The sequence below is a fragment of the Pelobates fuscus genome, chromosome 3 (genome assembly GCF_036172605.1).
Source record: "Pelobates fuscus isolate aPelFus1 chromosome 3, aPelFus1.pri, whole genome shotgun sequence".
Lineage (NCBI taxonomy): Eukaryota > Metazoa > Chordata > Amphibia > Anura > Pelobatidae > Pelobates > Pelobates fuscus.
In genome coordinates this window covers 389437477-389725834 of record NC_086319.1, presented here as the reverse complement: position 1 = coordinate 389725834, position 288358 = coordinate 389437477, and the positions used below count along the sequence as shown (strand labels likewise).

Here is a 288358-nt window from a genome sequence, read left to right as displayed (position 1 = left end):
CCTTATACACACAGTGTAATATAACTACAGCTCCTTATACACACACAGTGCAATATAACTTCAGCTCCTTATACACACACAGCGCAATATAACTACAGCTCCTTATACACACACAGCGCAATATAACTACAGCTCCTTATACACACACAGCGCAATATAACTACAGCTCCTTATACACACACAGAGCAATATAACTACAGCTCCTTATACACACACAGCGCAATATAACTACAGCTCCTTATACACACACAGTGCAATATAACTACAGCTCCTTATACACACACAGAGCAATATAACTACAGCTCCTTATACACACAGTGCAATATAACTACAGCTCCTTATACACACACAGCGCAATATAACTACAGCTCCTTATACACACACAGTGCGATATAACTACAGCTCCTTATACACACACAGTGCAATATAACTACAGCCCCTTATACACACACAGTGCAATATAACTACAGCTCCTTATACACACACAGCGCAATATAACTACAGCCCCTTATACACACAGCACAATATAACTACAGCCCCTTATACACACAGTGCAATATAACTAAAAATCTTTATACACACACAGCGCAATATAACTACAGCTCCGTATACACACACAGTGCAATATAACTACAGCTCCTTATACACACACAGAGTAATATAACTACAGCCCCTTATACACACACACAGTGCAATATAACTACAGCCCCTTATACACACACAGCCAGGGCCGGCGCTACCATTAAGGCGGATTAGGCAGCCGCCTAGGGCGCCCCTAATGCTGCAGCCGCCCGAGCGCTCTGTAGAGAGCCTCAGGCGGCTGCAGCTTCGCCCGGGCTGGTGCGTCCATGAGGGCGCACCGCTCGGGCGCAGCATGAGGAGAGGGGCTGACAGGAGGGAAGCGCTCAGCGCTCCCTCCTGTCACTCCCTCACTGTAGCGTGGCCGAGCCCTGTATGATCCGCCGGTACAGGGAGCATTTGTCTCCTGTACCCGGACGGACTAACAGGAAGTGCACACTGAGTGTTCACTTCCTTTTAGTCCGGCCGGGTACAGGAAACAAAAGCTCCCTGTACCCGCGGACAGTACAGAGCTCGGCCACGCTACAACATAGGTAGGGGAGGGTGGGGGGAATAAAGGGAGGGGGGGGGGAAAGAAATAAATGGAGAGGGAGGGAGGGGGGCAGGAGAAATAAATGGAGAGGGAGGGAGGGGGGCAGGAGAAATAAATGGAGAGGGAGGGAGGGGGGGAAATAAATGGAAAGGGAGGGGGGGAGGAGAAATAAATGGAGAGGGGGGGAGGAGAAATAAATGGAGTGGGAGGGGGTGGAGAAATAAATGGAGAGGGAGGGGGTGGAGAAATAAATGGAGAGGGAGGGGGGTGTAAATGGACAGGGAGGGGGGAGAAATAAATGGACAGGGAGGGGGGGGAATAAATGGACAGGGAGAATAAATGGACAGGGAGGGTGGGGAATAAATGGACAGGGAGGAATAAATGGACAGGGAGGGGGGATAAATGGACAGGGGGGGAATAAATGGACACGGGGGAATAAATGGACAGGGGGGGAATAAATGGACATGGGGGGGAATAAGTGGACAGGGAGGGGGGGTTAAATGGACCGGGAGGGTGGGGGAATAAATGGACAGGCAGGGTGGGGGGAATAAATTGAAAGGGGGGGTGAAATAAATTGACAAGGTGGGGGGAAGTAATTGACAGGGAGTGGAATTGACAGGGTTAGGAGGGGGTTGAGAGTGGGGAGGGGAGAAGAGAGTGACAAGGGAGGGGGAGAAGAGAGGGACACGCAGGGGAGAAGAGAGTGACAAGGGAGGGGGAGAAGAGAGGGACAAGAGGGGGGAGAAGAGAGGGACAAGGGGGAGAAGAGAGGGACATGGGGGGAGAAGAGAGGGACAAGGGGGGAGAAGAGAGGGACAAGGGGGGGAGAGAAGAGAGTGACGAGGGAGGGAGAGGGGGAGAAGAGAGTGACAAGGGAGGAGGGAGATATTGACATCCATCACACACACACAATGCACCCCTTGCACACAGAAAACCACACAATGCATTACACACACAGACACACACACACACAAGCAATTCAACCCTTACATACAATGCATTCCTTACACACACTCAATGCACCCCTTACACACACTCAATGCACCCCTTACAGACGCACACACTGCATCCCGTACATACACAGAAACACACATTGCAGCCCTTACACATACAAACACAGATTCACACAATGCATTCCTTACACACATATCAGGACATCCCCTACTCCTGTGAACAAACTATTTGGTGGAACATGAAGGTGGACCCTGGGGCCCAGACCATGAGCTGTGTAGAGGGCCTTTAAAAAAATGGAGCTGCTTTCCGTTCTCCCAGAACACAAACAGCCTCCAGAGAGCCTGTTCTACACCAGACGAGTGTAGCCAGACTTCAGCTAGAGCCCATCACCATCCTCATCTGATTGTAAGTAGGCAATCTAGTATATTATTCGTGGCACTAATCTCTAATTTACCTCACATTAAAGGGACACTTTAGTCCCCAGAACCACTGCAGCTTAATGTAGTGGTTCTGGTGTCTATAGCCTGTCCCTGCAGGCCTTTTAATGTAAACACGGCGGCACTGCAGCACTTGTGTTAGTTCACATGGGGCATTGTGATGTCATATGGGGGGGGGACGGCAAACTTTACTTTTGCCTAGGGCGGCAAAAATCCTTGCACCGGCCCTGCACACAGCACAATATTGTTATAGATTATTTTAAATTAAAAATAAATATGTTTAAATGTCTATCTGTTCCTGTCCAAATCTGAGATGATTAAATTGCGTATACACAGAAGTAAATTCACACTGACACACGGAGTTCAGGTTAAAAGCACTTCGAGAAAATTTAATGGCATCTGGTTAAAAAGCGGGCTCGCAGACCCTTATAAGAGCGAAATTGCATCATCATTGAATATCAAGATAACAACAAATAAACATTATTAATTGGGTTAAGTGTTAAGTGGTTATGTCAATGTCCACCCATCAATATTATTAATTGGCTCTAGTACTAAGTGGCTGGCTAGGTGTCCTCCCACCAGGAGGTGGCGTCATTCTGGACACGGGTGTGGACAGATGGTTCAAGCGCCATCTTACCCAGCACAAGGTTTACTCGGTGGGAAGGGGGGCTTGGGCGTCATTCTGGGTAGTTAGTGATGTCAGACTCATGGTCAGGTTCAGGGTCTTTTTATGAAAGAACATTTCATTAGAGCAGCTTTCTCATGGCCTAGCTATAGTATACTTTGTTTCATGTTACAGGAACTTGATAATTCCGGTGTTAGTCATGTCCTTCTAGAAAATACATTCTCTATTCATTATTCTAAATGCTGTTAGGAAAATCTGTCATGTAATGTAGTTAAAATGGAGTTAGTACAAAAATTCAATACAGGATCAATAAAGGTTTTTAATAATTCTACATCAATATAACTACAGCTCCTTATACACACACAGTGCAATATAACTACAGCTCCTTATACACACAGTGCAATATAACTACAGCTCCTTATACACACACAGTGCAATATAACTACAGCTCCTAATACACACACAGTGCAATATAACTACAGCTCCTTATACACACACAGTGCAATATAACTACAGCTCCTTATACACACAAAGTGCAATATAACTACAGCTCCTTATACACACAGTGCAATATAACTACAGCTCCTTATACACACACAGCGCAATATAACTACAGCTCCTTATACACACAGCACAATATAACTACAGCTCCTTATACACACACAGCGCAATATAACTACAGCTCCTTATACACACACAGCGCAATATAACTACAGCTCCTTATACACACAGCGCAATATAACTACAGCTCCTTATACACACACAGTGCAATATAACTACAGCTCCTTATACACACACAGTGCAATATAACTACAGCTCCTTATACACACAGTGCAATATAACTACAGCTCCTTATACACACACAGTGCAATATAACTACAGCTCCTTATACACACACAGTGCAATATAACTACAGTTCCTTATACACACACAGCGCAATATAACTACAGCTCCTTATACACACACAGCGCAATATAACTACAGCTCCTTATACACACAGAGCAATATAACTACAGCTCCTTATACACACAGAGTGCAATATAACTACAGTTCCTTTTACACACACAGAGTAATATAACTACAGCTCCTTATACACACAAAGTGCAATATAACTACAGCTCCTTATACACACACAGTGCAATATAACTACAGCTCCTTATACACACACAGCGCAATATAACTACAGCTCCTTATACACACACAGTGCAATATAACTACAGCTCCTTATACACACACAGTGCAATATAACTACAGCTCCTTATACACACACAGTGCAATATAACTACAGCTCCTTATACACACACAGTGCAATATAACTACAGCTCCTTATACACACAGTGCAATATAACTACAGCTCCTTATACACACACAGTGCAATATAACTACAGCTCCTTATACACACACAGTGCAATATAACTACAGCTCCTTATACACACAAAGTGCAATATAACTACAGCTCCTTATACACACAGTGCAATATAACTACAGCTCCTTATACACACAGTGCAATATAACTACAGCTCCTTATACACACACAGCGCAATATAACTACAGCTCCTTATACACACAGCACAATATAACTACAGCTCCTTATACACACACAGCGCAATATAACTACAGCTCCTTATACACACACAGCGCAATATAACTACAGCTCCTTATACACACAGCGCAATATAACTACAGCTCCTTATACACACACAGCGCAATATAACTACAGCTCCTTATACACACAGTGCAATATAACTACAGCTCCTTATACACACACAGCGCAATATAACTACAGCCCCTTATACACACAGTGCAATATAACTACAGCTCCTTATACACACACAGCGCAATATAACTACAGCTCCTTATACACACACAGCGCAATATAACTACAGCTCCTTATACACACACAGTGCAATATAACTACAGCCCCTTATACACACAGTGCAATATAACTACAGCTCCTTATACACACACAGCGCAATATAACTACAGCTCCTTATACACACAGTGCAATATAACTACAGCTCCTTATACACACAGTGCAATATAACTACAGCTCCTTATACACACACAGTGCAATATAACTACAGCTCCTTATACACACACAGCGCAATATAACTACAGCTCCTTATACACACACAATGCAATATAACTACAGCTCCTTATACACACACAGTGTAATATAACTACAGCCCCTTATACACACAGTGCAATATAACTACAGCTCCTTATACACACAGTGCAATATAACTACAGCTCCTTATACACACACAGTGCAATATAACTACAGCTCCTTATACACACACAGCACAATATGACTACAGCCCCTTATACACACAGTGCAATATAACTACAGCTCCTTATACACACACAGCGCAATATAACTACAGCTCCTTATACACACACAGTGCAATATAACTACAGCTCCTTATACACACACAGTGCAATATAACTACCGCTGCTTATACATACACAGCGCAATATAACTACAGCTCCTTATACACACACAGTGCAATATAACTACAGCTCCTTATACACACACAGCGCAATATAACTACAGCCCCTTATACACACACAGCGCAATATAACTACAGCTCCTTATACACACACAGTGCAATATAACTACAGCTCCTAATACACACAGCGCAATATAACTACAGCTCCTTATACACACACAGTGCAATATAACTACAGCTCCTTATACACACACAGTGCGATATAACTACAGCTCCTTATACACACACAGTGCAATATAACTACAGCTCCTTATACACACACAGCGCAATTTAACTACAGCTCCTTATACACACACAGTGCAATATAACTACAGCTCCTTATACACACACAGCGCAATATAACTACAGCCCCTTATACACACAGTGCAATATAACTACAGCTCCTTATACACACACAGTGCAATATAACTACAGCTCCTTATACACACACAGCGCAATATAACTACAGCTCCTTATACACACACAGCGCAATATAACTACAGCCCCTTATACACACAGTGCAATATAACTACAGCTCCTTATACACACACAGTGCAATATAACTACAGCTCCTTATACACACACAGCGCAATATAACTACAGCTCCTTATACACACACAGTGCAATATAACTACAGCTCCTTATACACACACAGTTCAATATAACTACAGCTCCTTATACACACACAGTGCGATATAACTACAGCTCCTTATACACACACAGTGCAATATAACTACAGCTCCTTATACACACACAGTGCAATATAACTACAGCTCCTTATACATACACAGCGCAATATAACTACAGCTCCTTATACACACACAGTGCAATATAACTACAGCTCCTTATACACACACAGCGCAATATAACTACAGCCCCTTATACACACACAGCGCCATATAACTACAGCTCCTTATACACACACAGTGCAATATAACTACAGCTCCTAATACACACAGCGCAATATAACTACAGCTCCTTATACACACACAGTGCAATATAACTACAGCTCCTTATACACACACAGTGCGATATAACTACAGCTCCTTATACACACACAGTGCAATATAACTACAGCTCCTTATACACACACAGCGCAATTTAACTACAGCTCCTTATACACACACAGTGCAATATAACTACAGCTCCTTATACACACACAGCGCAATATAACTACAGCCCCTTATACACACAGTGCAATATAACTACAGCTCCTTATACACACACAGTGCAATATAACTACAGCTCCTTATACACACACAGCGCAATATAACTACAGCTCCTTATACACACACAGCGCAATATAACTACAGCCCCTTATACACACAGTGCAATATAACTACAGCTCCTTATACACACACAGTGCAATATAACTACAGCTCCTTATACACACACAGCGCAATATAACTACAGCTCCTTATACACACACAGTGCAATATAACTACAGCTCCTTATACACACACAGTGCAATATAACTACAGCTCCTTATACACACACAGTGCGATATAACTACAGCTCCTTATACACACACAGTGCAATATAACTACAGCTCCTTATACACACACAGTGTAATATAACTACAGCCCCTTATACACACAGTGCAATATAACTACAGCTCCGTATACACACACAGTGCAATATAACTACAGCTCCTTATACACACAGTGCAATATAACTACAGCTCCTTATACACACACAGTGCAATATAACTACAGCTCCGTAAACACACACAGTGCAATATAACTACAGCTCCTTATACACACACAGTGTAATATAACTACAGCCCCTTATACACACAGTGCAATATAACTACAGCTCCTTATACACACACAGTGCAATATAACTACAGCTCCTTATACACACACAGTGCAATATAACTACAGCTCCTTATACACACACAGCGCAATATAACTACAGCTCCTTATACACACACAGTGCAATATAACTACAGCTCCTTATACACATAGTGCAATATAACTACAGCTCCTTATACACACACAGTGCAATATAACTACAGCTCCTTATACACACACAGTGCGATATAACTACAGCTCCTTATACACACACAGCGCAATATAACTACAGCTCCTTATACACACACAGCGCAATATAACTACAGCTCCTTATACACACAGTGCAATATAACTACAGCTCCTTATACACACAGTGCAATATAACTACAGCTCCTTATACACACACAGTGCAATATAACTACAGCTCCTTATACACACAGTGCAATATAACTACAGCTCCTTATACACACAGTGCAATATAACTACAGCTCCTAATACACACACGGTGCAATATAACTACAGCTCCTTATACACACACAGTGCAATATAACTACAGCTCCTTATACACACACAGCGCAATATAACTACAGCTCCTTATACACACACAGAGCAATATAACTACAGCTCCTTATACACACAGAGCGCAATATAACTACAGCTCCTTATACACACACAGTGCAATATAACTACAGCTCCTTATACACACACAGTGCGATATAACTACAGCTCCTTATACACACACAGTGCAATATAACTACAGCTCCTTATACACACACAGTGTAATATAACTACAGCCCCTTATACACACAGTGCAATATAACTACAGCTCCGTATACACACACAGTGCAATATAACTACAGCTCCTTATACACACAGTGCAATATAACTACAGCTCCTTATACACACACAGTGCAATATAACTACAGCTCCGTAAACACACACAGTGCAATATAACTACAGCTCCTTATACACACACAGTGTAATATAACTACAGCCCCTTATACACACAGTGCAATATAACTACAGCTCCTTATACACACACAGTGCAATATAACTACAGCTCCTTATACACACACAGTGCAATATAACTACAGCTCCTTATACACACACAGCGCAATATAACTACAGCTCCTTATACACACACAGTGCAATATAACTACAGCTCCTTATACACATAGTGCAATATAACTACAGCTCCTTATACACACACAGTGCAATATAACTACAGCTCCTTATACACACACAGTGCGATATAACTACAGCTCCTTATACACACACAGCGCAATATAACTACAGCTCCTTATACACACACAGCGCAATATAACTACAGCTCCTTATACACACAGTGCAATATAACTACAGCTCCTTATACACACAGTGCAATATAACTACAGCTCCTTATACACACACAGTGCAATATAACTACAGCTCCTTATACACACAGTGCAATATAACTACAGCTCCTTATACACACAGTGCAATATAACTACAGCTCCTAATACACACACGGTGCAATATAACTACAGCTCCTTATACACACACAGTGCAATATAACTACAGCTCCTTATACACACACAGCGCAATATAACTACAGCTCCTTATACACACACAGAGTAATATAACTACAGCTCCTTATACACACACAGCGCAATATAACTACAGCTCCTTATACACACAGTGCAATATAACTACAGCTCCTAATACACACACGGTGCAATATAACTACAGCTCCTTATACACACACAGCGCAATATAACTACAGCTCCTTATACACACACAGCGCAATATAACTACAGCTCCTTATACACACACAGAGCAATATAACTACAGCTCCTTATACACACACAGTGCGATATAACTACAGTTCCTTATACACACACAGCGCAATATAACTACAGCCCCTTATACACACACAGCGCAATATAACTACAGCTCCTAATACACACACGGTGCAATATAACTACAGCTCCTTATACACACAGTGCAAGCTAGCTGACATTAGACTTGTTCATGGCAGAAAAATAAATTTTCATTTAAAAAAAAACATTTTTCAGGGAGCTCTAATTTTGGGGAATATAGTGGGTCCACTTGTTATAATTTCATCCATTGGAAAAGATTCCTAAAAACTAATCAGAACCAAAAGTGTTGTGGAAATGGGCCAATCAGTCTATTGCAAAATATAAATATTATGTATATATTTAGCAGTACACTGAATGGTGACATTTTCCCACCATTTGGCTAATAGATCAAGTGAGAAAAAGTAGCCAACAGACGGTAAAAGGAAGAGGAACCGTAAAAAAAATAACAAAACGACAACAACTTCATACTTACATATATTCATAGATATATTTTTACTGATATTTTTTATCACTCTATTTGTCTCTTCTTACTTGACCAGTAAATAGAATCAGCATTTAGTGGTTGTCCCCTAGGCAGCAATCATCATTTTTCTCTTCAACCATCTTTTATTGGTGTCCCAGGCTCAAACTGAGCATGCATTTCCATTTGTTTCATGATTAGTCTCTATAAAAACAAATTAATAACAGGGGATGCAAGAGTGATCAACAGCACACAGTGATAATACTTATTCGTATGAGTGTAGAACCTCTTGATCGTTCTGTAAAAACAGTATAAAGACAATCATAGCATAATACTGTATAGCAGCAAATAATGATCAGTTAGAGAGGTAATGGGTCACTCACACTTTCCAGAGCCACAACAAGCAGGCTCTGGCTATGTAGGCAGTTCAATAATAAGCTTATTCTGGCTGTCCAACAGGGTAGAAGTGAATAAACTTTACTTTATAAAAACAAATAAAATAATAGCAGCTACATAAACTATAAACAAAATGAGGCAGAAGTCCACAAACACTAACGCGTTTCAACCTGAATTGGTCTTTTTCAAAGTGTATGTTGGTCTTTTCTCTGTACTGGCTTTTATTACATCCTTCCAGAAATTAAATTTGGCGCCGTTTTCGTAATACATAATCATTTCAGCATTCCTCCGATTCCGTTCGGTGCATTGAGGGCAATTGGCGTAATTACATCATGACGGCATAGCAGAATTGCCGTCCCCATCCTCACGACATATAAAAAGCTTGAAAAAAATCCCCAAAGTTATATTAAAAAAAGAATATGGGCAATATCTTGATAGAGGACTGTTAAAGGGAATTCTTCCTCAGCCGGAATATACATTCCTGAATATCAATTCCCCCAAAATATAGGTAATTTATATATTACCAAAACTACATAAAAATATACAGAACCACCCGGGAAAACTCATAGTCTCCGGAGTGGGATCACTTCTATCTAATCTATCAATATATGTTAGTACACAACAACACCCGATTGTAAAACCTAGCACATCATACCCCAAAGATTCAATGCGCCTATTGCAAATACTTTAAGATTTTTAATGGGAAATTGATTTTTTATTCGTTACTATTTACGTCACAAACCTCTACACATGTATAGATCATCTTTTGGGATGTGAGGCTACACGTTTTTTTTCTGGAAACCTCCACACTCTATCCTATAGACCAAATAGATTTTATTATGGAGGGAATTCTTTTTATCTTACAAAATTATTTTTTGGGGGTTTGAGGGTGACTATTTTTTACCGTGCACAGGTACGGCTATGGGGACCAGTTTGCACCCATTTATGCTAATATTTTTATGGCTTATTGGGAAAATAATTTTGTCTATTCCAATCATTACTGGAGTGCGAACCTGGTCCTCTATAAAAGATATATAGATGATATATTTTTTATCTGGAAAAGAGAAGAATATCAAGTTTTACATTTATTTAATTTTTAAAATAACAACCAATGGAATATTCATTTAACTCAAGAAATAAGTAAAGAGAAATCTGATTTATAAATCTATATAGAGGATAATAAAGTTAAAAAAAAAGTAGACGTAAATAGTTACATCCATAAAGAGAGTTGTCATTTCCGACCTTGGTTGGAAAATATTCCTAGAGGCCAGTTTCTTAGGTTGAGATTAAACTGTACTGACCTAACATCATTTAACAATGAAGCAGATATTCTCAAAAATCATTTTTTAGATCATGGATATCAAATAGACCATCTAAATTATGAACTCCAAAAAATTTGAGAAGTAGATAGAGGAACTTTACTTACTTATAAACAAAAATCTATAAAAGGAGATAAAGAGAAAATACCACTGATATTTAACTATAGTAAAGATCATAAACAACTAAAGAGCATTTTAAACAAAAATTGGAACATTCTGCAACAGGATCAGGAATTTAAACCGTATTTAGAAGATAAACCAAAAGTAATCTTTAGAGGAGAAACAGACCTTGTGGGTCCGGTAGGAGTTGGACGCCCCCTGGTGGGTATGTATATATTGGTTAATTAAAACTTAGCTTTTAATAGCATAGAACATAAAATAGAAAACTATTGATAAAAACCTTCAAAACAAAAATATATATATATATAATAAAAAAGGAGTAAGGTGAGATAGAGTATATGCTCATAAATGGGACATGTACGTATCTAGAAGATGTCGTAAAATAAACACAGAAATCTTCAAATAAAGATAAGTCCCATATAGGTGCTATAATCGTTATAAGTGGGCTAATGGTAGCTGCTAGATACAGTTTTACCCTATATGTACTTGAAACACCCTGCCTAGAAATCTCTGAATGCAGACTTGTAAGGTCTAGTGGAGTAGCAAGGTGTTACAATATGTCACATAGAAAGTAAAGCTTGCTAGAGTTAGATTGAGTTATGTGGATAAGGAGGATTAGATACACTGTTGCTGCAGCTTGTAACTATCAGCCTGTATAAAGTAAGCAGCTAAAAAGCTCCAGATAACTGCAGCTTGAATTTGTATAGGAGGATAAAGAGAGAAACACCAACTTTGAGTCTTCCCTAGAGTATTCCCTTACATCAAACACTCCATCCCCAGTCAAATCCCCAGTTAAATTATTAAAACTCTTGTTGAATTCTAACTGTCTAACTTGTAGCAATAACGATTGCACTTGGGCTTCTATCCGTCCTGACTGCCTGCTGCCTTTGCCTAAAACGTGTTTCGGCGCTAAGGAACGCGCCTTCTAGTACATATAGGGTAAAACTGTATCTAGCAGCTACCATTAGCCCACTTATAACGATTATAGCACCTATATGGGACTTATCTTTATTTGAAGATTTCTGTGTTTATTTTACGACATCTTCTAGATATGTACATGTCCCATTTATGAGCATATACTCTCTCGCCTTACTCCTTTTTATTATATATATATATATTTTTTGTTTTGAAGGTTTTTCTCAATAGTTTTTCTATTTTATGTTCTATGCTATTAAAAGCTAAGTTTTAATTAACCAATATATACATACCCACCAGGGGGCGTCCAACTCCTACCATACCCACAAGGTCTGTTTCTCTATATTTCACTAATGTGAGGGTTATCCCTTATCCCGGCCGCCCCAGACACACACTAAGCTGATTCCCTTCGGGGCATCTAGCTTATCTTCTCTTTTTCTACTAATTTCTAAGGTTTTAATACCTAAGTGTGTCACTAGATATATTTCTTGGGTGATCCTAAATATGGCTAACAATTTTTTGAACCAATTAAATGATCCAAACCAATGGTGTCTAGATGCCGAATTGGTGTTTACCGATAAAGAAAGTACCTTTCTCTCTCATGATACTAGTATGGACTCTAAATTTAGACACATTTCCAATGTCTGCAAACAACAAATTAGACTGGGATGGGAAGTGTCATCCATACAGAACTACCTTAACAAATCCATGATCCCTAGGGGTCTGAGGATACAAACTATGCCCAACATACAAATGGAAGACACAGCCCTCTTAAAAGAGTGGGAGGAAGCAGCCAACCTATGTTCACGAACATTTATGGACACCATCTGCCGTTTTGAGAATCAGAGATTAACCCTGATCAATACCAATGTCAAAGAAGCAGTAGAGGCCGTCCAAAACCACAAAAAAGATCCAAACTTTATCTCTCAGGAACTTAAACTTCAACAGAATCTTAATAAATACAAAGATTCCATAAAAAAACGCAAACACAAGAAGTTCTTGAGAGATAGCCATGACTATAAGAATGGCAAAGTATATAGAAGGTTCAGAAAAAGCACAAGGGTAGATTCAGACCAATATACTACATCGGAATATGATACATCCGATACTGACAATGAGAGTTCGAGCATGTCCTCAGTATCCTCCGATACCACCCAAACACGGGGCATCCTAAAGAAAAAAGGGGTGGCTTTTTTAGGCCAGAGCCCCCGAGAGGGGGAACCACAACTACCACCCAGACAAACAAGATACAGGGGGAGGACACGACAATGCTACTGAACCCAAGTACTAAAATCATTAATCTCTCCTGCATCACACTTACTACACCTCAAAATCAAGTGCTGATGAAAGGATTATCATTTGTCCCCGTACCCCCCTTTAACAAATTTGAATGGATAAAAGATATTCATCTCTTTGGGAGGAAATTAGCCCTGTTCAAATTCTTCCTCATAGAGAAGGAGAAAAAAGCAAAAGAACTTGGCTTTAGCATAAGGCAATACCAATGTCTCAAGGACCTTGTATCCCTCCTTGAGGAGAACGATGATACAAATGAACTACCATACACTGATCTTCGACCGAAAAGTAGGTTCACACCCAATATCAGAGATTTCAAAAACATTGACATGTTTGTTGATTCAACGTGTAAAATGATAAGAAAAATTAAGGTTGACTCATTACAACCTCTACCACATGACAACCTCTCAGGCAACGAGTGGAGAGCCCTACGTGAATTACAAGACAATGAGGAACTCATCATTAAACCTGCAGACAAGGGGGGTAACATTGTTGTACTTAACAGATCACAACATACTTAGTGATGACAATACGTACAAAATTCTACCCACAGACCCCTCCACTAAATACCTGTCAGAACTAAAGAATTTACTTGATTCAGCCTTTGACGATGGTATATTGGGGAAAGATGAGTACACATACATTTATGCCAAAAATCCAACGATATCGACTTTCTATTGCCTACCCAAGGTACACAAACAAGCCAAAAATATGATGAACAAAGCGAGTATATATATTGACAAAATTCTCCGACCATTCGTAAAGAAGCTACCCTCATATCTCAGGGACACTAAAGATACATTAAAATGTCTAGCCTCTATTCATCTACCAGAAAATGCTCTATTGTGTAGCCTGGATGTGGAGGCGTTGTATTCATCCATCCCACATGCTCTTGGTCTAATACACACTAAGCACTACCTAGAGACACGGGGCCCTAGACACAAACGTCACACGTCTTTTGTGATTGATCTATTACAATTCGTGTTGACCCACAACTTCTTCCTATTCAATGGCCAATACTATCACCAGGTGCAGGGTACAGCTATGGGTACGTCTTGTGCCCCATCATATGCCAACCTGCACCTGGGTTGGTGGGAGGAGTTCTTCTCAGATACCAACCTGGAATACACGAGCTTCATCTATTTATGGAAGAGATATATAGATGATATCATTGTGCTCTGGACTGGTACAAGTGAATCATTCAAGACTTTTGTGGAAAAATTAAACTCCAACCAATTAAATCTCAAATTCACGATGGAAATTGGGGGCTCTTCCATCAACTTTCTTGATTGCACTTTCAATACCACTCCTCAGTCTAAGATAGAGACCACTCTCTTCAGGAAACCTACCTCGACAAACACTATGTTGAGGTGGGAGAGTCATCATCCTACCACCCTAAAGAGAGGAATCCCAGTGGGACAGTACGTTCGTCTTAGGCGGAATTGCTCCACCGTGGAAGAATTTAATATCCAGGCCAAATTGCTAAAAAATAGATTCAAGGAGAGGGGTTACCCCAACCGTTGCTTGAAACAGGCCTATCAGAGAGCACTACAAAGTGACAGAATTGATCTCCTGAAAGACAAACCAATACCTAATGAACAAGTGCCCATTCGCTGCATTGCAAATTTTGATTCCGGCTGGGATCAAGCTAAAAAGATTATTGGGAGATTCTGGCACTTATCTCCCAAGATCCCCAACTCAAAGGAGCTATCACTCCCTTTGTTTCACTTACGGCAAGGAGAGGTAGGAACCTCAAGGAAGCCCTGGTACCGAGCCATTTTTCCAACCAAAAAGTTGGTCATAATTGGCTCTCTGTACAGGGAACATATAAATGCGGTAGATATGTGGCCTGTAGGTACATGAAAAAAGACTCTAAGTGTCTCACAGACTCAAGTGAAAAGATTATATGCACTACCAAACAATTCTTCAACTGCAACACCAAAGGTATAATCTATCTTCTAATTTGCACATGTGGTCTCAGATATGTCAGGAAAACCATCCGCCCCTTTAAAAGGAGAATAATGGAGCATATACACTCCGTCACAAACCTCAGAGATACTCCAATTTCAAGACACATTAGGAGTTATCATCATGGCGATCCCAGCGGCATTAGATTTGCAGGCATTGAAAAAGTGACCCTTGGACGACGAGGAGGTGACCTTGATCTCACGCTTCTCACAGGGCCGTCTTTACCGCGGGGCAAACGGGGCAGCTGCCCCGGGCCCAGTTACTCCTGGGGGCCCGAAGCAGCTGCACCGGGGGCCCCACTTGCCTCAAACATTTCTCCCACCGGCCAGGGCAGCCACACACTAAGGAGGCCCACCGGGTGGCCCATGCACTAAGGGCCACCCGGTGGGCTTCTGTCAGCAGGAGCCCGGTCTTGCGCTCTGGCGCTTTAAGAGCGCGACCGGGCCCTCTTGCTTTTCAGCAGCCGGCTGGGAGGAAGTGACGGCTGCGCGTCACTTCCTCCCATAAAGAGAGGAGCCGCGCGGGAGGAGGAAGAGGCAGAGCAGAGGGGGTCTGGGCCGAGCTAGCCAGACCCCAACTCCCAGCAGCTTCAGCCACCCTCTAAGGTAGAAAACTGGGGGGTGGGTTTTATAATGTAAATTTTGAGTGTGTGTGTATGTGTGCGTTTCAGTGTGCCTGTCAGTATGTGTGTCAGTATGTCTGTCAGTATGTGTGTCAGTGTGCCTGTCAGTATGTGTGTCAGTATGTCTGTCAGTATGTCTGTCAGTGTGTGTGTGTCAGTGTGTGTGTCAGTGTGCCTGTCAGTGTGCCTGTCAGTATGTCTGTCAGTAAGTCTGTGTCAGTGTGTGTGTCAGTGTGTGTGTCAGTGTGTGTGTCAGTGTATGTGTCAGTATGTCTGTCAGTGTATGTCAGTATGTGTGTCAGTATGCCTGTCAGTGTGTCTGTCAGTATGTCTGTCAGTGTGTGTCAGTATGCCTGTCAGTATGTCTGTCAGTGTGTGTCCGTATGCCTGTCAGTGTATGTGTCAGTATGTCTGTCAGTGTGTGTCCGCATGCCTGTCAGTGTGTGTGTCGTATGTCTGTCAGTGTGTGTCCGTATGCCTGTCAGTGTGTGTGTCGTATGTCTGTCAGTGTATGTGTCAGTGTGTGTCAGTATTCCTGTCAGTGTATGTGTCAGTGTGTCAGTATTCCTGTCAGTGTATGTGTCAGTATGTCTGTCAGTGTATGTGTCAGTGTCAGTATTTGTGTCAGTATGCCTGTCAGAATGTGTCAGTATGTCTGTCAGTGTGTGTGTCAGTATGTGGGTCTGTATGCCTGTCAGTGTGTGTGTCAGTATGTCTGTCAGTTTATGTGTCTGTGTAAGTATGTCTGTCTCTATGTGTCTGTATATCTGTGTGTGTATCTATATGTTGTCATTGTGTGTGTATCTGTATGAAGTCTGTGTGTGTATCTGTGTATCTGCCAGTGTGTCAGGTGTGTATATGTGTGTCTGTGTAACTGCATGTGTGTCAGTGTTTGAATCTTTGTGTATGTCAGGATGTGTATCGGTGTGTCTGTATGTGTGTCAGTGTGTATCTGTATGTTGTCTTTGTGTATTTCGCTGGTATGTGTGTCTGTGTATCGGAATTTGTGTCAGGTTGTGTATCTATGTGTCAGTGTGTCTATATCTACTTGTGTGTTTGTGTGTGTATATGTGCATACATCTCAACATTCACACGCTAACACTACACACAAATACACCCCTGCATTCAAGCTTCAGCACTACATACAAATACACGTCTGTGTTAAACACCAACATTATATGTATACACACCCCTGCATTCAAAAACCAACACTAGATATAAATACATGCTTACATTTAAACGCCAACACCACATACAAAAACCTGTTTACATTGAAACATACAAAAACTGCTTAGTGTTAAATACAAACCTGCAAACATGGGTAAATGGTAGAGCCCCAGCTGTCAAGGCATTGCTGGAGTTGTACGACAGATGGGGATCTACCTTTTAAACATCCTTGCAATAGGGAGGCCCAAAAAAATATTCTTGCACCTCTCTACTTTAGGTTGCCACTGTATTAAGGGTGATAACATGAGTGCACGACAGGGGAGGGTGTACAGGGTCCAGGGGGCCCAAGCAAATGCTTTGCCCAGGGTCCAATCAATATTAAAGACGGCCCTGGCTTCTCAGGAGAGAATGTTATTGGATATATAGGTTCAATACACTAAATCCAAATGGATTAAATGAGGGCTTTACATTTACCCCCTACATTGTCTAATTGGATCACCAAGATTTTAAACTAAACTTATACATATATATGTATATATTTATGTTTGTATATATCTTTCCTTCATGTAATTACCCCCTCTACTTATTTTACCAGAGGTCTCCTTTACTCCAATATACCAGACCTTAACTCTCTACACCCTACCAACACTATGTCACACAATAGATAAGCTGCAAATATGGAGTATAATACTTATCTATAACATCTAATAATATATATGGTTTCTAAAGATCTTTACTTTAGATCAGAACTATGTCACTGTATAGATATCTTTATTTCACAATATCTTTACTCATTGGCTTATCTTGGATATTATTGCCACCTCTTTATACCCTTTAAGTGCCTATATTGAAAATGCCAACCATATTGTAGCTTGGTCTGGCACCTCTAGGGTTAATTATACCGGCAAGAATCATGACATCACACTGCAGAGAGAGAAGGGGGCGTGGTTCATCTGGAGCTCGATCGCTGGGCGCGAACGGCCGAACACACGCCCCCTCATTCATTGGTCCGGTAGGGGTATAAGAGACCACTGATGTCAGATGACAGCCACATAGCCTCGGAAGAAGGCGCGTTCCTTAGCGCCGAAACACGTGTTAGGCAAAGGCAGCAGGCAGTCAGGACGGATAGAAGCCCAAGTGCAATCGTTATTGCTACAAGCTAGACAGTTAGAATTCAACAAGAGTTTTAATAATTTAACTGGGGATTTGACTGGGGATGGAGTGTTTGATGTAAGGGAATACTCTAGGGAAGACTCAAAGTTGGTGTTTCTCTCTTTATCCCTATAATAACCTCCTATACATCTCCTATACAAATTCAAGCTGCAGTTATCTGGTGCTTTTTAGCTGCTTACTTTATACAGGCTGATAGTTACAAGCTGCAGCAACAGTGTATCTAATCCTCCTTATCCACATAACTCAATCTAACTCTAGCAAGCTTTACTTTCTATGTGACATATTGTAACACCTTGCTACTCCACTAGACCTTACAAGTCTGCATTCAGAGATTTCTAGGCAGGGTGTTTTAAGTACATATAGGGTAAAACTGTATCTAGCAGCTACCATTAGTAAAGATCATAAACAACTAAAGAGCATTTTAAACAAAAATTGGAACATTCTGCAACAGGATCAGGAATTTAAACCGTATTTAGAAGATAAACCAAAAGTAATCTTTAGAGGAGAAACAGACCTTGTGGGTCCGGTAGGAGTTGGACGCCCCCTGGTGGGTATGTATATATTGGTTAATTAAAACTTAGCTTTTAATAGCATAGAACATAAAATAGAAAACTATTGATAAAAACCTTCAAAACAAAAAAATATATATATATATAATAAAAAAGGAGTAAGGTGAGATAGAGTATATGCTCATAAATGGGACATGTACGTATCTAGAAGATGTCGTAAAATAAACACAGAAATCTTCATATAAAGATAAGTCCCATATAGGTGCTATAATCGTTATAAGTGGGCTAATGGTAGCTGCTAGATACAGTTTTACCCTATATGTACTTGAAACACCCTGCCTAGAAATCTCTGAATGCAGACTTGTAAGGTCTAGTGGAGTAGCAAGGTGTTACAATATGTCACATAGAAAGTAAAGCTTGCTAGAGTTAGATTGAGTTATGTGGATAAGGAGGATTAGATACACTGTTGCTGCAGCTTGTAACTATTAGCCTGTATAAAGTAAGCAGCTAAAAAGCACCAGATAACTGCAGCTTGAATTTGTATAGGAGGATAAAGAGAGAAACACCAACTTTGAGTCTTCCCTAGAGTATTCCCTTACATCAAACACTCCATCCCCAGTCAAATCCCCAGTTAAATTATTAAAACTCTTGTTGAATTCTAACTGTCTAACTTGTAGCAATAACGATTGCACTTGGGCTTCTATCCGTCCTGACTGCCTGCTGCCTTTGCCTAACACGTGTTTCGGCGCTAAGGAACGCGCCTTCTAGTACATATAGGGTAAAACTGTATCTAGCAGCTACCATTAGCCCACTTATAACGATTATAGCACCTATATGGGACTTATCTTTATTTGAAGATTTCTGTGTTTATTTTACGACATCTTCTAGATACGTACATGTCCCATTTATGAGCATATACTCTCTCGCCTTACTCCTTTTTTATTATATATATATATTTTAGTTTTGAAGGTTTTTCTCAATAGTTTTTCTATTTTATGTTCTATGCTATTAAAAGCTAAGTTTTAATTAACCAATATATACATACCCACCAGGGGGCGTCCAACTCCTACCAGACCCACAAGGTCTGTTTCTCTATATTTCACTAATGTGAGGGTTATCCCCTATCCCGACCGCCCCAGACACACACTAAGCTGATTCCCTTCGGGGCATCTAGCTTATCTTTTCTTAATCTTTAGAGGAGCAAAAAATGTAAGACAAATACTTACCTCGAGATATATAGATGTACCCAATACCAATTTTTAAAATACACATAGAAACACAAATAAAGGGTTCCACCATTGAGTAGAATGCATGCGATGCAAAAATTGGAAAGACAAAATAAAAAAGTAGATACCTTTAAACCTCGGATGGGATCAAAAATGTATACTATTGATTCACTTATCACGTCATTCCAAAAAATTTGTTTATTTGCTCACATGTCCTTGTGGATTACAATATGTTGGGAAAGCATCTAGATGCCTGAAAACAAGGATACGAGAGTATATTTATAATATTACTTCATTTTTTAAATTGCCACGGTGGACATCCCACTGGACTCCAATTTTGTGTCATCCGGTGGATTCAAAACCACTGGGGAGGCAGCAGTCTGGAATCGGCGTTGAGCTGTTGTGAGATGAAGTGGATATTTAATTTAGATACTTTGTTTCCCAGCGGACTCAACATCGATCTTGAGATGTCTGCACTCATTTAACCATCCCGTTTGATTTCATCTCCTGTTACTGTTATTTTTAATACAGATTTTTTATATGGAATTTTTATATGATCTTTTATATCGATTTTTAAAATGGATTTATTATATGGATTTTTATACCTTATCTTTTTTTATATAGTTTTCTATTTTTACACACACACACACACACACACACACATATATATATATATATATATATATATATATATATATATTTAATTTATCTATATCCTCTATGTCATATATATATTCTTCCCCTGATTTTTCATTCAGATTTTGTCATTCACGAATCTGAATTATGAATCTGCAAACTGTATGGTAATTGATGCTATTACCAAGATTTATTTAAATTGAAAAGGTTATAATTGTGCTTTTATATTTCTCTATATATGTTATATATGCAATGCTCTTAACAGATGAAAGTCCTATTTCACAAAGATTCTGATATACTTAACGTTATGGACTGCCTTGCCCTATTCCAACATGGCTCTATCTATACTTCCGGGATGTCTTGTCCATAAGAGGATGTGGACGACAATTTCGCTATGCCGTCATGATGTAATTAAGCCAATTGCCATCAAGGCGCCGAACGAAATCGGAGGAATGTGGAAATGATTATGGAATACGAAAGCGGCGCCACATTTAATTTCCGGAAGGACATAATAAAAGCCAGCACGGAGAAAAGTCCAACATACACTTTGAAAAAGGCCGATCCAGGTTGAAACGCGTTAGAATTTGTGGACTTCTACCTAATTTTGTTTATAGCTTATGTAGCTGCTGTTATTTTTTCATTTTTATTAAGTAAAGTTTCTTCACTTCTACCCTATTGGATATCCTCGTATTTATGTGGTACCAGAAAGGAGAATCCTAAGGAGTGGAGCAGCCAGCCAAAATAAGCTTATTATTCAACTGCCTACATAGCCAGAGCCTGCTTGTTGTGGCTCTGGAAAGTGTGAGTGACCCCTTACCTCTCTAACTGATCATTATTTGCTGCTATACAGTATTATGCTATGATTGTCTTTATATTGTTTTTACAGAACAATCAAGAGGTTCTACACTCATACGAATAAGTATTTATCACTATGTGCTGTTGACCACTCTTGCACCCCTTATAATTCATTTGTTTTTATATATGTATTTAGTGTAATTTGAGTGATTTTAGAGTAGACACTGGGGGTTGTTGCATTTATATTTGCCAATCCACCTCTATTTTATAGTTTCTTGGATTTTGTATATGATTAGTCTCTATGCCAATAAGAAAATCAGAAATTTCGATGATCACCCAATCTGCAGTTCATAACAAAATCAGCCTACAAGTCTCGCTGACATATTTCATAGTAGCAGCATCTATATTTGTTATAGTAGGAGCACTGCTGAAGATCAGATCGGAAAAGGAAGATCAGATCGGACATGCGAGGCTATTCACAAAAAAAAAAAAATTATAAGTGATTTTCAAATTTAAGGTCACGTTAATTTAGAAAAAGTCATCTATGTTTTCAGTTTAGCTAGTCTGGAGTTAAATTAAAAATTCACTTTAAATTCTTACTTCTACCAAGTTTTAGTTCCAGTCACTAGAAAGCCGCGAACCTGAGGGGAACATTGGTGTAGGACAGCCTTTCATAGTAATCCCAACTCTCCCCCTCAACTTGCATTAAGACATGTAGTTCATGATATATTATCACTAAGGTGTCTATTAGTAGAATCGCATAATCAATTCTTTTAGCTTTAGCTTGTTTTGTTTTCTTATCTTTTTTTGGCAGAGAGCATATGATCTAGACCAAATTTTTTTTTTCCCTCCACCCTCCCGGTTCCTACAACCAAAGGGGGGTAATATCTCATGGGGATCATATACGGGACTGTAAATTAAATATTGAGGGGTAAACCTCAATGCCCACCTCTTTAACTCCACCTGTGGCCAATGGGTGTGGACTATTAAATAAAAAAAATTGGGGAGGGTAGAGCTAGGTACAATACAAATATACCTATAAAATGCATAGAGCTAGGTACAATACAAATATACCTATAAAATACACAGAACAGGGCACACACGGTTTATTGCAGCTACGTTTTTGACAATGGAAAAGTTGTGCTGATGTGAGCGTGGGGTCCAGGTCAACCCCAGGTATGAAATCAAACTATTCAAAAGTTATTTTGTTACTTACAATGGGGGGGGGGAGGGGAGGAGGGGTATCAGGGCAAGGCACTAATGGCATCAGAACCACTAAAGCAAACTGTAGTGGTTATGGTGCTCGGAGTTTCTCAGCAGCACGAGAGTTAATTATGTGGCGGTTGGTCAGCGCTTGCTAGCCAGCTGCAAATAAAAAAAGTAAATCAACAAACAAATAGATAAATAAAAATCCTCTAGGGATCAAAAAGACCCACCTACTATCCGATGGCGCACATTGCATTGCAGACGAAGAAACAGGTTAGTTTAATTAGATACCCGCACAACATGTGCTGATGATTTCCCCATATACCTAGCCCCTCGATCTTGCTTCTTTCCTCCTAAATAAAATCACAAATTACCTCTCTTCTGCCCCTATCTGTTAGAATGCCTGTATCATGAAACTCAAGCCTTTCTAAAACGGGTTCTTCTTGTTCAACCTTCAACTTCCAACAGGGCTCTATAAGCGTTAGTAATACTAATTCTCATGGCCATGAGAACTGACAAAACTTGAATGGAAAGTTTCCCATTTTGTCACGTTTTGTCCTTTTGACCCTTTGCTACGAGACAAAGCAGTCCCTTTTTTTGTTTTATGATATTTTTTTGACTTCGTTACAATTCCAGTGAAATTCCAATGTATTTAATATGACCATGTCATGCAGAACATATCTTTATGAAATCCTCACAAATACTTTTTTGTTTGTTTTTGTCACTTTAATTCCGACACTGTCATTTTAACTCTACTCTAGTTAAGAATGTTTTTAGCTTGTTTACTGTTAGAACTTGAGTGTATATGTCCTACCACATTCTTATCTAGCCCAGATCACACCTCTACTGTTATTTATCTACCTAGACCAGGACAACGGTGTTCTGTGTAAACGTATATCTGTTTAATCACACCTCCTACAGTTTATTCCCATGTGCTCTTGGACTAAGTTCTTGATACCGATAAATACGAAAAGTGCAGAACATTGCACACGATGTTTGCTAAGTGACTCCTGTACAATACCTTACGTTTCGCAATTGTGTTTTATTTGCCTGTATACCACTCATAGCACGTAAAAAATAAAGAATATAAATAATTCTGAGACTTTTTTCCTATTGCTGTCAGCTATGTTCTTTTCATTTTTATTTTTACTGTAGATATTTTTATGCAGTACAGACCTTTTTTTTTTTTCTTTTAGTATAGTAGAATAAAAAAGTAGTATTTATATATTTTTATTACCATATTCTGATAGGAGCCTAAGGAACACTGAGAGATAAGTGGTGTTAGGACTATTGAAATAACTCAATAGTAAATGAGTTAAAGTTATGTTCTTTTTTTTTTTTTCAATTTCAGGTGTCCAAAGACCATGTCCCCAATAGCTTAACTTGCAACCACGAACAATAAATAAATGACCATTAATAAATATAGTTATACTTGAAACCCCAAATCCATGGAAGTGTCCCTGTCCCACATAGGTCAGCAATGTAAATCATTGCAGTTTTTGAGAAACTGGAATAATTACATTGCAGGACTAAGACTGCCTCTAGCGGCTATCAATCAAACAGCAACTAGAGGCGCTTCCTGGTTGCTAACGGACTTTTGGTCCCATAAATAATGCTGGATGTCCTCACGCTCTGCTTTCTTATTGGGAGGGCCTAAAGCTCTTGTGGAGTTCGCTACACATGCGCATTAGCACCCCCATCAGATTACTTCAGAGAAGGCTGGAACCAAGTGCTGAAATCAGACAAGTTATTATTATTATTATTATTATTATTATTATGATATTTATAGAGCGCCGTCAAATTCCGCAGCGCTTTACAATGGGTGGACGAACAGACATGTAGTTGTAACCAGACAAGTTGGACACACAGGAACAGAGGGGTTGAGGGCCCTGCTCAATGAGCTTACATGCTAGAGGGAGTGGGGTAAAATGACACAAAAAGGTAAGGATAGTATTAGACTAGTGACAGTTGCAGAAGAGGATTCAGTCGGGCGCTATTAACAGTCTAATTGATACGCTTTTATGAAGAAGTGGGTTTTTAACGATTTTTTGAAGGAGTGGAGACTGGGTGAGCATCTAACGGAGGAGGGAAGCGAGTTCCACAGGAACGGTGCAGCCCTCGAGAAATCTTGAAGGCGAGCATCAGAGGTGGGAGTACGGGCAGAAGATAGACGTAAGTCTTCAGCAGATCATAAGGGCCTAGACGGGACATACGTGTGTATAAGGGAGGATAGATAGGTGGGAGCAGCATTATGTAGAGATTTGAAAGCAAGAACCAGAATTTTAAATTGAGCTCTATATTTTATAGGAAGCCAATGTAGGGACTGACAGAAGGGTGAGGCAGGGGAGGTGCGGGCGGACAGGAAGATGAGCCTCGCCGCCGCATTCATTATGGACTGTAACGGCGCAAGTTGGGAGCACGTAAGACCACTGAGAAGCGGATTACAGTAGTCAAGGCGAGAAAGGACAGTGGAATGGACCAACACCTTAGTCGCATCTGGCATTAAGTAGGGGCGGATGCGCGCAATGTTTTTGAGATGGAAATGACAGGATTTGGCGATAGATTGAACATGAGGCTTAAAGGAGAGGACGGAGTCAAAGAGAACACCTAGGCAGCGAGCCTGCGTGGTGGAGCTGATGGTAGCACCGTTGACTTGGAGGGAGGGAGACACAGGAGTAACAACACTTGAGGGAGGAAAGACCAGAATTTCAGTTTTGGTCAAGTTTAGTTTAAGGAAGTGGGCAGCCATCCAGTGACTAAAGCATTTCTTAAGCCTTTAGCAGCTGGGGAGAGGGGGTTAAACCATGTTTCATTTTGTTGTCATCTTAGCAACATACAGTTGCAAGAAAAAGTATGTGAACCCTTTGGAATGATATGATTTCTGCACAAATTGGTCATAAAATGTGATCTGATCATCATCTAAGTCACAACAATAGACAATCACAGTCTGGTTAAACTAATAACACACAAAGAATGAGATGTTCCTATGTTTTTATTGAACACACCATGTAAACATTCACAGTGCAGGTGGAAAAAGTATGTGAACCCCTAGACTAATGACATCTCCAAGAGCTAATTGGAGTGAGATGTCAGCCAACTGGAGTCCAATCAATTAGATGAGATTGGAGGAGTTGGTTACAGCTGCCCTGCCCTATAAAAAAACACACAACGGTTCTGGGTTTGCTTTTCACAGGAAGCATTGCCTGATGTGAATGATGCCTCGCACAAGAGCTCTCAGAAGACCTACGATTAAGAATTGTTGACTTGCATAAAGCTGGACAGGGTTATAAAAGTATCTCCAAAAGCCTTGCTGTTCATCAGTCCACGGTAAAACAAATTGTCTATAAATGGAGAAAGTTCAGCACTGCTGCTACTCTCCCTAGGAGTGGCCGTCCTGTAAAGATGACTGCAAAAGCCCTGCGCTGACTGCTCAATGAGGTGAAGAAGGTGAAGAATCCTAGAGTGTCAGCTAAAGACTTACAGAAGTCACTGGCAAATGCTAACATCCCTGTTAGTGAATCTACACTACGTAAAACACTAAACAATAATGGATTTCATGGGAGGATACCACAGAGGAAGCCACTGCTGTCCAAACAAAACATTGCTGCACGTTTACAGTTCGCAGAAGAGCACCTGGATGTTCCACAGCAGTACTGGCAAAATATTCTGTAGACAGATGAACCCAAAGTTGAGTTGTTTGGAAGAAACACACAACACTATGTGTGGCAAAAAAGAGGCACAGCACACCAACATCAAAACCTCATCCAAACTGTGAAGTATGGTGGTGGAGGCATCATGGTTTGGGGCTGCTTTGCTGCGTCAGGGCCTGGATGGATTGCTATCATCAAAGGAAAAATGAATTCCCAAGTTTATCAAGACATTTTTCAGGAGAACTTAAGGCCATCTGTCTACCAGCTGAAGCTCAACAGAAGATGGGTGTTGCAACAGGACAATGACCCAAAGCAGAAAAGTAAATCAACAACAGAATGGCTTAAACAGAAAAAAATACGCCTTCTGAAGTGGCCCAGTCAGAGTCCTGACCTCAACCCGATTGAGATGCTGTGGCATGACCTCAAGAAAGCGATTCACACCAGACATCCCAAGAATATTGCTGAACTGAAACAGTTCTGTAAAGAGTAATGGTCAAGAATTACTCCTGACCGTTGTGCAAGTCTGATCTGCAACTACAGGAAATGTTTGGTTAAAGTTATTGCTGCCAAAGGAGGTTCAACCAGTTATTAAATCCAAGGGTTCACATACTTTTTCCACCTGCACGGTGAATGTTTACATGGTGTGTTCAATAAAAACATGGCAACATTTCATTCTTTGTGTGTTATTAGTTTAAGCAGACTGTGATTGTCTATTGTTGTGACTTAGATGAGGAGCAGATCACATTTTATGACCAATTTGTGCAGAAATCCATATCATTCCAAAGGGTTCACATACTTTTTCTTGCAACTGTATATTATTTTAAGTGTTTCAATGTTGCAGTATTGTTCTACATTTTCCTAGATATATGTATGCGTGTATAAAACTTGTGGTGAAATATTTTGGTTCGACCAAATTGATTTGCCTGTGCTTGTGCACTAGTTTCCTGTGCTTCTATGGGATTCGCTGAAATTTTCAATCTTGATGATCTCAGCCAGGGAGGTGGAGCTGCAGCAAAAAGACCAGGTAAGATAGGTTAAACTGCTTTTTTAGTGCAGTGGGGGGCACCTACATAGGTAGGGGGAACATGTTTGTATTCATAACACTGTAGTGTTTCTTAAATCATGTGTATAATATATTTATACCCTTGGAATAAATTATTAGATCATTCACACGATTTAAGCAATTAAAAATAAAATTAACTTATTGCCTCTAGGACTCCATATGTACGCAAGGACAATGTCAGTAGATTTTTTGTCTATACTATTTAAAGAATATATAACTATGTTTATTTGTGGTATCTTGGCGACGAGTACCACCACATGCTGATATAAGGGTTCCCTTTAGGGGAGAGGGTATCTTGTTCTTATCTTTAATAAATTACAGTCTTACGTTATGATATCCTTTCTTGTATCTCTTTAAGGCACAACAAATACTGTGTTATACAGTGTATCAACAGACGCTGGATCATAGCTGCTAGACAAGGTTAGCCCTAAAGAGACTATTACCCGAAGACTTTTGGACCCTCTAGCAGTTTTAACGATCATTTGAAATTACACACACTGTGGCTTATATGGTTTTATTTATTAAGGAATAAGAATGCATATATAAGTGTTTGTATTTCATATTAATATTGATCACCTATTCTAAGGTTTTCAAAATATAGCGCTTACAATTAATTTTAAAAGTACCACTTGAATCTCGGCACCCCAATGCTGTAAAGGCAGTTTATTGGTACAGAGTAAACACTGCTATGTTTCAATAAACTACTTCTTCCAATAAACTTCCTTTACAGCATTGCAGTGTGCGGATCATAAGTCTTCAACTGGTGTCTAATTTGCTGGGCTGGTGCTGGCCCTGGGTACGGCAAAGCACCAAGCTCGTGTGATTTGAGTGCAGTTCCTTTTCTGTTTTTGTAGTAAAGTTATTCTACTGACATTCTATTGTTTCTTTGTACCTTATATGATTGCTATATCATTTATTCATGCTATTTGTTGTCAGTGTGTCTTTTGTTTATATATAAATTTGCAATAAACTGCGCTATCTTGTTTCTATAATAGGGTGGGTTAATATGTTACTAATGTATGAATTTAAAGGCTTTAGATGATTCTATTGAGTGTTGAAAGGTTTGATGGGTTTATGGTTTTATGGCTTGAAAGCCACCTCGGTACATCGTAAAAGTGTTCAGGAATGCCTTCAAATATAAATGATTTATCATTGTTTTTTTGTCTCTTTATTGATTTCACCCTATCCATAAGTCAGATGTCCATTATTCCAGTGGCGTTGCTAGGGTGGGGGGGGCCAGAGGGGGTCATGGCCCCCCCTACATCATGCTGTGCCCCCCCCCAGCCCCCTCCAAATGCCAGCAACTTGCTGGCCATGTGTTTAAATTCTATTCCCTCGGGCTGTCATGCAGGACAGAGCAGCTGGAACAGTGCTGGGTGTTTTCAGCACCCAGCAGCTTCCCCGGCACAGGCCCCGCCCCCAAACGAAGCCCCACCTCCCGCACATAAGCCCCACCCCTTCCGTTAAGCAGCCGCCCATGCTGCTACTGGAAAGGATGGAAGATGGCTGCCTGACCACCAGCAACAGGCTCCAGTGACAGGTAGGCTTAATGTGCTTGTGTGTGTCTGCAAGTGAGGAAGCTTGTGTGTGTGTGTATTGACTCAGCAGTGTGTATGGATTCAGCAGTGTGTGTGTATGGACTCAGCAGTCTGTATGTGTGTGTATGGACTCAGCAGTCTGTATATGTATGTATGGACTCAGCAGTCTGTGTCTGTGTATGGACTCAGCAGTGTGTGTATGGACTCAGCAGTCTATATGTGTGGGTGTATGGACTCAGCAGTCTGTATGTTTGTATGTATGGACTCAGCAGTCTATATGTATGTGTGCATGGACTCAGCAGTCTGTGTCTGTGTATGGACTCAGCAGTCTGTATGTTTGTATGTATGGACTCAGCAGTCTGTGTCTGTGTATGGACTCAGCAGTGTGTGTGTATGGACTCATCAGTCTGTATGTGTGTATGGACTCAGCAGTCTGTGTGTGTGTGTGTGTGTATGGACTCAGCAGTCTGTATGTGTGTATGGACTCAGCAGTGTGTGTGTATGGACTCGGTAGTCTGTATGTGTGTATGGACTCAGCAGTCTGTGTGTGTATGGACTCAGCAGTGTGTATGTGTGTGTGTATGGACTCCGCAGTCTGTGTGTGTGTGTGTGTGTGTGTATGGACTCAGCAGTCTGTATGTGTGTATGGACTCAGCAGTCTGTATGTGTGTATGGACTCAGCAGTCTGTGTGTGTATGGACTCAGCAGTCTGTGTGTGTGTGTGTATGGACTCAGCAGTCTGTGTGTATGGACTCAGCAGTCTGTGTGTCTTTGTGTGTGTGTGTGTGTAAGGACTCAGCAGTCTGTGTGTGTGTGTATGGACTGTATCAAGGGAAATGTGTGTTTTTTAAATAATCCTTGGTGGAAAATAATGAATTCTCCACCAGGGATTATTCAAAAAACTAAAAAACAACACATTGTGTCGGGGGCGGGGCTGAACATGTGGCAGGGGCGGGGTCAAACTGCGGTGAGGGCTGGGTTAAATGTGCCCCCCTACTTTTGTCCCTGGCCCACCATGTCCCCCCCCCCTAAAAATGAATCCTAGAGACGCCACTGGGGGAGCCTACTGTATAATCTATTAATATTAGCAGTCATAATATGCAGAAAATACTGCTATACTGTTATCCTGATGTAGGTGGAGTTGATTAGCAGGTTTTTCTATCCCTACCTGTGCCCTTTATTACACAATTTACAGCTCTTGTGAATTCAGTTACAATGGGTTGGACTCAGATGATGTATGGAACCCTGTTCTGCATTTTGATAAGCATAGCAGGGGTAAGTAATTTGATACAAGGGGCATGTGTATATTTGTGTATTAGGGCAGTTCACTTTGGTTTTTAATTAATTTCACAAATGTTTAGCAACATGTATTTAATTTTTCATTACAAGAGCTGTATTTATAAAAGTATTAAATAGTATCTATCTCCATGTTTTAAGTTTAGCTGAATATTCAAATATTTGTTTTTCCTAACATATTAATGCTTTCTTATTGTAGCATAAATTATTGACATGATAACGTTAGTAAGAATTTTTTTTCTCAAACTGAAGCCAGTATCCACAACAATAATTTCATTCAAAATGACAAAAAAAAACTAATCTTAAGAACCTTAAACCGCAAATGACATTATAATAATAAATCATGCTTGCCTGGACTTCTGATTGTTACTTACTCCAAATACGTTTATTCTTTAACTAACCACAACAGCAGCAGCACTAAAAAACTGAAACCTTGTTAAACTAATGAAATTCCCATTATATGTATCAATAATTGAAGGGAGACTGCTATCAACAAGATATGCATTTTATTTTGTAATATTTGTAATATAAGTTGTCGTAAAAATATTCCTTTATTTGTTTTTACCCTTGATTTAAGAAAAAAGAAAAGTTGCATAATTTACAAACTGTACATATTATACAGAAGAGATTGTATACCATATTTTAAACCTGCCTCTAGTTTTATTTAATGACCTTAAGATGGAAAGAGTAACTTTAGGCTTTGAAGAAATACATTTGGTTCTTTAAAAGAATAAATATAGTACGGCTATCCAGCAATCAATAACCTTCCTTGGTGGATCAGTCTAATATCCTCAGTAACGAGACACAGACATTAAGTATTGCTTACACTGTACATGTTAAACAAAACAAATAAGCATTCGTATAAACAGCATATTTCAGATAAATGTTCAAAGGTTAAATATATCATAAAAAGCGTACAAAAAAAAATAAAATTTCATTGATTGTCAGAATGGTCCGAAGCATTTTCCATTCTCTACCTTTCAGAAATACAGTTTCAAATATGTACAATTTACCTAAAAAAACAACAACTGCATTTAGTTTTTAAAGATCTTTTGATACTATATAAAAATGTTAAATGATAAATTATAAATTATTTAAAAATTGTTAAAAAAAACAAGCAATAAGAGGAAAAGAAAATACATATTTGCATAAACATATTGAGCATAATAATAATAATTACTATTATTATTATGATATTTATAGAGCGCCGTCAAATTCCGCAGCGCTTTACAATGGGTGGACGAACAGACATGTAGTTGTAACCAGACAAGTTGGACACACAGGAACAGAGGGGTTGAGGGCCCTGCTCAATGAGCTTACATGCTAGAGGGAGTGGGGTAAAATGACACAAAAAGGTAAGGATAGTATTAGACTAGTGACAGTTGCAGAAGAGGATTCAGTCGGACGCTATTAACAGTCTAATTGATACGCTTTTATGAAGAAGTGGGTTTTTAAAGATTTTTTGAAGGAGTGGAGACTGGGTGAGCATGATGTAGCTAACACACCTCAAAATAGATAATGTATTTGTTACAGTTTTGTAAATATTCCATGCATAGTGTAATCCTTTAAGCTTTCAAACTCTGATAGGCTAGAGATAAAAGTGCAATAGCAGTCACGTCACTGGGCTCATAAATGCTAAATACGCCTATATGTTTTTAACTTCCCTTAAAGAATGAGGCAATTGTACTCACATTCTAATACACGACCTGGAATTTGTGTTATGTGTTTGTTCAAACATAATTTACCTCTTTCGTATTAAACGCACCCAGACTTATATCCTTTGTTCAAGATAAACAGGACTTTATTTTAACCCCTTAAGGACCAAACTTCTGGAATAAAAGGGAATCATGACATGTCACACATGTCATGTGTCCTTAAGGGGTTAAAGCGGCACTGTCATGGCCGAATCCCGTTTTTTTAACCCCCCCTCCCGACTCCACTACATCTAATTGACCCCTTAGTCACCCCCAAATGTCCCTAAGCCCCCCATATTACCAATTTTTAATCTTCATTTTCTGCCCCGATCTATATTCAGGGCGCCACCATCTTTGTGTGGGTAGAGGAAGTCCCTGTAGGACACGAATATAGAAAAAATCCAGGTACTCCAACGAATTCCAAAAAAGGCAGTTTTATTGGACCCAAGAACTAGCAAGCAATGTTTCGACCCCTTAGGGCCTTTGTCAAGCTACTAAAGCACATACATCACCAACAATATATAGGTGTATGAAACAATTTAACAAGTGATTATATAGGTGAAATAACTCTAATTAATTGATAACATAATCAATCAATAGATAAAAACATAATCATCTCTCCAATCATCATCTCACATATTGGGGATGTCAACAAACACAGGTTAGCCCAGCCAATAGGACATGAATTAAATTATTATTCAATTCAATTATTTAATTATAACCAAGGTATTTCAAATTATTTTAATTAAAAAATCACAAATTAATATAATTGGAAGCACTAGAGCAAAGCATAGTACTTACATTTCCGGGTAAAATCACATGGATTCAATCATGTGACCACATCTGACGTACCAGACGTGTTCAATTACGCCAGTCACATGACCGAGTTCGATCACATGACCGGGTTCAATCAAGTCACCATAGCGCTTGAGGGAGCATGTGTGACATAGTACAGATACAACACGCATGCGCGGTACCACGCATGCGCAATACGGCATGCCCCCAAATATAGATGAACTAAGGCACATAGATAATGCGCACGCGTAGCACAACGCAAGCGCAAAAATATATCTCGGCCAAAGAAGAAAAAATCTTGAATTAACATTTGACAAAAGTCTCACAAAGAGACATTAAAGTATTCTTAAATATGTAATTATAATTCTATGTTTCAAAGAGATTATGAGGCTGATCTGAATCCTGTTATAATATGACAAACCCAATAGTGGATCACATGTAACAAAATAGAATTTATTACAAATAATGACATATCATCTAACTTAACAATAATTTAATAGACGAGTAAATCACATATCCCTTATCAAATCATGAATGACATAATTAAGATATCTCAATATTCTCCATAATTTTCATTATCTTGTTTACCATAATAAACATACTTATGTGAAATTGATACTAATTCACAGTGATGGATAGCACACAATGCAATATATAAAAGAAAGTGATGACATAAAATGAACTAATAATAATATAATATTTTTATATTGAAATTGTTATACTTTAAAGTATTTAATAGTGTAAAGCACCAAGTGTAAGATAGGAGGAGGAGGAGGAGCAACAGGGTGAAGAAGAGAGTTAAAATTCTGAAATCGTCGTTTGGGTTTGCGGGAGAGTGTGGTCATGAGGGTATTGAAGTAATTTACTTTTGCAGAGGAAAGAGCCAAGCTGTATGAGCTCAGCATACATTTATACTTTAGAAAGGTAGATGCAGAGTGAGACTTTTCTCCAGCAGCGTTCAGCAGTTCTGGATTCAAAGATACTTCAGGATATTCAGTTCAGCGTACTCAAGAAACTTTAAATATTCAGTCCAGCACATATGCCCTCTCTCGTTATTCTAATTTAGTCATTTTCTTTTTTCTTGTCGTCTAATTTGTTCCTTTGTCTGACCTCTGGCTGCCCATAAACATCATATCACTCCAGGGATACAGACTTGTCCTTTTTGAATCTTCTGTGCTCACAACTCCATACATCCAGACAAGTGAGGAAGAGTTTTGAAAATATTAAAACGACAAATGTGTGTTCATAAAAAACACAGTATTGCAATGCCCATCATTAACTAATGATGCTGAATAATACGTCATGATACATCTTTGTGATGGTGTGCATTCTCTCCCTGTAGGCCTACAAAGATGCTTTTGAATCAAAAAATAAAGGAAACATATTACTAGGCTGTGTCCCTGGTACAGATACTCTTTTCAAATAGTTTTTATTGAAAGAGTTAAAATTTTACAATAAAATGAACAATCAATATGAGATAAGTAAAATATTGGCACAACAAACAGATGCTCTAAGCATAAATTAAATGATGTATGTTCTGCAAAACAATATTGAGCTGTATACTAATCTGAAATGTCAACCTGCTCGTAATGTATCTGCATTCCACTTTCCTTTAGTGTTCCACAACTATTGAATTTTATTTTTCAGTTAGCCTACAGGATGCTGAGAATGGAGTCTGAACAATATCTGCCACCACTTCCCAAAACATATAAAAAAACATCTAATCTCTCTCATGATGTGGAGTCTCACCATCAAGAGACAGACAATGAATTTAATGAACTTTTAAAACTATTACACTGGCCAACACCTCCAGTCAGTAACCTCAACTTCACTCTTTCCACCAGTCCCAAAGAGAGTAGATATCAACTTGTGAATAAACGAGACACCTACAGAGTTGGAGAGATGTTAGATGTTCTCATCACAGCCAAGGATCATCTTGCTCACCCAAAGTCCTATGGAGGAGACCTCTTCCTGGCTAAGCTACACTCTCCAAAGCAAAAAGCTGGAGTAACTGGACTTGTGAAGGACTATGGAAATGGGAGCTACCTAGCAACGTTTCTCCTGCCATGGCCTGGGCAAGCCCAAGTCAGCATCCGGCTTATTCACTCCAGTGAGGTCATCTCAATACTGAAAGACAAAAGAGATAGATATCCAGAAAAGGTGATTGCCACTGATTGATCATAGGTGGTATCTTGACTGCCATTGATTTATGAAAGGTGTTTAATCTGAGCTCAAACTATTAGATCGATTGTAAACTCATTTTTCATTTTTTTTAATCTAATATGGGTAATCATGAATACAGCACATTACAGAAAAACACTTTATCACAACAGTAAAAATTTTATTTATGGAGAAATTTATTTTGAGCTTGCAAACTGCATAAATATGAGACGAAAACCATAATTTCGTTTTGTGTTATGTACCATACCTTGGTATGATAAACCATTAATAAGTTAGAATTGATTTAATTTCCACCGTTAAAGGCTTAATAAAAGTCAATAAATATCATTGCAAATAACAAAATATTATTAATTTGTATGTAGGGGATTAATTAGTACAGAGTGCTATCATGGGTGGCACCTATAATGTGATCTCACAGTCTAAATTTTTTATGTGATTGTTAGGTTGTACAGCTGTATCCCTTTTTATATATATATATATATATATATATATATATATATATATATATATATATATATACACACACACACAATGATTTATATGGTACCCATCTAGGAAGGTTACCCAGGGAAGCTGTCACGTTATCGAGTTAAGTTGTATTTATTTCTTTTTCACATGTTGGTTTGCTGCACATAGCACTTTTGTGTAGTGTTGAGTGTTTTTTGGTTTAGAATCTTGCTTGTTCAATCCCAATGCAAATTAACCAAATTAACGAATGGTACCAAACGAAAATTCTTTCTGCAACCCATTTGTTTTTTCGGTAATTCAGTATTTTCTATTCCTTTTTGGATGAAATTAACAAAAAATTGACAAGTTAATTTTCATTTTATTTTTCTCTGATAATTATTTTTTTCTGAAACACTTAATCTGGAGCTATTTAGGTGAGGAGTTCATAGTTTTGCTTAGGAGCTAGTGTTATTTATTGAGTTCATCTGAAGTGTGGTCATATTTCTGTTTCTGTTTTGTCTGTGTAGGTAAGGAAAGGATATAAGTTTAGGCACGTCGTTACCAGAGATATGAGAAATAGCTCTAAAAGGGAAATTACATTCACTGAAACATAACACCAATACACTGCAAACTGATTTCAGTAAAGCTACACATGATATTTAATTTAGAATCTCTTTCCTGTGAATAGTTCATAAGTGTTTGTATTTAAAGTTCTGGTTCCGTTCCAGGTCTTTTTTCGTGGGTTTTTCCAATTTAATGGATCCAGTGAAGTAACGGAGTGTAATGTGGTTGTGTCAGGAAAAAATGTCTGTAAGTACATGGATCCAGTGAGTGGTGACACATGGCAGTGCGTGAAGCCAAACACTCTGTCATGCGACTCTTGGATCTATCACTCCATGGGTGGATATCGACAAGTGACAAATTCTACTGAGAATGTTCTGATGGGTCGGTGAGTAAGAATGCATTCTAATAATCAAATACAAGGATGACCACACTGTGATGCAGGTATCTCATAAAAGATCACACACGCAAATTAATAGGAACACATCAACTCAGGTCCTGCCTGATAGACTAGTGCATGGCAGAATAATTCATTTTGGCCAGGTGACGGAGAGTAAAAAGAAATTTCGGGACAGCAGAATTTTGTGCATTTGGCAACTTGACTTCGAAACTGAGTCATACAAACCAAAAGGATGCAAAAATCATTGTACTGCAAAATAAATACGCAATGTGAAGTCTATTTATTTTAGTAAACTGATTAGCACATTTTCCGGTCAGTTTTTTCACAGCTGAAGTGAGAAAAAGAATAGCAGTAAAAATGGGTTAGATATATTTATTAAATATATGATATATAAATATAACTTTTTACAGCTCCTTTTTGTTGTCCCTCAAATATTCACTGTCAATAAGAACATTTAGTGATTGTCCCTTAGCAATCAATCTTCTGTTCTCCATACTATCAGCTCTTCTTTTATTTTTGTGGCAACATAAGCAGAACTCCAAATCATGAATCACATGACCATGCAAGATTATCTTCACCATTGATTCCATATCAATGACCTCATTATAAGGGAGTAAAGCACTCGCGTCTCTTTTGATTAAACCTATAATTGTCTGCTCTAGTAAATCACTATGTATTGAAGAGGATTCGGTTCGACTGCTGTCCTGTGACCACACTTAATCGACCCTTTCTGCAATCTATGAAATAACCCACCTATCCTATTTCTTTTTCTTACTAATCGGAACATACCTGGATCAGTGTCTCCAATCATTGTTAAGCCAATCAACAGTACTATGGGTAAGATGCTAATATAATTGTTAATATTTTAATATATGTTTAAAATGGAATGAGGCAAAAATTTGATTCTTTGTTAAACTAACTTGAATATGCCCACCCAGAATCCTTTGCAGTAGTAACATCGCTGAAGATTTGTAATTCCTGTAGGAAAAGCAAGTCTTGACTGGTGTGCATATCTTTGTTTTAACATTGTATTCACTATCCATAGACTTCAGGTGGAAGGGGTTTTCAATCACAAATATTTCCCCTTTCGTAACCTTTTAGATTTTTTCTATATCTCTCTTCTGTGAAAATCTGAACGATAACATTTCAAACCCTAGAAACGTTTGGAAACTCAAACAACGTACAAACTCCCCCAATCCACTCCCAACCCTCCAATGTCAAAGTGGACAACCAAACCCCCATGCCCTTAACAGTTATTTTGTCAGTTGCTCCACCACCCTGATTGCCAAGCTAATAAATGACACTCATCCTAAAACTACAAATGTGGATCAGGCCCCACTAAATTTGCAAAGACCCAATATAGACAAGTTCAATTTTATACCTGCACCTATTAGTGTCCATTAAGAAAATCCTTAATAATCTAAAAATGAAAAACCAGTCTGGACCTGATCAAATCCCCAAAATGCTGTTCAAACTCAGTGCGCCGGCAATTGCTAAACCTGTCACAAACCTAATTAATGAATCCTTAGTGTCTGGATTTATACCAAAACTTCGGAAGACTGCGAGAGTAGTGCCTATCCATAAAAGTGGTGACACTACTTTGGTTTCTAACTATCGCCCAATATCATTGCCCCCAGTATTATCAAAAATCTTAGAAAATTGTGTCCATACACAACTATGTCCATACACAACAATCAAACTGAGTATTACCAACAATCAAACTATCTGACCCCTGATCAATCGGGCTTTCGCCAGAATCACTCCACTACAACTGCCCTCTTAAAAGTTTGCAATGACATCCAAACTGGCATGGAACAAGGAGACCTAACTGGAGCTATTTTCCTTGATTTTGCTAAGGACTTGACACACTAGATCACGACATTCTACTGCACAAACTAAAAAACTCAGGTATTGGTGATTGTTCGCTAACCTGATTTCGATCATATGTATCAGATCGATCGCAATATGTGTCCATTTCTGACATCGACTCCCTACCTCTCCCAGTCACGTGCGGTGATCCCCAGGGTTCCATTCTCGGCCCCCTACTATTCACATTATTTACAAATGATCTGCCTAATGTCTGCAAATCCTCAAGTGTACACATGTACGCAGAGGACACAGTAATTGTCATATTCTTGTGCAGGTCCTGACGTCTCTTTTCCAGTTCAAGTTTAGTTAGTGGTTCTATTTTCTTGCTTTTCCTGGAAGGTGAGTTTGACTGTCTTTTTGTCTGGGTTTTTCCTTTTAGGAGGATTGCTGGAACTTGAATGAACCACACTTATTATGGCTTTACATAATTCCAATAAACACTCGGCTAAGATCTTCAAAACATCAGTTAACCCTGAATTCTCCTGTTTAAGGCCTTTAAATTCTGTCATGTGCAGGTCAGATAGGAGACTTATGCCTGGGTTGACTTCAGGTACTTTATTAGTGATTTTAGACATATTATGAAACTTGAGGTAAAAAAAAGAATTTAGGTAATATGCCACAAAACAGGATACTTGCCACAGAACAGGTTACTTGCAAATAATAAAGAATGTCTGTAATTTCCAGGTAGGGTTGTAACAAAGGCAGGTAGGGTTGTAACAAAGGCAGGTAGGGTTGTAACAAAGGCAGGTAGGGTTGTAAGAAAGTGACAGGCTGATTACAGAGGCATGCTCGTAACAGTGGAAGGCTGGTTACAGAGGAAGGCTGGTTACAGAGGAAGGCTGGTTTGAAGTATAGGTAAGGGTGGAGCAGGCTAGTGTTAGGAGCAGGTTTGAAGGTAAATCTGGAGCAGGTTCGCAGGAGCCATTATATGAAGCGATTCAGGTAAATCACCAACTTCAATGTAAAGGCCAGTGGTATTCTCGGGTGTGGCCTTATGTAGGTTCTGTAATTAGTCCTAGGCAGGTGAGGACTGAGGTGACTAGTGACTAGGGAGGCCACTAGTGGTGGAGAGCTGTAACTTCTTTTAAAGGAACATAAATAAATGAAGCTAAAACATAGTTGTCAGGATACGATCCTAACAGTAATTCATGCAAGCAAATCCGTTCTACCGCAGCTTGAGTCTGTGCTCCAAGACCAGTTCGTAGAGGTAGAAAAGTGCATTTGCAAAAAACAAACTCTTCATAAACACTGACAAAACACAATGATCTTTGGAACAGTACCTAAATTACACAAATTACACAATTCCCACCTATCCATTAAAACTAATTCAAATAGCACACTGACCGCACTCCTCTTTCAAATACCTGGGTATGTTGTTCGACCTCAATCTATCTTTTGTCCTCCACATAGAAAAACTTGCATCTAAACTTTATCCAAAACTAGGTGCCCTGTACAAAAACAAATCCTGCCTAAGCCCTACAGTAAAGGAAAAGATTGTACAGCAAATGCTGATGCCAGTCATTGATTATGGGGATGTAGTATATGCACCTGCACCGCAAACCCACCTTTATAAACTTAATACATTATATAACTCGTTCTGACGCTTTGTGCTACAATGTAATTACAGGACCCACCATTGTGACATGCTAAAAGAACTAAACTGGATGTCGCTGGAATCCAGACGCACCCTTCATCTTTCCAGCCTTGTGTTTAATAGCTTTTCTGGGAAGCTCCCACCCTACCTGAGCAGAACGCTCTCCCCGGCTGTTCCCACCTCCTATAACCTCCGATATAGTACCAACACTTTATTTAGTCTACCTCAATACAAAAACAAAGCAGCTCGATCCTCCTTTTCCTACAGAGCAATTATGGAACACTTTCAAATCTTCCCCAGGCCTAAAATCCTTTAAAAATCCCTTGAGAGATTCCTCTCTACATACCTCAAAACAGAGTGCACGTGTTATGGTTGATGATATATTTCTTACCTGTTCTATGTTAAATTTTGTATATATTGTGTATTAATATTGTTTTTGTATTTTATTGTATCAATGCAATGTTTTGTGGACTCAGGACATACTTGAAAACGAGAGAAATCTCAATGTATCCTTCCTGGTAAAATATTTTATAAATAATATAATAATAATTATATATATATATATATATATATATATATATATACACACATGCACGCACGTGAAGTGAATGACATGGGAAGTGGAATATGGTGAAGGAGATTATGGTTAAATGAACAAGTTAGAGATGAAAGCTCCAGTAAGAAAGATAAAAGGACAAATTCTTCTTCCCGGTGTCTATTTGACTTATTTTTTCTCTTCACTTTCTTTCTCTTTCAAACATCAGGCTATGTAAATACATGTATTTCATTTATGTTCTATTTCTCTCTCTGTGTGACTAATTCCTACTCTCTCTAACTGTCCCTCAGGCTTGACCTCAAACCTCACCATCTGTAAGACTGGACAAGAACCACCACAACCCTCTGGATATTATTATAAAGACATCTGGACTTCGCTGGTCTGTTTGGGGAAACATTTTCCTCGTCCATCCGATGCCAGAGACTGCTTACGGGGGAAAGTTATACACATGTTTGGTGATTCCACCCTACGACAGTGGTTTGAATATTTGGAGAAGTTTATCCCAAGTGAGAGACATGGAATTACATTAACTGGGCATCTATGGGATTAGTGAGAGGTTGAGAAGGTTGAGTAAACCGTGAGAATATGAGTTCGCAGAGTAGTTAGAAACCAAGATATTTCCTTAAGGGTCAAAATTTAATCCACAATTATTAAAAACTTTTCAGATGTATGATCCACCAATGAGTCATTTGGTGTTTCTTAATCAATAAGTTTTATGTTAGGATAATGTCCCTGTTCATTGTTTCTATCTTTCTTAGTAATTTCTGGCCTATTTAGGAAAACATATTTCTAACAATCATAAACAAATGCAGATATGTTGTTACACCTGTTTTAATGGTTGTTTTTTTTATTCTTTGTTTTGTCGTGCTGTGAGTTAGAAAATATAGGGTTAACATACACATCAATGTACATTACAGTGTTATACAGTAGTCTTTAAACAGTTTGTGTGTTACAGCTTAGCACTTTTCAAAAAAAATATTATTTAAACTTAACATGCATGAGTGGTTAGGCGGTATTAGGAGACAGTAGTGAGTTTACTTACGTCTGTTGGATAGTAAATAGCCTTATCTAGGTTGTGTAGTGGCAGTGGTGGTGTAATCCGGAGTGGGTGCTTTATGTCAGGTATTCAGATGTATACTTTTTGTCGTATGGGGAGCGATTTAACAACCCAGGAGTTGTGGGGGGGGGGAGGGGATTGCGCAGTGGCGTACATACCAGGGTCGCAGGGGTCGCGGCTGCGACCGGGCCCGGCCCACCAGGGGGCCCGGCCGCCCCTGCGACCCGGTATGTAGCCACCTGGCCAGCCTCTTCTCCTGGGGGGCCCTAGAGCCGGCCACCTCCGGGCCCCCCTAGGCTGGCCCTGCTGTCACCCCACGGCCGGTCCTGCGGGCGCGCGAGGGAGCACTCTCCCCTAAGTGCTTCCTTTTCAGCTCCCTCGCGCACCGCACTGATACCGGAGCCGGAAGATGACGTCATCTTCCGGCGCCGGTATCAGTACGCGGCGCGCGAGGGAGCTGAAGAGGAAGCACTTAGGGGAGAGTGCTCCCTCGCGCGCCCCCCAGCCTGACTGTCCGCCGGGTGACCGCCCCCCGCAGGAGCCCAGCAGCACCACTGGACCCCAGGGAATCCCCTCAGCACTCCAAAAGGTAAGGAGGCTGGGGGGATTAAATAAAAAAAACAAAAACGTGTGTGTTAGTGTGAGTGTGTGTGAGTGTGAGTGTGTGTGTTAGTGTTAGTGTGTGTGTCTGCTAGTGTCAGTGAGTGAGTGTGTCTGTTGAGTGTGTGTCTGCTAGTGAGTGTCAGTGAGTGTGTTACTGTGTGTGTCTGTTACTGAGTGTGTTTGTGTTAGTGAGTCTGTTTGATGTCTGTTAGTGAGTGTGTGTTTGTCAGTGAGAGTGTATATTTTGTAAGTAAGTGTGTATGTATGTCTGTCGCTGAGTGTGTCTCTGTCAGTAAATGTGTGTGTCTGTTAGCTAGTGTGTATGCGTCTGTTCGTGAGTGTGTGTGTGTGTCTTCAGCACTTACCTTTCTCCAGCGCCGGACTCCCTTGGCGCAGGGGATCCCTCCGCCTCTCAGCTCCGAATGCGCATGCGCGGCAAGACCCGCGCACGCATTCAAACCGCCCATAGGAAAGCATTACTCAATGCTTTTCTATGGACGATCAGTGTCTTAGAATCGCGGAAGCGCCTCTAGCGGCTGTCAGTGAGACAGCCAATAGAGGCTGGATTAACCCTCAGTGAAACATGTTTCTACACCCAGACCACTTCATTGAGCTGATGTGATCTGGGTGTCTGTAGTGGTCCTTTAAGTGTGTGTGCATCTGCATGCACTGGCGTACATACCGCGGTCGCAGGGTTCGCAGCCCTGCAACCCCTGCGACCAGGTGCCCGCCGCAATGTGTTGCGGCCCCGGCCCGCCAGAGTAAGCGCGGGGGGGTTGGGGGGGCCCACGGATCAATTTTCGCACCGGGGCCCCATGGGTCATGTGTACGCCACTGGGTTTGCGCACTGTGTTACATTACACCTCATGTTGTTACGCTAGTGGACCTGGTCCATAACAGTGTATCAACAGTAGAGTCAAACTGTCAATATGGTAGTCGGCAGCAATGAAGTAGAAAAGTAAAGAGAAAGTACCAAAAAAAATAGAACTGATAATTTTCTATAGCCTTTGATCAAGCTGGGATAGGAGACTTCTCCTTCTAAACCCGTCAAGTGGCCAGAGGGTCTTCTCGTCTGGTTCTTGGTGTGAACAGCTCAATTGCCGCCGGATTCAAGATCAGGGAGGCGTTCTGGCCAGGTGTGGTTGTCGTCATATTCGAGAGACCTAGAGTTGATGGTAGCGCAGGGGCTTCAGTTCCTGAAGGTGATTTTGTGTGTGGCAACTTTATAAGTGACGATGAGGTTTGTCACCCCCTGCTGTACGTAGGTGGCCACTGAGGTGCTGAGTGTCTTCCTCCACTGTAGCGTAGCTTTAATAAGGTCTTGGTAAAAAGTCAGTTGGGACTCTTCAAAATTGAGAGGGGTCTTACCCTTTATCACAGCCATAATGTGACCCTTGTCTTCGGGTAGGGTGCATAGGATGATGACATCTCCAGCAGGGGCTGTAGGAGGTTTGGTTGATGTGGGTAGGTGGTATATCCTCGCAAAGGTGAGTTTCATTGTCACCACTGGAGGTAGTATAGATTGCATGAGCAATAGTTGAGCAATAGTTCCTCTTTGGCAACGGAGGCCAGTATGCCTTGGATTTTGATGTGGTTACATCGGTTCTTGTCTTCTTGTGCTGACAGTTGTGTTGAGAGGACTTGTTGGATGTGCTGTAGTTGAAGGATAGTCTCTTTTAGTGTGGAAGGTTCACCCCAGATCACCTTTACATCCCCCTCTATGTTCACCACTTTCTCAGTGATTTGTTGCATGCTCGTTTTAAGGGCAGGTAAGTCTGCAGCCAGGAGACTTTGTTTATTCTGCAGCATATATTGTAGTTGCTGCAGGTCCTGCATGGTTGCAGGGTCCCCTGCAGTGTTGTGGTCTGTGGCTGTGAGGCAACTTGTGGTGTTTGCTCCTGAGGATTAGCCCAGGGGTGTATTGGGGTGTCTGGAACTTCCGTGGCCGCCATCTTGCTGGAGCATGGTACCTATTTCAGGCTGTACAGCTGCCGTTGGGGCTTCTGTGATCTATGCCCCATCTCTGTGACTGTGTGGTTGGTGCTGCACTGTATATGGTCTCCGGTGACTTCTAGGCAGTTCCGGCTGAGAATATGTTCCAGGCTGTAGAATGCTGGTGTGAGGAAGGCCCCAGCTCTGCACTTTGGCATAGCCTGGTACGGGGTGTACAGGAAGGCCGTCGGGTGGTGCAGTACTTATTCCCCCATTCAGGTCTGGTACATTTGTCCCTGAATGGCTTTGTCAAGTTTAGATTTTAGGTTGATTGAGACGGGAGCAGTCAGAGACGGCGTCTGGTCCGTCTCCCTGCTAGGCTCCGCCCACATACCTTTAATTTTTAATGTCCACTTTTATGTTGATAGAAGAATTGCCACACTTTTTCTCATCTGCCATCCAAGTTCTGCCATCCAAGTTAGGTTTCTATGAGTCTGGAAGTTAAGTTAAAAATTATGTATAGCTATCATAAAAAATATTTATATAATATACAAGAAGAATTAAATTATGCATCAGCCCTAATTTGTTTCTGTTTTGTCCCTCTAGCCCTCAAAATGATCGATCTGCATGTTAATTACAAATCAGGACCCTTACTAGCAGTAGATCAAGACTCGGGCTTGGTAATGTACTGGAGGGCACATGGACTACCCCTGAGGACAAGCAAGACAATGGTATCAGACCTGCACTATGAAGCCGCACATATAAATGGGATTGGTGGTGGACCTAACACTATCATAGTTATGACCCTCTGGGCCCACTTCACCACCTACCCAGTTAATGTCTATTGGGAAAGGTTGTGTCGGGTCCGTAAAGCTGTTGCCTCTCTACTTCTCCGTAGCCCTCAGACCACAGTACTCATCAAGTCTGCAAACACAGGTTACAAGTCAATATATGGTAGTGACTGATTGTCTCTCCAGCTGGATATTTTAATGAGAGCCGCCTTCAAAGAGATGGCTGTCACTGTGTTGGATGCCTGGGACATGACTTCTTGTCATTACCTACCTGATGGCATTCATCCCGGGCCACCCATCATCAAGAACGAAGTTGATCTCATGTTATCTTATATTTGTCCCCAGTGAAACAGAAATGAATAACATTGCCTTGCTAAAAAGAAACCAACTATTTGGATTGACTTCTTCTTTGTATGCACTTTAGGAAAATGGTATGAATATGAAACATACACATCGATCATGGCTTTAAAAATACAAATGTCCCTAGACATAGTGTCTTGTAGGAGAGCTAATACTTGGAATCTAAAAGGTGTTGGATGAATCCCTTTCATTTAGAGAGTGAACATATTTGAAGTAGTTAATCTTCTCACTAGAGATAACCAGAATACCAGTGTAGGAATGCAATTATGTAATATTTTAGGGGGGTTTATTGAAGAGTATTTTAGGGGGGTTCATTACCATCACTTCTTTCTTCATATTTGCACAAGCGGACAAGTCTCCAATTGCCATAAGGACCTTGTTGCTATATAAGGGGTGGAAATATACCTCACAGATTTTTTTAATATATCATTGACTTTGTTGCAGCTAATGGACACTTGTTTTAATCAACATTTGTTTTGTTATTATGGTTTATAGAGTTTTTAAAGTTAGCAATATGTTTTTATGCACAATAAATGTTTAATACTTTATATTGCTGTACTATTCTATATATTTCCATAACTCACCTTAGGTGATACCCCCCTAGGAACGGAATATAACTAACTCTGCACAATATTAATATTCCATTTAAAATAGAACCCAGCAATACTTATCCTGGGAATAATCTATGAAGCGCTGACATTTATTTTTGACTTGTTTGTTTTTAAGATTTTGGGAATAATCTTCATTGTGTTCAGCAGCTACCATATATATTTCATTCGTACCACCATTTCTTATATTTAATACCATTTGCGCTCTTCTGATTTTATTTCATACAACTTTATGTTTTATTGGGTTGTATAATTAATCTTGTAATTCTTCGATGTCTGCTGATGTGTATAGCATAGAAGAAAAAGAACAGGACGATAAAGCCATGCTAAAACGTACATATCACGCTAGGAAAAAATATTTTTGAATAATTTTGAAATCTCACAAAACAAGAACCCAGCAGAAAGGGTAAGGGGGTGCAGGAGAGAGAGAAAAAAAAACACAAAACAGGAGAATGAAGACATGGAGAAAATTAAGCTTTCTTCAAATATTTAATTCCTGATGACATAATTTGCACAATATCAAAATCTTTGGTTTATTTTTGTTTCCTAAGTAATATTTGACTGATAAATTTAAAACATGCATAACTTACAGGGTTTTCCATTAACAATGGGACTCATTAGGGAAGTGTAAATTTTAGATTTAAATAGCCAAATGGCAGATACTACTTACTCATTAATGCACAGTTAAAGAAAAATAATTATTGCTTTATCTTCTGTGACAAGTCTAGAACTACGTAAGTAGTATGTGGACCTGGTAGACCATCTGAAAGATTTCAAAATGACGCTATGTAAGTAGTTTTTACCTTTGGAGGTCACAGGGTATTTTCACATATATAAATAGTTAATGATCAATGCTAATTTCTCACTTTTAAAGTGCAATATCATTTTATGGCACTATTTCTCAACTTTGCAGAAGTGTAAAAAAAAACAAAAAAACAGAAATGGTCTAAAATAGCTCTTTGTTGACAATTATATTATCAATCAAGGAATGAGGTTCTTCACGTTCAACCTTTTGACATATTCGAGTTTCTTCTCTCAATGCAAAAGATAGCCTAAAACAAGCTTGTAGCAACTGAGGACCGGATTACACCCGAATGAAGAATAGATGCAAAGGTGCTCCTATCATTTGTAGCACACAGCTGTTCTAGATTAAAATTCACTTTTATAATTTTTGAAAAACAAAGTATATTTCAATTGCCACACATAGGGCTTTAGGAGCCCTTACACAACTTATGTTGAATTGAATGCTTACATACACTTAAACCATCTAATCTTTGACCCAGATAAACTGAGGGTCCAGTTCGGTCTATCATTAGGACATTTCCTAGGGTTTTTCTGCCCTTGTTTAAGCATGCAACCTGAATCTCCCACTTAGTGTTCAGTGAGGCAAGACTTCAAGACTTTTGATCAAAATCACTTTTGCTTTTTAAGCTTGACGTTGCATCAGCAGGCAGTGCTTGTCCTTGTACTGTTGTGAGCCACAGAGAATGTTCTTTTCCACACTCTTCATTGCAGAATGCTAAAGATGTAGGTGTGTCCATAGTAAGCAAAAGACATTCTCATGAAGGCATACTGGAGCCAAAAGGGAGATCTAGCCAAGTAGTGATCAATTTCTACATGGCATTAACAAATTTGGCAAAATCTATTTGTTTCGAAATCCTAAAATGACAGAAAACATCTTTCACTAGGGTTTTTACAGTGGTTCCATTAGGGGTAGCAAAAGTTTCAATTCAGCTGCTAAAAGAGCCAATGATCACCATATATAATAATTTTAATGGGATGTCAATTGCAATTTTCCTATCTAGTCTACCTGCAGCCCATCCCTGTTCAGAATCTTGCAGAAATTTCCTTTTGTTCAGATAACACTTCAGTATATCCTTAAATTGAGGACAACATGTTAGCGGGTTTCAAGGAACAACGTAGGTTTTAGAATTTTCAATTGGCAATTCTGGGTACAGTGTGTATCTGTGGGAGAAGCAGAGGGGATAGATGTTGCATGTGAAGGAAGCTCAGTTTTTAAATCATTATTATCCAACCACAAATGGTCTCCCCTGTTAATTAGTGTAGAAGGAAGATCAACAGTTAAAGTGGCACTGTAATGCCAAACTTACCTTTCTCCTATTGTTTCCTCTTCTCGCTCTCTCAGATTCAGTTCTTTTTTCATATCTGATCTTGTTTTCTTTAAAACATAAAATTTAGTAGATACTACTTTGTTTTAAGTAGTTTTTTCCTACGCTTGACCCAAAGAGGAGCTGAAGTCAGTTCCATTTCCTGTGTCAAAGAAAGTGCTCACCCTCATCCTTGACACAGGAAATTGAGCTGATTTAAACTCCTCATTTGGTCGAGAAAGTCAGGTGTAGGAAATATACATAAAGAAAAGTAGTAACACTTGTTATCCAAGTGTGAAATACGTGTAATAATAAAATCCCCCCGTCCCCCACCCCCACAAATAGAATATATCTGTAAGACAAACTGTATCAACCAAGATATCTTCATAATCTATAATTGTTAATAATACAAATATGTAGTAGACACATTGACAGCTGGTTCTTTATGCTTTGAGCAAAAAAGACCTTCCAATTGTAAGAATGATTATAATTGGTCACAACTCCCAACCTCCACTACTTCCTCCACAAACTCTCTCTCTCAGCCAATAAGCACTGCACCCAGGGGCAACTGCCCACCATGCGCCCAAATTCTTAGCCATATTAGCTGGTGCTGACATTAGGAATATACCATCAGCATTGCAGGCCAGCAGCCACTGTAGAAGGGGAGGTAGGCAGCGTGGTGCCTGTGCACTGCATATGTTGTGCAGTCTACATTCTGCCTGTTTACCTCTCAAGAATTCAAAGGTTACAAGTCACAGCTCCCCCTTTAACTTCACCAAATGTGCGGTGAGCATGAAAGACAGGTAGGCAGGATGTCTGTGCACATTCACAAAAAACAGTAATGCACTACCAAGACCTGTGAAAATAAAATAAAGGAGATTCATACAAAGACTAAAATACTGAAAAATGGTAACACATCTTAAAATGACTAAAAGCAGCAAGTGAATTAAAAAACAAAACTACTCGGATTAATTTTAATATGTCTTATTTCTGATTAAGTCCTTTGGGGTAAAACGTATCCAATTCTCTAACCCAATATGTCTCATGTAATAACAGCTTTTATTTACATCCCCTGTCATGGACCCAGGGTCCAGGGTCGGGGTTCCTCTTGCTTGTCTTGGAATTTTACATGGGGAATTAGTTGTTTCGTGCTATTTGAATTATATGAGCAAAATTGAGTGTTTGTTTGTTTGTTTTGGTGGGGCAGAGGGTTGTTTACAGGATGAAAAACCAGGAGTTATGGGAAGATACACTGTGTGTACTGTTAATTACACTGTTGTATACAAATGACCCTCTGTGGGTATAACCACCTCTGCACAGCTGCAATAAAGTCTGTTCTGGTTAACCCCTACATGTAGTCTTGACTCATGGTGTGCAGGTAATGGCTACAAACACTGCTATAATGACTCGCTGCATTTCACCTCTGAATGCTGCTCAGATTACTTTGAGATGGACATCTGAGTTCTCCTAACGGCACTGAATACTTTGTCTCAGCAAGGTTATATTGGAGGGTTCGAAACTAGCATAGGAAGCTGAGAAATAATGGAGATACTCAGCCGGAGTATCTGCAGGCCATTACATCCCCCCTCCTAAAGGTTTCTGGGACATGCTCAATCACCTGAAATTTTAATTGACATACATTATACCATGCTTCAGAGAAGTAGACAGGCAGAGGAAGATCTACTAAATCAGTATAAATGGTGGACTTTACCTTTTGTGTTGGCTTACCAACATATAAAAAACCCACACAGGGGGCGGAGCTTGCAGAGGAGCAGAGCGGATGTGTTTTCATGAGCTTTGTTCTTACTCATTGGGGGTAAACCGTCTAAAGCACTTACTACTGCCTAAGCAGACCTTATACTGTGCTTTCACGTGTGGTGTTTATCCTCAACGCCACACTGGAGAAGACGCTGTACCTGGACCTTACCCGCAGCACTGTTGCTCGGCGCACGGCACTGAAGTTGCTCCTTCAACTCCTCAGGTTGAAGAAAGTCCTCTACCGCTGGGGGGATACCAAATATGATCCTCTTCGCGCATATAGGTGCCTTTTACCGTGTACTGAGCTATTCACAGCTGGAATCCCATATGCGTACACTGGGCATCGCAGAACCTCTACAGGTATATTTTGTTCAGTTTCACTTCTGTTCTACATACATTTTTTAAACAAACTAATTCCACTTTATTTTCTCATATTGCTAGATGAATTCTTCTACTGGAATTGTCTGTATTGCATGCAATCATTGATGTGTGTCCTTTACGTGCAAGTGGAATAATGAAAATTAAAAATTAAAAAAACACACGGGCATATTAAAACACAATCCACAAAAATGGAATTACATGTTAAAAACAGATTGGACACGAGGCACAAAGGTAAGGCCATAAAAAAAGATAACACCAAGACAGCAAGCTTGCAAGGACGGGCTGATACGTGTATCATCAATATAAATCAACTTAAACTTACCATCCTTAAACTTGGGGATCATCGTTATGAGGAGGAAAAATAGGAATCTCAGTTTTAGAGAGATTAAGTTTAAGAAAACAGGAGGCCATCCAATCAGAGATTGGATGACACATTGATTGTATGAAACATTGTAGGACAGTGAGGTAGAGCTCAGGAGAGGAGAGATATATCTGGGTGTCATTGGCGTACAGGTGGTAGCAGAATCCAAATTAATTAATAAGTTTGCCAAGAGAGGCAGTATAAAGAGAAACAAAAGCTCACAAAAGCTCACAACTGGATTGAGATCTGAGGAAATTGGAGGCCAAGGCATCATGTTCCTCAAACCATTCCTGAACATTTTTTTGCAGTATGGCAAGATGCATTATCTTGCTGAAAGAGGCCACTGCCATTACTGAGCACCATTGCCATTAAGTGATGTACTTGGTCTGCACCAATCACTAGGTAGCTGGTATTATCAAAGTAACCTTCACATAAATACCAAGAGCCAAGGTTTCCCAGCAGAAGATTGCCCAGAGTGTTATGGTACTTTTTAGCAGTAAACCAAAATGTTTAAATGTCTATCTGTTCCTGTCCAAATCAATAAAATTAAATTGCGTATATACGCTGAAGTAATTAAGTCTGACACACAAGGTTCAGGTTAAAATAACTTCGAGAAAATTTATTGGCAAGTGAGTAAAAAGCGGGCGCGCAGGCCCTTTTAAGAGACATTTTACGTCATCATTGATTATTAGAATATCAGCAAATAAACATCATTAATTGGATTAATTGTTAAGTGTCGGGATTAGTGTCCTCCTATCAATATTATTAATTGGCTCAAAAACTAAGTGGTTAGTCCCGTGCCCACCCACCAAGAGGTGGGATTGTTCTGGACACGGGTGGGGACAAGGGGGTCTTGAGCGTCATTTTACACGGTCGGTGATCTCAGGCCTCGTGGCCAGGTGCAAGGTCTCTTATGAATAGAACATTTCATTACTACTGTGTTCTCATGGCCTTCAAATTATACTATGTTGCAAGTTTAAGGAAAAGTCAGCAATTCCTGTGTTAATCATGTCTTTATAGAAAATACAGTCTTTGTCTATTGTATTAGATGTGCTGGGAAATTCTGTCATGTAAGGTAGTTTTAAAATGAACAAGTTAGGTTATGAGGACAAAATGGAGGATTGAAGAAGTCAGGTTAGGAGGACAAAATGGAGGATTGTCACAGTATAAAGTTAAAATGGAGTTAGTGCAATAATTCAATACAAGTACAATAAGGATTTTTAATAATCCCACATCAGTCCCCCCTATGAAATGTTAGATTCTAAGAGATAAAACTTTATTAAGTTAGTACCAGGAAGACGTGTTAAGACGTGTTAATCCAAAGGCACAGAAACCCCGTGGCCGCTAGCTAGGTGTTAATGCAAAGTGCAAGACTGTCCCTAGATCTGACCCTGATAGGCTAACTCATCCGTCAGTATGGCTCTCGAACACTTCACACCCATGGGTGTCCCATGGCAGCTAACCCACCACTTCTCCACACGGGGCCTTTACCATTCACTGACAGATGCTGTCCCTAAGCTAGTCCCTTCCTAGAATTCCTGCACTTTATCAACAAAAGGGATTGTTTGCAGCGGCAGACAGGGTGAGTTGATGTCTTGGAAATCTTGGTCATCAACTTCGAGATGGGTGAAAGTGGGTGCCGCTTGGTCAACAGTCTTCATGAGGGATTTTCTCAGACATGGGAGGATACAAAAGAGAAGAGCAAAGATAAAAAGAAAAATTTGTATAGCCATACCAATATGCATTAAAGCCTTTTGCCATCCTGTCATCCAACCAAACCATCTTTCCCAGGGATTTTTTATCCCAGAATTCCTTTTTAACTCTTCAGACAGGTCATTTAATTTCTCTATGGCTAATGTAACTTTACCATTAGGGCCTGTGTTTTCTGGGATATAGGTACAACATGTCATGGTGTCGGGCAAAATTTTACAAACCCCTCCTTTTTCGGCTAAGATCATATCTAGGGCCATTCTATTCTGGAAAGCCATTTGGGATGTGGCCTGCAACTGTTCGGCCAACCCCTGGAGGGCATCTCTGGTATAATTAACAAAACGCTGTTGATTATAATAAATGTAATTTATCCAATTTAAATTCTTGTTTGTGGTAACTATGGCAAAAAGTGATTCAAATCCTGCAGCAACTTCATCTCTTGCTTTAAACTCATTGGGCACCCCCCTAGGCACTCCAATGGCATCAATATACACATGAGGATCAAAACTTCCTTTCACTGGGGCGTCACGCTTAACCTTAGTGTGCCTGGACTCATGGGTGACGAGGTGTGTGTCAGAGATGATATGTATAGGCATAATGGCTTTAGCCAAAGTACACTCCCCCCACCACTCCTTGTCCATTCTGGATCTTAGCTGTAAATCCCCACACAACCAGTAGATATCCCCTAATGACCTGGTGTGAAACTGCAACAAGTTCATAGAGACACTTCTGTAGGTAGCACAATACCCCTTGGAGAAGTTACCCAAGAATTTACCAATTCCATCATAATTAGCATAACAAGTGTAATTACCTTTATACACGGTAATACCATCTGGGGGTTTGACATCCTTGGTTAGGAGAGGATACTCCTTTGTCCATGCAATACATATGGACCTGTTAAAATTATAGTGATAGGCAAAAAGGCTTAAAACACATTCCTCTACATCTACTGGCAGGATTAGAGGTACAGTACCCAGGTGAGGCCGGGCACCGCCACACACATAGCATGCAGTCTTATTATGCTTATTAGCATTATATTTCATCCATTCTAACCATAAATTTACATCATTAAAGCCTGTTTCAGCGGCCATGGTATCTTCAAAGGTGGGGTTAGCAATGGCCATCATGTCTTGAAAGGTCTGGATATGAGGTTTTAATGGGTTAGGGACCATATGGGTAGCCCCTTGCCACTCAGAAGAGTTACACATATCTTTGAGGTAGAAATGCCCTAATTTACGGTAGGAACCCTTTTTCCAATACATTCCCATCACATACTGGTCTGCATCTGTTGGGCTTGGATGCTCAATGTTAAGGATTAATTTCATTGGTGTACCTCCCCCAGGCTTTCTCAAAGTCATTCTCTGGAGAAGGGATCTACCATGATCATCTACTTTAGATAAGGCACTTTTTGGTTTGTAACCCCAGGCAGGCCCAGCATTCCATCCCGCCGCCCCCCAATGGTTACAATTGTGCCCCCATTGCTTGTCAACTACACAAACATATGGGTCTTTTGAATGAGGGATATCTCTATAGATACTCTGGATTTGTGATGTGGGGAATGGGCATTCTACAATATCAGAAAAGTCAAAGGTGTAAGTAGCCACATGGGTGCATGATGAATTGTACCAGAAGGTATACCCACTAATATCTTTGGTGATGGCTACTTGCTGGGCCTTTATGAGGCTAATTAAGGAGAAGATGTACCAGAGGTACATGTTTGTGCGATATCTGCTTCCTCGGGGGCAGGAGATTTCTTGCAGTGGGAAGCGTGGATCCAATTTGGCCTACCGGCCAGTTTGACGGAGGTTGCGGTAATCAGGAGAACTTGGAATGGGCCGTCAAATCTTGGTTCCAGGGTATTTTTCCGCACAAACTTCTTGACCAGAACCCAATCTCCGGGAAGCAGGTTATGGGTACCTGTATCCAATTCGGGATCTGGAATTGAAGAGAAAACTTGGGCATGTATTTTGTTTAAGGCACTTGCAAGTTCAGTTACATAATCTACTAAAACATCTGATTGGAGCTGTAACTGCTGCGGATAATAACAACCTAGTCTGGGTGCTGTCCCAAATAGAATCTCATATGGGGACAGTGAATGCTTCCCTCTAGGTGTGTGCCTAACACTAAATAAAGCTATTGACAGGCTTTCTGGCCAGGGCATTTTCGTTTCTTGTGACATTTTTAACATTCTGGCTTTTAGAGTGCCATTCATGCGCTCTACTTTACCACTACTTTGTGGGTGGTAAGGGGTGTGGAAGGCTAGAGTCACCCCTAGAGCAGTCCAAATTTCTTTAGTCACTGTTGCTGTAAAAGCTGGGCCTTGATCACTTTCAATGACTTCTGGGAGTCCGAACCTACATACTATCTCTGTAAGTAGGCGTCTTGCGGTTGTTTTTGCAGTGATATTGGCCACTGGGTAGGCCTCTGGCCATCCTGAGAACATGTCCACTATGACTAGTGCATATTCATGGGGCCCACTTTTGGGCATTTGGATGTGGTCAATTTGAATTCGCTGGAAGGGGTACATGGGCTTTGCCAGGTGTTTTGCAGGCACCTTGATTGGTCTTCCTGGATTGCATTTTGCACAGATGACACAGGCCTTACAGAAGCTGCTGATCAATGTTGTGATTCCGGGTGCTTCATAATACTTCTGTATGAGGGCGGCCATCAATTCCTTTGACAGGTGTGCAGGCCCATGTGCCCATTGGACAACTGCTGGATATAAGTTTTTGGGAAGACAAAATTTGAAGTTGTTGTAATATACTCCGTCCTTTTGGACAGCTCCTTTCTTTTTCCATTTCTGGATTTCTTCAGGAGTGACTGCAGCTTGCTGTTCTCGCAAAATTCGCAAATCAGTAGGAAGAGTTTGCAGAGCAAAAATAGGGACTTCTTCTTCTTCTTGTCCGGACACTTCTTCATCCACTTCCTGCAGATCCCTGGCTGCTAGCTTAGCAGCCTGATCAGCCAAATGGTTGCCCTTTGCTTCATCTGTATCCAATTTCCCATGGGCCTTTACCTTCAAAACGGCCACTTCTTTAGGGAGTAGGAGGGCATCCATTAGCTCCTTGATTGCAGTACTATGCTTGACTGGTGTACCGGCGGTGGTAAGAAATCCTCTTGTCTTCCAAATTAGGCCGAAGTCATGTGCCACGCCCAGAGCATATCTTGAATCTGTATAGATGTTGGCACGTTTTCCTTCGGAAATTTTGCATGCTGAAGTCAGAGCCTGTAATTCAGCTTCTTGCGCAGACATTGCTGGCGGTAAGGATGATGATTTGATAACTTCATCTGTTGTGGTTACGGCATATCCCATATGATATCTTCCTTCTTCATCAGCATATCTTGAACCGTCCACAAACAGGGTAAAATCTGGATCTGGTAACGGATTCTCATGCACAGTTGGTAGGTGCACTGTCTCCATTTTCATCTGTTCAAAACAGTCATGAGGTGTTTCAGGGTCATAATCATTCACTATGACCAGATCCTGAAATTCTTTTTCTAGGAAGTGGCGTGGCCATGCTTCCAGAAGGTCAGTTGTTGGGTATTTGGCAATACCATTTTCCTGTAGCTGTTCTTCAATCATGGTGGCCCATAGCTTCGCCATGGGCCCAAGATCATTCCATGACCTTGTCTTCAATTTGGTAACAGGAATATGTGGGATAGCAGTATCCCAATGGCGGTAGAGGTAGTTAAGTTGTTGAGGTAGTTGGACCAAGACCATGCTATTGCCTTCAGAGTCACAATAGAAATCTTGAGCAGTGAGCTTCACATCAATCCAGTGGTAAAGCTCATCTTCATAGCAAGGTTCGGGAGTAATGTTTGGTTTGTACCACATGGTACAGAAGGCGTAATCTGGGCCTTCACAGAGAGGCTTTTCATCTTCATAAAATGTCAAATGTGGATGCATGACTTTCTTGATACATCCACAGAGCAGGTAAATGTAGGTTTCATCCGTGATAAATCCATAATAGATACCCCCCTCAGGGAGTGGAAGAAGAGTGGATGGGTTAAGAACTTGACATCTTTGGATGGAAATGTTGTCAGGTAGAAGAAGATGACACTGTAGGCGTAGGTGTCTGGCTGGAGACACGTGCTTGAGCTGGACTTGGTTGATGATGGCAGAAATGTCATGAGGGGCCAAAACAACCAGAGGGTGGCCAAGGACCAGGTCTGAGGTTCTATCTATGAGCTCTCTTGCAGCAAAAACAGCCCTGAGACAGGAAGGAGTCCCTCTGGCCACAATGTCCAGTTGACATGAGAAATATCCAATAGGCCTCTGGCGGCCTCTTAAGTCATTAGTTTGGGTGAGAACTCCTGTTGCATGGCCTTGTCTTTCAGAGACAAATAATTTGAAAGGTTTGGAGTAGTCAGGTAGGCCCAAGGCAGGAGCAGAAGCAATGGCACGTTTGAGAGCATTGAAATTGTCCAGAGCTTCATTAGGCAAACAGAATGGGTCAGACTTAAGTGCATCATAGAGAGGTTGCATAAGCAGAGAGGCTTCTGGGATCCATGCTCTGCAGTAGGAAATGAGGCCTAGGAAGGCATGAAGAGACTTTGAAGTCCTTGGAGGTGGAATGTCCAGTACAGCTCTTACCCGGTCCCGAGTAAGATGTCTGGTGCCTTGAGATAGGCAATGTCCAAGGAAAATTACTGAAGGTTGGCAGAATTGGAGTTTGATGAGCGAGGCTTTGCATCCTTGTTCTGCCAAATAGCAAAGGAGACTAATTGAGCAATTTTCAGTAGTGGGTATATCATCTCCACAAAGCAACAAATCATCCACATACTGGAGCAGAACAACTTCTGGGTGCTCGGCTTGCCATGGGTCAAGGATGGTGGCCATGGCCTTTGCAAATTGACTTGGGGAATTTTGTGCCCCTTGGGGCATGACAGTCCAGGTATACTGTTGCATTTCATGGGTGAAGGCAAACAGGTATTGACAAGATGGGTCCAGTGGGACACTGAAAAAGGCATTGGCCAGGTCTATGACTGTGAAAAATTTTGCAGATGGTGGGACTCCAGAGAGCAGAGTATGGGGATTTGGTACAAGAGGGGTGTCCAGGACGGTAGCTTCATTGACAGCACGGAGATCCTGAACCATCCTGTACTTCTCTGGCTCACCTTTTGGAGTTTTCTTTTTCACAGGGAATAATGGGGTGTTGCATTCAGATTTACATTTCACCAGGGCACCCTTCTCCAAGAGTGCCTTGATGTGGATAGAAATGGCAGCAGCCTGTGCTGGTTTTAATGGATATTGTGGTTTTCTTGGTAACTTAGCTCCTGGAATAAGCTTTACCACCACAGGGGGAACATTTAGGTGACCTATGTCCTCTGGGCCTGAGGACCATAACTTGGCGGGCACCTGTGTTTTTAATACCTCTGGGAAATTGGACCTTAATTCTGCTGCTTTCTCACGGGGCTTTTCTAAATGCAGCATTAGAGGCAAGGAGCACAAGGCTGAGGTGTCTGATTCAGATAGAGGTGTGGACATTTCTACCTGCCCATCCGGGGTGAAGGTGATGGATGCTTGCAGGCGTGAGAGAACATCAGCACCTAACAGGTTAATTGGGCATGTGGAGGATACCACAAAGCGAGCAAGCAGGCTAGAGCCAACTCGTAGTGGAGTTGTTAAAGGGCTATGTCTTGGCTGGCCATCCACTCCAACACAAGAGACATCAATATTTGACAGGAAGGATGGGTCTGGCAGGTCTTGTTCTCGCAGAACACTACGGGCTGCACCTGTGTCAACTAGAAATGTGGTAGGGTGGCCTTCAATGGGCAAAGTCACTGTGGCAAGTGGCCCCCCCTTATCCCCTGTAGACACTGCCATAACAGGGGTTACGGACACAGGCTTGCCAATTTCCTATTCATCGGGTTCCTCAACTATTGGAACCTCTTTTTCGGCCTTAGTGGCCGGGGCAGGCCTGGATGGCTTTCTTAGCTCTCTTTTGGGTTCCGGGCAATCACTTTTAAAATGCCCTTTAGCCTTGCAATTAAAGCAGAAACCATCCTCTGGTCTGGTGCCCCTGGGAACAGGGGTACTGCGTGATACCATAAGAGGGGCAGAGCTTGGCCTTCTGGGGGTCTGGGCAGATTCTAGGCCCCTAGCAACTAAAAGCAGGGTATCCAGGGGAACAACCTTATATTCAGGGCGTGCAGCAATGATTCCCTTGCGTATAGAGTCTTTAACACCTTGGACAAACGCACCTGACAGCATTTGTGAATGAATCTTGTCAGAAAGATCAAACCCCAAATCTGTAAACATTTGATACAGTCTTGCGTGAAACCTTTCCACTGATTCTCCTTTATCTTGAATAACATCAGTAAGGCCAGCAGCCTGATCTGCAAGTTTGTCCTTAGCCCATTCTCTTAATTGGGTGCAAAAGGTTACCCCGGAGGGGTAATCAACATCACTGGAAAGCAAATCTGTACTGAGGTGACGGGCCATGCTTGGCCAATATGCATCCCCTGCTTTAATAGCACAAATGCTGAGTAGATCACGCCATGCGGCGGAATAAGTCTTTTGAATTTGAACTATCCCTCGGTAGAAGGGCATAGGCTGCTTTTCTGGGTCAGGGAGTGATTTCATTAGAGCACTAGCTTGAGTGGGGTTGAAAGCAACATATTTAGGAGGGGCCCGTTCTCCCCGACCCTTGTGGCCGAAGGGGTCATCGATAGAACGATGAGCTGAGGCTCCCGCAGCAACCTCCGATGAGACATGGGACACCCTGTCCTCCTCTTCGTCATCGAATTCTATGATATTGGCTCTCTTACGCGGTGCAGGGCCCGCGTGAGGTGAAAGGATCGGGGGTTGGGAAAGAGCCCCAGATGCAGGGGTGGCTAGCGAGTCATAACCTGGGGACAGGTAGTCACCGGGGATTACCGGCATCAGGGCTGAACTGGGGGCCGCCATATTGGAGGCGGGGAAAGGAGTTGCATTAGGATTAAGGGAAGAAGTGGCGGCCATGTTTGATATGGGCACTTCCGGGGCAGACTGAGCCGGACTGGGCATGACCGGAACCTGGGGAGTGGTTTGGGGAAAGGGAGGGTAACCGGGGTAGGGCAGGGCCATGGGATATGGGAAGGGGTAGGGCCAGGCAGGGGAGGGCAGAAGAGTAGGGTGGGTAGGTACAGTTAAGGAAGTAGGGTATTGGACTGGGGTGGAGCCGGTTATGGGAGGAGACAGGACGGGATTGGTAGGGATGGGTGCAGAAGGAGGAGTCGGAGCAAGGGAGGGAGGGGTAGTTAGTTGGGCGGATGCTGACGGGAGGGGATTAGCCATGGAGAGGGATTGCAGGGAGGAAATGGCAGATGAGATGTTAGGATTAGGCATGGAAGGGAGCGTGGGGATGGATGAGGATGATGGGACTGTTAGAGAAGGGGAAGGGGTGAAGAAAGATCCGTCAGAATTCAGGACCGGGCAGACAGGGGAGGTGATGGGATGGGATTCGGGAGGATTGGGAGTGGGGAACATAGTCAGCTGGCTATCACCTATTGCTGACTGAACCTTGGGGATAGACATCCCCTGGGCGCCATTTTGGGGCGCTGGCTGAGGGTAAACCCCAGCAACACAATTCTTATGATACACAAACAATTTCACACCTTTGTGATTTATTTCTTCCTCAACCCAACCTTCTAACTGAATAGCCTTCGCTACTCTGTACCATGCTTCAGCAGTCTTTAATAAATCATTATCTGTAAGCTTGCCTTTCATTTCTGCTAGTAACTTGCGCCAGCTTTCTGGTTGCAATCTTCCACATGTCGGTACAGCAATTTTACATACTTTTGCAATCTTTTCAGCACCTTTAACCATCTCCTCACCCTCTCTGTTCTCTACTAAATCACATGCTAACCAGCCCTTGCTGGGCTTATCTAAATCCTGTCCCATAGTCCCTTTATCCCTATACCAGCGTCCTAGATATATAGAGAGAGAGAGAAAACTGAACAGGAACGTCTACAATGCTCGACTGCCACCCGAGAACCGTGGGACTTTCTCAGGTGCGTCTTCCCAAAACGTAGACTAGTCACTGAATCCGCCTACCCGGGGTGGTAGACACGGATTGGAGCGAGGTGAGAAGTGTGTGACCAATCACTTTTCTTTTAAGAGAAATGGGAGTGGATAGTATAATAATATAGAAAGTGTAGAAAAGATGAAAGGCAAGGAAAAATCCTTAGAGACAGACACCGGAGTTCATGAGACTCCTATTAAACATACAAGACAACAATACAGTTGAAATACAGTGCATGCATCACAGTTCAAATGAAATCAGCAGTAATTCCTTTCCTTTACTCGTGTGCTTACTCCAAAGTCACCTCCCTCAATCCCGTAGTATCTTACTACCAACGGCCAAGGATAACAGCTAACACCGGTCCGAAATCCATATGCCTCCCTCGTCACAGCAGCCCACTAATAGTGTCTGCGCTACCCTCACCCTTGTAGTGCCCCTATAAAAACCCACTTTATAAGTCTCACTACTCCGTGGTGATGAAGACAGCAATGCCTGCCCGAATTCACACACCACAAAATAAAAATTGGAATGGCTCCAGCTCAGCGCTCAAAGCTGGAGGGTACCACCACTCTGCAAGCAGAGTAACGTGCACAGAGAAGCTAGCAAGGCTATCAAAGTGACACAAGAAGGATCCCCAGGAAACTATGAGTCTACACAATCTCCACAGATCCAACACACCTCTTTTTCCCTACAGCCCCAGCCACGAGGCTCCTAAAAGAGTTAAACAGGAAAAGATGACCCCCAGGAACACATCCACAGGTCAACCCCCCTTTTTCCCTACAACCACAGCACCGTGGTTCCTAAAAGGGGTAAAACAGGCAACAGAAGACCCAGGCAAATCCCCTCAGGTCCACCCCCCTTTATCCCAAAAGGGGTAAAATACAAACAGATAGACAGATATACTGAAGACCCAGGCAAGTCCCCTCAGGTCCACCCCCCTTTATCCCAAAAAGGGGAAAACAAGCAAGACAGAACCCCAGGCAAATCCCCTGCAGGTTCACCCCCCCTTTGTCTCAAAATGGGGAAACAGGCAGACAATTCAAACACAATTCAAACACACCCAGGCAACAGATAGACTAAAATGCAGGTAAACAAATGAGTAACGAGACACCGGGCAAGATATTACCTGTCTTTGATGTCCTCCCGGGAAGCAGTCATAGACACGTGGACGGGTCAATCAAAGGGGCCGGAACATACCGGTGGCTCTGCAGAAGTCTCTACCGTGTACCTGGAGGTGATCAATCTCCTTTCCTTCCCCCTGGATTCCTCCGTCCACCCTTGTCTTCCTTAGGACGGCTCACCGGCCGGACATAGCCCGATGCCCCACGTTGGGCGCCAAGTTGTTATGGTACTTTTTAGCAGTAAACCAAAATGTTTAAATGTCTATCTGTTCCTGTCCAAATCAATAAAATTAAATTGCGTATATACGCTGAAGTAATTAAGTCTGACACACAAGGTTCAGGTTAAAATAACTTCGAGAAAATGTATTGGCAAGTGAGTAAAAAGCGGGCGCGCAGGCCCTTTTAAGAGACATTTTACGTCATCATTGATTATTAGAATATCAGCAAATAAACATCATTAATTGGATTAATTGTTAAGTGTCGGGATTAGTGTCCTCCTATCAATATTATTAATTGGCTCAAAAACTAAGTGGTTAGTCCCGTGCCCACCCACCAAGAGGTGGGATTGTTCTGGACACGGGTGGGGACAAGGGGGTCTTGAGCGTCATTTTACACGGTCGGTGATCTCAGGCCTCGTGGCCAGGTGCAAGGTCTCTTATGAATAGAACATTTCATTACTACTGTGTTCTCATGGCCTTCAAATTATACTATGTTGCAAGTTTAAGGAAAAGTCAGCAATTCCTGTGTTAATCATGTCTTTATAGAAAATACAGTCTTTGTCTATTGTATTAGATGTGCTGGGAAATTCTGTCATGTAAGGTAGTTTTAAAATGAACAAGTTAGGTTATGAGGACAAAATGGAGGATTGAAGAAGTCAGGTTAGGAGGACAAAATGGAGGATTGTCACAGTATAAAGTTAAAATGGAGTTAGTGCAATAATTCAATACAAGTACAATAAGGATTTTTAATAATCCCACATCAAGAGTATAGCACTGCCTCCGAAGGCCAGCCTTCTTCCTATAGTGCATCCCGTTGACATTCCTTCCCCAGGTAAACGATGCACACGCACCCAGCATGGACCTGATCTAAAATAAATTATGCTTCTTCAGACCAGGCAACCTTCTTCCATTACTCAGTGATCAGCTGTGATGCTCAAGACCCCCTTAAAGCTACTTTCAGCAAGGTCATCATGGCCACTTTGACCGGTCTGTGGCAATGAAAGTCCATATGCAGCAAACTGCGATGCACTATGTTTTCTGACACCTATCTATCATAGCCAGCAATTTGAGATAGAGTATCTGTTCTGGGTGATCAAACCAGACGGGCCAAACTTTGCTCCCCATGTGCATCAATAGGTCTTAAGCGCCCATGATCCTTATGTCATTCTTTGCACCACTTGTAGGTACTAGCCACTGCATACCGGGAACACTGCACAAGAGTTGCTGCTTTGACTCAGTTTTCTAACCTTGTCAAAGTCACTCGGATCTTTTGGCTAACCCATTTTGTCTGCTTTCAACATATGAAATTCAAGAACTGACTGTTCATTTGCTTCCTAATATATACCACCCCTTGACAGGGACCAATGTAACAATATAATCAATGTTATTTACACACACACACACACACACTGATTTCCATGTAAAATACCCCTCCCAACTATTCAGATTTTAAATGGTTACCGTAGTTCATATTTACCCTTCAACCACAGGCCATATATCTTTATACATACTTGCTTTTACTGTGAGTGAGCTTTTGTTTTTAAATAATGAAAGTCCTGTTGTAGGCACCATTTTTCATGTACTCGCTAAGAAAAATTAAACACATGTCAAAGACATGTTGGATGTAGAGGAATAAAGGTGGTGACAGCTCTGCTAAGATGATTTCACAGTTTAAGGAAGTGCTGTGTAATTACACCAGAGGTAGAGTGTGCTATTTATCAATAGGAAGTAGTGGCTGATCAAGAAGCCAGGCTGAGGCTCAAGACTAAGTATTATACGGTTGCTCATTATTCTGTCAGTCACAGACTATTTCCAACACATGTCCCATTTGGTGCATACTGTGTTTTCTAAGGTGAAGCTTCTACAGTCGTGGGAAAAAGAAAGTACACCCTCTTTGAATTTTAGGTTTTGCATATCAGGACATAATAACAATCACCTGTTCCTTAGCAGATTTTAGATTTAGGTAAATACAATCTCAGATACACAACAAACATGACATAGTACTGCGTGTCATGATTTATTTAACAAAAATAAAGTCAAAATGGGGAAGCCATGTGTGAAAAACTAAGAACACCTTATGATTCCATAGCTTGAAGACCCACCTTTAACAACAATAAAATCAGTCTCTCTTCATCAGTCTCTCACATTGGTGTAGACTAGAGGAATTTTGGCCGACTCTTTTTTTACAACGTTGCTTCAGTTCATTGAGGTTTGCTGGCATTTGTTTATGCACAGCTCTTTTAAGGTCCCACCTCAACATTTTAATTGGGTTGCGGTCTGGACTTTGACTAGGTCATTGCAACTGCTGGAGTGCTTGGGATTGTTGTCCTGTTGCATGACGCAATGTCGGCCAAGCTTTAGCTGAGTTCATGGACAACTCAGTGACTGCATAGATCCCAGGTCCTGTGGCTGCAAAAGTTCAGCTTTTATAGAGGTGGTCACACTTGCTGATGATTAATTAATCAAGGGCATTTGATTAGCAAAACCTGTCGGCTATCTAGTCTCTTAATTCCTATGGAAGCAGCAGGGTGTACTTATTTTTTCGACACATGGCTTCTCCACACTTAATCAATCCTCTTGCAATCTACTAAATAACCCACCTACCCTATTCCCCAAGATCTGTTACTAATCGGATCATACCTGGATCAGTGTCTCCAATCATTGTTGAACCAATCAACAGTACTATGGGTAAGATGTTAATATAATTTTAAAATGTGGAAACACAGTTGATGTATATGGGCACATACTACTGCTGAATACACAAGAAACCTCCTAAACTACTCTTCTTAAAGAAAAAAGGGGCAGGTCGCCTAAACGGACCTACAGGCAAACAACTGCCAGGGCTAGGTTATTGCTCTGGAATATGTGAGAGTTACAATTTATGTGTATATCACATATGGGTACTGCACTATTTCTGTTTTTTTTTCTTTCTCTTAAAAGTATACACAACATTGGATGTTCAAGGATATGTAAAAAATACGGTATAAATACATGCCTTGTTTGCACTAGGTGTACTATTGAGTTTTATTCACATATTTAAGCTCTTCACTGAATCTGGTACAAAGAATTTTAAAATGTGTTTCTCCAATATTACCTCCCATGTTTTATCCTTTTATTACTTTTCTGCCCATCCTCTCATTGCCTAACTTATTAACAATTGACCTTTCAACGCAGTGTAGAATGGCGAGAGCAAACCACTATCATTATTATTATTTTATTACTTATATAGTGCCAGCAAATTCCGTAGCGCTGTACAATGGGTGGACTAACAGACACGTAATTGTAACCAGACAAATGGACGCACAGGAAAAGAGGGGTTGAGGGCCCTGCTTAATGAGCTTACATGCTAGAGGGAGTGGGGTATAGTGACACAAGTATAAGTAGGTATAAGTAGGGGTAATGAAATGAGTTGCTAGAAAATTATTCACTGAGACCTTAGGTTATTTTTCACAGTTGAAGAAGAGGAGTCATGGGGAGGAGGGGGGGGGGGGATGAAAACCTTGCTGACAGTTTAAATGATATGCTTTCCTGAAGAAGTGTATTTTGGGGTGCCATCAATAATTTTGTGGCCCATTACACCGCTGAAGGCCTGGGCCCCCTAGGGTCTAACTATGATTCTGCCTACAGGGCCCACCCCAGGATCCACCCACACAGATGCAATGTATGTGTGTGTAAGGGATGTGTGTAAGTGTGTTGGCATAGCAGAAGCAGTGTGTGTGCATGGTGGATGCAATGTGTGTGTGTATAGTGGATGCAATGTATGTGTGTGTAAGGGATGTGTGTAAGTGTGTTGGCATAGTAGAAGCAGTGTGTGTGTGGTTAGTGGAATAAGTGTGTGTGTGTGTAGTGGATGAAATGGGTGTGTGTATAGTGGAAGCAATTTGTGTGTGTTTAGTGGATGCAATGTGTGTGAGTGGTGGATGCAGTGTGTGCGTATAGTGGAAGCAATGTGTGTGTGGATGCAATGTGTATGTGTATGGTGGCAGCAGTGTGTGGAGCTTTCAACTGTGGTGGATGCAATGTGAGCGTGGTGGATGCAATGTGTGTGTGTAGTGGATGCAATGTGTGTGTATGGTGGATGCAATGTGTGTGTTGTGGATGCAGTGTGTGTGAATTTGTGAGGTTGGATAGGGGCAATGTTCTATATTTTATAAGTTATTGTTAACTCCCCCTGCCTGGTTATAAGGTGTGGCCAGGTGGAAGGGATACTACATTTCCTGGTGATCCAGTGCTACTGTGCAGGATTCCACTTTGTTGTCTTATATAGTTAAGAGGCGGCTACAGCTTCCACCTCTAGCAGGTCCTCTCCCTCTCTCACTAGCCATTGTGCAGCTTGGACCTGCCAGAGATCGAGATCCCAGACCCCCCCTATCAACATAAAAGACAGCAGATGGTGAATAAAAGTTAGTTACGGTTGAGATGAATAAAAGTTAAGTTTTAGATAAATAAGTCCCAGGAGTGCTGATCTTCTTTAGGAATCTCTCTCTCTCTCGCTATTTATTTATTTTTTTGTCAATCTATATATATTTTTTTTTTCAGTCCAGGGTGAAAGGCGTATGCTTTGTAAAGACATTTCAACATGTGAAAACACACTAAGAAACAATACAAGATTGCACATGAAATGTCAATACTACACATAATGTATACAAGATGCGAAGCACATAGCTCTGATTATCAAGGCTTGTAAGACATGCTTTGGAAAATGGAGACAGTTATATTCCTAAGAATGCAGGCTGAATAATATAAGCTAGACCCACTGGTACGTAGCTCCCTGTCATAATGCCACACTACACAAATTAAAAATATTACAATAAATAAGATCAGTGTGAACAATGGCTGAGAAATCTATTTATTGATAGATGAGAGTGCTGTGAAATTTAACAATTTGCGTATTAGGCATGTCAATTGGATCAGCATCAGCTTTCATTCAGAATACACTTGGGCTGCTGTCCGGTGCTGGCATCAGACGACTCCCACAGGCAACAAGGATGGTATGTGGCTTGTAAAGTCCAGATACCATCCAGTGACTACAGTTCAAAGGACGGCTCCAGTAACAGGCCTGTGTGAGGGCTAGCATCAGTTACCACGGACCTGGACATTCCCATGGACCAAGTCCTGTCAAGTTTTGGGTAAGCAAGGGATCCAAATGGTGGAAGCCACCATCGGCCGGTGATCTTCCACAGGTGTGGTAGATACAGTAAGTCAATGCCTCAAGGGGTTCTCAGCCCAGGAGGGAGAACATAAGAGTAGATTGGTGCAGGTAAGGCAGGAGTGCGCAGAGAAGGCTCATTCTGTTCTGGCACTATGTGTTCTGCGAATGGTTGATGGTGCCCTGACATTACGGCCTGTTCACGGTCACAGATTCTTACCCAAAAGTTCCTGAAGAGTGCATTGAGCTCCTGCAGGATATGTGCAAGGGAGCCACGGTGAGGCATGCGAGCTGGGCTCAGGCCCAGAACTGCCAATGGGAGGGTAGCCACCATTTTTGCATGCATAAGATGGTGGAAGTACAACTAAGCTGCAGCCTTGAGCACAAGATAAGTACAGAAGGAGTAGCTTGAGATAGCCCAGTCTCTCTCTCGCTATTTATGTATATCTATATATGTATATACACAAAAACACATTAGGAATATTGGGCCCGTTACAGCTGTCTCAGCCATACCCCCCTGATGCTGATGGTGGCCTTGATCATGTGTATTCTTTTAAAAACTGCAGACTATTGGTGAAGTGATTCATATGGGAAGTGGAATATGGTGAAGGAGAATATGGTTAAAGGAACAACAGTTAGAGTTGAAAGCTCCAGTAAAAAAGCTAAAATTACAAATTATTCTTCCTGGTGTGTGTTATTTCCAATTTATTTATATATTTTGCATCTTTTTCTCTTTTCTTTCTCTTCCAAACATCAGGCTTTGTAAATACATGTATTTCATTTATTTTCTTCTTCACTCTCTGGGTGATAAATTCCTACTCTCTCAAACTGTCCTTCAGGCCTGACCTCAAACCTCACCATCTGTAAGACTGGACAAGTACCACCACAACCCTCTGGATATTATTACAAAGACATTTGGACTTCAATGGTTTGTTTGGAGAAACATTTTACTTGTCCATCAGATGCCAGAGACTGCTTACGGGGAAAAATTATACACGTTTGGTGATTCCACCCTACGACAGTGGATTAAATATTTGGAAAGGTTTATCCCAAGTGAGAGACATTAAATTACTGTAACTGGGCAGCTATCGGATTGGTGAGAGTTTGGGAAAGTGAGAAACCAAGATTATATTTCCTTTAGGGTTAAAGTTTAACCTAAAATTATTCGAACGTTTACTCTTGAGATACATCTGGTTAAAATTCAGATGTATGATCCAGCAATGAGTAATTTGGTATCTTCTCAACAATAAGTCATAAGTTAGGGTGCAGTCCCTGTTCATTATTTCTATCTTTCCTAGTAGTTTCTGGCCTATGTATCAGAACATATTTCTGACAATCGTACACAAATGCAGAAACATTTTACACATGATGTGCTTGTAGAAAACCTTTAATTTTTTAGCACAATGTCCACATTTATGTTGATAGAAAAATTGCTAAACTCATTCTCAACTGCAATCCAGCTTAGATTTCTATGAGACTAATAAGTTATTAAGTATGTATAAATATAATTCGAAATATCTATATAATTTATAAGAATAATTCAATTATTTGTCAGCACTAATGTATTTTCTATTCTGACCCTCTAGAAAAAGATTGATCTGCAGGATAGTTACAAATCAGGACCCTTACTAGCAGTAGATCCAGACACTGGCTTGGTAATGCACCGGAGAGCACATGGACTACCCCTGAGGACCAGCAAGATAATGGTATCAGACCTGCACTACGAATACACGCATATAAGTGGGATTGGTGGTCTACCTAATACTATTGTAGTTTTGACCCTCTGGGCTCACTTCACCACCCACCCAGTTAATGTCTATTGGAAAAAGTTGGGTCGGGTCCGTAAAGCTGTTGCCGGTCTGCTCCTACGTAGCCCTAAGACCACAGTACTTATCAAGCCTGCAAACACAGGTTCCAAGTCAATATATGGTAGTGACTAGTTGTCCCTCCAGCTGGATATTTTAATGAGAGCAGCCATCACAGGAATGGCTGTCACTGTGTTGGATGCCTGGGACATGACTTCTTGTCATTACTTACCTGTTGACATTCACCCCGGGCCACCCATCATCAAGAATGAAGTTGATCTCATGTTGTCTTATATTTGTCCCCAGTGAAGCAGAAAGGAATAACATTGCCTTGCTGAAAAGAACCCAACAATTTTCTACACTTCTGGATTGACTTCTTTGTATGCACCTTAGAAAAATGGCATGAATATGAAGCATATACATCGATCATTGCTTTAAAAATACAAATGTCCCTAGACATAGTGTCTTGTCGTAGAAATAATACCTGGAATTAAAAAAAAGGTGTTGGATGAATCATTTTCATTTAGAGAGAGTGAACATATTTGAGGTAGTTCATCTTCTCACTAGACACAGAGATAACCAGACTAGTGGTGTAGGAATGCACACACTCAAGAACAATGGGGGAGTTTTTTTTTTTAAAGTGTTCTAATACAGTGCAAAATGCTTAAACAAGAACAGTCATGAAAACCAGTGGAACCTTCAGGCACATTCCATGGGTGTCTTCTCCTCTTTTACATCTTTGTCCTACTTTGCAGAACACAACATGTTCATGAATCTTCCTCAAAATTCCAAACTGACGCCTATGGAAAAAAGAAATACAATTTGATTAATAGTAAATAGTAAAACTTTAATTTGCAATATGTGCAATCCTTTAAATAATTACTCTAAAGTGACCAACATGAAATTAATTAAGTCTCGACACAATAGCATTAAAACATGCATCATTGTACCATCACACTTTATTAATGTTCATCACTGATGTAAAATAAACTCTCCCATGTTTTGTACACACGTAAAAAAGATTGTATAATACCAAGTGCTCTGACAATCATTTTGTACCGGTTCTTATTGACATGAACATGTAATGGAGGATCGCAATTATGTACGTAGACTATACTTATTTTATACATTTGCCTTAAAAATATGTATAACTATACATATGTTTTATATAATTTGTATAAAGTTATCAAATGCATAATAAAAATGTTTTATTATAATATATTATAATGATAAGCATTTTTTTTTTTATCTGAATCAGATTTCCAAAACTCTCCCTTTGCTGAATTCTTTCCCAAAAGATCTGAATGAATATATTTCACATTGCCTGTCTTTGTAGTATCTGGTAGCAATGTTCCTAAAATGTATTACTTCAGCCAGAGTTTTAATGAATTAAACCTATGCCTGTTTATTTTTCTGTGTAAAACAAATAGGCTTCAATTTTCCCAAAAAATAAAACATTGCAAATAAATCATTATTAAAATAATCTATTAAGTCATTATATATAATATAAAGTTGTACCTATCCATAAAAGTGGTGACAATACTTTAGTATCTAACTATCGCCCGATATCATTGCTCCCTGTATTGTCAAAAATCTTGCAAAAATGCGTCCACACGCAACTATGTGAATGTTATCAATGACTAAATTATTTGACCCCTGATCAATCAGGCTTTCGTCCAAATCACTCAACTTCAACTGCCCTCTTAAAAGTTTGCAATGACATCCAAATTGGCATGGAACAAGGAGACCTAACTGGAGCTATATTCCTTGATTTCACTAAGACCTTTGACATGGTAGATCATGGCATTCTTTTGCAAAAACGTAGAAAATCAGGCATTGGTGATCGTCCACTAACCTGGTTTTGATCGTATGTTTCAGACCGATTGCAATATATGACCATTTCTGATAGCGCCTCCCTCTCCTCCCAGTCACGTGTGGTGTTCCCCATGGCTCCATACTCGGCCCCCTGCTAGTCACATTATTTATAAATGATCCAACTAACGTCGGATCCACTAGAAGGAATGCAGACAAATAATGAACATGTAGTAATACAAAAGTCATAGAAGACCCCACTTGTAAGAATACAATCTTGCAAATACAGTACTTTTATACAAAGTGCCAGGTGACTTGTGAGTTTACAATCCAAAGTCATAATGGGGAGTTGAGACACAAGGTTGCAGGGTTGTTTGAAGTTGATGGCCTAAAAGTGTAAGTACTGTAAAGCTTGCAAGGTATTTAAATAGTTAAGACGAGGGAACATGCTGTATGGAAAAGATGAGTAGCCACAATGGGCGGGCTATTGGGTTAGTGGTTGCAACATTTTTAAAAGGGTTGTTTTGCTGAGGGGAAATAAAGGAATGCAATGATAGTTCAGAATCTACAAACATGCCTTTTTGTATGAATTGAGGGAAAATGGGTACCTGGGAGAGATAAGATGTAGCATTGGGTGTGATGGTTCAACATTGTATAATGTATATGATTGCATAATATAACAGCATTAGTTACAAACTATAAAGACATTAAAGAAACACTATAGTTTCAGGAATATATATTGAATAGAAAGAATCCTTGTTGGAATATAAATATGGGTTTAGGGTTTTTAATTATGCTAAACTATTTATATACTAAGCTCCATATGTACCTGTGGGTGAATACCATGTGGCATGGAACTTTTTTATCTTACCTTTGTTAATTACTACACCCTTTAATTCTGTGTCAGCCATGCAAATGTTTTGCTATTGTTATTATTACTACTACTAGCATTTAAACATCATCTATGAGAATAAAATATCAGCAGCTTACATGCTGAAGAAAACAATGTGTTTGAAAAAAATCTAGAAACAGTGGAAGGTTGGTATCTGTGGTGGCTTGTGTTGATGTGTTGCTAAAGCCCTACTTTAGGATGCAGGCACCACAATTACAACTTTAAAAAAACTGTGGCAGTGAACTATATTAATGACACAATTGTAGCCCCAGGCTTACTCAACAGGTCATAAAAAAACTGTTGTTTAGTCGACCTAAATGGAAGGTGTTAGATCAAAGATTTTGAAATATATCAGAGCGCTAAATAAAATCTCTCTTAAATGCTCAGGGGTCTTGTACTGTGTCTTAATTAGATCCGAAACCACCCAATATGGGGAATAGTTATACTACTGCCGCTACAACACTTTGATATGTACCCTTCACCACATCAAAAATGCAATAAACAAAAATAAAACAAAAAGTGGAGCAATGTTTAGGTGACAAGCCCCACACCAAGTGTATATAAAATGAGAACAATTAGTAAAATACTTATACTCCCCGTAGTTTAGTCTTCACAAAACCAGGGCAGTATGGTACATATAAAAATTATTATCTATTTTTTTCTTTTATATGTACCATACTGCCCTGGCTTTGTGAATACTAAACTACGGGGAGTATAAGTATTTTACTAATTGTTCTCATTTTATATACACTTGGTGTGGGGCTTGTCACCTAAACATCGCTCCACGTTTTGTTTTATTTTTGAAAGGTGTTAGAGCCTAAGCAGATATTCTTTCTGGTCCATATGGCTTTTTCAAATCCCACAAACTATTTTCTAGCAAATTCTTTATGATATTGGTAGCTCACCTACCATGCACAGTTCAACTGCGCTGCTAACATTGATTCTGCTCTTTGCACATTATTAACTTGCTGTCCCATCCAGATCTTGTGTGTCCTTAACCCTTGTGTCACCATTTATGATCCCAAGAACCTGCATTAATGTCTTTCTTTCCTAGGTGAGAACCTCCCTTTATAAAACCTTTGTTATGCGTGACTGTGAGCATTCAAATCCATTTCACCAAAACACATCACATTCTTACATGCATTACAGGGAATAAACCAACAGCTCTGATTAAATTTAAAAAAATGTTTAATAGAAAAATATTTGAAATTTTCTCAAGTAGCCTGAAGTACAGCATGTTAAACTCCATAAATGTCAATGGAAAAGCAACTGTAAGACTATGTCTGTACAGAACGTCTGGAATGTGTTACTTTCATAAATGTAAAATGTGCCAAGTCCAGTAATTGCAGCACTCAAAAAAAGAATATTTTGGAATACTGCTAAACACTTCCTTACATTTGTAAATACGAAATTGGGTTGGGGTGGACACACCTAAAGTGGCATGTTGGATAGTCTTGCCGGGAATGGCTTTGAGACCCTGATGAAGGAGTGTTCAAACCTGCTATGAAAGCGCACCAAACCAGCTGACAGCCTATCTGGATGGCCCTACACTGGCCAACACTTGTGCACAGCACTTTGAGGGCACAGGCTTAATGCTCTAATGGTGTTTTGCATAATTCAAGCACTTCTAATGATGTGATCATGCAATGCTGTTTGGGGACCATTTTCTGGTGTTCCCAGATGTGAGATTGGAGCCCAAAATCACGACAGTCCTGCCTAATTCAGGAATGTTATGAATCATATTAACTTAATTGCCCCTTCCCTTTAATTGGTTAAAAGTATATCTGAACATAACCTCACTCAGTAGGACATTTGGTTTGAGATTTAGATAATGAGTATATTATCAAGCCTTCTTCTTCCATGCATTGTCTTGTCAATCTTATCCTTCATAGTTGAAATGTGTCTAAAAGATTTAGTTCCACAAAAACAATATATTTCACATTCTATGGGAATGCCGTCATGGAAATAAAGACTAGATTGGACCTTCATGGAAATGTCACTAGACTGCATTGGACCTTTAGAAATTCACCCAGATTCCTGAAGTCCACACTGACTAGATTTCTTCTGCTTAACGAATAATAAGAAAAAAAACATCTTCACCATAAACCCGAGGTTCAAAGCAACCCATACCTGAGAGTAATTAATGCTTTTAAGACTTATGTAGTGCAGCAATTAATTGTTTTTTTGTTTGGTTTGGAATAAAATCCTAATGCACTCTATCTCATTTGGGACAAATATAAGATAACATAAGATCCACTTCATTCCTGACAACGGGTGGCCCAGGGTGAATATTATCGGGTAGATAATGACAAGAGGTCATGTCCCAGGCATCAAGTACAGTAACAGCCATCCCTTTGAAGGCTGCTCTCATTAAAATATCGAGCTGAAGGGATAACCAGTCACTTCCATATATTGTCTTGTACCCAGTATTAGCAGATTTGATGAGTATTGTGGTTTGTGGGCTCCGGAATAACAGAGAAGCCACTGCTTTACGAACTCGAGCCAACCTTTGCAAATAGACATCGACTGGGTAGGTAGTGAAGTGGGCCCAGAGTGTTATAACGACAACTGTGTAAGGTCCTCCGCCTATCCCAGAAATGTGTGCTGCCTCGTAGTGTAGGTTAGAGGTCAAGGTCTTGGTAGTCCTCAGGGGCAGTCCATGGGCCCTCCAGCGCATTACTATCCCATAGTCCAGATCTACAGCCAGTAAGGGCCCCGACTGGTAATTAAGATGGAGATCTATCCTCTTGAGTGCTAAAAGGACAGAGAAAATACATCATTTTAAAATAGTGTATTCCCTATTCATACTAGTGCTATTTCCCCTGGTTGCTGTTCATACACACATAAAAACCTTGATCAAGGTCAGCACCTGGGGTTCTGATGGTCCGACAAACTGCTCCTTTTTCTACAAATCTAAAAGCTCATCTTTCATTTTACTTTAGAATAACATCACACAGTACATTCCATTGTTTCACCTATGCAGAAACAATATAGTGTTATCTGTCTCATCTTAATATATATATTTTTACCATTTTCATTACATTACATCCTTTCTCGTCTGTCTGTCTGTCTGGCTGTCTGTCTATCTATCCATGCTTATCTTTCTCCACATATACTCCTACTTATCTTTCTTACATCTCCCTCTGGCAATCTGTGACTTTCCCTTGTTATTAACCTATAATCCTTTAACACTTAAATTGTTTTAAATATTCTCACATGGGATGAACTTTTCCAGATATTCAAACCACTGGCGTAGGGTGGAATCGCCAAACATGTAGATATCTTTCCCACGTAGACAGGCACGAGCATCATCTGGCTGAGGGAAATGTTGCCCCATACATACCAGGGATATCCACTGGTCATTATAATAATACCCCGAGGGCTGCGTTGGCTCCTGACCAGTCTTACAAACTGAAAGACTAGAGGTGAGGTCTGCAAGAGAAAGTGGGAGGGTAAGATTTTGAAATGAAGTAGAAATGAAACGGAATATAGTTTGAGGGGACAAGGAAAAGGAGACAAGAAGGAAAATGCCCAAATTTGTATTATACACTGCACTACATAAAATATACGCCCTTATGGAAGGAGCAGGGTTACCATTAATGAGGATGATTGGCTTCTTCAATCTCCATATATACAAGGGTCCTATCCCCCATGTTTTTACCGAGAGTTTAATTTTAGCAAGGTTTTAGTGAGGCATATGTAACTGTTGTGAATGGTATTATGGCCAAGTACTGGCATAATTGTTCCTGATACGATTTTTAAACATCCCAACAGGATCCATATATGTAGATAAAAGCAGGATATTTTTGAACTTTTATTGATGTTATACTGTCACCAAACACTAATGTGTTTTTATAATATCGGCCTTTCTTTTCTTTTATTCTATATGTTAAATCTATATTTTATTGTGGAATGCTGGAATGATTGTAAGTCAGAGATTACAGTATAATCAAAATGTGTGAATACTTTATGCCAGGCCAATATTTCTTCGATGAACGATGCAATGCTTGCTACCTGTTCCACTGGCACATTACTTGACATGACTGCTGTTTTACAGGAATATGGAGAAGGGGGACTTTTGTAATGCTCAGTCAGTATGGAGGGGTTTATTTTAAAAATATCAAGTTTTCTGATTTTCAAGAACAATCTATACAGTCAAGAATCCCACAAGGGGAAACTAACATCAGGAGAGCTCCACTGGTATAAGAAATGAGGAAGGGGGGCCCTACCTTTAATTAATCTATGGCTAAAAATGGATATGCAAACAAAAAGTGTCCGACTGACAGGAAGGTAGTGTAAACGAGGTTAGGGAGAGAGAAAAGGCACAGGGTCCACAGAGAACAAGGGACCCTTTTTCCTCTCTAAATCAATTGTATCATTGGAAAAATGTAAAAATGTGGTTGCCGCGTCTCAGCGTTTAAGGGTGTTTTATGCGGCTACTACACAGCAATTGACAACATTTACTAGAGCTTGGTCTAGGCAATCAGACGTCCAGCTCTACCAGGATTATTGGGAAAGATTACTCAACATTCTCAGTGCCTTCTCTATAGATGCTCACATGCAATTAGCGAACTACAATCTAATCAGTCAGTGGCATTTAACACCCCAAACATTTGATCAAATTTCTCCCAAGATAGCTTCTACGTGTTGAAGTTCAACACAAGTAAGGGTAACACTGCACACATTTGGTGGTATAGTTCCAAAATTAGACAGTTCTAGGATCAAAAATTCATCCACTACTCTGTGCCATCACTTCCACCCAGATCTCTTTCATGCCCACTGCAACCCTATTTGATGTTAATCCACAATCCTTAAAGAAATATAGGCTCTCACTTCTAGTACATCTTTTAAATGCCACTACATATCTTAATACCTCACATTGGAGAACTACTGCATGTCCATCCATTAAAGAATAGATAGATAAAGTGGAGAGCCTTAGGCTTATGGAGGAAAATCACCATTCTATTGGCCATATGCACCAAGCTTATCTTGATAGGTGGAAGCCTTGTTTCCAGTCACTTGCCTCTCTGTTAACTGAGACATAGTTACATAATTACATAGTTTCATAGCTGAAAAGAGACTTGCGTCCATCAAGTTCAGCCTTCTTCACATATGCTTTTGCTGTTGATCCAAAAGAAGGCAAAAAACCCGGTCTGAAGCGCTTCCAATTTTGCAACAAACTAGGAAAAAAATTCCTTCTTGACCCCAAAATAGCAGTCAGATGTCAACCAGAAACATGTTTTAAGAATCTATCTGTCACTACTCATTGATATCTATGGGAATAATTATTTGATCTGCTTCCAAATCTACCCCAAACCCCTATTATATAGAAAGTGACAGCAGATAAGAAACATAGAAACATAGAATGTGACGGCAGATAAGAACCATTTGGCCCATCTAGTCTGTCCAATTTTCTAAATACTTTCATTAATCCCTGGCCTTATCTTATAGTTAGGATAGCCTTATGCCTATCCCACACATGCTTAAACTCCTTTACTGTGTTAACCTCTACTACTTCAGCTGGAAGGCTCTTCCATGCATCCACTACCCTATCTGTAAAGTAATACATGCATGATATAAGCTGCATTACTATATATTGTATACTGTTATCTGTACAACTTTTTTATTGTTTCCTTCTTCTCTTTACTCTCTTAGAGACAGACAGACAGACAAATCTTACACACATACTTATAGTGCTTTGTGCTTCAATGTTGATTGGTGACTCTGTGCTGGGAATATCCTGATTAGTGACAGATCTGAAATAGAAAACATCAAATACTTTATGTTAGGAACTTTGTGTCGTGTGAAAACAAACGAAATAAACATGGGCTGTACTACATAGTAACATAGTACTAAAAATACGTCTCAAGTCCACTTCCAAAAGTTCTGCTTTTGAACCAAAAGAAGGTGAAAATCAAATTTGAAGCGACTTTCACAAAATGGCAAAATAAAAAAATCCTTGAATTCAAAACCGCAGTCAGATTTTTCTTTGAAGGAACATGAAGCTATCCCACATATGTATTAATATATCTTAGAATATTCTGTGATTACAACCCAGGCAGTCCCACTGCAGCCAGTCCAGCCAGTCAGAGTCCCAGGATCGCGATGGCAATGTGATCAAATGTCTCGGATTGACTTGATAGCAAGATGGGGACTGCCTAATAAAAAATATTACCCACACTTACCTATTTAGGAGTGTATTCTCCACAGCATTTGTCACCTGGCGAAATGAACCCATGGAGTGATAGATCCAGGTGTCACATGGTAGTTTCTGTGGCTTAACGCACTGCCAAATTTCCCCAGTAACAGGGTCCTTATATTCACATACGTTTTCTCCTGAAACCTTCAGATTACACTCTTTTACCTCACTTACGCCATTCGATTCAAAATACCCATGAAAGAAGACCTGTGAGATAGAACCAAAATGAACGATCCATTTATTACAACTGTTCCTCTAAGAATGAAACTCAACAGGCCCACGATTTGTAGTATGAAGCATGACATGGCATTGAGTTGCAGTTGCTGCTATGACCAAGGTCTATATAATGTATTAAGTAAAAAATACAATTTTGACTTTTAAGAATCCCAGTACGTATTAGGCGTATCAGAACTGATGGAACATTTTTATTACTAAAACAAAAACTGGAGAGGAGAAAGGGTTGGAAAGAAGAGGGAAGAAAGAAGGACATACTTGAAAACGAGGTAAATCTCAATGTATCTTTCCTGGGAAGATATTTTAGAAATAAATAACAAGAATGGGAGTTGTCCATTGGAGATCCCTCTTTACCTCAGTGTTAAGGTAATTTAGAACATGCTAACTGAAGTGTTAAACATACAATCGCAGTGCAGTACATTTTTGCACACTCAAGACATACCATAGTTTTGGGCCATATCTATTAGGCCTATATGGAGGATAAGGATTATTATTTATTACATATTAATTATTCAAATGGGATAACCAGCACATTCCACACCTAATGTGGAAATTAAACAACACTCTGCAATATCCAATGGTAATATCTCATCACCGACACCTTGTCAAACAAGTCGGGTTACATGAGGCTCCAGTGTCATGCTCTACATGAACTGATGTCATGATGAACACATTCTGATAGCACCAGTGAAGGACTCCAAAAACGACATCTTTATCTTTATGCAGGATTACTTGCATGGTCAGGACACTGTGTGCATGGATGCTCGTTCACCATCTCCCACAGACATACTTTGGACACAGATGGTTAAAGTCTTAGTTTATGTATATTATATCCAATGGATCCCTAGTTTTTTACATCCTTTCATGTTTACATTTCTAGGATGTTTCCATTTACTATTTCTTATGTTTTTTGCTTTTCTCAATTGTTCTAGTGTCTGTTATCTTGACCACAATTACATACAATACAATAAACGTTTCAATCACCCAATTTCACTAGACATTCCTGAGTCCATAATCTTGGGGAAGTCCCAGGATTTACAAATCCCAGTTTGGCTAAGCTTCTCATCGACGGCTGTCTATGGATGCTGCCATTTTAAGTGATAAAATAATTATATGACAAGAGAGGAGCTGAGGAGACAGAACACATCAGAAGAGTTCTACTGTGTATGTCTCCCCAGCTCCTCTGCCAGCATAGAGGGTTCAGGCTGATTTTGAGTAGGCAGCAAAAACTAGCGGCTGATACCAAAGAGGGTAACTCATACCAATCTCATGAAGACAAGATTAGTGAAACCATAACTTTAAAGGAACCCCAGTCCCTTCAAGGTGTTTGGACAGATGTTAACTGCATATTTTATAAAACTATACATTTCAATATATATATTTCAATATAAACCTGCACTTTTATAAATCCTGCCTCACTACAGTTCAAAACAGAATGTGTGCTTCAGTGAAATAAAGATGAATTTATTTGTCGAAATGAGGATGGGGGGCAAACATTCTACAGAATTAATGTGTGTGTGTGTGTGTGTGTGTATACACACACACAAACCCTTGATGGCATTATTCCCCCCTAATACATGATTCCCTGTTATATAGTGCCTATTCCTAATCTCATAATGCATGCTAGATGATATCACACTCTATATCCGTGCAATATAGTAATCGTAATATCATTGCAGCATTAGGATATAGACGTCCAATCCTGCCTGAGATTGGTGAGAGTTAAATTCCCAGACAGCAGCTGGCACTATTTAGACATCTCTGTATACATCTAAAGAAAATGATCTACATTTAAGGGACACTCCAGACCCCCTAGAGCACTTTTTGAAGTGCTTTCTGTGTGTCTTTATTTTTTAATTTTAACAAAAAAGTGCATATTTCAGTAGACAGTCACAAAATGTTAATTGTATTCATAGACAAAGTGAGAAGTGACCAATAGAGGGAAAAGGGTGGATCAGAAATATTTGAATGTTTAGGGTTATCTAGTGAGGGTAACAAGGGGGTAACTCTATATTAAGCATCAAATACTCCAAGCCCCCACCCCCTCACCCCCATCCCAAAAAAAAACAACAATACTTCCACTAAGGAAAGCAGAAGTTATAAACCCTCACTAATAAAACCTACATGAACGTTATTAGTTAATTGATTAAAAATCCATGATAGTCGAATATCATTTACCACTAAATCAATAGAATAATTGAAAGATTGGAAGGATAATATATTTCCCATGTATTTAAATCTATTGATGGAAATTAGAACTATAAAACTCCCTTTGGGTAGGTATATAAATGTAGTCAAAGTAGGTTCCAAAACTGAAGGGCTAAGTAATTTGAGAGCAATGATATTTAGATTGTGATTGTACCATTAGATTAAACAATAAGAAAGCAGTTATTTATTACTGGTATTTATAAAGTGGCAACAAAAATTTGGCAGCTCTGTACAATTAGTGGAGATCGTACAATGTACACTCTATTATTAAGAGAGTAGATAGGGTAATCTGCCACTCTGATCGTCTCAACCGGACAGTTTGCTGTCTCCCGGGTGCTCGGGTCCGGCATGTTGCCGACAGAGTGGAGGGATTATTGGGAGGGGCTGGGGATGACCCAGCTGTCATGCTCCATGTTGGTACCAATGACAAAGTCAGAGGAAAATGGAAGGTCCTAAAGAGTGAGTTCAGGGATCTAGGAAGTAAGCTAAAGAAAAGGACCTCCAAGGTAATATTTTCAGAAATATTACCTGTGCCGCGCGCTACAGCAGAAAGGCAGCGGGAGATTAGAGAGGTCAATGCGTGGCGGAAGTCTTGGTGCAGGCAGAGGGTTTTGGGTTTTTAGAGCACTGGGCCAATTTTGCGCTTGGGTACAACCTGTATAGCCATGATGGATTGCACCTAAACGGAAGAGGGTCTGCTGTGCTAGGGGATAGGATGGCTAGAAGGTTGGAGGAGATTTTAAACTAGTAATAGGGGGGAGGGTCAAAGCAATCTAGAAAATGGAGATAGGATAGAAAGGAGATGGGCTTCAGCTCAGAACAAAGGGGGTGGAGATGGGGGAGGGGAAAGCTCAGAACAGAGGAGGTATGTAATATTGATTCACAAAAAGTACAAATGACTCATGGTAATATTAAATGTATGCTTACTAATGCAAGGAGCCTATATAACAAAACGAGGGAACTAGAGGCAATAGCATACACTAAACAATACAATATAATAGGCATAACAGAAACACAACCTCCCACACTCTTTCACCTGTCACTAGTCATCCCCTCCCTCACTCTGTCACTAGTCACCCACTCACTCTAGTGACAGAGTGAGGGAGGGGATGACTAGTGACGGAGTTAAGGAGGGAGTGACTAGTGACAGAGGGAGGGATGGGGTGACTAGTGACAGAGTGAGGGAGGGGGTGACTAGTGACAGAGTAAGGGAGGGAAGGGGTGACTAGCGTGAGGGACACAGAGTGAGGGAGGGAATGGGTGACACAGTGACAGAGGGAGGGGGTGACTAGTGACAGAGTGCGGGAGTGGGTGACTGGTGACAGAGTGAGGGGGTGACTACTAGTGACAGAGTTAGGGAGGGAGTGACTAGTGACAGAGGGAGGGATGGGGTGACTAGTCACCATATCCCTCACTCTGTCACTGTGTCACCCCCTCCCTCTGTCACTAGTCACCCACTGCCGCACTCTGTCACTAGTCACCCCCTCCCTCTGTAACTAGTCACCCCCTTCCTCACTCTGTCACTTGTCACCCCCTTCCTAACTCTGTCACTAGTCACCCACTCCCTCACTCTGTCACTAGTCACCCCCTCTCTAACTCTGCACCAGTCATCCCTTCCTTCCCTCACTCTGTCACCAGTCATCCCTTCCCTCACTCTGTCACCAGTCATCCCCTCACTCTGTCACCAGTCACCCCTTCCTTCCCTCACAGTGACAGAGTTAGGGAGGGAGTGACTAGTGACAGAGGGAGGGAGGGGGTGACACAGTGACAGAGTGAGGGGGTGACTAGTGACAGAGTGAGGGGGTGACTAGTGAGAGTGAGGGAGGGGGTGACTAGTGACAGAGCGTGTGACACAGTGACAGAGTTAGGGAGGGAGTGACTAGTGACAGTGAGAGGGATGGGGTGACTAGTGACAGTCACCTCCTCTTTCACTCTGTCACTAGTCACTACCTCACTCTGTCACCAGTCATCCCCTCACTCTGTCACCAGTCATCCCTTCCCTCCCTCACTTTGCCACTAGTCATCTCTTCCCTCCCTCACTCTGCCACTAGTCACCCATTCTCTCACTCTGTCACTAGTCACCCCCTCCCCCTCCCTCTGTCACTAGTCACCCACTCCCTCACTCTGTCACCAGTCACCCCCCTCACTGTGTCTCCCACTCACTCTGCCACCACTCAACCCCTCCCTCACTCTGCCACCAGGTACCCCCTCAATCTGCCACCTGTCACAACCTCCCACACTCTTCCACCTGTCACCTTCTCCCTCACACACTAACATGTATTTAATGCACATATATTTGGCCTTCAAAGGGCCTGGGATCTAATTTTGCCCGGGGGCCCCAAAGGCTCTCAGTCTGCCCCTGGGTCTATAATTTCCAGGCAAAGATTTTGAACCCTTTTTAAATATAGGAACAACATTTGCCTTCCTCCAATCCTCCGGTACAACACCTGAAACAAAAGAATCTTGAAAAATTAAATGCAGAGGTTCACTTATTTCCCCACTTAGCTCCTTAAGTACTCGTGGGTGAATACCGTCAGGCCCCGGAGCTTTATTTACATAAATTTTCTTTAATAGCTGTAGCACCTTTTCTCGAGTTATCCAATCACAAGTTATCTGCAAGTTTTTTGCAGCAATCATTTGCATATCTCTTGCCATAGGATCCTCATTAATATATACAGAAGAAAAATAGTTACCGTATATACTCGAGTATAAGCCGAGTTTTTTAGCACATTTTTTGTGCTAAAAAAACCCCAACTCGGCTTATACTCGAGTCAATAGTCTGTATTATGGCAATTTGCATTGCCATAATACAGACTGGGGGAGAGGGGGCTGGCAGAGCTGTACTTACCTCTCCTGCAGCTCGTGTCAGCTCTCTCCTCCTCCGCGCCGTCCGTTCAGCACCTCGGTCAGCTCCCAGTGTAAGTCTCGCGAGAGCCGCGGCTCTCGCGAGACTTACACTGGTTGCTGACAGAGGGAGCTGCACGGACGGCACGGAGGAGGAGAGAGCTGACAGGAGCTGCAGGAGAGGTAAGTACAGCTCTGCCAGCCCCCCTCTCCCCCCCACTGAACTGCCAATGCTGGACCACCAGGGAAGGAGCCCCCCTCCCTGCTATGTATCAAGCAGGGAGGGGGGACGAAAAAAATAAATAATAATAATAATAAAAAAATAATAATAATAATTAAATAAATAATAATACTAAAATAATAATTAAATTAAATAAAAAATAATAAATAATAATAATAAAATAATAATAATTAAATTAAATAAAAAAATAATAAATAATAAAAAAAATTAAAATAATAAAAAAAATTAAAAAAGCATTGCCCACCCCCCACCAAGGCTCTGCAACACACACACACACACACACACACACACTGCACTCATAAGCACACTGCACTCATACACACACACTGCACTCATACACACACACTGCACTCATACACACACACTGCACTCATACACACACTGCACTCATACACACACACTGCACTCATACACACACACTGCACTCATACACACACACTGCACTCATACACACACTGCACTCATACACACAATGCACTCATACACACACAATGCACTCATACACACACACTGCACTCATACACACACACTGCACTCATACACACACACACTGCACTCATACACACACACTGCATTCATACACACACACACTGCATTCATACACACACACTGCATTCATTATACACACACTGCATTCATTATACACACACTGCATTCATTATACACACACTGTAAATAAATATTCAATTAATATATTTTTTTTAGGATCTAATTTTATTTAGAAATTTACCAGTAGCTGCTGCATTTCTCACCCTAGTCTTATACTCGAGTCAATAAGTTTTCCCAGTTTTTTGGGGTAAAATTAGGGGCCTCGGCTTATATTCGGGTCGGCTTATACTCGAGTATATACGGTATTTAAAATGTCTGCTTTTTTCTGGTCTTCATTAGCTAATAAACCCAACTCTGTTTCCAGTGTACCTACATTTTCATTTTTTGTTTGCATTACAATATTTTTGGGGATGTCAGATTTATTAAATTGCAGTTGCTGACATTATCCAGTTTTAAATTAGTTGCACTCACCTTGTCTGGATGTTTCTCTCTTTTGTCCTTCAACACAGAGACGGCTTCACTGGAGTGAATGAGACGGATGTTGACTTGTGCTTCCCCGGGCCATGGCAGGAGGAATGTTGCTAGATAGCTTCCATTTCTATAGTCTTTCACGTGGCCAGTTACTCCAGCTTTAAATTTCGGAGAGTGAAGCTTGACCCGAAAATAGTCTCCTCCATAGGTCTTGGGTCGAGCCATGTGGTCTTTGGCCATGATGAGAACTTCTAAAGTCTCTCCAACTTTGTACTTGGCCCTCTTATTCACTATGTGATATTGACTTTGTTTGGGACTGGTAGAGTTAGAATACTGGAGCTCTTTTAGTGGATTATCAGGCCATTGTATTAGATTTAGTAGTTCAGTGTTTGACTGTTGTTGGTTAAGGTCATTGGAAATAAATTGGTCAGACAAGGCTAAAATATTATTAGGTTGAGGTGGCTGGCATTTTTCATAAAGTCCAATTCTCATTGACCTATAAAAAAACTGCAGGAGTTACAAATTACTTACTATATATAATAATTATTGGTATATGTATGCTTAGACAAAATAGAATGTTATTGATAGTACAGTTTCTTTTAAGATGACCTTGTCACATTCTTCTTGCATCATCGGTTATTTCACAGTCTGTTTAAGAAGCTTCTAGGACAATCTTTTACAGGATTTATTTGTCAGTCTCATTGCTGAGACAGCTCCATTTTGCTGCTCAGCCTGTCTTGCCTTGCTCTGTTACTGACTGCCTGCACCTGTAACCTCACCTGAATTGTCTTTTTACCCCCTTATGGTTGGAGGTAATTTTTCAAGTTCAGAACAAAATCAAAACCTTGAATATGCACTATGCTGTTGTTCTACTGTAATCTTTGCGGTTTATCTGTAAGGGTCTGGTGTGCTTATATTTTATAAGGTTCATAAATGCAGGGAATGATGCCAATTGTATGGGTGAATAATAAAGATATTTTTTTTTTAATTACGGACAATTCAGTCTAATCTTTCTAATTACAAGTTATTAAGGATAATGTAGTGTTACCTTTCTAATTACAAGAATTCTGCAAGAATAAAGTTATACATCACTGATTAATCTATTGTGGAACTATATCCCGGCAACTACCAATGGCTGGGAAGCCCCGTTTTCAGCCTTGCCACAGGAGTCAGGTTAATCGGGGAAATCACTGTGCGCTGCGTTCACCCACAGTTGAAACTTTAAAAAAATCCCAGCTACTACAATCATTGGTTTACCGAACTATTTTATGCAAGTGATATGTGCTTTTAATACATGCAAGGATTGTTAAGGATTCTGTGCTCAGTTCAATGCATTAGCATAGACTTACATCTGTTTGTGTGTCTGTTACTCTTTTGTATCTTGTCCTTTTATGTTTGTAAATATATACAGAAATATGAATATGTTTTATTGATCCTCCTTTATGTGCCTCTAATGCTCACTTCTCACTTGATCTGTGAATAAAATTCACAGTTGGAGGCTGTCCCCCAAACACAAATAATACCTATCCTCCCTCTGTTCCTGTACGTCGAGTTGTCTGATTAAAATTACATGTCTGTTAGTCCACCCATTGTGCGGCACTAGGGACTGTGATGGCGCTATATAAATAATAAAATAATAATAATCATAGTATTATTTTTGGCGCTACAAATAGTACAAAATGGCTGCTTCATTTGCGCTCATATGGAGGTTTAATGGACAAATAGCCAGTCATCTGGAACCAAATGCACAAGTCTAGTAAAAACCAGAAACAGCAAGGCACGCAAACAAATAAATGACCCATTTCCATATTTGTGGTGGCTGAATAGCAGATAGAGCTCCATGTTTGCACTAGGTTCATACAGCATTCTCTTTTAGTTTGTTGTCTGCCCATTTAATTACATTGCACAGATTTCATTACACTAATCTGCATTCTGAGTCCACAGCACGACCCTGCGGTTAAACATATTGGGGTGTTAGTTTCCATTTCTTGCTAATCTTGAACAGGGATGGACTGACAGCCATTTGGGCCCCCGGGCAAAATTAGGTCCTGGGCCCTTTGAAGGCTAATACATATGTATTTGATCAATTTTAAATGTAACTTTCAGAAATTGTTTTGTATTACTTTTGATGCAAGTAATGTTGATGAATGCATGTTTGCATTTGAGCATTTAAAATCAGTGTGAATGGACATTTCTGCTTATTGTGCCAGTATGAATGTGTTTGTAGAATATCAATAGGTGTGAATTCAAGGCAGTGGCGTACACACAAACCATGAGGCCCCGGTGCAAAAATGATTTGTGCTCCCCTCCTATTCTCCCCTTACAGACACACACACACACACACACACATACATAAGACACACACATATAAATACACACAGACACATACATACAAACAGACAGACACACACACAGACACATACATACAAACAGACAGGCACACATACAGACACACACACACATACAGACAGACAGGCACACATACAGACACACACACAGACAAAGACACATACATAAAAAACAGACAGGCACACATGCACACAGGCAGACACATACAGACAGACAGACACACACTCAGACAGACATACACATACAAACATACAGACAGCCACACACACAAGACGCACATACATACATACAAACAGACAAGCACACACACATACAGGCAGACACACACACACGACGCACATACATACATACAAACAGACACACACATAGACAGACACACATACATACATACACAGACAGGCACACATACACATACATACAAACAGGCAGATACACACACACAGACCGACACGCATACATACAGACAGACACACACACACACAATGTTTAAGTCACCCTCCTGTTTCCTACCTTGAAGGTGCAGGAAGGTGACTTTCCATGGGGTCCAGTGGTGGCTCAGGTGGATGGGTGTCAGAGTTCCCACTCTGACTCCCTCTGCATCCTCCCGCGCGGCTCTCAGTGTTAGCTGGGAGAAGTGACGTGCGGTCACTTCCTCCCAGCTTGTGATGTCATCACAGGGGGCCCAGTCGTGCTGTTAAAGCTCCCAGCACTGACCGGACCCCCTGACAATTCATCTCCTTCGGGTGGCCTTGACAGCATGGGCAACCCGATGGACCTCTTGGACGGCGGCCCCGGCAGTTTGCCGCGCGGGCCTGGGCCACAGAAGATGATGGCGGCGGATACCCAGTCACAGGGGTCCGCAGGGCGGCCGGGCCCCCTGGAGTGGCGGGCCCGGTCGCAGCTGCGACCCCTGCGACTGCGGTATGTACACCGCTGATTCAAGGATATATTTGAGTGTAGTGAAAAACTGTGTGTAAATGGAGGGATGAATTTTGTGTACTGCAAGAATATTAATGCAGTCTTGTATTTATGTAGTCTCAAAGTACAATTGTATGAGTCAACATATGTATTTGTGTTATGCTGATATGTGTGAAACCCAGAGAATATTTTGTGTAGTGCCAGTGAGTATAAAATGCAGGTGGTTACACGCATGTAGTGTATTAAAACAGGCAGTATTTTATTAGAATGTAAAACATATCTGTGAATGCAAGGGTTTATTTATAGGGAATTATTGCATGTGAATGCAGGGGTATATTTGTATAAAGTGTACCTAGGACTGTATTTGTGTGTAGTGTTTGTGTCTATGTATATGAAGGGATCTAAAATGTATTTGTGTGGAAGAAGCTGTGTGTGTAAATTAAGTGGATTGTTGGTGTGTGAATGCTTGTGTGTATTAATGTTCAGAATGTTCTTGTATTTATCTGAGCAGTCGGTATCAGTGTGTGACTGTAGTACTCTATTTGTGAGGAGTGTCAGTATGTGTGTGAATGCCAAACTATATGCCTGTAGATTATCAGTCTGTGAAAACTAAGAAGATGTGTGTCACCGTGTGCATGACATCAGTGGTGTGTTTGCGTGCAATTTTTTTCCTTTGAATGTGATTTTGTTTTCATTAGGTGTCTCTGAATCTCTATCTTCCCTAGTGTATAATCTGTCTCTCCTTTTTTGTCATCTGTCACCTCTTATTGGTCTCCACATCACACTCACCCCAATTGTGCCTTTGCTCCATCTCCACTTGTGCTTCCTCCACCCTCCACATGTGTGTCTGTCCCATCTCACACTATTTCTACATTTAGACCCACATTTCTCTGTCCCACCTCACACTATTTACACCCATAGACCCACATATCTATGTCACCCCTATTGGTCTCCACAACCCACCTTTTTGTGTGTCTCTATCCTCCTGGCTGCGTTCAATCAGCTCTCTGTCTCCCAGGTGCTGCTCCTCTTGTAGTTGTGTTAAGGTCACTCTGCATGTGTGGAATGAGAGCAGAGGACGTGTTGTCACATCCTTTCCCCTCCTCTCTTCCCACACAGAGTGCCTGTACTGCACCGCTCACGGAGTGTGAAGAGACCTGAGAGGGGAGACACACATGCTGCCAGGTTTCAGAGTGAAGAGTTAGGTTGTGATCCTGCGATAGCTTGCAGGCCCCATACAGGCAGGGGCCACAACTATCACTAAAATAAAGCACAATAAATAATGCTGGGCCAGATAGGAGATCCGACACCCTGATAATGCATCCGGACCCCTGACTGCCACGGGCCCTCGGTCAATGACCGATGTGCCCGAGTGGTCAGTCCACCCCTGATCTTGAAATGAAATCATGAAAAATGATCTATAATAAAGCTGTCACGCTTAATCTGGAGATCTAGAGAAAAACTTTGTTTGGTCAACAGAATGTCAACGACACAACGGTTTGGCTAGTCGGAATATCGTCCACGCAAATGTTTCGGGAAAATCTATTTGAACAAACCAAAATGGCTCATTTTCACTTCTATTGTTCTCTCTCTTCTAGTATCAACCATCTCTTTTTCTGGCACCATGGACAGTACATCAGATGATGAAGCAGATGAACCTATGCAGTATTTGTCTGTGTAGATATGTCTTGATTTGTATATATGCCTCTTCGGAGGTTTGGAATTCAGATGATGCCCCCAATTGTAGTTCATTTGAAATCGATAACACGTTGTTGAAGCAGAGATGGTAGCCATGTTAGCCCACTGGTGCAGATGTAAAATAACCGATGCAATTAGTATCTGGTAATAACTCGCTTATTGGACTAACAGAATTTTGGAATGACACTTGAGATTCTCCCTTTCTCAAGTCTAAAGCATTTCTGAGCAAAATAAAAATAAAAAAAGACACATAGTATGAGTTGAGCTGTGATATAGGGGTTAAAGTGTCATGAGAGTGCAGATAACACACAGGTCTGAGTAGGGAAAATAATAATAAAAAAAAAAAACATGAAAACAGACATCATTATTCCAAAGGCTCATAAACATTCTGCATAAGAATCAGAAAATGACAAGAAAAAGAAAAAGACAAACAGGGCCGAAGATAAGACTAAGAGGGAGGAGTTATACGAAAACTACATTGAATATGCTCTGACCCTAATGTCTGCAACTTACATTTAAATGTACTCTCTCAATCTATGAGACAGAAAGGCTACAAACCAAGCACTGTAACCAAACAATGTAGAGAAATGTGTTATACTTTATTTCGATTGCTTAAAAGAGGCAGCACACAAAACCATAATAATAAGTATCCCACGAAAAAAGATAAAAAGTACTATGGATGTGTCACAGTGTCCTAAGCAGTGCAAAGCATACTTCAGAAGTGAGCTACATGAATCCCCAAAAGAAAATATTAGTAAATATGCTATGAAGGTATCAAGAAAGTGTGCTAAGCATACTAATAAAAGTAAATTAGAAACCCTGTAAATAAGACCCCAAAACCTGCCTGACTATTAAAGTATCCAAATCAGTTATTGTTGCTTTTTTGTTATTTATTGATATATGTCTGGGTGTTCGTACCTTAATCACACACTACATATCTTTAGAATTGTCTAGACACTTTTTTTGTGTTTTTTTTTTAAATATGTTATTGTAGCTACAAGGTAAAAGTTTAAAGAGGTGGAATAAGGGACGATTGTGAAAAAAGAGAGGAACTATATGCTCAAGGCACTATGTGCCTTCAAGGGCACATCTTAAAAAAAAGCTAGTCCCCCATCCCACCTAACAGTAGTGGAAAACTTGTAACTAAGCTGATGTCCAACCCCTCTGTGGAACTGGTTACTAAATAGGGATAGCAACAACAACATAATAAAGAAAAAACTAAAAATAATTGATCATAAATCAAAAAATATCAATAGAATCTATAGGTGTGTGGTGGCTATCTTCAAAATCAAGTAATGCTGCAGCATCGTCCCATATTAACAAGCCACCCACACACAATATTATCCCGACGCACGTTTCGCCACTAACTGGCTCTTCCAGAGGAACTGAGTCGTTGGTGTCAGAGGTTTAAATCTGGCACCTCCATTGCTGGTTGGACATAATTTCCACCAACCACAAGGTTTGGTAGGGAATACAAAACGAAAGGCGGAGTAATGGGCAGAGGTTAGATGAAAAAGTGTATTTTAACCCATTGTAGGTTCATCCCAAAGTGAGATAGATAAGTCACTTTTCTTGTCTCATGCTCAAAATAATAACCGATCCCTAGTTAGTGTATAACTGGATAGTGGATAAATACACCGTGCGTCTAAATTTGTAATGATAAAAGAAAAAAATGTTAAAATATTTAGTTTCCTGGACACATAAATGGACCACAACCATCATGATTGTAACTGAATCATACTATGACAAGATTCCAGATATATGACTTGTCATACCCATCTGAGTGTGGACCGGGTTTGATATGCATCCTAAATATGTATAACAACCTATAGCAATGCAACAGAATATGTATAGCATATGTATTGTATCTAAAACTGGCAACAACATAAGTAACCATCAGATGCAACATTACGAAGTATCCATGTAGAAAGGCAGACAAACATGTCCAGTGATGGTTGTTCCTTATCATAGCCCTGGCCAAAAATACCATATAGTAAATATGACCCTATTAATTTGCCAGCCAACATGGGCATAAAAGAAAAATATAAATAGCGGACACAGAAAAGGGAGAAAGAGGGCATTACACACTCTCAAATTACCAAACAATTCCACTCTGTTCTAAAAACCGCCAAACATGCACTTGCTACAATATAGGGACAAAAATAAAAATCTCTACACGTATTCCACTTGTGGTCACCTATAGCACACTTATTACAGTTCTACAACCAATGCTAGCAGAAGATGAGACTCTAAGAAATATTTTCTCTGAAATCCCCATTCCCAATCCTTCAACAAAAATTGATATATTGGAAACAAGAGCACCCGAGCGAGTTGGACGCAGCCTGCAGCAGCTCCGCAAGGAAAACCAAATATAACGCTGAATACAGGCGAAAAACGGCACATTTATCAAGCCACCCAAAGCCTCCCAAGTGCCTTACATCATGGGCAAGAAGGCAAAGAAATACAAAGCTGACCCGGGCTCGGGTTCCCGAGGCATGGGGGCTTTTATGTGCACAGCCATACGGCCAGATCCATTTAAGATGGTGCCGGTTGGGGCCTATACCTCCCCATCGTCGGACGACGAGAGCCTGCAGCCACTTACTTACCAACATCAAAGGTACTAGCGAAACCCACGACACCCCTGGAGCTGGGTGACTCAGCCCCTTCCACAAAAACAGACATAAAGGCACTGGTAAAATAAATACAAGCAATGTTCCAAGCTGACATGGCGCTGGTCAGGGAGGAAGTCTCTACGCTCACAAGTCGGATGACGACGGTAGAAGAGGGCCTCAAGGGCGCAGGGGTAGTCCAAATTGCCACAGATGCAGCTCTGGTGTCAGTGCAAAAGCAATGCAGCACCTTGACTACACAACTAGCTAATATGGAAGATAGGGCAAAGGCATGGAACGTGAGGATCTGAGGGGTGCCTGAATCGGTCACCAACTCTGAGCTATCCCACTTCTGCCAGAGGCTGATAGACACACTGCTACTACCCAAGCAAACAAAGCAGACGGGGGTGGACTCTTGTTTTCATCAACCCAAAGCCATCAAAGCTTCCCAGGAAGCTCCCAGGGATATGCCTGTCAAGTTTGTTCGGGACTCTGATCGGGGGGGTGCTCATGGGAGCCGCAAGAGGCTCACCCATGATTCCCTTTGAGGGGGCGCACCTGACATTTTATAGAGACATCTCCAGGCACACTTTGACATGGAGGAGATCTCTTACACAGATCACTCAGCTGCTTTGCGAGAACTCCCTCACATACAAATGGGGGCAGCACCGACTGATGGCGGACAAAGCAGGCAAGACACACCTTCTAACGCACAAGTCAGAAGCTCCAGCTTTCCTTCGGGCCTTGGGCCTACCAGCAGGGGCGGCCCTAGCAAATACTCAACCTTCATGGACTGTCGCAAACATCAGCCCATTTGTGCCTAGGGGAACAAGAATGGGTACACCTGATCCACCTACTTGAAACCAGCAACGTCTGCTGCTCGCGCTACCACTGATAGTTTTGTTTTGACAATGTATTATTTTGACATAAGTTTACTGTTTACTTTACTATGTCTTGGTTTAAATGTACAGATTATTGCAACCTTCATCTGGCTCCGTAAGCTAACAACCAGGCAGTCACCTGACCCAGTTATTTACCCCCCTACCTTCTAACTAAGCATGCTCCTTCCCCGTGCTAGTGCACGTTTAACAGCTGGCATAGTTGGCACAACCTTCCATTGGCCTACCGCCACAAGCATACTAGGCTCTTACCAGCCCTATGACAAAATCGTAGTTACTCAACACCCACACGCCCCGAGCTAAATTACACCCAGACATAACCCTATCTGGTAACCTTGAGGGTTCGCTCGCTACTACCCAGCAACCTGCAGTTAATAGTCTAGCCGATCGTGCAGCCATGAGGAATCTATGCTAGAAAAACATAAAATTGGATGTATGATATGCATGTGATGCTGTCTTTACCGTAAAATGTACTTTATGCTGAATAACTTTTGCTCACACTGTGTGTCATGATGTTTATGATTACCCACAAAAATAAAGAATTACAAAAAAATAAATAAATAGGAAACAACTCACTGATAGGATGAATAAAGAAAAAGGACCATACCATGCAAACACCTTCACAGCAAACTGCGCCAACTCAACAATTAAAGCATCATACTCCTGCACATCTAGCAATGTGATATATACAGGTCCGGTCCGTCCATTGCTCCTAGTGAAACCACGGTTCCGGGTGGCACTTTGACAGAGGTCTTTTTTGACAAGGTAACTTTAAGAAATCAGCTGTAAGAGGCCCGGGGTGCCTATTTACATATATATAGCAAATAACGCTATATAGATATATAGTTCTCCTGCTGCCTTGTCCAACGAAGAGGGGGCTCAGAGATCTAGTTTTCTATCTCCAACAGAATCAGCGAAAGCATTACATGTGGCATGTCGTGTATGCCGAAGCATTGCCATGGCAACCCATGACAACGATCTCACTGCTCGCGAGAGGAGAAGAGCTTATCCTGTTGGAAATGGAAAATTAGATCTTAGGACCCCCTCTTCATAAGACAACTTGCTGTACTGGAGGACCACCAGGGAATCTTGTGTCCTCCCTCCCTGCCCACAGGTAGGGGGGAAAAAAATGTTAATATACAAAAAAACTGCTTCCCTCCTCAAAGCCCACATCACAAACACACATATACTGTATCCTGTACACACACTGCATCAACTTCACTCACTGTATCCACTACACACACTGCATCCAGTACACAAACACATACACTGCATCCACTACACAAATACACACTGTATCCACTATACAAAGACAGACACTGCATCCACTACACAAATACACTGCATCCATTATACAAACACAATCACTATGTCCACAACACAAAGACAGTGCATCCACTACACAAACACATTGCTTCCACTACACAGACATTGGATAGAGTAAACAAACACACACTGCATCCACTACACAAACACAGACACTGTAGTTACTACAGAAACATAGATACTGCATCCACTACACAAACACACACTGCATCCACTACACAAACACAGACACTGCATTCACTACAGACACTGCACAGAGTAATGGATGTGGGCGTGTTTTGGTGAGGGTGGTTTTGGTGGGGGAGGGATGGGCACAGCATTTCATTCTTGGACCCAGGGAGCACAATACCTTGGGCCGGTCCTGTGTATATGTATATATGTTTATTTATTTGTGATACAATGCGCTAAATGCAACCTAGGATGCTACATTGGGGGAAACCACCCAGCAAGTAAATGGCAGAATGACACACCATTAAACGCTACAAAGAAGAAACTTACTGCACTCCTGCGACCTGACTTTTTAGCTAGCCTGACTTTTCAATCGAGGATCTAAATATCAAAGTGTTTAAAGAAAGAGAAGCTTTTGACGCAAGTGTGATTGAATTGTTAAACATCAAGAACAGAGGATTCAATGATGATTTGGGTTTTCTGTCCCACTACCAATGTTGTACACGACCCCCACTTCCATTAATATCTTACCATTCTATCATATTTCTTTCATTTTTGCCACTAGATTATTAATTTATTATAATAATTATTTATTGTGTACTACTGTAATATTTTGTACTTGCACTTACATGTAATTATTAATACCATGGCTGATTTAAATTTGATTGGCAAAATTCTAAATTGTATACCACAAATGTTTATTGTGCCCTCCCACTCCTCGCCCATGCTTGCCACTCCTAGCAGTGAATTTCTTGAAATAACTGTGTATCTCTACTCCTCCTTAGGCCCAATCCCCAAACCATCTCTGCAACAAGCCTCTTCAATTCTACTCGACAAGACCTGTATATGGCATTTTTGAGCTCAGAAATTACTTGAAAAGGGGAGAATCTCAAGGATGTTTGTCATTCCAAAGTTCTCTTAGTCCGTTAAACAAGGCATTACAAGATAATGTCATCTGTAATTTTATATATATATATATATATATATGCACACACACATATTCACAGATCCATGCAAATCTGACAGGTAGGAATAGTTTCTTCTTTTCAAATTCTTTATTTTATGTTAATCAAATGTAGTCAGTTATAAAATTAACAAGAGTGCAGTAATACTAATATAACAAGTTTTTTTTTAAACAAAAGGAAAGCTTTTTGGTCACCACAGAACCGGCATCAAACTAAAGACAAACAAGTAACTAAAGACAAAAGAGTTGGTACAAGTAAAAATAAATTTTCAACATAAATGGGTAGCCAGGTACCCAAACATTATTTAGGGGAAAGTATTATAGAGGTGGGGAGATTGGATTTGTGGCAATGTCCCAAACTGATGACAGCTATTTATGGATTTTTATGGATATCTATTGTGATTTGCATGAAAAAAAAAAGAAAAAAAGCTAAGCAGAAAAACTTTCTATTTTAAAATGAATTATGCAGTCCATTATATATTTTACATTTCTGTCTGAAAACTGATCTCATGACAAATTGTATAGCATATATTAAGGATAAAGATTAAATAACAGTAGAAAACTTGATTTTTTTTTCTCTAAGTGTACAATAAAAGGAAGGCAGACACACATATATGGTAAAATAAATAAGGTATGCTGCATGTTCTGTCGAGTTTACAATCTATGATAATCAAACTGAACGGTATACAATAAATGTTACAACTTTATTACTTTAACAAATGTTGAGCATTATAACATGAAGTCTGATATGTACATTGTTTATAAGGACGGCTGTGAGATCTATTCACCTTTCAAAAACAATACAAATAATATAGAAAACAAAATTCCTTCACTAAACAAATGTCTAGTGTCCAATTCACTTACCCCAAATGTGCACATCAAAATGACAAACAGAGCCGCACAAATCCTCTTAGTCCCACTCATTGCAGCAGACGTGTTACCTGTGACACAGGTAAGGCAGACGTCAATTCATCAGCTCCACCTGTGTCAGGACACGAATAACAACAATAAATGCAAGGAGCCAACAGAAACCTACGTATCATTAACCCCTTAAGACCGCAGCCAAATGTACAAGTTGTGAACGAAACAAAATGTAAACAAAACCTGGCATTTGCGCTTTATGTCTGTCCAACCGTAATTCACCTCTTTCATATTAAATGCCCCCCCCCCCCTTATTATATATCATTTTATTCAGGGGAAACATGGCTTTCATTTAATATCAAATATTGAGCTATGAAACATAATTAATATGAAAAAAATGGGAGAAAATAAGATTTTTTTTATTTTTTTTTAGTTCTACATGACATTTTAACTGTCAATGTCATAACACTGTTTGCTTTTACTGCAATAAAATACACATATTTGTATTCAGCAAAGTCTCACGTGTAAAACAGTACCCCCTATGTACAGGTTTTATGGTGTTTTGGGAAGTTACAGGGTCAAATATAGCACGTTACATTTGAAATTGAAATTCGCCTGATTGGTTACGTTGCCTTTGAGACTGTATAGTAGCCCAGGAAATAAATTTACATCCATAATGGTATACCATTTGCAATAGTAGACGACCCAAGGTATTGAAAATGGGGTATGTCCAGTCATTTTTAGTAGCCATTTGGTCACAAACACTGGCGAAAGTTAGCGTTAGTATTTGTTTGTGTGTGAAAAATGCAAAAAACGCCAATTTTGGCCATTGTTTGTGACTAAGTGGCTACTAAAAAAGACTGGACATACCCCATTTGCAAAACCTTGGGTTGTCTACTATTGCAAATAGTATGCCATCATAGGAGTAATTTTCATTCTTGGGCTACCATAGGGTCATAAAGGCAACGTAAGCAATCTGGCGAATTTTAATGTGAAAAAAATGAAACCCAAGCCTTATATTTGACGCTGTCATTTTTGAAAACACCATAAAACCTGTACATGAGGGGTACTGTTGTACTCAGGAGACTTCGCTGAACACAAATATTTGTGTTTCAAAACAGTAAAAAGTATTGCAGCAATAATATCGTCCGTGTAAGTGCTGTTTGTGCGTGAAAAATGCAAAAAACGTCACTTTTACTGGCGATATCATCGTTGTAATACATTTTACTGTTTTGAAACACTAATATTTGTGTTCAGCGAAGTCTCCCGAGTAAAACAGTACCCCCCATGTACAGGTTTTATGGTGTCTTGGAAAGTTATAGGGTTAAATATAGTGCTAGCAAATTAAATTCCCTATACTTTCGGCATGGGTTGTCAGGCAGGTCCCGCTAATTGTAATTAATTAGGATACCTAATTATGTAAAATTATTACATAAATATATGTGTAGAATTAATATATGTATATATATACATATGTGTATATATACGTGCATATATATATATATAATTTTTTAAAAATATTTTTATTTATATATAGGTATATATATAGTGATATATACGTATATATTTATGTATATAGATATATATATTATTTCGTTCTACGTGTATTTTGATATAAATATATATATATATATTAATATCACAATACAGTTAGAACTAAATAAAACACATCTATATATTTTTTAATATTTTATTTTTAATTATTTTTTATTTTTTTTACGTATTTACATATTTTTTTTATATTATATATAAATATATATATATAACAATAATTATATATATATATATTTAATCAGTATCAGTCTACGTGTAATTTGATATTAATATATATATATAATTATATATTAATATTAAAATACACCTAGACAGTGTATGTGTGTGTGTATGTATATGTGTATATATATACTTAGATCATACATATATATAATATATGTATATGATCTAAGTATATATTTTTTTTTTTTACACTTATTTAACTTAATTTTATTTTATTTCCAGCCAGCAGGGGGGACCAACTGTCATTACAGTTAGTCCCCCTGCTGGAATTGCTGCAGCCAGCTATCCCGGCCATGTGATTGTGAGGTCCTCGCAAGGACCTCACTCTCACATGGCCCGGGGGGGGCTGAAGAGGACGGAGGTGCCGCGGGGGGCTCCCTGGGAGTCCCCCCAACCGCGATCGCCGGTTCAAGCAAAATTCGTCCATGCAGTCGTTTTGGGAAAAATGATCTGGATAAACCAAAAGGGTGGGAACATTGGCTGAACAGCAGTGGCGTACACACAATCCACGGGGACCCGGTGCGAAACTGATCCGTGCCCCCCATCCCCCATTCCCCTCTCTCACGCCCCTGGACAGACACACACACACACACATACACACATACATGCATATACAAAAAAATAAGTCCTGCGCTCACTCCCATCACTAATGGGCCGGCAGCAAGGACTACAGTACACATCAGCCCCAATATATAGTAAAAACCAAAGAAAATAAAAAGTTACCTGCGCTCTCTCCTTAACCCCTATGTATATTTAGACAAATGGAGGTCATTTAGTTGCTCCAATGGCCATTGGAGGGAATGCCCGCCTGCCAACGTCAAGGCAGACCCCCCTAAGCGGGTCCTAACACTGACCCTTCAGCCTGCTTCCTTGAGCTTCTGGCTAAGATATCTCTAATGAGACAGAGAGGGGTATTTTTTATATACACCCCTATATACTTATTAACCCTTAAAAGAGAACACATGGGATGGGTGGCAGCATTGTAACCAGGCTGTGTGATACAAAGTAAATACAAATACAAAAAAAGAAGTCCTGCGCTCACTCCCATCACTAATGGGCCGGCAGCAAGGACTACAATACACATCAGCCCCAATATATAGTAAAAACCAAAGACAAGAAAAAGTTACCTGCGCTCTCTCCTTAATCCCTATGTATATTTAGACAAATGGAGGTCATTAGTAAAAAGCAAAGAAAAGAAAAAGGGTTAATAAGTATATAGGGGTGTATATAAAAAATACCCCTCTCTGTCTCATTAGAGATATCTTAGCCAGAAGCTCAAGGAAGCAGGCTGAAGGGTCAGTGTTAAGACCCGCTTAGGGGGGTCTGCCTTGACGTTGGCAGGCGGGCATTCCCTCCAATGGCCATTGGAGCAACTAAATGACCTCCATTTGTCTAAATATACATAGGGGTTAAGGAGAGAGCGCAGGTAACTTTTTCTTTTCTTTGGTTTTTACACATACATACATACACACACATAGACACATACATACAGACAGACAGATACATACAGACACATGCACACATACATACAGACTGCCACACACACACACAGGCACACACATACAAACAGACAGGCACACATACAGACACACACACAAGACACACATACGTACAAAGACACATACATGCAAACAGGCACACATACATACATACATACAGACAGACACACACACACACAGACATGCACACATACATACAGCCACATACATACAGAGACACACATACATACAAAGACACATACATAGGGACACACACACACAGAAACACATACATACAAAGACGCATACATACACACATATATACAGACAGACAGACACACACACAAGGCATACTTACAAAGACACACACATACATACATACAAAGACGCATACACAAGGCACACATACATACAAACAGGGATGTATTTACCACAAGGCAAACAAGGCATTTGCCTAGGGCGGCACTTTCAGGGGGGGCGCCAAAAAAATGCCACCCAACCTTCCAGACAAATGCCTTGTTTGCCTCATGTTCTGGGGCTGTCCACTTTACTGTGAGTGAGTGAGTGTAGCTGTCAGTTTATGTCTGTGAGTGAGAATGGGTGTGCCTGTGAGTGTGTGTGTTAGTGTGTGTATGTAATTTTATGTGTATCTGAGAGTGTGTGCCTGTCAGTGAGTGGGTGTGTCAGTGTGTGTCTGTCAGTGAAAGTGTGTGTTTGTTAAACAGTGTGTGCCAATGACTGTGTATCCGTCAGTGAGTGTATATCAGTGCATGTATCAATGAGGGCATGTGTCTGTCAGTCGAAAAAATGGCCTTAACACAAATTGAGGGGACAAATTTTGATTTTGGGGGTGCCCGAATTTAGTCGTGCCTAGGGCAGCACAAAATCCAAAATACACCACTGCATACAAAGACACATACATACATACAGACACACACACACACACACACACACACAAGACACACATACATACATACACACACACACACACACACACACATACATACATTCAAAGACACATACACACATACATACATACAGACACACACACAAGACATACAGACAGACAGACACAAACAAGACACATACAAAGACACACATACATACAAAGACAAATACACACAAAAAATATTTTAGTCACCCTCTTGTTTCCTACCTTTTAGGTGCAGAAGGGTGACTGGGGTCCAGTGGTGGCTCAGGTGGATGGGAGTCAGAGTTCCCACTCTGACTCCCTGGTCTTCCCCCCGCGGCTCTCAGTGTTAGCTGGGAGAAGTGACGTGCAGTCACTTCCTCCCAGCTCTGTGATGTAATCACAGGGGGCCCGGTCACGCTTTTAAAGCACCAAGCGCTTTCCGGGCCCCCTTACAATCGATCTCCATCGGGTGGCCGTGACAGCATGGGCCACCTGATGGACCCCTTGGATGGCAGCCCCGGCGGTTTGCAGCGCGAGCCATGGCCACAAAAGATAATGGCGGGTACCAGGTCACAGGGGTCCGCAGGGCGGCCGGGCCCGCTGTAGTGATGGGCCCGGTCGCAGCTGCGACCCCTGCGACCACGGTATGTACGCCGCTGCTGAACAGTGTACTGTAAAATATAAATTATATGTGTATCTGTTTGCAGTACCAGGATACGTAGGTTTTTACATAATTTGGTTCACAGATCAATTGACAAAAAGTAACCAACAGAGAGAAATAGAGGAGTAGCAGTAAAATGGAAATCTGAATCAGGAACAAAACAAGACTGTTTGTCCATGGTACATTTTGTTAGTTTGTGATTACTCCACATGCTGTTTTGGATTTTTAAATTTCAGACAAATTGCTGATTCTGACGAATTGTGATTCTGGAGAAATCAAATTTAATGACTACCTTTTACATCTAAACAAATCCTTCTCTTTCTTTATACATCAACTATATACATTAAAGGGACTCTCGAGGCAGGAGCATTACATTTGTCCATTTTATATATTTTGGCTTAAGTAATAATTAGTTGTAATTTTCATGATTAATTTTCTATATTTTTTTTTACAAATAATAAAGGTAAATGTTTTGCTGCATTGTGCAATGTAACCCTGCTTCCTCTGCCCAACCTATGCTTTCAACTGGTTTCTTATCTAAAGTACGTCACAGCTTCATAAACTCAACCTTTACTTCGCACTAATACAAGCAGCATCTCTCCAATAACACCATTATATAGTGAAGGATTTTACTGGAGTTGTAGTTTAACTAAGAGCTTTCGTAAAAAGTTGATAGATTAAAAATGTACAGACTCTGAGAGGCTGTGCAAAGAGAGCTACGTAATTATGCCATTCGGCACTCCCTCAGGGAGTTTTATCACAGTAACAGCGATCACTCAGATCCCACACTGCGATTCTATCCAGTAATATTCTGAGATCCGGGAGTTATATCACAGTAACAGCGATCACTCAGATCTCACAATGCGATTCTATCCAGTAATATACTGAGATCAGGGAGTTTTATCACAGTAACAGCGATCACTCAGATCCCACACTGCGATTCTATCCAGTAATATACTGAGATCAGGGAGTTTTATCACAGTAACAGCGATCGCTCAGATCCCACACTGCGATTCTATCCAGTAATATACTGAGATCGGGGAGTTTTATCAAAGTAACAGCGATCGCTCAGATCCCACAATGCGATTCTATCCAGTAATATACTGAGATCAGGGAGTTTTATCACAGTAACAGCGATCACTCAGATCTCACACTGTGATTCTATTCAGTAATATACTGAGATCAGGGAGTTTTATCACAGTAACAGCGATCACTCAGATCTCACACTGCGATTCTATCCAGTAATATACTGAGATCAGGGAGTTTTATCACAGTAACAGCGATCACTCAGATCTCACACTGCAATTCTATCCAGTAATATACTGAGATCAGGGAGTTTTATCACAGTAACAGCGATCATTCAGATCTCACTGCGATTCTATCCAGTAATATACTGAGATCAGGGAGTTTTATCACAGTAACAGCGATCACTCAGATCCCACACTGCGATTCTATCCAGTAATATTCTGAGATCCGGGAGTTATATCACAGTAACAGCAATCACTCAGATCCCACACTGCGATTCTATCCAGTAATATACTGAGATCAGGGAGTTTTATCACAGTAACAGCGATCACTCAGATCTCACACTGCGATTCTATCCAGTAATATACTGAGATCAGGGAGTTTTATCACAGTAACAGCGATCGCTCAGATCCCACACTGCGATTCTATCCAGTAATATACTGAGATTCAGGAGTTTTATCACAGTAATAGCGATCATTCAGATCCCACACTGCGATTCTATCCAGTAATATACTGAGATCGGGGAGTTTTATCACAGTAACAGCGATCGCTCAGATCCCACAATGCGATTCTATCCAGTAATATACTGAGATCAGGGAGTTTTATCACAGTAACAGCGATCACTCAGATCTCACACTGTGATTCTATTCAGTAATATACTGAGATCAGGGAGTTTTATCACAGTAACAGCGATCACTCAGATCTCACACTGTGATTCTATTCAGTAATATACTGAGATCAGGGAGTTTTATCACAGTAACAGCGATCACTCAGATCTCACACTGCGATTCTATCCAGTAATATACTGAGATCAGGGAGTTTTATCACAGTAACAGCGATCGCTCAGATCCCACACTGCGATTCTATCCAGTAATATACTGAGATCAGGGAGTTTTATCACAGTAACAGCGATCACTCAGATCTCACACTGTGATTCTATTCAGTAATATACTGAGATCAGGGAGTTTTATCACAGTAACAGCGATCACTCAGATCTCACACTGCGATTCTATCCAGTAATATACTGAGATCGGGGAGTTTTATCACAGTAACAGCAATCACTCAGATCCCACACTGCGATTCTATCCAGTAATATACTGACATCCGGGAATTTTATCACAGTAACAGCGATCACTCAGATCCCACACTGCGATTCTATCCAGTAATATACTGAGATCCGGTAGTTTTATCACAGTAACAGCGATCACTCAGATCTCACACTGCGATTCTATCCAGTAATATACTGAGATCCGGGAGTTTTATCACAGTAACAGCGATCACTCAGATCCCACACTGCGATTCTATCCAGTAATATACTGAGATCAGGGAGTTTTATGACAGTAACAGCGATCACTCAGATCTCACACTGCGATTCTATCCAGTAATATACTGAGTACTGGGAGTTTTATCACAGTAACAGCGATCACTCAGATCCCACACTGCGATTCTATCCAGTAATATTCTGAGATCGGGGAGTTTTATCACAGTAACAGCAATCGCTCAGATCCCACACTGCGATTCTATCCAGTAATATACTGAGATCAGGGAGTTTTATCACAGTAACAGCGATCACTCAGATCTCACACTGCAATTCTATCCAGTAATATACTGAGATCAGGGAGTTTTATCACAGTAACAGCAATCACTCAGATCCCACAATGCGATTCTATCCAGTAATATACTGACATCCGGGAATTTTATCACAGTAACAGCGATCACTCAGATCCCACACTGCGATTCTATCCAGTAATATACTGAGATCCGGGAGTTTTATCACAGTAACAGCGATCACTCAGATCTCACACTGCGATTCTATCCAGTAATATACTGAGATCCGGGAGTTTTATCACAGTAACAGCGATCACTCAGATCTCACACTGCGATTCTATCCAGTAATATACTGAGATCGGGGAGTTTGATCACAGTAACAGCGATCACTCAGATCCCACACTGCGATTCTATCCAGTAATATACTGAGATCCGGGAGTTTTATCACAGTAACAGCGATCACTCAGATCCCACACTGCGATTCTATCCAGTAATAAACTGAGATCAGGGAGTTTGATCACAGTAACAGCGATCACTCAAATCCCACACTGCGATTCTATCCAGTAATATACTGAGATCAGGGAGTTTTATCACAGTAACAGCGATCGCTCAGATCCCACACTGCGATTCTATCCAGTAATATACTGAGATCGGGGAGTTTTATCACAGTAACAGCGATCGCTCAGATCCCACAATGCGATTCTATCCAGTAATATACTGAGATCAGGGAGTTTTATCACAGTAACAGCGATCACTCAGATCTCACACTGTGATTCTATTCAGTAATATACTGAGATCAGGGAGTTTTATCACAGTAACAGCGATCACTCAGATCTCACACTGCGATTCTATCCAGTAATATACTGAGATCAGGGAGTTTTATCACAGTAACAGCGATCACTCAGATCTCACACTGCAATTCTATCCAGTAATATACTGAGATCAGGGAGTTTTATCACAGTAACAGCGATCATTCAGATCTCACTGCGATTCTATCCAGTAATATACTGAGATCAGGGAGTTTTATCACAGTAACAGCGATCACTCAGATCCCACACTGCGATTCTATCCAGTAATATTCTGAGATCCGGGAGTTATATCACAGTAACAGCGATCACTCAGATCTCACACTGCGATTCTATCCAGTAATATACTGAGATCTGGGAGTTTTATCACAGTAACAGCGATCACTCAGATCTCACACTGCGATTCTATCCAGTAATATACTGAGATCAGGGAGTTTGATCACAGTAACAGCGATCACTCAAATCCCACACTGCGATTCTATCCAGTAATATACTGAGATCAGGGAGTTTTATGACAGTAACAGCGATCACTCAGATCTCACACTGCGATTCTATCCAGTAATATACTGAGATCTGGGAGTTTTATCACAGTAACAGCGATCACTCAGATCTCACACTGCGATTCTATCCAGTAATATACTGAGATCCGGGAGTTTTATCACAGTAACAGCGATCACTCAGATCCCACACTGCGATTCTATCCAGTAATATACTGAGATCAGGGAGTTTGATCACAGTAACAGCGATCACTCAAATCCCACACTGCGATTCTATCCAGTAATATACTGAGATCAGGGAGTTTTATGACAGTAACAGCGATCACTCAGATCTCACACTGCGATTCTATCCAGTAATATACTGAGATCTGGTAGTTTTATCACAGTAACAGCGATCACTCAGATCTCACACTGCGATTCTATCCAGTAATATACTGAGATCCGGGAGTTTTATCACAGTAACAGCGATCACTCAGATCCCACACTGCGATTCTATCCAGTAATATACTGAGATCAGGGAGTTTGATCACAGTAACAGTGATCACTCAAATCCCACACTGCGATTCTATCCAGTAATATACTGAGATCAGGGAGTTTTATGACAGTAACAGCGATCACTCAGATCTCACACTGCGATTCTATCCAGTAATATACTGAGATCTGGGAGTTTTATCACAGTAACAGCGATCACTCAGATCCCACACTGCGATTCTATCCAGTAATATTCTGAGATCGGGGAGTTTTATCACAGTAACAGCAATCGCTCAGATCCCACACTGCGATTCTATCCAGTAATATACTGAGATCAGGGAGTTTTATCACAGTAACAGCGATCACTCAGATCTCACACTGCAATTCTATCCAGTAATATACTGAGATCAGGGAGTTTTATCACAGTAACAGCAATCACTCAGATCCCACAATGCGATTCTATCCAGTAATATACTGACATCCGGGAATTTTATCACAGTAACAGCGATCACTCAGATCCCACACTGCGATTCTATCCAGTAATATACTGAGATCCGGGAGTTTTATCACAGTAACAGCGATCACTCAGATCTCACACTGCGATTCTATCCAGTAATATACTGAGATCCGGGAGTTTTATCACAGTAACAGCGATCACTCAGATCCCACACTGCGATTCTATCCAGTAATATACTGAGATCGGGGAGTTTTATCACAGTAACAGCGATCGCTCAGATCCCACACACGCGATTCTATCCAGTAATATACTGAGATCAGGGAGTTTTATCACAGTAACAGCGATCACTCAGATCTCACACTGCGATTCTATCCAGTAATATACTGAGATCGGGGAGTTTGATCACAGTAACAGCGATCACTCAGATCCCACACTGCGATTCTATCCAGTAATATACTGAGATCCGGGAGTTTTATCACAGTAACAGCGATCACTCAGATCCCACACTGCAATTCTATCCAGTAATAAACTGAGATCAGGGAGTTTGATCACAGTAACAGCGATCACTCAAATCCCACACTGCGATTCTATCCAGTAATATACTGAGATCAGGGAGTTTTATCACAGTAACAGCGATCGCTCAGATCCCACACTGCGATTCTATCCAGTAATATACTGAGATCGGGGAGTTTTATCAAAGTAACAGCGATCGCTCAGATCCCACAATGCGATTCTATCCAGTAATATACTGAGATCAGGGAGTTTTATCACAGTAACAGCGATCACTCAGATCTCACACTGTGATTCTATTCAGTAATATACTGAGATCAGGGAGTTTTATCACAGTAACAGCGATCACTCAGATCTCACACTGCGATTCTATCCAGTAATATACTGAGATCAGGGAGTTTTATCACAGTAACAGCGATCACTCAGATCTCACACTGCAATTCTATCCAGTAATATACTGAGATCAGGGAGTTTTATCACAGTAACAGCGATCATTCAGATCTCACTGCGATTCTATCCAGTAATATACTGAGATCAGGGAGTTTTATCACAGTAACAGCGATCACTCAGATCCCACACTGCGATTCTATCCAGTAATATTCTGAGATCCGGGAGTTATATCACAGTAAAAGCAATCACTCAGATCCCACACTGCGATTCTATCCAGTAATATACTGAGATCAGGGAGTTTTATCACAGTAACAGCGATCACTCAGATCTCACACTGCGATTCTATCCAGTAATATACTGAGATCAGGGAGTTTTATCACAGTAACAGCGATCGCTCAGATCCCACACTGCGATTCTATCCAGTAATATACTGAGATTCAGGAGTTTTATCACAGTAATAGCGATCATTCAGATCCCACACTGCGATTCTATCCAGTAATATACTGAGATCGGGGAGTTTTATCACAGTAACAGCGATCGCTCAGATCCCACAATGCGATTCTATCCAGTAATATACTGAGATCAGGGAGTTTTATCACAGTAACAGCGATCACTCAGATCTCACACTGTGATTCTATTCAGTAATATACTGAGATTCAGGAGTTTTATCACAGTAATAGCGATCATTCAGATCCCACACTGCGATTCTATCCAGTAATATACTGAGATCGGGGAGTTTTATCACAGTAACAGCGATCACTCAGATCTCACACTGTGATTCTATTCAGTAATATACTGAGATCAGGGAGTTTTATCACAGTAACAGCGATCACTCAGATCTCACACTGTGATTCTATTCAGTAATATACTGAGATCAGGGAGTTTGATCACAGTAACAGCGATCACTCAGATCCCACACTGCGATTCTATCCAGTAATATACTGAGATCCGGGAGTTTTATCACAGTAACAGCGATCACTCAGATCCCACACTGCGATTCTATCCAGTAATAAACTGAGATCAGGGAGTTTGATCACAGTAACAGCGATCACTCAAATCCCACACTGCGATTCTATCCAGTAATATACTGAGATCAGGGAGTTTTATCACAGTAACAGCGATCGCTCAGATCCCACACTGCGATTCTATCCAGTAATATACTGAGATCGGGGAGTTTTATCAAAGTAACAGCGATCGCTCAGATCCCACACTGCGATTCTATCCAGTAATATACTGAGATCAGGGAGTTTTATCACAGTAACAGCGATCACTCAGATCTCACACTGTGATTCTATTCAGTAATATACTGAGATCAGGGAGTTTTATCACAGTAACAGCGATCACTCAGATCTCACACTGCGATTCTATCCAGTAATATACTGAGATCAGGGAGTTTTATCACAGTAACAGCGATCACTCAGATCTCACACTGCAATTCTATCCAGTAATATACTGAGATCAGGGAGTTTTATCACAGTAACAGCGATCATTCAGATCTCACTGCGATTCTATCCAGTAATATACTGAGATCAGGGAGTTTTATCACAGTAACAGCGATCACTCAGATCCCACACTGCGATTCTATCCAGTAATATTCTGAGATCCGGGAGTTATATCACAGTAAAAGCAATCACTCAGATCCCACACTGCGATTCTATCCAGTAATATACTGAGATCAGGGAGTTTTATCACAGTAACAGCGATCACTCAGATCTCACACTGCGATTCTATCCAGTAATATACTGAGATCAGGGAGTTTTATCACAGTAACAGCGATCGCTCAGATCCCACACTGCGATTCTATCCAGTAATATACTGAGATTCAGGAGTTTTATCACAGTAATAGCGATCATTCAGATCCCACACTGCGATTCTATCCAGTAATATACTGAGATCGGGGAGTTTTATCACAATAACAGCGATCGCTCAGATCCCACAATGCGATTCTATCCAGTAATATACTGAGATCAGGGAGTTTTATCACAGTAACAGCGATCACTCAGATCTCACACTGTGATTCTATCCAGTAATATACTGACATCCGGGAATTTTATCACAGTAACAGCGATCACTCAGATCCCACACTGCGATTCTATCCAGTAATATACTGAGATCCGGTAGTTTTATCACAGTAACAGCGATCACTCAGATCTCACACTGCGATTCTATCCAGTAATATACTGAGATCCGGGAGTTTTATCACAGTAACAGCGATCACTCAGATCCCACACTGCGATTCTATCCAGTAATATACTGAGATCAGGGAGTTTGATCACAGTAACAGCGATCACTCAAATCCCACACTGCGATTCTATCCAGTAATATACTGAGATCAGGGAGTTTTATGACAGTAACAGCGATCACTCAGATCTCACACTGCGATTCTATCCAGTAATATACTGAGATCTGGGAGTTTTATCACAGTAACAGCGATCACTCAGATCCCACACTGCGATTCTATCCAGTAATATTCTGAGATCGGGGAGTTTTATCACAGTAACAGCAATCGCTCAGATCCCACACTGCGATTCTATCCAGTAATATACTGAGATCAGGGAGTTTTATCACAGTAACAGCGATCACTCAGATCTCACACTGCAATTCTATCCAGTAATATACTGAGATCAGGGAGTTTTATCACAGTAACAGCAATCACTCAGATCCCACAATGCGATTCTATCCAGTAATATACTGACATCCGGGAATTTTATCACAGTAACAGCGATCACTCAGATCCCACACTGCGATTCTATCCAGTAATATACTGAGATCCGGGAGTTTTATCACAGTAACAGCGATCACTCAGATCTCACACTGCGATTCTATCCAGTAATATACTGAGATCCGGGAGTTTTATCACAGTAACAGCGATCACTCAGATCCCACACTGCGATTCTATCCAGTAATATACTGAGATCGGGGAGTTTTATCACAGTAACAGCGATTGCTCAGATCCCACACACGCGATTCTATCCAGTAATATACTGAGATCAGGGAGTTTTATCACAGTAACAGCGATCACTCAGATCTCACACTGCGATTCTATCCAGTAATATACTGAGATCGGGGAGTTTGATCACAGTAACAGCGATCACTCAGATCCCACACTGCGATTCTATCCAGTAATATACTGAGATCGGGGAGTTTTATCACAGTAACAGCGATCGCTCAGATCCCACAATGCGATTCTATCCAGTAATATACTGAGATCAGGGAGTTTTATCACAGTAACAGCGATCACTCAGATCTCACACTGTGATTCTATTCAGTAATATACTGAGATCAGGGAGTTTTATCACAGTAACAGCGATCACTCAGATCTCACACTGTGATTCTATTCAGTAATATACTGAGATCAGGGAGTTTTATCACAGTAACAGCGATCACTCAGATCTCACACTGCGATTCTATCCGGTAATATACTGAGATCAGGGAGTTTTATCACAGTAACAGCGATCGCTCAGATCCCACACTGCGATTCTATCCAGTAATATACTGAGATCAGGGAGTTTTATCACAGTAACAGCGATCACTCAGATCTCACACTGTGATTCTATTCAGTAATATACTGAGATCAGGGAGTTTTATCACAGTAACAGCGATCACTCAGATCTCACACTGCGATTCTATCCAGTAATATACTGAGATCGGGGAGTTTTATCACAGTAACAGCAATCACTCAGATCCCACACTGCGATTCTATCCAGTAATATACTGACATCCGGGAATTTTATCACAGTAACAGCGATCACTCAGATCCCACACTGCGATTCTATCCAGTAATATACTGAGATCCGGGAGTTTTATCACAGTAACAGCGATCACTCAGATCTCACACTGCGATTCTATCCAGTAATATACTGAGATCCGGGAGTTTTATCACAGTAACAGCGATCACTCAGATCCCACACTGCGATTCTATCCAGTAATATACTGAGATCAGGGAGTTTGATCACAGTAACAGCGATCACTCAAATCCCACACTGCGATTCTATCCAGTAATATACTGAGATCAGGGAGTTTTATGACAGTAACAGCGATCACTCAGATCTCACACTGCGATTCTATCCAGTAATATACTGAGATCCGGGAGTTTTATCACAGTAACAGCGATCACTCAGATCCCACACTGCGATTCTATCCAGTAATATTCTGAGATCGGGGAGTTTTATCACAGTAACAGCAATCGCTCAGATCCCACACTGCGATTCTATCCAGTAATATACTGAGATCAGGGAGTTTTATCACAGTAACAGCGATCACTCAGATCTCACACTGCGATTCTATCCAGTAATATACTGAGATCGGGGAGTTTTATCACAGTAACAGCGATCACTCAGATCCCACACTGCGATTCTATCCAGTAATATACTGAGATCAGGGAGTTTTATCACAGTAACAGCGATCACTCAGATCTCACACTACGATTCTATATAGTAATATACTGAGATCGGGGAGTTTTATCACAGTAACAGCGATCGCTCAGATCCCACACTGCGATTCTATCCAGTAATATACTGGGATTCGGGAGTTTTATCACAGTAACAGCGATCTTTCAGATCCCACACTGCGATTCTATCCAGTAATGTTCTGAGATCCGGGAGTTATATCACAGTAACAGCAATCACTCAGATCTCACACTGCAATTCTATCCAGTAATATACTGAGATCAGGGAGTTTTATCACAGTAACAGCGATCACTCAGATCCCACACTGCGATTCTATCCAGTAATAAACTGAGATCAGGGAGTTTGATCACAGTAACAGCGATCACTCAGAACTCACACTGCGATTCTATCCAATAATATACTGAGATCGGGGAGTTTTATCACAGTAACAGCAATCACTCAGATCCCACACTGCGATTCTATCCAGTAATATACTGACATCCGGGAATTTTATCACAGTAACAGCGATCACTCAGATCCCACACTGCGATTCTATCCTGTAATATACTGAGATCTGGGAGTTTTATCACAGTAACAGCGATCACTCAGATCTCACACTGCGATTCTATCCAGTAATATACTGAGATCCGGGAGTTTTATCACAGTAACAGCGATCACTCAGATCACACACTGCGATTCTATCCAGTAATAAACTGAGATCAGGGAGTTTGATCACAGTAACAGCGATCACTCAAATCCCACACTGCGATTCTATCCAGTAATATACTGAGATCAGGGAGTTTTATAACAGTAACAGCGATCACTCAGATCTCACACTGCGATTCTATCCAGTAATATACTGAGATCCGGGAGTTTTATCACAGTAACAGCGATCACTCAGATCCCACACTGCGATTCTATCCAGTAATATACTGAGATCGGGGAGTTTTATCACAGTAACAGCAATCGCTCAGATCCCACACTGCGATTCTATCCAGTAATATACTGAGATCGGGGAGTTTTATCACAGTAACAGCAATCGCTCAGATCCCACACTGCGATTCTATCCAGTAATATACTGAGATCAGGGAGTTTTATCACAGTAACAGCGATCACTCAGATCTCACACTGTGATTCTATCCAGTAATATACTGAGATCGGGGAGTTTTATCACAGTAACAGCGATCATTTAGATCCCACACTTCGATTCTATCCAGTAATATTCTGAGATCCGGGAGTTATATCACAGTAACAGCGATCACTCAGATCTCACAATGCGATTCTATCCAGTAATATACTGAGATCAGGGAGTTTTATCACAGTAACAGCGATCGCTCAGATCCCACACTGCGATTCTATCCAGTAATATACTGAGATCGGGGAGTTTTATCACAGTAACAGCGATCGCTCAGATCCCACAATGCGATTCTATCCAGTAATATACTGAGATCAGGGAGTTTTATCACAGTAACAGCGATCACTCAGATCTCACACTGTGATTCTATTCAGTAATATACTGAGATCAGGGAGTTTTATCACAGTAACAGCGATCACTCAGATCTCACACTGTGATTCTATTCAGTAATATACTGAGATCAGGGAGTTTTATCACAGTAACAGCGATCACTCAGATCTCACACTGCGATTCTATCCAGTAATATACTGAGATCGGGGAGTTTTATCACAGTAACAGCGATCGCTCAGATCCCACACTGAGATTCTATCCAGTAATATACTGAGATCGGGGAGTTTTATCACAGTAACAGCGATCACTCAGATCTCACACTGCGATTCTATCCAGTAATATACTGAGATCCGGGAGTTTTATCACAGTAACAGCGATCACTCAGATCCCACACTGCGATTCTATCCAGTAATATACTGAGATCGGGGAGTTTTATCACAGTAACAGCGATCACTCAGATCTCACACTGTGATTCTATTCAGTAATATACTGAGATCAGGGAGTTTTATCACAGTAACAGCGATCACTCAGATCTCACACTGTGATTCTATTCAGTAATATACTGAGATCAGGGAGTTTTATCACAGTAACAGCGAACACTCAGATCTCACACTGCGATTCTATCCAGTAATATACTGAGATCCGGGAGTTTTATCACAGTAACAGCGATCACTCAGATCCCACACTGCGATTCTATCCAGTAATATACTGAGATCGGGGAGTTTTATCACAGTAACAGCGATCACTCAGATCTCACACTGCGATTCTATCCAGTAATATACTGAGATCCGGGAGTTTTATCACAGTAACAGCGATCACTCAGATCCCACACTGCGATTCTATCCAGTAATAAACTGAGATCAGGGAGTTTGATCACAGTAACAGCGATCACTCAAATCCCACACTGCGATTCTATCCAGTAATATACTGAGATCAGGGAGTTTTATAACAGTAACAGCGATCACTCAGATCTCACACTGCGATTCTATCCAGTAATATACTGAGATCCGGGAGTTTTATCACAGTAACAGCGATCACTCAGATCCCACACTGCGATTCTATCCAGTAATATACTGAGATCGGGGAGTTTTATCACAGTAACAGCAATCGCTCAGATCCCACACTGCGATTCTATCCAGTAATATACTGAGATCGGGGAGTTTTATCACAGTAACAGCAATCGCTCAGATCCCACACTGCGATTCTATCCAGTAATATACTGAGATCAGGGAGTTTTATCACAGTAACAGCGATCACTCAGATCTCACACTGTGATTCTATCCAGTAATATACTGAGATCGGGGAGTTTTATCACAGTAACAGCGATCATTTAGATCCCACACTTCGATTCTATCCAGTAATATTCTGAGATCCGGGAGTTATATCACAGTAACAGCGATCACTCAGATCTCACAATGCGATTCTATCCAGTAATATACTGAGATCAGGGAGTTTTATCACAGTAACAGCGATCGCTCAGATCCCACACTGCGATTCTATCCAGTAATATACTGAGATCGGGGAGTTTTATCACAGTAACAGCGATCGCTCAGATCCCACAATGCGATTCTATCCAGTAATATACTGAGATCAGGGAGTTTTATCACAGTAACAGCGATCACTCAGATCTCACACTGCGATTCTATCCAGTAATATACTGAGATCTGGGAGTTTTATCACAGTAACAGCGATCACTCAGATCTCACACTGCGATTCTATCCAGTAATATACTGAGATCAGGGAGTTTGATCACAGTAACAGCGATCACTCAAATCCCACACTGCGATTCTATCCAGTAATATACTGAGATCAGGGAGTTTTATGACAGTAACAGCGATCACTCAGATCTCACACTGCGATTCTATCCAGTAATATACTGAGATCTGGGAGTTTTATCACAGTAACAGCGATCACTCAGATCTCACACTGCGATTCTATCCAGTAATATACTGAGATCCGGGAGTTTTATCACAGTAACAGCGATCACTCAGATCCCACACTGCGATTCTATCCAGTAATATACTGAGATCAGGGAGTTTGATCACAGTAACAGCGATCACTCAAATCCCACACTGCGATTCTATCCAGTAATATACTGAGATCAGGGAGTTTTATGACAGTAACAGCTATCACTCAGATCTCACACTGCGATTCTATCCAGTAATATACTGAGATCCGGGAGTTTTATCACAGTAACAGCGATCACTCAGATCTCACACTGCGATTCTATCCAGTAATATACTGAGATCCGGGAGTTTTATCACAGTAACAGCGATCACTCAGATCCCACACTGCGATTCTATCCAGTAATATACTGAGATCAGGGAGTTTGATCACAGTAACAGCGATCACTCAAATCCCACACTGCGATTCTATCCAGTAATATACTGAGATCAGGGAGTTTTATGACAGTAACAGCGATCACTCAGATCTCACACTGCGATTCTATCCAGTAATATACTGAGATCCGGGAGTTTTATCACAGTAACAGCGATCGCTCAGATCCCACAATGCGATTCTATCCAGTAATATACTGAGATCAGGGAGTTTTATCACAGTAACAGCGATCACTCAGATCCCACACTGCGATTCTATCCAGTAATATACTGAGATCAGGGAGTTTGATCACAGTAACAGCGATCACTCAAATCCCACACTGCGATTCTATCCAGTAATATACTGAGATCAGGGAGTTTTATGACAGTAACAGCGATCACTCAGATCTCACACTGCGATTCTATCCAGTAATATACTGAGATCCGGGAGTTTTATCACAGTAACAGCGATCACTCAGATCCCACACTGCGATTCTATCCAGTAATATTCTGAGATCGGGGAGTTTTATCACAGTAACAGCGATCGCTCAGATCCCACACTGCGATTCTATCCAGTAATATACTGAGATCAGGGAGTTTTATCACAGTAACAGCGATCACTCAGATCTCACACTGTGATTCTATTCAGTAATATACTGAGATCAGGGAGTTTTATCACAGTAACAGCGATCACTCAGATCTCACACTGCGATTCTATCCAGTAATATACTGAGATCGGGGAGTTTTATCACAGTAACAGCAATCACTCAGATCCCACACTGCGATTCTATCCAGTAATATACTGACATCCGGGAATTTTATCACAGTAACAGCGATCACTCAGATCCCACACTGCGATTCTATCCAGTAATATACTGAGATCCGGGAGTTTTATCACAGTAACAGCGATCACTCAGATCTCACACTGCGATTCTATCCAGTAATATACTGAGATCCGGGAGTTTTATCACAGTAACAGCGATCACTCAGATCCCACACTGCGATTCTATCCAGTAATATACTGAGATCAGGGAGTTTGATCACAGTAACAGCGATCACTCAAATCCCACACTGCGATTCTATCCAGTAATATACTGAGATCAGGGAGTTTTATCACAGTAACAGCGATCACTCAGATCTCACACTGCGATTCTATCCAGTAATATACTGAGATCCGGGAGTTTTATCACAGTAACAGCGATCACTCAGATCCCACTGCGATTCTATCCAGTAATATACTGAGATCGGGGAGTTTTATCACAGTAACAGCAATCGCTCAGATCCCACACTGCGATTCTATCCAGTAATATACTGAGATCAGGGAGTTTTATCACAGTAACAGCGATCACTCAGATCTCACACTGCGATTCTATATAGTAATATACTGAGATCGGGGAGTTTTATCACAGTAACAGCGATCGCTCAGATCCCACACTGCGATTCTATCCAGTAATATACTGAGATTCGGGAGTTTTTTCACAGTAACAGCGATCATTCAGATCCCACACTGCGATTCTATCCAGTAATGTTCTGAGATCCGGGAGTTATATCACAGTAACAGCAATCACTCAGATCTCACACTGCAATTCTATCCAGTAATATACTGAGATCAGGGAGTTTTATCACAGTAACAGCGATCACTCAGATCCCACACTGCGATTCTATCCAGTAATAAGCTGAGATCAGGGAGTTTGATCACAGTAACAGCGATCACTCAGAACTCACACTGCGATTCTATCCAATAATATACTGAGATCGGGGAGTTTTATCACAGTAACAGCAATCACTCAGATCCCACACTGCGATTCTATCCAGTAATATACTGACATCCGGGAATTTTATCACAGTAACAGCGATCACTCAGATCCCACACTGCGATTCTATCCAGTAATATACTGAGATCCGGGAGTTTTATCACAGTAACAGCGATCACTCAGATCCCACTGCGATTCTATCCAGTAATATACTGAGATCGGGGAGTTTTATCACAGTAACAGCAATCGCTCAGATCCCACACTGCGATTCTATCCAGTAATATACTGAGATCAGGGAGTTTTATCACAGTAACAGCGATCACTCAGATCTCACACTGCGATTCTATATAGTAATATACTGAGATCGGGGAGTTTTATCACAGTAACAGCGATCGCTCAGATCCCACACTGCGATTCTATCCAGTAATATACTGAGATTCGGGAGTTTTATCACAGTAACAGCGATCATTCAGATCCCACACTGCGATTCTATCCAGTAATGTTCTGAGATCCGGGAGTTATATCACAGTAACAGCAATCACTCAGATCTCACACTGCAATTCTATCCAGTAATATACTGAGATCAGGGAGTTTTATCACAGTAACAGCGATCACTCAGATCCCACACTGCGATTCTATCCAGTAATAAGCTGAGATCAGGGAGTTTGATCACAGTAACAGCGATCACTCAGAACTCACACTGCGATTCTATCCAATAATATACTGAGATCGGGGAGTTTTATCACAGTAACAGCAATCACTCAGATCCCACACTGCGATTCTATCCAGTAATATACTGACATCCGGGAATTTTATCACAGTAACAGCGATCACTCAGATCCCACACTGCGATTCTATCCAGTAATATACTGAGATCCGGGAGTTTTATCACAGTAACAGCGATCACTCAGATCTCACACTGCGATTCTATCCAGTAATATACTGAGATCCGGGAGTTTTATCACAGTAACAGCGATCACTCAGATCCCACACTGCGATTCTATCCAGTAATAAACTGAGATCAGGGAGTTTGATCACAGTAACAGCGATCACTCAAATCCCACACTGCGATTGTATCCAGTAATATACTGAGATCAGGGAGTTTTATCACAGTAACAGCGATCACTCAGATCTCACACTGCGATTCTATCCAGTAATATACTGAGATCCGGGAGTTTTATCACAGTAACAGCGATCACTCAGATCCCACACTGCGATTCTATCCAGTAATATACTGAGATCGGGGAGTTTTATCACAGTAACAGCAATCGCTCAGATCCCACACTGCGATTCTATCCAGTAATATACTGAGATCAGGGAGTTTTATCACAGTAACAGCGATCATTCAGATCTCACACTGCGATTCTATCCAGTAATATACTGAGATCAGGGAGTTTTATCACAGTAACAGCGATCGCTCAGATCCCACACTGCGATTCTATCCAGTAATATACTGAGATCAGGGAGTTTTATCACAGTAACAGCGATCACTCAGATCTCACACTGTGATTCTATTCAGTAATATACTGAGATCAGGGAGTTTTATCACAGTAACAGCGATCACTCAGATCTCACACTGCGATTCTATCCAGTAATATACTGAGATCGGGGAGTTTTATCACAGTAACAGCAATCACTCAGATCCCACACTGCGATTCTATCCAGTAATATACTGACATCCGGGAATTTTATCACAGTAACAGCGATCACTCAGATCCCACACTGCGATTCTATCCAGTAATATACTGAGATCCGGGAGTTTTATCACAGTAACAGCGATCACTCAGATCTCACACTGCGATTCTATCCAGTAATATACTGAGATCCGGGAGTTTTATCACAGTAACAGCGATCACTCAGATCCCACACTGCGATTCTATCCAGTAATATACTGAGATCAGGGAGTTTGATCACAGTAACAGCGATCACTCAAATCCCACACTGCGATTCTATCCAGTAATATACTGAGATCAGGGAGTTTTATCACAGTAACAGCGATCACTCAGATCTCACACTGCGATTCTATCCAGTAATATACTGAGATCCGGGAGTTTTATCACAGTAACAGCGATCACTCAGATCCCACTGCGATTCTATCCAGTAATATACTGAGATCGGGGAGTTTTATCACAGTAACAGCAATCGCTCAGATCCCACACTGCGATTCTATCCAGTAATATACTGAGATCAGGGAGTTTTATCACAGTAACAGCGATCACTCAGATCTCACACTGCGATTCTATATAGTAATATACTGAGATCGGGGAGTTTTATCACAGTAACAGCGATCGCTCAGATCCCACACTGCGATTCTATCCAGTAATATACTGAGATTCGGGAGTTTTATCACAGTAACAGCGATCATTCAGATCCCACACTGCGATTCTATCCAGTAATGTTCTGAGATCCGGGAGTTATATCACAGTAACAGCAATCACTCAGATCTCACACTGCAATTCTATCCAGTAATATACTGAGATCAGGGAGTTTTATCACAGTAACAGCGATCACTCAGATCCCACACTGCGATTCTATCCAGTAATAAGCTGAGATCAGGGAGTTTGATCACAGTAACAGCGATCACTCAGAACTCACACTGCGATTCTATCCAATAATATACTGAGATCGGGGAGTTTTATCACAGTAACAGCAATCACTCAGATCCCACACTGCGATTCTATCCAGTAATATACTGACATCCGGGAATTTTATCACAGTAACAGCGATCACTCAGATCCCACACTGCGATTCTATCCCGTAATATACTGAGATCCGGGAGTTTTATCACAGTAACAGCGATCACTCAGATCTCACACTGCGATTCTATCCAGTAATATACTGAGATCCGGGAGTTTTATCACAGTAACAGCGATCACTCAGATCCCACACTGCGATTCTATCCAGTAATAAACTGAGATCAGGGAGTTTGATCACAGTAACAGCGATCACTCAAATCCCACACTGCGATTGTATCCAGTAATATACTGAGATCAGGGAGTTTTATCACAGTAACAGCGATCACTCAGATCTCACACTGCGATTCTATCCAGTAATATACTGAGATCCGGGAGTTTTATCACAGTAACAGCGATCACTCAGATCCCACACTGCGATTCTATCCAGTAATATACTGAGATCGGGGAGTTTTATCACAGTAACAGCAATCGCTCAGATCCCACACTGCGATTCTATCCAGTAATATACTGAGATCAGGGAGTTTTATCACAGTAACAGCGATCACTCAGATCTCACACTGCGATTCTATCCAGTAATATACTGAGATCGGGGAGTTTTATCACAGTAACAGCGATCACTCAGATCCCACACTGCGATTCTATCCAGTAATATACTGAGATCAGGGAGTTTTATCACAGTAACAGCGATCACTCAGATCTCACACTGCGATTCTATATAGTAATATACTGAGATCGGGGAGTTTTATCACAGTAACAGTGATCACTCAGATCTCACACTGCAATTCTATCCAGTAATATACTGAGATCAGGGAGTTTTATCACAGTAACAGCGATCACTCAGATCCCACACTGCGATTCTATCCAGTAATGTTCTGAGATCCGGGAGTTATATCACAGTAACAGCAATCACTCAGATCTCACACTGCAATTCTATCCAGTAATATACTGAGATCAGGGAGTTTTATCACAGTAACAGCGATCACTCAGATCCCACACTGCGATTCTATCCAGTAATAAGCTGAGATCAGGGAGTTTGATCACAGTAACAGCGATCACTCAGAACTCACACTGCGATTCTATCCAATAATATACTGAGATCGGGGAGTTTTATCACAGTAACAGCAATCACTCAGATCCCACACTGCGATTCTATCCAGTAATATACTGACATCCGGGAATTTTATCACAGTAACAGCGATCACTCAGATCCCACACTGCGATTCTATCCAGTAATAAACTGAGATCAGGGAGTTTGATCACAGTAACAGCGATCACTCAAATCCCACACTGCGATTGTATCCAGTAATATACTGAGATCAGGGAGTTTTATCACAGTAACAGCGATCACTCAGATCTCACACTGCGATTCTATCCAGTAATATACTGAGATCCGGGAGTTTTATCACAGTAACAGCGATCACTCAGATCCCACACTGCGATTCTATCCAGTAATATACTGAGATCGGGGAGTTTTATCACAGTAACAGCAATCGCTCAGATCCCACACTGCGATTCTATCCAGTAATATACTGAGATCAGGGAGTTTTATCACAGTAACAGCGATCACTCAGATCTCACACTGCGATTCTATCCAGTAATATACTGAGATCGGGGAGTTTTATCACAGTAACAGCGATCACTCAGATCCCACACTGCGATTCTATCCAGTAATATACTGAGATCAGGGAGTTTTATCACAGTAACAGCGATCACTCAGATCTCACACTGCGATTCTATATAGTAATATACTGAGATCGGGGAGTTTTATCACAGTAACAGTGATCACTCAGATCTCACACTGCAATTCTATCCAGTAATATACTGAGATCAGGGAGTTTTATCACAGTAACAGCGATCACTCAGATCCCACACTGCGATTCTATCCAGTAATGTTCTGAGATCCGGGAGTTATATCACAGTAACAGCAATCACTCAGATCTCACACTGCAATTCTATCCAGTAATATACTGAGATCAGGGAGTTTTATTACAGTAACAGCGATCACTCAGATCCCACACTGCGATTCTATCCAGTAATAAGCTGAGATCAGGGAGTTTGATCACAGTAACAGCGATCACTCAGAACTCACACTGCGATTCTATCCAATAATATACTGAGATCGGGGAGTTTTATCACAGTAACAGCAATCACTCAGATCCCACACTGCGATTCTATCCAGTAATATACTGACATCCGGGAATTTTATCACAGTAACAGCGATCACTCAGATCCCACACTGCGATTCTATCCAGTAATATACTGAGATCCGGGAGTTTTATCACAGTAACAGCGATCACTCAGATCCCACTGCGATTCTATCCAGTAATATACTGAGATCGGGGAGTTTTATCACAGTAACAGCAATCGCTCAGATCCCACACTGCGATTCTATCCAGTAATATACTGAGATCAGGGAGTTTTATCACAGTAACAGCGATCACTCAGATCTCACACTGCGATTCTATATAGTAATATACTGAGATCGGGGAGTTTTATCACAGTAACAGCGATCGCTCAGATCCCACACTGCGATTCTATCCAGTAATATACTGAGATTCGGGAGTTTTATCACAGTAACAGCGATCATTCAGATCCCACACTGCGATTCTATCCAGTAATGTTCTGAGATCCGGGAGTTATATCACAGTAACAGCAATCACTCAGATCTCACACTGCAATTCTATCCAGTAATATACTGAGATCAGGGAGTTTTATCACAGTAACAGCGATCACTCAGATCCCACACTGCGATTCTATCCAGTAATAAGCTGAGATCAGGGAGTTTGATCACAGTAACAGCGATCACTCAGAACTCACACTGCGATTCTATCCAATAATATACTGAGATCGGGGAGTTTTATCACAGTAACAGCAATCACTCAGATCCCACACTGCGATTCTATCCAGTAATATACTGACATCCGGGAATTTTATCACAGTAACAGCGATCACTCAGATCCCACACTGCGATTCTATCCAGTAATATACTGAGATCCGGGAGTTTTATCACAGTAACAGCGATCACTCAGATCTCACACTGCGATTCTATCCAGTAATATACTGAGATCCGGGAGTTTTATCACAGTAACAGCGATCACTCAGATCCCACACTGCGATTCTATCCAGTAATAAACTGAGATCAGGGAGTTTGATCACAGTAACAGCGATCACTCAAATCCCACACTGCGATTGTATCCAGTAATATACTGAGATCAGGGAGTTTTATCACAGTAACAGCGATCACTCAGATCTCACACTGCGATTCTATCCAGTAATATACTGAGATCCGGGAGTTTTATCACAGTAACAGCGATCACTCAGATCCCACACTGCGATTCTATCCAGTAATATACTGAGATCGGGGAGTTTTATCACAGTAACAGCAATCGCTCAGATCCCACACTGCGATTCTATCCAGTAATATACTGAGATCAGGGAGTTTTATCACAGTAACAGCGATCATTCAGATCTCACACTGCGATTCTATCCAGTAATATACTGAGATCAGGGAGTTTTATCACAGTAACAGCGATCGCTCAGATCCCACACTGCGATTCTATCCAGTAATATACTGAGATCAGGGAGTTTTATCACAGTAACAGCGATCACTCAGATCTCACACTGTGATTCTATTCAGTAATATACTGAGATCAGGGAGTTTTATCACAGTAACAGCGATCACTCAGATCTCACACTGCGATTCTATCCAGTAATATACTGAGATCGTGGAGTTTTATCACAGTAACAGCAATCACTCAGATCCCACACTGCGATTCTATCCAGTAATATACTGACATCCGGGAATTTTATCACAGTAACAGCGATCACTCAGATCCCACACTGCGATTCTATCCAGTAATATACTGAGATCCGGGAGTTTTATCACAGTAACAGCGATCACTCAGATCTCACACTGCGATTCTATCCAGTAATATACTGAGATCCGGGAGTTTTATCACAGTAACAGCGATCACTCAGATCCCACACTGCGATTCTATCCAGTAATATACTGAGATCAGGGAGTTTGATCACAGTAACAGCGATCACTCAAATCCCACACTGCGATTCAATCCAGTAATATACTGAGATCAGGGAGTTTTATCACAGTAACAGCGATCACTCAGATCTCACACTGCGATTCTATCCAGTAATATACTGAGATCCGGGAGTTTTATCACAGTAACAGCGATCACTCAGATCCCACTGCGATTCTATCCAGTAATATACTGAGATCGGGGAGTTTTATCACAGTAACAGCAATCGCTCAGATCCCACACTGCGATTCTATCCAGTAATATACTGAGATCAGGGAGTTTTATCACAGTAACAGCGATCACTCAGATCTCACACTGCGATTCTATCCAGTAATATACTGAGATCAGGGAGTTTTATCACAGTAACAGCGATCACTCAGATCCCACACTGCGATTCTATCCAGTAATAAACTGAGATCAGGGAGTTTGATCACAGTAACAGCGATCACTCAAATCCCACACTGCGATTGTATCCAGTAATATACTGAGATCAGGGAGTTTTATCACAGTAACAGCGATCACTCAGATCTCACACTGCGATTCTATCCAGTAATATACTGAGATCCGGGAGTTTTATCACAGTAACAGCGATCACTCAGATCCCACACTGCGATTCTATCCAGTAATATACTGAGATCGGGGAGTTTTATCACAGTAACAGCAATCGCTCAGATCCCACACTGCGATTCTATCCAGTAATATACTGAGATCGGGGAGTTTTATCACAGTAACAGCGATCATTCAGATCTCACACTGCGATTCTATCCAGTAATATACTGAGATCAGGGAGTTTTATCACAGTAACAGCGATCGCTCAGATCCCACACTGCGATTCTATCCAGTAATATACTGAGATCAGGGAGTTTTATCACAGTAACAGCGATCACTCAGATCTCACACTGTGATTCTATTCAGTAATATACTGAGATCAGGGAGTTTTATCACAGTAACAGCGATCACTCAGATCTCACACTGCGATTCTATCCAGTAATATACTGAGATCGGGGAGTTTTATCACAGTAACAGCAATCACTCAGATCCCACACTGCGATTCTATCCAGTAATATACTGACATCCGGGAATTTTATCACAGTAACAGCGATCACTCAGATCCCACACTGCGATTCTATCCAGTAATATACTGAGATCCGGGAGTTTTATCACAGTAACAGCGATCACTCAGATCTCACACTGCGATTCTATCCAGTAATATACTGAGATCCGGGAGTTTTATCACAGTAACAGCGATCACTCAGATCCCACACTGCGATTCTATCCAGTAATATACTGAGATCAGGGAGTTTGATCACAGTAACAGCGATCACTCAAATCCCACACTGCGATTCTATCCAGTAATATACTGAGATCAGGGAGTTTTATCACAGTAACAGCGATCACTCAGATCTCACACTGCGATTCTATCCAGTAATATACTGAGATCCGGGAGTTTTATCACAGTAACAGCGATCACTCAGATCCCACTGCGATTCTATCCAGTAATATACTGAGATCGGGGAGTTTTATCACAGTAACAGCAATCGCTCAGATCCCACACTGCGATTCTATCCAGTAATATACTGAGATCAGGGAGTTTTATCACAGTAACAGCGATCACTCAGATCTCACACTGCGATTCTATATAGTAATATACTGAGATCGGGGAGTTTTATCACAGTAACAGCGATCGCTCAGATCCCACACTGCGATTCTATCCAGTAATATACTGAGATTCGGGAGTTTTATCACAGTAACAGCGATCATTCAGATCCCACACTGCGATTCTATCCAGTAATGTTCTGAGATCCGGGAGTTATATCACAGTAACAGCAATCACTCAGATCTCACACTGCAATTCTATCCAGTAATATACTGAGATCAGGGAGTTTTATCACAGTAACAGCGATCACTCAGATCCCACACTGCGATTCTATCCAGTAATAAGCTGAGATCAGGGAGTTTGATCACAGTAACAGCGATCACTCAGAACTCACACTGCGATTCTATCCAATAATATACTGAGATCGGGGAGTTTTATCACAGTAACAGCAATCACTCAGATCCCACACTGCGATTCTATCCAGTAATATACTGACATCCGGGAATTTTATCACAGTAACAGCGATCACTCAGATCCCACACTGCGATTCTATCCCGTAATATACTGAGATCCGGGAGTTTTATCACAGTAACAGCGATCACTCAGATCTCACACTGCGATTCTATCCAGTAATATACTGAGATCCGGGAGTTTTATCACAGTAACAGCGATCACTCAGATCCCACACTGCGATTCTATCCAGTAATAAACTGAGATCAGGGAGTTTGATCACAGTAACAGCGATCACTCAAATCCCACACTGCGATTGTATCCAGTAATATACTGAGATCAGGGAGTTTTATCACAGTAACAGCGATCACTCAGATCTCACACTGCGATTCTATCCAGTAATATACTGAGATCCGGGAGTTTTATCACAGTAACAGCGATCACTCAGATCCCACACTGCGATTCTATCCAGTAATATACTGAGATCGGGGAGTTTTATCACAGTAACAGCAATCGCTCAGATCCCACACTGCGATTCTATCCAGTAATATACTGAGATCAGGGAGTTTTATCACAGTAACAGCGATCACTCAGATCTCACACTGCGATTCTATCCAGTAATATACTGAGATCGGGGAGTTTTATCACAGTAACAGCGATCACTCAGATCCCACACTGCGATTCTATCCAGTAATATACTGAGATCAGGGAGTTTTATCACAGTAACAGCGATCACTCAGATCTCACACTGCGATTCTATATAGTAATATACTGAGATCGGGGAGTTTTATCACAGTAACAGTGATCACTCAGATCTCACACTGCAATTCTATCCAGTAATATACTGAGATCAGGGAGTTTTATCACAGTAACAGCGATCACTCAGATCCCACACTGCGATTCTATCCAGTAATGTTCTGAGATCCGGGAGTTATATCACAGTAACAGCAATCACTCAGATCTCACACTGCAATTCTATCCAGTAATATACTGAGATCAGGGAGTTTTATCACAGTAACAGCGATCACTCAGATCCCACACTGCGATTCTATCCAGTAATAAGCTGAGATCAGGGAGTTTGATCACAGTAACAGCGATCACTCAGAACTCACACTGCGATTCTATCCAATAATATACTGAGATCGGGGAGTTTTATCACAGTAACAGCAATCACTCAGATCCCACACTGCGATTCTATCCAGTAATATACTGACATCCGGGAATTTTATCACAGTAACAGCGATCACTCAGATCCCACACTGCGATTCTATCCAGTAATAAACTGAGATCAGGGAGTTTGATCACAGTAACAGCGATCACTCAAATCCCACACTGCGATTGTATCCAGTAATATACTGAGATCAGGGAGTTTTATCACAGTAACAGCGATCACTCAGATCTCACACTGCGATTCTATCCAGTAATATACTGAGATCCGGGAGTTTTATCACAGTAACAGCGATCACTCAGATCCCACACTGCGATTCTATCCAGTAATATACTGAGATCGGGGAGTTTTATCACAGTAACAGCAATCGCTCAGATCCCACACTGCGATTCTATCCAGTAATATACTGAGATCAGGGAGTTTTATCACAGTAACAGCGATCACTCAGATCTCACACTGCGATTCTATCCAGTAATATACTGAGATCGGGGAGTTTTATCACAGTAACAGCGATCACTCAGATCCCACACTGCGATTCTATCCAGTAATATACTGAGATCAGGGAGTTTTATCACAGTAACAGCGATCACTCAGATCTCACACTGCGATTCTATATAGTAATATACTGAGATCGGGGAGTTTTATCACAGTAACAGTGATCACTCAGATCTCACACTGCAATTCTATCCAGTAATATACTGAGATCAGGGAGTTTTATCACAGTAACAGCGATCACTCAGATCCCACACTGCGATTCTATCCAGTAATGTTCTGAGATCCGGGAGTTATATCACAGTAACAGCAATCACTCAGATCTCACACTGCAATTCTATCCAGTAATATACTGAGATCAGGGAGTTTTATTACAGTAACAGCGATCACTCAGATCCCACACTGCGATTCTATCCAGTAATAAGCTGAGATCAGGGAGTTTGATCACAGTAACAGCGATCACTCAGAACTCACACTGCGATTCTATCCAATAATATACTGAGATCGGGGAGTTTTATCACAGTAACAGCAATCACTCAGATCCCACACTGCGATTCTATCCAGTAATATACTGACATCCGGGAATTTTATCACAGTAACAGCGATCACTCAGATCCCACACTGCGATTCTATCCAGTAATATACTGAGATCCGGGAGTTTTATCACAGTAACAGCGATCACTCAGATCCCACTGCGATTCTATCCAGTAATATACTGAGATCGGGGAGTTTTATCACAGTAACAGCAATCGCTCAGATCCCACACTGCGATTCTATCCAGTAATATACTGAGATCAGGGAGTTTTATCACAGTAACAGCGATCACTCAGATCTCACACTGCGATTCTATATAGTAATATACTGAGATCGGGGAGTTTTATCACAGTAACAGCGATCGCTCAGATCCCACACTGCGATTCTATCCAGTAATATACTGAGATTCGGGAGTTTTATCACAGTAACAGCGATCATTCAGATCCCACACTGCGATTCTATCCAGTAATGTTCTGAGATCCGGGAGTTATATCACAGTAACAGCAATCACTCAGATCTCACACTGCAATTCTATCCAGTAATATACTGAGATCAGGGAGTTTTATCACAGTAACAGCGATCACTCAGATCCCACACTGCGATTCTATCCAGTAATAAGCTGAGATCAGGGAGTTTGATCACAGTAACAGCGATCACTCAGAACTCACACTGCGATTCTATCCAATAATATACTGAGATCGGGGAGTTTTATCACAGTAACAGCAATCACTCAGATCCCACACTGCGATTCTATCCAGTAATATACTGACATCCGGGAATTTTATCACAGTAACAGCGATCACTCAGATCCCACACTGCGATTCTATCCAGTAATATACTGAGATCCGGGAGTTTTATCACAGTAACAGCGATCACTCAGATCTCACACTGCGATTCTATCCAGTAATATACTGAGATCCGGGAGTTTTATCACAGTAACAGCGATCACTCAGATCCCACACTGCGATTCTATCCAGTAATAAACTGAGATCAGGGAGTTTGATCACAGTAACAGCGATCACTCAAATCCCACACTGCGATTGTATCCAGTAATATACTGAGATCAGGGAGTTTTATCACAGTAACAGCGATCACTCAGATCTCACACTGCGATTCTATCCAGTAATATACTGAGATCCGGGAGTTTTATCACAGTAACAGCGATCACTCAGATCCCACACTGCGATTCTATCCAGTAATATACTGAGATCGGGGAGTTTTATCACAGTAACAGCAATCGCTCAGATCCCACACTGCGATTCTATCCAGTAATATACTGAGATCAGGGAGTTTTATCACAGTAACAGCGATCATTCAGATCTCACACTGCGATTCTATCCAGTAATATACTGAGATCAGGGAGTTTTATCACAGTAACAGCGATCGCTCAGATCCCACACTGCGATTCTATCCAGTAATATACTGAGATCAGGGAGTTTTATCACAGTAACAGCGATCACTCAGATCTCACACTGTGATTCTATTCAGTAATATACTGAGATCAGGGAGTTTTATCACAGTAACAGCGATCACTCAGATCTCACACTGCGATTCTATCCAGTAATATACTGAGATCGGGGAGTTTTATCACAGTAACAGCAATCACTCAGATCCCACACTGCGATTCTATCCAGTAATATACTGACATCCGGGAATTTTATCACAGTAACAGCGATCACTCAGATCCCACACTGCGATTCTATCCAGTAATATACTGAGATCCGGGAGTTTTATCACAGTAACAGCGATCACTCAGATCTCACACTGCGATTCTATCCAGTAATATACTGAGATCCGGGAGTTTTATCACAGTAACAGCGATCACTCAGATCCCACACTGCGATTCTATCCAGTAATATACTGAGATCAGGGAGTTTGATCACAGTAACAGCGATCACTCAAATCCCACACTGCGATTCAATCCAGTAATATACTGAGATCAGGGAGTTTTATCACAGTAACAGCGATCACTCAGATCTCACACTGCGATTCTATCCAGTAATATACTGAGATCCGGGAGTTTTATCACAGTAACAGCGATCACTCAGATCCCACTGCGATTCTATCCAGTAATATACTGAGATCGGGGAGTTTTATCACAGTAACAGCAATCGCTCAGATCCCACACTGCGATTCTATCCAGTAATATACTGAGATCAGGGAGTTTTATCACAGTAACAGCGATCGCTCAGATCCCACACTGCGATTCTATCCAGTAATATACTGAGATTCGGGAGTTTTATCACAGTAACAGCGATCATTCAGATCCCACACTGCGATTCTATCCAGTAATGTTCTGAGATCCGGGAGTTATATCACAGTAACAGCAATCACTCAGATCTCACACTGCAATTCTATCCAGTAATATACTGAGATCAGGGAGTTTTATCACAGTAACAGCGATCACTCAGATCCCACACTGCGATTCTATCCAGTAATAAGCTGAGATCAGGGAGTTTGATCACAGTAACAGCGATCACTCAGAACTCACACTGCGATTCTATCCAATAATATACTGAGATCGGGGAGTTTTATCACAGTAACAGCAATCACTCAGATCCCACACTGCGATTCTATCCAGTAATATACTGACATCCGGGAATTTTATCACAGTAACAGCGATCACTCAGATCCCACACTGCGATTCTATCCAGTAATATACTGAGATCCGGGAGTTTTATCACAGTAACAGCGATCACTCAGATCTCACACTGCGATTCTATCCAGTAATATACTGAGATCCGGGAGTTTTATCACAGTAACAGCGATCACTCAGATCCCACACTGCGATTCTATCCAGTAATAAACTGAGATCAGGGAGTTTGATCACAGTAACAGCGATCACTCAAATCCCACACTGCGATTGTATCCAGTAATATACTGAGATCAGGGAGTTTTATCACAGTAACAGCGATCACTCAGATCTCACACTGCGATTCTATCCAGTAATATACTGAGATCCGGGAGTTTTATCACAGTAACAACGATCACTCAGATCCCACACTGCGATTCTATCCAGTAATATACTGAGATCGGGGAGTTTTATCACAGTAACAGCAATCGCTCAGATCCCACACTGCGATTCTATCCAGTAATATACTGAGATCAGGGAGTTTTATCACAGTAACAGCGATCACTCAGATCTCACACTGCGATTCTATCCAGTAATATACTGAGATCGGGGAGTTTTATCACAGTAACAGCGATCACTCAGATCCCACACTGCGATTCTATCCAGTAATATACTGAGATCAGGGAGTTTTATCACAGTAACAGCGATCACTCAGATCTCACACTGCGATTCTATATAGTAATATACTGAGATCGGGGAGTTTTATCACAGTAACAGTGATCACTCAGATCTCACACTGCGATTCTATCCAGTAATATACTGAGATCAGGGAGTTTAATCACAGTAACAGCGATCGCTCAGATCCCACACTGCGATTCTATCCAGTAATATACTGAGATCCGGGAGTTATATCACAGTAACAGCGATCACTCAGATCTCACACTGCGATTCTATCCAGTAATATACTGAGATCAGGGAGTTTTATCACAGTAACAGCGATCGCTCAGATCCCACACTGCGATTCTATCCAGTAATATACTGAGATCCGGGAGTTATATCACAGTAACAGCGATCACTCAGATCCCACACTGCGATTCTATCCAGTAATATACTGAGATCCGGGAGTTTTATCACAGTAACAGCGATCACTCAGATCCCACACTGCGATTCTATCCAGTAATATACTGAGATCAGGGAGTTTTATCACAGTAACAGCGATCGCTCAGATCCCACACTGCGATTCTATCCAGTAATATACTGAGATCGGGGAGTTTTATCAAAGTAACAGCGATCGCTCAGATCCCACAATGCGATTCTATCCAGTAATATACTGAGATCAGGGAGTTTTATCACAGTAACAGCGATCACTCAGATCTCACACTGTGATTCTATTCAGTAATATACTGAGATCAGCGAGTTTAATCACAGTAACAGCGATCGCTCAGATCCCACACTGCGATTCTATCCAGTAATATACTGAGATCCGGGAGTTATATCACAGTAACAGCGATCACTCAGATCTCAGACTGCGATTCTATCCAGTAATATACTGAGATCAGGGAGTTTTATCACAGTAACAGCGATCACTCAGATCTCACACTGCGATTCTATCCAGTAATATACTGAGATCAGGGAGTTTTATCACAGTAACAGCGATCACTCAGATCTCACACTGCAATTCTATCCAGTAATATACTGAGATCAGGGAGTTTTATCACAGTAACAGCGATCACTCAGATCTCACACTGCGATTCTATCCAGTAATATACTGAGATCAGGGAGTTTTATCACAGTAACAGCGATCACTCAGATCTCACACTGCAATTCTATCCAGTAATATACTGAGATCAGGGAGTTATATCACAGTAACAGCGATCATTCAGATCTCACTGCGATTCTATCCAGTAATATACTGAGATCAGGGAGTTTTATCACAGTAACAGCGATCACTCAGATCCCACACTGCGATTCTATCCAGTAATATTCTGAGATCCGGGAGTTATATCACAGTAACAGCAATCACTCAGATCCCACACTGCGATTCTATCCAGTAATATACTGAGATCAGGGAGTTTTATCACAGTAACAGCGATCACTCAGATCTCACACTGCGATTCTATCCAGTAATATACTGAGATCAGGGAGTTTTATCACAGTAACAGCGATCGCTCAGATCCCACACTGCGATTCTATCCAGTAATATACTGAGATTCAGGAGTTTTATCACAGTAACAGCAATCACTCAGATCCCACACTGCGATTCTATCCGGTAATATACTGAGATCAGGGAGTTTTATCACAGTAACCGCGATCACTCAGATCTCACACTGCGATTCTATCCAGTAATATACTGAGATCATGGAGTTTTATCACAGTAATAGTGATCACTCAGATCTCACACTGCGATTCTATCCAGTAATATACTGAGATCAGGGAGTTTTATCACAGTAACAGCGATCGCTCAGATCCCACACTGCGATTCTATCCAGTAATATACTGAGATCCGGGAGTTATATCACAGTAACAGCGATCACTCAGATCCCACACTGCGATTCTATCCAGTAATATACTGAGATCCGGGAGTTTTATCACAGTAACAGCGATCACTCAGATCTCACACTGCGATTCTATCCAGTAATATACTGAGATCAGGGAGTTTTATCACAGTAACAGCGATCACTCAGATCTCACACTGCGATTCTATCCAGTAATATACTGAGATCAGGGAGATTTATCACAGTAACAGCGATCATTCAGATCTCACACTGCGATTCTATCCAGTAATATACTGAGATCAGGGAGTTTTATCACAGTAACAGCGATCGCTCAGATCCCACACTGCGATTCTATCCAGTAATATACTGAGATTCGGGAGTTTTATCACAGTAACAGCGATCATTCAGATCCCACACTGCGATTCTATCCAGTAATATTCTGAGATCCGGGAGTTATATCACAGTAACAGCAATCACTCAGATCCCACACTGCGATTCTATCCAGTAATATACTGAGATCAGGGAGTTTTATCACAGTAACAGCGATCACTCAGATCTCACACTGCGATTCTATCCAGTAATATACTGAGATCAGGGAGTTTTATCACAGTAACAGCGATCGCTCAGATCCCACACTGCGATTCTATCCAGTAATATACTGAGATTCAGGAGTTTTATCACAGTAACAGCGATCATTCAGATCCCACACTGCGATTCTATCCAGTAATATTCTGAGATCCGGGAGTTATATCACAGTAACAGCAATCACTCAGATCCCACACTGCGATTCTATCCAGTAATATTCTGAGATCCGGGAGTTATATCACAGTAATAGTGATCACTCAGATCTCACACTGCGATTCTATCCAGTAATATACTGAGATCAGGGAGTTTTATCACAGTAACAGCGATCGCTCAGATCCCACACTGCGATTCTATCCAGTAATATACTGAGATCCGGGAGTTATATCACAGTAACAGCGATCACTCAGATCCCACACTGCGATTCTATCCAGTAATATACTGAGATCCGGGAGTTTTATCACAGTGATGTAGAATTATTAAAAAAATCTTATTGTATTTATATTGAATTGCTGCTCTAACTCTGTATTAACCTGATACTGTGACAAATCCTCCATTTTGTCCTCATAACCTGACTTCTTCATATGAAAACTACATTACATGACAGAATTTCTCAGCACATCTAATACAATAGACAAGGACAGTATTCTCCATAAGGATATGACTAACCCAGGAACTGTTGAATTTCCTCTAACTCGCAACAAAGTATAATTTAAAGGCCACGAGAACACAGTAGTTATGAAATGTTCTATTCATAAGAGACCTTGCACCTAACCACGAGATTTGACATCACCGACCGAGTAAAATGACGCTCAAGACCCCTTGTCCCCCACCCGTGTCCGAAAAAGTACCACCTCTTGGTGGGTGGACACGGAACTAACCACTTAGCTTTTGATCCAATTAATTATATTGATAGGTGGACACTAACCCAGACACTTAACAATTAATCCAATTAATGATGTTTATTCACTGATATCTTGATAATCAATGATGACGAAAATGTCTCTTAAAAGGGCCTGCGCGCCCGTTGATTCTGCACTTGCCAATAAATTTCCTCGAAGTTATTTTAACCTGAACTCCGTGTGTCAGACTGAATTACTTCAGCGTATATACGCAATTCAATTCTCTTTAATTTGGACAGGAACAGATAGACACTTAAACATTTTGGTTTACTGAAAAAGTACCATAACAACTTTGGCGCCCGAACAGGGACTCCGGGCTATGTCTGGCCGGTGAGCCGTCCTAAGGAAGACAAGGGTGGACGGAGGAATCCAGGGGGAAGGAAAGGGAGACTGATCACCTCCAGTTACACGGTAGAGACTTCTGCAGAGCCACCGGTACGTTCCGGCCCCTTTGATTGACCCGTCCACGTGTCTGTGACTGCTTCCCGGGAGGACATCAAAGACAGGTAATATCTTGCCCGGAGTCTTATTACCCATTTGTTACCTGCATTTAGTCTATCTGTTGCCTGGGTGTGTCTAGTTTGGTTGCCCGGGCTGAATGTTTATTTGTTTCCCCTTTTTGGGATAAAGGGGGGTGGACCCGTGGTAGTTTGCTTGAGGGTCCTGTGTTTGTCTGTTTTCCCCTTTTTGGGATAAAGGGGGGGTGGACCCGGGGGATTTGCCTGGGGTCCTGTTGCCTGTTTTACTCCTTTTAGGAGCCACGTGTTTGTGGCTGTAGGGAAAAAGGGGGGTTGACCTGAGAATGTGTTCCTGGGGGTCTTCTTTGCCTGTTTACTTCTTTTAGGAGCCTCGTGGCTGTGGCTGTAAGGAAAAAGAAGTTTGTGGAATTGTGGGATCTGTGTAGAATCATAGTTTCCTGTGATCCAATTTTGTGTCACTTTGATAGCCTAGCTAGCTTCACTGTGTGCTTTCGGACCATCCAGCTCTAGTTGAGTTGGGGACGTCCTGACCCGGACCATCCAGCTCTAGTTGAGTTGGGGACGTCCTGACCCGGACCCTTCGGCTCTAGTTGAGTTGAAGGTCCACTGATTATTTTAACTGTGATAGGAGACTTAGCCTTGTGGCAGGGGACTCAGTTTCCTGGGGGGATTCAGGCAGGCATTGCTTGTTTTCCGCATCACGTGGTAGTGAGACTTATAGAGTGGGTTTTATAAGGGCACTACGGGAGTGAGGGTGGCGTGGCCACTTTAAGTGGACTGCTGTAACGAGGGAGGCTAGAAAGGATTTCGGACCGGTGTTAGCTGTTATCCTTGGCCGCTGGTAGTGAGACTTGAGGAAGTCATTCTCCGAGCGGGGACACTACGAGGTTGAGAAAGGTGACTTTGGAGTAAGCACATGTAGAAGGAAAGGGATTACTGTTGATTTCATTTGAACTGTGATGCATGCACTGTATTTCAATTGTATTGTTGTCTTGTTTGTTTAATGTGGAGTCATTTAAACTCCTGTATCTGTCTCTAAGGATTTTCCTTCCCTTACTCTTTACCTTTTCTACACTTCCTGTACTATTGTACTATCCACTCCCATTCCTCTTAATAGAGAAGTGATTGGTCACACACTTCTCACCTCGCTCCAATCCGTGTCTACCACCCCGGGTAGGCGGATTCAGTGACTAGTCTACGTTTTGGGAAGACGCACTTGAGAAAGACCCACGATTCTCAGGTGGCAGTCGAGCATTGTAGACGTTCTGGTTCAATTTTCCTTATCTTTCCCTATATCTGGGACGCTGGTGTAGGGGAGAAGGGATTATGGGGCAGGATTTAGGTAAGCCCAGTAAGGGCTGGTTAGCATGTGATTTAGTTGATGACAGAGAGGGTGAGGAGATGGTTAAAGGTGTTGAAAAGATTGCAAAAGTTTGTAAAATTGCTGTGCCGACATGTGGTAGATTACAACCAGAAAGTTGGCGTAGATTGTTGATGGAAAAGAAAGGCAAGCTTGCAAATTATAATTTATTAAAAACAGCTGAAGCATGGTACAGAGTAGCAAAGGCTATTCAGCAAGAAGGTTGGGTTGAGGAAGAAATAATTCACAAGGGTGTGAAATTGTTTGTGTACCATAATAATTGTGTTGCTGGGGCTCTTCCTCAGCCAGCGCCCCAAAATGGCGCCCGGGGGATGTCTATCCCAAAGGTCCAGTCAGCAATGGGAGATTGCCAGCTGACTATGTGTCCCACTCCCAGTCCTCCCAATCCCCATCCCGTCACCTCTCCCGTTTGCCCGGTCCTAAATTCTGATGGATCCTACTTTTCCCCTTCTCCTTCCCTAACATTCCCATCATCCTCATCCATCCCCAAGCCACCTTCTGTGTCTAATGCTAACATCTCATCTGCCATTCCTTCTTCACACTTTGTCTCCGTAGATAATCCTACCCTCCCATCTGCATCTGCCCAGTTCACTAACCCCTCCTCTCCTGCCACTGTCAATCTTGCTGATCCCACTCCGGCTCCTCCTCCTTCAGGCACCTTTACTGACTCTTCCCCACCCTCTCCCTCGCCCGCCCCGACCACAGCCCAGTTTCCCACCCCCTCTGCTAATCCCTCCCCAACCTCACTGCCCACTCCAGGTTCCGCCCCAACTCCCACCCAAATGGCCTGGCCATACCCCTTCCCATACCCCTATCCTCACTGGCCATACCCCTTTCCCCAAGCCACTCCCCAGGTTCCGGTCATGCCCAGTCCGGTTCAGTCTGCCCCGGATGTGCCCACATCCAACATGGCCGCCACATCTTCCCTTAACCCCAATGCAACTTCCTTCCCCGCCTCCAATATGGCGGCCCCCAGCCATTCAGCACCCCTAATGCCGGTGCTTCCCGGTGATTACCGGTCCCAAGATTATGACCCAATGGCAACTCCCGCCTCCGGAGCTCCCTCCTATCCCCCGGCCCTGTCTCCTCAGGTGATCCCCTCACGCAGAAGGTCCCAGATAATAGAGCTAGATGAGGGAGAGGATGACAGGCTGTCCCAGGTTTCAATGGAGGCTGCGAGAGCCCACCGTTCTATTGAAGATCCCTTCGGCCATCAGGGTCGGGGAGAACAGGCCCCTCCTAAATATGTCGCTTTTAACCCCACACAAGCTAGTGCTTTAATGAAATCTCTCCCTGACCCAGAGAAACAGCCTATGCCTTTTTACCGAGGGATAGTTCAGATACAAAAGACTTATTCCGCCGCCTGGCGTGACCTACTGAGCATTTGTGCTATTAAAGCAGGGGATGCATATTGGCCCAGCATGGCCCGCCACCTCAGTACAGATCTGCTTACAAGTGATGTTGATTATCCCTCCGGAGTAACCTTTTGCAATCAATTGAGAGATTGGGCTAAGGATAAACTTGCAGATCAAGCTGCTGGCCTTACTGATGTTGTGCAAGACAAAGGAGAATCAGTGGAAAGGTTTCATGCAAGATTATATCAAATGTTTACAGATTTGGGATTTGATCTCACTGACAAAATTCATTCACAAATGCTATCAGGTGCGTTTGTCCAAGGTGTTAAAGATTCCATACGCAAGGGAATCATTGCTGCACGCCCTGAATACAAGGTTGTTCCCCTAGATACGTTACTCCTAGTTGCTAGAGGTTTGGAATCTGCCCAAACCCCCAGAAGACCCAATTCAGCTCCTCTCATGGTGGCCCGTGCCACCCCCATCACCCCTGGCACCAAGGGTGTCAAGTTAGAGGACGTATCATGTTTTAATTGTGGGGCTAAGGGACATTACAGAAGTGACTGTCCAGAACCCAAAAGGGAACCGGGGGAGCCCAAAAAGTTTCCTACAGGGGAGCCCAAAAAGTTTCCCAAGCCTACCCCGGCCCCTAAGACCATGAAAACGGTTCCAATTGTTGAGGAACCAGATGATGATTAGGAAATTGGCAAACCTGTGTCATTAACCCCTGTCATGGCAGTGTTTACAGGGGATAAGGGAGGGGGGCCACTTGCCACAGTAACTTTACCCATTGAAGGCCAACCTACCACATTTCTTATTGACACAGGCGCAGCCCGAAGTGTTCTCAGAGAACAAGACCTGCCAGACCCATCTTTCTTGTCAAGTATTGATGTCTCCTGTGTTGGAGTGGATGGCCAACCAAGACACAGTCCTCTAACAACCCCTCTGCGGGTTGGCACAAGCTTACTTGCTCGTTTTGTAGTTTCCTCCACATGCCCAATTAACCTGTTAGGCGCTGATGTCCTTTCACGCCTGCAGGCGTCTATAACCTTCACTCCAGATGGACAGGTAGAAATGTCTACACCTCTATCTGTTTCTGACACTTCAGCCCTGTGCTCCATACCTTTGATGCTGCAATTAGATATATCCAATGAGCAAGCAGCAGAACCTAGGTCCAATTTCCCAGATGAGTTAAAAACTCAGGTGCCTGCTAAGTTATGGTCCTCAGGCCCAGAGGATATAGGTCATCTAAATGTCCCACCTGTGGTGGTTAAGCTTATCCCAGGAGCTAAGTTACCAAGGAAACCACAATATCCTCTAAAACCAGCACAGGCTGCAGCCATTTCTATTCACATCAAAGCGCTCCTGGAAAAGGGTGCTTTAGTGGAGTGTAAATCAGAATGTAATACTCCATTATTTCCCGTGAAGAAGAAGACTCTAAAAGGTGAGCCAGTAAAGTACAGGATGGTTCAGGATCTCCGTGCAGTCAATGAAGCCACTGTCCTGGACACCCCTCTTGTACCAAACCCCCATCCCACCTTCTGCAAAGTATTTCACAGTCATTGATCTAGCTAATGCCTTTTTCAGTGTTCCACTAGATCCATCCTGTCAATACCTGTTCGCTTTCACCCATGAAATGCAACAATATACATGGACTGTCATGCCCCAAGGGGCACAAAATTCTCCAAGTCAATTTGCCAAAGCCATGTGTACTATTCTTGATCCATGGCAAGCTGAACACCCAGAAGTTGTTTTACTCCAGTATGTGGATGATTTGTTGCTCTGTGGAGATGATACACCCACTACTGAAGAATGTTCAATTAGTCTGCTTTGCTATTTGGCAGAACAAGGATGTAAAGCTTCGCTTCTCAAGCTGCAATTCTGTCAACCTTCTGTGATTTTCCTTGGACATTGCCTATCTCAAGGTACCAGACATCTCACTCGGGACCGAGTCAGAACAATTCTGGACATTCAACCCCCAAGGACTTCAAAATCTCTTCATGCCTTCTTAGGCCTCATTTCCTACTGCAGAGCATGGATCCCAGAGGCCTCTCTGCTTATGCAACCTCTCTACGATGCACTCAAGTCAGATCCATTCGGCCTGACCAACGAAGCTCTGGACAATTTCAAATCTCTTAAGCGTGCCATTGCTTCTGCTCCTGCCTTGGGCCTACCTGATTACTCCAAACCTTTCAAATTATTTGTCTCTGAAAGACAAGGCCACGCAACAGGAGTTCTCACCCAAACTAATGACTTAAGAGGCCGCCAGAGGCCTATTGGATATTTCTCATGTCAACTGGACATTGTGGCCAGAGGGACCCCTTCCTGTCTCAGGGCTGTTTTTGCTGCAAGAGAGCTCATAGAAAGAACCTCAGACCTGGTCCTTGGCCACCCCCTGGTTGTTTTGGCCCCTCATGACATTTCTGCCATCATCAACCAAGTCCAGCTCAAGCACGTGTCTCCAGCCAGACACCTACGCCTCCAGTGCCATCTTCTTCTGCCTGACAACATTTCCATCCAAAGATGTCAAGTTCTTAACCCATCCACTCTTCTTCCACTCCCTGAGGGGGGTATCTATTATGGATTTATCACAGATGAAACCTACATTTACCTGCTTTGTGGATGTATCAAGAAAGTCATGCATCCACATTTGACATTTTATGAAGATGAAAAGCCTCTCTGTGAAGGCCCAGATTACGCCTTCTGTACCATGTGGTACAAACCAGACATTACGTAATATACTGAGATCCGGGAGTTTTATCACAGTAACAGCGATCACTCAGATCCCACACTGCGATTCTATCCAGTAATAAACTGAGATCAGGGAGTTTGATCACAGTAACAGCGATCACTCAAATCCCACACTGCGATTGTATCCAGTAATATACTGAGATCAGGGAGTTTTATCACAGTAACAGCGATCACTCAGATCTCACACTGCGATTCTATCCAGTAATATACTGAGATCCGGGAGTTTTATCACAGTAACAGCGATCACTCAGATCCCACACTGCGATTCTATCCAGTAATATACTGAGATCGGGGAGTTTTATCACAGTAACAGCAATCGCTCAGATCCCACACTGCGATTCTATCCAGTAATATACTGAGATCAGGGAGTTTTATCACAGTAACAGCGATCACTCAGATCTCACACTGCGATTCTATCCAGTAATATACTGAGATCGGGGAGTTTTATCACAGTAACAGCGATCACTCAGATCCCACACTGCGATTCTATCCAGTAATATACTGAGATCAGGGAGTTTTATCACAGTAACAGCGATCACTCAGATCTCACACTGCGATTCTATATAGTAATATACTGAGATCGGGGAGTTTTATCACAGTAACAGTGATCACTCAGATCTCACACTGCGATTCTATCCAGTAATATACTGAGATCCGGGAGTTATATCACAGTAACAGCGATCACTCAGATCCCACACTGCGATTCTATCCAGTAATATACTGAGATCTGGGAGTTTTATCACAGTAACAGCGATCACTCAGATCCCACACTGCGATTCTATCCAGTAATATACTGAGATCAGGGAGTTTTATCACAGTAACAGCGATCGCTCAGATCCCACACTGCGATTCTATCCAGTAATATACTGAGATCGGGGAGTTTTATCAAAGTAACAGCGATCGCTCAGATCCCACAATGCGATTCTATCCAGTAATATACTGAGATCAGGGAGTTTTATCACAGTAACAGCGATCACTCAGATCTCACACTGTGATTCTATTCAGTAATATACTGAGATCAGCGAGTTTAATCACAGTAACAGCGATCGCTCAGATCCCACACTGCGATTCTATCCAGTAATATACTGAGATCCGGGAGTTATATCACAGTAACAGCGATCACTCAGATCTCACACTGCGATTCTATCCAGTAATATACTGAGATCAGGGAGTTTTATCACAGTAACAGCGATCACTCAGATCTCACACTGCGATTCTATCCAGTAATATACTGAGATCAGGGAGTTTTATCACAGTAACAGCGATCACTCAGATCTCACACTGCAATTCTATCCAGTAATATACTGAGATCAGGGAGTTTTATCACAGTAACAGCGATCACTCAGATCTCACACTGCGATTCTATCCAGTAATATACTGAGATCAGGGAGTTTTATCACAGTAACAGCGATCACTCAGATCTCACACTGCAATTCTATCCAGTAATATACTGAGATCAGGGAGTTATATCACAGTAACAGCGATCATTCAGATCTCACTGCGATTCTATCCAGTAATATACTGAGATCAGGGAGTTTTATCACAGTAACAGCGATCACTCAGATCCCACACTGCGATTCTATCCAGTAATATTCTGAGATCCGGGAGTTATATCACAGTAACAGCAATCACTCAGATCCCACACTGCGATTCTATCCAGTAATATACTGAGATCAGGGAGTTTTATCACAGTAACAGCGATCACTCAGATCTCACACTGCGATTCTATCCAGTAATATACTGAGATCAGGGAGTTTTATCACAGTAACAGCGATCGCTCAGATCCCACACTGCGATTCTATCCAGTAATATACTGAGATTCAGGAGTTTTATCACAGTAACAGCAATCACTCAGATCCCACACTGCGATTCTATCCAGTAATATACTGAGATCAGGGAGTTTTATCACAGTAACCGCGATCACTCAGATCTCACACTGCGATTCTATCCAGTAATATACTGAGATCATGGAGTTTTATCACAGTAATAGTGATCACTCAGATCTCACACTGCGATTCTATCCAGTAATATACTGAGATCAGGGAGTTTTATCACAGTAACAGCGATCGCTCAGATCCCACACTGCGATTCTATCCAGTAATATACTGAGATCCGGGAGTTATATCACAGTAACAGCGATCACTCAGATCCCACACTGCGATTCTATCCAGTAATATACTGAGATCCGGGAGTTTTATCACAGTAACAGCGATCACTCAGATCTCACACTGCGATTCTATCCAGTAATATACTGAGATCAGGGAGTTTTATCACAGTAACAGCGATCACTCAGATCTCACACTGCGATTCTATCCAGTAATATACTGAGATCAGGGAGTTTTATCACAGTAACAGCGATCACTCAGATCTCACACTGCGATTCTATCCAGTAATATACTGAGATCAGGGAGTTTTATCACAGTAACAGCGATCACTCAGATCTCACACTGCAATTCTATCCAGTAATATACTGAGATCAGGGAGTTATATCACAGTAACAGCGATCATTCAGATCTCACTGCGATTCTATCCAGTAATATACTGAGATCAGGGAGTTTTATCACAGTAACAGCGATCACTCAGATCCCACACTGCGATTCTATCCAGTAATATTCTGAGATCCGGGAGTTATATCACAGTAACAGCAATCACTCAGATCCCACACTGCGATTCTATCCAGTAATATACTGAGATCAGGGAGTTTTATCACAGTAACAGCGATCACTCAGATCTCACACTGCGATTCTATCCAGTAATATACTGAGATCAGGGAGTTTTATCACAGTAACAGCGATCGCTCAGATCCCACACTGCGATTCTATCCAGTAATATACTGAGATTCAGGAGTTTTATCACAGTAACAGCAATCACTCAGATCCCACACTGCGATTCTATCCAGTAATATACTGAGATCAGGGAGTTTTATCACAGTAACCGCGATCACTCAGATCTCACACTGCGATTCTATCCAGTAATATACTGAGATCATGGAGTTTTATCACAGTAATAGTGATCACTCAGATCTCACACTGCGATTCTATCCAGTAATATACTGAGATCAGGGAGTTTTATCACAGTAACAGCGATCGCTCAGATCCCACACTGCGATTCTATCCAGTAATATACTGAGATCCGGGAGTTATATCACAGTAACAGCGATCACTCAGATCCCACACTGCGATTCTATCCAGTAATATACTGAGATCCGGGAGTTTTATCACAGTAACAGCGATCACTCAGATCTCACACTGCGATTCTATCCAGTAATATACTGAGATCAGGGAGTTTTATCACAGTAACAGCGATCACTCAGATCTCACACTGCGATTCTATCCAGTAATATACTGAGATCAGGGAGATTTATCACAGTAACAGCGATCATTCAGATCTCACACTGCGATTCAATCCAGTAATATACTGAGATCAGGGAGTTTTATCACAGTAACAGCGATCGCTCAGATCCCACACTGCGATTCTATCCAGTAATATACTGAGATTCGGGAGTTTTATCACAGTAACAGCGATCATTCAGATCCCACACTGCGATTCTATCCAGTAATATTCTGAGATCCGGGAGTTATATCACAGTAACAGCAATCACTCAGATCCCACACTGCGATTCTATCCAGTAATATACTGAGATCAGGGAGTTTTATCACAGTAACAGCGATCACTCAGATCTCACACTGCGATTCTATCCAGTAATATACTGAGATCAGGGAGTTTTATCACAGTAACAGCGATCGCTCAGATCCCACACTGCGATTCTATCCAGTAATATACTGAGATTCAGGAGTTTTATCACAGTAACAGCGATCATTCAGATCCCACACTGCGATTCTATCCAGTAATATTCTGAGATCCGGGAGTTATATCACAGTAACAGCAATCACTCAGATCCCACACTGCGATTCTATCCAGTAATATTCTGAGATCCGGGAGTTATATCACAGTAATAGTGATCACTCAGATCTCACACTGCGATTCTATCCAGTAATATACTGAGATCAGGGAGTTTTATCACAGTAACAGCGATCGCTCAGATCCCACACTGCGATTCTATCCAGTAATATACTGAGATCCGGGAGTTATATCACAGTAACAGCGATCACTCAGATCCCACACTGCGATTCTATCCAGTAATATACTGAGATCCGGGAGTTTTATCACAGTAACAGCGATCACTCAGATCTCACACTGCGATTCTATCCAGTAATATACTGAGATCTGGGAGTTTTATCACAGTAACAGCGATCACTCAGATCTCACACTGCGATTCTATCCAGTAATATACTGAGATCAGGGAGTTTTATCACAGTAACAGTGATCATTCAGATCTCACACTGCGATTCTATCCAGTAATATACTGAGATCAGGGAGTTTTATCACAGTAACAGCGATCGCTCAGATCCCACACTGCGATTCTATCCAGTAATATACTGAGATTCGGGAGTTTTATCACAGTAACAGCGATCATTCAGATCCCACACTGCGATTCTATCCAGTAATATTCTGAGATCCGGGAGTTATATCACAGTAACAGCGATCACTCAGATCCCACACTGCGATTCTATCCAATAATATACTGAGATCAGGGAGTTATATCACAGTAACAGCGATCACTCAGATCTCACACTGCAATTCTATCCAGTAATATACTGAGATCAGGGAGTTATATCACAGTAACAGCGATCATTCAGATCTCACTGCGATTCTATCCAGTAATATACTGAGATCAGGGAGTTTTATCACAGTAACAGCGATCACTCAGATCCCACACTGCGATTCTATCCAGTAATATTCTGAGATCCGGGAGTTTAATCACAGTAACAGCGATCGCTCAGATCCCACACTGCGATTCTATCCAGTAATATACTGAGATCCGGGAGTTATATCACAGTAACAGCGATCACTCAGATCTCACACTGCGATTCTATCCAGTAATATACTGAGATCAGGGAGTTTTATCACAGTAACAGCGATCGCTCAGATCCCACACTGCGATTCTATCCAGTAATATACTGAGATCCGGGAGTTATATCACAGTAACAGCGATCACTCAGATCCCACACTGCGATTCTATCCAGTAATATACTGAGATCCGGGAGTTTTATCACAGTAACAGCGATCACTCAGATCCCAAACTGCGATTCTATCCAGTAATATACTGAGATCAGGGAGTTTTATCACAGTAACAGCGATCACTCAGATCCCACACTGCGATTCTATCGAGTAATATACTGAGATCAGGGAGTTTTATCACAGTAACAGCGATCGCTCAGATCCCACACTGCGATTCTATCCAGTAATATACTGAGATCGGGGAGTTTTATCAAAGTAACAGCGATCGCTCAGATCCCACAATGCGATTCTATCCAGTAATATACTGAGATCAGGGAGTTTTATCACAGTAACAGCGATCACTCAGATCTCACACTGTGATTCTATTCAGTAATATACTGAGATCAGGGAGTTTAATCACAGTAACAGCGATCGCTCAGATCCCACACTGCGATTCTATCCAGTAATATACTGAGATCCGGGAGTTATATCACAGTAACAGCGATCACTCAGATCTCACACTGCGATTCTATCCAGTAATATACTGAGATCAGGGAGTTTTATCACAGTAACAGCGATCACTCAGATCTCACACTGCGATTCTATCCAGTAATATACTGAGATCAGGGAGTTTTATCACAGTAACAGCGATCACTCAGATCTCACACTGCAATTCTATCCAGTAATATACTGAGATCAGGGAGTTTTATCACAGTAACAGCGATCATTCAGATCTCACTGCGATTCTATCCAGTAATATACTGAGATCAGGGAGTTTTATCACAGTAACAGTGATCACTCAGATCCCACACTGCGATTCTATCCAGTAATATTCTGAGATCCGGGAGTTATATCACAGTAACAGCAATCACTCAGATCCCACACTGCGATTCTATCCAGTAATATACTGAGATCAGGGAGTTTTATCACACTCACAGCGATCACTCAGATCTCACACTGCGATTCTATCCAGTAATATACTGAGATCAGGGAGTTTTATCACAGTAACAGCGATCGCTCAGATCCCACACTGCGATTCTATCCAGTAATATACTGAGATTCAGGAGTTTTATCACAGTAACAGCGATCATTCAGATCCCACACTGCGATTCTATCCAGTAATATTCTGAGATCCGGGAGTTATATCACAGTAACAGCAATCACTCAGATCCCACACTGCGATTCTATCCAGTAATATACTGAGATCAGGGAGTTTTATCACAGTAACCGCGATCACTCAGATCTCACACTGCGATTCTATCCAGTAATATACTGAGATCATGGAGTTTTATCACAGTAATAGTGATCACTCAGATCTCACACTGCGATTCTATCCAGTAATATACTGAGATCAGGGAGTTTTATCACAGTAACAGCGATCGCTCAGATCCCACACTGCGATTCTATCCAGTAATATACTGAGATCCGGGAGTTATATCACAGTAACAGCGATCACTCAGATCCCACACTGCGATTCTATCCAGTAATATACTGAGATCCGGGAGTTTTATCACAGTAACAGCGATCACTCAGATCTCACACTGCGATTCTATCCAGTAATATACTGAGATCAGGGAGTTTTATCACAGTAACAGCGATCACTCAGATCTCACACTGCGATTCTATCCAGTAATATACTGAGATCAGGGAGTTTTATCACAGTAACAGCGATCATTCAGATCTCACACTGCGATTCCATCCAGTAATATACTGAGATCAGGGAGTTTTATCACAGTAACAGCGATCGCTCAGATCCCACACTGCAATTCTATCCAGTAATATACTGAGATTCGGGAGTTTTATCACAGTAACAGCGATCATTCAGATCCCACACTGCGATTCTATCCAGTAATATTCTGAGATCCGGGAGTTATATCACAGTAACAGCAATCACTCAGATCCCACACTGCGATTCTATCCAGTAATATACTGAGATCAGGGAGTTTTATCACAGTAACAGCGATCACTCAGATCTCACACTGCGATTCTATCCAGTAATATACTGAGATCAGGGAGTTTTATCACAGTAACAGCGATCGCTCAGATCCCACACTGCGATTCTATCCAGTAATATACTGAGATTCAGGAGTTTTATCACAGTAACAGCGATCATTCAGATCCCACACTGCGATTCTATCCAGTAATATTCTGAGATCCGGGAGTTATATCACAGTAACAGCAATCACTCAGATCCCACACTGCGATTCTATCCAGTAATATACTGAGATCAGGGAGTTTTATCACAGTAACCGCGATCACTCAGATCTCACACTGCGATTCTATCCAGTAATATACTGAGATCATGGAGTTTTATCACAGTAATAGTGATCACTCAGATCTCACACTGCGATTCTATCCAGTAATATACTGAGATCAGGGAGTTTTATCACAGTAACAGCGATCGCTCAGATCCCACACTGCAATTCTATCCAGTAATATACTGAGATCCGGGAGTTATATCACAGTAACAGCGATCACTCAGATCCCACACTGCGATTCTATCCAGTAATATACTGAGATCCGGGAGTTTTATCACAGTAACAGCGATCACTCAGATCTCACACTGCGATTCTATCCAGTAATATACTGAGATCAGGGAGTTTTATCACAGTAACAGCGATCACTCAGATCTCACACTGCGATTCTATCCAGTAATATACTGAGATCAGGGAGTTTTATCACAGTAACAGTGATCATTCAGATCTCACACTGCGATTCTATCCAGTAATATACTGAGATCAGGGAGTTTTATCACAGTAACAGCGATCGCTCAGATCCCACACTGCGATTCTATCCAGTAATATACTGAGATTCTGGAGTTTTATCACAGTAACAGCGATCATTCAGATCCCACACTGCGATTCTATCCAGTAATATTCTGAGATCCGGGAGTTATATCACAGTAACAGCAATCACTCAGATCCCACACTGCGATTCTATCCAGTAATATACTGAGATCAGGGAGTTTTATCACAGTAACAGTGATCATTCAGATCTCACACTGCGATTCTATCCAGTAATATACTGAGATCATGGAGTTTTATCACAGTAACAGAGATCACTCAGATCTCACACTGCGATTCTATCCAGTAATATACTGAGATCAGGGAGTTTAATCACAGTAACAGCGATCGCTCAGATCCCACACTGCGATTCTATCCAGTAATATACTGAGATCCGGGAGTTATATCACAGTAACAGCGATCACTCAGATCTCACACTGCGATTCTATCCAGTAATATACTGAGATCAGGGAGTTTTATCACAGTAACAGCGATCACTCAGATCCCACACTGCGATTCTATCCAGTAATATACTGAGATCGGGGAGTTTTATCACAGTAACAGCGATCGCTCAGATCCCACACACGCGATTCTATCCAGTAATATACTGAGATCAGGGAGTTTTATCACAGTAACAGCGATCACTCAGATCTCACACTGCGATTCTATCCAGTAATATACTGAGATCAGGGAGTTTGATCACAGTAACAGCGATCACTCAGATCCCACACTGCGATTCTATCCAGTAATATACTGAGATCCGGGAGTTTTATCACAGTAACAGCGATCACTCAGATCCCACACTGCGATTCTATCCAGTAATAAACTGAGATCAGGGAGTTTGATCACAGTAACAGCGATCACTCAAATCCCACACTGCGATTCTATCCAGTAATATACTGAGATCCGGGAGTTTTATCACAGTAACAGCGATCACTCAGATCCCACACTGCGATTCTATCCAGTAATAAACTGAGATCAGGGAGTTTGATCACAGTAACAGCGATCACTCAAATCCCACACTGCGATTCTATCCAGTAATATACTGAGATCAGGGAGTTTTATCACAGTAACAGCGATCACTCAGATCTCACACTGCGATTCTATCCAGTAATATACTGAGATCCGGGAGTTTTATCACAGTAACAGCGATCGCTCAGATCCCACACTGCGATTCTATCCAGTAATAAACTGAGATTCGGGAGTTTTATCACAGTAACAGCGATCATTCAGATCCCACACTGCGATTCTATCCAGTAATGTTCTGAGATCCGGGAGTTATATCACAGTAACAGCAATCACTCAGATCTCACACTGCAATTCTATCCAGTAATATACTGAGATCAGGGAGTTTTATCACAGTAACAGCGATCACTCAGATCCCACACTGCTATTCTATCCAGTAATAAACTGAGATCAGGGAGTTTGATCACAGTAACAGCGATCACTCAGAACTCACATTGCGATTCTATCCAATAATATACTGAGATCCGGGAGTTTTATCACAGTAACAGCGATCACTCAGATCTCACACTGTGATTCTATTCAGTAATATACTGAGATCAGGGAGTTTTATCACAGTAACAGCGATCACTCAGATCTCACACTGCGATTCTATCCAGTAATATACTGAGATCGGGGAGTTTTATCACAGTAACAGCGATCGCTCAGATCCCACACTGCGATTCTATCCAGTAATATACTGAGATTCGAAAGTTTTATCACAGTAACAGCAATCATTCAGATCCCACACTGCGATTCTATCCAGTAATGTTCTGAGATCCGGGAGTTATATCACAGTAACAGCGATCACTCAGATCTCACACTGCAATTCTATCCAGTAATATACTGAGATCAGAGAGTTTTATCACAGTAACAGCGATCACTCAGATCCCACACTGCGATTCTATCCAGTAATATACTTAGATCAGGGAGTTTTATCACAGTAACAGCGATCACTCAGATCCCACACTGCGATTCTATCCAGTAATATACTGAGATCAGGGAGTTTTATCACAGTAACAGCGATCACTCAGATCTCACACTGCGATTCTATCCAGTAATATACTGAGATCAGGGAGTTTTATCACAGTAACAGTGATCGCTCAGATCTCACACTGCGATTCTATCCAGTAATATACTGAGATCGGGGAGTTTTATCACAGTAACAGCGATCATTCAGATCCCACACTGAATTCTATCCAGTAATGTTCTGAGATCCGGGAGTTATATCACAGTAACAGCAATCACTCAGATCTCACACTGCAATTCTATCCAGTAATATACTGAGATCAGGGAATTTTATCACAGTAACAGCGATCACTCAGATCTCACACTGCGATTCTATCCAGTAATATACTGAGATCCGGGAGTTTTATCACAGTAACAGCGATCACTCAGATCCCACACTGCGATTCTATCCAGTAATATACTGAGATCGGGGAGTTTTATCACAGTAACAGCAATCGCTCAGATCCCACACTGCAATTCTATCCAGTAATATGCTGAGATCAGGGAGTTTTATCACAGTAACAGCGATCACTCAGATCTCACACTGCGATTCTATCCAGTAATATACTGAGATCGGGGAGTTTTATCACAGTAACAGCGATCACTCAGATCCCACACTGCGATTCTATCCAGTAATATACTGAGATCGGGGAGTTTTATCACAGTAACAGCGATCGCTCAGATCCCACACTGCGATTCTATCCAGTAATATACTGAGATTCGGGAGTTTTATCACAGTAACAGCGATCATTCAGATCCCACACTGCGATTCTATCCAGTAATGTTCTGAGATCCGGGAGTTATATCACAGTAACAGCAATCACTCAGATCTCACACTGCAATTCTATCCAGTAATATACTGAGATCAGGGAGTTTTATCACGGTAACAGCGATCACTCAGATCCCACACTGCGATTCTATCCAGTAATAAACTGAGATCAGGGAGTTTGATCACAGTAACAGCGATCACTCAGAACTCACACTGCGATTCTATCCAATAATATACTGAGATCCGGGAGTTTTATCACAGTAACAGCGATCACTCAGATCTCACACTGTGATTCTATTCAGTAATATACTGAGATCAGGGAGTTTTATCACAGTAACAGCGATCACTCAGATCTCACACTGCGATTCTATCCAGTAATATACTGAGATCGGGGAGTTTTATCACAGTAACAGCGATCGCTCAGATCCCACACTGCGATTCTATCCAGTAATATACTGAGATTCGAAAGTTTTATCACAGTAACAGCAATCATTCAGATCCCACACTGCGATTCTATCCAGTAATGTTCTGAGATCCGGGAGTTATATCACAGTAACAGCGATCACTCAGATCTCACACTGCAATTCTATCCAGTAATATACTGAGATCAGGGAGTTTTATCACAGTAACAGCGATCACTCAGATCTCACACTGCGATTCTATCCAGTAATATACTGAGATCGGGGAGTTTTATCACAGTAACAGCGATCACTCAGATCCCACACTGCGATTCTATCCAGTAATATACTTAGATCAGGGAGTTTTATCACAGTAACAGCGATCACTCAGATCCCACACTGCGATTCTATCCAGTAATATACTGAGATCAGGGAGTTTTATCACAGTAACAGTGATCGCTCAGATCCCACACTGCGATTCTATCCAGTAATATACTGAGATCCGGGAGTTTTATCACAGTAACAGCGATCATTCAGATCTCACACTGCGATTCTATCCAGTAATATACTGACATCCGTGAATTTTATCACAGTAACAGCGATCACTCAGATCCCACACTGCGATTCTATCCAGTAATATACTGAGATCAGGGAGTTATATCACAGTAACAGCGATCGCTCAGATCCCACACTGCGATTCTATCCAGTAATATACTGAGATCCGGGAGTTTTATCACAGTAAATGCGATCATTCAGATCTCACACTGCGATTCTATCCAGTAATATACTGAGATCCGGGAGTTTTATCACAGTAACAGCGATCGCTCAGATTTCACACTGCGATTCTATCCAGTAATATACTGAGATCAGGGAGTTTTATCACAGTAACAGCGATCACTCAGATCCCACACTGCGATTCTATCCAGTAATATACTGAGATCCGGGAGTTTTATCACAGTAACAGCGATCACTCAGATCCCACACTGCGATTCTATCCAGTAATAAACTGAGATCAGGGAGTTTGATCACAGTAACAGCGATCACTCAGATCCCACACTGCGATTCTATCCAGTAATAAACTGAGATCAGGGAGTTTTATCACAGTAACAGCGATCACTCAGATCCCACACTGCGATTCTATCCAGTAATATACTGAGATCCGGGAGTTTTATCACAGTAACAGAGATCACTCAGATCCCACACTGCGATTCTATCCAGTAATATACTGAGATCGGGGAGTTTTATCACAGTAACAGCGATCACTCAGATCCCACACTGCGATTCTATCCAGTAATATACTGAGATCCTGGAGTTTTATCACAGTATCAGAGATCACTCAGATCTCACACTGCGATTCTATCCAGTAATAAACTGAGATCGGGGAGTTTGATCACAGTAACAGCGATCACTCAGATCCCACACTGCGATTCTATCCAGTAATAAACTGAGATCCGGGAGTTTTATCACAGTAACAGCGATCACTCAGATCTCACACTGCGATTCTATCCAGTAATATACTGAGATCCGGGAGTTTTATCACAGTAACAGAGATCACTCAGATCTCACACTGCGATTCTATCCAGTAATATACTGAGATCCGGGAGTTTTATCACAGTAACAGCGATCACTCAGATCTCACACTGCGATTCTATCCAGTAATATACTGAGATCCGGGAGTTTTATCACAGTAACAGCGATCATTCAGATCCCACACTGCGATTCTATCCAGTAATAGTGTTGTCGCGAACCCGAAATTTTCGGTTCGCGAACGGCGAACGCGAACTTCCACAAATGACTTGACTTCAATGGGCAGGCGAATTTTAAAACCAACAGGGACTCTTTCTGGCCACAAAAGTGATGGAAAAGTTGTTTCAAGGGGACTAACACCTGGACTGTGGCATGCCGGAGGGGGATCCATGGCAAAACTCCCATGGAAAATTGCACAGTTAATGCAGAGTCTGCTTTTAATCCATAAAGGGCAGAAATCACCTAACATCGACACCTGTCCTCAAAGCCCCTGATACACACTGACACAGAGCAGAATAGAGACTGTTCCCCGTCCTCATAGACCATGATACACACTGACACAGAGCAGAATAGAGACTGTTACCCCTACATAGGGTCACTTGGCAGATATGGCGGGGTCGTGGGAGGGGGAGGATGACTTTCACCTCTTCCCCTGTTACATTCCCGTTGTGCTGTGACATCACCCTTATACGCTGTGTAAAGCATACTATTTAATTTGATCAGCATGGCCACTTGAGTTTTTATAGTTTTCACGCTGCTTGTAGTTTATATATGGTTCACAAAAATCAAACAAATGATAAAGTAAACATGTAAGGATTCAGAATATTCTTTCAAACCCTTACACATTGTGTTGACGTATTTTTTGTCTTAAGTTTGTGGCTTTAACCCCTTAAGGACACATGACATGTGTGACATGTCATGATTCCCTTTTATTCCAGAAGTTTGGTCCTTAGGGGGTTAAAGAGGTTTACGTTGTTTCTATGATGTGCATAACATGTTCTTGTAAATGTTTGTTAAATTTTTCCTGGAATTGTAATTTTTGAATCTGAATAAAGATAGTCAAATCCCTGATACACACTGACACAGAGCAGAATAGGGACTGTTCCCCCTACATAGGGTCACTTGGCAGATATGGATTGACACCTATCCTAATGATCCCTGATACACACTGACACAGAGCAGAATAGAGACTGTTTCCCCTACATAGGGTCACTTGGCAGATATGGATTGACACCTGTCCTCAAAACCCCTGATACACACTGACACAGAGCAGAATTGGGACTGTTCCCCCTACATAGGGTCACTTGGCAGATATGGATTGACACCTGTCCTCAAAACCCCTGATACACACTGACACAGAGCAGAATAGGGACTGTTCCTCCTACATAGGGTCACTTGGCAGATATGGATTGACATCTGTCCTCAAAACCCCTGATACACACTGACACAGAGCAGAATAGGGACTGTTCCCCCTACATATGGTCACTTGGCAGATATGGATTGACACCTGTCCTCAAAACCCCTGATACACACTGACACAGAGCAGAATAGAGACTGTTCCCTGTCCACAGAGACCATGATACACACTGACACAGAGCAGAATAGAGACTGTCCCCCCTACATAGGGTCACTTGGCAGGTATGGATTGACACCTGTCCTCAAAGCCCCTGATACACACTGACACAGAGCAGAATAGAGACTGTTCCCTGTCCACAGAGACCATGATACACACTGACACAGAGCAGAATAGAGACTGTTCACCGTCCACAGAGACCATGATACACACTGACACAGAGCAGAATAGAGACTGTCCCCCCTACATAGGGTCACTTGGCAGGTATGGATTGACACCTGTCCTCAAAGCCCCTGATACACACTGACACAGAGCAGAATAGAGACTGTTCCCTGTCCACAGAGACCATGATACACACTGACACAGAGCAGAATAGAGACTGTTTCCCCTACATAGGGTCACTTGGCAGATATGGATTGACACCTGTCCTCAAAACCCCTGATACACACTGACACAGAGCAGAATTGGGACTGTTCCCCCTACATAGGGTCACTTGGCAGATATGGATTGACACCTGTCCTCAAAACCCCTGATACACACTGACACAGAGCAGAATAGGGACTGTTCCTCCTACATAGGGTCACTTGGCAGATATGGATTGACATCTGTCCTCAAAACCCCTGATACACACTGACACAGAGCAGAATAGGGACTGTTCCCCCTACATAGGGTCACTTGGCAGATATGGATTGACACCTGTCCTCAAAACCCCTGATACACACTGACACAGAGCAGAATAGAGACTGTTCCCTGTCCACAGAGACCATGATACACACTGACACAGAGCAGAATAGAGACTGTTCACCGTCCACAGAGACCATGATACACACTGACACAGAGCAGAATAGAGACTGTCCCCCCTACATAGGGTCACTTGGCAGGTATGGATTGACACCTGTCCTCAAAGCCCCTGATACACACTGACACAGAGCAGAATAGAGACTGTTCCCTGTCCACAGAGACCATGATACACACTGACACAGAGCAGAATAGAGACTGTTCCCCGTCCACAGAGACCATGATACACACTGACACAGAGCAGAATAGGGACTGTTACCCCTACATAGGGTCACTTGGCAGGTATGGATTGACACCTGTCCTCAAAGCCCATGATACACACTGGGGGGAGCTACTGTCCTCCCCAACCCCTGCGCGGTGGGTGGGGGCCATAAATCACAATGGGGGGGACCTACTGTCCTCCCCCCCTCGGCCCCCACCCCTGCGCGGTGGGTGGGGGCCATAAATCACAATGGGGGGGACTACTTTCCTCCCCCCCGGCCCCCATCCCTGCGCGGTGGGTGGGGGGCATAAATCACAATGGGATGGACCTACTGATAGGAGTGGAGTATTGTTCATATCAGTTTAATACCTTCCGCGTCTCCTATCAGTGGACGTGTATATGGCAGCCATTTTAGGAACCGCACACCTGGGACCCGAGCAAGGTCACCTTGTTCAAGCTGCCCTGGTTCCTTGATGAGCCAGCTGCCCGTGAGTTAACATGTCCCGTGGAGAAGCACTCTGTCCTGTTAAGCCTCACCACAAAAAAAATTAAATAAATAACAGCACTCGGAGTGGTGAGTTTAGTAAATGTTCATATCAGTTTAATACCTTCCGCGTCTCCTATCAGTGGACGTGTATATGGCAGTCATTTTAGGAACCGCACACCTGGGACCCGAGCACACCTGGGACCTCTTTCAACAGGCGACATGATTTGGCCCTGTAAAACTATCCTGGATATTTCTATGGATATGGCATTGATTTATGTAACAGGGAGATGGAAGAAGATGCTTGGTCGGTCCTCTTACTTGAAATTTGGGGCACTGCGCGGGCAAGCTAATGTGCCACCAGATGCTAATGTGCCACTGGAACAGTTCTGGAGAGCACACGCTGAAGGAAGGACTGACAGAACCGCTTGAAGGACACTGACTGGCTGCTATTAGCTTACACTAGAAACCTTTTTTCTTTGTAAAAGCACGCTATAGAGACACCAGATATGATTGGCAATGTGCACTTGAACAGTTCTGCAGAGCACACACTGTAGGCCTGACACACCCGCTTGAAGACAAGTAACTGCTATTCAATCTATAACAGTGAAAAAAAAATTTTGGTTTTAAAAGCACGCTATAGAGACACCAGATATGATTGGCAATGTGCACTGGAACAGTTCTGGAGAGCACACGCTGAAGGAAGGACTGACAGAGCCACTTGAAGGACACTGACTGGCTGCTATTAGCTTACACTGGAAACCTTTTTTCTTTGTAAAAGCACGCTAAAGAGACACCAGATATAATTGGCAACTGTCAAAGCACGCTGGCACAGGTCTGCAGAGCACACGCTGAAGTAGGCCTGACACCCAGACGCTTGCAGACAACTAACTGCTCTTCTATTACAGTGAAAAAAAAATATTTATTTTAAATCTAAAGCTTAACCTATTGTAAAAAACAGATATGAGTGGTGGCACTGACTGTGCAAATGGGCAAGGCATCCAACCTGACACAGAAGCTGGCAGGCAGGCAACTGCTCTTCTATTACAGTGAAAAAAAAATATTTCTTTTAAATGTAAAGCTTAACCTATTGTTAAAACAGATATGAGTGGTGGCACTGACTGTGCAAATGGGCAAGGCATCCAACCTGACACAGAAGCTGGCAGGCAGGCAACTGCTCTTCTATTACAGTGAAAAAAAAATATTTATTTTAAATGTAAAGCTTAACCTATTGTTAAAACAGATATGAGTGGTGGCACTGACTGTGCAAATGGGCAAGGCATCCAACCTGACACAGAAGCTGGCAGGCAGGCAACTGCTCTTCTATTACAGTGAAAAAAATGTATTTCTTTTAAATGTAAAGCTTAACCTATTGTTAAAACAGATATGAGTGGTGGCACTGACTGTGCAAATGGGCAAGGCATCCAACCTGACACAGAAGCTGTCAGGCAGGCAACTGCTCTTCTATTACAGTGAAAAAAAATTATTTCGGCAACTGATAGTGTAGATTTAGTCGCTGTTACTGAGACATGGTATAATGAGAAAAATGACTGGGACATAGCAATACCAGGGTACTCTTTATATAGAAAAGACAGGGAAGGCAAGAAAGGGGGAGGGGTGGCCCTGTATGTAAAGGATAGCATAAAATCAAGCCTAATAAAGGTTAGTGAGGCGAACATAGAGTCTGTTTGGGTTACGTTAGAATTTGGTAATCACACAGTAACTCGTGTAGGTGTGATTTATAGGCCCCCAGGACAAATTGAAGAGTTAGATAATCTACTAGTTGAAGAAATAGCTAAAATGACAATGAAGGGGGAAGTTATCATCATGGGTGACTTTAATCTTCCTGATGTGAATTGGAAAACAAAAATAGCTACTTGTGCCAGGAGCACACATATTCTAAACTCCCTACTGGGATTGTCTCTAAAACAAGTCGTTGAGGAGCCAACTCGTAAAGAGGCCATACTAGATTTAGTGTTAACAAATGGAGATTTGGTATCAGATATTACTGTAGGTGAAAGTTTAGGATCCAGTGATCATCAGTCAGTGTGGTTTAATATAAGAACAGTGACTGAGTCACACCACACAAAAACAAAAGTTTTAGACTTTAGAAAAAACAGACTTTTCTAAAATTAGAATATGTGTAAAAGAGTCATTATTAGACTGGAGCAATTTAAATGGAGTCCAAAAGAAATGGGATTATTTAAAAGTTGCACTACTGAAGGCAACAGAAAATTGCATTAGGCTTGTCAGTAAAAGCAAAAAATTCAAGAAACCACTGTGGTACTCCGCAGATGTGGCCAAAATAGTAAAAAACAAGAAGTTAGCATTTAGTAATTATAAAAAAAACCAGAGTGAGGAAGACAGAATGACCTATAAGATTAGGCAGAAAGAGGCTAAGCAAGTTATAAGAGCTTCCAAAGCACACACAGAAGAGAAAATAGCACAGTCAGTAAAAAAGGGGGACAAAACTTTTTTTAGATACATAAATGAGAAAAGAAAAGTAAAACAAGGATTAGTTAGATTAAAAACAAAAGAAGGAAGGTATGTAGATGAGGATAAAGGTCTAGCTAACTGCCTCAATGAATATTTTTGTTCGGTATGTACAGATGAAAATGAAGGAAAGGGACCTCAGTTAAGAAAAAGGATAAATGAGTCATTTATTACACGTGAGTTTACAGAGGAAGAGGTTCTATTTCAACTCTCAAAAGTAAAGACAAATAAGTCAATGGGACCTGATGGAATACACCCAAAGCTATTAAAAGAGCTTAGTGGTGTACTAGCAAAACCATTACAGATTTATTTAACCAATCATTGATAACAGGAGTAGTCCCAGAAGATTGGAAGTTAGCGAATGTTGTGCCCATTCACAAGAAAGGTAATAGGGAGGAGTCGGGCAACTATAGGCCAGTAAGCCTTACTTCAGTAGTGGGGAAAGTGATGGAAACCATGTTAAAGGATAGGATTGTTGAACATCTAAAAACACATGGGTTTCAAGATCAGAGACAACATGGGTTTACTTCAGGGAGATCATGCCAAACTAATCTTATTGATTTTTTTGATTGGGTAACTAAAATTATAGATCAGGGTGGTGCAGTAGACATTGCTTACCTAGATTTCAGTAAGGCTTTTGACACTGTTGCACATAGAAGGCTTATCAATAAACTACAATCTTTGAGTTTGGATTCCAATATTGTTGAATGGGTGAGGCAGTGGCTGAGTGACAGGCAACAGAGGGTTGTAGTCAATGGAATATATTCGAAGCTTGGGCTTGTCACCAGTGGGGTACCTCAGGGATCTGTACTTGGACCCATTCTCTTTAATATTTTTATTAGTGATATTGCAGAAGGTCTTGATGGTAAGGTGTGTCTTTTTGCGGATGATACTAAGATATGTAACAGGGTTGATGTTCCAGGAGGGATTAGCCAAATGGCAAATGATTTAGGTAAACTAGAAAAATGGTCAGAGTTGTGGCCACTGACATTTAATGTGGATAAGTGCAAGATAATGCATCTTGGACGTAAAAACCCAAGGGCAGAGTACAGAATATTTGATAGAGTCCTAACCTCAACATCTGAGGAAAGGGATTTAGGGGTGATTATTTCTGATGACTTAAAGGTAGGCAGACAATGTAATAGAGCAGCAGGAAATGCTAGCAGAATGCTTGGTTGTATAGGGAGAGGTATTAGCAGTAGAAAGAGGGAAGTGCTCATGCCATTGTACAGAACACTGGTGAGACCTCACTTGGAGTACTGTACACAGTACTGGAGACCGTATCTTCAGAAGGATATTGATACCTTAGAGAGAGTTCAAAGAAGGGCTACTAAACGGGTTCATGGATTGCAGGATAAAACTTACCAGGAAAGGTTAAAGGATCTTAACATGTATAGCATGGAGGAAAGACGAGACAGGGGGGATATGATAGAAACATTTAAATACATAAAGGGAATCAACACAGTAAAGGAGGAGACTATATTTAAAAGAAGAAAAACTACCACAACAAGAGGACATAGTCTTAAATTAGAGGGACAAAGGTTTAAAAATAATATCAGGAAGTATTACTTTACTGAGAGGGTAGTGGATGCATGGAATAGCCTTCCAGCTGAAGTGGTAGAGGTTAACACAGTAAAGGAGTTTAAGCATGCGTGGGATAGGCATAAGGCCATCCTAACTATAAGATAAGGCCAGGGACTAATGAAAGTATTTAGAAAACTGGGCAGACTAGATGGGCCGAATGGTTCTTATCTGCCGTCACATTCTATGTTTCTATGTTTCTATGTTTCTATTTCATTTAAATGTAAAGCTTAACCTATTGTTAAAACAGATATGAGTGGTGGCACTGACTGTGCAAATGGGCAAGGCATCCAACCTGACACAGAAGCTGGCAGGCAGGCAACTGCTCTTCTATTACAGTGAAAAAAAAAATTTATTTTAAATGTAAAGCTTAACCTATTGTTAAAACAGATATGAGTGGTGGCACTGACTGTGCAAATGGGCAAGGCATCCAACCTGACACAGAAGCTGGCAGGCAGACAACTGCTCTTCTATTACAGTGAAAAAAATATATTTCTTTTAAATGTAAAGCTTAACCTATTGTTAAAACAGATATGAGTGGTGGCACTGACTGTGCAAATGGGCAAGGCATCCAACCTGACACAGAAGCTGGCAGGCAGGCAACTGCTCTTCTATTACAGTGAAAATTTTTTATTTATTTTAAATGTAAAGCTTAACCTATTGTTAAAACAGATATGAGTGGTGGCACTGACTGTGCAAATGGGCAAGGCATCCAACCTGACACAGAAGCTGGCAGGCAGGCAACTGCTCTTCTATTACAGTGAAAAAAAATTCTTTATTTTAAATGTAAAGCTTAACCTATTGTTAAAACAGATATGAGTGGTGGCACTGACTGTGCAAATGGGCAAGGCATCCAACCTGACACAGAAGCTGGCAGGCAGGCAACTGCTCTTCTATTACAGTGAAAACAAATTATTTCTTTTAAATGTAAAGCTTAACCTATTGTAAAAACAGATATGAGTGGTGGCACTGGGCAAGTAGGCACAGTATCCAATGTGAACCTGCCAGCAATTACATTACACAGGAAAAAAAAAAAAAGCAGCCTGATGTTCTAGCCCTAAAAAGGGCTTTTTGGGGTGCTGTCCTTACAGCAGAGATGAGATTAGTCCTTCAGGATTGTAGTGGACACTGAATACCCTAGCCTAGCTATCAATTTCCCTATCTAATCAGCAGCAGCTAAACTTTCCCTCCTCTCACTAAGCATGCAGCTTCAGAATGAATCGAAAATGGATGCTGGGAGGGAGGTTGGAGGGTGTGGAAGGGAGGGAGTGCTGCTGATTGGCTGGAATGTGTCTGCTGACCGAGAGGCACAGGGTAAAAGTTTGCCCAATGATGACGAATAGGGGGCGGATCGAACTGCGCATGTGTCCGCCCGCCGCGACGAACGCGAACACGCTAAGTTCGCCGGGAACTGTTCGCCGGCGGACAGTTCGGTACATCACTATCCAGTAATATACTGAGATCTGGGAGTTTTATCACAGTAACAGCGATCACTCAGATCCCACACTGCGATTCTATCCAGTAATATACTGAGATCCGGGAGTTTTATCACAGTAACAGCGATCATTCAGATCTCACACTGCGATTCTATCCAGTAATATACTGGATAGAATGGAGACTACTATGGAGACTGCTGCTAGGCTGTGGGAGTCTCTGAAGGTCAAGTTTCGCAATGAGCAAAACAACCCCAATTCCAATAACTGTTACCAGCAATGGCTGTAAAAAGGAATGTGATGGTGAATGCTCTTTCCACTTTTTCTCTTTGAATATTTTAACGTAGCAATGGCCTTCTTATAATTATTCTAATAGGATCCATAGTGTTTTCATTACCACTGTCTGATAGGAGCAACATAAATAATGAAATATATTGGTGTTAAAGATTTATTGAAAATAACTGAAATAGTACTAAAATAAGAGGAGTTAAACTACTCATCATTTATTTTTTCTTTTACAATTCAGTTGGTTCCGGGTTATGTACCTAGTAGCGGAATTTTGATTTGTACATAGTTCTGCATATACTTTCTTTATTTCTCCTCTTTTATTTTTCTTTATCGCTGTATATTTATTGTAAATAGTTACAACTGCTCTCTCTTCTGGCATTGTCCCTGCTGACCTTAAACATGCCACTATAGTACCTATCCTGAAAAAAACATCCCTTGACCTGTCCTCCCCCTCTAGCTATCGTCCCATATCCCTGCTCCCTTTTTCGTCAAAGCTTCTGGAAAGACTTGTCCTACTTCCTCAATTTCAACTCTCTCCTTGACCCTTTTCAATCTGGCTTCCTCCCTCTCTACTCTACTGAGACCTCATTTGGATTCCACTACCACCTGTACGCTGATGACACCCATATATATATATATATATATATATATATATATATATATGTATTAAGGCCGTTTGGCCTGTATTTGTGGGAGGGGCTTAAATTAATTCACTCCCCTATATAAGGGACACCCCTTACCTGACTCATATCCCTTGAGGTCAGCATCAGAATGATTTCCACTTCCGGGTCATCCAGATGACATTTTACCTGATTACTCCATGAGCTTTTCTAAGCAGAGCTGTGTCAGGAATCCAGCCACAGGCTTTTCCGGTCCACCGCCTTCTTTCTTCAATCCATCGCCGTTGATGGTGTCCAAGTGACTCACAAACCGTAAGTCGACCTACCCGTTATGCCAGGCATCAGTCCCACGGCACCATGCACGGGTCAGGTCCTCACTTTACGGCTGCATTTTGTCTAAGTCTGTTCTAAAACCATTGCATGTTCATGCATATCATTCGTTTAAACCCCCTACCAGTCTTTGGGTGTACTACAGGCTTCTTAGACGTTATCGCATTTCATGTACAAACCAACGAACCACTGCATTTTCGCCTACACACTGACCCCTACCGGTCATTCGATGTACTACAGGCTTCTCAGACATTACTGCATTTCATGTACAAACCATCAAACCACTGCATTTTCGCCTACACACTGACCCCTACCGGTCATTCAGTGTACTACAGGCTTCTCAGACATTATTGCATTTCATGTAAAAACCAACCAACCACCGCATTTTTCACCTACACACTGACCCCTATCGGTCATTCGGTGTACTACAGGCGTCTTAGACGTTTTTTGCATTTTCATGTACAAACCAATAAACCACTGCATTTTCACCTACACACTGACCCCTACCGGTTTTTGGTGTACTACAGGCTTCTTAGACATTATCGCATTTCATGTACAAACCAACAAACCACTGCATTTGCGCCTACACACTGACCCCTACCAGTCATTCAGTGTACTACACGCTTCTCAGACATTATTGCATTTCATGTACAAACCAACAAACCACTGCATTTTCACCTACACACTGACCCCTACCAGTCAGTGTACTACAGGCTTCTTAGATGTTTTTGCTTTTCATGTACAAAACAATAAACCACTGCATTTTCACCTACACACTGACCCCTACCAGTCATTCAGTGTACTACAGGCTTCTCAGACATTATTGCATTTCATGTACAAACCAACGAACCACTGCATTTGCGCCTACACACTGACCCCTACCGGTCATTCAGTGTACTACAGGCTTCTCAGACATTATTGCATTTCATGTACAAACCAACTAACCACGGCATTTTCGCCTACATGCTGACCCCTACCGGTCAATCAGTATACTACAGGCTTCTCAGACTTTATTTCACTTCATAAGCAAACAAACTAACTACAGCATTTTCGCTTTTATACTGACTCCTATGTGTCAAACGGTAGGATAAACCCCTTAAGGATACATGACATGTAATGATCCTCTTTTATTACAGAAGTTTGGTCCTTAAGTGGTTAAAGGGTATTTTAACATACAATCAGCATTTCTGACCCCTACTGGTCACATGGCATTTACAATTTACCAGCCAATATAAATTACACATAAGATTGTTTTAAACATAACCATAAACCATAAATTAAACTCCAGCACGGGCTCAACTTCAGGTTTAATTCACAATAATTTACATTTCACATCAAGACCAACAGTGGTTTTATCAGCATGGCCACCTACAGGTCTGTCAAGTACATTGACAATTTTCATGGGGTTTTACAAACACCAAAACACTGACACCTATAAATCAACAGACAAACAACATTTCACATACCAATCAGTATCCAACTACACTGCCACCTATAGGGCACTCGGCAGATCTCCAGTGCACTTGCATTTTGCAACACCATGTTCACTGACCCCTACCATTCAATAAGACATAAAACTATTCACATAGCAAGCACCATATCAACATCTGTTATAAATACATATATTATTACACAGTAGCAGACGCATCTGTACGTAACTGGTAATATAGTTCACATACATTTTTCACAGCACGCTGCTCACGCAACAGACTTTCCCCTAGCAAGTGGACATACAACATACAAGGTGGGGACACACCACATTTTCACTTGTACATACGGCACTTAATGGGTTAAGATTTATACATATTTAACCAGGATGGCTACGATGTTAAATATTTACACATCACGGCACTTTACTTTTCACATATACTGTACGTATTAAGATAAGCTTGGTCTATGCCATATTTCCTTATGCCATATGGTTTTATCCATTCAGGTACAGTTACTACTAAAAAACCTATACGGATTGTCAGGTTCAATACCATACTACCAGGTACATACACCTGCTCACGTAGTTATCCATCTCTTACCTTCCCTGGAATAGTAATAGTGTACTGGCAATTAGGGTTCTAGGGCCCAATAGGTATTACCCCCTTTTTTCTCTGCATTATGCTTCGGTTAGTGGTCCCGCGAGGCCAACACCCCGCCTTACACTCGGAGGCATACACCTCTCGGGCCACTCGTGAGCTAGCCGCCTCGCATTGTATCATAGAGAGGGCCTCACCTGTCACTCCCCTTCCTATTTTCTTTTTACTGTCACCGAGAGGCCAACATCCTGCCACAACGTTCGGTGGCCACACAAAATCCCCTCGCACCAAGCATAGATAGAGCCTCTCAAGCCACTTGGCAACTAGCAGGGCCTCACCAGTCACCAAAAAAAAAAAAAACACCAAGCCTAATCGTTTCGCCTTACGGCTTAGCTAGCAAGCCAGTACAAGAACCCTGGGTACAAATAATAATTGCAATCTTTATTGTTATTTAAGTATTTCTCAAAAAGATGGTGAAGAATCACCTCTTCCTAGCACCCAGGCTAGAATTGATACACCTTCAAGCAGAGGAGATGTTGCTAGTCCAGCAGCAATCAGATCCTGGACGATCCCACACATTACCACCGACCTAAGGAGGTGACAAATCCCCTACCCTGCTACAGCAAGGAAAGCAGAGTTATTCAAACTCCTCCATACATCAACGGACAACACAGAGGCAGGGGAAGGCCCAGCTACATCAACTCAGGTGACACCCAGGCTATGCTAGCCTCACTCATAAACTCATGAGCCAAAAACTTTATGACAGACTGGCAATCTCGAGTTGGTCACCACAGCCCTCACAAGGCTGGGCCTCACGCTACTGTACAACCAGCACCAACTGAAACTCGGTTACCTGGTGCAATCAATTCTTATGACACACAAGACGTTAACCCTGCACGTATGATCCCAGCACAGAGTGGAAGCAAGGCATATATATGTATGATGATGTATCTGTGATGGTCAGATCCAGGGATTCCAGGTAAATCGGGAACTGACCATCTCTTGGTTGGGTTGGCATTTGGAATATGTAGAGATGTTTATTTGTGCAGGTACCCATACAGAAGGTATTTTGGCCCAAACAAATGGACGAGCACTCTCAGGCTCCAGGTACCAGCACCTCTGAACTACCAGAGACCATTGATATGAGTAGTTGCATTGCATATAGACTGTTGCATATATGTTCAAATGGTTCAGGGCACATGACAAACCATGTGTCCCAATACAACTTACAAATAATGTACTCGCCATCTGTACACACCAATGCATTTTCAACACTACTGACTCATCACCATTCCAGACTTGTAGTAGATTTATTAAAGCTCTGGAGCTTCAAAGGGCTCCCATACAGGTATCATAAACACACCTTCAAGGAATATAGCATGCCCTCACGTACAGTCAGCACAACAAAACCATTGGCTGTAAACACACTCATAGCCAAGATTTGCAGAGGGGTCTTCCAATCTCCACCATTTACAGCATGGCACCAAACACATTGGTATTGTCACAAGGAATCTTCCCTTAAACAAAGACTAACCATAGACTTATTGGCACCACACACCTCCGCTACCCCAAGTCTCAACTCCCTCATACCCTCCGAGGAGTTTTCTTACTATACAACACCATTGATCTACCTTTACAGCTATCACTCAAACATGGGTTGAAGCTTGGTTAAGTAAGACCAATATCATCAACGCAGTAAACGGCTACCATCTACCCTACACACTGGCATTTACATGGCATAAATTGGGCAATCCTTTCCCCGCTCAACTTTCGAGCTACAGATTAGCCTACTATCGATATTCGCAGATACTCTGTGCTGGTTATGATAACATATCCAGAGGCCTTACAGTCATACACTATCTAGAAGACTTCATGTTGATCAAAGATAACATATTTTTCACTAGAAGCTCACGGCAGCTTAGTCTGGTTGACCACTTGGGCGTCCCAGTACCCCATAATAAACAGAAGGCTCAGACACTATCATCACATTACTGGGCATATGACTTAAATCGGACTCGGCATCCATGCACGCAAGTTACCACAAGACAAATAGGGAACATTCTCAACTACATCAATCACTACCTCCTGCTTAGTACTTACAACTGCAAGGAACTACAATCCCTACCAGGTTCCTTAATTTTGCCATGCCATTTAAGACCACGCTTTCACATCCAGAGTACTTTCCCCTTTTTTCCACACTTCCAACATGACGATCAGAGGATGTCCCTAGACACCTCAGCAACAGCAGACCTGCACATGGGGGGGGGGGGGGGGATTTCTTAACCACTTGGCATGGTAAAAGCATGTTCCTTTCAGGATTGTCTGACACTTCTCCAACCAGATGGTCAGACGCGGCGTCTACCACAGGTTTGGCAGCGATCTACCGGGAATGATTGCTTTGGAGCTGTTGGCCATGGCATACAGGTTTGGAAATTTTTCCACCACCTCAGCCCCTTTGGGAGATCTACCCCATTGTAGCAGCTGCTGTGGCATGGGGTAAATCATGGTCAGGGTCATCAATCCGTTGTTACTCAGACAACTAAGCACATGTCATATCATCAACAAACGCCACTACTCATCCATAAGGTCATGATATTTCTGGGGAACTCACTTGGTTGGCAACTTATCACATTTCACTTTCATGTACCAGACGGAGGTATACATCCCTGCCGACAATTGTCTCATTTATATTCCAGGCATGTTCATCATACGCTTCCTACAGCCGCCCATACAGTCATACAGACAAAATCATGGATTAGACATACTCATGCAGCATAGCATGCACTATTCCACCTAGCACTTTTGTCCCATACTTGTAAAACACATAACACAGCTTTTCACCTGGCTTAAAGAATCTCATTGGAACGCGACATAGCTCAACCTGTGTCATAACATTTCTCCTTGGTTTTGCTTCTTTTTGCCACCTTAAACTTAAACCATCTCTCACACACCATTAATTATATATTTTACAGGCATTCAACAACACAGGATATCCTATGGCCAAAACTACCATAACTTCATGCTATCATACCAGACAAGAATATACTCAGAGGTTTTCAGGAATCCATTCCCCCACGTTCCTCTCAGAGATTACCAATAGCCATCCAACTTTTTATCCTTATCGGACCTATTAGATCTACAACCATTCAATTATACTACCAAGTCGGCCATTACCAGACATGCACATTGCCTTTTATGCCTTTCTCAGGCCAGAGAATCCATTACCATCACCACCACTCAGACAGATCATTGTATTCAACGATCCCACGTACGTAAACACATATATCATTACCTATTGGCTCTACCACATTCCGAAATGAGTCAACACGCACCAACAGTAGAGATAACATACTATCCTACCCACAACAAATGGTGTCCACTTTCGGTCCTAGATTCCTACCTTCAAAATCCTTCCAGGAATTAAATACTGTAATGCATTTAAGGAAATGTCTAGTTAATTTGTATATATTTGTTGACTGTATTAAATCTTTGATTATTCATTTTTGCCCTCTTTATTTACAGGCCTACCGTATCGTCGGTCTCGGCACACCACAACCGACTTGCTCCCTTTATACTATCCTAAGCTTATGCTGGATCCTTACTCCATATACGGCTATTTGCCCCTTACACAAGTATTAAGGCCGTTTGGCCTGTATTTGTGGGAGGGGCTTAAATTAATTCACTCCCCTATATAAGGGACACCCCTTACGGTCAGCATCAGAATGACCCTCCCACCCACTCCTCATTTCAACACTTTCTCTTTTCTTTCCATTTACTTTACTTTCTTACTCCTTGGTGGGCCCTCTTTATTTACAGGCCTACCGTATCGTCGGTCTCGGCACACCACAACCGACTTGCTCCCTTTATACTATCCTAAGCTTATGCTGGATCCTTACTCCATATACGGCTATTTGCCCCTTACACAAATATATATATTTTTTTTTATATATATATATATATATAAATATATATATCTCCTCCCAGACCTCTCCCCTGCCATCCTGCAACATGTCACTGCTTGCCTTTCTTCCATCTCTGACTGGATGTCCTCCCCCTTTCTGTAACTCAAGCTCTCTAAAACTGAGCTCCTTCTCTTTCCTTCTCCTAATACTGATCCTCCTCTTTCACTCTCCCTTCAAGTTAGTGGCATCCACATAAGTCCACCCTTGCAAGTGCGCTATCTTGGCGTCATACTTGATTCTGGCCTCACCTTTGAGCCTCACATCCAGTATGTTGCCAAATTCTGTAGATTCCATCTTAAAAACATAGCCCACATCCACCCCTTTCTTACACAAGATGCTACCAAGGAACTTGTCCATGCTCTAGTAATTTCCCTCATGGATTAATGTAACCCTCCCTTAATTGGTCTTCCCAAAAGCCATATTGCCCCGCTACAGTCTGTAATGAATGCTGCCTCCAGACTGATATTCCTCTCTAGTCGGTCCTCTCACACCTCACCCCTCTGTCAGTCCTTACATTGGCTTCCTGTATCCTATAGGATTCAATTCAAAGTGCTAACCCATACCTATAAAGTACTGAGCAATTCTAGCCCATCTTATATCGCCTCACAGATCCATAGATAGGCCCCTTCTCAGTCTCTCCACTCTGCCCATGACCTTCACCTGTACTTACGCTTGCAGGACTTCTCGCGGGCGGCTTCCTTCCTATGGAATAGCCTGCCTACCGCCATCAGACTCTCCCCTAGTCTTCAATTGTTTAAGAAGTGCCTTAAAACCCATCACTTTAGGAAAGCTTATGGCCTCCCGGACTAACCTCTACCTTACATACCTGTCTCTTGGTCTCTCCTAAAGGGCAGCACTTTACTCTCTCCTCCAGCTCTGCTTCACTTCACCTTGTTTGATAGCTACCTCCTGTTCTAATGTGTCTTATACCCCACCTCCTATAGACTGTAAGCTTGTTTGAGCAGGGTCCGTTTCAACCAATCGTATCTGTAAGTTTTCTTGTAATTGTCCTATTTATAGGTAAATCCCCTCTCATAATATTGTAAAGCGCTTCGGAATCTTTTAGTGCTATATAAATGGCAATAATAATAATAATAATCTAGTTTACCTTGTTCTGTTTTGACTTTTTTTTACACCTAGTGGTCATACAACGTGTATGCTCTTTTAACTAATTAACGATTAAACATATTAACTATCAAATTACCTATTGATCTGATCAATTAGCTACTCCTCTCCCCTCTAATAACTACTTACCTGGGTCCATGCCCTGCTCTTCTTGCTCTGGAGACATACCTTAACATACCTTACTCCAGCTCCTTTTTTACTTCACTCCCCATGTGCAAAAATGAGCTTTGGGTGCCCAATTATCATAATTATTGATGGCTGCCACACACAACCTAGATTTTCCTTTTCTCCTACTCTGATAATTTAAATGGCAATCATTTGGAAATGTCTCTATTTGTCAATTCTAAAGCATTTCTTACTAAAATGCAACTGCAAATAGAAAATGATATCTTAACAAATTTAAATCTCTTTAGTTTGGAAAAACAGCGCCTGAGAGGGGATATGATAACATTATACAAATATATTCGGGGCCAGCAGGGGTCAAGTCCTGGGGAATAAAGTGTGGGAACTCACTCGAGTTCCACCCTCACCCCACCACCAGAAAAAAAACAAACTTGCATGCATATATAAACACGTACACAGACTCACAGACACACACACAGAATCACAGACACACACACAGACTCACACGTACACACACACACACAAACATACATACACATACACACTCACAGACACACACTCCCAGACACATACACTCACAGACACACACACACACTCCCAGACACATACACACACACACACACACACACGCCCAGACACACACGCACACACACACTCCCAGACACATACACACACTCCCAGACACACATACACACACAGACACATACACACACACACTCACACATCCACTCACACACACACACACATCCACTCACAGACACACACACACACATCCAGGGAAGATTACAGGGAAGGAGGGGAGAGGATTACAGGGAACAGGGGGGAGAGAAGATTACAGGGAGGGAGGGGGAGAGGAGAAGATTACGGGGAGGGGGGAGAAGATTACAGGGAGGGGGGAGTGGAGAAGATTACGGGGAGAGGGGAGAAGATTACAGGGAGGGAGGGGGAGTGGAGAAGATCGGAGGGAGGGGGGAGAAGAGTAGATTACTGGGAGGGGGCAAGAGAAGATTACAGGGAGGGAAGGGGGGAGAAGAAGAGAAGATTACAGGGGGGGAGAAGAAAAGGAGACCATTAAGGGAGGTGGGTGGGAGAGTAGAGACCACTAAGTGGCAGGGGAGATCTCTAAGGGATGGAAGGGAGAGCTTTATAGGACAGGGGACATGACAGGGAGCTCTTTCACACTACGCACACACACACAATGCATCCCTATACACACAGAAACACAACATGCTTCCCTTACACACAGCGAAACACACAATGCATCCATTACACACACACACAATGCAACCCTTACACATAAAGACAATACATCCTTTGCACATATACACAGAAACACACAATGCATCCCTTACACACACATGCAAACACACACCATGCTTCTCTTACACACACACAGAAACACAATGCATCTCTTACACACACTTAACGCATCCCTTACATACACAGAAACACACTTTGCATCCCTTATGCATACAATCACAGATTCACACAATGCATTCCTTACACACAACAAGAAACACACAATACATCCCTTGTACACAAACACACACGGCTTTCTATCCCTTACACAAAAACACACTGCTTCCACTACACACAAACACACTGCATCACCTACACAAACTCGTATCCCTATACACTAGCTGCTTGATCCAAGGTAATATCTGACTGCCTTTTGGGGTCAAGAAGGAATTTTTTCCTAGTTTGTTGCAAAATTGGAAGCGCTTCAGACTGTTTTTTTTGCCTTCTTTTGGATCAACAGCAAAAACATACATGAGGAAGGCTGAACTTGATGTACACACGTTTTTTTTCAGCTATGTAACTATGTAACTATATATGTAATATCTGACTCACTGAGTGTGCACTTCCTGTCAGTCCGGCCGGGTCGCAGACCGGAGAGGAGCTCGGCCACGCTACAGGGAGGGGAGGTGAGGAGAAGATTCCAGGGAGGGAAGGGGAGAGGGGGAGAGAAGGTTGGAGGGAGGGGGGGAGAAGATTACAGGGAGGGAAGGGGAGAGAAGGTTGGAGGGAGAGGGGAGAGAAGATTAAAGGGAGGGGGGAGAGAAGGGGGAGAACAGATTAAAGGGAGGAAGGGGGGAAAGAAGATTACTATATACTAGGCGTCTTGGGAGTGAGCGCAGGACCTATCTTTCTACATTTGTATTCACTTTTTGTATCACACAGCTTTGTTATAATGCTGCCGCCCATCCCATGTGTTCCCTATCAAGGGTTAATACATATATAGGGGTGTATATAAAAAATACCCCTGTATATAAAAAATACACCTGGGGGGGTCTGCCTTGACTTTGGCAAGTGGGCTTATCCTCTCATGGCCATTGGAGGTAACTAAAAAAACCTCCATTTGTTTTAGAAAATACATAGGGATTAAGGAGAGAGCGCAGGTAACTTGTTTTTCTTTGGTTTTCACACCTGGGGTTATCTTTATATATTAACAGCGTTATTTACTAAAGAGAGAATTTGGGGAAATCAAAGTGAATTTCAAATTTAAAGTCCAAAAGCCAAACAGGAAAAAGTCTAGGTCAGCTATGCTCTCAGTTCTGATCATAACAAAACGTAAACAAAACCTTGAATTTGCACTATATGTCTGTTCAACCGTAATTCACCTATTTCATATTAAATGCATCCACACTTATTATATATCATTTTTTTTCAGGAGAAACAGGACTTTCATATCGCATCAAATATTTGTTCTTTGTTTTTTCATTTTCCTATCTTTTTTTTTTTTTTAATTCTCTATTTTTGTGGGTATGCAAGTAAAGAAATCAAATTACAACATGTGCATATAAGGATAACATGTAACAAATTACATATAAGGTAATCACTGCATATTATAGAATTGCACAAGTGCTATGTCTACCCATTTTTTATTTTGTGAATCAGGCTAATCCTCCTCTTGTCTGTTCAAAGAGTATACAGTGAGATGTCTAGGAGGGCGTGTGAAATATGCTTGATGTGCCCTGCTAAAATATGTTGGGTATCATGCTCTACATAGGGAAATGCGCGAGGGGGTGGGAAAGCATAGATAATATGGCCTGTGGTTGCCCTTGGCCATTTGTGGGTCTCGTGGTTGGTCCATGGCTTCCAGGTGGTTTGCCTACTTCGTGGTGAGGAGCAATTAACTAGAGGGCTGGGACCCAACACGGTCTGGCTAAGGGGGGGCGGGGGGGGGAAGTTGCGTAAGTAGTGTCGTTGGCTGTCCGCTTACGGAGTCAGGGTAGAGAATGTATCTCATATACTGAGACTGTATGAGATTAAAATAAAGAAACAAAACCACTGAGAAAAATAACGTAAAGAGAAGTCATGTAGTCATGTATTGAAAACTGGTATATATAACAGGTCTAGAGGGCCTACAACTTGGTGTTGTAATACGAACTTCAGAGTACATTGTTATGATATAGGGATGTACGTCTGCACAGCTCAAGTCGGGAGGTCCGCCGCCCTTGGCACAGTTCCCCTGGGCATAAAGGGGATAACTTTTGCGATGTTTCACGGTGGGTGGGCGTCCGTGATAGCCGCAGGTGTTGAGAGACCTAACGACTGGAAGAAAGTTGGTGCCTCGGAAATGTGTGTCAGGAGGTGCGTCCTTCCAGCGTGTTTCGCCATCAGCCGGTGGGGACCCCATTTGTAAGGGATAAAGGGCTCTCGGAGGTGCTGGGTAATTTGGCGGAAGGTTCTGCGCAATGTGAGGGCTGTGTATCGAGAGGTTTTGTACAATATCAAACTTGCTCCTTCAAAAGTAATCGTGGGGGAACCCCTTGCGGCTCCCATAAGGGCCCCCGGTCAAAGTCCAGAGCAAATTTAATTAACACATCCCGTAGGGCATCCTGCGGTGCCTTGGTGGCCTTGGGGAGATGGAAGCAGTAGTCAATTCCAACCTGTTTAGCTTGCTTTGGTATAAATAAAGTGGCTATAAGCCTTCTGCAGTAATGTGGTAATTACACAGTAGTGATCGTTTCGGGTACCCCCCGAATACGCACATTTCGTGCCTTAGCTTTATCTTCCATGCCTGCTAACTGAGCTGTCAGTGTAGCATACTGTTTCTTTCGGGATCCCAAGGTTAAGTCTGTAGCTGTTTCTGCCTCCTTGGTGGTCCTAAGTGCCTCAGACCACGCGGCCAGTAAGCGTGTTAATGTCCCCGCGGACGAGCGCCATATCAGTGTCAAACATTGCCCTGATTTCCTGCATCATCGCTTTTATATCGTCTTTTGTAGATATAAAACCCCAAAGTGGATTTTGCCTCCGGTTCATTCGTTTTACCGGGTTGTGCGCTCGGAGCTGTGATAAGCTGTGACTTGCTCGTTTAGGCGCCCACATCACATATTTATATTAATTAAACACAATTTAATATCAATAAAATTTAAATATTTTTGATAAATTAGGAAATTTTGTCATAATGCTGTTAGCTGTAACTGCAATAAAGTACACATATATTCAGCGATATCTCACTAGTAAAACAGTACCTCCCATGTTCAGATTTTATGATGTTTTGGAAAGTTACAGGATCAAATATAACACGTTACATTTTTCAGTTTATACATATTGGAATTTGCCAGACTGAATATGTTGCCTTTGAGACCATATGGTAGCCCAGGAATGAAAATTACCCCCATGATAGCATGCCATTTGCAAAATCAGACAACCCAGGGTATTACAAATGGAGTATGGGGTCCAGTCTTTTTTTAAACATTCTTTATTTATTGATTTTAGTATTTCTAAATGACAGTATTGTCAAGAAAGTAAAAATAGTAAACTTTAGACAGTAGTCATGAACATGGAACACGTTCAGGTTGTCAGAGGTTGGACGTTGCAAATGGCCCTTATAAGCATGCAAATAGGAAAGTTGGGTCAGGGCATCTAGAACATGGCACCAATCAGTGCGTCCCAAGAGGGGTAGGTTATGTAAGTGATCGAGTGTGTGTGGACTTGGCCCTCCTGGGATACCATTACCATGGGACATGTTTTCAGCATTCTTCTCTGAGTAGCTTGGCCCAAGTCATTGTCCAAAGTGGGAGGTACGGTGGAGACTGAGCCAAGCAGGGTGATAATTGATTAAAATGGTAGAGGAGAAGGGGAAAAGAGATGAGAAAGAAGAGAAGGAGAAGAATAAAAGAAAATATTAAAATTACTAAAACTCACCCACCTGGAGAAGGAGGGGTAGGTAAGAGGGGTTGTGTGGTTTGGGTCCGACTGTTCGAATCTCCCGTCTCCTTAGGTGTTTAAGTTGGGAGGTTATATTCCAGAACCCATGGGTCCCAGATTTTATTAAAAAAATTTGTGGTGTCGTGTACAATAGCTGAAAGTTTGTCCATCTCAACTGCGTCTTTAATTTTGGGTCCAGTCTTTTTTAGTAGCCACTTAGCCACTTAGTAGCCACTTAGTCACAAACACTGGCAAAGTTAGCATTCATATTTGTTTTTGTGTGAAAAATGCAAAACACTATTTGAAATAATTAAATGAATGCTAAATTTGGACAGTGTTTGTGATTAATTGGCTACTAAGAAAGACTGGACACACCCCATTTGCAATACCTTGGGTTGTCTTCTTTTGCAAATGGTATGCTATCATGGGGGTAATTCTCATTCTTGGGCTATTATATGGTCTCAAAGGCAACATAACCAATCTGGTGTTCAATTTCAATGTGAAAATAATCATAAATGCAAGCCTTGTAGTTGAGCCTGTAATGTTTGAAAACACCATAAAACCTGTACATGGGGGTACTGTTATACTTGAGAGACTTCAACAAATATTAGTGTTTCAAAACAGTAAAATGTATCACAACCATTATATCGTCAGTGAAAGTGTAGTTTGTGTGTGAAAAAAAATAAAAATTGCAGTTTCACTGATGATATAATTGTATGTTTTACTGTTTTGAAACATTAATATTTGTGTTCAGCGAAGTCTCCTGAGTAAAACAGTACCCCCCATGTACAGGTTTGATGGTGTCTGTAAGCACAACCTCCACCTGTGGACGTCGGGCCCTCATACCCCGCTCATGGAGTCTGTTTCTGACCGTTTGAGCAGACACATGCACATTTGTGGCCTGCTGGAGGTCATTTTGCAGGGCACTGGCAGTGCTCCCCCTGTTCCTACTTGCACAAAGGTGGAGGTAGCGGTCCTGCTGCTGGGTTGTTGCCCTCCTACGGCCTCCTCCACGTCTCCTGGTGTACTGGCCTGTCTTCTGGTAGCGCCTCCATGCTCTGGACACTACGCTAACAGACTCAGCAAACCTTCTTGCCACAGCTCGCACTGATGTGCCATCCTGGATGGGCTGCACTACCTTAGCCACTGTTGTGGGTTGTAGACTCCGTCTCATGCTACCACTAGAGGGAAAGCACCGCCAGCATTCAAAAGTGACCAAAACATCAGCCAGGAAGCATAGGAACTGAGAAGTGGTCTGTGGTCACCACCTGCAGAACCACTCCTTTATTGGGGGTGTCTTGCTAATTGTCTATAATTTCCACCTGTTGTCTATACCATTTGCACAACAGCATGTGAAATTGATTGTCACTCAGTGTTGCTTCCTAAGTGGACAGTTTGATTTCACAGAAGTGTGATTGACTTGGAGTTACATTGTGTTGTTTAAGTGTTCCCTTTATTTTTTTGAGCAGTGTATATATGTAAAGGCGGAGTGTGGAGCTGTGGGAAGGGGGTGTGCTGATATAAGAACTCCCCTATTAGCATTAGACTCCTCCTCGGTATCGCTCTGTTTTGTGTCTTCACTTCTGGGTTAAATCACGGTGAGGGGATCGCTGCATGCGGTCCTGCTGCTGGCGGGCACCTCTCTGTTCCACGAGGCTGTCTTACTGCTTAACAGTGAGTTGACAGACGGGTGCTTCAAGCACGCCATGTGTACCATTAACTAGGGAACCCTCTAACTCTCTGGGGTCCCCGGCAATGGGCTAACACTCAATTGGGCAGACTAGATGGGCCGAATGGTTCTTATCTGCCGTCACATTCTATGTTTCTATGTTTCTATGTTTTATAACCCCCACGAACACTCCAGGTTCGCAGTGTGTAAAGGGATCCCCTTTGATACTTTCTGCGTAGCAGCTTTCGTTTAGCTGAACAAGCGGTTCTGTAGATTAGTCCCTCACCAAACATGCGGGCCTTTTCGTGGGTATCTCCCTATTTCGTGCTGCGTTCGGCACTTTAATTTATAGCACTGCTATTCCCCTCATTTAGGCTGGTTTCAGCTTTTCGTATGCCAGATAGTCAGATAGCTTGTCTAATATCGCCACCTTGTGGTCTTGTACAATATTGATTGGTACCAATTACTGTGTTTATATGTTCAAGTTTCCTGACTGAGGTTGGTTTCTTCAGTCAGAATGGTTGGTTTAGAGGTCTGTTATAAGCACTATCGCTCCTACAACTTTACAGTCATATTCCTGTTAATCCTGTATTTACCGCTTTTCTGTTGCTTCAGGCTCTTTAGGTCTGCATTTCGTGAAACATTAGCCAAATCAGAAGTCCAAGTGTTTTTTCTGCTTATTAAATCGGTAGGTGGATAGGCAGCTACACGTTTTCTTATTTCAAGCATGCCCTGGCTCACTATACAACACTTGGTTTACACACTCGTTTTCTCCCTTCTTCCTGGTATACAAACTTCCCGGTTGCTTGGTCACGTCAAAATATATCAGGTCGGGGCGGGGCCGAACCGCCGAAGGGATCAGACATGCTCCGTCTGAGCTCCCGCTTTGGGGCCGAAAAAACGGCGCAAACTGAAGGCTAACTACTCCCAGACACCCGCAACGACGACCACACAAACCCTCAGATCCTGGGGTACGAGGAGACACCCCCCAAAACCATACTCGGCACCTACAGTAACCCAATGAAGGCCTGAGGCGTGCAGGAGCTTGAGCCGGGTTGAGACGGCCGCTCTCCCGGGTCTCCGGCCGGTGGCTGCCCCCTCCCCCCTGGACCGGGTGGGTTATCCCGGTCTGCACAAGCGACGACCATGCCGCCAAGCTGAGCCGAACACTAATACCCTGCTGAGGAACGCTCCCCGGCGATATCCCCCAAGATGGCCGCCCCACACCATAGGTGCAACCTGCCAGCAAGATGGAGCCTGCCACAGAAGAAACCACCCATTGCCATCTGACTACCACAACTACCCGCCCCAAGGTTGTGTCGGCTGCCCACATCGAGCTAACCGAGGGGATGATTGCAACGCATACCTCAAGCGGAAAAACACACTGTGGAGTACACCTATGGAGGACACCATCGCTTCTGAGGCCTGCCCGGGAGACGGCAGCAATGATTGCATCCAGGATCCTCCTGCGATGCGCAACCCATCCACCAGAGCAAGCAGCCGGCCAGCACTGGATGTACTCACCGGCAGATCCCAGCAGCCTCCCTTTGAGGGGCATCGGATGAGGATGACTATGTTGGACTCATGCCTGCCACCCAGAGGGACATATCCTTAGTGCACAACGCTAGATACTCCACCTAAGTGCTCTTTACGTGTGCTAGGATGTCTTGCACCCCTTTTTGCTACACTACTTAAAACATTTTAAGCATCACTGTGGCAACACTGGTATGATTGTTGTAACACTTCGCAAATGACTCTACGGTCTTTAAACAATTAGGTTGTGGGTTATTCTGAGCCTAACTAGTTCCTATTTGAAGGCATATGATTTGACTTGTTACATAGTAAATACGCTTATACTGATAGTTTTACAAACGGACTTCGGACCACCTTGGGGGTCTGGGCAAAAGTCATGTCATCTGTTGTCACTACTCAGATTTGCATACAATGTCTCATAGAATGTCTCGTTATGATATTTGTAGACTCTCGTTGTCGCACTGACGTTGCCCACATATCTGATACTGCAATTTGATGGGCCTTGTCCTGAGAATCCAAAGCTTACATATTGGGTTCTGTCTAATTACCTAGGTATGCCCATTACTACTTTGAGATACTGTTGTGTTATGTTTCATTTTGACGCAGACATGATTCTCCCTTCCATATACCCGTAGGTGCACTACTAACTACTGAACCTTCAAATATTTGGCATACAAATTCAAATTCAGTTCATACAGGTACGTTACCCCATTAACTTATATTTGAACTTCCCTGTTTATATCAGCCCTTTAGACTAAAGGAGTTACTGTCTGTCAGGGAAATAGGTTCCATATTTAGCTTTCTTTTTTTGTCAATCAAATTTTGTTATTGAGAAGTAAAGAATTGTTACATGCAAAAGTACAATACATTTTGTATAGGAGTGATTGGACATAGTAGCGTTTTCATTGTACATGTTTCTGCTTGTTTGTCCTTGTTCAGGTTAATCCTCTTAAGTATGTAATATCGCTTAAACTAGGTGATACAATAGATTGACGTTGGGCGTGTGTTCCCGATTAGTGTGAGGACCCCTGGCGTTATGAGATTGGGCCTCTGGGGTATTTGAGGTCTGGATACCCCCCTGTATCGGGATGACAGCGCACCCATCTCAAAGAAAGTGTATGTGACTTTGTGTTTCCTATCCTTCCTCTCCCTCCCCCTCCTCCCCCCAGCATCCTCCACATCTGTCGTTATTGTCCAGGCTGTGCAAGTGAGGTTATGCGGGTAAGCCACAATGTGTGGTGAACCGTACGTCTTTGTCTTATGGTGTCCTGTAGGTATTGTGTTAAACTTGTAATTTAGTTTATCATCCTCAGTGTTTATCCATGTCGTGAGCCGTGAGTGTTCATGTACCCATTGTTGCCTGATCTAAGCCCCTATTGTGACCATTCAACCCTTGTCTGTCTGGTGCCCTTACGCGCACCGTCGCCTTTCTGGGCTGAGTGAATTCCTTCGTCGGTCCATGTGCCCCTGGTCCTGTCCCCCACCCCTCCCTTGCCCTAGTACCCTTTGTGGTTTAGCACCTCGGGTTGTGGGTGTCGGAGGCAGTACCGTCACAGGTTTCCCTATTTAAGCACTGGGCGCTGGAGTTTGTTTTGTCGGTGGTGTCGAATGTTGTTTGTGGCTGGGATGGCCCCTAGTTTGTATGCATCGCTTTGTTCCATGGCAGGTGAAGCCTGTGTCCCTGAGTCATTATGTCTTAGGTCCCGTTCTGTGCCAGGCTGAGGTCGTGGTGAGGGGTTCAACAGTCTTGCGTTATGGTATGTCAGAACTATGTCCGTCATCAGTCTGGGGGGTCGGGGACAGGGGTTATTTTGATACCAGAAAGTTGTCCACTTGTTCGTGTGAGTCTGGTCTGTATTAGTCCCCAGCCCCCGCCCCCCCCCCGCGCGGCCCTGCCGCCGCAGCTCTCTTGGCCACATAGTCCATCCACGGGTACCAGGTCAGCGCACACTTGTCAGCTCGTCCCTGCAGTGAGGCCGTCATCATTTCCATGTTGTAGATGTCTTCCACCCTGGCGATCCACTGCCCCAGGGAGGGTACTGTCGTGTTTTTCCAGTGTGTGGGGATGAGCGACTTGGCCGCCGTGAGCAGGTGTATGGTGAGCCCTTTTTTGAATGCTTTCAATGGTGTGTGCGTATGGTTAAGCAACATCGTCAAGGGTTGCAGTGGTAGATCGGTGTCTGTGATTTCTTCTATTGTGCGGTTTACCATTTGCCAGTATGGGACTATGAGTGGGTATGTCCACCAGACATGGTAGGCTGTACCCTTCTCAGTTCCGCATCTCCAGCATTCGCCGGGAATCGTGTCGTGGATATGTCTTAAGATGTCCGAGGTCCTGTACCAGTGCGTCAGGATTTTATAGTTGCATTCTTGGTACTTTGAGCTTATGGTTCCTTTGTGCGTCAACTGGAAGATCTTGTTCCATTCCATGTCCGTGAGTTCAATCCCCGTTTCCCTTTCCCATCGCTTTATGAAGCCTAAAGCGCCCTTGTCTCCGCTATTCATTAGTGCTGAATACATAGTTGATACGCCGTGTGAGAGATATTGCCTAGCTGTGCATAGTTGTTCCAGATATAGGAGGGGGCGGTGTACATGATCCTTACCCTTGATAGCGTTATAGTAGGTTTTGAGTTGGTGGTAGTGGAATTCATCCAGTCTAGTCACTCCACGATCCTGTGTCAGGTCTCTCAGGGGTTTAAGGTTCCGGCCACTACACCATTGGTGTAGGTAAACCCAGTCCGTCGCCTGGAAGTTTTCAAGGGCAGCAGTGTTTAGGACGCCCGCTCATTTTGGGTTGTTAGCTATGGGTGTGAGCGGATTGGGTGATGTGGTGAGCTGTTTGGCGTACCGTATCCCGCACCAGACCCCAAGAGTGGCGTCTATCATCGGGTTGCCTGTACTTATTTCTCTGAGCGTAGCCTCACCCAGCCACAGTAGCGCTGGGATCTTCCCTTGTGCTTGTTGAAGCTCCATGTCCACCCATTGCTTAGTGTTTGGGTTGGCGTGCCAGTCGACCAGTCGATGTAGGTGGGTCGCCTGGTAATACATGAGTGCGGAGGGGAGTCCCATTCCTCCATCGCTCTTTGGACGCTCTAGTATTGATCTCCGGACCTGTGTAGGCCTTTGGTTCCATACAAACTGTCTAACGTTGGTGGTTAGCGTCTGGAAGAAGACTTGGGGGATGGTGGTAGGCAGCGTCTGAAATAAGTATAGAATGCGCGGCATAATATTTATTTTTCTAGCGCTTATGCGGCCAAACCATGATATGTACTTGGATGTCCATCGTTTTAAATCTTGCTGTAGCGTCACGAGGAGAGGTGCGAAGTTCAGTAGGTATATCTGAGAGAGATCTTTCGGCAGCTAGACTCCAAGGTATCAAAGCTTTGTTGTGCAGATTTTGAATGGGAAGTGTGCTTCGATATGTTGCGTTAGGGCTATGTCCTGTGCCAACGGCATCGCTTCTGATTTCTCTAAGTTAAGTTTCAAGTTAGAGACTATGTTGTATTGTTTAAACGCCTCTAGCAAGTTCGGGGCCGAGATTCTGGGTTGTTCTATGAAGAAGAGCATATCGTCAGCATATGCCGCGACCCGATGTTCCGCCCCACCCAGTCGGGTCCCCACAATGCCCCCGTCCCATCTGACCGCCTCCAGAAAAGGTTCGAGAGTGAGGGCAAATAGGAGGGGTGACAGGGGGCAGCCCTGGTGGGTGCCATTGTGAATGCTAAATGGTTTTGTCAGTGCTCCGTTGACCCAAATGCGTGCCGTTGGGTTGGTGTACAGAGCGGCCACCCATGTTCGTAAGTTGGGGCCGAAACCCATATGGCGGAGCGTCTCCGCGAGGAAGGTCCAATCCACCCGGTCAAACGCTTTTTCAGCGTCTGTTGACAGGAGCATAACCTCCCGTTTACCAGACCTGGCCGCGTGGATTACGTTGAGGGCTCTGATGGTGTTGTCCCTGGCCTCCCTCCCGGGTATGAAACCGAGTTGGTCTGGATGTACCAGATCAGGTAGAGCTTGGGTGAGCCGAAGCGCCATTGCCTTAGCAAATATATTCAGGTCCGCGTTCAGTAATGAGATTGGACGGTAGCTGACGCAATTAGTGGGATCTTTACCCTCTTTTGGGAGGACGGTGACGATGGCACTCAAGGTGTCCATGGGGAAGCAGCCACCCGTTAGGATTGAGTTGAGACATGTTTAGAGTCTCAGCAATAGTACGTCCTTAGGTGCGGTGGTACGATAGCGGTAGCCCATCCGGACCTGGAGCCCGATGTGGCTTTGAGGCTTTCATGGCTCCGGACAGTTCTTCGAACGTCAGAGGTTGGTCTAATTCCGCCTCCTGCTCCGGGGTGAGTTTTCTAGCCACATGTCTTTCAAGGTATGCCAGAACTCTGTTTCTATGGTGCTGCCCCGTGGGTCCCTCCCTTGCTCGTGCCTGTGCATATAGCACCGCGTAGTATTCTTGGAATGCCTCCAGGATGCCCTCCGGCAGGCGTGTGACGCCTCCGTCTCGTGTGTGGATCTTGTGGATGTGTTGTGTCCTCCTTTTATCCTGTAACATCCGTGCCAGCAGTCTGCCACTCTTATTAGAATGTTCGTAGAAGAATCTAGCTGTGTGTAGTTGTCCCTGCGATAGGATGTCTCGGAGTTCTCTACGAGCCACTGTGAGGTGGAGATATGTGCCTTCATCGAGTGTGTGTTTATGTTCCAGGTCGGCTATGCGCTTCGTCAGGGTGGTTAGGCGTGTGAGTCGGTCTTTTTTGCGCCTCGTACTCTCTGTGATGAGGCGGCCCCGGATGACGCATTTATGCGCTTCCCAGAGCATTAGTGGAGGCACCTCCGAATGCTCGTTGTCAGCGAAGTATTGGGTTAGGGTTTCAGCTACCGTGGTCTTGAGTGCGAGGTCTTCGAGAAGGGACTTGTTAAGTTTCCACTGTCGTTCTCTGGGTTTGAACAGTGGTGATCATGTGTGAGCCACCACAGGTGCGTGGTCGGAGTGATCCATTGGTTTGATGTTAGTATTATGCAGCAGGTTCAAGTATTCTTGCGCTAGGAATATGTAGTCAATGCGACTGTAATGCGAGTGGACCGCCGAGTAGTGGGTGTAGTGTCGGTCGTCTGGGTGGCTCACCCTCCAGCAGTCCACCAGCCCCAGTTTGCTCAGGGCCCTCAGTGTTGTGCGTATGCAATGCGCGGGCACCGCGCTTGCCCCTCTGGTGGTGTCTAGGCGGGGGTCAAGCGGTATGTTCAGGTCCCCGGCCATTACCAACAGACCTTCTCTAAAGCCTTCCAACTTGGCCAGAGTCCGGTTTATGAAGATATGTTGTCTTCTATTGGGGCTATAGATGCTTGCGAAGGTATACGTATGGTCTGCTATGGAGCCTTTGATAAAAAGATAGCGCCCTGCTACCCCCACCTTCTTGGCGTCCGGGTGATTCGCGTAGTAACCTGCTGGGAAACGTTGGTTCTCTAGTTTGGGTGCATCGCTGCCTCTGAGGTGCGTCTCCTGCAAGAACACTATCGACGCCCTCGCGGCCCACAGCTTGTTGAGCAGGTGTGTGCGCTTCTCCGGCACATTGAGCCCTTGGACATTGTTCGACCAGTATGTTAGCTGGGCCAGAGTGAAGCCACCCTTGGCCGCCGCAGGGGGGCGGCCCTGCACCCGCGCCGGGGAAGGCACGGGGGAAGGAGAGGGCATAGTGGGGTGTGGTTTGTAGTCAGGAATGCATCTAGGTTGTTGTCTCCGTCTAGTGGTGTGGATGTGGGGTATGGGGGAGGGTTTTGATGTCACTATGTCCCGGTACCGGGGGAAGTCCTCGCAGGGGCAGAGAAGTGTCTCTGTCCTGCAACTCCGGTATTATATACAGGTAAGGTCTGTCACAGTGAGGTTCAGTGTAGCCACCGAAGGAGGTGTATCCGTATGTCTGGTTTTGTGAGCTATCTGCGGTCTCCTTAGGAGACGCCCAACCTGCGGGGGCTGCACTTGGTAGTGTTTGGTGGCTGATTAGAGCTATGGGGGCTATATGTCTGTCTGACCCGCTGGCCATTCTGCTATTCCTGTCCCTGCGTGTGCAGCGTTAGTTTCTGCTTGTGTGCTATGTGCCCGTCAGGGCTCACCCGTCGCCCTTCAGCTCGTCCCGGCTTGCTCTCGCTCTTCAGTGCGCCGTCCTTATGTCGCCCGTTAGCTTAGGCGCCCACCCATGACCCATGGCACCCTGGACCCGTCTTCTCGTCACGAAGCGACCCCCGCGGGGAGCCCCTCCTGACCAGTGACTGAAAACAGAGGGTGGCCTTATATAGTTATCTGGTCCCTAAGGCGGTGCCGTTATCAATGTGGTGCCATGAGTCTGTCAGGGTACCTGTTGTCTCTACCTCTGTGCAAAAGGGTTGAATCACTCGTTCCTCGCGGTTCCCTCGGTCGTTTACACGCCGGCCGCGAGGGATCCACTTCCTTTTATGACGCGGCGTTCAGTAGCCGACGTCATGACGACAACCCAACCCGATCTGTCAATCAAGCCCCAAGCACGAATGAGGATTCGTCGGGGGCGTGATTACCTGTTTGGAACCAGGGTATAAAATAGGGCTTTCTACATTTGTTCATTGCCCTGTCGTGGTTCTAGCTTGTCTAGTCACTCAGTGCTCTTGTATTCTGTTAGTTTCTTTGGTTTTGACCCGGCTTGTCTGTTCTACCTTGTTTACCTCTATTACCCTTTGACTCGGCTTGCCTCTCGCTTACCTGCTCTCTCGTTCCCTCGACCTCGGCTTGTCTCTAGACCATTCTTTACTTACTACTTACGTTAGTCCGGCCATTCTAAGGTCCGGTATACGCACCCTGTACCTGTTTGTACTCTGCGTGTTGGATCCCTGTCCCGATCCTGACATTACGACAGGGCCAATGGATCCTGCAGGTACAAACACTCAGGTTGGTCCTTCCGATTCTAGATTTGATGCCATGGATCACAGAATGGACCAGATGGCTCTAGCGCTGCAAGCTTTATTATCAAGATCTAGTAATCCACCGGAAGAGATGCGAGCCACGTCCATCTCCTCTGTAAGTTCAGGTCTAGAAGTAGCCACTGTAGGTGCTTCTTCACGTATTACACCTCCTGTACGTTATGGTGGTTCTCCGGTGAAGTGCCGTGGTTTCTTAAACCAAATTGGTATTCATTTTGAATTACAACCTCGCTCTTACCCTACAGATAGGGCAAAGGTTGGATTCATTATCACACTCCTCATTGATAAGGCTCTGAGATGGGCCAATCCTCTGTGGGAGAATGATAACCCGTTAGTCTATAATTATAATGCCTTTCTCGCTGCTTTTAGAAGAACTTTTGACCCTCCAGGTAGAAAGGTCAATGCAGCTAGATTACTATTGCGCCTTAGACAAGATAACCAAACCCTTGTGGATTATGCACTAGAGTTCAGGTCTTTGGCGGCAGAAGTTAAGTGGAATGAACAGGCCTATATAGACGTATTTGTAAACGGATTATCTGATGTAATTCTAGACGAGGTGGCTACAAGAGAGCTTCCTGAAAATTTGGAGGATTTAATTTCTTTTATTTCTCGTATTGACGAACGTTTAAGAGAGAGACAGAACACTCGAGATAATATTCATAGACCTTCCTTTAAACTAGCTCCTTTATTTCAAAGTCCTCAAACCACTATCCCAGTTTTTTCTGAACCTATGCAGATAGGCAATACTCGCCTCTCAGAAGAAGAGAGACAGTACAGGAGAAAGGAGGGGTTGTGTATGTATTGTGGAGTAAGAGGGCACCTTCGCCTAAATTGTCCTAATCGTCCGGGAAACGCTCGCACCTAAGTTTCTCTAGAGGACAGGCCTTGGGTGTTTCTATTTTGTCCTCTATACACAATTATATGGCCGTTGAGGCCATAGATGGTAGACCATTATCTGAACCTGTGATTTCTCATGAGACTATACCTGTTATTTTGACTGTTGGTATCTTACACGAGGAAGGTATATCCCTTATGCTTATCTCGTCCCCTTCTGTTCCTATAGTTCTGGGGTATCCATGGTTAAAGAAACATAACCCTATTATTGATTGGGAGCTAGGGGAGATAACTTCATGGGGTCAGGGTTGCCAGGACAGGTGTTTACAGAAAGTCTCACCACTTTGCGTAGGTAATACACCGGTTAACCCCACCCAGTCTACAGACTTACAAATACCGTCTCGGTATATAGATTTAAAGGCAGTCTTTGACAAGAAGAATGCTGATACCTTACCTCCACACAGGTCCTTTGATTGCAAGATTAATCTCCTACCTGGTACTATGCCTCCGAGGGGCAATGTATATCCTTTATCCACTAAGGAGAACTTAGTCTTAGAGGAGTATACCCGTGAGAATCTAGACAAGGGATTCATTAGGAGATCATCCTCGCCTGCCGGGGCCGTTTTTTTTTTTGTGAATAAGAAGGATGGCACGTTAAGGCCTTGCATTGATTACCGAGGTTTGAATAAAATAACTATCAGAAATGCATACCCAATCCCTTTGATTACTGAGCTCTTTGATCGTTTAAAGGGTTCCAAGATTTTCACCAAGTTAGATCTCAGAGGGGCGTATAACTTGGTGAGAATTCAGCAGGGAGACAAGTGGAAAACAGCGTTCAATACTCGATATGGGCACTATGAGTACGCGGTAATGCCTTTTGGGCTCTGTAATGCACCGTCAGTATTTCAGGATCTGATCAATGAAGTTCTTAGGGAATTTCAACAGGATTGTGTTATTGTATATTTGGATGATATACTAATACACTCTAGAGAAATTGAGACCCACCACAGACAAGTCAGAAGGGTATTGCGCAAACTCCTACAACATGGGTTGTACTGCAAATTGGAGAAATGTAGTTTTGACCAATCTCAGATAAACTTTCTTGGTTACGTGATTTCTGGGGAAGGCTTTAAAATGGATCCGGATAAACTCCAGTCTATTTTAGATTGGCCATTACCCAGGGGTCTCAAGGCCATTCAGAGGTTTATTGGATTCTCCAATTATTATAGGCGCTTCATTAAAGGATACTCTTCCATTATTGCTCCTATTACCAATATGACCAGACAGGGGGCTGACACTAAGACTTGGTCTACTGAAGCTCTCGTTGCCTTCAAGACACTTAAGGAACTTTTTGCTTCTGCACCAATTTTAGTTCACCCTGATACAACTTTACCCTTCCTACTCGAGGTAGACGCCTCAGAGACAGGTATAGGTGCCATCTTGTCTCAAAGGTTAGGCGTAGATAAACCATTACATCCATGTGTTTTTTTTTCCAAGAAACTATCTGGGACTGAAATCAGATATGATATTGGTGACAGGGAACTACTAGCTGTTATCATGGCTTTAAAGGAGTGGAGACATTTATTGGAGGGGACCTTGCATCCTGTTACTATTCTGACGGATCACAAGAACTTGTCTTATATTGGGGAGGCCAAGCGCTTATCTGCCAGACAAGCTCGTTGGTCCTTGTTCCTCACCCATTTCAATTACGTGCTCACTTATAGACCTGGTTCTAAGAACTCTAAGGCCGATGCTTTGTCTCGCCAACATGAACCTTCTACTATATCTGAGACGGTTTTGTCTTCTATAGTTCCCAAGTGCAATATTATCGCCAACACTAGCCTCAGGATTCATTCTCCGTTGCTTGCCGAGATTATGAAGCTACAACATCTGGCTCCTAGACAGAGTCCTGAGTCACGGTATTTTGTTCCTGCTGAACTCCAACTAGAACTGCTACAATGCTTTCACAATAGTAAGGTGGCTGAGCATCCTGGCATTCGTAAGACATGCTCCTTAATAGCCAAAGATTTCTGGTGGCCCTCCTTACGTAAAGATATTAGGGATTTCGTCGAAGCATGTGAGGTCTGTATGAAGACTAAACGACCTCAGACGCTTCCATGTGGGCTTTTGCATCCCTTGGAAATTCCTGAGAAACCATGGACCTGTTTAGCTATGGACTTCATTGTCGATTTACCTGTTTCTAAAAAACAGACTGTGATTCTCACGGTGGTTGACAGGTTTACTAAGATGGCTCATTTCGTGCCCTTACCTAAACTTCCATCTTCTCCTGAATTGGCTGAGATATTCGCTAAAGAGATATTTCGTTTACATGGGATACCTTCCGAAATTGTTTCTGATAGAGGTTCCCAATTTGTTTCCCGTTTTTGGAAGTCATTCTGCTCTCAAATGGGTATCAAATTGAATTTCTCTTCTGCCTATCATCCCCAGTCTAACGGAGCTGCTGAACGCACTAATCAAAAGATCGAACAATATTTGCGTTGTTTCGTTTCCGAACACCAGGACGATTGGGTTGGTCTGATTCCTTGGGCAGAGTTCGCACACAACAATCTCGTTTGTGATTCCACTCGTTCTAGCCCCTTTTTCATGAATTATGGCTTTCATCCCTCCATTCTTCCCTCGGTTTCTCCTTCCCAAGGAGTACCGTCGGTTGATGTTCATGTTGCCAATTTGAGGAAGTTGTGGGATCAGACTCGACAAATTCTTCTGCATAATTCCATGTTGTTCAAGAAACACGCTGATAAACATAGAAGGGCGGCTCCAGTCTTTGTTCCAGGGGACAGGGTATGGTTGAGTACCAAAAACATTCGCTTGAAGGTTCCTTCTATGAAATTCGCTCCTCGTTACATTGGACCTTACAAGGTCCTGACTCGAATTAACCCAGTTGCGTATCGTCTGGCTCTTCCATCTGCCTTACGCATTCCTAACTCCTTTCATGTTTCCTTGTTAAAACCCCTAATATGTAACAAGTTTTCCTCCACTGCATCCTCTCCTCGCTCTGGAAGGATACATTGAGATTTCTCTCATTTTCAAGTATGTACTGGGTATATACAGGGGTCAAGTCCTGGAGAAAAAAGTGTGGGAACTCACCCATGATTCCCCCCCCCTTAAAAAAATAATTACACTCCTATGCATATAGTGCAGTGCAGGGTGTGTATAATGAATGTAGTGTGTTTGTAGTCAGTGCAGTCTGTATAATAAATGTAGTGTTTTTGTAGTGAGTGCAGAATGTGTATAATTAATTTAGTGTTTGTAGTGAGTGCAGAGTGTGTATAATGAATTTAGTGTTTGTAGTGACTGCAGAGTGTGTATAGTGAATGTAGTGTGTTTGTAGTGAGTGCAGAGTGTGTATAATGAATGTAGTGTGTTTGTAGTGAGTGAAGAGTGTGTATAATGAATGTAGTGTGTTTGTAGTGAGTGCAGAGTGTGTATAATGAATGTAGTGTGTTTGTAATGAGTGCAAAGTGTGTATAATAAATGTAGTGTGTTTGTCGTGAGTGCAGAATGTGTATAATGAATGTAGTGTGTCTAGTGAGTGCAGTGTGTATAATGAATGCAGTGTGTTTGTAGTGAGTGCAGAGTGTGTATAATGAATGTAGTGTGTTTGTAGTTAGTGCAGTGTGTGTTTGTAGTAAGTGCCGAGTGTGTATAATGAATGTAGTCTGTTTGTAGTGAGTGCAGAGTGTGTATAATTAATGCAGTGTGTGTAGTGAGTGCAGTGTGTATAATTAATGTAGTGTATTTGTAGTGAGTTCAGAGTGTGTATAATGAATGTAGTGTGTTTGAAGTAAGTTCCGAGTGTGTATAGTGAATGTAGTGTGATTGTAGTGAGTGCAGAATGTGTATAATGAATGTAGTGTGTCTAGTGAGTGCAGTGTGTATAATGAATGCAATGTGTTTGTAGTGAGTGCAGAGTGTGTATAATGAATGTAGTGTGTTTGTAGTGAGTGCAGTGTGTATAATAAATGTAGTGTGTTTGTAGTGAGTGCAGAGTGTGTATAATGAATGTAGTGTGTTTGTAGTGAGTGCAGAGTGTGTATAATGAATGCAGTGTGTTTGTAGTGAGTGCAGAGTGTGTATAATGAATGCAGTGTATGTAATGTGTAGTGAATGTAGTGTGTATAGTGAATGTAGTGTGTTTGTAGTGAGTGCAGAGTGTGTATAATGAATGTAGTGTGTTTGTAGTGAGTGCAGAGTGTGTATAATGAATGCAGAGTGTTTGTACTGAGTGCAGAGTATGTATAATGAATGCAGATTGTGTATAATGAATGAAGTGTGTGTGTGTGCTGGAAGATGTGCGTGCATGTGCGCTGGATGATGTGGGTGTGTGCTGGATGATGTGTGTGTGTGTGCTGGATGATGTGTGTGTGTGTGCTGGATGATGTGTGTGTGCGCTGGATGATGTGTGTGTGCGCTGGATGATGTGTGTGTGTGCTGGATGATGTGTGTGTGTGTGCTGGATGATCTGTGTATGTGTGTGTGTGTGCTGGACGATGTGTGTGTGTGTGCTGGATGATGTGTGTGTGCTGGATGATGTGTGTGTGCTGGATGATGTGTGTGTGTGTGTGTGTGTGCTGGATGATGTGTGTGTGTGTGCTGGATGATGTGTGTGTAGGATGATGTGTGTGTGTGTGTTGGATGATGTGTGTGTGTGTGTGTTGGATGATGTGTGTGTGTGCTGGGTGATGTGTGTGTGTGTGTGTGTGTGTGTGTGTGTGTGTGTGTGTGTGTGTGCTGGATGATGTGTGTGTGTGTGTGTGCTGGATGATGTGTGTGTGTGTGTGTGTTGGATGATGTGTGTGTGTGTGTGTGTGTGTTGGATGATGTGTGTGTGTGCTGGATGATGTGTGTGTGTTTGTGTATGTTGGGTGATGTGTGTGTGCGTGTGGATGATGTATGTGTGTGTGTGTGTGTGTGTGTGCTGGATGATGTATGTGTGTGTGTGTGCTGGATGATGTGTGTGTGTGTGTGTGTGTGCTGGATGATGTATGTGTGTGTGTGTGTGTGTGTGTGTTGGGGGTGAAGCATTTTTTTTTTAACTTTATGTGTTTGTATTTTTTAATTTTATTCCCCCCCCCCCTGCTTCTTACCTTGTCAGGGAGGGGGGAGATCGCCTGGTGGTCCGGTGGAGGGAAGCAGCCGCTGCACACAGGGGGCATCACACGCTGTGTTCCCTCTCCAGCTCTAACTCTCGCGAGACTCGCCTGTGCGGAGCGTTGCCATGGTAACCCGTGGTCTCGCGAGAGTTAGAGCCGGAGAGGGAACACAGCGTGTGATGGCCCTTGTGTGCAGGTAGCAGGGCAGGTCCTGCAGGACTGGTAGGGGGAACGGCGTGCCTGCTTTGGAAAAAGTGCAGGAACGCTGTTCCCATGCGTTCCTGCAGGACTCGAGCCCTGGGTATATATATAACATCCTATCTCATGAGCCCTCTTTGCTTAATTGTATTGTGCTTTATGTGGTATTCCCTACAGCAATGATGGCTAACCTTGACACCATAAATTGTTTCTGGTCTACATTCCCCATGATGCTCAGCTAGCTTTCAGAGTCTAAAAGTTAGTTGAGCATCATGGAAAATGTAGTGCAGAAACAATTTATGGTGTCAAGGTTAGCCATCACTGCCCTACAGAGTGCCTATCCTGCATTATTTGATTACCTGGTATCAGTGACCTTCGCTAGCGAAAACAAGGAATACAGAAATACATAGGAGATGTCCACATAATTCAAAGGTTTATGTAACTTCTAAAATGTAACTTTTATTACATACTTAATAAATGTGTGCATAAACCTAGTGTTGATTATTAGGCTTGATCAGGTCACCTACTATAATAACGCAGGATAATTCCTCATTTCAATTAGTTTGCTAAAACTACATGTACATCAATGCAGCTGTAGTAATAACCAGATAATCCAGAGAAAATATCTAATTGTAAGGACCGAGAACTCCCACTACCATGTGTATAGTTACTTAGGATCTCAGTACTCACAACAAATAGCAATTTAAGGGGGAATAAAAGAAAATCAAGTCCCCCAAAAAATAATCGCATCAATACCATATTCATAATGCAATCTGTGCACTAGAATATGGTAAACGCAATACAACATAACCTAATAATCTAAAGAGGAATTGCAGTACTTCTCTAAGGTCAATAGAGGACAGTAAAGAGTTTGATTCAAAATAATGTTTGATGGCGTATTTCTGTGTCACACTTATATGGTCACTAGGGGTCACTATATCTACCCCGTAAAACAATTTATCATGATATACTGCAATCAGGGCCGCCATCAGGGGGTGACAACCATAATGGTTGTCATGGGCCCGGCGGCCCTGGGGGGCCCGGCGGCCCGGGCCCCACGTGGAGCGTCAAAACTGCCGCAGGTGCATCTGCACAGGGGCCCATCAGGTGGCTCAAGCATTTAGAGCCACCTGATGGGCCCTGTATCTTCAGGGGCCCGGTCAGCGCTGCGGCCGGGTAATTGCGCGACCAGGCCCCTTTAAAAAAAAAATGCGGCTACACTGCAAGGGCTGCTGGGAGGAAGTGACGGACGGTCACTTCCTCCCAGCTTACAGCGCGCGGGAGGAGAGCGGAGGGAGAGCAGAGGAAGAGAAAAAGGAGAGGAGAGAGGAGAGGCATCCCCTACCTCCCATCATCCCCAGCCACCCTCCTGCAACTTAAAGGTAAGAGGAGGGTGGCTGATAAATGAGGTGTGTGTATGTATGTCTGTGTGTGTGTGTGTATGTCAGTATATATGTATGTATGTGTGTGTATGTCTGTGTGTGTGTGTGTATGTCTGTGTGTGTGTCAGTATGTATATATGTCTGTGTGTATGTATGTCTGTGTGTGTATGTATGTCTGTGTGTGTATGTATGTGTGTATGTCAGTATGTATGTATGTATGTGTGTATGTATGTATGTCTGTGTGTATGTATGTCTGTATGTGTCTATCTGTATGTGTGTGTGTTTGTCAGTATGTATATATGTCTGTATGTATGTCTGTGTGTTTGTATGTCAGTATGTCTGTATGTATCTGTGTATGTATATATCTATCTCTGTGTGTGTGTGTGTGTGTGTGTATGTCTGTATGTATGTATATCAGTATATATGTTTATGTATGCCATTATGTATTTATGTGTATGTATGTCTGTTTGTATGTCTGTATGTCAGTTTGTATGTATGTATGTGTGTCTGTCAGTATGTGAGTATGTATGTACGTCAGTGTGTGTCTGTATATCAGTGTGTGTGTGTGTGTGTATCTGTATCTGTGTATGTGTCTATATGTATGTGTGTATCTTTCTGTGTCTGTGTCTGTGTGTGTGTGTATTCCTGTGGGCGGGATTTGGAGGCGGGGCTTGGAGGCGGGCACACGGGGGCCCAGACCTTGAGCTGTGTTAGGGGCCCCACAATTTCTGATGGCAGCCCTGACTGCAATGCTTTAGTATTTTGGCATCTTACCCCATATACCACATAGACACTTTGGTTGGTGTTAATATTGACCAAAATAAAGAATCAAAACAAAAAAAAAAGCATTAAAAAAAAAGAAAAGTAAAAGAAAAAAGTGAAGCAATCCTCCTAATATGTAAATTAGAATAAATGAAGGTTAATACACTAACTTAAAATGAACGCCAACTATATTAAGTCCTAAAGTTATGGCTGTTCCCATATCATCCCTAATTGCTGAGTGAGGAAAAACTGCATATCCCTACTTATTTCCCGGCCATATAGTATTACATAACTGGTGTCCCAAAAAGCAAAGAGTTTATAAGTATATATATATATATATATATATATATATATATATATATATATATATATATATATATATATATATATATATATATACAGATAGCAGGAAGATAGCACTCTCAAGCCTCAAAATGTATAAAATCAGGATTCCTGATGAAAGTTTGGGTTGCAAACTGAAAAGTCGATCTTTTACTATGGTCATTAAAAGTTAATTTTTTTTTTTATACATTATGAGTCCTGAGAGTGCTATCTTCCTGCTATCTGTACATATTTTGCTGACAAGCCCCGGGCAACGACACTAGTAAGTTGGAGTGCAAATCTATTTTTATTTTTTTTAAATCTCCATAGGTCCTTGCACTCTGAACATTTCTTTATGTATAATGCCTGGTGCATCTTGCAGCCGTAGCCAAAATATAAAAATGAAAAGTTAATGGCTTGTGTGGCAAACCTAGCCACTTCTGGACTATGATACGTAGAGGTTGTCCATAGGATGTAATGGGGGACTGTATCTTCTATATTATGTGTGTATTGTATAGCACCGTTCGCATGCTGGCAGCCCTAAGCTACCAGCATGCAAACCCTTCGTTTGACGAATTGCGGCCAACCGGGCCGTTCGCCAACCGAACAAGGGCTCACCAGGTGGACCACACACTTAGCAGTCGTGTGGCGCTCGTTAACCGATTGCAACATTGTTGCAATCGGTAATTAAAGGCTCTCCTAGGTGGCCGTCGTTCGACTACCGACCATGCGGCGGTCGGCCATCTTGGATCCTTTGTCTCTCCAGCGGTGTTCGGTCGTCGAGCGCCTGGTACTGAAAACGTCTACTCAATGATACGAACACCGTTGGACTTCCCGAGTGTAACGGATCGCCTGGCACCCCGACTGGGTACCTCCGTTAATGGATGCTCCTAGCGCTTCCTGAGGACTCCAAGCACTCTGGCAGACACCACAATCACCGAATCCGAGAAACCTTTAAATTCTCCCAAGCATATGAATGCTGTAGACCATTGAATAGGAACCATACGAATAGGCTTGTACTCCTAGCAGTCAACTGGAACAGCATGCAATAAATCTGAGACGACACATCACTTTGAGGGTAAAACAGGAACTCTGGACTGGCTCATCCAGCCTGGCTTTTATTTCCAACTCACACATACAGGCCACACCCAGGGGGAGGCATAAAAGAACCAATGACATAGATGTTACCTCCCACACATCCCCTCCCCTTAGTGTGACACATAATCCCATTATGCATACAGTGTAAAATATACTTTTACACAACTTTCATAACTTTAAAACCATACATCACATTCACATAAAAATACATATCCACAATCAATCCATTCAGGGGAACAACATATTAAAAAATGGCATGAATCCGACCAGGGGTTCAAAAGTTACTAAAAGTATCTTTTGTTCCTTTCTGGCTGGCAGAAAAACATCCCCACAATGCACCCTGGTTTCCTCCCTTCTGCCCTGGAGTTAATTGGAGAAGTAATCCAATTACCCAGGACTAAAGGCAGACTCCATTAACCACATGGTTGCAAAACGACATAAAACACTTTAAAATACATAAAGTCACATTTACACATAACACACAGACATTTCACCTATCCCCAGATAGCTGAGATCTGCACGCACAAAACTACCGAATAGCGCGCAGATCCTACTCACACAGTACAATTGCCATGGAGCTAAAGTCTTTCCCATAGTCTTTCATTATATGAATAGGCTCCATGGTATGGCTATCTGGGGTATCACATTCCCATAAAGTCTGGTCCATAGTCCAAAGGCAAGAGGCGGGCAATCAGCCCCCTCCAAGGACACGTGGCGAGGTCGGTTTCGCCACACCGAGCGTTCGGGAGTTCCGCTCTCATCGCATTATGTTTCCCATCGGCGTTCGGTAGTTTTAAACCTAACTCGATGGTTAAGTGTATTTTATGCGGCGTTCGGTCAGTTCAGCTGGGAGCTGAGCGGTATTCTCCCAAAAGATGCGCTCAGGTCCCAGCTACCTGCCGAACGTTCGGTCATTTAAATCTACCGAATAAAATGTGAAAACCGTATTTTAATACAGATTGTCAGTTCTGCTGCACGAGGGGATAATCCACTTAATCGTCCATTTTAGTGGGAGTATCCTTCTCGTGCAGCACAGCCTGTTGGGAAAATTACATTGCATGATGGGAGAAATCCCCTGGATTTACTGTATGGAAACCCCTTGCATGGGGAACTGTATAAATATGCCAACTGTGAATGAAGCCAGTTAGTTGACTCCCAGACTGTGTTTCGTCCGGTTATTGGGAGGATTTGGGAACTTGCCTTACTTTTCAGCGCTGACTGTGGATGTACCTGTGGAACCAGCGGATATCGGGGACTTTAATATTGCCCTCCGCTACAATTGGTGGCAAGCGACGGGATCTGAACTTACAGCCGAAAGCGCAATTCGTGCAAATTGCAAACTGCCGAATGAGAAAAGGGAATGGCAAGCAGAATCCAACGAAAGAACCGACTGCCGAAGTGAATGGAGACGGATTATTCTAAACTAAAGAAACAGACATTAAAGGAACTACTGGAAGCCAGGGGTAAAGTAGCCAGCAGCAAAACCAAGGCGGTACTAATTGCCGAGCTGATGGAGGGAGACCAAGTCTGCAGCGCTACACCCCCAGCAGTCATGGAAGAAACTCTCTATGAGAGAGAGATGAGGACCAGGCTAGCATTTTTGCCGCAGCCTATATCGGAGGCCATGATGCATCTGGTGATGGCAAATGTGCAGGAATACGTAATGGCACACAGCCCGCAGCACACACTGACTCGAACAGAGTCCACCACAGGGTCCCTCTACAACCCGGTAAAGCCCAAGATCCCGTACCAGGCCTTCAAAGCATTTTGCGAGGAAAAGGATGAGATTGATGGGTACTTGCAGGACTTTGAGAGACTGTGTGATTTACATGAGTTAGAGCGGACAGTATGGGTGCAACTGCTAGCAAGCAAGCTAGCAGGTCGAGCAGCCGAAGCCTACCGTGCTGTGCCCAGTGAGGACAGCAAGGATTATGAGAAGGTGAAGCGAGCAATCTTAGAGAGGTATGCCATTACTCCAGAGGCATACCGGCGCAAGTTCAGACACTTGCGCAAACCAGAGCGAGATTCGCACCCGGAATGGGCACACAAACTAGATCAAGCCTCCCAAGGGTGGATACAGGCCAGCAAAGCCACCACCATGGAGGAATTGCGCCAGCTGATGTTGCTGGAGCAGTTTTTTAATGGACTATCCCCGGAGACACAAGAATGGGTGCGGGACAGGAAACCCCTCACCCTAACTGAAGCGGCTAGATTGGCCGACCAACACTTTGATGCACGGAGGCACCAGGGACCTATAGCCAAAAGCTACTCCCGACCCACAGGACTACCTAGCGCTATACCACCTCCAGCGCACACAGCCGCCCCGTTTCGTCCTTCCCAAGGGAATGTACCTCCACCTTCCAGATACAACGGGCGGGCCAACATCCAATGCCACTCCTGTAAACAATGGGGGCATATGGCCCGGGAATGTACCCAAAATCGTGGCAAGCCCACCTGGAATCAGGGGCGTCCAAACCCAGTGCCCAGGGCGGCTGCTCACCATTATCAGAGGGAACGAACCACTCAGGATTTGTGGAGTGTTTATGCGGAGGAACCCCTGGGTATATTGCATGAGGTCATGTCGGTCCGAGCCACCCTGGTAACCACCCTTGAGGGGAAAGAGGTTCAGGGACTACGAGATTCGGGAGCTACCTTAACCCTGATAGCCCCCCATTTGGTATCCGAGTGTCACGTCTAAACATTTGATATGAAGGAACACAACTGTAGATTTCGTATAGTTTGAAGTTTTTATTATAAAAGGTAAAAGATAATGGGACGTTAGTCCAATTCACAGGCACTGTAGCTTTAATTAGAAAACGATAACTGAAGTCCACAATTACAGACACTGTAGCCTTAAGGAATAAACGATAACTGAAGTCCACAATTATAGGCACTGTAGCTTTAAGGAGTAAACGATAACTGAAGTCCACAATTATAGGCACTGTAGCTTTAAGGAGTAAACGATAACTGAAGTCCACAATTATAGGCACTGTAGCCTTAAGGAGTAAACGATAACTGAAGTCCACAATTATAGGCACTGTAGCTTTAAGGAGTAAACGATAACCGAAGTCCACAATTATAGGCAATGTAGCTTTAAGGAGTAAACGATAACTGAAGTCAACAATTATAGGCACTGTAGCTTTAAGGAGTAAACGATAACTGAAGTCCACAATTATAGGCACTGTAGCTTTAAGGAGTAAACGATAACTGAAGTCCACAATTATAGGCACTGTAGCTTTAAGGAGTAAACGATAACTGAAGTCAACAATTATAGGCACTGTAGCTTTAAGGAGTAAACGATAACTGAAGTTCACAATTATAGGCACTGTAGCTTTAAGGAGTAAACGATAGTAAATTGCAGATACTGAATCAAATAAAGTCTCTTAGTAGAATTAACGGTTTAGGTGATAAGTAGTTACAATAGCTGTTCCATAACTTTAATTGTAGCAAGACTGATGCAGATAACTGATATGCAGTATGAGTTGAAGTTAGCTGTAACGGGGTTGGTTTTACCGAAGGACTTTGGAGACAGGTAATAACAGCTTTTAGATGCAATGCTTATCACATTGGTTTTACTTAGCTTCCGGCACATAGGACACTGGTTCCCGAGATCTCCTCAGAGGCGGATGAAGAGTGTTTAGGCTTTAGTCGTGGATGAGGAGAGGTGAAGGGAACTTTGCAGAGTCTTTCAGTCCGGTCTGGAAGCAGAGTCTTTCACAACGAAGTTGTACCGGTTGGTAGGTACGGAACGTAGTTTAATAATCCAGCGTCGATCAGCTGGTGCGGTCAGATTAAATAGGCAGACCGTGTCATAAAGAGGTGTGGCTAGGCTCCGTGGAACCAGGAAGTAAGGGAATACCGTAATTAAGGCATGACACCGAGGGAACGCATACTGGCGGATCTGTGGCCGTCCGGGTAGCCGGGGGAGCTGTATACCGACTACCCACTGCGAAAGTACATTTGAACTGGGGTGCGGGAGAGGGGACAGTAGAAGTGGGACTAATGCAGAACTTACCGGTAGATGTTGTTCTAGGGAATGATTTGGGCCAGATGACCTCTGCTTTTGTTCCACAGGCTCCCTACCAGGAAGCCCATCCAGTAACCACACGGCAACAGGCTCGCACCATGGCTCCACCAACGCACTCTGAGGCTCAGGTAAGAGACCAAGACCCCCACCCGACACGTTTATCCTGGGATACCCCGACTAAGTTTGAGGCCGAGGTAAAATCAGATCCCACGCTACAGATATACAGGGACCGGGTACACACTGACCAGGCAGGGTCAGAGGGGGAGCGATACATGTGGGAGAAAGGACTACTGTATCGCATTGCTGAACGCGAAATTGGAGGGTCAGTCACAGTAACGACGGAACAGTTAGTGGTACCCCAGAAGTATAGACAGGAACTGCTTAGGATTGCACACGACCTTCTCCTGTCTGGCCATCTAGGGATGACCCGTACTCGATATAGGTTAACCCACGCTTTCTTCTGGCCAGGGATTTCTAAGGATGTGAGACAGTACTGCACGTCATGTGACATCTGCCAGCGGGTCGGCAAGCGGGGCGACCGACATAAAGCCAAACTATGCCCCCTTCCCATCATAGAAGAACCCTTTAGCCGGGTGGCCGTAGATATAGTGGGGCCCTTGCCAACCCCTAGCCCCTCCGGGAAAAAGTACATCTTAACGGTAGTAGACTATGCCACCCGCTATCCCGAGGCTATAGCCCTCTCCAACATTCATGCCGAAACAGTGGCCGAGGCCCTAATGAAGGTATTCTTCCGAGTAGGGTTTCCCCAAGAGATTATCTCCGATAGGGGCACCCAGTTTACCGCCGAGGTCACCCAACAATTATGGAAACTCTGTGGCATTAAGCCAATAGTAAATTCTGCGTACCACCCCCAGTCCAATGGCCTATGCGAAAGGTTTAATGGTACGCTGAAACAGATGCTCCGCACATTTGGAGAGGCCCATAGAGACTGGGAAAGGTTCCTACCCCATCTACTGTTCGCGTACAGGGAAGTACCCCAAGAGTCCACAGGGTTTTCCCCGTTTGAACTGCTGTTCGGGAAGAGGGTACGGGGCCCGCTAGATTTAATTCGGGAGCACTGGGAGGGGGAGAGTAGTCCCGATGGGACCTCTATTGTATCTTACGTGCTGGAGTTTAGGGATCGACTGGAGGCACTCACTCAGGCCGTACGCACCAATCTCCAGGCAGCCCAACAACGCCAGCGCCGCTGGTATAATAGGGGGGCCAGAGACCGCAGCTTTCAAGTCGGACAAAAGGTTTTGATTTTAAAACCCGTCCGCACAGACAAGCTGCAGGCCATCTGGCAGGGCCCATACCAGGTGGTGGAACAGAAGTGTGACACCACCTATGTGATTGGCCCCTGCTCAGGGGTAGGGAAAAGACGCATGCTCCACGTGAACATGCTCAAACCCTACCATGAGAGGATAGAGGATGTGACGGCGATATGCGCCTCTGCCTCGGAGGATCAAGAGAATCTACCCCTACCCGACCTCTTAGAACCAGAGACCCAGACAGAGCCCTCCAAGGGGGTTCAACTGGGGGAGCGGCTGAGCCCTCAAGAGCGTGCCCAGGTACAGGCGCTAATTGTAGCTAAGGGGGCTACCTTCTCCAATTTGCCTGGGTACACTCCGCTGGCCACCCACCGAGTTGAAACCCAGGGACAGCTGCCGATGCGGCAGGCTCCATATCGTGTCCCCGAATCAGTGAGGGCACATATGAAGACTGAGCTGGACGAAATGTTGCAGCTAGGGGTTATCAAGCCTTCCGATAGCCCCTGGGCATCACCGGTAGTGCTAGTACCTAAGAAGGACGTCACGACGCGGTTCTGCGTCGACTACCGGAGGCTAAATGACAAAACCGTGTCTGATGCCTACCCGATGCCCCGGATAGACGAGCTGCTAGATAAGATGGCCCGTGGCCAGTATCTCACTACCATCGATTTGTGTAAGGGATACTGGCAAATTCCCCTAGCCGATGATGCCATCCCCAAGTCGGCCTTTGTCACCCCGTTTGGCCTGTACAAGTTTCGGGTCATGCCATTCGGGATGAAAAACGCCCCGGCAACCTTTCAGCGGATGGTGGATCGGCTACTGGACGGTTTCCTAGGTTATGCATGTGCATACTTAGACGACATTGCCATATTTAGCCAGACCTGGGAGGAACACTTACAGCATATAGGGGCCATCCTAGATCGTATCGGGGAAGCAGGGCTAACCCTGAAACCCAGCAAGTGCCATATTGGGATGGCAGAGGTGCAGTATTTGGGTCACTGGGTGGGGTGTGGACAGCAGAAACCCGAGCCGGCTAAAATTGAAGCTCTGGCCAAGTGGCCTACCCCCAGGACCAAAACTCAAGTGTTAGCATTTTTAGGTACCGCAGGGTACTATAGAAAATTTGTGCCCAATTACAGTGCCCTGGCCAAACCCCTGACTGACTTGACCCGCAAGAACCTTCCCCGACTGGTTGTCTGGGCCCCAGAGTGTGAGCAGGCATTCCAACAACTCAAAAATGCTTTGACTAATGCTCCTGTACTTGTCGCTCCTGATCCAACTAAAAGATTTCTTGTCCACACAGACGCTTCAATGTTTGGATTGGGAGCAGTGCTAAGCCAAGTAGGAGCAGATGGCGGGCCGTTCGCCAACCGAACAAGGGCTCCCCAGGTGGACCACACACTTAGCAGCCGTGTGGCGCTCGTTAACCGATTGCAACATTGTTGCAATCGGTAATTAAAGGCTCAGCTAGGTGGCCGTCGTTCGACTACCGACCATGCGGCGGTCGGCCATCTTGGATCCTTTGTCTCTCCAGCGGTGTTCGGTCGTCGAGCGCCTGGTACTGAAAACGGCTACTCAATGATACGAACACCGCTGGACTTCCCGAGCGTTCGGGAGTTCCGCTCTCATCGCATTATGTTTCCCATCGGCGTTCGGTAGTTTTAAACCGAACTCGATGGTTAAGTGTATTTTATGCGGCGTTCGGTCAGTTCAGCTGGGAGCTGAGCGGTATTCTCCCAAAAGATGCGCTCAGGTCCCAGCTACCTGCCGAACATTCGGTCATTTAAATCTACCGAATAAAATGTGAGAACCGTATTTTAATACAGATTGTCAGTTCTGCTGCACGAGGGGATAATCCACTTAATCGTCCATTTTAGTGGGAGTATCCTTCTCGTGCAGCACAGCCTGTTGGGAAAATTACATTGCATGATGGGAGAAATCCCCTGGATTTACTGTATGGAAACCCCTTGCATGGGGAACTGTATAAATATGCCAACTGTGAATAAAGCCAGTTAGTTGACTCCCAGACTGTGTTTCGTCCGGTTATTGGGAGGATTTGGGAACTTGCCTTACTTTTCAGCGCTGACTGTGGATGTACCTGTGGAACCAGCGGATATCGGGGACTTTAATATTGCCCTCCGCTACAGCTTGCACTCACGGAGAAAAATCAGGAGGTGCATCAATTTTTTATATTTTATTTTATTTTATTTTTTATTTATTTTTATTATTATTATTATTATTATTTATATTTATTTGTATTTTCATTCATTTTTATTCATATTTATTTTTATTTTTATTATTATGTTTTTTATTTTAATATCACATACATATATAATTTACACTTGCTCCTCCCATAGCACTCCTATTTTGACCATTTCTATATCTATATACTTTTTATTTTTTACCTCCCAACTCATTTTTTGTGTCAATTATTATTATTATTGTTGATACAGTATCTCCAGATTCCCTTTCGCATGTCCAACGAACTACAGACCTAATGTTATTCTAATTGGTGTGTTTAACACACATTCGGTGTGGGATAATGCTGAGTTAAATACAGGATACTGTTTGTGTTCTGTATTTTTTTACTATATGTACTCAGAATTTTTAATTGCCTTTGTAAACAGATATCTCAATATTGTAATATGTAGTAAATCATGTACAAGATACAACATTATGATGTCTTCTGATTTCTCATTCCTTTTTTATTTATGCATGTCTGCCTGATCGAGAGCCCCTTACAAAGACATGGACAGTGTTGGAACGCAGTCGTGAGTTTCAGACGTAATGACATATATCTAATAAAGGAATTTTACTATAAAAGACCGTGAGTGCAAGCCATTTACTTTTCAAACATTTTTTTATTTGAAAACACCTCATCTAGGCAAAAAAAAAACGGAGTGATCTCACAAAAGCAAGCATTAGGCTGCTAGAGTAGGACCTGCCAAGAATGGGGTACATTGATGTTGTGGCAGGCCTATGCAATATATGATCATATAATGTAACTAAACCCCCATTATTTTTTGCCAACACTACCCATGTTTGTGACCACATATAATTCTGCGGCAAGTGACATGAAGCGAATCATATGGAAACACTGGCCTATTATCAACCATGTGTACCAACAATAACAAACCACGAATAATATTCAGGAAAAACCGAACCATCAAAAATATGGTGGCACCGAGCATGCGACGTGGGAACAAAAGCCCAAATGAACCCTCCAGGAATATACCATGGAAGGGAACATATAAATGTGGAAGAAAAAAATTGTATTACCTGTTCATGTATAAAATCAAGAAACAAATACTTCTCCTCAAATCATAATAATGAAAAGAAACAATATAAAATCGAGGGATTCATTAATTGCAATACATCATATGTAGTCTATCTTATGGAATGTCCCTGTGCCAGACAGTACGTAGGCAGAACATGTTGGACAATGAAGACAAGAATACGCGAACACATCAGAGCAATTAAATGAAAATGCACCAACCATGGAGTCCCTCTCCATTTCCTAGAAGCACATAATGGGGACCCCCAGGGTCTATCGGTGAAGGGAATAGAAACCATCAGAGCAACCAAAAGAGGCGGAGACAGACTCAAAATTCTTAGACAAAGGGAATCCTATTGGATTTTCAAACTAGGTACACTTTACAATGGGGGACTCAATAAAGATTTGGATCTAGCCGCTTTTTAATAAATTGATATGCATGATATTTTAAATTTGGCTATAGACCACAACCAGCTATACAAGACATTCATCTCTGTTTTTGCTCGTGTTCCATAGCCTTTGCAGTTCTCTTATACTGTGTCCTTTTTATTAGTATATATGTACATATATATTCATTAGTATATATCTTTAACATTTGGTAAAATACTATGTGTATACACCTTCAAATGAAAACATTTTTATTCAAAAGCAGGATTATAAAACATACTTTGTCTTTTTTTATAAACATCTAATCTAATCAGAATATTTTATGTGCAAATCCCAGTATGCATAAGAAATTATTTAATATAGATACAAAAATAAAATAACAAATATTTGTTTTATACCTACTGCAAGCATTTTATGGAATCATTAACCCCTTTTATACCCTTTTTTTCACCTGCCATTCCACTCTCATTTTTATTTTTCCATATTATTTATATAATTTTTTATGGTATATTTCTATTTTACCTTATATTTCATTAATTGACCGTCTTTTTTTTTTTTTTTTTTTGCTATATTACTTAGCAGTGTGCACACTCAGTATAGCAATAATTATTGTTGTACAATTATTTTTTTTTTGTCATTGTATTTTAGATATATTTTTAGACTTCATATAAGATTCAATAAATGTTTATATGTTTATTATCAACATGTGATTAGACTGTATTTTTTGCGCTACCTTAACCATTTTCAGTGTTACTTTGTCTTGTACTAGAAAGTGTAGGGATACTTTCTTCTAAAGGAGCAGCATTAAAGGCACCTCTTTCACATTGTTATTATTATTATTATTGCAATTTATATAGCGCCAACAGATTCCGTAGCGCTTTACAATATTATGAGAGAGGGGGGATTTAACTATCATTAGGACAATTACAAATAAACTTACAGGAACAATAGGTTGAAGAGGACCCTGCTCGATCGAGCTTACATTCTATAGGAGGTGGGTGTAAAACACATTAGGACACATCACAGACACACCCTATATTAAGTGTATACATTTATTTTTTTCCCACGCAATTATATTTCTTTGGATCATTCATTACAACATTAGGAGTATACTTGCTTTGCACAGTTTACACGTATTTCAGAGAAGTTCCCACTCTCTTGGTTCTTATTAACCCCTTAAGGACACAGCTTCAGAAGCTTGTCTTATGCTTAATGACACAAGCAATTTTTGCATTTTCTTGCTGTATGCGTTCAACTTCAATTTGCATCTCTCTCGTTTATTGCACCGACACATATTATATACTGTTTTTTAAAGGACAGAAAGGGCTTTAATTTGATGTAACATTATATATATATGTATATGCTTATTTATTATTTAAAAAAAATACAGAAAAATGCAAAAAAAAAAAGAAAAATTTTGTGTTTTTTGTACAGTTTTTGCAATAATAATGTGTGCCTAATTAGTGCAGGTTAAAGAAAGTAATTAAAAATAAATTCATTTAGTTGTTCTGATTCACAGAATATATAATGTGTCTGGGATTTTCAGTTTTTTTTTGGTAGTTACAGGTCACAAAGCACAAGGAGTAAAATAAACTTTTAATGTGGAGCGATTTTAGAATTTGGTATGTTTGTCTTGTAAGCTTAATAGCCATAAAAGAAAACAAAATTGCCACACAAAAGTATATATTTATATAAAGTAGACATCACAGGCTCTGGTCCTAAGGTTGTTTTGACACTGTCTAAGTAGCCATTTCACCGCCAATCTCTGCTAAATATTGGAGTAAAATTTAGTTTTTTGGGTTTTTTGGCACACAAACTTATAACAAAGAACTTCTCACGTGTATTTTGTAAAGTTGGTGTATGCTATTCCTGTACAAGGTTTTATTATGTGTTCATTTACTTCTGCTGAGTACAACGGTACCCCCATTGTATGTCTTTGGCACTATTTCGTGAAGCTACAGTGCCATATAGGAGACCTGTTTCGTTTCAACATTTACAGTAGAATTTTGAGAGGCGGATTTAATGGGCCTATGCTTCAATTTGGGGTATTATAGCAGTTTGATACAAACCAGAACAAAATAAGGTTGCGCCTAAAATATACAGTAAAACATATAAGAGTGTATATAATAAGTAATCTAAAATAATACAATTTAATATCAAATATTCAATGAAATATAAATGGATAATTGGCAATAGTCCAAAACACATCATAAGTCCGTAATGACAAGAAGCCTAAAGAATCCTTAGGTGGGGATGATACCACCCGAGCGCCTACATTGAGCAGTACAAGTCTGCTCTGTATATTGTGAGTAGTATATTTATTCTCTTTTTATACCTTTCAACTATTATACAGAGAGCACTATATACTCTATTTTTCTTCCCTGGGTCGAATAATACCAACTTGGAAGTTGAATTTGAGCCAGATACTCGCCAACTAACATTACTCTGCATATCCTTGAGTGGGGATTATTCCACTTTACGTGCGCTATATCAGAGCTAGGTTTTAGCTCTGCAAAATGTGAGTAAGACTACTTTTACTCTATTTTATATACCATTTTATTCATCTATATACTGTGCCATTGGAGTTCCTTTTGTCTTTTTCTCCACATATTACTTCACTGGATTGCAAGTACACAATTGTGAAGACACACCTCACTTTACGCCTCAGGATCCCTGTTTTTATACATGGCATCTACCATTACGGACTTATGATAAGTGTTTTGGACTATTGCCAATTATCCATTTATATTTTATTGAATATTTGATATTAAATTGTATTTTATATTACTTTTTATATACACTCTTATATGTTTTACTGTATATTTTAGGCGCAACCTTATTTTGTTCTGTTTTGTATCATTTCTTACCATTAGGGGATTATAGGGGACTCCCCTTTAAGGATTGCAGCCTTACTATTATTTTCTTGTGTGGCAACCTAGTGCTGATTTTTCTCTTTCCATTTTTCTTATTATAGCAGTTTGACTGTTCAAAAAAACCTCACAAAGGCGTACCATTTGTAAAAGTAGACACCTCAAGGTATCTCATACGGTGCATATTGTGCTTTAACATGCCCCCATTTTTTCACCAATATATGCCAAAGTATGTGGTAAAATATAATTTTGGGAATTTTTTACATATGGATTAAATTTTTGCTGGGCATTTTGTACATTTCATATGTGCCACTAAGTTCAAACCCCCCAAATTATGCTCAGCTAAGCCTTCTGAGTAAAACAATATGCCCAATGTATGACCTAGACACTATTTTGTGAAGTTACACTGCTGTAAAAGAGACATAACAAGTTGAATTTTTTAAGTGTGAATTTTCATGGAGGGTTTTGATGCGTCCGTGTCCCACTTTGGAGCACTTGAGCAGGCTACATATTACAACTAGACTATAAAGGCATACCATTTCTTAAAGAAGACATCCCAGGGCAATCTAAAAGGCATATTTTGAACCTTAGCGTGGGATAATTTTTCCGCTAGCTTGTACCAAGTGTAGTGGTAATAAGCATTTTTTCTGCCTTTTTGCCACACAAAGTGAGTTTGCGCAGTATATTTTTCAAACCTTATGTGTACTAAGGTGACTGTATACTACTTCATATGTGACTGTATACTACTTCATATGTTGCTCACCTATGTTGGCTGTGTACAGCAATACCCCCGTATGTACCTTTGCCAGGTATATGTGGACATTGAAGGGGCACATTTGAGACACAGCCATTCCAGTTTTTTTCAAACTTTGAATTTTTACGCTGTGTCCATGTCCAATTTTAGAGTATTTTACAAGGCTATATAATCCAATTACCCCATAAATGCATACCATTTCTTAAAGAAGACATCCCAGGGCAATTCAAAAGGCATATTTTTAACCTTAGCGTGGGATCATTTTTCCGCTAGCTTGTACCAAGTGTAGTGGTATTAAGCATTTTTTCTGCCTTTTTGACACACAAAGTGAGTTTGCGCAGTATATTTTTCAAACCTTATGTGTACTACAACTGTATAATACTTCATATGTTGCTCAACAATGTCGGCTGAGTACAGCAATACCCCCGTATGTACCTTTGCCAGGTATATGTGGACATTGAAGGGGCACATTTGAGACACAGCCATTCCAGTTTTTTTCAAACTTTGAATTTTTACGCTGTGTCCATGTCCCATTTTAGAGTATTTTACAAGGCTATATAATCCAATTACCCCATAAAACCATACCATTTCTTAAAGAAGACATCCCAGGGCAATTCAAAAGGCATATTTTGAACCTTAGCGTGTGATATTTTTTCCGCTAGCTTGTACCAAGTGTAGTGGTAATAAGCATTCTTTCTGCCTTTTTGACACACACAGTGAGTTTGTGCAGTATATTTTGCAAACCTTATGTGTACTACGACTGTATAATACTTAATATGTTGCTCAGCTATGTCGGCTGAGTACAGCAATATCCCCGTATGTACCTTTGCCAGGTATATGTGGACATTGAAGGGGCACATTTGAGACACAGCCATTCCAGTTTTTTTTCAAACTTTGAATTTTTACGCTGTGTCCATGTCCCATTTTAGAGTATTTTACAAGGCTATATAATCCAATTACTCCATAAAGGCATACCATTTCTAAAAGAAGACATCCCAGGGTAATTCAAAAGGCATATTTTGAACCTTAGCGTGGGATCATTTTTTTTTACTTTGTTAATCTTTTTTTTACTTTGTAAAACCTTTTTTTTATCTTGTAATACCCGTTTTTAAACTTTTTTTTTTACTTATTTAATGTTTTACATTTTCTTAACTTTTTTTACACTTTTAATATTTTTTCTAAACTTTTATTTTACCGTTAACCCCTAACTAGCAATAAGCAGCACTAACAGTAAATTCCCCATTTTCCCATAACTCCCACCCACCCCAGCTAGCAAAATATATAATTATAAAATATTTTAATGAATTAATTAAATAAATTGAACCCCCTGAGGGTTAAAAAAATAAAAGTTAATCCTCAGGGGTTAAAAAAAAATAGATCACAGTATAATACTGTGATCTGTATGTTGATCACTTTAGGCAGTGATCAACTGGCAGGGAAGGGGTTCATTTTTATTTAGACTGGGTAAAGGGGGGTGGTATTTTTTTTTTTTTTACTTGAACGTTACTAAAACAGTTAAAAAATTTTTTTTTACCTTTTTAAAGCTTATTTTAAAAAAAAAATTAACGTTAACCCCTAGTTAGCCTAACACCAAATTCCCCAATTCCCCACTAACTTCCACCCACCCCAGCTAGTTAAATCTATAATTTTTAAATGTTTAAATTAATTAATAAAATAAATGTAACCTCTGAGGGTTAAAAAAAATAATAATTAACCCTCAGGAGTTAAAAAAAAAATCAGATGACATTAAAATGTATACCCTGCCAATTGATCACTGTAGTCAGTGATCAATTGGCAGGGAAGGGGTTAATTTTATTAAGGCATGGGAAAGGGGGGGTGGGATTTAACTTTATTTATTTTTTTTAAAGAGGATCATCACTGATCCGTCTCCCTGCACTTCACACAGAACCCGGAAGTGCAGGGAGGCGGAAGGTGAGTACATGCAGCATATGTGCTCGCTCTGACAACCTGTCAGAGCGAGCAACGGTGCAGGGGCAGCGCTATACGGTGCTCCCGGTCTGCCTCTAATACAGAGGCAGACCGGAGCACCGTTAACCCCGCGATTGCAGCGATCTGGGGTTAACTTTAGTAAATGACGGAAATTTTCCGTCAACGGTCCTTAACTGAAGGACAAGGTTGACGGAAAATTTCCGTCCGCGGTCGGGAAGGGGTTAAGTTTATTCACTAAAATGAGAATTCAAAATAAATTTGAAATGTAAGCCAGAGTAGCTGAACTAAACCATAGCTAAATAATCTTTCCAGGTTGTCTATTTTAACCTTAAATCTGAAATTCACTCTGAATTCTCATTTTAGCGAATAAGCCAATAAATATCACATCTGTTACCATGCTCTTTGTAAATTATTAACTTGTTGTCCCGTCCAACATTTTGTGTGTCCTTAGGTCTTGTGTCACCATATCTAATCTCAAGCACCTGGATTAATGTCTTTCTTTCCCAAGTGAGAACAGTACTTTTCATACCCTTTGCTAATCAAAACCTAGAGCATTGAAATCCATTTTTCTATCCATGACACCGTAACACATCACATTCTTACTAAATTTCTGCAAGAAAAGTCTGTAATCCATAAATAGTAATCTGTTTCAATAAGCAATATTACATGCTTTACAGGGAATAAACACACAGCTACAATTAAATTAAACTAAAGTTTAATAGAAAAATAATTAAAACATGTTCAAGTACCACAAAGTACAACAAGTTGAACTTCATATATGTCAGTGTAAAGCTAACGGTGGGAGTTGCGTATGTGTGAACATAAAATCCACTAATTGAACCACTCAAGCATGTTCTGGAAAACTGCTACATACCACCTAACATTGGAAAATTTGAAATTGGAATGGGGTGGGCAGACCTAAAGAACATTATAGTGTTGGATAGTCTCGCCCAGAATGGGTTTTGAGAGCCTGAAGGAGTGAATGCGCACTAGGTTGGCCACATAGGGCAGCACATGTGCAGAGTGCTTTTGAAGTGCCATGGGCACAGGCTTAGTGTTCTTATGGTGTTTTGCATAGTTTAAGCACTTGTGATACTATTCTACATACTAAGATATGTAACAGGGTTGATGTTCCAGGAGGTATAAGCCAAATGGTGATTTAGGTAAACAAGAAAAATGGTCAGAGTTGTGGCAGCTGACATTTAATGTGGATAAGTGCAAGATAATGCATTTGGATGTAAAAACCCAAGGACAGAGTACAGAATATTTGATAGAGTCCTAACCTCAACATCTGAGGAAAGGGATTTAGGGGTGATTATTTCTGATGACTTAAAGGTAGGCAGACAATGTAATAGAGCAGCAGGAAATGCTAGCAGAATGCTTGGTTGTATAGGGAGAGGTATTAGCAGTAGAAAGAGGGAAGTGCTCATGCCATTGTACAGAACACTGATGAGACCTCACTTGGAGTATTGTACACAGTACTGGAGACCGTATCTTCAGAAGGATATTGATACTTTAGAGAGAGTTCAGAGAAGGGCTACTAAACTGGTTCATGGATTGCAGGATAAAACTTACCAGGAAAGGTTAAAGGATCTTAACATGTATAGCATGGAGGAAAGACGAGACAGGGGGGATATGATAGAAACATTTAAATACATAAAGGAAATCAACACAGTAAAGGAGGAGACTATATTTAAAAGAAGAAAATCTACCACAACAAGAGGACATAGTCTAAAATTAGAGGGACAAAGGTTTAAAAATAATATCAGGAAGTATTACTTTACTGAGAGGGTAGTGGATGCATGGAATAGCCTTCCAACTGAAGTGGTAGAGGTTAACACAGTAAAGGAGTTTAAGCATGCGTGGGATAGGCATAAGGCTATCCTAACTATAAGATAAGGCCAGGGACTAGTGAAAGTATTGAGAAAATTGGGCAGACTAGATGGGCCAAATGGTTTTTATCGGCCTTCACATTCTATGTTTCTATGTTGTTATGATATGCTTATACAATACTGATTGGGAACAGTTTCCAGTGTTCCTAGATGGGGTACACCAGGGAGTGAACCTGAGACTATGGGATAGGAGCTCAAAATCAGGCTTATCCTAACGAGTGTAGTTATAGGACATGCTTCCATGATTATAAAGCTCGATTGCCCCTTCCCTATAATTGGAGAAATTTATAGCTAAACATAATCTCACTCGGTAGGAAATTTCGTTTGACATTTAGATACAGAGCTTATTATCAAGCCCTCTTCTTTCATGTATTGTCTTGTCAATCTTATCCATCATAGCTGAAATGTGTGAGATTTGGTTTCACAAAACAGTTACTTCTCATTCTCTGGAACCTCGTTTATGGAAATAAGGACAGAGAAGTAAAGCTCGTATTGGACCTATGGGAGTTTACCCAGATTATCAGTGTCCACACAGATGATGTTGCTGCTGCTTAGAGAATAATCCTAAAATTCAGCATCTTGACCATAAACCTGAGCTTTCAAAACAAACCACCCCTGAAAGTAAGTTCCTAAGACCATAACCCTTAATCCTTGCCTAACCCAGTGAACATGTTTGTACTTTTAATTCCTGCTTTTGAGACTCATGTAGTGCAGCAGTTAATAATTTTTTTCATTGGTTTGAAATTAGATCCTAATGAACTCATTCTCATTTGGGACAAATATAAGATAACATAAGATCCACTTCATTCCTGACAATGGGTGGTCCTGGGTGGATTGTATCGGGTAGGTAATGACAAGAGGTCATGTCCCAGGCATCAAGTACAGTAACAGCCATCCCTTTGAAGGCTGCTCTCATTAATATATCTAGCTGAAGGGACAACCAGTCACTTCCATATATTGACTTGTAACCAGTGTTAGCGGATTTGATGAGTATTGTGGTTTGCGGGCTCCGGAATAAGAGAGAAGCCACTGCTTTCTGGACTCGGGCCAACCTTTGCAAATAGACAGCAATGGGGTAGGTAGTGAAATGGGCCCAGAGAGTTATAACCACAACAGTGTATGGTCCTCCACCTATCCCATAAATGTATGCTGCCTCGTAGTGCAGGTTAGAGGTCAAGGTCTTGGTAGTCCTCAGGGGCAGTCCATGGGCCCTCCAGCGCATTACTATCCCATAATCTGCATCTACAGCCAGTAAGGGCCCTGACTGGTAATTAAGATGGAGATCTATCCTCTTCAGTGCTAAAAGGACAGAGAAAATACATAATTCGTCATAATTCATCAGTAAAAAAAAATGTATCCCCATTCATACTATTTCTGTATTTTTCCCACAAATATTGCTCTATTTCTATCCCTCTTTTCTGAATTGCTAATATAGTTTCCCAAGTAGCTACTGAGACACAAGAACATTGATCTAGGCCAGCATCTGGGTTTCCAACAGATCAGACAGAGTGCTTACTTTCAAATAAATCTAAAAACTCATCTATCTTTTTACTTTAGAATAACATCACACAGTAAATGTCTTTATTTTGCTACACATGTTTGTACACTATATTGTTGTCTTATCATCCTCTGTATTACCACTTGTTGCATTATATCCCTTCTCTTTCTACAAAGCAGAAAAGGAGAATGGGATGGAGAAGCCACTCACTCATGGTGGGTGGAGTCCATACTCATTCAAAAAATATACCTCCCAATGTAAAAGTAAAATAGAAATGTTACCTTTATTGAAGAAAAAATAATAATAAAAATTGGTAAGAAACTACCAAAATTAGATGCACCATAAATATGTGCAGATAGTGATAAGGTGAATACAAAAAAATCTTAATTAAAAGCCTGAGTACATCGCTCCTAGATCTCACATAGTCATCTGTGAGTAAATATATATATAGAGGGTCCACTTAGATAAATTGTATAAGGCCTAAGGCACTGCACAAATTCCATGAACTGAACAAAGAAAATAAGGCAAGATCTTTAGGCCTCTCTGGTGGAGACATCGAATGACTCAATACTTTGGTGTCTCTACTTTAAACATACAGAACTCAAACCCAAAAGCCGTTTCACCTCCAGTTTTTCTACCTTTAGGAACATTGATTTGTTCCTGGAAGCCGTTTAAAGTGAGATTAGCTGCATAGAAATCAAAAACCTTGATTCCTTTCCTAGCGACAATCTCTCTAGAAAGGAACAGATCACTTTAAAGTCATTAAGAGACAATGATAAAGTGATCATCAAACCGGCAGACAAGGGTTGCAACGTAGTGGTGATGGACACATCTAATTATGAGAGAATGGTCCAGAGCTTTCTGAGTAACAAAGATGCTTATACTATCTTGAAATCCGGCCCTACTAATATGTGCCTTAACAGCTATCAGGAGATCCTGGACGAGGGCCGCAGTGGAGGGTTGCTATCCGATGAGGAATACACTTTTATCCTCAATCGTTGCCCTAGGATAGCAACCTTCTACTGCCTGCCGAAGGTCCATAAAAGTTTACAGGACCCACCAGGTCGCCCCATAGTATCTGGGATTGATAATTTGACTCAGAATGGCAGCCTGTACATCGACCAGATCCTTAGACCATTCGTCAAGCTTTTACTCTCATACATCAGGGACACTAAACAGGCACTCTCTCAAGCCTTCAAATTGCATCTACATCCAACTTGTGTAGCCTTGATGTTGAGGCACTTTATCCTTCCATCCCACACCAGAGGGGGATTGAGCATATCAAATATTTCTTGGACAAAAGGGGCCCAGACAATCGGGCACATACTGATTTTACTCTTAAGTTGCTGAATTTTATTATGTCACACAACTATTTTTCATTCCATAACAAATTCTACCACCAGGTGAGAGGTACGGCGATGGGCACGACTTGTGCTCCATCGTATGCCAACCTCCACCTGGGTTGGTGGGAGGATCAAATCAGGACATCTAGAATTCTGTCCCCTTTTATATCCAAGATAACCTCCTTGTACAGGTACATCGATGATGTCCTGATAGTGTGGCAGGTCAATGTTGATGAATTCAACAAATTTGTCTCCCTTCTCAACATAAATTAAGACAACCTTAGATTTACTGCCGAATTTGGTGGCTTACCCTGAATTTCTTGGACTTGACGATCTCCATCTGCAAGGATGGCTCCCTTAAGACTACCCTATTTGGGAAACCATCTGCTTCAAATTCCCTTCTGAAGTGGGATAGTTACCACCCGAGACCTCTGAAACAGGGTATCCCAACCGGACAGTATCTTAGATTGCAACGTAATTGTACAGACCTAGAGGACTTTCAAATAAAAGCTAAAGCCTTGAGACAGCAATTTAAAGTGAAGGTATACCCTAATAAATGCCTCAAAAGGGCCTATAAAAGAGCACTTACAACTAATAGGGCAGACCTTCTGTCAGACTCTCGAAAACCCAAAATTACCACAACAAGACTATCAGGATGATAGGGAGATTTGATCCTGGCTGGAACGAAGTTAAAGGGTCCATACAAAAGTTTTGGCCGATTCTACTCAAGGATGTCCACCTGAAAGAAGTATTGGGTCCCCAAGTCACCATTACAGCTTGGAGAGGCAAAAACTTCTGTGACATTCTGGTCCCCAGCCACTTTACGGTTAAACAAAATTCTCAAACCACATGGTTTGACGTAAAATCCCTGTAGGCACATACGGTTGTGGAAGATGTGTGGCCTGCAGATACATTCTCAGGGACTCAAAATGAGCGAGTGACAGCAAAGGTAAACAGTCCTTCCAGATTACTCACTTCTTTAATTGTAATTCTGCAGGAGTGGTCTACCTCTTCACCTGCAGTTGCAAATTGATGTATGTGGGTAAAACGTTCCGGCCATTCAAGGAACGTATTAAGGAACATGTAAGATCTACTAAAAATCATCTGGAGACTCCAATCTCCAGACACCTCAAGGAACATCATGGGGGCTCATCAAGGGATATAAGTTTCTGTGGCTTGGAACTAGTCAAGCGAGAACAAAGACGGGGTGGCTTTGACAAAATGATGCGCCAAAAAGAGTGCATGCAGGTGGATCTACAAATTAAATAACCTGAACCCTAGAGGCCTTAATGAAGGTTTTTCATTTCCCCCTTCATCTGAACCTCGATACATAAGTTCCTCTTGCTCTTATATTGTATATATACGTTAATCCTTGTACATATACCTGCTGTATATTTTGTTATTCTGTATATATTGTGTCTTTTTTCTCTCCCCTCTCTCCTAGCCGGCACTACTATAATTATTACTGTTCAATGAGTACACAACTAGTGATCTATTTATGTACACATGTTTTGGTTCTAGTAACCTTTCCAGTATACTGTTTCAAGGACTGTTAGATTCTGCTGAGTGACTTTATCCTCCCTGATACTCTTTAGTTTGATTAGGATCTCTTTCTTACTTTTCATCACATTGATTACATTAAAATTAAATTAATTTAATTAAATGAACACTCAAATTAACAGTAATTACCGCCTTCCATTACAACTATCCTACCTGTGAACACTGGGGACCTATGGCACCCAGAGTCCCCGATCAGAAAAAACAACAAACCGACTATCCTCTGTACCGGTTCCCATCCTCCCAACGTGACCCTTAGGTTGAATATTCGGATATTCACTAGAAGGTCCCTTTCGTTATTTTTAAGTATCCATAAGGGGAGCCTAGAGACTTCCCACATACCATCACTATGATTACATATAACTATCGTCCTTAATGCAATCATCTCTGAAAGCATTTCTAAATATTTCCAGTGCCCTATCACTGGCATATGAACATGTCTCTATAGTGATGCATCTGCGATATGTTACCAGGCAACTAGGGCACTGCCCCACTCACTGTATTACTAGACATTTGAGCCTTAATACATAATATTAGTTTACAACATCCTCCTGCTTGGGGCAGTGTTTTATTTTATTTTATTTTTCAATATGATGAATGGGATCCTTAGTTACCGAGATCGATCTATTACTATACATGCTATTTTAATTTACCGTATATACTCGAGTATAAGCCGACCCGAATATAAGCCAAGGCCCCTAATTTTATCCCAAAAAACTGGGAAAACTTATTGACTCGAGTATAAGACTAGGGTGGGAAATGCAGCAGCTACTGGTAAATTTCTAAATAAAATTAGATCCTAAAAAAAATATATTAATTGAATATTTATTTACAGTGTGTGTATAATGAATGCAGTGTGTGCGTATGTGTGTGTGTATGAGTGCAGCGTGTGTGTATGAGTGCAGCGTGTGTGTATGAGTGCAGCGTGTGTGTATGAGTGCAGCGTGTGTGTGCATGAATGCAGTGTGTGTGTGCATGAATGCAGTGTGTGTGTGCATGAATGCAGTGTGTGTGTGCATGAATGCAGTGTGTGTGTGCATGAATGCAGTGTGTGTGTGTATGAATGCAGTGTGTGAATGCAGTGTGTGCAGGGCCGGTGCAAGGATATTTGCCGCCGAAGGCAAAAAAAAATTTGCCGCCCCCCCCCCCCATTTGTCCTGACTTCCCCTCCTCCTCCCTTAGTGGTCCTTACCTCCCCACCCCCGTGTTCCTTCACCTCCCCCCCAGTGGTCCTGACTCACCCCTCCCCTAGTGGTCCTTACCTTCCCCTCCCCTAGTGGTCCTTACTTCCCCCTCCCCTCCCATAGTGGTCCTTATCCCACCCCCTCCCTCTCATAGTGGTCCTTCTCCCCCTTCTCCCTCCCATAGTGTTCCTTATCCCCCCCATCCCTCCCATAGTGGTCCATATACCCCCCCCTCCCTCCCATAGTGGTCCTTATACCCCCCCTCCCTCCCATAGTGGTCCTTATCCCACCCCCTCCCTCCCATAGTGGTCCTTATACCCCCCTCCCTCCCATAGTGGTCCTTATCCCCCCCCTCCCTCCAATAGTGGTCCTTATCCCCCCCTCCCTCCCATAGTGGTCCTTATCCCCCCCCCTCCCTCCCACAGTGGTCCTTATCCCCCCCCCTCCCTCCCACAGTGGTCCTTATCCCCCCCCTCCCTCCCATAGTGGTCCTTATACCCCCCTCCCTCCCATAGTGGTCCTTATACCCCCCTCCCTCCCATAGCGGTCCTTATACCCCCCTTCCTCCCATAGTGGTCCTTAACCCACCCCCTCCCTCCCATAGTGGTCCTTATACCCCCCTCCCTCCCATAGTGGTCCTTATACCCCCCCTCCCTCCCATAGCGGTCCTTATACCCCCCTCCCATAGTGGTCCTTAACCCACCCCCTCCCTCCCATAGTGGTCCTTATACCCCCCTCCCTCCCATAGTGGTCCTTAACCCACCCCCTCCCTCCCATAGTGGTCCTTATACCCCCCTCCCTCCCATAGTGGTCCGTATCCCCCCCCCCTCCCATAGTGGTCCTTATACCCCCTCCCTCCCATAGTGGTCCTTAACCCACCCCCTCCCTCCCATAGTGGTCCTTATACCCCCCCCCCCTCCCATAGTGGTCCTTATACCCCTTTTTTTATTATTAATTTTTTTTTATTATTATTATTTTTTTATTATTATTTCTTTTTATTTATATATTTTTTTTTCGTCCCCCCTCCCTGCTTGATATATGGCAGGGAGGGGGGCTCTCCTTCCCTGGTGGTCCAGTGGCAGTTCAGTGGGGGGGAGAGGGGGGCTGGCAGGGCTGTAACTTACCTGTCCTGCAGCTCCTGTCAGCTCTCTCCTCCTCTGCGCCGTCCGTTCTGCTCTTCTGTCAGCTTACACTGTAAGTCTCGCGAGAGCCGCGGCTCTCGCGAGATTTACACTGGGAGCTGACCGAGGTGCTGACCGGACGGCGCAGAGGAGGAGAGAGCTGACAGGAGCTGCAGAACAGGTAAGTTACAGCTCTGCCAGCCCCCCTCTCCCCCAGTCTGTATTATGGCAATGCAAATTGCCATAATACAGACCTTGACTCGAGTATAAGCCGAGTTGGGGTTTTTCAGCCCAAAAAATGGGCTGAAAAACTCGGCTTATACTCGAGTATATACGGTAATTTATATCTGTGTATATGGGCTCCTCTGGCTTAAAACCCATCCAACATTTAGCCACGGCTTTATTTACTATTTTTCATACTCGTGAATAAACTTTTGTATCCTTCCCCCTCAATTGACCGGAGTAGGATACTACCATACCTACTTTGTATCTGATTGGTCCTGACATATGGGAGTAGGGATTAACATGGTGAATAGCCCATGGGCGGTTCGCGTATACGGATTGGCGGTTAACGATCCAAGGGAGGCGCTTATGCTCCTTTATAATTAGAGATGTCGCGAACATAAAATTTTCCGTTTGCGAATGGCAAACGCGAATGTACGCGAACGGGCGAACCGCCATAGACTTCAATAGGCAGGCAAATTTTAAAACCCACAGGGACTCTTTCTGGCCACAATAGTGATGGAAAAGTTGTTTCAAGGGGACTAACACCTGGACTGTGGCATGCCGGAGGGGGATCCATGGTAAAACTCCCATGGAAAATTACATAGTTGATGCAGAGTCTGGTTTTAATCCATAAAGGGCATAAATCACCTAACATTCCTAAATTGTTTGGAATAACGTGCTTTAAAACATCAGGTATGATGTTGTATCAATCAGGTAGTGTGAGGGTTACACCCGCTTCACAGTGACAGACCAAACTCGTTTAACGCACCGCAAACAACCGCAAACAGTCCATTTGCACAACCGCAAACTCCCCATTTGCACAAGGTTGGATACCAAGCTAGCCATGTCCCATTCCTTGTCCTCCCTGATGTCATTGAAGGTCTCTTCCTCCACCCAGCCACGTACAACACCAAGGGTCCCCGAAAGGTGACAACAAGCCCCCGGGGACGCCTGCTGTGTTTGGTCTTCCACCTCCTCAAAGCCACCTTCCTCCTCTGACTCCTCTTCTTCAGACTCCTCTCTCTGCATTATTATAAGGTGTGTTAAGAAGTACTATTACTATCAGTTTAATCCCTGTTACGTCCCCTATCAGGGGACATGTATATGGCATCGATTTTAGGAACCGGGAGATGGAAAAAGATGCTTGGTCGGTCCTACTACTTCAAATTTGGGGCACTGCGCGTGCAATCTAATGTGCCAACAGATAGGAGTGGTGTGTTAAGTAGTACTATTCTTATCAGTTTAATCCCTGTTACGTCCTCCTCATCAGGCCTTTTTTAGTCGAATGTATCGCCCACTGTAAGTCCCTTCGGGATCCATCCCTCATTCATCTTAATAAAGGTGAGGTAATCTAGACTTTTTTGACCTTTTTTCTCTTCTCAGTGACAATACCTCCTGCTGCACTGAAGGTCCTTTCTGATAGGACACTTGAAGCGGGGCAGGCCAGAAGTTCTATCGCAAATTGGGATAGCTCAGGCCACAGGTCAAGCCTGCACACCCAGTAGTCAAGGGGTTCATCGCTCCTCAGAGTGTCGATATCTGCAGTTAAGGCAAGGTAGTCTGCTACCTGTCGGTCGAGTCGTTCTCTGAGGGTGCACCCCGAAGGGCTGTGGCGATGCATAGGACTTAAAAAGCTCTGCATGTCCTCCATCAACAACACGTCTGTAAAGCGTCCTGTCCTTGCCGGCGTGGTCGTGGGAGGAGGATGATTACTTTCACCTCTTCCCCTTTTAGATTCCCGTTGTGCTGTGACATCACCCTTATATGCTGTGTAAAGCATACTTTTTAATTTATTTTGGAACTGCTGCATCCTTTCCGACTTCCGGTAATTCGGTAACATTTCAGGCACTTTCTGCTTATACCGGGGGTCTAGTAACGTGGACACCCAGTACAGGTCATTCTCCTTCAGCCTTTTTATATGAGGGTCCCTCAACAGGCACGACAGCATGAAAGACCCCATTTTCACAAGGTTGGATGCCGAGCTACTCATGTCCCGTTCCTTGTCCTCAGTGATCTCACTGAAGGTATGTTCTTCCCCCCCAGCCAAGTACAACACCACGGGTACCAGATAGGTGACAACGAGCACCCTGGGATGCCTGTTGTGTTTGGTCTTCCTCCTCCTCCTCAAAGCCACATTACTCCTCTGACTCCTCTTCCTCACAATCCTCTTCCAGCGTTGCCGCAGGTCCAGCAAGCGATGCTGATAAGGCTGTTTCTAATGGTGATGGTGATCACAACTCTTCCTCTTCCTCATCATGCTCATCTACGGCCTGATCAAGCACTCTTCGCAGGGCACGCTCCAGGAAGAAAACAAATGGTATGATGTCGCTGATGGTGCCTTCGGTGCGACTGACTAGGTTTGTCACCTCCTCAAAAGGACGCATGAGCCTACAGGCATTGCGCATGAGCATCCAGTAACGTGGCAAAAAATTTCCCAGCTCCGCAGAGGCTGTCCTAGCACCCCGGTCATACAAATAGTTGTTAACGGCTTTTTCTTGTTGGAGCAGGCGGTCGAACATTAGGAGTGTTGAATTCCAACGTGTCGGGCTGTCGCAAATCAAGCACCTCATTGGCATGTTGTTTCGCCGCTGGATATCTGAAAAGTGCGCCATGGCCGTGTAGGAACGCCTGAAAGGGCCACACACCTTCCTGGCCTGCTTCAGGACATCCTGTAAGCCTGGGTACTTATGCACAAAGCGTTGTACGATCAGATTACACACATGTGCCATGCACGGCACATGTGTCAACTTGCCCAAATTCAATGCCGCCAACAAATTTCTTCCGTTGTCACAAACCACTTTGCCGATCTCCAGTTGGTGCGGAGTCAGCCACTGATCCACCTGTGCGTTCAGGGCGGACAGGAGTGTTGGTCCGGTGTGACTCTCTGCTTTCAGGCAAGTCAACCCCAAGATGGCGTGACACTGCCGTATCCGGGATGTGGAATAGTACCTGGGGAGCTGGGGGGTGCCGTTGATGTGGAGCAAGACGCAGCAGCAGAAGAGGACTCAGCCGAGGAGGTTGTGGAAGAGGATGGAGTAGGAGGAGTAGAGGAGGTGGCAGCAGGCCTGCCTGCAAGTCATGGCGGTGTCACCAACTCCTCTGCAGAGCCACGCATTCCATGCTTGGCAGCCGTCAGCAGGTTTACCCAATGCGCAGTGTAGGTGATATACCTGCCCTGACCATGCTTTGCAGACCAGGTATCAGTGGTCAGATGGACCCTTGCCCCAACACTGTGTGCCAGACATGCCATTACTTCCTTTTGCACAATCGAGTACAGGTTGGGGATTGCCTTTTGTGCAAAGAAATTTCGGCCGGGTACTGCGGTGTCCCAATAGCTAAACATTTTTGGAACGCCACAGACTCCACCAGCTTGTATGGTAAAAGCTGGTGGGCTAAGAGTTCTGACAAGCCAGCTGTCACATGCCGGGCAAGGGGGTGACTTTGTGACATTGGCTTCTTACGCTCAAACATGTCCTTGACAGACACCTGACGGTGGGCAGATGAGCAGGAACTGCTCAAGGCGAGAGACGGAGTGGCGGATGGTTGAGATTTGGCACAGGTTGCAAATGGCATCGCTGTTGTCAGAGGCAGACACACAAAAACAATGCCACACTGCTGAGCTCTGCAATGACGGCATTCTGGTGGTGGCAACAGCATGCGTTAATTGGCGTGCTCTCGGGCTGACCCCGGGTGCCGATGCATGCTATCTGACTGTGCCACTAGCACCTTGCGACGACCTCCCCCTGCTTCCAACTCGTCTCCTCCTCCTCTCTGTCTCCCCATCTGAACTTTCCCCCTGTTCTTCTTCTCTTCTAGCGGGCACCCACGTGACATCCACGGACGCATCGTCATCATCAACCGCTTCACTTGTATCTGACAACTCAGCAAAGGAAGCAGCAGCGGGTACAACATCATCATCATCACACCGTACGTCCATGTGTGTAATGCTGCCTGACTGAGACATATCCCTGTTATCTATATCCTCTGGCAATAATGGTTGCGCATCACTCATTTTTTCCAACTGATGTGTAAATAACTCCTCTGACAGATCAAGTGAAGCGGCTGTGGTGCTAGTGTTGGTGGTGGCGGCAGGTGGGCGAGTGGTAACTTGAGAGGTGCTCGAAGCTAACCTGGAGGAGGATGGTGCGTCAAGGTTCCGAGCGGAAGCTGAAGAAGATTGGGTGTCCTGTGTTAGCCAGTCAACTATGTCCTCAGAACTTTTCAAGTTCAGGGTACGTGGCCTCTGAACACGGGGCATTATTCTAGGGCCAAAGGGAATCACAGCACCACGACCACGACGGCCCCTGTGGGGTGGCCTGCCTCTGCCTGTCATTTTTTTTTCGATTAGTGGTACTATGCGTGCAAGCTACTGTGACAACAGATATGAGTGGCACTGTGCACTGGCAAAAGTTGGCAGAGTAGACGATGTAGGCCTGACACAAACGCTTGCAGACAACTAACTGCTATTCAATCTATTACAGTCAAAATTGTATTTTTTTTTTTTAAATGTACACTACTGTTACACCAGATATGAGTTGCACTGGTGTGACACTGTGCCCTGGCAGGCCCTGAAATGCACGCGCGTGAAGGAAACTGACTGCTATTATTTCACAGTCAAAAAAGTTTTGGGTTTTTTTTAAATGCAAGCTATTGTGACACCAGATATGAGTGGTGGCACTGGGCAAGTGGGCACAGTATACGCTGTGAGCCTGACACACACGCTGGCAGGCAGGCAACTGCAATTAGATTACACAGGAAAAATAAAAAAAAAGCAGACTGATGTTCTAGCCCTAAAAAGGGCTTTTTGGGGTGCTGTCCTTACAGCAGAGATCAGATGAGTCCTTCAGGACTGTAGTGGACACTGAATACACTAGCCTAGCTATCGATTTCCCTATTAAATCAGCAGCAGCTACACTGTCCCTCCTCTCACTAAGAATGCAGCTTCCGAATGAATCTAAAATGGATGCTGTCCAGGAGGTGGGAGGGTCTGGGAGGGAGGGTCTGCTGCTGATTGGCTGGAATGTGTCTGCTGACTGTGAGGTACAGGGTCAAAGTTTACTCATTGATGACGAATAGGGGGCGGACCGAACATCGCATATGATCGCCCGCCGAGTTGAACGCGAACAAGCTATGTTCGCCAGGAACTATTCGCCAGCTAACTATTCGGGACATCTCTACTCTACTAAATTATAATCAGTCCTCAGCTCAGTTACCGATTAGCTCTTGACAAAGGCGTATTGAAACGCCGAAACGCGTTCGGATATCGTCTGAAGTTTCCTCCTAATACATGCTTGAGCACTTTTATGGGTTTATAGGGATTTTGCTAGGTTGCCTTGAAGCAGCAGTGAGTTTCTACTGCCATTAATTTGAGCTAGACAGTTAATCCAGGGCGTCCTAGGGTACTGTTCTCTTCACTTTGGGGGACCTTCTAATGTGGTTAGACCTCTGTACCACTACCGTTTTCTCTTAAATGTATCTTATGTTCTAAGGACATTTACCGTTACTTGAGAGTTAGCCTCTTGATAGGCTTTATGGCTAAACTGCCTTATATATACCTACAGCCATAGTACCCTTTTGTATTTTCGAATTTAGAGATCTAGGAGCGATGTACCCAGGCTTTTAACTACGATTTTTTGTATTTACCTTATCACTATCTACACATATTTATGGTGCATCTAATTTTGGTAGTTTCTAATTTTTATTATTATTTTTTCTTCAATAAAGGTTCATACCATTTCTATGTTACTTTTATATTAGGAGGTATATTTTTTGAATGAGTATGGACGCCACCCACCTTGAGTGAGTGGCTTCTCCATCCCATTCTCCTTTTCTGTTTTGTTCATTTATTCTGGGGTTAAGCCCCATATAAACCCTGTAACCTTTGTAGAGGTTCTGGAGTTGACTAGTCCAGCACCCTTACTCCTCTATTTTGTTTTTTATTTCCCCTTCTCTTTCTCTACATGTCCCCTTGCTTGTTTTCCTCTTCCTTTCTAACATTTCCAAATCTTTTTATATTAATTCAGAGATTCTCACATGGGATGAAGTTTTCCAGATATTCAAACCATTGGCGTAGGGTGGAATCGCCAAACATGTAGATATCTTTCCCACGTAGACAGGCACGAGCATCATCTGGCTGAGGGAAATGTCGCCCCATACATACCAGGGATGTCCACTGGTCCTTATAATAATACCCTGAGGGCTGTGTTGGCTCCTGGCCAGTCTTACAAACTGAAAGGCTGGAGGTGAGATCTGCAAGAGAAAGGGAGTTGGTTAGATATCTTGAAATTAAGTATTCATGAAATAGACTGCAGATAAGGGAGAAAACAGACTGAAAAGAAGAGAAACAAATTATAGCCTGTTGAAGAAAAATTCTATTATCCACAAGCAGATGACAAAAATGAAGATGGAAAATGCACATATTTATATTATCCCCTGTGCTACGTAAAATATACACCCTAATGGAAGGAGTATGGTTAACGGTAAATGCATGTTGCTCATCGGCAATTGTGCAAGCCCCATAAACAAATGGAAACAAATGGACAGAATGTAAGTCCTCTCCCCTGTTCTTGTTTTTATTTTCATGGTGGTTTTAACGCAACATCTGTATTTGTAGCATGTTGTATTATGCCTAAATACAGGCATGAATGTTACTACTTAGATTTCCAAAAATTAAAGTTGCGTTCGGGTTCCTAATACATACATACGAGCAGATTTAAGAACTTTTATTTATATCATATGTTCACCTCAATTAATATATCTTTTTTGAAATATTTAACCTATTTACCGTTTATTCTGTAAGTTCTAGAATTCTAGGTTCTATTGCAGAATGCTGCAGTGATTGTGAGATCAAACTGTGTGAATACTTTATACCACCTCAATAATTCTGAGATGAACAATGCCATGCTTGCTACCTGTTTCAATGACACAATACATGACAGAACACTCATTTTTCACAGGGACAGTAGGTTTTTATCTGTAGTGCTCAGACGGCAGGGGATTATTTTTCTTATTATTTTCAAGAAAAATCCTAGATGTCTGTAAGTAAATGCCAACAATGTATAGCACAAAATTTGGAAATTAAAATAATAATTGTCTGAATTTTGATCTGGTTGTAATTACACAAACTCTATACTGACTACTGTACTTTGCCATGTGAACCACAATCCCAGTAGAATTTACAATGGGGGTATAAGTGTAATTATAAAATGCAGTCTAAGTCAAATAAACGAACAGAATAATTAAAACCAAGTAAAATAAATATATGTAGGTGCTTTAAATAAAATAACAATGCAATGTATAAAAAAAGTGTTTCCCCAACACCAAACGAAAAATGCATGGTAACACACAATATCATATACCATATAATGTGCAACAACTTTAAAAATACGTATGGACAGGAACTTATTGAAGAAGTGTATAGTATGAAACGTTCTCTCGTATTGGATATCTAAAAAGATACAAACACACAATACATAGTGTACTCCATTTGAATTACAGTATTAAATTGGACGTAGGAATGGAACTCCCAATTTCCAGAGTCATCCGAAGCTCTGTGTAATATACCCGAGGATGTCTATTCCAGGCCTATGGATATCCTGAAGAAATTAATCATCTGGAATTCGTGTAAGCACTGAGCTTTTTTTTTTTTTAACCCAACAGATCTGTGCGGGGTCTAACAACTGTTGTTCCACCACTGGGACAGCTCTATGCAAGTTCCTGTCCATGAGTAAATGTTAAAGTTGTTGCATTTATATGGCGCATGTTTATTTCGTGCACGCCTTTTTTTTTTTTTTATTAAATAACAGAATAATATATAAAATACAAAAAAGTTAACAAATCAGGCAACACTCCAATTAATTGGCAAAAGCAGAAATGTACCTACAACCACCTACCTAGAAAATATCACTCGTTGTTTTTTTTTTGGTTTGTTTTTTACTAAGCATATAGGCCCATTGAAGTTTAAGATATGTAGGTTGATGAGTAAGTATTAAGAGAAAGCAGAAGTTTAAAATATGTATTTTTTTCCTTTATAAATATCAGTAGTAATGTAATGAAACAAATCTTATCCTAAATTGAAACTCTAAGTATTAAAACAACTTTAGCTTAATGAAGCAGTTTTGGTGTATAGATCATGCCCTTGCAGTCTCACTGCTCAAGTCTCTGCCATTTGGGAGTTAAATCACTTTCGTTGATGCAGCACTCAGCACATTTCCCTTGACAGAGACTCAAACGGGGTGAGGGACCTGAATTTGGTCCAGACGGCTGAAATCCACACCTAAAAAGCCAGCCGCCACATAAAATAAATAAAGACTCTATGCTGATCAATAACACACTCACATTACTGTAAGGAGCTTTAAAACCTTACTATGCCTCCAGCTGCTATGCGGCAGTCACTATAAAGACCTCCTTCTTTGGGGATGGAGCCTATTAAATAATAAGGGGTTTATAGTCCCCCCATACATCGGGTTGGGTACTTTAACATAAATAATGAGAGGTGGAGAGATTGCTGTCCACCACCTTGCCTTCATTTGTGGCCAGCGGGAACACAATAATATCCCCCCTTCCCCCACTAGTGGTCAGTTGGTGGGGCTATTAGGATATAAGGGAAGATTGTGTGTCTCCCCTGGCCCCCACCCATTGGTGGTGGGTGGGAGTCCCACTTATAATATTCAAGGGGGAAAAGACCCATTATTGGCAGGTAAGAGCCATAATATAATATTCAAGGGGGGAAGGACCCATTATTGTCGGGTAAGGGCCATAATATATTATTCAAGGGGGGATGGACCCATTATTGTCGGGTAAGGGCCATAATATATTATTCAAGGGGGGATGGACCCATTATTGTCGGATAAGGGCTATAATATATTATTCAAGGGGGGATGGACCCATTATTGTCGGGTAAGGGCCATAATATAATATTCAAGGGGGGAAGGACCCATTATTGTCGGGTAAGGGCCATAATATATTATTCAAGGGGGGATGGACCCATTATTGTCGGGTAAGGGCCATAATATATTATTCAAGGGGGGATGGACCCATTATTGTCGGGTAAGGGCTATAATATATTATTCAAGGGGGGATGGACCCATTATTGTCGGGTAAGGGCCATAATATAATATTCAAGGGGGGAAGGACCCATTATTGGCTGGTAAGGGCCATAATATAATATTCAAGGGGGAAGGAACCATTATTTATTTATTTATTTATTATTGCCATTTATATAGCGCCAACAGATTCCGTAGCGCTTTACAATATTATGAGAGGGGGATTTAACTATAAATAGGACAGTTACAAATAAACTTACAGGAACAATAGGTTGAAGAGGACCCTGCTCAAACGAGCTTACATTCTATAGGAGGTGGGGTGTAAAACACATTAGGACAGGAATTTACAATCAAATAAGGTGGGCTGCCCTTTTGGAGAGGGCAAGAGACAGGTATGTGAGGTAAGGGTTAGTCTTGGAGGCCATAAGCTTTCCTAAAGAGATGGGTTTTAAGGCACTTCTTAAAAGATGCAAGACTAGGGGAGAGTCTGATGGCGGTAGGCAGGCTATTCCATAGGAAGGGAGCCGCCCGCGAGAAGTCCTGCAAGCGCGAGTTGGCCGTACGAGTGCGGACAACGGACAGGAGGTGGTCACGGGCAGAACGGAGAGACCGTGAAGGGACATACCTATGGATCTGTGAGGAGATATAAGAGGGGCTAGAGTTGTTCAGTGCTTTATAGGTGTGAGTTAGTACCTTGAATTGACTCCTATAGCATACAGGAAGCCAATGTAAGGACTGGCAGAGGGGTGAGGTGTGAGAGAAACGACTATAGAGGAAAATCAATCTAGCAGCAGCATTCATTACGGACTGTAAGGGTGCAGTACGGCTATTGGGGAGACCAATCAGGAGAGGGTTACAATAATCCATGCGGGAAATTACTAGAGCATGGACAAGCTCCTTGGTAGTATCTGGTGCAAGAAAGGGGCGGATGCGGGCTATGTTTTTAAGATGGAATCTACAGGATTTGGCAACATGCTGGATGTGAGGCTCAAAGGTGAGACCAGAGTCAAGTATGACGCCAAGACAGCGCGCTTGCAAGGATGGACTGATGTTGGTACCACAAACTTGGAGGGAGAGCGAAAGAGGAGGATCAGTATTAGGAGGAGGAAAGACAAGGAGCTCAGTTTTTGAGAGATTGAGTTTCAGAAAGCGGGAGGACATCCAGTCAGAGATGGAAGAAAGGCAAGCAGTGACACGTTGCAGGACGGCAGGGGAGAGGTCCGGGGAGGAGAGATATAGCTGGGTGTCATCAGCGTACAGGTGGTAGTGAAATCCAAAAGAGGTAATAAGTTTGCCAAGAGAGGCAGTATAAAGAGAAAATAGAAGGGGACCAAGGACGGAGCCTTGGGGAACTCCAACTGAGACAGGGCAAGGGGAGGAGGTATCATTAGAAAAGGAGACACTGAATGAGCGTTGGGAGAGATAAGAGGAAAACCATGAGAGGACAGAGTCACAGAGACCAAGCGATTGAAGAGTTTGAAGAAGGAGAGCATGATCAACGGTGTCAAAGGCCGCTGAGAGGTCAAGAAGAATTAGTATGGAGTAGTGGCCTTTGGATTTAGCTGCGATTAGGTCGTTAGTAACTTTGATAAGGGCAGTCTCTGTAGAGTGGAGAGGGCGGAAGCCAGATTGAAGAGGGTCAAGGAGAGAGTTGGAATTGAGGAAATGAGACACACGGGTGAAGACAAGTCTTTCCAGAAGCTTTGAGGAAAAAGGGAGCAGGGATATGGGACGGTAGTTAGAGGGGGTGGATGGGTCGAGGGATGGTTTTTTTAGTATAGGTACTACAGTGGCATGTTTAAGGTCAGCAGGGACGATGCCAGAGGAGAGCGAGCAGTTGAAGATGTGTGTTAGAGAAGGCACGAGACAAGTGGAGAGAGATCTAATAAGGTGAGATGGGACAGGATCGAGCGGGCAAGTGGTGGGGCGAGAGGAGCAAAGAAGAGCAGCCACCTCTTGGTCAGTAGCTGGGGAGAATGTCTGAAGGGTAGGAAAGGCATGATCTATGTGTGATTGAGAAACAGAAAGGCAAGGAGGGGAGAATTCTTTCCTTAGCTGTTCAATCTTGTCAGTGAAGTAACATGCGAAGTTATCAGCAGTAAGGTTAGTTTTGGGGGTGGCCACAGCAGGGCGAAGAAGAGAATTAAAGGTGTGAAAGAGACGCCTGGGGTTGCGGGAACATGAACTAATGAGAGTGGAAAAATAGGACTGTTTGGCAAGGGCAAGGGCTGCACTGTATGAACACAATATGAATCTATAATGGAGAAAGTCTGATTGTGTACGAGACTTCCTCCAGGAGCGTTCAGCACAACGGGAGCATCTTTGCAGGTAGCGCGTTGATTTAGTATGCCATGGTTGGGGGCGGGTCCTCCTCGAGGTGCTTGTTTGGAGTGGCGCTGCAGTGTTCAAGGCAGATGTAAGAGTAGAGTTATATATGGAGATGGCCTGTGAAGGACAGGAGAGGGAAGGGATGGACAGCAGTTGTGAATCAATGTCAGCTGACAACTGTTGGAGATCAAGAGAATTAAGGTCCCTCCTGAGTTGAGGGGGGTTAGGCTGAGGTTTTTGGGTGAGGGGGTATGTGAGAGCAAATGATAAGAGGTGGTGATCAGAGAGTGGATATGGAGTGTTGCAGATATTAGATACTGTACATGCATAAGTGAAGATTAGGTCAAGGGTATTGCCAGCTACATGGGTGGGAGAATCTGCCCACTGCGATAGCCCGAGGGAGGAAGTCATGGAAAGTAGTTTGGTGGCTGCAGAGGTCAAAGGTGGGTTTATAGGAATATTGAAGTCCCCGAGAATTAGGGATGGAATGTTAGAAGAGAGGAAATAGGGTAGCCAGGCAGCAAAGTGGTCAAGGAAGAGAAGAGGGGAACCAGGGGGGCGGTAAATAACAGCAATGTTAGCAGAGAAGGGTTTGAAAAGGCGAATTGAGTGTATTTCAAATGATGGGAAAGAGAGAGAAGGGGGGGTGGGAAGAGGTTTAAAAGAGCAGTGAGGGGAGAGGAGAAACCCAACACCACCACCTTTACATTCAGAGTTTCTTGGGTTGTGGGTAAGTTGGAGACCACCGAAGGACAAAAATGCAGGGGTGGCAGTGTCAGAGGGGGAGAGCCAGGTTTCTGTTATGGCTAGTAAATCTATAGAACGAGAGATGAAGAAGTCATGGACAGCAGTGGATTTAGTTATATTGCAAACAGAGCGTGCGTTCCAGAGGGCAGTATTGAAGGAGGATTTAGAGGAACATGAGATGGGTATGAGATTAGTGTGGATCCTTGGGTTAGTATGTGCTGAGTTTGTTGCGAGGGGGCCGGGGTTAGGAGAGACATCACCAGCAGCTAGGAGCAGAAGGATAGATGGAAGTGAAGGTGGGAGTAGGATTTGAAAGTTTTGTAGGAGGGTATGTATGTAGAGGATTTGGGAGGAGTTGGTGGAGATAGGCTGGAAAGGTATGTGTAGAGTGCATGAGATGAATAGAGAGGGGAGGGGAGTAAGGTGGAAGTAATAATTATGGTGTTGCTAGGGACAGGTGAGTGAAAGGATAGGGATATTTTAGTGATGAGAGAAGTTAGTGTTAAAGTGAAAAATAGAAGGGAGAACATTAGAAAAAGTGTATTATATAGATATGTAGATCATATATACAAACACACAAATATCAATGAGTGATTAAACCAATGTAAGGATGCAGTGTGTTAAATAAATTCAGGTGAGGAGAGGTTTAGTGATTTGATTGGTGTGTTAAGGAAACCAGCTGATGTGCACTATCTATAAGTAAGTTGTCGACCATGGGGTGGGGTGGGCAATCTTCCAGAGATGATACCTCTGCTCTGAAGATTCAGCAGGACTTGGTTGCTTGGGAGTGCTGGGTGTTAATGCTGTTTTAAGGGGCCCAGTCTCTGCTCTGAAGATTCAGCAGGACTTGGTTGCTTGGGAGTGCTGGGTGTTAATGCTGTTTTAAGGGGCCCAGTCTCTGCTCTGAAGATTCAGCAGGACTTGGTTGCTTGGGAGTGCTGGGTGTTAATGCTGTTTTAAGGGGCCCAGTCTGAAATATAAGGTCTGAGGTTAGAAAAAAAAAGAAATAAAACACACTATTATGGGTGGGGAGACATGGGGCTATTGAGGTAATTAATTAGAGATGAAAAACTAAAAGGAGATAACATTTGGGATAAAAAGATAGGAAGGATCAGATAGGTGAAAGTCATAAACCATGAACATAAATTTACAAGATTATCAGTGAGTAGTAACACTAGGTAAACAAACAATTAACAAAAAGTCTTAAAGAATGAACATAAAATGACATGATCACAGCAGCTTTAAGCAAAACAAGAACAGAAGATCAGGATGGGAGATATAGGTATCAATTAAGTAGTGATAGTATAGGGAGGGAGATGGAATAGAACACAATTTTAAAATAAGAGTTTAAAGGAAACAGGAATACAGGTATTCTTGAGTAGATCTTCCAGAGATGATACCTCTGCTCTGAAGATTCAGCAGGACTTGGTTGCTTGGGAGTGCTGGGTGTTAATGCTGTTTTAAGGGGCCCAGTCTCTGCTCTGAAGATTCAGCAGGACTTGGTTGCTTGGGAGTGCTGGGTGTTAATGCTGTTTTAAGGGGCCCAGTCTCTGCTCTGAAGATTCAGCAGGACTTGGTTGCTTGGGAGTGCTGGGTGTTAATGCTGTTTTAAGGGGCCCAGTCTCTGCTCTGAAGATTCAGCAGGACTTGGTTGCTTGGGAGTGCTGGGTGTTAATGCTGTTTTAAGGGGCCCAGTCTCTGCTCTGAAGATTCAGCAGGACTTGGTTGCTTGGGAGTGCTGGGTGTTAATGCTGTTTTAAGGGGCCCAGTCTCTGCTCTGAAGATTCAGCAGGACTTGGTTGCTTGGGAGTGCTGGGTGTTAATGCTGTTTTAAGGGGCCCAGTCTCTGCTCTGAAGATTCAGCAGGACTTGGTTGCTTGTCAAGAATACCTGTATTCCTGTTTCCTTTAAACTCTTATTTTAAAATTGTGTTCTATTCCATCTCCCTCCCTATACTATCACTACTTAATTGATACCTATATCTCCCATCCTGATCTTCTGTTCTTGTTTTGCTTAAAGCTGCTGTGATCATGTCATTTTATGTTCATTCTTTAAGACTTTTTGTTAATTGTTTGTTTACCTAGTGTTACTACTCACTGATAATCTTGTAAATTTATGTTCATGGTTTATGACTTTCACCTATCTGATCCTTCCTATCTTTTTATCCCAAATGTTATCTCCTTTTAGTTTTTCATCTCTAATTAATTACCTCAATAGCCCCATGTCTCCCCACCCATAATAGTGTGTTTTATTTCTTTTTTTTTCTAACCTCAGACCTTATATTTCAGACTGGGCCCCTTAAAACAGCATTAACACCCAGCACTCCCAAGCAACCAAGTCCTGCTGAATCTTCAGAGCAGAGACTGGGCCCCTTAAAACAGCATTAACACCCAGCACTCCCAAGCAACCAAGTCCTGCTGAATCTTCAGAGCAGAGACTGGGCCCCTTAAAACAGCATTAACACCCAGCACTCCCAAGCAACCAAGTCCTGCTGAATCTTCAGAGCAGAGGTATCATCTCTGGAAGATTGCCCACCCACCCCACCCCTCCCCACACCATCCCACCCCATGGTCGACAACTTACTTATATTGTCGGGTAAGGGCCATAATATAATATTCAAGGGGGGAAGGACCCATTATTGTCGGGTAAGGGCTGTCATAATAATATTCAAGGGGGGGAAGGACCCATTATTGTCGGGTAAGGGCCATAATATAATATTCAAGGGGGAAGGACCCATTATTGGCAGGTAAGGGCCATAATATAATATTCAAGGGAAAGGGACCCATTATTGGTGGGTAAGAGCCATACTATAATATTCAAGGGGGAAGGACCCATTATTGGCAGGTAAGGGCCATAATATAATATTCAAGGGGGAAGGACCCATTATTGGCAGGTAAGGGCCATAATATAATATTCAAGGGGGAAGGACCCATTATTGGCAGGTAAGGGCCATAATATAATATTCAAGAGAAAGGGACCCATTATTGGCGGGTAAGAGCCATACTATAATATTCAAGGGGGAAGGACCCATTATTGGCAGGTAAGGGCCATAATATAATATTCAAGGGGGAAGGACCCATTATTGGCAGGTAAGGGCCATAATATAATATTCAAGGGGGATGGACCCATTATTGGCAGGTAAGGGCCATAATATAATATTCAAGGGGGAAGGACCCATTATTGGCGGGTAAGGGACATAATATAATATTTGAGGGGGAAGGACCCATTATTGGCGGATAAGGGCCATAATATAATATTCAAGGGTGAAGAACTTAGTGTCCTCCCATAGGTGACGGTTCAAGGATCCAAATAATTATACATTGAAGGTTACCATGCCATTGTCAAGTCACCAGATTGTCATTGGCCACCTTCCTTCATAAACCTCTATGTGGCTAGGGGTCCTTAATCCTCTAACAACCTCTATTACAATTAAAGAGCCCTACATACTCCCTCACCCTAATAATAATGGGGGCATTAACACAAACACCTGTAAAATAAAATAAACTATGTTTAGCATCTGAAGTTACCTTTCTTCTAAATCTTTATCAGCCTAAAAAAAGGACAAATTAAAACCCATAATTCCAATGCAACTATTGCCAATAAAAAAAAACTGATTTTCAAAACAAAAAGATGATTTAAAAAAAAACCAAACAATAAGAATAAACCATGTACGCAGAGCACAGACTGAGCTCCCATGATAGAAAAAGCCCGAATATACTATTGGTGCTGCCATCAAGCAAATATTTTAAATTATTATTCACTTTCAAAAACTCAATTGAATGATGATCTGTTAATTCTGCCTCATGCATTCAGTTCCATTTTATAGTAAAGGGACACTATAGTCACCAGAACAGCTACAACAAAAAGGAATATTATAAGGTCAGGATACACCCATATATACTTGAAACTATGTTGTTAAAACTACCATCTAGCACTTCTGCCCTCCACCCCGCTCCCCCTTTCTTGCCTCCCTTAATATAGTAAAATCGTACTTGTATTCAAGTCTGCAGCTGCTGCCCCTGATCTGCCTGCTTGGCTGTCATAATCAGAAGGGATTCTCTGAGCCAATCCTAATTCTTATAGGATTGGCTGAGCTTGTCAAGTAGGCAGATCAGGGGCAGAGCTAGCACAAGTCAAATACAGCCAGGGCCACTCAGCATCTCCTCATAGAGATACATTGAATCAATGCATCTCTATGAGGAAAGTTCAGTGTCTCCATGCAGAGGGTGAATATACTGAATGTCAGTAGTAAACAGTTTTCAGCACTTCCCCATGAAGCAACTCTAGCAGCCATCTGAGGAGTGGCCAGTGGAGTTATCCATAGGCTGTAATGTAAACACTGCATTTTCTCTGAACGCACAGCCTTAACTGCAAAACGCCAGTAGAGTATGATTATACTCCCTTCAATTAATACAATAAGCTTTAGTTGTACTGGTGACTATATTGTCCCTTTAATAAGTATAACATTATTATTTCTGCTTTTCTTTATACATTTCCTGTTTTATTGTGTGGGTTGTATGTTTTAATACAATGTAATGGTTATGGTGTTTGCAGTGTTACTTTAATCTTGACTATTCCAGAGCTATGAAGATAACCATTTTTTTTTTCAAGTAAAATCACGGAGCCCAATATTTGTTCCCCACTAGTATCAGTGGTTAGGTGTATTGACAGAAGGCAGGGATCATCAGTTGTTTCTCGCCATTCATTGAGGTTTAGAAAGGTGAGCCAATTAAAATGATAATATGCAATTAGTCCATTGCAATTAAATATGTTTGCAGTGCAGTAAGAAAACAAGTATTTAGACCAAGCATGTCAAACTTGCGGCCCAAAATTAATATATTTGCGGCCCTACTGCCCTGGGGCCGCTTTGTGCTGTGACTACGAACAGCAGCAAGACAGGAGAGATATTTCCTGTCTGTTTCTTGTCTTCCCTCCCACAGCAACAAGAGGGCAGAGTAGCAGTCTGTCTGCAGAGCATGCCAGCTACTCCCCCTTCCCTCCTGCTCACAGTGCCAGAGGAGCAGAGCTGGAACTGTAGGATGGGAGGCTCATCTTAAGGTAGGGGAAGAGGGGCTTGGGGGACCTTCCAGGAGTGTGTTAAATTGGGGAAGGGGGCAGTGTGTTAATTTGAAGGAGGGAGGGGACAGTGTATTAGAGTGGGGATGGGGGGCAGTGTATTAGAGTGGTGATAGGGGCAGTGTATTAGAGTGGTGATTGTGAGCAGTGTATTAGAGTGGGGATGGGGGCAATGTATTAGAGTGGTGATGGGGCAGTGTATTAGAGTGGTGATGGGGCAGTGTATTAGAGTGGTGATGGAGGGCAGTGTATTAGAGTGGGGATGGGGGGCAGTGTATTAGAGTGGTGATTGGGGCAGTGTATTAGAGTGGTGATTGTGAGCAGTGTATTAGAGTGGGGATGGGGCAATGTATTAGAGTGGTGATGGGGCAGTGTATTAGAGTGGTGATGGAGGGCAGTGTATTAGAGTGGTGATGGAGGGCATTCTATTAGAGTGGGGATGGGGGCAGTGTATTAGAGTGGTGATGGAGGGCATTCTATTAGAGTGGGGATGGGGGCAGTGTATTAGAGTGGTGATGGTGAGCAGTGTATTAGAGTGAGGATGGGGGCAATGTATTAGAGTGGTGATGGGGCAGTGTATTAGAGTGGGGATGGTGAGCAGTGTATTAGAGTGGCACTATAGATGCTGGTCACTTAGTATTAGTAAATTATGCCCCTAGTCGCTATACCGTGAGTAGGGGGTGTGTCTACTAAACAGTGAGCAGTCTGTCTTGAAATCCACCAATCAGAGTGCTCTGTGTCATTTTACACAGCGTGAGAAAATTCCAAAGAACTTTAACCCACTTTAACCCAGATTAAACCCACCAATCAGAGTGCTCTGAGCCTAACTCTGATTGGTGGATTAAGTAACCAATCAGAGTGTTATGAGTCAAATTACACAGCGTGGGAAAATTCCAAAGAATTTAAAATGACACAAAATGACGCTGTAAAATGACACAGAGTACTCTGGTGGATTTCAAGCCAACCAATCAGAGTGCTGTGTCAGGTAAATGTAGAGACTTACCTGTCAGTCTCTTCATTTACCTGTCAGAGCACTCTGATAGGATGGCTTACACCCACCAATCAGTGTCCTTTGAGCTTAATTGCAGGGCGGGGCAAGGCTTTATAAGCCTTCCCCTGCCCTGCAGAGCTCAGTCTGTGCGGAGCCCTCCATGGATGAAGAAGGATTATTATTTTTGTTGCGCTCTTATTTTTTGTTGTTGTTTTAAAGTGCGTTGGTTATTTTGGATTTTTATTTAGCCTTTTTTGGGGGCTGAAAAAAGATTTTAGAAGAAAGAAGACATCAACTGGTAAGACTATTTTTTTTTTACAGGTATTTAGACAAGGGTCCCCCCTCATTATTTTTAGGATGAGGGGGGTGGGTAGGGGTAATTTTTTGGGGGGGAGGGGGATGACTAGGGGTTTGGGGATCCCTAGTCCCTGGGGGGGGATTTTTATTTATGGCCCCCACCCACCGCTCAGGGGTGGGGGCCAGGGGGAGGACAGTAGGTCCCCCCCTAATTGTTATTTAGGGCCCCCACCCGCCATGCAGGGGTGGGGGCCGGGGGGAGGACATTAGGTTCCCCCCCCTATTGTTATTTACGGCCCCCACGCCGTGCCGGGATGGGGGCCGGGGGGGAGGAGATTAGGTTCCGCCCCCTTATTGTTTATTTAGGGTCCCCACCTGCCGCGCAGGGGTGGGGGCCGGGGCGGAGGACAGTCGGTCCCGCCCTTATTGTTATTTAGGGCCCCCACCCGCCGTGCAGTGGTGGGGGCCAGGGGGAGGACCTGAGGCCCCCCCAATTTTTATTTATAGCCCCCACCCACCGCTCAGGTGTGGGGGCTGGGGGGGAGAACATTAGGTGTCCCCCCCAATTTTTATTTATGGCCCCCACCCATCGCTCAGGGGTGGGGGCCGGGGGGAGGACATTAGGTGTCCCCCCCAATTTTTATTTATGGCCCCCACCCACCGCTCAGGGGTGCGGGCCGGGGGGGAGGACAGTAGGTCATCGTCTCCCTTATTGTTATTTAGGGCCCCAACCTGCCGCGCAGGGGTGGGGGTGCAGGAGGACATTAGGTACCCCCCTCCACATTCTTATTTAGGGCCCCCACCCATCGCACAGGGGTGGGGGCAATAGGATTTTTTTGTTTGTTTTTTACAGTGAGCAGCCACTGGCTGCTCACTGTTTACTAGACACGCCCCTACTCGCAGTATAGTGAGTATATTTTTAAGTGATTTCCCTTTCCACATTTGTTTGCAGGGCACTTGTCCTACTCTTACCCCCATTTTACTTCCTTTTTCAGCCCTTTAGCCCTTTCCAGGGCTTTTTTAGAGGCATTTTTGTGGCCAAAAGTTCGGTTCCCCATTGACTTCAATGGGGTTCGGGTTCGGGGTCAAGTTCGAGCCCGAACCCGGACTTTTTTTCAAAGTTCGTCCGAACACGCTGGACCCGAACATCCAGGTGTCCGCTCAACTATATTTAGGATCTTTAAATTGTCAGAGGCAGCGTAATCCTTAGAACAAGATGGTATCATGAGATAGGGAGACAGACCTCACTCACTTACCAATAGTGCTTTGTGGCTCAATGTTGATTGAAGACTCTGTGCTAGGAATATTCTTATTAGTGACAGATCTGTAGAGGATTATATGACATAACATGTTAGGGGCTTTGTGGAGTGTTAAGATAAGTAATAAACACACACTACACTATATAGTTACACAATACTAAACGTTTAGACGTTTCTGTTTTTGAACCAAAAGAACATGAAAATCCAATGGGATTCAAACATTTTAAATGACTTGATTTCAAACTACCAGTCCTTGAATGAACAAGATGATGTCCCATATATTAATTATTGTATCTTTGAATATTCTGTGTTTAGAAAAACATTCAAACATCGTAAAAGGTTCAAGTATAGATTTGAGGAAAGACAAGACGGGGAATATGTTAGAAACATTTAAATATATATAGAGAATCAACATAGTAAAGGAGAAGACTATATTTAAAAGAAGGAAAACGACCACAACAAGAGGACATAGTCTTAAATTAGAGGGGCAAAGGTTAAAAAATAATATCAGAAATATTCAGCTGACGTGGTAGAGGTCAACACAGTGTAGGAGTTTAAGCAACCATGGGATAGGCATAAGGCTATCCTAGATATGAGAGCAGTGGTGTACATACCAGGGTCGCAGGGGTCGCGGCTGCGACCGGGCCCGGCCCACCAGGGGGCCCGGCCGCCCCTGCGACCCTGTATGTAGCCACTGGGCCAGCCTCTTCTCCTGGGGGGAACCTAGAGCCGGCCACCTCAGGGCCCCCCGAGGCTGGCCCTGCTGTCACCCCACGGCCGGTCCTGTGAGTGCGCGAGGGAGCACTCTCCCCTGAGTGCTTCCTCTTCAGCTCCCTCGCGCACCGCACTGATACCGGAGCCGGAAGATGACGTCATCTTCCGGCGCCGGCATCCCTACGCGGCGCGCGAGGGAGCTGAAGAGGAAGCACTCAGGGGAGAGTGCTCCCTCGCGCGCCCGCCTGCCTGCCCGCCCACCCAGTGACCGGCCGCCCAGGAGCCCAGCAGCAGCACTGGACCCCAGGGAATCCCAAAAGGTAAGGAGGCTGGGGGATTAAAAAAAACAAAAAAAAACGTGTGTGTGTTAGTGTGTGTGTTAGTGTGTGTGTTAGTGTGAGTGTTAGTGTGAGTGTTAGTGTGTGTGTAAGTGTGTGTTAGTGTGAGTGTGTGTGTTTGAGTGTTTGTGTCTGCTAGTGAGTGTCAGTGAGTGAGTGTGTCTGTTGAGTGTGTCTGCTAGTGAGTGTCACTGAGTGTGTTACTGTGTGTGTCTGTTACTGAGTGTGTTTGTGTGTGTGTTAGTGTGAGTGTTAGTGTGTGTTAGTGTGAGTGTTAGTGTGTGTGTTAGAGGGTGTGTGTCTGCTAGTGTCAGTGAGTGAGCCTGTCTGTTAGTGAGTGTCAGTGAGTGTGTTACTGTGTGTGTCTGTTACTGAGTGTGTGTGTGTTAGTGTGTGTGTTAGTGTGTGTGTTAGTGTGAGTGTTAGTGTGAGTGTCTGTTACTGAGTGTGTTTGTGTGTGTGTTAGTGTGAGTGTTAGTGTGTGTTAGTGTGAGTGTTAGTGTGTGTGTTAGAGGGTGTGTGTCTGCTAGTGTCAGTGAGTGAGCGTGTCTGTTAGTGAGTGTCAGTGAGTGTGTTACTGTGTGTGTCTGTTACTGAGTGTGTTTGTGTGTGTGTTAGTGAGTCTGTTTGATGTCTGTTAGTGAGTGTGTGTTTGTCAGTGAGAGTGTATGTTTTGTAAGTGAGTGTGTATGTATGTCTGCCGCTGAGTGTGTCTCTGTCAGTAAATGTGTGTGTCTGTTAGCTAGTGTGTATGCGTCTGTTCATGAGAGTGTGTGTGTCTTCAGCACTTACCTTTCTCCAGCGCCGGACTCCCTTGGCGCAGGGGATCCCTCCGCCTCTCAGCTCCGAATGCGCATGCGCGGCAAGAGCCGCGCACGCATTCAAACCGCCCATAGGAAAGCATTACTCAATGCTTTTCTATGGACGGTCAGTGTCTTAGAATCGCTGAAGCGCCTCTAGCGGCTGTCAGTGAGACAGCCACTAGAGGCTGGATTAACCCTCAGTGAAACATAGCAGTTTATCTGAAACTGCTATGTTTTCAGCTGCAGGGTTAAAACTAGCGGGACCTGACACCCAGACCACTTCATTGAGCTGATGTGATCTGGGTGTCTGTAGTGGTCCTTTAAGTGTGTGTGCATCTGCATGCACTGGCGTACATACCGCGGTCGCAGGGTTCGCAGCCCTGCAACCCCTGCGACCAGGTGCCCGCCGCAATGTGTTGCGGCCCCGGCCCGCCAGAGTAGGGGGGGGGGGGCCCACGGATCAATTTTCGCACCGGGGCCCCATGGGTCATGTGTACGCCACTGTATGAGAGACTAATGAAAGTATGTAGAGAATTGGGCAGACTAGATTATTATGTTATTATTTATATAGCGCCAACAAATTCCACAGCGCTTTACAGTGGGTGGACGAACAAACATGTAGTTGTAACCAGACAAGTTGGACACACAGGAAAAGAGGGGTTGACATAAAAGGTAAGGATAGTATTAGACTAATGACAGTTGCAAGAGAGGTGTCAGTCGGGAGCTATTAACAGTTTAATTTATATGCTTTTATGAAGAAGTGTGTTTTTAATGATTTTTTGAAGGAGTGGAGACTGGGTGAGCATCTAACGGAGGAGGGAAGCGAGTTCCACAGGAACGGTGCAGCCCTCGAGAAGTCTTGAAGGTTAGCATAAGAGGTGGGATTCGGACAGAAGATAGACGTAAGTCTTCAGCAGAGCGTAAGGGCTTAGATGGGACATACTTGTGTATTAGGGAGGATAGATAGGTGGGAGCAGCATTATGTAGAGATTTGAAAGCAAGAACCTGAATTTTAGATTAAGCCCTATATCTTACAGGAAGCCAATGTAGGGACTAACAGAAGGGTGAGGCGTGGGAAGACAGGAAGATGATGTCAGGGCTCCGCGGGCAGCGGTGAGGGGAGGCTGCAATCCTCTCGCAGCACTCACCCTCGGTCCCCCCTCCTCTTACCAGTCGGCGAGCGGCGTCCTCTCCTCTTGACACGCGTCCTCTCCTCCTCCTCCCCCCAGCGGCAGCATGTCTAACGCTGCACGCTGGGAGCCGGCACCTATATCAGTACGCCGGGGTCGCTCACGTGACCCGGCGTTAAAGCGACAGTGCAACAATCACAGTGGGGGGTATAGATACCCCCCACGTGTGTTTGTTAATTCTGATTGGAAGTTATCCAATCAGAATTAAGGCAAGGATATTTATACTTACCTTTCCTGTCTCTCAGTGCCCTGTTGTGGTCTTTGCTTTAGAGTATTGATACTGAACGTGTGCTTTCTGGTTACGTACTCCCTGGCTTGTTATACTGACTTTGTGACTTTCTCCTACCCTTTGACCTCGGCTTGTTTCTCGTTATTCTGTTTTCTGGTTCCCCTTACTCGGCTTGTCTCCTGACTATTCTGTGTGTGCTTAGCCCGGCCACTCTAAGGTCCGGTACTGCACACTTTCTGTGTGTGTGTCTGTGTGTGTGTTAGCGTGTTGGGTTCCCCGAATCGTGACAGATGAGCTTCATTGCTGCATTCATTATGGACTGTAACGTTGGGAGCACATAAAACCACTGAAAAGCGGATTACAGTAGTCAAGGCAAGAAAGGACAGTGGAATGGACCAGCACCTTAGTCGCATCTAGTGTTAATTAGGGTCGGATGCGCGCAATGTTTTTGAGATGGAAGCGACAGGATTTGGCGATAGACTGAACATGAGGCATGAAGGAGAGGTTGGAGTCAAAGAGAACACCTAGGCAGTGCGCCAGCATGGTGGAGCTGATGGTAGCACCGTTGACTTGGAGGGAGACAAACACGGGATTAGCAACACTTGAAGGAGGAAAGACCAGAATTTCTGTTTTAGTCAAGTTGAGTTTAAGGCAGTGGGCAGTCATCCAGTTACAAATAGCAGAGAGGCAGTCTGAGACATTAGTCAAGAGGGACGGGTGAGATCAGAAGAGGACAGGTAGATTTGAGTGTCATCCACATAGAAATGATATTGGAAGCCAAAGGAGCTAATGAGTTTACCAAGGGAGGAAGTATAGATGGAGAACAGTGGGGGACTAAGGACTGAACCTTGGGGGACACCAACAGAGAGGAGTTGGGGAGAAGAAGCAGAGCCAGAGAAAGAAACACTGAAAGAGCGCTGGGAGCAGTAGGAGGAGCACCAGGAGAGAGCAATATCTTGTAGACCGATATTGCGGAGGATGAGAAGAAGCTGTTGATGATCAACAGTGTTAAAAGCCGCAGACAGGTCAAGTAGAATTAGGATAGAGTAGTGACCATGAGATTTTGCCTCGAGTAGATAATTAGATAGATACTTTGGTCAGTGCCATTTCCACAGAGTGCTAAGCGTGGAAACCAGACTGAAGCGGGTCTAGCAGAGAGTTGGACTCGAGGAAATCTGTCAATACACAACTCTTTCAAGGTTCTTAGATGCAAAAGGCAATAGCGAGATAGGACGGTAGTTGGATGGGGAGTTAGGGTCAAGGTTGGGCTTCTTTAGAAATGGTGTTATAGTTGCATGTTTGAAGGGCGATGGAAATATACCAGAGGAGAGAGAGAGATTTTGAATTTTAGTGAGAGGTAGAGAAAGAGAAGATGACAGAGTACAGATGAGATGCGTGGGAATTGGATCTAGGGAGCAGCTGGTGGGGGAGGGAGGACTGGAGCAGTGCAGAAACCTCTTCCATTGTAGCGTGTGCGAATGAACATAGAACAGCAGAGGGAGTGAGGTTAGGGGAAGAATTGTAAGGGGAAGAAGAAACATGAGAGATCTCTTCCCTGATTGTAGAGATCTTATCAGTGAAGTGAGTTGCAAAGTCTGAGGCGGTCAAGTTAGTAGGTGGAGGAGGAACAATAGGGCGAAGAAGAGAGTTAAATGTGTGAAATAGTTGTTTGGTGTAACGGGTCACCTGGCACCCCGACTGGGTACCTCCGTTGAAGGATGCTCCTAGCGCTTCCTGAGGGCTCCAAGCACTCCAGCCAGCACCATAACCACCGTGGACTCCTTCAGAGAGCAGGTGTAGCATTACTTACCCTTCCGGGTGCCGGCCGGGGTCCTCAAGGGTATTCAAGCCGCGCGCGGCTCATCCGACGGCTGGAAATGGAGGGTGGGCAGTGACCGCAAGAAGCAGTCACGTGTCCCGCCTGACACTAAGAGCGCGCCGCGAGTCTCGGGCGCGCTCTTAAAGGGACAGTGGGAGCCTAATTAGAAAAGGTCTCCCATTGGTCCCTGTCATGCCACACTCCCCATACAATTACCTTTTGGGGGTGTGGATATGACAGGGACCAATCATAATAGATTTTTGGCTATTTATACTTACCTCTTTCCCTTTGTTCCTTGCCCTATCGTGGTTTCTGCTACGGTTCCCTTTAGTGCTTGTGGTGTTCAGTTGTGTTTCTTCGTTTTGACCTTGGCTTTGTATTCTGACTTCGTTTACTCTTTATCCTTATCTGTTCTGTTTGCCGGCTTGCTGTTTACTGTGTACCAGACCCCGGCTAGTCCTAGTTTATGCTGTCTCTTAGTCAGGGCCGGATTAACATAGGGACTGATGGAGCTGCAGCTCCAGGCCCAGGCCCATGGCATAGGCCCATTTAAAAAAAAAAAAAAAAATTTTATTTTTTTTTTTTTTACACACACACTACTCTTAGGTTTGCCACCTGACTGGTATTGAGGCTGCCTGGCCATGCCAGTATTGCAGTAATATAGGCAATACAAATGCAGGTATTTTTCTCAGAATAAATGGAGATTACTCTGCAATACCAGCACCGGCCAGTAGGGGTCACTGTGTGTGGAGAGAGGCAAGAATAGGAAATTACAGCATATCCCTGTCTCTCTCTACTACTCACTAATCCGTGGGGGAGCAGCAACACAGCTCAGAGTCCAGACAGCAGCTCTACAGCTCAGGTAAGTGAGGGATGGGGGAAAGGCAGCAGGGACACATGGGGACACTGAGACACTAGGGGACATATGGGGACACTGAGACACTAGGGGACACAGACACTAGGGGACACTGAGACACTAGGACACATGGGGACACAGACACTGGGAGACCTGGAAACACTGAGACACTTGGGGACACTGGAAAACATGGGGGCACTGAGACACTAGGGGACACTGGGACACATGGTGATGCTGAGACACATGGGGACGCTGTGAGACATAGGGACATTGGGAGACACTGAGACATTGGGACACGGAGACACTATTTCCCTATTTCTCCCAGTGTCCCCATGTCCCCCATCCAGTGTCGCTAGTGTCTCAGTGTCCCTATGTCTCTGTGTGCCTAGTGTCCCCATGTTTCCCAGTGTCCCTATATGTCCCCATGTCTATGTCCACAATTGTCCTCGTGTCTCCCAGTGTCCCCAAGTGTCTGTCTCCCAGCCAGTGTCCCCTAGTCTCCCAGTGTCTGTGTTCCCATGTTTTTTTTTTTTTTACACACACACTACTCTTAGGTTTGCCACCTGACTGGTATTGAGGCTGCCTGGCCATGCCAGTATTGCAGTAATATAGGCAATACAAATGCAGGTATTTTTCTCAGAATAAATGGAGATTACTCTGCAATACCAGCACCGGCCAGTAGGGGTCACTGTGTGTGGAGAGAGGCAGGGATAGGAAATTAAAGCATATCCCTGCCTCTCTCTACTACTCACTGATCCGTGGGGGAGCAGCAACACAGCACAGAGTCCAGACAGCAGCTCTACAGCTCAGGTAAGTGAGGGATGGGGGGAAAGGCAGCAGGGACACATGGGGACACTGAGACACTAGGGGACACATGTGGACACTGAGACACTAGGGGACAAATGGGGACACTGAGACACTAGGGGACACATTGGGACACAGACACTAGGGGACACTGAGACACTAGGACACATGGGGACACAGACACTGGGAGACCTGGAAACACTGAGACACTTGGGGACACTGGAAAACATGGGGGCACTGAGACACTAGGGGACACTGGGACACATGGTGATGCTGAGACACATGGGGACGCTGTGAGACATAGGGACATTGGGAGACACTGTGACATTGGGACACGGAGACACTATGTCCCTATTTCTCCCAGTGTCCCCATGTCCCCCATCCAGTGTCGCTAGTGTCTCGGTGTCCCTATGTCTCTGTGTGCCTAGTGTCCCCATATTTCCCAGTGTCCCTATATGTCCCAGTGTCCCCATGTCTATGTCCACAATTGTCCTCATGTCTCCCAGTGTCCCCAAGTGTCTGTCTCCCAGCCAGTGTCCCCTAGTCTCCCAGTGTCTGTGTTCCCATGTCTCTGTCCCTAGTGTCTTAGTGTCCCCAAATGTTTCAGTTTCCCCATGTCTCCCAGTGTCTGTGTTCCTAGTGTCTCAGTGTGCCTAGTGTCCCCATGTCTCCCAGTGTCCCTATATGTCCCAGTGTCCCCATGTCTATGTCCAATACTGCCCCCATTTCTCCCAGTATCCCCAAGTGTCTGTCTCCCAGCCAGTGTCCCCTAGTCTCCCAGTGTCCCCTAGTCTCCCAGTGTCTGTGTTCCCATGTCTCTGTGTCCCCAGTGTCTTAGTGTCCCTATGTCTCCCAGTGTCTGTGTCCCTAGTGTCTCAGTGTCCCCATTTCTCCCAGTTTCCCGAAATGTCTCAGTGTCCCCATGTCTCCCAGTGTCCCCATGTCTCCCAGTGTCCCCATGTCTCCCAGTGTCCCCATGTCTCTGTGTCCCCATGTCTCTGTGTCCCCATATCTCTGTGTCCCCATGTCTCTGTGTCCCCATATCTCTGTGTCCCCATGTCTCTGTGTCCCCGGATCTCTGTGTCCCCATGTCTCTCAGTGTCCCTGCATCTCTCAGTGTCCCCATGTCTCACTGTGTCCCCAGTATCCTAGTGACATGGGGACACACTGAGACATGGGGACACTGGGAGACTGGGTGACATGGGGACACTGACACTGTGATACACTGGGTGACTTGCGAGACTGAGACACTGGGAGCAATCCATCTATACAGCAGAATCAAACTGTGAGTAGTTTGTTGGTGATTTTACAGAATTTTCTCTGATGTCACTCCTTGTGATTATACAAATGATTAAGGCTGGTATTTTTTTTTCAAGAAAGGTGGCAACCCTAACTACTCTTCACATATTCTTGCTTAAAGGAGCACTATAGGGTCAGGAACACAATCATGTATTTCTGACTCTATTATGTTAAAACCACCACCCTGGCCCCTTCTTGGCTCCCCAAGTATAGTAAAATATGCTGCTGGGTCTGCATCTGAACTGACTGTCTGCTGACATCATCAGAAGTGGTGGTCTGAGCAAATTACAATACTTGCCCATAGGATTGGCTGATACTGTCAACTAGGCAGATCAGGGGCAGAGCCAGCACAAGCTCAACATAGCCCTGGCCAATCAGCATCTCCTCATAAAGATAAATTGAATCAATGCATCTCTGTGAGGAAAGTTCAGTGTCTGCATGCAGAGGGTGGAGACACTGAATGGCACCTCTAGAAGCCATCTAAGGAGTGGCCAGTGGAGTTATTTTCTCTGAAAAGACAGTGTTTATTGCAAAAGGCCTGAATGGAATGATTCTACTTACCAGAACAAATACAATAAGCTGTAGTTGTTCTGGTGTCATTTTAAGTTTGGAAGCTTAAGAGGGATGTATGGGAACAAAACTTGTGTGGACTGGCTGACAATAAAATTAGTTTAGGTAATGCAGACGTTGGTCTCTCTAACACTGTGGCATGTCCCCTTTCTTTTACACTTACTACATACACATTTTCTCTGTCCCAGACTATATACCAGGAACTTCTGCCTGCTAGTAAGAAGGTAAGGAGAGAAGTGGACCAGCGAGTGCTAGGGGACAGTCCTTAGAAAGCATGGAGTGAGCGCATCATTAGACGCATTTATGTCAAGCTCAGGGTGCTGCCTGCATAGTATGCCCATAGTTGGACAGGCTGCAGGATTGGCAGGCAGCCTGACATGCATTCATGCCAGGCTGTCCTTTAACCCCTTCAGGACCGCTGACGGTTCAGGACCGTCAGCGGCAAAACGTGCGTTTGGACCGCTGACGGTCCTGAACCGTCATAACGGTTTTGGGCTACTTACCTGATCGCCGTCGGTCCCACGGCGGCGATCAGCTCTCCTCCCGGTCCAGGGGGACTGCCTGTCTGCCCGGGCAGTCCCCCCTCGGCAGATCAGGACCCCACGGCCATGTGATCACTCGATCACATGACCGCAATAGGTGTCTGTGTATCTGCCTGCAGGGGGACTGTCTGTGCTGACAGGCAGTCTCCCTGCAAGTGTAAAATAAAAAAATAAAGTGAAAAAAAAAACAATCAGTGTAAAAAAAATAATAATATGTGTATATATATATGATATATATACATGTATTATATCTATATATATAATATATGTATATATATCATATATATAATGTCACACTAAGTGTATTTTTATATTTATATATACGTATATTAATATAAAAATACACTTATATTTAAATTACACACGAATATATACAATATATATAATAACTATATATATGGTATATATATATTATTATAAAATACAAATAATATGTTAATAAAAATAAATAACAAAAAATAAAAATAATTTTTAATAATTAAAAAAAAATTATATATATATATTCAATTTTATTCTAACAGTATTTTGATATTGATATATATATATATTTATATCAAAATACACTTAGAATGTAATGATATATATATCTATGTATAAATAAATAAATAAAAATAATACAAAATATACATATGTCCACATACAAAATTACATTAATAATTTCATAAATATACACGTAGACGTCAAATATATAAATATGTATATATATTAAAATTCTACGTGCATATTTATGTAATATTTGTACCTAATTAAGTAATTTTAATGATTGCAATTTGAGGGACCTGCCTGCCAACCCAGGCCAAAAGTCCAGATAATTTAATTTGCTAGCACTGTGCTTAACCCTGTAACTTTCTATGACACCCTAAATCCTGTACATGGGGGTACTGTTTTACTCGGGAGACTTCGCTGAACACAAATATTAGAGTTTCAAAACAGTAAAACATATCACAGCGATGATATTTTCAGTGAAAGTGAAGTTTTTTGCATTTTTCACACACAAACAGCTCTTTCACTGAGGATATTATTGCTGTGATATATTTTACTGTTCTGATACACTAATATTTGTGTTCAGCGAAGTCTCCTGAGTATAACAGTACCCCACATGTAGAGGTTTTATAGTGTTTGTGAAAGTTACAGGGTCAAATATAAGGCTTGATTTTACTTTTTTTTTTTTTATTGAAATTTGTCAGATTGGTTAGGTTGCCTTTGACAGCGTATGGTAGCCAAGGAATGAGAATTAGCCCCATGATGGCATACCATTTACAAAAGAAGACAACCCAAGGTATTGCAAATGGGGTATGTTCAGCCTTTTTTAGTCGCCACTTAGTCACAAACACTGGCCAAAGTTAGCGGTTTTTGCATTTTTAACACACAAACAAATATAAATGCTAACTTTGGCCAGTGTTTGTGACTAGGTGGCTACTAAAAAAGACTGGACATACCCCATTTTAAATACCCTGGGTTGTCTACTTTAAAAAATATGTACATGTTAGGTGTGTTTCGGGGATTTATGACAGATAACGGTGTAACAATGTCACTATTGATACATTTAAAATATATATATATTGAAACAGCAATTTCCTACTTGTATTTATAGGCCTATAACTTGCAAAAAAAAGCAATAAAGCATGTAAACACTGGGTGTTTTTAAACTCGGGACAAAATTTTGAATCTATTTAGCAGTTTTTTTCATTAGCTTTTGTAGATAAGTAAAATATTTTTCAAGTAAAAGTCCAAAAACATGTTTTTTTTTTATTTTTCACCATATTTCATTATTTTTTTTAAATACAATATATGACATAATATAAATACTGGTATGTAAAGAAAGCCCTTCTTGTCGTGAAAAAAACAATATATAACTTGTATGGGAACCGTAAATGAGAGAGCGGAAAATTACAGCTAAACACAAACACCACAAAAGTGTTAAAACTGCTCTGGTCCTTAACGTACAAACATCGCAAAAACAGGCCGGTCCTGAAGGGGTTAAATTCTTTGGACAGACATGCCCCCTTTTTGGGCATGTTCTCCCCTTTTGGCAGGTCTGGTGACCTGATTCGCACCAGTGACCCACCCTTTTCCCCCTCCCATTGACTTCCTGCTTCACTGGACACTGCTGTTAGGGGTTATGGATTTACTTGAAAGATGAAAGCATAAATTAGAGAGAGATTAGCATAGAGTATGTGTTTTCTCATAGCTGCATCCTATGAGTTTCCCTCCAGCACCATCTCCATCAGATACATGACGCTTGGGAGGTATGACTGATTTAGTGTTTTTGGTTGATACAATTCCGTAATAAGGCCCATCATAATTGTCAGCACCAGGCCCAGTGTGCTCTTAATCCGTCCCTGCTCTTAGTGCCCTTGACCTCAGATCGTTCCTCACTCTGTACTTCTCCTATATACGTCAAGTCCAGCCACTCTAAGGACCGGTAGACATATCTTCTCTCTATGTTTGTAACGGACCGTTTCAGCATAAAAGGGAATAAAATCCGTTTAGGCGATAATCCCCTTTTCCATAGACCAGCAGCTACTATAAGCACCAATTTCCCGAACTCCCAAACTGCACGGATTCACCAACTCTCGAACAGCAGACACACGAACCCTGGAAGCAGCCGAACAGGAAAAGCAATACGAACAGCTTACACTCCTGGCAATCGGCATACAGTCCCCTTCCCCCAAGAAAGAGACACCACTTCAGCTTCAGGGTTAAACAGGAACTCTGGACTGGCTCATCCAGCCTGGCTTTTATTTCCAACTCACACATACAGGCCACACCCAGGGGGAGGCATAAAAGAACCAATGACATAGATGTTACATCCCACACATCCCCTCCCCTTAGTGTGACACATAATCCCATTATGCATACAGTTTAAAATATACTTTTACACAATTTTTATAACTTTAAAACCATACATCACATTCACATAAAAATACATATCCACCATCAATCCATTCAGGGGAACAACATATTAAAAAATGGCATGGATCAGACCAGGGGTTCAAAAGTTAGTAAAGTATCTTTTAAAACCCCTAGCTTTCCAGCTTCCTTCTCTGTGCTGGAGAAGTAATCCAATTACCTCCCAGCACAGAGACAGACTCCATTAACCACATGGTTACAGAAAGACATAAAAACACTTTAAAATACAGAAAGTTACTTTTTATCCATAACACACAGACATTTCACATATCCCCAGATAGCTGGGATCTGAGCGCACAAAACTACCGAATAGCGCGCAGATCCTATTCACACAGTACAATTGCCATGGAGCTAAAGTCTTTCCCATAGTCTTTCATTATATTAATAGGCTCCATGGTATAGCTATCTGGGGTATCACATTCCCATAAAGTCTGGTCCATAGTCCAAAGGCAGCAGGTGGGCAACCAGGCTTCTCCAGTTCACAGTGGCGAAGTTGGTTTCGCCACAATTCTCCCCTTTACCAATTAGACTAACAGGGTACCTGACCTCCTGCCGGTCAGTGCCCTGGTTAGTCCAGCAACCCACCCACAAAACAGAACCCGCAGAGCAGCCCACCCACAATAAACAGTTACTACACCTGGGTGAGGGAGAATCTTGTACAGGTTCAGGTGCTGCACCACGGCTGTGTGGGGGACTGGTAGGCTGCCTTGGTGGGTTGCTGAGGGGGCAGAGACCAGCGGTACTCTGTCCTGTTGCCAGCACTACCACGGGAGTAGTCTGGTTGGAGCCTGGTTGCTGGAGACCGACTGCCTCCCCTTTGGATATATCGCTCTGTGGCTGGGGGACAGGACCGACCGTCCCTACCCCTGGTGCTGTAAGTGCCGAGACTACGGTCCCATCTGCACAGATGTGGGGCTTAACATCTCCCCTTGGTGGGTTAGGCTGCCGCTGGAGAGAGGGTGTAACAAGCTCCTCTCTCTGGACGGTAAACTGCCGCTGGGGAGGGGGGTTAGCAGGCTCCTCTCCCTGCCACTCTCTCTGCTGGTGGAAAGGGAGACCAGCTGTCTCCCCTTTCATTCTCTTGTCCTGCTGCTGGGGTGCGAGACTGACTGTCTCTGCTCCCTGCAGGACACACTGCCGCTGGGGAGGAAGGACGGCACCTTCTGCTCCCTGGGTTACACACTGCCGCTGGGGAGGATGGACGACACCATCAGCTCCCTGGGGTACACACTGCCGCTGGGGAGGAAGGACTGCACCATCAGCTCCCTGGGGTACACACTGCCGCTGGGGAGGAAGGACGGCACCTTCGGCTCCCTGGGTTACACACTGCCGCTGGGGAGGATGGACGACACCATCAGCTCCCTGGGGTACACACTGCCGCTGGGGAGGAAGGACGGCACCTTCTGCTCCCTGGGTTACACACTGCCGCTGGGGAGGATGGACGACACCATCAGCTCCCTGGGGTACACACTGCCGCTGGGGAGGAAGGACTGCACCTTCTGCTCCCTGGGACACACACTGCCGCTGGGGAGGACGGACGACACCATCAGCTCCCTGGGTTACACACTGCCGCTGGGGAGGAAGGACGGCACCATCAGCTCCCTGGGGTACACACTGCCGCTGGGGAGGACGGACGACACCATCAGCTCCCTGGGGTACACACTGCCGCTGGGGAGGATGGACGACACCATCAGCTCCCTGGGGTACACACTGCCGTTGGGGAGGAAGGACGGCACCTTCTGCTCCCTGGGTTACACACTGCCGCTGGGGAGGATGGACGACACCATCAGCTCCCTGGGGTACACACTGCCGCTGGGGAGGAAGGACTGCACCTTCTGCTCCCTGGGGTACACACTGCCGCTGGGGAGGACGGACGACACCATCAGCTCCCTGGGTTACACACTGCCGCTGGGGAGGAAGGACGGTACCTTCTGCTCCCTGGGACACACACTGCCGCTGGGGAGGACGGACGACACCATCAGCTCCCTGGGGTACACACTGCCACTGGGGAGGAAGGACTGCACCTTCTGCTCCCTGGGACACACCTTTGAGTCCCCGAAACGCACTCTGCCGCCGGATAGGGCGACCGATACCCTTGGCTGGATCTGCCATGAATCGCAGGTACTCGTCTGCCTGGCTCCTTACGAACTGTACGTATTTCTCCTCTGGGTTGGGTCCAAAGTACGCCAGCCGCATGGCAACCTCTCTGTCAAACTCCTCCTGAGTGTAGCTGGGTGCCATGCTTGCTCTGCTGCAGTTGGTTCCTTGTAGATAGGGGCGCTGTACGGGTACTGGCGTTGCCCTCACTTTGTAATCCAGGAATGGTGTTGTCTGTAGCTGTCCCTCTGGTCGTAGGAACGATCCCGCCGCTTGCCACCAATTGTAACGGACCGTTTCAGCATAAAAGGGAATAAAATCCGTTTAGGCGATAATCCCCTTTTCCATAGACCAGCAGCTACTATAAGCACCAATTTCCCGAACTCCCAAACTGCACGGATTCACCAACTCTCGAACAGCAGACACACGAACCCTGGAAGCAGCCGAACAGGAAAAGCAATACGAACAGCTTACACTCCTGGCAATCGGCATACAGTCCCCTTCCCCCAAGAAAGAGACACCACTTCAGCTTCAGGGTTAAACAGGAACTCTGGACTGGCTCATCCAGCCTGGCTTTTATTTCCAACTCACACATACAGGCCACACCCAGGGGGAGGCATAAAAGAACCAATGACATAGATGTTACATCCCACACATCCCCTCCCCTTAGTGTGACACATAATCCCATTATGCATACAGTTTAAAATATACTTTTACACAATTTTTATAACTTTAAAACCATACATCACATTCACATAAAAATACATATCCACCATCAATCCATTCAGGGGAACAACATATTAAAAAATGGCATGGATCAGACCAGGGGTTCAAAAGTTAGTAAAGTATCTTTTAAAACCCCTAGCTTTCCAGCTTCCTTCTCTGTGCTGGAGAAGTAATCCAATTACCTCCCAGCACAGAGACAGACTCCATTAACCACATGGTTACAGAAAGACATAAAAACACTTTAAAATACAGAAAGTTACTTTTTATCCATAACACACAGACATTTCACATATCCCCAGATAGCTGGGATCTGAGCGCACAAAACTACCGAATAGCGCGCAGATCCTATTCACACAGTACAATTGCCATGGAGCTAAAGTCTTTCCCATAGTCTTTCATTATATTAATAGGCTCCATGGTATAGCTATCTGGGGTATCACATTCCCATAAAGTCTGGTCCATAGTCCAAAGGCAGCAGGTGGGCAACCAGGCTTCTCCAGTTCACAGTGGCGAAGTTGGTTTCGCCACAATTCTCCCCTTTACCAATTAGACTAACAGGGTACCTGACCTCCTGCCGGTCAGTGCCCTGGTTAGTCCAGCAACCCACCCACAAAACAGAACCCGCAGAGCAGCCCACCCACAATAAACAGTTACTACACCTGGGTGAGGGAGAATCTTGTACAGGTTCAGGTGCTGCACCACGGCTGTGTGGGGGACTGGTAGGCTGCCTTGGTGGGTTGCTGAGGGGGCAGAGACCAGCGGTACTCTGTCCTGTTGCCAGCACTACCACGGGAGTAGTCTGGTTGGAGCCTGGTTGCTGGAGACCGACTGCCTCCCCTTTGGATATATCGCTCTGTGGCTGGGGGACAGGACCGACCGTCCCTACCCCTGGTGCTGTAAGTGCCGAGACTACGGTCCCATCTGCACAGATGTGGGGCTTAACATCTCCCCTTGGTGGGTTAGGCTGCCGCTGGAGAGAGGGTGTAACAAGCTCCTCTCTCTGGACGGTAAACTGCCGCTGGGGAGGGGGGTTAGCAGGCTCCTCTCCCTGCCACTCTCTCTGCTGGTGGAAAGGGAGACCAGCTGTCTCCCCTTTCATTCTCTTGTCCTGCTGCTGGGGTGCGAGACTGACTGTCTCTGCTCCCTGCAGGACACACTGCCGCTGGGGAGGAAGGACGGCACCTTCTGCTCCCTGGGTTACACACTGCCGCTGGGGAGGATGGACGACACCATCAGCTCCCTGGGGTACACACTGCCGCTGGGGAGGAAGGACTGCACCATCAGCTCCCTGGGGTACACACTGCCGCTGGGGAGGAAGGACGGCACCTTCGGCTCCCTGGGTTACACACTGCCGCTGGGGAGGATGGACGACACCATCAGCTCCCTGGGGTACACACTGCCGCTGGGGAGGAAGGACGGCACCTTCTGCTCCCTGGGTTACACACTGCCGCTGGGGAGGATGGACGACACCATCAGCTCCCTGGGGTACACACTGCCGCTGGGGAGGAAGGACTGCACCTTCTGCTCCCTGGGACACACACTGCCGCTGGGGAGGACGGACGACACCATCAGCTCCCTGGGTTACACACTGCCGCTGGGGAGGAAGGACGGCACCATCAGCTCCCTGGGGTACACACTGCCGCTGGGGAGGACGGACGACACCATCAGCTCCCTGGGGTACACACTGCCGCTGGGGAGGATGGACGACACCATCAGCTCCCTGGGGTACACACTGCCGTTGGGGAGGAAGGACGGCACCTTCTGCTCCCTGGGTTACACACTGCCGCTGGGGAGGATGGACGACACCATCAGCTCCCTGGGGTACACACTGCCGCTGGGGAGGAAGGACTGCACCTTCTGCTCCCTGGGGTACACACTGCCGCTGGGGAGGACGGACGACACCATCAGCTCCCTGGGTTACACACTGCCGCTGGGGAGGAAGGATGGTACCTTCTGCTCCCTGGGACACACACTGCCGCTGGGGAGGACGGACGACACCATCAGCTCCCTGAGGTACACACTGCCACTGGGGAGGAAGGACTGCACCTTCTGCTCCCTGGGACACACCTTTGAGTCCCCGAAACGCACTCTGCCGCCGGATAGGGCGACCGATACCCTTGGCTGGATCTGCCATGAATCGCAGGTACTCGTCTGCCTGGCTCCTTACGAACTGTACGTATTTCTCCTCTGGGTTGGGTCCAAAGTACGCCAGCCGCATGGCAACCTCTCTGTCAAACTCCTCCTGAGTGTAGCTGGGTGCCATGCTTGCTCTGCTGCAGTTGGTTCCTTGTAGATAGGGGCGCTGTACGGGTACTGGCGTTGCCCTCACTTTGTAATCCAGGAATGGTGTTGTCTGTAGCTGTCCCTCTGGTCGTAGGAACGATCCCGCCGCTTGCCACCAATTGTAACGGACCGTTTCAGCATAAAAGGGAATAAAATCCGTTTAGGCGATAATCCCCTTTTCCATAGACCAGCAGCTACTATAAGCACCAATTTCCCGAACTCCCAAACTGCACGGATTCACCAACTCTCGAACAGCAGACACACGAACCCTGGAAGCAGCCGAACAGGAAAAGCAATACGAACAGCTTACACTCCTGGCAATCGGCATACAGTCCCCTTCCCCCAAGAAAGAGACACCACTTCAGCTTCAGGGTTAAACAGGAACTCTGGACTGGCTCATCCAGCCTGGCTTTTATTTCCAACTCACACATACAGGCCACACCCAGGGGGAGGCATAAAAGAACCAATGACATAGATGTTACATCCCACACATCCCCTCCCCTTAGTGTGACACATAATCCCATTATGCATACAGTTTAAAATATACTTTTACACAATTTTTATAACTTTAAAACCATACATCACATTCACATAAAAATACATATCCACCATCAATCCATTCAGGGGAACAACATATTAAAAAATGGCATGGATCAGACCAGGGGTTCAAAAGTTAGTAAAGTATCTTTTAAAACCCCTAGCTTTCCAGCTTCCTTCTCTGTGCTGGAGAAGTAATCCAATTACCTCCCAGCACAGAGACAGACTCCATTAACCACATGGTTACAGAAAGACATAAAAACACTTTAAAATACAGAAAGTTACTTTTTATCCATAACACACAGACATTTCACATATCCCCAGATAGCTGGGATCTGAGCGCACAAAACTACCGAATAGCGCGCAGATCCTATTCACACAGTACAATTGCCATGGAGCTAAAATCTTTCCCATAGTCTTTCATTATATGAATAGGCTCCATGGTATAGCTATCTGGGGTATCACATTCCCATAAAGTCTGGTCCATAGTCCAAAGGCAGCAGGCGGGCAACCAGGCTTCTCCAGTTCACAGTGGCGAAGTTGGTTTCGCCACAATGTTGTCTTCTGTTTAGCTGGATCCTGCATGTTGGGGTATGATCTCGTTACAGCAGGACAGGAACAAGCTCTTACAAGAGCTTAGTAGTGATTTAGCAAGGGAGGATGACAAGCATAGCAATCCCTTGTAGCAGATTCCCCCAATAAGAGACGGCACTCCAAATTGGGGATGAAGTAGAACTGTCTAAAATTTTATTTTACTTGGGACTAGCCCATATGGTCATTACATTAACATTGCTGTGAAAACTCAATAAAATTACAAACAGTCAAATCATAGCAGGCAACATACAGTGACTTATTATAACATAATTAAATATTTATAAATGGGTATGGAAGACCATAATTAACACAAAATGTCTCTCCTGCATGCAGAATCAGCGATATGCAAATCTACCTGAATATGCAAATTACTAGTCTTGCTATTCGGGTAGTGCATATTACTGTTGCTACCAACAGAGGGCACTACACAAGCTCCATAGCCAAATCCACCTAGTTGGTAGCAATCCTCAGCAGTACAGAAGAGCAGGTAATACATCCTAGGGGCCATAGTCACATGGCAGGAGGCTGGCAATCAGTCTTCTCCAATGCCCAGTGGCGAGGCTAGTTCCGCCACATTTGGGTTTGCAGGAGTGTCTGGTTATGAGGGTATTGAAGTAATTTACTTTTGCAGAGGAAAGAGCTAAGCTGTAAGGGCGCTGCATAAATGTATAGTGGAGAAAGTCAGATGCACAGTAAAACTTTCTCCAACACCGTTCAGTAGTTCTGGTGCATTTTTGGAGGTATCAAGTCATCTTGGTGTGCCAAGGTTGTTGATGTGGGCGCTTGCTGCATTTAAATGTAGGAGGTGCCATGATGTCTAGTTGTGAGGAGAGGGTTAAATTGTAGAATGAGGTTGCAGAGCTTGGACAGGTGAAGTTTGAGATAGGTAAAAGAAGAGTTTGGAGATTAGTGGAAAAATGCTCTAGGTCAAGAAATTGGAGGTGGAGAGTGTGAACTTCAAAAGAAGAAAAGGATAGGGCAGGGGGAGTTATGATTGGTTGAAAGGTACATTGAGAAAAAAGAAGGATGCCTACATGTTACACCACCTCTGTTTCAGTTGAGTATGGGAGTGTGAGAGAATTATAGCCCACCAAAACATAAAGAGGCAGAAGTAGTGCTATCAGAGGGGGACAGCCATGTCTCTGTAAGTGTAATTTCTGGATCCTTATGAAAGACAAGCCATAGTTTGGTCTAAAAAGTGAAAATCCATTGAATCAGAATAGATGACAATTTGTGCAAATTTGCACATATATTACATATTATATATGCTGAACTGGAAATTCTGAGAGAATTGTGGAAACCTGAAACGTCCTACTTGAGATCTGAGATGTATTGTTTTGTGGGAGTTGTTCAGCCTTTCTATAAAATGCCCTCTCCCTGATATCCTAAATGGAGTTAGAAATGGCAAGTTTGGAGCACCTGAGCATGACCCTATCCCACAAGCAGTCACTGCCACCTGACAGAAACACGACAAAGAGTGCAGCATCCAAAAAGGCGCCATCCCTGTTTCAAGTGCCCTCTCAACTCAGTCAGCCTCACTGTACATCTGATTTGGATAAGACAATTGGATTTGGAAAAGTTTGCATAGCTTTGTAGTGTTTTATGTTATTACAGTGCGCCATGATATAGAACTATTTACGAGCTTCCTAATTAATACAACATTGTTTCGGTCTACATTTACAGACCGGTAATGCTCTCTGGTAGGTACGGATTTGTGTTCTGTTAGTGTAATCTCTTGCCTGTGTAAGATAGATCTTGCTAAATAGTTTGAGTCATTCACTCTGCAAACAGGTGAAAAGGTTGGTTATATCTTGGTATGGTGTAAGGTGCAGGTCTAAGGTACTGGTCAAATGTTTTTCTTCTCCGACAACTACCAGTCAGAACTTATGAATTAGATAACTTGAAAGATAGGTATATATAGGTTTGGCGTATTGTATTGGTGACTGTGTGCTTGAAATATTGGATTATTTAGGTTTTTATATTGTTTCTTATCAAGTTGGTTTGAGTGGCCATTTCAGATTCCAGCATTGGATTTCAATGTCATTGTTATTACGGTTGTTTACAGGTTTACATACTTATTGCTGTATTATTTATCAGAACCTTAAAGGAACACTATAGGGTCAGGAACACAAACGTTAATTCCTGACCCTATTGTGTTAAAACCATTATCTAGCCCCCCCTCGACCACCCTTCCCCACCTAAATATAGTAAAATCCTAAAGAGAGGTTAAAGGGTAGTATACCAGTATGGGGGTATTGGAAGCACATGAAAAGTGCTATAGGTAATAGTACCAATAGGAGACTAAAGATGAAACAAAAACAAAAAAGAATTTATTGAGAAAATAATATATGCTAAAAATTGCTGGAAACTTGGCAATCACCCAAAGTGTAACACACAGATGAAATAAAGTGGAAAAACCTGAAATGAATAATTAAATGAAAAACATGGTGTGGTAACCAAAAAATAAATTTAAAAAAAATCCTAAAGTTGCACTTTAATTATTCTCAGTGGGAGCACACGTCTGTGCTTCACATGAATAATAAATATAGACTAAAAGTCTAAGAAGGAGGATAAAGTACCCTGTGGTATGGAGGATATGAATCCTAAGTAAGTATGTATATGAGTATAGCGAAAAAGCTGCCTAAGTAGCTATGTATTGGGCTGGCCGTAAACCTATATGTGAGTATAGGGCTGATAGGAACTGTCACATAACCCAAGGGGTTAAATATAAATGAATACAATTCAATTATAAACCTGAAAGTTATATTGTGTAATGACAATAAATATAGCAAAGAAAGTTGCCTCGTTATATTTCCTTGTGAGAACAAAGATAGCAAAGATAGCTTCCTAAGTAAAAAATATACCTAGATGCAAAGTGTAACAAAACAGGCTCAGTAGATGGTAGAAAGTAACAATCCTTCAGTAATAGTAACTAATAAAGTAACATTAACCTATAAAGTCAAATAAAAAATAAATAGAATTCCATTGTAGACCTTATTGAAATATTGTAACCAAGGTAGAAAAATGTGAACTTAGGTTAATGCTAGCAGAGCAAAGAATATGAGAACGCATTATAATCCTATGCTCACAGGGTTAAAAAGGGGAGAAAAGGAAAGAGTATTGCTAATGAACCAGGTCTGACGAGCCTGGTCGGGTGAAACACGCGCGTCAAGGGCATTAACTATGCAGATTACTATACGAAGTTGATCCTTCCTTCTTTATGATTGCACTCTACCTCTTCTATACATCGTACTAAGGGGGGTTGGATTTAGGTGCCCTGAAAGGCACGGGGAGGCTATCCACGGATAGTTTATTTAGAGCTATCGCTCTCTTTATGGTTCATTAGCAATACTCTTTCCTTTTCTCCCCTTTTTAACCCTGTGAGCATAGGATTATAATGCGTTCTCATATTCTTTGTTCTGCTAGCATTAACCTAAGTTCACATTTTTCTACCTTGGTTACAATATTTCAATAAGGTCTACAATGGAATTCTATTTATTTTTTATTTGACTTTATAGGTTAATGTTACTTTATTAGTTACTATTACTGGAGGATTGTTACTTTCTACCATCTACGGAGCCTGTTTTGTTATACTTTGCATCTAGGTATATTTTTTATTTAGGAAGCTATCTTTGCTATCTTTGTTCTCACAAGGAAATATAACGAGGCAACTTTCTTTGCTATATTTATTGTCATTACGCAATATAACTTTCAGGTTTATAATTGAATTTTATTAATTTATATTTAACCCATTGGGTTATGTGACAGTTCCTATCAGCCCTATACTCACATATATGTGTACTGCCAGCCCAATACATAGCTACTTAGGCAGCTTTTTCGCTATACTCATATACATACTTACTTAGGATTCATATCCTCCATACCACAGGGTACTTTATCCTCCTTCTTAGACTTTTAGTCTATATTTATTATTCATGTGAAGCACAGACGTGTGCTCCCACTGAGAATAATTAAAGTGCAACTTTAGGATTTTTTTTTATTTAATTTTTGGTTACCACACCATGTTTTTCATTTAATTATTCATTTCAGGTTTTTCCACTTTATTTCATCTGTGTGTTACACTTTGGGTGACTGCCAAGTTTCCAGCAATTTTTAGCATATATAATTTTCTCAATAAATTATTTTTTGTTTTTGTTTCATCTTTAGTCTCCTATTAGTACTATTACCTATAGCACTTTTCATGTGCTTCCAATACCCCCATATTGGTATCCTACCCTTTAACCTCTCTTTTTGATTCTACTATGGGTTATCCCCCTTCCCATTCTGTACACCAGAGTGAGCTGTACTCAATCTGTTTCTTATAGTAAAATCCTACTTTTGTTCAAGTCAGCAGCTGTTGGATCTGTCCCTGATCTGCCTGCTTGGCTAACATCATCAGAAGTGTTGTTCTGAGCCAATCACAATGCTTTCCCATAGGATTGTCTGACATCGTCAAGGAGGCAGATCAGAGGCACAGCCAAAAGCAGCCTTGACCAATCAGCATCACCTCATAGAAATGTATTGCATTAATGCATATCTATGAGGAAAGTTCAGTGCAGCACTACCCCAGTAAAGCACCTCTAGTAGCCATCTGAGGAGTGGCCAGTCGAGTTATCCATAGGCTGTAATGTAAACACTGCATTTTCTCTGAAAAGACAGTGTTTACAGCAAAAAGCCTGAAGGGAATGATTCTACTCACCAGAACAAATACAATAAGCTGTGGTTGTTCTGATGACTATAGTGTCCCTTTAAGGCTCACATTAAAAATCATGTCGGGTCAAAGTACAGTAGGGTCCAGTGATACTTAATAGGTGTGTCTTGTTGGTATTGTACGATGTCAGACTAATCATTAAAATCTGGCATATTTTCAGGTTTTATAGCTCGTTGGTTGATATGGTATCTTCAGGTTTTACTTCAATTAGTATTCATTAGTCATATTTACTTAATGATTTGTATTACATATAAAAAAAATAAAATGAGAAAAAAAAAACTGCAATGTCCTCAGGTTTTACTTCATTGCTCATAGTTGGTATTGTAAAACATTACATTTATATATTTTTTTTTAAATGTAATTTCTCTTCGTTGTTTTGTAACATTTTGTATTAATTACACATAACTAGGATTTGCTTTCATATTACAATACAATAGCACAACATCTGCTACATCTGCAGACTACAAATCATTGATCATTCTGTAAGTGCTTATTATATTGTTATTTCTTCTCAAGCTGTTTGACATATCTAACTATAGTTATCGTATACTTTATTAGTTATAGTACACCCTCCTGGGGAAGAGTTGGAAGACAGCCTACAGGCAGTGGGATTTATTATATCTTACCTCAAGGTGAAGGAGTCCAGATGGGCCGTTTTTTTAACTATGTGATTGTGTAAAGTAATTGAAACATACGATCTCAAGCTTATAACCATGGCCCCCACTTCCAAATGATTCAATAATGTTAGATAAACTTTCAAAATGATTTACAAATTGTAAACATTATTGAAAATCTTAGTTAACCCTGTAACATGTCGACAAATAGATGTCTAAATAAAGGGGGGTGGAGTAATGTAACCAGTGGTTTACAGTACAGTAAAATTTCATTCTATGCCAGTATAAGACTCACAGTAATATATCTATTTTAATTACTTAAAGATAGATTCACAGAATGTCTCACATTTCAGATAGAGAGGTGGTTGCTTCAATCCCAGCATCCCCAGCCAGAGGGTCAGAGCACACTAACATTCCATCAGTAAGTTCCTAAACTCACATCTGAATTACAGCATAGAGGGATACCATTTCGAGCGACAGCAAGGAGAGCTGAGTTGTGTCCTGTTCCCATACACCAATTCCAACAGGCAGACTGTAATTACAGGCAGACTGTAATTACATAATTAACTCAAATTCACACTGCGCCTAAAGGAACACTATAAGCAACAAAAAATTTAGCTTAATGAAGCAGTTTAAGTGTACAGATTATGCCCCTGAAGTCTCACTGTTCAATTCTCTGCCATTGAGTTAAATCATATTTTTTTTATGCAGCCCTAGCCACACTTACCTGCATGTGACTTACGCAGCCTTCCTAAACACTTCCTGTAAAGAGTCATCTAATGTTTAAACTTCCTTAATTGCACAACCTGTTTCATCTAGAATTTCTTATCTCCTGCTCTGTTAATAGTCTGTTTGATCCTGCAGAAGCCTCCTGTGTGTAATTAAAGTTCAATTAAAAGAAGAGGACCTATAAAGAGGAGGACATATAACACACTGTGCTGTCAGATCTGATTTTAAATGAATTTATTATTTTTAAGTGACTGTGTTGGCAACCAATAAATTACTTTGCGTGGTAAATTTGGAATTCCCCATGTCATGTTTGGCGAGCATCATTCACGTGATTTGGCCACCTTTCCTGAACAGTTTCCCATAGGACAAATAGATCTATCTCAAAGTACTTATGAATGAAAAAAACGGGTCATTTTGACGAATTGTTAGAAACAGAATTATCTAAGATTTTTCATATAGGCCCATTAGTTCAATATACAGGGAGTGCAGAATTATTAGGCAAATGAGTATTTTGACCACATCATTCTCTTTATGCATGTTGTCTTACTCCAAGCTGTATAGGCTCGAAAGCCTACTACCAAATAAGCATATTAGGTGATGTGAATCTCTGTAATGAGAAGGGGTGTGGTCTAATGACATCAACACCCTATATCAGGTGTGCATAATTATTAGGCAGCTTCCTTTCCTTTGGCAAAATGGGTCAAAAGAAGGACTTGACAGGCTCAGAAAAGTCAAAAATAGTGAGATATCTTGCAGAGGGATGCAGCACTCTTAAAATTGCAAAGCTTCTGAAGCGTGATCATCGAACAATCAAGCGTTTCATTCAAAAAAGTCAACAGGGTCGCAAGAAGCGTGTGGAGAAACCAAGGCGCAAAATAACTGCCCATGAACTGAGAAAAGTCAAGCGTGCAGCTGCCAAGATGCCACTTGCCACCAGTTTGGCCATATTTCAGAGCTGCAACATCACTGGAGTGCCCAAAAGCACAAGGTGTGCAATACTCAGAGACATGGCCAAGGTAAGAAAGGCTGAAAGACGACCACCACTGAACAAGACACACAAGCTGAAATGTCAAGACTGGGCCAAGAAATATCTCAAGACTGATTTTTCTAAGGTTTTATGGACTGATGAAATGAGAGTGAGTCTTGATGGGCCAGATGGATGGATTGGTAAAGGGCAGAGAGCTCCAGTCCGACTCAGACGCCAGCAAGGTGGAGGTGGAGTACTGGTTTGGGCTGGTATCATCAAAGATGAGCTTGTGGGGCCTTTTCCGGTTGAGGATGGAGTCAAGCTCAACTCCCAGTCCTACTGCCAGTTTCTGGAAGACACCTTCTTCAAGCAGTGGTACAGGAAGATGTCTGCATCCTTCAAGAAAAACATGATTTTCATGCAGGACAATGCTCCATCACACGCGTCCAAGTACTCCACAGCGTGGCTGGCAAGAAAGGGTATAAAAGAAGAAAATCTAATGACATGGCCTCCTTGTTCACCTGATCTGAACCCCATTGAGAACCTGTGGTCCATCATCAAATGTGAGATTTACAAGGAGGGAAAACAGTACACCTCTCTGAACAGTGTCTGGGAGGCTGTGGTTGCTGCTGCACGCAATGTTGATGGCGAACAGATCAAAACACTGACAGAATCCATGGATGGCAGGCTTTTGAGTGTCCTTGCAAAGAAAGGTGGCTATATTGGTCACTGATTTGTTTTTGTTATGTTTTTGAATGTCAGAAATGTATATTTGTGAATGTTGAGATGTTATATTGGTTTCACTGGTAAAAATAAATAATTGAAATGGGTATATATTTGTTTTTTGTTAAGTTGCCTACTAATTTTGCACAGTAATAGTCACCTGCACACACAGATATCCCCCTAAAATAGCTATAACTAAAAACAAACTAAAAACTACTTCCAAAAATATTCAGCTTTGATATTAATGAGTTTTTTGGGTTCATTGAGAACATGGTTGTTGTTCAATAATAAAATGAATCCTCAAAAATACAACTTGCCTAATAATTCTGCACTCCCTGTATGAGCATTACCCCATAGGTATTGAATCTGGGAAATTTGCAAATAAAAAAATGCTTATTATATGACCACCCAGCATTCTTCTTCTTATGTAACAAGTCTTAATTCATTAATCTATTTATTCATAGGCAGTGTGCTTCAGTGGATGAAGCCATTGAGCCTTTCGTTACCACAGGTGGGGTGCCTGAGTTTTTAAGAGTGATATTTTAGATGTCTTTAAGGTACTCCCTATCAAACCTGCTTTGTGGAAATTACATGGTATACAAGTGGAGAGAGACGTATTATTTTGCTACAAAATTAACTTTGGCTACAAAGCCCTGGGCCCAGACAGGCTCCCCACATTGTACTACAAACCATTTGAAGACGTGCTGCTTCCCCGCCCATGATTAAAGAATGACTGGACTGAGTGGAGACAATACACAGCATGGAAAACCTTACGGCAGATGTAAGGGGCAACCCAGAACGATGTGCCTTACAATGGACCCCCTGGATTACCTATACCTCCTGCAGAGAAGGCAGATCCCAGCCACAAACACAACACAACTCCTCCCATTACACATAGGAAGCCCTACCAATCAACCATAGGAGACCCACTTGACTGAGGAAAATAACTGAACGCACCCATTGAGGGAGGAGAGGAGGGGCCGCTGGCCTTGGGAAAACCGGGGGATGCTCTGGGGGGGGGCAGGTGGACCCGTGTTCTATTCGCAGGGGGATGTGTGTGGGACTGCCCCGGGACCCGGCCCAGGACGGCAGAGAGCTGCCTTGAACCCCCCCCACTCCTAATACCCACCACCCAAGTCCCCCCATTGTTTTCCCCTCTTTCTTTTCTGCATGTCTGTGATGGGGTGGCCTGAAGCACACAAACGCATGGACTATATTGAAAAAAGTACTTGATAGGTATCTAACTCAACAACTGACTTAAGGTATTATTTTCTCATAGAGAACTATACAATCTATTAGAAGGGATAAGAAAGACCACAGTCAATTCTTGTTTGCCATCTCTTTGTATGATCACACCTACCTACTTAAGAGTGCGTTTTCCACAGCATTTGTCACCTGACGATATCCACCCATGGAGTGATAGATCCAGGAGTCACATGGTAGTTTCTGTGGCTTAACGCACTGCCATATTTCCTCAGTAACAGGGTCCTTATATTCACATATGTTTTCTCCTGAAACCTTCAGATTACACTCTTTTACCTCACTAACACCATTAGATTGAAAATGCCCATGAAAGAAGACCTGTGAGAGAACCAAAATTAATGATCCATTTTTTACAACCGGTACCATAAGAACAAATCTCAACAGGCCCACGATTTGTAATATGAAGCATGACATGGCATTTTGCTGCATTTGCAGTTGTGATCAAGAATTACAAGTAGATAATTATATGTATATTTATCAGACTATACCTGGAGGGGAGTAAAGCAGAAAGGGTTGGAAAGGACATAAAGAAACAAGAAGCAAGCAGACAAACTGGAGTTGCCACACCTGGGCAGCACCTGCAGCCATTAATTCAGCCACCTCCCTTAAATGATAATCTGGGAAAGGGGTTGAGAAGATAGAATTGTAATAGATGTGTCAGCTGAAAATAGCAAAGAATGCCAAGGAGGTAACACATAACAATCTCACTTCAGAACATAGATGTCAAGGGTTTGCCCTAAGATTAAAGAAAACCTTTCCCTAAAGATACTCCTGTCACCTAAAGTTAGAGCATATAATTAACTGCTTATCTCTGCAGGATTAGTTTACTAAAGAGTCAAGAAATCTTTTTTTATAGATCCTGGGTCGGTATCTGGCCTTACGACAAAGCAGAAATGTGTGCTTCAGAGTAGAAACTCTCCTACAGCTGAAATGATGATGAGTTTAACAAATTTCAAACCTTTCAGTGCTGAAATCGGAGTTACTAATCTAAAACATTTAAGGAATATTCCAATTAAAAAAGTATAATATTGGAGTATCCCCCATATATTATTTGTTGTGCTTGTCATTTCAATGGCTGATGATGGTTTCTAATCTCATAATCCATGTAGGGCAATATCAAATTCGACATCATGTGCCCAAGCCCACCGGGAAGCAGCGGCCACTATTAATACAGCTTCGCTCCTGCTGTAGAAAGAGGATCTCCCAAGGTTATTCACTAAAGACCAGATTTTTTTCAAATCCAGTGAACATGTTTGAATTCTGACCGCAAGGGCAATTTTCATATTTACTAAATAGGCAGTGAGATGCAACTCCCATCCATCTTGGGTAAACTGGGGCACGTATGTTCCTCTGATACCCTCACATTAAAGATATACTAGTATTAACCATAACTCTATCACTAACCTAACTTGAAGCATTACTTTAACCCCTTAAGGACACATGACATGTGGGACATGTCATGATTCCCTTTTATTCCAGAAGTTTGGTCCTTAAGGGGTTAAGCACCATGTCCACATCAACATTTTGAAATGGTCACAGTATCTGGCATCTGTATGTGCAGTGCGTCACAATAAAATGGCACACATACTGAGTTTTACACTTTTGCCACTGGAAATGTAACCGGGACATGCCAAAAACCGTAGACACTAAAAGGGACACTATCTATTAATTATTTATAGTTTGTTTGAAATATGTTATGTTATAGTCTTCGACTCTTCCATCTTCTCCCTGTTTCAAAATAATTATGGCACAACACGATAGTAGAGCAGTTTGACTCCACTGTGTATCAGTGGAATAAATAGCTGATATAGCATAATGAAACTTTGAGCTAAAGGGTGATGTAGCCAGCAAGCCAAGCACCATGAATGTGTGTAAGATATTGTCTGGCTAGGTACATCTCATTCCGAAGATTAGATGATGAAATTATGATTCACTAGAAGTGGACAGATTGAGAATTTCCAAATTCAAAAATGATTTAACACTAAATGTGTGGACAGTACCAGGGGTCTTCAGGGTTTATAACCAATTCAGGGAGATTAAACTGATATAATGCCCACAGTGTCCATTAAACTAATTTATACTTTATAGTTTATGCGTGCAAACATTCAATACATTTTTTTTTTTTAAATGTAAACAAAATGGGCACTGGTTGAATATTAAGTAATACCGGTATTTATTTTTGATCGAGGTTTTCTATATAACGTATTGTAATAAAATATGCTTGTGTTTATTTCTCCTGTTATAATGTTAATCATCTGAAAATGAAAAGTCAAACTGCAGGTACTATATTAGAATATTTGTTATATTTAAATAAAATTATCTGGGATGTCAGACTGATCAGATTGCAGTTGCTGACATTATCCAGTTTTAAATTAGTCGCACTCACCTTGTCTGGATGTTTCTCTCTTTTGTCCTTCAACACAGAGACGGCTTCACTGGAGTGAATGAGACGGATGTTGACTTGTGCTTTCCCGGGCCATGGCAGGAGGAATGTTGCTAGATAGCTCCCATTTCTATAGTCTTTCACGTGGCCAGTCACTCCAGCTTTAAGTTTCGGAGAGTGAAGCTTGACCTGAAAAAAGTCTCCTCCATAGGTCTTAGGTCGAGCCATGTGGTCTTTGGCCATGATGAGAACTTCTAAAGTCTCTCCAACTTTGTACTTGACCCTCTTATTCACTATGTGATATTGACTTTGTTTGGGACTGGTAGAGTTACAATACTGGAGCTCTTTTAGTGGAATATCAGGCCATTGTATTAGACTTAGAAGGTTGACGAACGCAGTGTTTATCTGTTGTTGGTTAAGATTGTCATCACTAGAACTGTTTGACCATGCTAAAAACGTTCTAGGTTGGGGCACCTGGTAGGTTTCATAAAATCCAATTCTCGTTGACCTATAAAAAAACTGCAGGAGTTACATAATTACTTATATGCAATAGATATAAAGTATATATTTATTAATAATACAGTATTTTCAATATGACACTGTCATGTTGTGCTTGCATCACCAGCTATAATTCAAGTACACAAAAGGGGATTGCACACATCCACCACAATTCCAAAGAGAGTGCGGGCACACAAATGTGGCTTCAAGCAGTCTTTAATTTGCTCATGCAAGTGACTGATTGAGTTACCTTTGTGTTTGACTCTTTTTTTTTTAATTGCATCACTAGCTTCTCCAGATAAGGTTCATCTGCCAATCTCTTCCCTGTTAGAGTTTTTTCACAGATCAGACTACCTTCTGCTGTCTGCTGTCTGCTCCTGTCACCTTATTTGAATATCCGTTTTAAGGTAGTTCTGCTTTCATTTCAGTGCACTTGTGCATCTATTTGTATGGCTATTTTTGTATCTTGTCCTATTATGTTTGCTATACTTACAGCCCTGTTTCTTGTTTTGTGTTAGTCACGGAATCAGCTTGTATCAGTCTTGGAATATTTACAATGATCTGTTTTAGGTCCCTGTGTATTTACCTTAATCACGTTGTTTAACTTCTCTACTGCATGGTGTCGTTTCACAAGACATTTATCATTCATGCATCATGTTTTCTACCTATAAACTGTTATTATTTACTAAACTCCGCAAGATAGATAAATCAGACTGTATAACCTGTTAGCTACCTGTTACTATTTCAGTTGGTATCTGTCAAACCTTCATGTCTCAGCTACTTATGAACTGCAATATCACTCTTATTTTTCATTGTTGTTTCCATCTCAGTACCAAAAACGTAATACTATAGTCATCAAAACCACTTTAGCTTAATAAAGCAGTTTTGGTGTATAGGATCATAAATCACTCTGTTTATGTAGCACTAGTCACACCTCCGTGCATGTGACTTGCACAGCCTTTGTATACACTTTATTACACATTCTTCTTAATTTAGAATTGAAGAATATGGTTGTTATAAGAGGCAAGTATTTTGCATATCTTTCTTTACTTAGCTCCATAGCAGCAAAGAAAATATATAGAAACAAAAAAAAAAAAATCAAAAACAAACAGAGTGTATACGAGGACCTATGCACGTTCTCTTTCTTAATGTGACAAACATAGGCAGAACAGTGAAAAGCAAATAAAGCAGTCAAATGCAACTTGAAAGCCAAGAATTAGATTCCTGTAAAATGAGGACACTGTCAACAAGACCCGAACATCAGACACGTCCATTGAAGTAAATTAAACTGAGCAAGAAAAAATGTGTAATAGGCATAGTCATAGTCATGAAGGACTAAGGAAATATGCAACAAGTAACAAAACGTTAGTCATGCGATTATTCATAACCATTCATAAGAAAAAAAATAATCCTAAGTACCAACTTATACTATCGGAACTTGTGTAATTTAATAACCACTAGATACATAAAAACATAGACTAAGATCCCATTCCATACACCAACAAGTCCAGGAGCTCCAAGTGGAGAGGTAGCGACATCTCGTCCCTGGGACACATGTTTTCAATAAGAGGTCCTTAGCAGCCTGTGCTTGCTCTCTGACATGCCAAGAAATCCTGAAACAGTCCACCAATGGAAGTCAGTCTTTCAGAAGCAGTGGGTGAGGGTTCCCTCGTGGGTCTGTGAGACACATAATGTATGATGACAGAAGCAGAGGGTCCTTGCATGACAGTTCCAGTAGATCTGGGAACCAAGGTTGGCTCTGCCACAGTGGACCAATCAGGGTTATATCACCACATTTCTTCCATATCTATCAGATGTACCTGGAAACGTTTTTTTTTTAACCTGTGTCGGAATTAGATACGACCTATGCAAAATGTTTGAATGATTTTCAAAATGGTTTGTACATTGGGTCATCCCTGAAGGGCATTTGTAATATTGTACCATTCCGAAACTGATGGCTATTTGCTATTCTTTTTCCCAGGCCAACATGAATTCGAACTTCTGATTAAAACCAGATGCCATGTAAAACAAACAAATAGGAGGCTGATTAGGATTATGTAAAGAATACAGTTTTTGGTCTATATTTGTTATATTATATATTTCTTGTAATTTAGCTATAATGGAATAATATTGTGGGATTAACAATTCCGTTATATTTAGTCTTTAAAGTGTCAGATTAAATTTTGAAAAAAATATTTGATAGAAAATAAACACCCTTTATATAAATTAGCATTTTAATTTAGTTCGTGATTGGATTGTTAATTTAGTCGTAGATGTCTGTTTTCGTTGACCCTAAATATTGGTCACTATGGCTCCAATAAGGTATGATTGATGTACCGACATGCATCTGTTTCCAGTCATTCTTAGCTTATCGTGTTTATAGCGTTATAGAGGAAACAAAGGTCCCGTTGCAAGTTAATTATTAGAAACTGCTTTAAATAAATATTCTAGCTGATAACTAGACTATTACTAAAATAATTCAGTGCCCGAAGACCCAAAGGACACTGCATGAATATTGTATAAATGAAACAATGACTCAAATAAATATAAATAATATGCTGTATGTGTATTAAATTGATGTTACAGAAAGGAAAATGACAGGTTAAGATTCTCACCGATGACTGTCAGCAGAACGCGTGGTGTGTAGGTTAATGAATGAATGAGTATTACAGAAAGAAAAAAAAACAAGTGAACAATCTTACCAAAAGGATTGAGGTAAAGACTGGCAGTAGGATGCGTATGATTTAGAAATGACCTTATAATTGATTGAATGATAGAGGAATTACACGTTCTAAATGTCTTCTTACCGTTTATATAGCTATTTCTTTCTCCACAAATAGAGGCCCAAGGCAAATGCTTTGTTATTTCCCAGAAAGGCTCTTCAACTTCTTCCCTGATATACGATGTAAAGTGTTCTATAGCTATGATCAGCAGATACTTAATTAGCACTGCCTATGATTAGCTCCAAAGAGTTAAAAGTACAATTTTAAAGATGTCTTGTTAACGCTTTGATTGACAGGCAACATATGTCTTTGTCCTATGTCTCGTTTACATTTTGACTTACAGTCACATGTTTATGCTAAATTAAAATGTAACCCTTCAATTTCTGTATACCTTGTAGAAATGTCATGTCTGCATTATATGTAACGATATAGCTAGATGTATATCCATATTAAATATATATACACACCTTACCATACAATGTATATTGTACGTTAAATACTACAGTCCATACTCCACAGGAGGGAATCAATGTTATTGCTCTAGTCTGTTTATTGGTGGTAGCTATGACATTTATTTTAATAAATAGGATGAAATAGGTTCTCCTTCCATTAAAATCCAGTTTGGTAAATTTGTCTCTGGGTTAAATTTTTGTGGTGATTGCCATATTAGTATCTATATACCGTATTTTTCTGTGTATAAGACGCCAGCATCTATAAGAAGACCCCTATTTTTTTAGTCCAAAATAAGAAATAAATATTTTAAGCAACAAATAGAACAACTTTGATATTTTAGAGGTGACTTCTGAGGAGAACAACATAGTTCTGATTCTCATGCCTCCCCTGTGCTACGGTACTCTGTGAAGTTAATGGCTCTATACTGCATGCTGGGAGACTACAGCTCCCACAATACAACCGGTGGTGTGAGGGCATGCTGGGACATCACAGTAGTATTCCCTCTGCTCCTTGATCCCCATTTCCTCCCCATAAATATAGATCAGAAAGCAAGACCTACCTGAGGTGGAGCAACCCTTAATATTGCTGCTACTTTTATGGTGTGGCATATCTCTGGAGCTTCCTTGGTGGTAAGTGCTGAAGTTCAGCACCCACACATATAGGGACCTATTCCTCCTTGACACATCATTCAGAAGTAGATCGGCAGGAGGGAGGCCAGGTATGTGTGTAGGCTGTGGCACACTGAAATGCAGCAGACGCCATCTTAACTGAGGCCCTGCGCACAAGTGTTTTTCCAACCCCAGTGGCATTCTGTGTATAAGATGACCCCCAATTTTAGACTAAATTTTTTTTTAGAAAAAACATTGTCTTATACATGGAGAAATACAGAAATAATCTTTGACGTCTGGGACACTTAGATCTCCTATTTTTTTTATGTCTTTGCATAGTGGCCAATTCTATAAAAAATGGTAAAGGCGGCCTGCAGTTCGGCCACAAATTTGAGGAGCAATCATATGAACTCTTACATGAAAAGAATCTTATAAATGCTCTGCTGCGTTTTCCATGAAGTCTGTCCATGCCTCACAGATATTGTAATCCCTGGATTCCACCCGCTTCTGGGTAGAATGGTTGAGGTTGAGTTGTGCGGGACCCTCTGCTGGTCAGCCCTTGTCAAAGACCTCTCTGGAAGATGCGACTTTGAAGACCTGTTTCATGGAGGTCTTAGCTTTCTTGAGGGATGTATACATGTTGATGTAGCTCCTTGATGAAAGCATTGCCAAAGAACCTATACTTTTTAACCTAAGTCTGACAGTTTACTGTCTAGTTGAAACATTGCTGCTTTCGGTCTCTCCGAAGAGACAGCAACATTAATGTTTCCAATTAAACAAAAGCATCTTTATGCCCATTCCCTGATATTGTGGACCCATATGCGCACTGCATGCATGTCAAAACACTCCACCCTGGAGGAAGCCTCTTTGGCAAGGTACATGATACATGAGAGGGGCCCAAGAGTTTGTCCTGAGGCCATTTAAAGTCCTTTAACCCTTGTGTTAGTACCGGCCCCTGCAAGCCATGACGTTATTTTGTTTTACGCAACCAAATATGCATCAATTTGGCCACATAGTCAGGAGGCATCCAATCCCGGGAGCCGTGGTGCCAGATACTGCGCAGATCAAACATCCGTTAGCCTGTAAGGTGCATGATAACCTCAGCATTCTCCAGTGGAGATGCATCTGCATCTTCTCCACCCTCCACCATCTGGGACTCACCTAGGACAGTTTCACTCACAGAGGCAAATTTGGATCTTGTACCAGCTACCCATGCTTCTGAAGCTGAGTTGTCGGTCTGCCATTCATCCAGCACCGATGATGACTGGGCCTGTCCTTGTCAGAGAAATGACTAAGGGGTTGGGCAGGGGCAGGAGGCACCATCACCTTGCTACGTTTAACATGCGCTTTTCTCTTGGACTTTTTGGGCTGAGTGCCCTTGCCTTTCCATTGATGATTAGCTGGGCAGGAATACTCCTTGGTTAAGAAGTCAGAGTCATCTGAATCAGCTGGTACAGTGGCTTAATGTCTAAATGGCAGATAATTGAGCAGTGAGACTGCAGGGGTATGATTTATACAGTAAAACTTCATTAAGCTAAAGTTGTTTATATTCTGTGTTCTGTTATTCTCCTCTGGGACTCAACCAAATCAAATTATTTTCAGTTATTTATTACAGCAAATTACATACGTCCTCTGTGGTTTCCAATTTGAGCTGCATTCACCATCCCAGATCATGACCCACAGACAGACACCATTGTACTTGTGACGAAATGCCTTTTGTCACCGGATTTTTAGGTGACAAGCTGCCCTTTTCCCCTGGCTGTTGGAGGAGCCTGATTGCCAGCCTCCTGCCTCATGACTATGGCCCTGGGTTGTTTGGCCCTTTACAAACATTATTTGGGCTAATGGATTTATATTATGCTGCTGCTGGCCCTTTAATCACTGCATTGTGGCTTATGGACTTGTAAAAGGACTTCCACCTAACTTTTTATGTACTGGAGGGATTTGTCTGATTTTTGGTTATGTTTATATTTAAAGTATGCTGATTCTGAATATGTTTTATGTGAATATGATGCATATTTTTAAAGTTACAGTATATGTATAAAAAGTTTATTTTTCCTGCCTGTGATAAATTTCATTAACCCATTGTGTTCAGTAATTATTTCACAGGCAGAGGGGAGGGATTGTATGTTTGTTCTGGGTGTGTTTTACGGTTTTCCTGTAAATGATTGGTTGTACTGTGTCCCACCCTGTGGGATGTCTCCTTGCATGGGGACTTGCATAAAAGCCAGTGTGTGGTCATTAAAAGTTCAGATCATCTTGTACCTTCATGAAGTTTCGGCTCATGTTTGGGGAATTGGAGAACTACACTCTGGGGATTGCTATAATCACTATACTCCCCAGGTTATAATCACTAAGCTCTGCTAAGAGCTTGTTCTTGTTCCTGCTCTCTGGAATTCGGAGAGGTCCACCTACTGGAAGCTGGACTTGGGTCCAGAGTGGGTGGAGACGGCGAGACCCCAACCAAGCTGCGGTGGTTTGTGGGGTCTGCAATGGTTATGGTGTCAGGCAGAGTGTTGGAGTCCTCGGGAAGCACTAGGAGCATCCGTCAGCTGAAGGTACCCGGTCGGGGTGCCAGCGGTTCCGTTACAGTACTCTAATCATATCATTGCTCCAAGAGACTTGTTCCTGAGTGTGTACACATCATGACATCTGTTTAAATATTAAAGTGCTACCATGTACGAAGTAGAGACAGATGCATTCATGGGACCCTGCTTAGAAGTGATTACAGAGACCTATGATGCTTGGAAGCTTACGTACTGTAAAGTTGAATTCATTTGATAATTTAAGTTGATAAAATATTATTAAGAGATCTTCACTCATTAAGTCTTATTTTGTGTATATCAACTCCTAAACAACACACAAAACATTCACATACGTGTACAATGGAAAAAAAATGTAAACTTAAAGGAACACTATAGCGAATTTTGTCTTCAGCAGAGGTTGGTGACAGTGTTCCATTTATGTAACAATGTTCTAGATTGGTTGTCACATGTACTCCTGAGTCTGGAGAAAGGGGTTCGGTTGAAGCTTTTATATTAGTTTAGATGGGATTATTGACTTTATTCTAAATTGCCAAACAGCATATTATTGCCAACTTGCCTCGAATACCCTCACATTTAGGCTTGAAGAAAGGAGATTTCATCTAAGGCAAAGAAAAGGTTTTTTTACAGTAAGAGCAATAAGGATATGGAATTCTCTGCCTGAAGGGGTGGTTTTGTCAGAGTCTATACAGATGTTTAAACTGCAATTGGATAAATACTTGCAAAAACATAACATACAGGGATATAATTTCTAATTAGTGGGGTATTAGCTGCTTGATCTGAGACATCTGACTGCTATTTTGGGGTCAAGAAGGAATTTTTTCCTAGTTTTTTGCAAAATTGGAAGCGCTTCAGACTGGGTTTTTTGCCTTCTTTTGGATCAACAGCAAAAACATATGCGAGGAAGGCTGAACTTGATGGAAGCATGTCTTTTTTCAGCTACGTCACTAAATAACTATGTAACTATATGTAATATGTAATCCTATCAGCTTTTACATGTTACTTTCTAGATTATTAGAGTCAGTGAAAGCAGTTTGGCATTGCTTGGAATACATTTTGCAATATAAAATATATTCCCATGAAGCTTCCAGTTAAGCACTGTCGCCATTCAGAATCCAGACCATCTGGCCAATCTGCATGGTGAGTACAAGGGTATAGACAGGCTCAGGCCATTCCCAAAGAGTACTTGGGGAAAAAGTACTTTGCATGTTGCCTCATTAGAGATGGTCAATGGATTAAGACAGGTAGCTTCTGAGAATGTTCCAAACTATCTGTGGAATCATATTGAATAGTTGTTGATGTATGAGTGGAAAATCAAAAGATGCATTCTCGTATTTGAACTCAGAGGGGAGATAGACATCAGTTTTTGTCAATGATTAAAGTGATCTGTGTAATTATTATTTATTTATTTTTAAATGTTCAGTACTCGTGTTTTCTTGTTATTTTGACTATTTAAACCATTGTTCGTGTAGTTATTTTGTTTTTTTTTTGTTTGTTTTTTTATATTCTGCGGACATCATTAACAGGACACAAGAATAATAGCAAGCCCTCTGTCATATTTTCCTACACGAGAGATTTTTATATTTTTATATTTTCTTTCTTATTCTTTTTTTCACAGTTCTCAAAAATGTGTTTATTTTGTACTTGGAAATATTGCGTTAATATTAATATATTCCTGTGTTAATTATTAATTAAATTAAAAAGAAGGGACAGCAAGCAGGTGTACTAAAGTAATGCTTTCAAGAAATACAGGTTTAAAACAGACATTTCTATAAACTTTATCCATTAATGGGAGCAAAAAAATAAATATGAGCATTAAATCTACAGTTTCCGTCCACGACCATGGTTTGCAATTAGCTAAGTAGCCCTTCAAAGAGTGTGAACATGGAATTATTATCTACAATTGTAACTTAAAAAATAAATTCTGGGCACGGAAAAGTTATGTTTTAAAGTTATTTATGAAGTGTGTTATATATTATTATTATTTTTATTATTTATATAGCGCCAGATTCCGTAGCGCTGTATATGTTTCTGCTCTGAAAAGTGGTTGCATTAGAAACACATAGCATATATTAAGCTCGTTTGAGCAGGGTCCTCTTCAACCTATTGTTCCTGTAAGTTTTCTTGTAATTGTCCTAATGATAGTTAAATCCCCCCTCTCATAATATTGTAAAGCGCTACGGAATCTGTTGGCGCTATATTAATGGCGATAATAATAATAATAAATTACGGTTAAAGATTATTTAACAGCGGAGAACAGTAATTTTCCCTAAATGGATATATGTCCATTAACGTATAAAACAAAAGGAAGGCAGCCACGCGCATATAAAAAAAGAAAGGAGATATGGTTTGTGTTTCTTCAAGTTTACAAACGATTATACTCAGACTGAACAGTATACAATAAATGTTACAACGTCAGACCCTCAGAGTCCCAAAATCTAGTTAATTACACAGTGACATAGTGATCAACACGGGCTGCCTGAGATGTACATTTCTTATAACAAGGTCAACTGTAAGATCTATTCACCTTTCAAAAACAAATTAAAAAAAATAATTTCCTCAATACACAAATTTACAGCGTCCAATTCACTTACCCCAAATGTGCATACCGACATGACCAACAGAGCCGCACAAATCCTCTTAGTCCTTCTCATTGCAGCAGACGTGTTACCTGCTGGGAGAGATACCCGTGTGTTGCAGAACACAGGTAAGGCAAAAATCAATTCATCGGCTCCACCTGTTTCAACAATTAATGCAAGGCTACAGTAGCAACCAACCTATAATTAAGAGAGCATAAGAACTAGATATACCTGCTAATTGTCTCTGCTTCGAGTTCCATCAGCTGGAATTTTAACATTTAGCTACCTGCTAGTTACATATTGCCACGGTGCCTTAGTGAGACCCTACGTACATAACTGAGCTAATGCTATTAACACACACTTCACCAACATAACCAAACTCACTCCTCTTCCTCTCCTTCATAACCATAACCAAATCCGTTTACATGTTTTCTTTCTTCCTGTTTCTCATACACACTCCTGTACATTCTATAGCTTTTGGCTCAAATAATTAGTTGTATTTTTCATGCTCAATTTTATGTTGTTTATATTTGTAGGGTAGCTCAGATAGTCAGCTCAAGTAGCTACTACTCAACTGGCTTCACTCCTTTGTCAAAATACAGATTAGTACATATAGCCGGTTAACTAAACATCTGGTGAGACTGTAAGAACAAGGGGGAAGAGTCAGCGCTAAATAACAGAGATATGAGCAGCAACCCAAAAAAAAGGGAATCCCTCAAAACCCTTTGTAGAACAGACTAGAGGAGAAAAAGGAGTAAGGGCTGCGCTAAAAGTAAAACCAGTAGTCTATGACAGTAGAAACTAGACCAAATGGTCTAAATGGGTAGACAACAATAAGTATGCCTATATAAAAAGTCTCACTTAAAACAACAGAAACAAGATTTTAAAAAGTCCGTCTAGGTGATAAAATATGATAAAAATAGTATAAAAAGTCTCACTGGAGTATAGGTACAGTCCTCAGGAGTTGATCCGTCCGTGTTGTAAATATCTGTATATGTGAAGACAAAAATAAAAACACGACAAACTGCCGATAGTGAAGTATTGTAAGATCCAAAAGTAAAATAAATAAAATTGAGGTAATACACTCACATTTGGAGGAGCTTTGGCCAGCTCTAGGATAAAGGGCATTTAGCGGTAATCCCCGCTAAGGGATATACTGGAGGAAGATGTCCGTCAATCCGGCCTGGTAGTGCAGTACTCCACGATATATAAAAAACAGCAATAGTGCTCTCAGTGTGTAAAAGATGGGTAAAATAAATTAAATAAAATATACTCACAAGTATAGAGCAGAGGATACTGCTCTATTAATACAGCACTGGTGGAATGATCTTTTAGCTGTTTAGTTGATAATTCTCTAAATTGGTGTCCTTATGTGAGATGCTGTTTAGCAGATAGCTCCCTTATCCTTATTTGTTGTCCTTAAATATGGCAATCCCACATAAGGATAGCAAATAAGGGAGCTGTCTGATAAACAAAGAGCGACGTTAAGAGGTGTCAGCTAGCCCACGAACAAGAAATCAGGGTGGCTAATGTGAATTATATGCAAATTTGTTGACTGATACCAATGTGCACTGCATGCTGGCATCAGGCAGCCAATGGCAGCACATTACCCCATCCCCTAGTGAAAAGTTTTAGTGCCCCCCCAGTTTGGATCGTGGTATCTTATGTGCCCACCCCCTATATATTGTTCCTAGAGTCGCCACTGTGTCTCCATGTGTGTCTGTGTATCTGTGTGTGACTATGTGTCTCTGTATCTGCATGTGTGTCATTGTGTATTTAGGTGTGTTTATGTGTATATGTGCATACATCTCAGAATCTTGCCAACACTACACACAAATACACCCCTGCTCCATACAAAAACATGCTTACATTTAAAAGCAAAAACACTTTTTTAAAATTGTGGTTGGTTTTTTGCATTTTAAAGTTGGGGGTGGAGGGCGGGGGTGCCAAAAATAGGACCCGCCCTGGGTTCCAAATGCTCTAGGTATGCCCCTGACTACATGTCTTATCTCTGCAAAAAAAGAGTTAAAGGGACACTGTAGTCACCCAGACCACTTCAGCTCAATGAAGTGGTCTGGGTGCCAGGCCCCTAAGGTTTTAACCCTTCAGATGTTAACATCTGCTATGAAAAACTGCTATGTTTACATAGCAGGGTTAATCCAACCTCTAGTGGCTGTCTTCCTGACAGCCGCTAGAGGCGCATCTGCGACGCTGGATGCGAAATTTGCATCCAGCGTGCAGAACGTCCATAAGAAAGCATTGCCGCTCCACTCGGGAGCTGACGTCGGCGGGGGAGGAGAGGTCACCAGCGCCGAGTGAACCCGGTGCTGGGTTAAATTAAGTAACTGAAGGGGTTTTAACCCCTTCAGCGCCAAGGGACGGGGACCCTGAGGGTGGGGGCACCCTTCGGGCAATATAGTGTCAGGAAATTGCTTTGTTTTCCTGACACTATAGTGATCCTTTAAACACCTAGATCTTAGCATAGAACGTGTTTACTCTGCTTACTGAATAGCAGTTGTTCTACAGACTTTATTGGAGGAATTACTATTCAGAGAATCTAGCTCACAGAATCTAATCTTCACTTTAACCTTTGCAGTGTTGGATTAGACATGACTGATATGTCAGGCTCTACAGTCCAGAATAAGTGGCTTATGATCTGGTCTTCTTGAACAGAATGTTGGTGTTCTGTAGTGTGGGACTTTCTTGCAAATAAAGCAAATTCATATCTGAGTTTCTGTACTACCTTTGATTGTTTTTTTTTGCATTATTTTTATTTTAAATGCATTAAATAAAGAGACTGTTCCAGTCTGGAGCTCCCCTTTATTTTTATTTATTTTTATCAAAACATTAAATTAGTTTATTAGACAGACATAAACATAATACACAGTTATGCCAAGTATACATATGAAATGGGAAATAAATGAAAAATATTAATTAAATACAAACATGTTTAATTTTTTATGTCTATATGGGCTCTTACATATATCTTAAACACGTCCCAATGGGCTCATTCTCCATTACATGCTACCTTGCCTTCTATTTTAATTTTGGAATTTCTCCCCTCTTCTGCATTGCAAGGGCATGCTTTCTACATTTCCACTGACATTTCGGAGTTGCTTGGGCTTTCATTGATCTTCCCCAATCGTTCTACTCCTCCTTCAGACCCATGGGAGGACATCTCCATCGGGTCCATGTGTGCTTGCAGCAGTCATCCGGGATCTTGCGCACTGTTGCGAGATTTATGGTGGCCATCTTTGTGTAAGGGCTTACCTTGGTTGGAGTCCATAGTGCAGAGATGTCAGCTCACCCTTGCAGAAAATCACTACCCACGGTAACCAAGTTAGAAGCCACCTGTGCTGTAATTCTGTGCAGAGGGGCTTGGCAAGAACAATAACCAGGTACGTAGAAACAGACAAGGGCAAATCCAGGAGAGTAGTCAGGCACAGTTCCGAAGATAAGGCAGGCAGCGAACAGACAATAATGAAATGTCCAAAAGCAGGGGTCACAAGCAAAGTCAGTCTGTGAAATCAGGGAAAATAGGCAACAGCTACAGGAAAAGGAAACAATGAACTGACACTGCCCTCATGGAGAGGCAGTGGTATATACACCTGAATAATGAGCAAGTTGCCTCAGGTGGACTTAAAGAGACAGGTAGTAGCCACAAGAGAAGTCCAGCCCCCTAGTGCTAGAGACAAGGCAAGGTAAACAAGGCTAAAAGCAGGCACATGAAACCGAAGGTCCCAGAATTAAATCCCCTGTAAGGCACCTGAGGGGTGACCATGCCTAGGCATCTGGATGGCACAGGGAGAACTGTGACAATTTGACCATCCAGCTTCACACTAGTGGTTCCAAATGTCGGGTTCTCACTTCTAAACCAGTGCCTCCATACAAGTATTTTTTACACAAGTGACATTATTACATGGTTAATGCAACCCTATTCTGTTTTACTGATATGCATTGTTAGTAAAGGCAGTTTCCTACCCTAGATTTCCTGCCCCATACCATTAACATATACTCCATGCGGTGGGCCCCTGTGAAGAATCACCCTTCCTTTATTCGACTATTTCTGTCCCTGCTACTGTATTCGTTAGATTATTTACCTTATTCGTTACTTCATGTTCGTCAAAAGCCCTTGTTCGGTAAAATAGTTATTTTACCGAATGAGGACCACCCTGGGTAGCAATTAGAACGTAGAATCTTGTGAAACCGCAAGTTAATTGAGTGCTCCTGGGTGGCAACCATTACCGGACCCGAACACGTGGCGAGAACAATGAATGGCGGCCATCTTAAACTCCCGAACGGCCGGTCAGCGGGACTTAGGCGTCGAGCGCCTGGAACTATTTTCGACATGGCCCTCCAGCATGACCCGGTCCCCCATGGAAGTCCCGTCTGACTTATTTCCACGAAATTGACACGAACAGCGTTCGCGAAATTTAAAGTACTGAATGAGGGGAGCACTGTCCACAAACTCTCTGCATTCTAACCCTGGTAGTTTTCATGTAAATTGACACGAACGGAGACCGTCTCTTAGCCCCAATTTCATGGAACTCTAAATCGGATACCAACACGCGGTGAGCAGGTCAATCTTCCACACGACGCGACACTGTCACGGCTAACTATGTGGTCCAGCACGCAGAAACTATGTAAATATATACATAAGTAAGAAAAGGAAAATAACAGGATAGAGCGTAAACCGGACCTTAGAATGGCCGGACTAATACGCTAGAGACAGAGAATGGTCAAAGGGAAAGCCGAGGTCAAGGAAGCCAGAAAATACTCAATACCGAAAAAACAAGCCAAGTCAGGGAAACCAGAGATCAGAATAATCAGGGAAACGCCAAGGATCAGGATACCAGGAAATCAGAAACACGGAAATAGCACTCTCGGGAAACCAGGAAACTGAAACCACGACAGGGAAAAGTTCTGGGAAAAGCTAGGGGTTTAAATACCCCTCTCTAGGCTATGATTGGTCAGAGGGCGACCTCTGACCCCAAAACGTGCGTATGTGTTGACGTCGTGACGTCACGCACACGTTGGTATAACTCTCGGGGGCGGGGCTATCCATAGACGCGACCACGTGGTCGGCGCCATATTGGATTCGGGCGTGATGCCCGGAAGAAGTGAGTGCGCGGTTCCCGGCTCGCCGGTCGGCACGGCCGTGAGGCTCGGCGGGCCGTTGACCGCAACAGACACGAAAACTACCGAACGGATTTTCGTTAAATTAAGTATGTTGCTCCCCAGACCATCAGCTACACAGGGATGTAAAATGTATATTGATATGTAATATGGAAAGTATTGTTTTAAAAAATTGTAAAACTGTAAATTTTTTTAGCCAGTAGATAATTGAGTTTAGCATGCTGCTCAAACCCAATTATCTAGCCTGGCCCAGAGGAGGATTTTTGTATTGTATAAAATGTGTGCTCTGTGTGCCAGTAAATCAGTCTTGTTCCAGCATTAAGCTTTGGCACATGTGTGGATTATTTGGCGATACCAGCGATATTTGTTCCTGTGGATTATTGGAGTTATTCTGCTATTGGGAAAAGGAATACTAGACGGTGATACTGATTACAACCGTCACAACTGGTTGGCAGCGGCGGGATTGCTCTTTATTTTTTCCTTTTTCCTGAAAGCAAAGGATTTGGAAAAGGCGCTAGTGTACAGTGAATGGAAGGCTGGTACACACCGTTCAAACGCAGTACCTTGAAAGAACTGTTGGAGGTTCATGAGAAGAGTGCAAGCAACAAGGCCAAGCGGGTCATTATAGCCGAATTGATGAAGCTAGACAGAGAGACCTTGGCTGAAGCAACGTCAACTGTTCGGGAAATGGAAACACCGACAGTTAGGGAGAATGAATCTCCCAATAACCGGGAGATGCGAGAGAGACTGGCATGGTTCGGTCCAAATCCAACGCTGGAGATCATCATGCAGGTGATGAATATTATAGCAGATGAAGCTGCGCAGAAAGCACAGATGGAGCTGCAATTAAAGTTGGCAGAGACCCAGCGAGCGGCGACAAGCTCCCCAATCGGGGGAAACAGCACTGGGGACACCCGAAGGATTCCCTTCAGTGCGTTTAAAGTGTTCACTGAAAAAGACTGTGAAATTGATGGGGCCAGTGCACCCTACATCGAGTACCAGTGGAGGAATGGGTCTCTATACTCGCAGGAAAGTTATCCGGCAAAGCAGCAGATGCCTTTCGAGCGGTACCCAGGGAGGAGATTCACAACTATGCCCGGGTTAAAGAAGCCCTCCTGGCTTGGTATGCAGTAACACCCGAGACATACCGCCAAAAATTCAGAGACTCCCGCAAAATGGAGAAAGACTCTTATAAAGAATGTGCATGCCGCCTACAACTCTCAGCCATTAATTGGATTAACAGCTGCCAAGCTACGACTCCAGATGATATATTGCAGCTAATACTCCTGGAGCAGTTCTATGACCACATCCAGGCAGAGGTAAAAGACTGGGTAAAGGACCGCAGACCCCTCTCCCTACCCGAGGCAGCCAAGCTGGCGGACGAGTATGCGGATACTCGGAAGACTCCACCGGCTACTCCAAAAGCCCAACCACCTCGTCCTACAGTACCCATCACACCACCAGCACCCAGATACCAACCTCCTAACCAATCAGGGATGGCTCAACCATGCTATCCCCGTCCCCCTAGCAACGAGCCCCGCTGCTTCTGTTGTAATCAGCTGGGGCATCTCCGCAATAACTGTCCTCTAGAACCTACCAGGTCCAACTGGACCCGACCAGGGTTCCCTCAACCCCGGGCCGCAGTCCACTGTGTAGACTACCAAGTGCCCTCTGCTTGGGATGCCAAGGAGCTGAGTCGGGAAGAACCCCTGGGCACCCTGTACGAACCCCTTATAGTCCAATCCACCATCGATGACAACAGGAAACATCATTGTCAGCTGGTGATGGTTAATGGGAAGACCGCCAGGGGACTTTGAGACAGTGGCGCTACCATAACCCTGGTGCAACGGCACCTTATTGATAATGCGGAAAGACCGGGGAAGTCTATTGCTGTGCGAGTGGCATGGGGGGCAGTGTACCGGATTCCTACCGCCCAGGTACATCTGGACTGGGGTGCCGGAGCGGGCAATGTGCAGGCTGGAGCAATGCAGAAAGAAAAGTCCTGCGCTCACTCCCATCACTGGGCAGCAGCAAATAACTACAGTACACATCAGCCCCAATATATAGTAAAAACCAAAGAAAAACAAGTTACCTGCGCTCTCTCCTTAATCTCTATGTATTTTTAAACAAATGGAGGTTTTTTAGTTACCTCCAATGGCCATGAGAGGATGAGCCCACCTGCCAACGTCAAGGCAGACCCCCCTAGGTGGGTCCTAACTCTAACCATTCACCGTGCTTCCTTGAGCCTCTGGCAAAAATCTCTAATGAGACAGAAAGGGGTATTTTTTATATACACACCTATACATGATTAACCCTTAATAGGGAACACATGGGATGGGCGGCTGCATTGTAACAAGGCTGAGTAATACAAAAAATGGATACAAATGCAGAAAGAAAAGTCCTGCGCTCACTCCCATCACTGGGCGGCAGCAAATGACTACAGTACACATCAGCCCCAATATATAGTAAAAACCAAAGAAAAACAAGTTACCTGCACTCTCTCCTTAATCCCTATGTATTTTTAAACAAATGGAGGTTTTTTAGTTACCTCCAATGGCCATGAGAGGCTTGGAGTAATGAAAGGCTTGGAGTAATGAAAGAGGTAGTTCTGGGAAACGATATTGGCCCTTTGACTTCAGCTTTTGCAGCCGCTACTCCAAACGAGGTACAAGCGGTGACCACCCGATCCCAGAGTCGTGCTGCCGAGGGCCACCCACCACCGACTGAGACCCAGGTAAGCCAACTGACCCTGCCCCTAACCGCAGAACCCCTTCCCTGTGATAACCCAGAAGAGTTTGGGAAAGAAGTAGAGGGGGACCCCACTCTCAGTCAGTACAGGGAAAAGTCGAAAGGAGGAGCCGGGGGGTTAGAGAAAGAGCAGCTATTATGGGAGAAAGGCCGCTTATACCGACTTACAGAGACCCGAATTAATGGCCCCGTAAAAAACGCCAGCTGGTTATCCCGAGGAAATACCGGCGGGAGTTATTACGAGTTGGGCATGATGTCCCATTAGCCGGACACCTAGGGACACGTAGGACATTACATCGGATAACCCAGAACTTCTTCTGGCCTGGGGTATCCGACGATGTCCGAGCGTATTGCCAGACGTGTGAAATATGCCAGAGGGTGGGTAAAAGGGGAGACCACCCGAAAGCTAAATTAGTTCCCCTTCCCATAATAGAGGAACCCTTTACGAGGGTCGCAGTAGACATTGTAGGACCCCTGGCTAAGCCTAGCTGCTCCGGTAAGCGATACATCCTTAACGTAGTGGACTACGCCACCCGCTATCTGGAGGCGGTAGCCCTGTCTAATATCCAGGCTGAGACGGTGGCGGATGCTCTTGTCAAGATATTCTCTCGAGTGGGATTTCCCAAAGAGATTCTATCAGACCAGGGCACCCAGTTCACTGCCGAGGTAACCCAGCAGCTATGGAAGGTATGCGGGGTTAAACCCCTGACCAGCTCCCCATACCACCTCCAGACTAATGGGCTCTGTGAGCGCTTCAACGGAACTCTGAAGCAAATGCTGAAGATGTTCACGGGAGCCTACAGAGACTGCCGCATCTCCTCTTTGCATACCGGGAGGTGCCCCAGGAATCCACCAGATTTTCACCCTTTAAACTCCTATACGGGAGGCGGGTGAGAGGGCCACTAGACCTCATTAAAGATCACTGGGAGGGCTGCACAGAGATAGAGGGAACCCCGATTGTACCCTATTTGCTGGAGCTGCGGGACCGCATGAAGGAACTGGCTCAGGCAGTGCAGGAAAACCTCCAGGCTGCCCAGCAGCGCCAAAAGGTATGGTATGACCGGAGGGCCAGGTACCGAAGCTTTCAAGTCGGACAGAAGGTCATGGTGCTGAGGCCCGTTCGCACTGACAAGCTTCAGGCTGCCTGGCAGGGACCCTATAAGGTTATAGGGCAGGTGTGTGATACCACCTACATGATAGCTAGCTGCAAGGATGAGGATGTGAAACGGACGTTTCACATCAACATGCTCAAAGCATACAATGAGAGAGCAGAGGAGGTAACTGCTATATGTGCTCCAGCCGGCGAGGACACAGAAGCTTTGCCATTACCGGATCTGTTAGGGGGTAACCGGGAGACGAGGACCATATAATTAGTCCAGTTAGGGGAACAGCTAGCACCCCACGAGAGGGCTCAGGCTATCCGCTTACTGGAGACCAAACACGCCACGTTCTCCCAGGAACCCGGGTATACCCAGCTGGCTGTCCACAAAGTGGAAACCCCAGGGCAGGCGCCCCTAAGGCAACCTCCCTACCGCATTCCCGAAGCTGTTAGAGATGGGATGCGGAAAGAAATAGAGGAAATGCTCCGGCTGGGGGTAATAGAGTCCTTGGGCTTCACCTGTGGTTCTAGTTCCGAAGCGGGATGGTACTACCCGCTTCTGTGTAGACTACAGGCGACTCAATGACAAATCAGTCACAGACACCTATCCAATGCCTCGGATGGATGAACTGCTTGACGGCATCTCCAAGGGGAGGTATCTGACCACGATAGACCTATGTAAGGGATACTGGCAGATCCCCCTCGCGGAGGATGCGGTCCCCAAATCAGCGTTCATCACCCCGTTCGGCCTCTACCAATTCCGTGTTATGCCGTTTGGGATGAAGAATGCGCCAGCCACCTTCCAACGGATGGTGGACCGCCTACTAGAGGGTCTCCAGGACTACACGTGTGCCTACCTCGACGATATCGCCATTTATAGCGATACCTGGGAGGCACATCTGGAGCACGTAGGGTCAGTGTTAGATAAGATTAGGGGGGCCGGCCTAACCTTGAAGCCGGACAAGTCTCACTTAGGTATGGCTGAGGTACAATTTTTGGGCCACCGGGTCGGATGTGGTAAGCAACGGCCAGAGCCTGCTAAGATCGAGGCCGTTGCCAATTGGCCCACTCCCCGTACCAAGACACAAGTCATGGCCTTCCTGGAGACAGCCAGCTATTACAGACGTTTTGTGCCAGAATATAGCGCCCTAGCCAAACCCCTGACTGACTTAACCAAAAAGAAATTACCCCGACAAGTCCTGTGGTCCCCGGAGTGTGAGGTGGCTTTCCAAGTGTTGAAAAAAGCTCTAAATAATGCTCCTGTGTTGGCTGCCAAAGATCCTAACAAAAGATTTATTGTCCACACAGACGCTTCAATGTTTGGACTGGGGGCAGTATAACGTCAGATCGGAGAGGACGGAGGAGAGCACCCGGTACCATACCTGAGTCGGAAGCTGCTGCCAAGGGAGGTCAGTTATGCAGCTATTGAAAAAGAGTGCTTGGCACTGGTCTGGGCGCTCAAAAAACTCACTCCCTATCTCTATGGCCTGGCCTTCACTCTCATTACTGACCCCAATCCCTTGGTCTGGCTCAACCGCGTCTCAGGGGATAATGCCCGTTTACTATGCTGGAGTTTGGCCCTTCAGCCCTACGATTTCACTATCCACTACCGCCCAGGCAAGCAAAACGGGAATGCGGACGGGTTGTCTCGTCAAACTGACTTACTATCAGAATAAACATTGGACTTCCCTTCAGCCCCTACTGAACCAGGAAAGGTCCAACCGTAGCAGGGAGTAAAAGGGGGGCCATTGTGAAGAATCACCCTTCCTTCATTCGACTATTTCCCTCCCTCTGCCGATACTATTTTCGGCATGGCCCTCCAGCATGACCCGGTCCCCCATGGAAGTCCCGTCTGACTTATTTCCACGAACTTGACACGAACGGCGTTCGGGAAATTGAAAGTACCGAATGAGGGGAGCACTTTCCCCAAACTCTCTGCATTCTAAAGCTGGTAGTTTTCGTGTAAATTGACACGAACGGAGACCGGCTCTTAGCCCCAATTTCATGGAACTCTAAATCGGATACCAATACGCGGTGAGCCGGTCAATCTTCCACACGACGCGACACGAAAACTACCAAACGGATTTTGAAATTTAAGTATGTCCCAGACCATCAGCTACCCAGGGATATATTGATATGTAATATTGGAAGTATTGTTTTAAAAAATTGTAAAACTGTAAATTTTCTGGCCAGCAGATATTTGAGTTTAGCATGCTGCTCAAACCCAATTATCTAGCCTGGCCCAGAGGAGGAGTTTTGCATTTTATAAATTGTGTGCTCTGTGTGCCAGTAAATCAGTCTTGTTCCAGCATTAAGCTTTGGCTCATGTGTGGATTATTTGGCGATACCAGCGATATTTGTTCCTGTGGATTATTGGAGTTATTCTGCTATTGGGAAAGGGAATACTAGACGGTGATACTGATTACTACCGTCACAGCCCCCATTTCTAAATTTATTACTGTGGCGTTACACTGAATTCT

The 288358-nt window shown here is 42.6% G+C and overlaps 2 protein-coding genes and 1 pseudogene across 4 annotated transcripts; 1 reads left to right on the top strand and 2 right to left on the bottom strand.

Annotated features, from left to right (window-relative positions):
- The first annotated feature begins 30539 nt into the window (after nucleotides 1–30539).
- On the top strand, nucleotides 30540–45733 carry LOC134601491 (NXPE family member 3-like; annotated as a pseudogene).
- Nucleotides 45734–73388: 27655 nt separating this feature from the next.
- On the bottom strand, nucleotides 73389–276987 carry LOC134603568 (NXPE family member 3-like). 3 transcript variants are annotated; one of them, XM_063449665.1, is made up of 6 exons: nucleotides 276911–276987; nucleotides 84136–84631; nucleotides 77575–77795; nucleotides 77078–77145; nucleotides 74606–74821; nucleotides 73389–74143 (listed from the first exon to the last, which is right to left on the bottom strand). In XM_063449665.1, exons 2-6 carry the CDS (start codon nucleotides 84625–84627, stop codon nucleotides 73611–73613), a joined length of 1530 nt encoding a protein of 509 aa, XP_063305735.1. In that variant the 5' UTR covers nucleotides 84628–84631; nucleotides 276911–276987; the 3' UTR covers nucleotides 73389–73610. The 3 variants fall into 3 exon arrangements, with proteins under 3 accessions (XP_063305735.1, XP_063305733.1, XP_063305734.1); XM_063449663.1 differs by lacking the exon at nucleotides 276911–276987 and adding an exon at nucleotides 95931–96045 and having other exon boundaries at nucleotides 84136–84642; XM_063449664.1 differs by lacking the exon at nucleotides 276911–276987 and adding an exon at nucleotides 95931–96003.
- LOC134601881 (NXPE family member 3-like) lies at nucleotides 211245–280079 on the bottom strand. Its single transcript, XM_063446385.1, has 6 exons — nucleotides 280000–280079; nucleotides 267495–267999; nucleotides 265206–265426; nucleotides 237785–237852; nucleotides 224079–224294; nucleotides 211245–212416 (listed from the first exon to the last, which is right to left on the bottom strand). Exons 1-6 carry the CDS (start codon nucleotides 280077–280079, stop codon nucleotides 211884–211886), a joined length of 1623 nt encoding a protein of 540 aa, XP_063302455.1. The 3' UTR covers nucleotides 211245–211883.
- Nucleotides 280080–288358: the final 8279 nt, after the last annotated feature.

What these genes read in the sequence shown, in the direction of transcription:
- LOC134603568 (XM_063449663.1), bottom strand. Translation starts at nt 95,990, where the DNA reads ATGAGTGGGACTAAGAGGATTTGTGCGGCTCTGTTTGTCATTTTGATG. An exon ending in GAGAGAAACATCCAGACAAG is followed by an intron (nt 77,796 to 84,135) that starts GTGAGTGCAACT and finishes TCTATCTCACAG; the next exon opens with GTCTTCTTTCATGGGTATTT. An exon ending in GAGAATACACTCCTAAATAG is followed by an intron (nt 77,146 to 77,574) that starts GTAAGTGTGGGT and finishes TTTCTATTTCAG; the next exon opens with ATCTGTCACTAATCAGGATA.
- LOC134601881 (XM_063446385.1), bottom strand. Translation starts at nt 280,079, where the DNA reads ATGGAGATGTCCTCCCATGGGTCTGAAGGAGGAGTAGAACGATTGGGG. An exon ending in GAAAACGCACTCTTAAGTAG is followed by an intron (nt 237,853 to 265,205) that starts GTAGGTGTGATC and finishes AATCCTCTACAG; the next exon opens with ATCTGTCACTAATAAGAATA. An exon ending in TGAGCCACAAAGCACTATTG is followed by an intron (nt 224,295 to 237,784) that starts GTAAGTGAGTGA and finishes TTTCTCTTGCAG; the next exon opens with ATCTCACCTCCAGCCTTTCA.